The sequence below is a fragment of the Tinamus guttatus genome, unplaced genomic scaffold (assembly GCF_059628265.1).
Source record: "Tinamus guttatus ecotype Peru unplaced genomic scaffold, ASM5962826v1 Tinamus_guttatus_pri_ptg000549l, whole genome shotgun sequence".
Lineage (NCBI taxonomy): Eukaryota > Metazoa > Chordata > Aves > Tinamiformes > Tinamidae > Tinamus > Tinamus guttatus.
The window spans coordinates 721,646-1,010,003 of NW_028289083.1; the positions used below are offsets into that span (position 1 = coordinate 721,646).

At 39.0% G+C, this 288,358-nt stretch overlaps 5 protein-coding genes across 5 annotated transcripts; 1 reads left to right on the plus strand and 4 right to left on the minus strand.

The window, feature by feature from the left end:
• The first annotated feature begins 1,244 nt into the window (after positions 1 to 1,244).
• On the plus strand, positions 1,245 to 25,476 carry OSMR (oncostatin M receptor). The gene is made up of 17 exons (XM_010215164.2): positions 1,245 to 1,386; positions 7,445 to 7,608; positions 10,113 to 10,272; positions 11,586 to 11,867; positions 12,470 to 12,599; positions 13,726 to 13,883; positions 15,715 to 15,851; positions 17,057 to 17,216; positions 17,675 to 17,751; positions 18,162 to 18,378; positions 19,006 to 19,206; positions 20,020 to 20,121; positions 20,539 to 20,718; positions 22,049 to 22,213; positions 23,625 to 23,703; positions 23,978 to 24,050; positions 25,027 to 25,476. The coding sequence occupies exons 1-17, from the start codon at positions 1,287 to 1,289 to the stop codon at positions 25,474 to 25,476; spliced, it is 2,835 nt and encodes a 944-aa protein (XP_010213466.2). The 5' UTR covers positions 1,245 to 1,286.
• Positions 25,477 to 31,788: 6,312 nt separating this feature from the next.
• RICTOR (RPTOR independent companion of MTOR complex 2) lies at positions 31,789 to 107,853 on the minus strand. Its single transcript, XM_088534386.1, has 38 exons — positions 107,775 to 107,853; positions 107,565 to 107,612; positions 92,523 to 92,620; positions 82,518 to 82,582; positions 78,030 to 78,161; positions 76,836 to 76,899; positions 72,294 to 72,420; positions 71,201 to 71,370; positions 70,888 to 70,955; positions 69,554 to 69,621; positions 67,261 to 67,343; positions 65,462 to 65,549; positions 64,381 to 64,471; positions 64,170 to 64,236; positions 63,987 to 64,067; positions 62,033 to 62,133; positions 61,176 to 61,338; positions 60,687 to 60,788; positions 58,521 to 58,567; positions 56,162 to 56,297; positions 55,394 to 55,593; positions 54,243 to 54,369; positions 48,183 to 48,347; positions 47,465 to 47,541; positions 47,293 to 47,371; positions 46,306 to 46,415; positions 46,097 to 46,184; positions 45,246 to 45,338; positions 44,414 to 44,520; positions 43,522 to 43,751; positions 41,806 to 42,835; positions 38,680 to 38,857; positions 37,411 to 37,495; positions 35,918 to 36,151; positions 34,827 to 34,979; positions 33,874 to 33,997; positions 32,728 to 32,866; positions 31,789 to 32,567 (listed from the first exon to the last, which is right to left on the minus strand). The coding sequence occupies exons 1-38, from the start codon at positions 107,821 to 107,823 to the stop codon at positions 32,493 to 32,495; spliced, it is 5,142 nt and encodes a 1,713-aa protein (XP_088390512.1). The 5' UTR covers positions 107,824 to 107,853; the 3' UTR covers positions 31,789 to 32,492.
• An 11,120-nt stretch (positions 107,854 to 118,973) lies between these two features.
• Positions 118,974 to 184,109, minus strand: FYB1 (FYN binding protein 1). The gene is made up of 19 exons (XM_088534396.1): positions 184,016 to 184,109; positions 160,943 to 162,086; positions 143,419 to 143,599; positions 141,379 to 141,437; positions 140,470 to 140,489; positions 139,665 to 139,711; positions 138,094 to 138,208; positions 136,464 to 136,620; positions 134,448 to 134,592; positions 131,909 to 131,937; positions 130,722 to 130,791; positions 130,044 to 130,184; positions 129,383 to 129,414; positions 128,252 to 128,321; positions 126,773 to 126,878; positions 124,907 to 125,069; positions 120,509 to 120,542; positions 119,316 to 119,347; positions 118,974 to 119,229 (listed from the first exon to the last, which is right to left on the minus strand). Exons 1-19 carry the CDS (start codon positions 184,016 to 184,018, stop codon positions 119,207 to 119,209), a joined length of 2,571 nt encoding a protein of 856 aa, XP_088390522.1. The 5' UTR covers positions 184,019 to 184,109; the 3' UTR covers positions 118,974 to 119,206.
• A 4,183-nt stretch (positions 184,110 to 188,292) lies between these two features.
• Positions 188,293 to 202,697, minus strand: C9 (complement C9). The gene is made up of 12 exons (XM_088534391.1): positions 202,600 to 202,697; positions 201,103 to 201,112; positions 200,183 to 200,290; positions 199,179 to 199,326; positions 197,853 to 198,000; positions 196,326 to 196,464; positions 194,222 to 194,440; positions 192,609 to 192,849; positions 191,242 to 191,370; positions 189,779 to 189,957; positions 189,330 to 189,558; positions 188,293 to 188,462 (listed from the first exon to the last, which is right to left on the minus strand). Exons 1-12 carry the CDS (start codon positions 202,683 to 202,685, stop codon positions 188,302 to 188,304), a joined length of 1,797 nt encoding a protein of 598 aa, XP_088390517.1. The 5' UTR covers positions 202,686 to 202,697; the 3' UTR covers positions 188,293 to 188,301.
• Positions 202,698 to 205,389: 2,692 nt separating this feature from the next.
• Positions 205,390 to 227,415, minus strand: DAB2 (DAB adaptor protein 2). Its single transcript, XM_088534395.1, has 15 exons — positions 227,211 to 227,415; positions 216,296 to 216,464; positions 215,057 to 215,196; positions 214,206 to 214,304; positions 213,766 to 213,897; positions 212,236 to 212,319; positions 211,976 to 211,999; positions 211,656 to 211,703; positions 211,428 to 211,490; positions 209,987 to 210,622; positions 208,972 to 209,125; positions 207,878 to 208,408; positions 207,320 to 207,411; positions 206,507 to 206,574; positions 205,390 to 205,723 (listed from the first exon to the last, which is right to left on the minus strand). Exons 2-14 carry the CDS (start codon positions 216,387 to 216,389, stop codon positions 206,512 to 206,514), a joined length of 2,160 nt encoding a protein of 719 aa, XP_088390521.1. The 5' UTR covers positions 216,390 to 216,464; positions 227,211 to 227,415; the 3' UTR covers positions 205,390 to 205,723; positions 206,507 to 206,511.
• Positions 227,416 to 288,358: the final 60,943 nt, after the last annotated feature.

Here is a 288,358-nt window from a genome sequence, read left to right on the forward strand (position 1 = left end):
GGAGTTGGACCATCAAGCCCATGGATGACACCAATTGATGAGACTAGTTGATAATGCTGTCAGGAAAGAGCGCCACTCAGAGGCACCTCTGAATTTAGCATTCAACAATGTCCTTGACGGATTGGCAGAAAAGAGCTGAAATCTTTTTTTTGGAACCATCAGAGAAGTTCAGAGTTTCTCCAAAACACAGTGGATCAAAGACAGAGTCATTAACCTTAAATATTTTCAGTTCTGAGGTACTAAGTTGGTGATTTTCTTTTGGGAAGAAATTCTGGAGTGAATTCTTGGCCTTTCTGAAATCAATGGATGTTCTGTCCTTGGCTTTAATGTGGACAGAAGGTCATCTAGTTATCTTTTACTTTACGCAGTTCCTGCTTGCATTATCTCCTCTGCTGATGTTGTGGAAGAAGACACTCTATCAGTATTCAGCTGATACATAGCTCCAGAAATGTAAAATGGAGAACGGAAAGTTCGAGATAATTGTATTTGTGTGTTCCTGTTACTGTCATCTGGCCTTCTGTACCCTCTGTGTCTGTGAGCTTTAACCATACTGCTGCCAAAAGTTTCATAGCTGATGCTAACGACCCTTCAACCTTCTGTGACTTCTCTGTACATCTTCCCTCTATACTGGAGAATTTGCAGGTGATTTATGTCTTGCAACATCTGAAGTAGCTCAGTCTGGCACGACTGAACAGCGCAGGCCAAACAGAGTTTCAGCCTGTTGAAGTGAGAGACTGCACCTGCAGAAGGATTGCAAGATGGGACTTTTCATTGATTGAGAAGACAATTTTTCTAGGAATGGAAGTTGCTAAGACTTTGATGTGTGTATTTCAACTCCAGCCCAACTGGAACCCTACACGCAGTGCCTTGCTGCTGACTGAAAACCATGCTTGTCACTGAGGTTGGTAGGACTCTTCAGTCAGACTCCCAGGTGGAGCTGAATTGTGTTCTGGAAACCACAACGCCTTTGGCTACTTTGACACTGCTTTTTTGGTTTTAGAATACATTTCTTGCTACTTGTGCATAAGAAAAGACAAACACATGCCAAGACAATCTTTCCCTGGGAATATGCAAACTATGCTATACTGCAAGCAGGTCCTGAAACAAGAGGGTTTTTGAATTCTGGGTCTTTCTGATTTTTCTGTTTCCATTCTTCCTGAATTCTGCATAAATTGCCAGGGTACTTCATTTTTGTTTTCTTTTCTTTTTGTTTTTCTTTTTAAAATATAACAATAAAATCTAGACTATTGTTTGGCATGCATTTCTCCTAAAACAAATAAATAGAAATGCCTTTTCTCCTGATAGAAGGAAACAGAAGATCAATGATGAATCATTTCATCTTTCTGGCAGTACTGTTCTCCTTGAGGACTGCACACTCCCATCAAGGTAAATGTTTGAACATTTGTTTATGGTTGTTCATTTGTTACTCCTCTGAGAGTTACATGCTTAATCAAATTATCCTCTTTGGTAAGGAGATGAAGTAACTTATAAAATTACCTTTGGCAATCTGGTCATGCAAAGTTGTCATAGCTTGTAGTGAAGTCACAGGGTTTTGGGGTTTTTTTGTTTGCTTGTTTCCCATTTGCCTCATCGATGTAAGATTCAGCTTGTCTGTTGGTTTGTTTCTGCATGTGCCATCAAGCAGCAGGACCAAAACTTTATGTCTTGCAACTTAGCTACATATCTAATATAAAGGAGTTCAAGGTTAAATTTCCAGAATGCTGTTTGCACATTTGCTACTGGTAGTAGATCGGGCCTGGCTCTAAAATGTTAAAAGAAGAAAAGAAGGAGTATTTGCAATTGGATTTTATATGAGCACCTTTAAGAGAAAAAAAAATGAAGGTATAGTCTACATTATAGACATTGCATTGCCTTTATTAAGATGAAGGAGAGAAATTTCGTTTGGTATCATGCAGAAAGGGTAATATTTGCAATTTGGACTTTGTTGCTCTATCCTCTCTTTCTCCTTAAAATGTGTGTTTTTGCTCTCCAGTCACTCAAGGTACCATTTTCTCAGTTTTGAGACTCTATCACTAATATTCTGCAATGGCAAAACTTCATAATGCAGGCAAGTCCAAACAGCTACTGCATTACAGTAACTTAGTGAATTGTTTTCCCAGGGAGTTGTTCAGGGATAAAATTATTCTCTGTTGTTAATCATGAAGCTATTTCAGTTTGAATTAACTTTCAAGTTAAAGCAAGTCTTAAGATGCCTTGACTATTTGACTTTCCTAGGAGCTGAAGTTATAATTACAACTGTGAATGCTACAAACATTTCTATCTGTGTAAATCATACTACGAAGGTCTTTAATTCTGATTTTTTAAGTAATTCAGTGATTTGCAGGGTCTTGACTCTAGATGAATCCTCAGTCATACTGTTTCTTGTATTTCTTGGTATTGCGGCAATGTCTATAAGTCCTGAGCAGTGATGTGAACTCTGTTATGTCAAGCTCTGCAGGACATAAAGCTGAGAAGAGAACATACAGAGCTTATAATCATTGCAGCAGATGTAGCAGTGACACTTGCAAATAGAATTGCCCAGAGAAGGAAGGAGAAGAAAAGAGGATACGGAAAACTTGGAAGATAAGCAGAGGTTCCTTTTAATGATGCGCTCTGAAGGAGCAAATAGAGAAATGATGGAATTGTGCATTATTTAGTACTTTTAGAATCTTTTACAAAAAACTTACAGTTTCATTAGCTAGTGGTTGATACAGTAACTTTTTTCTGCATATTTTTATGGTGCCTTTTGTTAATATATTTTCATAGTAGCACTGTAAAATGTACAGGAGCCCTTACTTCTCTCCAGCTGTGTTTCCCAGTGCAAGCAGACTTGCCCCTTGTATTGTGCAATTTATTGCTGTCAGTTTTCATCACTCTCCAAGTGCGTCTATCTGCAGGAAGTGCTGAGCCACTTCACTGTGGCAAAAGAGAGGCTTGGGTTTCTCCCTTCAGTGAGGAAATACTGTCTCATTGTGTCTCAAGCTCAGGAGATTTATCCTGAAGGAACTATGGTGCAGACATGAGGTAGTTAAGAAGTATTCGGGTGCGAGGATTTGGGTTTGGTGTGGGAAGGAGAATTTCTCTGAGTACAAAGAGTTGGTTCTACTTGAAGTAATTTGTTTTTTTTATGGGGGGTGGAGAGAGAGGGTTGTATGTTGCAAGTTTAGCTCATTACACAGATCCATTGGGTTTCAGTCGCCCAGGCTATCCAGCCTCATCACAGCACACCAGTTGGAGTTCTCTGTCAAAATTTTTTCTAAAACTGTCATAAAAGAGCCATGATTTAGTTCTGTATGAAGCAAACATAACAATTTTGTCAAAACTTAGCTTTAAAAACCTTGTTGGAGAACAGCTATAAGATACATTTTTCTCTTTGATGAGCCTGTTATATCTGTAGCATAGCTGATTTAAAGGTTAAGTCTGGAAAATTATGTCTTACTCAAACTGTTATCCAAAATCATGTATTTAGACAAGCCCATTGCAAGCTTTACCAAGCTACTGGGCATATGAGAGTTCTACCTTTGGAGCTTTAAAAAGGAGCTTGGAAAAATCTGGCTTCCATGCCTGAACTTAGCTACAAGTAGGTCCTCAGTGGTATTTAATAAGTATTTTAAAATTGGGAAGAAAAATACCACAAAAAGTAAAATATGGCAGGCATGTATTATACTAGTACTGTACTGGTCAACCAAGTTCTGTGTATTTCAGTTTAGAAAACTTGTTTGTTTTTGTTAAAGTGCTAGAGGAGTGTTCAATGGCAATAACACCAAGTCGTTCGGCATGTGGTCATTCTCATGTCATGCATTGGCTTAATGATAAACAGATGTCAATGAGAGTTTCTCCCTTACAGTGCTTCTAGTTGCGAAGCCCTCTTCGGCGTTTTCCTGGAGTTCTCTTTAGTTTCTCTTTTGCTGCCTGTCTGATCTGTACAACTAAACAACTAAGCAGCTGGTCAATCTCACAAAGGAGATGAGAAATTTAGCATAATTTTCAAACTTTGTGCTTTTCTTACTTTTTTTTTTTCTCACTCCTGCGGGATAATGAGAATCCAGGAGAGCAACGTTTTCTGTATAGGTGATGCTAGATCTGTCGGTGAGGTTTAGGCTCATTCTGTGATGAAAACAAAACCGTTTTTCTTAAGAGGAGTATATGGAGGACCGTGGGGAATGGTAAAGAAAAGAAGGGTTACATGCAGAATGTTTGCTCACTAGCAGTCTGTTTTTTCATCTGTCCCTAGTAAAGGTTTCTGCAATTTAGCTGGCCTTTCCAGGTGTACACTTTTTGAGAGTTACTTTGTGCCTCTGTTTTTCATAGACAGACTTGCCAGGTCCCTTCCTTTAGGTTTGTTTCTTTGTGCTGGGCTCATCTCTTTTCCCTGAGTTAGTTCAGCATTGCAGAAGGGTAAAAAACAGGAATGATAATGGCCCAGAGTGTGAGATCAGCCCAGTTTTCTTATGCAAAATGAGATCTCTCTCCTAGGCTCAGTTACACAGTGCTTCATATGACAGAGTGACAAAGGTACAGGTAAGGCTGACCAAAAATGAGCAGCTAATACTACATACTGAAGAACAGCTTTACAGTTGATTCCTTAGCATGTGTGAGATTTTAATAGTTAAATATCACCTTTACATTTACCACAAAGACTGTCACTAGCAGACTAGTACCTGATAAATCCTCGAACAACGAGGTATCTCAGGCATGAAAACACAGTTATCTTGTTTTGATGGTGAAAGTCTGGAATATGGGAGGTGAAGTGCACACTGTTGTGTGTTCCCAAAATACCAAAAGAGCCTTTCCTTCCATAGTTAATTTTATGGTTCACTTCATTGCTTGCCTTGTTCTGGCTGCCTGCCTAGTCAGTCCTTGGCAGTGGAACTAACTATAATTCTGGTTTCCAGTAAAACCTAAAATTGCTGCTGCTTCATCATTCAGACAAGTGAAGTTCATTCCCAGGCCTTCTACTATGCAATACCAGTCATTAACTAGTTGCCTTAGGTACTGGGTTTTCTCAACGTAATGTTATTACTGCTGCCAGTATTTTTTCTATCTTTGCTGTTAAGCAGAGGATCTGTTCTTAAGGGCCAAGTTGTAAACGTGGCCAAACAGGAAATTTTACTTCTGCATATGAAACATCTTTGAATTTTCCTTACTGATTCTCTCAGATCCTGCTATCATATATTCGCAAATGTTTGTCTTTCTTCAATAACCAAGTATTAAGACTGATGTTAGAATTGACAGAAGAGGAAGATATATGTATTAATACTTCTTCCTCCAATACTTTACAGTTTCTGTTGTACAGCAACAGTTTCTGAGATCCAGTCTCTGAAGAATGAGACCTTGATTTTTTTCAGACCTCCAAGACGTCTGAAAAGCTTTTTATAGGATGGCAGTAGTTTCCTCTAGATTGGAAACTTGTGACTTTCGTTTTGCCTTTTTTTTTTTCTGTATCTTTCAAAATCGTATGGATTTTAAAACATACAGTTAGTAGATGATTTTCTAAAGGATAAAATTTGCTGGGAGAGAGGATCCTTTCTAAGTTGTTAGCTATGGCTTGATAGAGGTTTTCTTCTACATATTCTTTAGTTATAGTCTGGACTTGTATCCAGACTCAATGGTGTCAGTGTCTGCATTCTCAAAATTGTTAAACTTACTTGTAAAGTTTATGCTTATATAAAGTTTTACCCCATTTTTTCCTTATTGATCAGATATAGATAGATATTGATCAGATATAGTGCTTCTCTTGAGCCTTTCATTTCCTACAGCTAATGCAGGGACTCTCATGTAAGGAAACTGCTACACTGGTGTTAGTGCAAAGAAGGCACTGCAGGATAAATTACAGTCCGATTGCCCCATGAGCATCTGTTATCAATGTATAGATTCTAAGAACATGCCCAAAACAGTAATGACTAGATTTACTGGATTTAGTGTCTAGGACAATCGCTAGGCCAGTGGTCAAGTACACGTGTGAGAAGTGATGGGAGGTGGAAGTTGTGTAAGAAGCAGCTTGCTGGGATTACTCGTTTTGGCAATCTCAGACCAGGTTAGAGGAGGATTGTGACTGCAAGGGTGGGGAAGCCCAAAATGAGGTCTGTTATTAAAACACACAGCTACTTCTGTGATTTCCTTCCTGCATCTTGTTTATAATGAGCAGAAACACCCTGGAAAGCAGCTATGGCAGAAGAAAAATCCTATTGACTTAGATATTTCAGTTCCTTGGGCTCATCAACAACCAGATAATCTGTTTTTTGAGATGGGAGAAAATATAGGCCAATGAGTGCTCTGTTTTATTGCCTCTAAAAGATGTCTTTTGGGAAATGGAACAAAGCAGTTCCGCACTCCACAAGATGGGGACAACTCCTAAGGTGATCTCTACTTTTCAGTGAGCTTGCTAGCCCCTTTCCCAACACCAAAAAGGAGGTTAGTCTGAGCGATGGATTAAACCTAAGCTCACAATGGGATGGTGGTGCTGTTATAAGCAGGTGTCTAATTCCAGTAGAAGAATCCATGTCCCTGAATTAAACACTTAAGTTCTGTGCAGAGCAATCAGGAATGTGCCTAAAGCTACACAGAGGTCTGAGCTACTTAGCGAAGGGAAACTCTTAGCCTTTCCTTTTCAAACGCCTGATTTGCATTAACTAAATTAATCTTCATTAGGTCAGAGAGAAAAGTGAGCCTGAATTTTCTGTCCTGACAATTAAAGGGCTTGCTGGAGGCAGGAGGTTCCTGAGATTTTTCCCTATTTGTGTTGTTATATATTGTGTTGTTTCTCTCTTAAGATTGGAAAAAAAGGAATGATTGATAGTCTGATAATGTAGCTAGTAAATTGATGACATAATGAAATTAAATAGAAAGATGAAGACCATGGTGAGGATATATTTAAGAGCTCCATTCTAGCTTTTTGATGCATAAAGACAAAAGATTATCTTTGTTTTTGATATAAACTCTGTGAGCCTCTGGATTACTCATTGTACTTTTGGCTTCTTCTGAGCTGGCTGATGTGGGACCTATCATTTCTCGTCACTGTTTTTTTTCAAGTCTGCCTTATCAGTATGGTAAACATAAAGTAAATTTTCAAAAGCATCTGCAGTTTGCATCACCTTGGAAATGTTTATAATCAGCATGGGCTTTGGGAAGGTACTTACGAATGTCTTAATTTAATTGTTGCTTATGATAGCAAAAAATAGAGAGTTTTTTCTTTAGGGTCTGGGTTTGTTTTTTTTTTTATTTTCAGAATTCTCCTTTGCTACCTCCTCTGTTGGACCCTGAGAGAGTCAGTGTCAGAGATGGGAGCAGGGTCTGATATGTCAAACTACTTGCTCCCTGGCCTGACTAATGGCTCTCATGAGAATACTGCCATGGAGCCTTTGGTCTCGTGTAGCTTAAACACACTTGAAGGACAGAAGCATACAAAAACGTTAATATTTTTGTATCATTTTTGTGCTTCTAGAATCCCTCGTGTTTCCAGTAACATACCTTCGTGTTTCCAAAGATTTGCCTCTTCAGCGTCTGCAGGTGGAATGGGATGTTGGCAAGTCAGCACATGATGCTGAGCTGTCAATGTCTTTTGAAATACAAGTGAATCGAACAGGAGAAAATACTACTGTGTGGACAGTAAGTGTATTTAAACAAAAAAAGATATTTTAGATGTCTGCAATATGGATGAATCTGAAACAAAATCAAATGTTCAGATGCATGTACACATTGGACTATTGTTTAAGTTTACCATTTACAACATAATATTTCCCAAACTGAACTAGAACTACCTCCATATTTCAGGAGTTGCCACACTTGGCCTAATGTTATGTCCAGTTGCAGTGAAAACAAAGCAGTGGCTCAGAGAAGGGGGTCATTTCTGCCTGTGCAGAGTGTAGCTGCGCCTTGCACATCCTTATTCAGGTACAGTAGTGGCCAGGCTTAGGAGATCTGATTTTTAAAGATCTCTATTCACCTTTGAAGGTGCAAGTTCCCTGACTTACTACTCTTCACTAGTGATTAACTGAGCAGAAGTCGTGTGTTGTTGCAATTCATCTTAGGAACCAAACAGTCTCAATATTACCCAGGTTGTATAAGGCTTGGGTTTGGCACTGCTAGCAATTGCCTTATATCCAAAGCTTATAGTTAGGGAATAAGATAGGGATGTCTCTTGTGGCAAGTCCTAGCCCATCTTATCACCTGAACCAGGCCAGTGTTGTCAGAAAGTGCAGATATGATCACCCAAATCATTATGCTTTTAAGCCTGATTCTCGTATTTTCATCAGTCCATGACTTCACTGTGAGAACTGCTATATCATAAGATATTTTTTTCTCTCTCTTTTGGATTTTACAATATCTTTGGAGAATTAAATGCAAGTTTTAGGAATTTTATAGCTTTTTTATGAGTCATCTCCTGATCTAACTAACTGGAAGAAAAGTAAATACAAATGTGAAAAAAGAGTAAAATTGGAAAACTATTCTAGCTCATTTAAAGCTGCTATTTGTTAACAGAAAAGCTTTTTTTTTTTTACTGAAATCAAGAGTCAAGAAAATAAGATGGACACTGTTAAAAGAGTCATAACTTATTGCTGATCAGCCAGTTTTTCATCTCTCTGAGCTTAAAGAACCACAACTTCACTACAAAAGAGCTATGTGTAGTCCAGCAGATATTGGTCACATCAACACTTCCTGGACAGATCTAACCCTGAAATTGCAAAGAGGGATCATGTATCTCCAAAAATAAAATGTTTGTTTGGGATAATCTTCCAAGAAAATCTGTTAGCTTGCAGGAAGAAAAACAGAGCTGTGCAAATCTAAGGATGCAGCTTGTACTGGTACTCGCAAAAAATATGGTTTGGAAAATAAATAGGGTATTTTGGGTATTGCTACCACACAGGAAAGCATTTTTTTTTCTCTCTTGTTCTGAATCAATAACGAAACTTTGAATCTGCTCATGCCAAAGCATGTACAGTCTATAGAACTTTAAAAGCAGCAGCTGCATTCCTGAGTGCTATAATTCAGACCAAAATTGTAAAATGATTGCAGAATGTCTGTCAGAGTAATGCTATTATGAAAGTGCAGCTGCTGCTGATGGAAAGCGCCAAAGGAAAGCAGCACTCTAGCTGTTAGTGCGAGCCACAGCCCTGATGGAGGTCTTTGGAGCATCACTGATCTCTGTCGCTTTTATTTTTAATTACGGGCCATGAATATAACTGTTTTGAGTCCTTTCTTCCTGCTTCTTATGGACTCTTGTGCCAGAGAACAGTCACACACGGGTGGGGGAAGCTTTTCATCCTTATCTGTTTGTGTGACTAGTTGGTGCCCTTGTTAGTCTGAGTTACAAGGTGGAGTATTTGTACAACCTTTTGAAGGCCAAGGTGGGCTGAGAACGTACATGCCGAGAGGAATTTGGAAGGGTTTTTTTTCTGTAAGGGACCAGCAGAGATTCATATAATTCAATACAAATATGTTCCTCAAATTATGGAGCATTTTTGCACTCAGTTTTTTTCAGTTCTGTTTTAAACTTTAGGCCATCTTCTTCCTGACAGCTTTCTGGATCTCTAAGCTTTTTTTTTTTTTTCATGTTTCTTGCATTTGCATTTTACAACAGTGAAGACTTCCGGGAAAACCTGCATGTACTTCTCGGCTTGTTGCTAGTGGTAATACTGTCTGCAACCTCTGTGAACTATAGTGAGATAATATCTATGTAATTCCTTGGCCAATGCAAATGCATGCTGTAATCCAGAACCAGAGATACGTACACCAGCACTTTAGACAAGCTGCACCTCCAGGCAGCAGTGTGTGTATGCAGGCTGCTGTAACAGCAGGCACAAGGAATCTGATGAAAGTCTCTGGAGGCAAATCCAGTTCTTGGGAAGCAGGGCCTGTCTCACAGTGATGTTGTTATCAAGTAGTCTTGCCAACATCTCGGTCACTCCACTATTGCTAGTACAGATTTTTAAGCAGTTAGACCTCTGAGAATACGAGATCACATGTGGCAGCTTGGATTTCATAGACTGATATTTTCAAATGCATTTTCCTCCTTCAAGCCTGCTTTCTCTCTCATGGTGCTTGCTTGTAATTCCAAATATATATGCATTACTGTGATTTTAATACTCTGCCTGACCTGCCTGTGCTTATAGGAGTTTTATAATGTCACACTTGACAAATCAGGGAAGCCTCTTCATTGGAACTGGGATTCAGACTTACCTCTGGAGTGTATGGCACACTCTGTGAGAATCAGGAGTAAAGCAGAAGCATCAAAAATCTGGAGTCAGTGGAGTCTGTGGGAGACCATCCTGGGTAAGCAAAATAAGACTTGGCATACTGTTTTTATTTTTGCCAGTAGAATGCTAGATTTTTATTTGCTGATGATTTTAATGATAGTCACCAATTCAGGACAACAAACATCAAATCAATAATTTGTTTTGGACCATGTCATCTGTGAGCACCAACCAACTCCTTTCTGCGGGCAGTAAGAGTAATTACTTCAACCCTTGTCTTGATTTGCAGACTGTTTCCTCAGATAGCAGGTGGAAAGTTTCAGAGCTTTTCGTGCTCACACATTAAAACAGGGTAGCACACTGAGTGGACCGGGAGCTTGGGTTTGAGTAGATTTTTTATGTGTGTGGGCGTTTTGTGAAGTCTCTTTTTATCATGCAATGAAATGTAGAAACCTAAAGGCAGTTTTGGCCTGCTCACCTAACTTTTGCTGTTGCCCAAGGCAGGAGCCTTGGCTGTAGCTTAGGTTATCACTGGGTCAGGCCGGGGAAAGGAAGTGCACAACTGTGGCTGCATCATCTGTTGCTTGAATGTTTCTTTTGTCTTGGATCATAGCTCTGCCTAGTATGAAAGAAGCAGAGAGGGAGGAGCGAGTCAGCTTCTTATGCCACTGGGACAGAACTGCTGTGAGTTGTGTGAGAACATATGGGGGTGGACTAAACACGTACTCAAATGATACAGCAAGAAACAGATTTTCTTCAGATTACAACATATCTTACTGGAACAACAACATATTCCAGGGAATTCAAATCATTTAAACAAATAGATATCTGTTGTTCTGTGCTTCACACTAAAAAAATATTAGAATGGTTTTGTAAAAGAATTGTGTTCTTGTCTGGATCAACAACAGTTTGAGATTATAAAAGGAGTACAGGTCTGTATACTTGGATTGTAGCGTGCAAATTGCCCCTCTTCCTTGCCTTGTACAGTGGAAGTGGAGGTGCAATACTCGCCTTTCAGTCTGACTTCAATCTTGGACATTTTATTTTTTAATTGAAAGTGGATAGGAATCAAAAATACTCTTTCCTTGACACAAACTAATCCCACATTAAGACCTGATTCAGAGCTCTTTGAAAGGTAATGAATTCAGACTTCATCATATCTTTTAAATATGTTGTTGAACTAAGTTGTATGTGAAGGGAATGAATGGGAATAGACCCTTAGGTGTGATTGCATATCTAGCTGATCCCTGTATAGTGAAGAAAGCTGTATGAAAGCACATGAATCGATAGTATAACATGAGCACGTGCTTGTATAAATGGTTAGTTAAGTATTCAGATTGACATCCCACCTCGAGCAGATTTTGAAATGCTTTATTGTGTGTTAACTTACAGGCCTGGACGCTTCAAATGACAGTAAACCACTAATCTTTCCAGAAGAAAAAGTCATAGAGGAAGGCTCTGACATTACTCTTTGCTGCATTGGGAGGAAAGGTCAAATCATTACGGAATTCTTTTCATTGCCAGCTGTTCATAATTTCAGTCGCACGAACACTCAAACTGGACTGCTCACTGCGAAAAGAGTGGCACATCAAAAAACGTCTCAAGTCAACGTGTTCTGTCAAGAGTCTGGCGGAAAAGGGGACCACTACCATTATGTAGTCTTCTTCGTGGGCAGTAAGGGAACGCTTTAGTTCAGTTCTGTTTTCCTGTTGCTATTAAGTCAAGGATGACTTGTGGTGAGGAGGTAGCAGAACAAAATCTTGCTGTAAGCTGGCACTGTCCTGTTATGCCTTGCTGAACTCTGCTGAATGACTGACTTTAGCTCTGTAAGGTCACTTGCATGCAGAAAACATTATAGAATAGAACATGCTGTTTTAGAGATGCTCAGATTCATTTGGTGACTTGATCCCATGACAAGTGAATAATTTCATAAATAGATCTGTTTGTGTCCAACCTAGTTGGACTACTGCATGTAATAAAGCTCAACATAGCCATCCCCTTGCTAGAAAATGGTAGTAAGCTTTGTGTAGAAAAACATTCCAATTAATTTCAAAAACTACATCTCTACAGAAGTGTTTGAAATGCAATTAAGTTGTAGTGTTGTTCTGATTTACTCTAGGGAGTGGTCATTGAATAAGTGCAATTGAAATAATATCATCTGCCATAAAGCAGGCTTTGTACACTTTGAGTGTTGTAGTTTGTAAATATAGTGAGAATGTTGATGACTTTTGTCTTAATTTTCATGCTGTTGGCTTTTTGTTTTTCCCCCTAACAAGAACCACCTGATCTACCTCATGATTTTTCCTGCCACACTCGAGACATGAAAAAGATAATATGTACTTGGAGCCAAGGAGGAGATACCCATCTCTACGGACCGCATTCGACAAAATACACTTTTTTTGAAGAGTAAGTCTCATTGCAGTTACATCCAACTCCAGTCTGTGGTGTACAGAACAACAATCAATTTCTTTCTGTTCTTTAAAATCTGTGCTCTTAGTTAGACCAGCTGTAACAAATTGCAGGTCTGTCAGACTAGCTTCTGCTTTATACACGGTGTAAGAGCACTTCTTTTTGTTCATTTTGCTTGGATATCTTTAGCTAGGTATGAAGACACACTACAAATCGTATCCTATATAACATAAAAGTACAAAGCAACTGTAACACAAAAGATAACCAGGATTTAAGATCTCAAGCTAAATTTTAGGATGTTCATACCCCTTAGGACTGATGATGGCACCATTGACTCAAGCTGATGATTCCTAACTAGCCACAATTAGAGTAACTAGCTTCCCTGTTTCTTCACCTTTAGGATTTTATAACTCTTTATGCTGGTGTTTTCCTTCTTGACCTACTGAGCTACTGACAATCTCATCTCAACAATCCTTCTGTGTGTGATTTTTACTTCTGTCTCTACAGACTTTCTCCCAGATCTTTCTCAGCAGCTTGGGTCAAGGTTACGCAGCTGTAGCATATCAGAGCTGAGCCTCGGCTCCTTGCTACCCCGGCAGCTAAATCCCTAGGAGAGAAGTGGGGCCTTGCACCAGGGACTGCAAGAGAAAGAGTATCATGACAGACTTTTGTTAGATAAGACAGGTCATCATTGCATACTAACTTCATAGTCTCTGCATCATTCATTTCCATTAAAAGAGTATGATGTTGATGAAAAAAATAAAAAAGATACACTGTTTTACTGTTTTATTTAAAAGTTTAACTATAACCACAAGAATGGTTTAATTCTTGGCATATCAAGTCCCTAATTTAGAAAGCTGTAAGTGTGAGTTGAAATTCTTGATACATTTAGTTGTATCCCAAAAGGAAAAGAAGTAGGAAGAAAGAAGGCTTTCTTTTAATTGCAAGAATACCTACATTCATCCTACTTTGGAGTAGGGGAAAGAATTGGGTGGCCTCTCATAGCTTCAGCTTTATTTTCCATGAAGCTATATTCTGCTTGGACATAAGCATTTTCAATCTGTCTTGATTCTACATTAAGGAAAACCATCTTTCTTTCCCCCTCCCCCTTCTTCTTTGATAGATTTGCCCAAAAATTGATTCCATGCACAGTAAATTGTTCTAAGCGGTGCTCATGTTCTTGGGATATAAACCAGCAGAGGGTCTATAACATCATGCTGACTGTTGAAAACCCACTGGGAAAGAAAACTGCCACGGATGCTTTTGATGTAACTCACAGAAGTAAGGCCTTTTCTGTTTCTTTGTTGAAGGCCCTGTCCTCTTATTTACCCTAATACTTGGTTGCAAATTTAAATATAGAAGTAAGAAGTCCTGTATTTTGCCTTCTCAGTTTCTATTAGCTATATTTCTCTGTGCTATAGTTACCTGCTGCCATTTCAGCTTCAGCTTTGCAAAATTCTCTTAATAGTAGAAACCAGCTTTATTCCAAAGGTCAAATTTAGTTATTGACATGACACATTCTTGTTTCAAAATCTGCCACTTTGATGGAGAGGGTTAATAGTGTGGAAAACAACAATACAAAGATACAGTTTTTTATTCAAGACAAATATCTCTGTAGAAAACTTGGGAATTAATTTATTTCTCCAGAAAATTATTGCTCCTTATTACTGAAGTTACCCTCTATCCAAAATAAAATGAAGATGCTTGCTTTGAAAAAGTAAGTCAAGAGAGCGGGGAAGATGTTAATGTGCCTTGGTGCACAACTAATATGGGACAGTAACACCTGCCCTGCTAGTGTAAGGGAAGAGGAGCATTCAAGCATCAGTGAAATAAAACAAGCTACTCTGTGAGCAGTAACTAATGCTTGTAGCTCTTTTTTCTTCTTGTTAGTTTATGTCTTTTATCACGGTGTGCCCCAACACAGAGGCCCCAGGTTCCATAAGTTCCACATGATCTACCTCCACCTCAAAACACATGGCTCTTTCCTGTGTCTCCAGCAGGATTTCCAGTTCTCCTTGCGTTCTCTTGACCCACCACATCCACCTCACAGAGTTTCCAGGGCCCTTCTGCACCCTTCCTGTTTGAGGAGGTCAGAGGTAGCATGTTCATGATTTTGGTTGTGAAGCTGATGGACCATGAGTCTGTGGTGTAACTCTTGGGTTCTGGCAGCGCTTCCTTCATTCGTATTTCACTGGCTGCTGTTGTTCAATTTGGCTTGAGGAGGCCTATGAGTTCTGAAAGTTGGCAGTTTGATTCTTTGAGGGAGGAATAAATGGAGCAAGAAGTGAGTAGACGAGGAAACTGGCAGATGGTAGAGAGACAACACAATTTTATAAATTAATATTAATGGGGAAATATCAGGCTAAAATAGACTACATTCCGCACGGTTATAAACACTAAAGATCAACTTTTTTTTTCCAATCTGATTATTGTTACAGAAATATGTACAATATTTATTATGGATTAATCTTTTAGGTAGTGATCGCAGTACAGTCCTTTATTTTTTTTCTGATTCTGGCAATATTTATTTTATAATTTGGCCTATTTAAAAAAAAGTCATAAAATAAAGGAAATGAAGTACATCATTCCAATTCTGTGTATGACAGCAAGGGTTTTCTGTGTCAAACATGAACAACTTTGATTCTGAAATTCCTCAATTTGTAATTCATGCTGCATGGAGCTCTAACATAGTAGACCACACCTATAAGCACATTCTGCACTTATATCACTTATATCATTGTGTCTTATTTCTTGTGGTTGAGTTGACTGTCTGGGAAGGTTTGAGAACTGCTGCCTTGCCCAGACCATGAATTCTGTTGGGTTTGCAGAAAAAGTCTCTGACTGTGTCTTTTGCTTGTGATGTTCCAAATTATCCCAAAGTCAGCACAAGTGTTTTTTACTTGTTTATTTTTAACTTGTATGATGTTTGTTTACAAGGATATGTCTACATTCAGAAATCAGTTTTTACTGATTTATATCTACCTATCTGCCTAAACAGGCAGAAATATCTTAGGCAGTATTTCTTGCATGCTTTTACTCCTCAATTAAAATACTTCAAAATCTTTCATTCATTATGTGTTTACAAGAACAAACGTGTATTTTCCACTGGCAGTTTGTCCCTCTGCACCCTCCGAGCTGTTTGGACATTATTCGGATACAAAAATCATGTTGTACTGGAAACATCGAAACAAAGGAATTGAGCTCTTTTGTCAGACGGAAGTGCTCCACCCTGATGGGAAAACAGAACTGGTATGAAACCTGAATTTCATACACAAAAAACATAGTAAATATCTTTCTGATTTAAGATTAAAAAATATTTCTCCAGCAATTTGAATACTCACAGTGTGTAAACAGCTCTCTCTTCCAGATAAGAGCTCCCAGGCTCTGTCTACCCTGATCATGTCATCCACATGGGCATGAATTAATGACTGCTGATTAATGTTGGCACTTCCTATACTGCTGGCCAACATACTACCCTGTCTGCTGTGCATGGGTAGATATGTCCTTTGCTGAGCAGACCAAGGTTTGTTGAAACAGAAGAAAATAGAAATGGGCCTTATAATTGCTGTTATTGTGGCTATTGATAATTTCAATTGCTCATGTTTCTGTAACTCATATCATCTTATAAGCAAGAGATAGAGGGGTGTGTTGAAGGAGCAGGCTTTTCTGCCTCTATTCCAGGAGCTTTCTGGGTACTATTGGCCTGTTTGGTTCCTAGTAGTGGACCCGAGTTTAGTTTTTCTTTCCATCCTTTCCCACTACTTGAGAAAGAGTGTCCTAACAGAGTCCTAATCTTGTTCCACCTCTTTCATAAACAGTGAGGCTGATCAGCTGTTCGCATAGGTATTGTGATTTATCCTTCGGTCTTCTTCTCTTTGAAGGCAGTTTATCTCTAGTGTGTAAAAGGATATTATAAAGATCGTGAGCAACGTGTATTTTGTCTGCAGTATTGCCTAAGAGTGGTTAGATCAAATGGCTGCTACAGATGACCGCTGCAAGAGACAGTCAAAAGAGGTGAAGAAGAGGTGAAAGGCATGCTCACTTTTTAATTTTTACCAGAACTCACCCTAGCTCATAGGAGAAATGGAAGGGAAGATTGGGCAAAAAAGGGAAAGAAAAGGCAGCAGTAGATGTGACAGGAGTAAGAGCCCCAGGTAGGGTGAGGACAAGGTCTCAGTAAATTACCTCTGCCGTGATGTTAACAGTGGTCATCGTATAGGTTTTGTGAAAGATTTCTAATCAGACCGTTTTATAAAGGAGGCTTGCACACCTCTGTTTGAGCATTCCAGTCTTTGGATCTTTTGCCATATTTCTTTTTTTTCTCTTGACCATGGCTCCATAATTACATTTTCCTTCTTGAGCTTAACCTGCTATTTGTAGGATCTAGAGGCAAAACTAGTTCCTCAGACAGAAGCCCCTTTCTCATGAAACTGCTCTGTTGTTCTGTCCTGCAGCACAACAGCTCCAGCACGCACCTCCAATACGGCAGCATCACCGTGGGGGGACTGCAGCCATACACCCAGTACACACTTCGAGTGCGCTGCGGGGCAGCCCAGCACTTCTGGAGGTGGAGTGAATGGAGCAAGGCCCAAACCTTCAGGACGGAGGAAGCAAGTACGTCTGGCCTTTTGGGACTGGGAGCTTCAAAGCTGGTCTTTGATTGCCACTGCTACTTGTTATTTACAGCTCCTTTTATGCTGTGTAGCTAAAACAGAGGCTTGCTGCATGTATGAAAGCACTTTAAGCAAACTTTAGGAAGGAGGCTTAAACGGTTCTCTTCCTACCTGCCAGTCTCTATCATTTCATCCAGGGCAGGCACTGAGACATGCAGGCCTGAGAAATTGTGCAGGAGAGGAAACAAAGACTCGTGAATTGCAAGCAAAGAGAAGATTTCTAGGGAAATGAGGCAGATATTCATACAGAAGAACAAAAAAAAGCAAGAAAATAAAGGATGAAGTTTTGGCAAGACTTATCCAGAAGGAGAGATTTGGGAGGCTGACTCTCGTCGAAGAGGGGGAAATAAACCGTCCTCTCTGCACCTAGAATGTCTTGTTTTGCTATGTTTATTACAGGTCCGTCAGGGAAACTGGACATCTGGAGAGAAATTATACCAGCATTGGGTGGGCGGAATGTGACCTTATTCTGGAAGGTGAGACGTGGGGATAGAAACAGTAATGAACCTCTATATAAATGAATTGGAAACTTCTCCCCAGAGCTTTAACAAGTCCATGTGTATAATACATAATAACAATTCAGTATGAAAAAGTACTTTTGTTAGATTCTGAGAAGATTATATGTAATATATTTCAGAACTTATGTGGCTGTACGATGGTGTGTTTTCCTGGCATTTCAGACATAGATATGTATAGTTTTCCAAACACTGTAACAAGACAAATTACATTACTGAGATTTCCATGTTTACACTTCGGCCAATGTTTTTATGCATGTATGCAAGAAAGTGCTTTTGTGATTACAAAAGTAAACTGTTTTATTGGAACAATAGTTTAGTAAGTAATTGGTGTTTAAAATTTGCTGCTACCCACATAACTTTTCCCCCAGCTAACACCAAGTTTTCAAGCAAATGGAAGAAGTATTTCATATGAAGTAACCTGGGAAAAAGTTGAAGAGGACTCTAAGCCTGAGAATATCTCCATTTCATCAGTCTATAATAGCACAAGGATTTTCATTGATAATGATCCTTACAAAATCAGTGTCGTGGCAAAGAACAATGTTAATTATTCACTTCCTTCAGTAATGATCATCCCTGGAGCTACAGGTAATAGCAATATTTTCAGTTGAATTTAGATTTCCTTTACAGAAGTTTTGTTTCCGACTGTTTTATGTAAAGTGATAATTTATCATCCTGGGTAAATAAATTAACCTGACCTTTTAACTAAAATTGTTACTATTTGGAAATTACTGTTGTATTTTGGCCTCTAAAGTGGTAGCTATATGCAAATTAACCCGAGGTACCTCGATCCATCCCCCTTAGTAAAAAGTCTGTGTCCCCAGGGAATCTACATAGATTAAAACGTTTAGCTCAGAACTTGGCCTTAGTCCTGCAGCAAGTGCCATAGATGCAGCCAATGTCTCACGTGAGTCTCTGCACGTGATCATCCTCCTATGTCTCTTGCTTACAATTTACAGCTGCGTTTTCTGCAGTTCATTTCTTTGTACAAATGCAGAGTAATTTCACTGCTAGGTTTTGAGAAATCAGGCTTTTACAGATAGAGATCATCTCTCCATGTATGAAAGAGCCATATGTCTATATACATGTTAATGGTGGAACACACTGATTTATCAGTGTTTAAACAGCTCAGCAGAGAAACTGTTTCAACCCTCATTAACGCATCAGTGGTCAAATACTGGAAAATAATATAAATACTGTTTTGTTTATTAATAGGCACTGAAAATGAGCTCAGCATTTCAAATCTTAAAGAAGACCAGGTTATTGGTGCTGATGATGGCATTTTTCTTTCCTGGGAACCTAGAAATACATATGATGGTTACATCGTTGACTGGTGTAACTTCCCAGCATTGCAGCCCTGTGATCTTCAGTGGAAGAGATTTGGGCCCAGCAGTTCCAGTGCTTTGATCAGCTCAGGTGAAAGCAGAACAATCTTTTTTTTTTCTTATGTTGTTTCTCATTCGCTGTGTCTTAATTGAATTTAGGATACAAATCCTGTGGAATGCTGAAATTCTTTGAAAGGGGGTAGAAAGGGGGTAGAATTGTGTTTGCCTAATAGCCAGATCAGACACCACACACACACATCAGCAACACTGACCCTATTTGTCGGAAATTAGTCTAATATTTTGGCAAAGCCGCTTCTGAGGAGCCTGTGGTAAAGCCTAGAAGGAGGGTAGTGAGGTTAATGAAGGAGTTCAAAATCTTCAAAATTTGTTTTCAGCAAGAGCAGCAGAATAGCGCTCTGCCTTACCTGTAGCACAGGCCAGAAGTTTAGACACACTTAGTGAGAGCTTAGTGAGAGCGGGCGCCACAGAGAGATGTCTCAGCACCAGTCCTTGCTTAGCATAAGTTGTGTGTTTCTGTCCTCATGGTGGCCATTAGACCTAAGTTCTTTCTGGATGTATGGAAGTCATTTTGATCCACTTGTGCAACTGCAGGATTATAGCCTTCCTCAAGGCTCTGCCAGCTGAGTCCACTTTGGAATAAAGCATGTTGGATCAAAAATTCACTGAACAGGTTTCCATGTGCATTAAACAAGCTGCATTTCAATTAATACAAACACATGAAGTGTTCTTTCATAGAAGCCTCTTTACTGACAGAGTGTGGTGAGAGTCTTAGTAGATAATATGCTTTCTGGTCCCTCATTGGGTCGTACCTGGGTAATGTGATTGGGAGTGACTCTCTGTGAGGAGGAACACATAGTTTTGATATCTAACTCTTTTTTTTTAGCTTTGTTTGTGCCGGGGGTGAGATACAACTTCCGTATCTATGGATCTGTTGCTAACACAGTCTCCTTGTTGGAGAAGAAGACTGGTTATCTCAAGGAGCTCGGTAAGTTGGCACCGTATTTCACAGGCTTTTTATTGTCACTAGTTAAAGCTGCATTTGCTGTGTTGTTTCTGTACCATTGGTGAAGAACGTACGAGTTGTGAAGCAATGTAAATGGCCTATGCAGAGGATGTTTAACTAGTGCAGTGACCAGGCAGAGTCCATGTTAGTGCGGCTCACCGACTCACAGATGGTTGAGGTTGGAAGACACCTCTAGAGATCATCTAGTCCTGGATGAGAACTGTGTGTAGAAGGTGGGTTATGTGACTGCTTTGTGAAGCTGACAGGTTTTTGGAGTGCTTTGAATGTGTTAAACTTTTAAATATAAGTAGGATTTAAACGGCTTGGGAACTTAGAATTCTTTCAGGCATGAAATGCAGGCACAAATGGCCTGTCTAACATCCGTTTCCTTTCTTCTAGCCCCCACACTTGACCCTCCTGTGAAAAAAATTCATCTGACTTTCCATGCAGTAACACTGTCTTGGGAGTCTTATCCCACAACTGCGTCACAGCCTGGCTTTATAAGAGGCTATCATGTTTATGTGTCTCCTGTGCAAGAGGACTGCAGTCTGAAAGAATCCAAAAAACACGTTCTTCCAGGTAACTGACCTGGGAAGCTCTGTCGTTGGTAGAGGTAAAAGTCTGTGTATGGATGTAACTGGTACTGCAATCTCTTGGAAAATTCAAATTAGATGGGCAAACTGACACAATATAGATTCCTCCCTAATGTTTGACGTGCTAATGAGGAGAAGCAGTCCTGGCACTATACAGACTTGTATCTTCCTTTAGCTTTAGAACAGATTCCTGCAGTACCACAGCAGGAGTCAGGTTTCTGCTTCTTGCACCCTGGATTCTGGATGAATTTCTGAAACATCTGTTTGTGGTCAACTTGGATGAGACTCATAGGAAGCATGTCAGTTTTACTAGGATTTAGCTTATTCTAGAAACAGATGGGATGTCTTTTTATATGCCTCAGAATTGGAACATTGTGGAAATTCCCCATTTAAATTCCTTTACAATGAAAATATTCATAGCTGTGCTCTACAATGGAGTTCCTTGTGCAGACGAGCTAAGCTGGGATGTGGCACAAAGCCACATTTAATCTTTGGTTTCCGATTTTCCTGTTCCATATCCCAAGTTGCTACAGATGCATTGATTTTTTTCCATGTATTTCCAACACATCCAAGAGTATATTTTTTGTTGATGCTTTGCTTTTTCCCTCCCCTTTCCTCTTCTCACAGGCGGTTCATGTCCTGTTTCAGATCCTTTCTGCTGATTAGACTAGTACCAGGCTGAAACACTTAGTTTGAACTGAAGGAGGCTTATGCCATAGTTCCTACCAAAACTAACTAAATTGACCACAGTGCTACCCTAATTTTGCAAGTAATCCCAGTTAGTAAGAGTTTAAGACACTTAAAACAAAGATTGTCTGCTTCCCAATTTGCCTGAGCTGGCACATAATGAGTGTCACTGGGAACAGGAGGAAGAAGCTGCCCCTTCTCTCCCTGGGCTCTGGAATTGCCTAATGGAGAGGCAGGGACTTTTTTTTTTTTTTTTTTTTCCCATGAAGATCTTTCTTAGTCTTTGACGATTACAGAATTTGGAAAGAAAAAAAAAAAAAAAGAAAGAAAAAGGGCAAGACCACTTCAATTCCCTTTAGAAAGCCATAGTAAAAGTAAATGCAAGTAGATAGTTGCAGGAGTGGGGTGTCAGACAGTGGGTAGGTGGTCTGCCAGGGCGAGCTGGACTGCTGGCAGGCGAGGTAGCGGGGATGTGAGCAGGGAGTGCTCAGTGGCAGGGAGTCAGGATGCCTCAGCTTCCGCAGAGGAAAGTGCCCTTACTGAAAAGAAGGTGACTCGTAAACCTTCTGTTATTCCAGTGGTTTAGTGGTCTCACTTACACTGATTTGTAACATCTGGTTTCATTTTAGACGGTTCGGTGCTATGTAAATACACAATTGAAAACCCAGAAGAAAAGAGATACACTGTGAGACACCTCATGCCTAATACCAAATACAAACTAGCGGTTAAAGCATATACAGGTGGAGGAGAGACTCCCATTGCCAACTTTATCTACATTGAAACACCATTTGATAGTGAGTATTGACAATTGCCTCTGGGTAAAGGAGAGGAGGATGTTAGATTAATCTTCATTTCCCACAAAAAAAAAAAAAAAAATTCTAGCTAATGTGCCTTCAAGAAAGGATCCAACTGGGAACTAAAATGCACATAACAGCACAATATTTGGTGCTTTTAATAGATCTTTGTAATTTAGAAGTGAAAAGAATTTTTCACCTTTTTAAATTTCATATTCTTGGAAACAGTCTCATGCATGCATATCTGCTTGGCGAGTGAGTCCTGCTTGCTAGGATGCATTAAAGAATTTAATTTGTGCTTAGCTAGTTTTGTGATCTATTAAAAACTTACAAACATATGTGCAATGATTTTTATAGATTTCTGATTTTGATATTTATTCATATCACTCTTTAAATCCATTAACGAATGAATTACTTCACGAGTCAGTAAGAGAAGATTCTTGGCTTGAGCAGTCTGGACAAATCTTCAAAGCAGAGCAGGAACTCACATGTTCACCAATCTCAAGGTTTTTGGGACCTGTGCTCCAGGTGGGAGATAACTCGCTTTGAAGCATTTGTCTTCAAAGGTGGAGCAAAGAGTGAGCAGGAGGAAAGGGCTCACCATAGGCTGGTGGAAATAAACCTGGTGTTTGACGCTGGCTCTGGGGCTACCCCTGACCTGTGGTGGGCAGAGACACTTGTGCCTCTCCTCTCCAGGCTTCCCTTGTACTGCTGCCCAGGGAGCCGGCACGGGGCCGGCCCGTTTCTAGATGTACCTGTGAGGAATCAAGGAGCTCAAGGCACCTGCCGAGGTTCATGGCGGGGACACGCGGCGCTGAGGGCCGCGCCGCTCGCAGCGCTGCCCCTCTCACGCAGCCGCCTCAGCAGTTCATACAAACACCCCCAAGGCTGCCGTTGCAAACCCAACGGAAATACTGAGATTCCTGTGGCAGCATAAAATCCTGGGAGGGGAAAAACACTGCTGGTGTGTATTGTGATAGAGTCTGACCCTGCTGGAGGCAGAGTTTACTTCGCTCTTGTCTCATCGTAACAACCTTGTCGTCCTTTTGTGGGATCTGAGAGAAAACCTGAAAACCGAGTGTTAAGTGAGATTCTTACTGCCTTAACTCTCGATAATTTGCTTTCAGGTAAGAAGCCAATGCAAGCAGAGTGCAAATTAAAAGCAATCTGGTAATATTTCAATTTTGTAAGAGGAATTAATGTTCAAAAACATATAACTGTATCCCAGATCTAAAGCCAAAATATCCTTTTTGTAAGTAATCACTTACAAACCACAGACCACACAATTTCAGTGCTGAGTGAGTGGCTGGTATCCCACATGGACCTTAGGAAGTTGTTTTGCCCCAGAGACTCAGGATGTATTGACTTTTAACAAGCAAGAACAAATTTTTAAAGTTTTTTTCTTTCCCAGCAAACACACTGTACCTCCTAGGCCTGCTGGTGATAGTTCCTTCAGTTGCAGCAGCTCTATGCCACTGGAAGATGAAGTGGTAAGTTATAATGCATTTTTTTATTTCTCCTGTGGACAGAGAATGTAACTAGTGTAACTCACAACCCACAGCTGCAGCTTGTCTCTTCCAGCCTGTTACAAGGTCTCATTCATTTTTTTCCTTTGAATGTGGATGTTGTAAGTGTTTGGCTTGTGGCATTTCCGAGACACTCATCATGTCCCACTGTTTTTGTACACATCTAAGGGTTGCTTCTGCTGGTAGAATAAGCTTTGATGAGAGAACAAAAAACTCATTTTTCCTGTCTTGTTCCCAGGGTGAAGGCATGCTGCTGTCCTGTAGTACCTAGTCCTAACAAGAGCAAAGTGCTTTCATTTAAAGACCTTGTGGTAAGATCACTGATCATATCTCATATTTCTTTTTTTTTTCAATCTTTGATTAGAAAAGTTTCACAAAAAAAATTCTTTTCCTGTCCTGACAGCATTTAAGGAGGAGTGACACTCACTGTACAGGAATAAATGTGATTGAAGATCGTGGTTGATGTTGTTTTGTGTAAAACTGTTCTTTCTTGTGATTTTTGCAGTGATCATTTTGTAGTCTGATGTTCCTTACTGCAAAGGAGTCACGAAAGCGTAGCCAGTGACACTGGCAGCTCGTTCTGCTCTAACCGTTTAGTATTACCTCCGAGCACAACTTGTTCACTTAGTTCACAGACTTAGCACTTAGACTCGTGCACTTTGCCATGGCCTCTGAGCTGCGCCTGCCTTGCTGCCTGTCACACGGTCACTTTGGCGACATGAGAGCAATATCCCCTCCATGGCCCTGGTGTGGGTCTGCTTCTGTGAGCAGAAGACTTCAGCCTCCCCTGCAGCCCCCGAGCCGCTGTCTTGATACGGCGCAAGGGCTCCCAAAACTGGGAGCATGTCTTTCTCATCCTGGCACAGGTGCAAGCAAGGCCTGTTTTGCTGCTAGAATTCACTGAAGGAAACAGCTGTAAAACCTACAGCTGCAAACTTCTGCTGCCCTCCAGTAATTATTGCTTCAGACTGAAAACTAGTGAAACCATAACCAAGGCTATAAAATAAAGAGGCATCTATTCTTACTGCATTAAATTTAATCATATTAGACTTAAAAAAAATCTCTGGATACTATTTGATAAATTCCTATTTGATTTGATAAATTCTTATTTCCTAATTCGATAAATTACTATTTGATTAAAAAATCCAGCTTCCACCAGCTCATTTTTGTGAAAATTTGAAACTCACAATTTACAATGCAATTTTAGAAATATTTCAAGTAATTACTCCATTTCCTTTACCCTGAGCTTCTTTCATTGGCTGATTTCTTTTTATGACTCTCCTGTAGATTGGTTCTGAGAAAGTACTGAAAATACATGACTGCAAGCCTGATGCAGTAGCAGTGGATAATAACTCTGAAGCCCAGACATTACATCCGGGTAGCCAGACATCTTCTACTCCAACAGAAGATAAGATGGATGTTCAAAGTTCTTCCTGGCTTTGCCCTACTCAAAATGAAGAGAGAGCCTTTACATCCACACCAAAACCTATGACTTACACTTTGTTTGAAAACTTGGCATATTCGTCTCACATCACAGCTGAACCTAACTCCTACCAAAACACAGGGATGCTGGAGCCATGCAAGCCCCAGCTGTTGGCAGGCTTGTACCAGCCCCAGTATTACTTTGATACCGTCAGTGAAGGAGCAGCCTCCTCTCCCAGCTGGGTGGCTGGCAGAAAGACCAGTTTGCAATACGTTTCACAAATGGGCGTGCACTGTCTGGGGAGCAGGCTTTGAGGTACCCTGAGCCCCCAGGTTCCTGAAGGTTTGGGATTGCAAAATACAAGAGTTTCCGCATCCACAAACCAATTTTCTTTTTAATGAAGACTCCCATAAGCCCTACTGTCCTACTTCTGCTAATGCTACAAAGCTCTTTGTCTTCAGGAGTATTTTAAAAAAACTGACTTTGCACTGGAATGGTGTGTGATAAAGCAAGATTTACAGGCCAGAATTTTGGGGCCTATATTATGTAGCAGTTCCATAGCCTGACCCAAAGACCTACCCTTATTTGTAAAAGCTCATTTAGAAGTTAAAAATACAGTTAGAAAACAGATAGGCAAGTTCAACAGATGAGTGAAATACATTCCTTGCATGTGACAATCTATAGTTTTGTGTGTAATCTGTGTGAATTTACTGCTTCTTTGGACAGCCCCAGCCAGGATACACCATGAAAATGGGTGTGGGACCATGTTTGACATCAGCACGTGCCTTGGGCTGTGCCATCAGACAGGCAATGTCTGATGGGTGGTGCTGGTCTTGCCCCTAGAGAAGCAGTATGGAGGAGTCACCTGCATTTACTGTGGGCCATTACTTCAGGCATAGAAGCAATTGCCTTTTCTAAATACACTGCCCTACTTTTACTATCCCGTGCACTGATGTCCTGAGACCTCCCTACTTTGTCGTCGCTTGTGCAGTAACAGCACTGACTTGTGAGTGCAGTGAGGCAGAGCCACAACGTCCAAGCGGGGCAATGGAGTGCTAACAAGAGAGTACAATAGCACAGGCCCCTTTCTGGGGGCTGCTACTGCCACTTCTGGCGAAGGGGGCACCTGGCTCCTCTGCTCATCCCTGCTTGGGAGAGCGATCCTTTAAAATCCCAGGCCGAATGCTTCTGGATTTATTGAGCAAATAAACGCAGGGAATTAAGAGCAACTTGTTTTTTCGTCAGGGCAGCTGTTTGTGGAGGTGTTACCATGGCACTGTCTCTCCTCTTGTGTAACGTGAGCCTAATCACCATCGCTTCTTAAAAAACAACTAACTGCAGACAGAAATGAGTTGTTAGCATCATCTAGGTTTTATACTGTGGCTTTCTGGCTGCAGAAAAAAACCCAACAATTTACAGAGACTTTGGATAGTAAAAGCCATAACCAAGCAGAGAGAGAAGTGTTTTGGCCCCAAAAGGGGAAGCAAACAAATACAGACATTGTTGGATTTGTGCTTGGTGCCAGGGTTGCCTAGCAGGAAGCCTTTAAAAGTGGGCTCTTCTGCCATTACTGAAATCAAATTTCCGAGTTGCTGATTTTGGAAAGGCCTGTTCATTTAAGAAGGTTTGACAGGGAAGCTAGATCAAGAGTTATAGGCATGTTGCCAATGGATCTCGGCCTACCCCAGGACACACTTCAAGCCCCACCACAGTCCAACCGCAGGGCCAGGATGGGTGGCTGCCACAGAGGGCCATTTCCTGCTCCCAATCTCCAAGTCTCGGATCTCGCTGCCCGCAGCACAGCCCAGGGCACCACACGAGCACGAGGATCCTGCTGCCGGCGCCACCTGCGAGCCAGCGCCTCCTCCACGTCCAGGGCGACGCCGGACCTGCCGCGGCTCCCGGCTCCACCTCAGGGAGCCCCGCGCCGTCGGGAAAGGGGGAATCCCCAGGCAAAACATGGCGCCCGCACAGCGGCAGGAGGAGAAGGCAGCCGCTCTTCACCCACCAGCTCTTCTGCTCGCGGAGCGTGGTTGCTCAGACCACCTATGCTCAGAGAGCAACAGGCAGACGAGACCGGCCTCTGTGCGAGCCCCCGAGCGCAGTCAGGGCCTTGTAGCCACAGCTGCAGACCCAGCAAAGTGGAGGTGGTGGCGGGGGAGGAGTGTTGCCACGTAAAACTTTATTATTATTATTATTATTAAAAGTGTCGTGTATCAATTACAACTGAATGAGTTCAAAACTCAAACCTTGGTTTGGTTTTCAAAACGGAACTTTTGTGTTTATTTTTGTCATTTCTGTTTATAATTCAGCTTGCACATCTACTTTTGAAATGCCAATACTACACACGTGTAAACATCACATAATGGAAAGTGATTGATTTTCAGTATCAGTACACTATTTTTTTTTAAAATAAAAGTGGTGCACAAAATATTAGTCCCCTTCTATTTTTACAAAATATCTTATAAAGTATTAATGTAAAATATATTTTTGACAAAAAAAAAGTTTATCCAGAAAGCTTAACGTCATTCTAGTTCATTAGTAACTTACAAATATAAATAAAAATCCAACCCATTTCTAGTGCTGAGAGGTACATATGAGACCAGAACAACTATAAGAAGTTTTAAGTACGTTTTATTAACAATGCATCCCTTTGATAAGATTATGCTTCAGGAGGCTTTTAATGCCCATAGACATGAACTGTACACACTATACAAAAAAAAAAAAAAAAAAAATCAAGGTGGGCAATACCATTTTGGGACAAGCCTCTGTTTAAATTATACACAGCTCAATGCAATATTCTTACGGAAAATATATAAATACTTTTTCTTTCTATGTTACAGGTATACAATATAAATCAGATTTCAATGTTCGTTCAGTGACCTACAAACACTAGAACCTCCAAATATGTAGCAGCGTATTACTAAATAAAAAAAGACCACGTGGGACAGGGAGAATAAGTCTTGGTTTTCTTCGATCCCCTCCCTCCTCAGAATGATTAATTTACACAATCTCTTGTAATGCAGTATTAGGGATTCTGACAGCCAATCTTGGAACAACTTTTCAATTACACCTACCAAATGTCTGCCTTTCTACCCTAAGACATTGCATCTTGTGCTAAAACAACCTATTCAGTGGCAAAATGGCATGTTACACTTTTTGGCATAAATTACATTTCTCAAATTAAATAGTGTATTTTACAAAGCAATTCAAGCAAAATGTGCAATTTCTGCATGCTGTGGCATTGCTATCCATCTATTTTACAAAAATAGCCCAAAGAAAATCCACATTCTTTACTGAACATATGAGTCTGTTGCAAACAAAAATGTACAGGGAACCCAAATTAGGGGTTAAACAAACAAAACAAAAACACCCAAAGAGGTGAGGGCTTCTAGCAAGATATAAACATGGTTTCTAGCATGTTCCCAAAGGTCGTATATAGTCTTCAGAATTTACTCTCACCTAGTATGCCTTTAATAAGCACATGGTAATAAAGCTGAACAAAATAACAATAATAGGGAGGACCTATTTTCACCTGCCTTGCAGAGAAGCACCAGCATTGGGGTCCCTGCACAGCCCTGCCAGAACCTGGCAGAAATTCTTCCTTTAAGATCCTCATCATGGGCTGACATTCTCTTCCCAAAAGAACAGGAGCTTCCTGAAGTCCAAAGGCCAAATACCACGATCAAAACATTGACTATGACGAAGCACCAGCTGTTTCATCTCTCACCAGGCTTTAATTACTACCTCCATCCTGAAATATTTCTAGATTAGTCTGCTCTCCTTTATGCACCCATGGGTGCTACAGCTTTCTTAAGCTTCTCACTGCATATTACAATCGTCTCATTCAGGACAACTGCACATGCTCCAGAGCAGAAGGAATTCAGAAGATGAAAGGTACTGGCATTGATGCCTGGCAAGTACTTTAAAGTGTTTGTAGAAGGTTGCTCACCTCAGTGTGCCAAGCCACCGTGCACTAAGCTACTGAAAACTATGCTGTTTTTGGGGGAAAAAAAGGAAAATCAGCAATGGTATCTGTAGGTAGGTATTTCCAGTCACTTAAAAAGAGTCAAATAGGAAAGTGACTCTCTATTTCATGTATAACACACCAACGGGCTAACGCACACGGGCCCATCACGCTTCTCCAGCTCCAAGTGATGTCAATGAGAGTTTGCTGCATCTGACATCACTAAACTTCTGATGCTTGAAAAGTTCCATCTCTCCCAAAAAGGGCATTCAACCCATTCAGCTCTGTCCTCTTCTACCCTTGGTGAAGAGAAACAGGCTTGCAGGGAAATAATTCAGTGTCCAGTGTTTAGATTTCTGCCCAAAGCTGCCTTTGGTGGAGGCAATCCCTTTCCATTGACTATAAAAAAGGATATCAAAGAAATTACCCAGCTAATTTAGTAGACTATGTCCCGCTGGTTTCATAACCAGTATCTCTTTTCTCACAAGGGGTTTAACCTCAGACTTGTCTGAACATTTTCTGTGCTAGCAGGTTTAATCATTCAGTCTTTGCCACAGCGAACAAACTACACTTGCATATGGTAGAACTGAGCACCATATGCTTTACATCATTTATTCAACAGTATCACAAATTGTTAGGACTGGAAAAATGGATGGTCTACAAGCTTGCTACTCTTTCCAGGAAAAGTGGGAGGATTTTCTATTAATATATGCACACTTTATATAACTGTTTTCTTCTAAAATTTCATCATGAAGCAAAATAAAACCCTCAAATAACATTGAAAGGGATATTTTAAAAAAGAAATTGATAAAACTAGAAATTCACAGTTTATAACTAGGCCAATATCAAATTCCTTCCTTTACAATATCCCTTCATTTGTCAATTAAAGCCAAACATTAATGAGCTTAATGTAAATTAATTCTAGAAATGTCATATGTTATGTACAGCATGAACTTTATGTCCATTATGCATATTTGTTGAAATCTACTGACACTCATAGAAATCACTTTTAGAAAGAAAATCATGCTTTACAACTGAATTTGCAGCAATTATTTGTCAAGTTTTGTTGTCATGGATCCCCACAGAACTGAGTATTTCAGAATGTATATGCATTTCAGGATGGAGAAACCTTTTAAAGTACACTGACATCTCCTTTGCTTACCTTTCTAATAATCACAGGCCTTCCTTCCTATTGCCTTTTCTACATTAAGTGCTATGGATTAACTGTTAACAATTAACACGGGTGCTGTTTTTATTTTCTTTATTTTTTAGTACTAATGATAATACTTGCTTATTTTGCTTTAACTGCAGAAAAATAACATGGAGTTGTTTGATGTAGCCCCTTCTAGTTATTAAAACAAATCTCATACTCTATCCTAACTGAGGTAGTGTTTGAAACTACTGTATAAGATCTGCCAGTCCCATTCTTGGGAACACTACATAATTTCCTTTGGAGTTTACACCACTATTTGGTCTACTATGACTGACATTTTGGTTTTACAGAAGCATTTACTTCATATGACCAGAGAAGTCCAATAGTCATTGGTGGGTTTGTTTTCAAAGCATTTAAAATACATTTCAGCACATAAATGTATTACTTGTGTCACTGACCATAGAAGAGTTGAATTGGTTTCTCTTTGCTCTTTCTTTCAGTGGGAACTCATGAAAAGATGACCTAGGAAACTAGACTGTGAGCAGCAACTTAGAGTACTGCTTTACCAGAACCCGGCAGTATGCAGTGCATGTGAGAACTCAGTGATCTCTGCTAAGCAGTGCTTATGTGGCAAGATGAAATCTCCACTAAGAGCAAATAAACCCTATATTTCAGTACAAATCACGTTATATTTTTACTGGTTCACAGGCCTACTTATTGAAGTCTCCAGTAGCATAGCTAGTAAGATCAAGTTTATGAGTATTAGGATCAATTTCACTTATCTTTATCTAAGTATTATTCTGACAGTTATTAAAAATATGGTAAGAGTGAATGAATAAAAATACATTCTACCTAGTACAGTACAGTCCAGCTGAATTATTCACCTATATCAAAATCAAAAGGTAACCCTTTCTATTGCAGGCATTCTAACAAAGGTGGCCATGCTACTTATATATATATTTGCATATATTTATACTACCTTTTTATAGAGGCTTCTGAATCTTTAGATGCATGACAAGTGGTAAGGATAATTATTTCTTTAAACTTGCACTCGTTAATTTAACAACCTCTCTAGTGACATGATAATGGCAACTGTCTTCCCCTAACAGTCACTGCGCAACACGTCTCAATACCAATGTAAATTTGTAAGTACTGCTGCTTCAAAATTTGGTTCTTAAGGCTTTTCACTACAATTTTAGTACTACCTGATGCTTGATCACTTGCACATTGAAATTCAAGCAAACCTTAGTTTTTACAGAAGGTTGTTTCCATGGAGCATGGAAATTGCTTGTTTACTATGTCTTCTCACAGAGCAGCAATGATTAAATGTTTTCAAGTTTACTTGATACAATATTCATTTATCTGATAAAAATCATGCTTGTCAAAAGTTTTCAGTTAAGGATATGACCAACATTCATACCATATGAGCATGAGTCAAAAAACTTCAAACACGTGCATATCAATCAGGGAAAACAATTTTGACTTCAGCGTCTCAAGTTTAAATGATTTGTTTTTGAATCAAACTGTAGTGAAAATCCTTAACTGGTTCAGATAAAATACATATTTGTAAAGGCAATGAAACTGGAGATACTGCTAATAAAATGATTTACAACTATAGCAATATTAAAATAACTTAAAGAATGCCTTAGATTCACAAAGGCTTTTCTTGCTGTCTGAAGCTACAAATCCCCCAAATAGTGTTACAAACAGTATGAAAACGAACAGAGAAGGGCGAACATTAAACCCCTGGTGTCCACGCTTACAGCACGGCTGCCCACTGCTGCCAATGGAATGCACCCTCAGATAGTCCGATTCCCGGTATCCAGGGGTTAAAAAGCAAGGCATCGTTCTGCTTCTCTCGAACAGATTCGAAAGTCAGTCATAAAAGATGTCTCTGCACGTTGTCCTGTTTTTTATGTATGTTAAAAAATGAAATGAAAATTTGTAGAGGTGTTCAGTGCTCGGCCCCTCCATACACTGGTAATTACTATTATTAAAACTATGGTAATGTTTAATAACTCCCCAAAGGGCTCAAAAGACTGGGGCAGTAATTGGTTGAGGAAAAGAAAGGTTTTCAGTTCACTCTTCTGGTACCAGTAGCTTCTGGAACAGTCTAGAAGATGATGCTCCAAAGTAGTACATCCAGTCAATTGGAGGTTGTTTGAGGATTTCAGTTAAGTCCATATATGATACACTGCCTGAGACAGAGGTCAGGATTCAGCTGATGCATCAATTACTGGTTGTTTTGTTGATGTTGCTAGAACAGCCTCTGCTTCTTCGTGCATCTAAAAGAAAAGTATGGATTTCCATTTTTTTTTTTTTTCAGCGCTGCCTTTAGATATTTCTCTAGAAAGACATAAAATGGCTTCCTGCATGACATGCCAGGATGACATCTATTTAGAACATGAACCCTGCACCCAGTGGGCACACTTTGGTGCAACTTACTTGTAAAAACTGTACATCTTGAAATAGCTCCTGAATGAACCTTCGAGACGGTAGTCGAAATGTACAGTGTGCTAACAAGTAGGACACCTCGGAGTAAAGGCATATGTCATCAAATGCTTGGGGATACTTCTCCTTTATTCTGATCAACAGGAAACAAAAAGGTTTTAAAATCCCACACAGACAGATATATATCTTCAATTTTCAATGAAATTTTTGTACATTATTTTGTACTAAATTGCAGGAAATCTGTATTCACAAGACAAAACAAACTACCCACTTTGAAAGTTGCATATTGTATCTGAGAATACCGGCTTAAAATAATAGGTGTAAGAAGCAGAGGGAGTATCAAAAAAGTGGCAGCCAAGCATAGCATCAATATATAAGTAACAATGGCAAAGATAACTTCATACTTGTCAGCATTTTTAAACCAAGGATTCCTACATTTTAACAGTCACTTATCAGTTTCCAACAAGACCAGTCCAGAAGAACTTTTATCATCATATTTTATCCCTTGATTTGTATTTCTATATTTGTAACATGAGCTATTCTAAAATTCTATATTCTATAAATTAATTCTAACAGTTGTACTCCCGCTTAAATCAGAATGGTGTTCCTTAAGAAGCTACTTTGAGATTATTTTGTTTATCTGATACACTTTATCTGGCACAAACAGAAGAACTAACCGATTATTGCTTCTTTTGTAAAAATACATCACATATTAGAGAATTCTAATGATATGCGTGTACATGCAAAGCTATATTCACAGAGATATCCAAAGAAGCATCAGTATGATTAAGTTATGTTTTCAAAAAGAAAGGGAAAGAATAAGATATTAAAGACAAAGCAGGAATATTTAAAAGAAAATTCTTAAGATACTCTTTATCATAAGAAACTGCCTCTACTTGTTAATGCAAATATAGAACAGATGCCCCTAAGTGCACTTACATCTGCTGCAAAGTTTACTGCTGCACTAAAGTTAATAGTTGGCTTGTATGTTGTGCTCAACTACTCCAGTAACATACTATAAAATCTGCTTCACAATTTTTAAGAGTTGTTGGAAATAATGAAAGCCTCTATAAGATCATAAGGGAATGCAAACAACTGAATGGTGCTAAAATCGTAATTAAAAAAAATAATCTAACTTACGTCAGGAGTCCAGTTTCATGGCCCTTCGTTCCTACGGAACTGCTCAAGTTGATCACTAAACGTAAGACTTCTTTCCGCAGCAGTATCCTACACACTGGCGTATCATCTGGAATTGATTTTACTCCTTGAAAAACAAATTGAACAGTATGAGATTTAACCAGAATAGTCTTTGCACTACACTTACGTCAGATGAATGAGATTCAGGGCTTTAAATAAATCCATTTATACATGTACGTACGTGTGCATATATGTACGTATGATATATTCTTTCTTAAAATACCAGCAAATGTTCCCATCAAAAGTTAAAAATATATATATTTTAGTGAATTTTAACAGGTCATATTTTTAAAAGTTAGTGGTTATTAGGAAAGTTATATTAGTGGTACCAGAAAATATTTGGAAAAAAATGAAGTCACTGTAATATTGCATAACAGTGCTAAATGATACTATGAAATAATTTTTTTATAAGATACTGCTAAAATCAACAACGAGCTCCTTTATGAGAAATTATGATAGGTTCATCAGGTGTTGAACATAGGTTCAAACAGAAGAAATTGTCTTCTCTTTACAGAAATGCAAATTTCTTTTTATACTTTAAAGGCCGTTCATAAAAGACAAATTCAGCAACGTATTTTTTTTAACCTACCAATACTAGAAATAAAAGATAATTTTACTGTGATATATGATACAGGGTTCCCTAGGTTACATACAAAAATGTCATATAGCCTAGGGATTAGAGTATGAAAGTACATTCTCCCATCTGCACTTAAACACAGGCTTTCACTGATAATGATTAGGGCACCAATGGGTTTTATCGGTTTGCTCACAAGTAATGCACGTTAGTTTGTTGCAGGAAGCATAAATTTAATATTGTTTTTCCACAATATCTAAGAAAATACTTTCAGATATTCACAATTATGACTATGATAATCATTTTCATAAAGTAAACTTACCTAGGACAAGCTCTGTACTCTTGGTGCTGCTAGCTGAACCATGGGATACTGCATCGCTACAGCCTGAAATTCCAGAAAATTTGGAGGAATGCACATCCAAGTGATTGTGTATGGCCTGCCCACACCAGTCAGTATATGGAATGTCTGAAAAATCTGACAGAAACAAATGTTGCATCTTTGCTACTCATGCTTTTCCTCATTTCAAATGCCTATCCTACCTCTTATCATAGTTATGTCTGCAAGACACTGATACACTAAGCGTGGTAACTGCTGGCACACTGTTTTTTATGCAAACCAGAAGGAAAAAGAGGAGAGAAAAGAGAAGACGCCCATGTTTCCTATCAAGATATTAAAAAAAAAAAAAAAAAGAAAAAGAAAGAAAAAAAATCAAGTACAAAGTAAATTTCCCTTCCCACAGAAAAGCAGATGCAGCTCCCATTTGGGTGATGAGCTGCTTCAAACAAAAGGTAGAAGAGCCTAAATGAACAAGAATTATGAAAGGCGCCAGGCTGCCAGAAAACTGAGTCCTGCCCTCATTTAACAGATGTGAGAGTGACAGTGTGTTACTAACTGAATGTATATCCCTGTAGTAAAATAGTGAGGATTCCTACTAGGCACAAATCAGGATTTCCATTATTTTTATTATGGTCATTGTAAAAAGGATGTAACTGCAAGCTCTGCAGAGCAGGCTCCAAGGAAAATGACCAAACTATCTTTTATCATTCTATTTCAATCTCCGAATCTGAAGAAATATAGAAGACCAAATCCAGAAGTTACTGCACAACTTCAACAGACTTTTCAAGGAGCTTTATTTCCTTCTTGTTTTAAGGTCTTGAAGTGACTTTTCCTTGGGCAGAAAGTTGGCCTCAAATTTTAGGGCATTGATTTATAAGAATTAATTAAGGTTTAAAATTTCACATTTTATACTTTAAAAATATTAAGAATAATAGTGAAAATAGAATATTAGTGAAAGTTAATTTCAAGGCAGTATAGTCAGTAAGAAGAAACTACAGATTAATCATCTTTAAAGATGAACATAATTCAAAATTTTTCTTCACTTGTGTCACACTTGCCCACAAGAGAACACTAACCTGCACGACTATATGAAGAGTTCACTTTGTTGTTAGGCTGATAACCCAAGATTTGAATGCAGACACAATAAAGACAGTTCTCATCTGTGTGCTCCTGCAGTCCAGTATCCTCTGTATTTTCTAGAAACTGAGAGGCATCTGAACGGCTTGTATTCATTATTTCTGTGAGACTGATCTGCTGTCGAAGCATCTGGAAAGGACTTTTGACAACATCACTGGTACCTGATGGAAGACCTGCAGATAAGCGATTAAATATCAGAAAAAAACAAAACTACACAACCATCAGCTAGTATAATATTAGTTGAATTAAAATTTCTCTTTTAATGACTGAGCCAAAAAAAGTCTAGATAAATTTTTTTGGAATCGTTAAGCTCCATTTTGTCAGCATTACGGAGGTAAACACAGCATTTTAGTCCTAAATGATGAACGTTTGCAATGTATACAATTAAACCTATAAGCACTCATAATATGTGGTAAAAATCTGACATTATTTCAACATTAGTAATAATCACGTAATATTATGCTATGAATTTTCACACTATCCAGCAAGATTATATATTCCAGATGTATATAAACGAGATGTGCACAAATGAAAACAAAAACACAAAATAAAACAAGAATATAGTGTTGGCACTTCACTGACATGCTCTTTCCTAAGAAAGAACAAACACAATTCTGAATACAAGTTACCCTACACCAAAAATTACACACTATAGAAACACACCTTCAGGAAACTAACATTTATGTATTACATTAACAAATAACAACAACAAATCACTATGATGTGTCTATTTGGATGTTCCGTATGTTTGTGATAATGTTCCAGATGATTGACAAGCATGACAGCAACTATCCTGTACTACCCTAGAATCAGAATCAAGGCTTCTTTTTCAGCTGCCCTACTACAAACATACATATTGATGTCCTACATGCTTCTGACTACTCTGGAATAAAAAGGAAGTGCACTCCAGAACAAGCCAGGCATTACACAACACTTGCAATTCTCTTGTACCATGTTCCATCACTTCTGCTGATCTCAGCTGGCACAGAAACATCACAGAAAGACAAAATTTACTTTCTGAAATATACCTGACGTTTTTATTGGTACCTCTAAATCCATATGTAATCAAAGGGGAGTCAAAATGTAATAGTTGAGTATGTATTCAGCATTCTACTTTAATCTTAGTTTAAAATATGCTACTTTAATCCACTCTAATTTCCAGTGTTTGCTTAACAACAGCTTATATTATAATAAAAGATATGCAGACTTTCTTTCTTAGTTTATTAGAGGTGGACTGTGTTTATGTTGCTTTCAAGCAACATCCCACTGTCTTGAACTACACTGAACAAGGAGTTAATGGTCTGAAAGCCAGAACACACCAGCAAAAAATAGCATTCTTTAAAATAAAAAAACCCTATATATTACCCCAAGTCCCTAAATAACAAACATTTAAGTAAATATGGAAAGGTACAGAAAAGGAAAAAAAAAATACCTCCCGCATCAGGTGCAAAGACTCGAGCTCCACGGTCATCAAATGGAGGTGTGGTCTTTTTCTGGAAATACGGAGTTTCCTTTACCTGGAATGTTCAAATAAAAATTAAAATAAGCACAGATGATAATTGTATAGAAAGGAAAATCACTTTAATCAAGACAACTGCAGGAAGAGAGCTGTAATTAGAAGTGGAAGTCAGGGATGGATGGATTCCTAAATGCCAAAAAAAGCCAATCAGAACAAAGTACTTTTGTAAACAAGCACTTTCAAAGCAAGACTTATAAATACTCAGTAAATGGCAGTGGTGACAGGCTGTAAGGAAATTAGTGATCCAGAAATTCCTCTTCATGATCTGTCCCTGATCACTCCAGAACACTGGAGATGTCTCAGGACAGCAGATCAAAAACAAACAAGAGTCATCCCAGGAAAAAAAAAAGGGGGGGTTGAGGAAGAAAACTGAGGAAACAGAAACAGGCCATGAAGACTGTGGAAGTGCAGCAAAAAAAGAGTAGCAATTGCATATAGGAGGAATAAAAGCAAGAATGACGGAAGATCTTGCCTTTGCTCTAGTTTGAGCAATTTTTGAGATAAGAAAGGAATTTAGGATTGAAAAACAAAGACTAAGTAAATCAAAGAGAGTAAAGACACTGATTTACTTTTGATATAGACAATGTCCTGTTTGTGATGGTTCATCCTTGTGACATGTCAGTGTCTACTTACTAAGTAGAGAGAGGAAGAGAATCGATAAGACACTGAGATAACCTACTTTAACTTATATGCATCTCTGATATTAAATAATGTAATGCAGAGTATAGTAAAATTATGTGCCTATTGTAGTATTATATCAAGAGAACACAGTAGCAGGATGAGTTTACTGTGGGATTATATATATTGTATGGTTGACTAGTGAACATATATACTTGTTGGCTAAACAGATATTTAGAAAAGTCCACAAACTATGCCAATTTTAGCATAAGAACTGTCAACAGGAACTCTATGACAGTATATTTATTTCACTAACATTTAAAACTTCTCTAACCTGTTCTATTCCATTATTTGCCTAACAACACATATGGAGATGCCAACACAAAACAGAGTGCAGCTTTTCTGTAAACAGGGCTAGAGAAGTTCCTCCTGTTCTCCCAAATGCATTTAAATATCGCAACATATATTTCTTCTTTTTGCAATCTTACCTACTTGGAAAAAAATGCCACAGTTGGTCACTACTCAGAATGAAAGTTCAAATGCATTAAATTATTATATAAATACCTGAAATATTTCATTGATATCCACGGGGAGCGCAAGGCCAATGTAATCATCAGAGCTACCATATGTAGCATTAGAAACCATGGAGCGAACAGAAGAGGAACGCTGAAGTGTGTTTTGGTTAATAGGACTTAATAAGTCTTCTTTATCTAACGAAGCATAACTTAAAGCTTTCATGAACCTGCAACATGAAGAGAGGAAATCACAATCTTTGTCAATCATTCATTTTGGCATATTACAAATAAGAAGGACTGCTGACAAAGACTATCCTCATCCTCCCATTGTAAAACCCAGACTCTTTACTCTGTCAAAACTTGCTTCTCTGTCAAATTATAGCTATTTAGGCTCATTTCTTTCATTCTGTGCATTGTACTGCCTCATGCCATATTGCACGGTTTGGCAGTTCCTCAGTGAAAAATATCTTATGATCTTTTCTTTGAAAGTCCTGGGATGGGACTTTGATGAATAGTAGGATGGAACTTTTGCTTAAGGGGTAGCCTTCCCTGTAAAGAAAAAGAAAAAGATTTCACCAACTTACCAGTCTTTGAAAATTTACAAACCATGCACACCCCCCCACAATCAGGAAAGATTTAGACTTTTAAACTGCAACTGCCTTATTTTGAAATGTATTTTTTTTTCAGAATCGTTCAGCATTTTGCAACTGCAAAGTTTGGGTTTGCTGAGTATCAGAGATGGGAACAAGGAGCTTTTTATCCTGCACTCTAAAGCAGCCATGCAGGAACTTGAGCCTGCCCAGGCTGAGCAGAGCTGACTGGGACAAGCAGCCTGGAGGACTAGAGAGAAATTGATGGGGAAAATGAGACTGTCGAGAGAAGGAGCTACAGAACTTGGACACTGAAGTCCTCAGTGTTGACCACAGCCCTAATGACAGGAATGGGACCAACAGGGGCGCACGCAGGGCAGGGAGGAAGTAATGATAAAATCCAGGTAAGCTGAAAGTTAATGAATTAAAATTGAAACCAAGTTTGAGGGAAATGGGAAACTTCCTTGGCCACCTCTCATTTTCATTCTCAAAAATGAGAACCTGTGCATGTTAGGCTTCATGAATGGATGAGCTGTGGTGGATTAAAGCTTCGTACTCTGAGATGACCATGTGAAGAGTCAGTGTAACACAGGACAGATTTTTTCTTCCTTTTCATCATCATTATTCTTCAGGTTTGTTGAAAAATGAAAAAAAAAATCCACATATCTAGAAAACCACACTATGGGATATGTTGAAAGGACATTAACATTGAAAAGATAAAACAAAAAGTGCTAAAATACTAACTACACATCCTCAGCATAGTATTATCAAGCATTTAACTGCAAAGTCATACACTATTTTTACATCTGGCTTATGACCTTAGCACACATAGTACAGGACTACCCTGCACCGAAAGGGACTGCAAGACATGGCTAAGCAGTTGCCCACGGGAACATTGCTTTGCTTATGGTACAAGTGGAAAGCTCATAACAAAACAAAACACTAACATAATTACTGGAAGAATAATGTTTAAGAAAAACTAATTTGCAGAGTTGATTTCATCTCCCCAAAAGCCACAAATTCAATATATTACTGTCAAATATATATATATAAGACAAAGATTAATTTATTAAATAAAAGATTTTACCAGGGGTCACTACTTTTCCCAATTTTTAGTTTGAGTTGCAAGCCAGCTGAATGATCCTAATTTATCACATCCTACTGTATGTGATGCATATCCCTCGTTTTCTATTATATTCTTTGCATATGGAAATGAAACTGATCTTTCAATATAGAAATGAACTATACCTATCCATTGCTTGTAAAATACTGGAGAATTAAAAATAAGGCTTACCCTGTGGAGACACACTAGTATTGACTGTAGTGCTTACATACTACAAAAGGAGACATATTCATTAGATGAGTTGTATTTAGTCTGCCCTTTATGTATTTATTTATTTTTAGAGAAAAGGTCTTGGTTTCAATATCCTTAAAGTCTAATAGTACTATTCCAAATTTTACAGACTACCAAGTAGAGATGCGGGCCATAAAATGCATAAACATAGATCTGCTATATAATTATTTCTCTCAGATCACACTGTTCAGCAGGCTGGGCACTGTGCATACAGAAATAGTATGATTCCTGTTTTATACCTTGAGACTTTGAAAACTGGGACACGGGGACTTTGAAACTGTCCACATGACCAGTTACACTTCATATTATCAGCTCACATGCAACCTAACTCAGCACCCAACACTGCTGTGACTGCCTTCCCAGGAGGAGGCAGACACTTTTTCCTGATATGGACTAGAAGCACTAACATGGTCAGAAACCACATCTTTATATAGGCTGTTTTATGTATAGAACAGGTATATAGGTTATATAGATTTCTGTATAGGTTAAGTTGTTTTAACCTTCTCAAATCACAGCTTAAAACATCACTGGAGCTGCAAGTACCCCAATCATTTCAGTTCAGCGTTAAGCAGGTCAGCTCAAACCCTTGCATCAAACCACTGATAAGCGAGATCATGAACAGCTAAGCCCTGGGAATACCCTTAGTATTACGTTGCAAATCCACTGCACTAAGGCTGTTTTGCACATCAAGAACACGATCCCAAAGGATGGTACAACTCAATGACAGGCACAGCTTCATCTCTACGGCCATTTACGCCAAACCCATGCGCTAGCCTGGGACAAAGTAAGGAATGGTGCTTCCACTTTCCATCACCCAGGCGAGCGCAGTTTACCTGCTGAATCGTCCTTAATTAAATCAAGACACTCAGCCTGTTTCTAACTTAGCTAAACAAAATAAAAGATTGAAAAAAAAAAACACTATCTTTCATAACAGCTATTCAAAATGATATGAGAATGACAAGAAAATAAGTCATTTTATAACAAAAGGAAAGAAAATTAGGACTAAATCCAGGTGTTTGGTTTTAGTACAGCAAGGAGGTGACTAACATACTTGTAACTTCTGCCCTTTCTCCCATGTGAGAAGTTCAGTCTTCTCACTGTCCTCTTAGTCTCCTAATATCTGCACTGCCTTCAGTGAAGTTAGCAGTCACCAGGCAGTGGCTGTCACTTTTAGCTGAAATTCGAAAAAATTCTTAGCAAAATGAGAACAAATTGGAGAATAATCTCTTACCGGCTTGGGGTTAGCCGAGAGTCCAGGCTGCCAGACTTCATGGTGATAGTGTCAGTAAACAGCACGTCCTTGGCTGGAGATGCTAGAGCTTCTGAATGGGACAGTGAGGGATGCATCCTCTGCTGTTGTAAGCGTTTTAGTGTAGCGTAGCCAAACGCATCTCGAGAACTTGTATAGCTAAAATTATAGTCAGCAAGAATTTTTATTGTAGCAAGAGAAGGAGCTTTAAGAGACTGGGCTCTTCGAGGAAGTGTATGAGAAGACCCTGGGGGTACCAGGGATACAGAATTTGATTTTGAGAGAGGCAGGTGGTTAGACTGTGGTGTTGAACAGTGACTCGGTTTAACTGTTTTTGTGCTAACCACAGTACTCAAACTCCCACAGTCAGTGTCTACGTTTGTAGTGTCCACACCTACAGTCTCCCTAGAAGGGCTAGAGCTCATTGAGCTTATGCCACTTGTTGTGGTATCTGTATTAAAACTTAAGCTCCGGCTCTTGAAATGTGTTTGTGTAGAACCATCTCCTATTAGCCTTTCTCTGCTTGTGTTATCCCGGTGATTTTCGTTTCCAAGACCTTTTGGCAGCTTCAAGTCATTTTCTCCAATACTCGGGGTACTATCAGTGTCTTCTGTGTGTTTACTTCCAACAAAAGAAGTTTCTAATCGTAAAGTCTGGATTTTAGGAACTCTGAAAGCAGGGTTGAACTCCTCCCCAGGAGTAAAGTCGAGGCTACTGGAAGGTTCTGTTACAGTACGATTTCGCCTCAGGCCTGATTTACTGTCAGATGATGCCAGTTTTCCACCTTTTGGGTCACTGCTGCTTCTGTGCTTTTTATTAGGTAGAGTAAGCGAGTTTAAAATGCGATTTTTCACAAATCTGCTAGAAGAAAAAAATGGAAAGGGACTACGATCCTTGTCCTTTGAAGGTCCAGGTCTGTCATAAAATATTTGTTCTGCATCTTCAGTAATATCTAGGAAGAATGTACTAGTGGAAGTACTGCCAAAACGGTCATCCTCCATAATAAACATACCTGAAATTATATACAAAATCCTTGTTACTGAAATCAAACATTTCTTCAAAAGGTATGAACTAAGTTGCAGCAGGCTAAGTTATTCTAAGAAGTCAAAATTACAGAATATGAATTCTGTTGCATTTTTCAAGCCAACATTTTTCCTGCAGACTCAGTAAATTAAATGTGTTTAGGAATACTTGAGCTAAAGATTCCATTGTTTCAAAAACGAAGGCACAGTGGCTTATTGCAGTGCAGATGTCCATCAGCTGAGATAAAAACTAGTAATGCACTCCTTTAATGATACCTAAGTATTTATGAATATAAATTTCAAATGTCAATTGCAATATTAAAATACACTAAATACAAAAAAAAGTATTAAGAATACAAATATACTAATATGGTATACATATAATGTTGTTTAGATTTGAGTACATAGAAGCAAATGTATCTTTATACTCAGGTATGGAGTTTTCGGTGGGGTATTACAGCAAGCTGCCCTGTGTTGACCTCAGAACTAGTCATTCAGCCTAACACTAAAAGCTCTGACCCTCGAAGTCAAATGCAAATTGTTCTGCTCTCTTTCATCACATCCTTCTTTCCTGCATTAGCGCCTCTAGACCATTTGCTTTAACCTCACCTTCCAAAATGTTGGTAAGAACATAAAAACACTTTTTTTTTTTTTTTTTTTTTTTTTTTACACTTACTTGAAGGTGCAGATTCACTTTCACTATTATGCCTGGAACTAGTGGACTCAGAGTTCAAGCTGAGAGTGCTGGGTATAGAGGAAAGTTCATTGCAGAGCTGCTCCATGTCATCAGGGACCACTGGCCAAGGCTGTCTACGACTGTGCCTCACTGCATCCCAGTTATGATGTTTCAAAATGTCACATCCTTGTTTGGTTTTGGCAATTAAACCAAGCACGTAGACACAGGTGCTGTATTCAGTGTACATAGAGAAAAAGAGAGCAGCAATATAGCATCCATTTTAACTAAAATTATTTGTGCTAAAAGGAATAGTTTCAAAACAATTCAGTAGAAACTTCACAAAGTTGCCAAGCAGCTTTTTGTATGTAGCTGATCTTATTTTTTTTATTGGAAATCAATGGAAGCTTAAATAATACACTAAAATATCTGCAAACATATTGTTTAAAAATAAACCCTAAGTATTACAAAACCCAGATATCTATAATTGAAATATGCATTATTTTAAAGGACAAACAGAAAAGTGGGAGCAGTATTAGGGAAAAGAATATCTACTTATGCTTTCCCTAAAAGATTTGAAAATAATAGTGAATAACAATGGCAGAATAATAAATTGTTTGCAAGAGAGATACAGGTAGTATATACTTAGATTGCTTGAGAGATAAAAAGGAAAGCTGTATTTTTTTTTATAGCTTCCTTGCCCTACTGGCTGTATTTTTAACCTTCTTACACAATTCTGAAATTCTCTCCAAGTTTGTTTTTGATGACCTTCAGTAACTAATAAACCAATGACTTCAAAATAAGTGGTAAGATATTCATATATCTTAAAGAAAGTCTATTTGAAAACCTACTGGAATACTTTCTGTAAGTTTTGTTTAAAACCAAATACACTTACCCTCTAACTGAGAGAACCTCACAATGCTGGGCAAGTGCCATTATATCAGGGATTACGTTCTCCTCTTGAAGCAAGTTAAGACCCCAGTTTGATGATCCAATGTTGCCCTGCAACAAAATAGTTTGTGTAATATGTTTAAATCTGCATCACTGCTGAACAAAAAGCCTTTCATTTTCACACATTCAATCTACATCCTCTCAAAGCTATTAGAAATTTGAAATGTATCCTTCTATTATTTCCTAGTTATTCAAATCCAATAAAGGACTCAGGACACTACGTATAATACCTAGAACTAGTTATTGTTAACTACTACATAGCCCTCAGCTTATCAGTCACGCTGAAGCCTGCAGTAAGTCTCTTTTTGCAAAGGCATTTCATTACATGCTTACAATGACTTCCACTAACAACCAGCTTGACCAAATGTTTCAAAATAAACTGTGGAAGACAGGAAAGAGGACAGACAAACATTTGACGTGTCAAAACAACTTTACAAGTACAGCTTTGACTGGTACAGACACTAGGTTTCCCCTGTTACACAACTACCACAGTTCTCATGATATTCACATGCATCAACAGGGTGGCAAGCTTTTAGAAGCACCACAGTGACTATATAAAAAATATATATATACAAAAAAGAGGGAACAAAACTGGTACAAATTAATAGAATTTCATGTGAAAGTCCACCTAGGATACAGAGACAACTTGGAAAATGATATCCTCTTATGACAAAATCCCTAAATAACTGTTCTAAGAAATTTTTAGTTATTCCAGTATCAGAAAGTCACAACAGAAGTGAAACAGCTGCAAGTTTGTAAATCTGACTATTACTCACCAAAGCCCAAAGAGCTGCTTTGAGCTGCTTAATTCCTTCCCACTTATCTAGCATTGGGGAACGAACAGTGTAACTGAGATCTGGAACAATACTCTAAAGGAGAAAAACAAAAAAAGCCCTTATTTCATAATGAAAAGCAGACTCCAATGAAGCATGTTCACCTGCAGTTTTACTAAGTATAAAGCACGCTTTTAAAGTATGAACCCTATAACAAAGAGTGATAGTTCTAGCATAATGAGGATAAATCATCAGCAATTGAAATTATGTTGAAAACCTTAACTACTGACTACATCAGGTTTAATTCATATTAAAAAGGAAAAAATGATTCATCAAATTAATACAATAAGAGTGCTCTCTTGAAATTCTCAAGTATATACAATTCAATATATCATTTTGTAAACTTAGTTTTAAAAAAACTACTTTTTGTTAGTTTTTATAATGAACAGAAACTTTTTTGTCTAACCTCTCTACATTTTTTTTTACATTTATAAAGAACAACCACATCTTGACAATACTCATTACAGAATTCATTTGTATATATTTTAATATAGAATGAAAAATTATTTCTACTATTGAGTTGCTTGTCATTCTAATATTTTGCCACCCATTTTAAGAAAAACATTGCAAAGTATTTCTTTAATATTTCATTTTTAGAAAAGAATTTTACATGCAACTAGATGACAAAAGCCTGTCTTCACAATTTTTGTGAATATAATTTGATATTCATATAATATGAGACTTTCATAATTTATTCATTGCGCATTGACCATTTAAGTGATGATACCTTTTAAAATAAATTTATTTTAAAAGTATTTCAGTTCTCTAACTGCAAAAGGTATTAATAATCTGACCTGAGATTCCAATAAATGGCAGCCTGTTTTATGGTGCACCAGTTGGCCATAAAGGTGAATGGGCAGGTAGACATGTGGTCGCTGTAATCTGGTAGAAAGAAGTTATATGGTTTCATAGTAATCAAGAAATTTTCTTTGAAAATACATTACACTATGGTGTATTTACTCTGGGTTTTAAGAGAAAGAAAAATCTTTTGGTGAGTGTTTACCTTTGGTTGCTCCGACGAACATAATTGTCACCATCAACAGGTTTGCGATATGTGGTAAGTGCTTCATTAAGTTGTTCTTCAATTAGCTCAACATACTTTAAATTATATTCCTAAAAGATGACAGACAGATTGATACAACACAGCTAAACAGCTCATAGTTTCTATAGTATGGTACTTTACAAGAAAAGAGTAAAACAAAGGGCTCCTTTATGAAGGCTCCGTTTTTTAATGCTCTGAAGTCAGACTCCTAATAATGATATTTTTCCATAGATTCTACAACTAATTCCATAATTAGCTCAGGATATTTGTCAGAGAGAGAGGGTGGAAATAAAGAAAACATCTCTCTCCTTTTTCTAACTTGAATAATCTTAACAGAATATCATACATTTCAGTATTCCTACATAAGTGTTAGCTTTTGTATAGCTTTTTCAAAGAATTGTCTAATAGTCAACAGGAATATATCACTACAATGGCATTCTTGCCTCAACAAAGCACACATATGATCAAATATAAACTAATATATTAATAGGCTTTCTTTAGCTATAAGCATGATACATTTTTCTTGGTGAGATTTGTTTTTCTATTTACTTTCTAACAGCACTGACTAGCTGAATTTTTATGATATAAAACAGGGGTGACAGCTGTCTTAAAAGCAGTAAACTTCCCTGCAGTATTTTGGATACAATTTTACATAACAAACTGTTCAGGAAATTCAGTAAGCCACTGCCATCTCTAGATTTTTGCTAGAATACCAAATTCAGTAAAAAGCCTGGTTAAATCAAAAGCATATATGTACAGAGAAGCTATGAAACAAAAGTTTGTGTTGGCCTTTTCAACAAAATCATAAATCACTGAAGCAGTAAATGTACTAGCATTAGCAGTAAATGTGTGAATGTACAGTATTTCTCACAGCCCTTGACCTCCTAAACCTTTGTATTCACATCCTTCCTGCTTTTAAATTTCAAGTGAATGTACACTTTATATTACCTTTTGCCATTTCTCCATTTGCTTTGTTACATAGCCTCTTTCATTTAAGTAGGAAAACCCCTTTGGAATGGACAGAAATCTGAAAAGTAACATTAGACAGTCAGTACTCTACTGAAAAATAATGTAATTTGAATTTTCTTACTGTTTTCCCAGATTAAAGTGAAACATTTACCTTAGGAGTAGAAGTAAACCTTTGTCTCCAAGATGAGAAAGAGCTGGTTTCATTTGGATGAGGGCATGAAGATTGGCCTAAAATAAAAATGCATATTGAACATCTGAACACAATATATCACAGAAAACTACAGCAGTAAAGTAACAAGTGTTTCATGAAGGAAATATCAAACAGTACTAAGTTTATTCTAATACTAGCAAATTTAGGCAGCTTTTGTCATTGAATTTGTATAACTTTACAAAAGAAAATATATTATCAAACAAATACTACCAGAAGTAGTATTTATAAGTAGTCATAACCTACATGTCTGCTCATTCTTATCATTAATATTGCAGTCTTTTTAGCAAGCGGTGTGTATACTATGATGGAGGCCACCAATGATAAGAGAATCATAAAATAGTTGAGGTTGGAAGGTATCTCTGGACATCATCTAGCCCAACCCTCCTGCTCAAGCAGGGTCAGCATGCTGCCCAGGAGATAAAGGAAGCAAACCATCAGCAGCTTACTGCACATCTCTACTTGGATATATCCATATATCTCTGCATCAACCCATCTATATAGTATCTACATATGTGGATAGATATAGATACACACACAAAATCTATCTAGATATATCTATCTAGATAGCTATACATACAAACTTATCTCCAACTCAGGTAAAACAAAAGACTTGGGGAGTTGATACCAAAACAAGTTGAAAAGGTAGATGGATGCTCACCTTGTCTTCACATGCCTCATCTAGAATATCAAGTGCCTCTGAAGAAATAGTTTTATTTTTATCATGTAACTGGGTCACCAGTAACTCAATCCCCCAGTTGCTGAAGAACTCTACGTTTGCTCTCAGTAATACTCGTAAGTGTTTCGTTGCATACAACCTGCAGCTCTGCAAGAATCAAGGGAAATGCTTGTCTGAATGGAAGAAAAATAGCTAATGCTATTGATTCAATCAAAAACACATTTTCAATCACAGCATTTTCATAGCACGTAACTGTGATACCCATTTCAGACATTAAAACTATAGTATATTATTTCTGTCTTACCAAATGGTGAATTTAAGTCTGAGATCACAAGCAACCTGGTCATTACAAGTCTCATCAGAAGCCTGTACCAGTTAGTCACTTACTGTGATGCTACTATACTGAAAGTCAGCAGCATATGGAGGGAAAATGCCTTGTAAAGAGCCAGGACAACTTCAAATACTTGGTATGGAATGGTTTGAAAAACACTTTGAATAACCAGCAAACATCAAAATAAATTCCCCCAAGTTCTAAAGCAAGTTTCCTACAGATAATTATGAAATGATGAACTAAGAGAAAATAAATAAATAAATCAAACCTTACAAGCTTACAAACATAAAAGGCTCCAAGCCAGTTCTTTCAGCCCACAAATAAGACCTTATAGGTAATATCAGTTAGCTCTGTAGAACCTCCGATGTGGGGCTGCAAAAACACTACTTTTCAACCTACTCCAAGTCTTCAACCACACCACAGCCTCCATGGAATAAGAACACTTGAATGTATTTCCCAAACCAGAGGGGCAATCCAGCACTGGGTCTCCATCTGAAGTGACATTTTGAAATAATTTTATATTTGAGAAGAAATGAAAGGAAAACCAGTGAAGAAGATATCTGAGGAAACAGACATCCCTGCCCTCCAAGTGCAGGCTACATACAAGTTGAAGATAATTTCCTGTACCAGCCAACTGCCAGGGGTTCCTCATGTTTACTGCTAAAGGCCCCAACCTGATGATATAGGAAGCCATACGTCAGCAAGGTACATTCACCTAATTATATACGGCTCAGCATTGGGGCCACAAGACACAGGATGCGTCTACCACCTTAAACCCTCACGGGTGGCTAAGAGAAAATGTTAGGCTATACGATCTGCAGCAGTTAAGACCTGCTGCCTATTCTGCTATTTCCACCATGAAGTGGCAGAAGGCAGCTGAGCAGCACTCATTTCCTTCAGCACGAGTCTCCAGAGCACATACGAAGGCCTGCTGAGGTGCTCACCGAATCTTCACTGCTCAAGGGTGCTGCTCTGTAAACGTTTTACTGCATTCAGCCAGCCCAAAATCCACTCTCTCCTTCTAGTGCTACAGTGACTAGAGAAGTGGCTTTTCTCATTACTCTTGAGATGCTCATTAACAGAGAACAAACCTAAACAACAGCTCTGAGAAGCTGTGTTTGAGGTCATAATCATGGTTAAACCTAAAATATGAGCAACTTCAGCTCTTCAAATGAACTAGAACTAGTAATAAGATATTTCATTGAAAAAATCAGGAAAAAAATCAGGAAATTAGAATTTTTGATGGGAAGAACCCTTTCAGGAAATTACCTTTTTTCCTACAAACAAAACTTCTTAGAAGTTAAGTCTTTTGTTGCTGTTATAAACTAATACAACTCCTTCCATAGTCTATTCTACTTGTGCTTTCCTTTTTAAGATCAAAAATACAAGGTATTTCCTTATGAACGCTAAGAATCACAAGGAGGTTAACTGGTTCAGGATGCAAAACGCCTGTTTTATCTACCCCACATTCTCAAGAGATACCGTGGAGGAAGTCAAGCAGTGTCTTTTCCTTGCTTTCCACTATTCTGATATAAAAGATTCCTATACATTTCTGATAAACAAAGAAGCTTTTAAAAATACACATATTTCTTAAATTTATTATCATAAATCTCTTTTTCAATATTGATAGGATTCTCATGGTACTGAAGGCTACAGAATCAGAGCACAATCTCATCCACTGCAACTAGATGCTATATCAAAATCTAGGCTGGTAGGATTTAAGTCACAACACATCTCAGTCGTGAATTTGTCTAGAGATCCCTTGACTTGCAACCAGTGCCAATGCTAAGGACTGCTGACCCAAACCAGGGCATGTAAAAGACAAGTTACTTTCACTCAGGGAATCAGTCAGTGTTAGTGCTTGAGAAGATATATCTTAATTATTTCTATCTTTGGTATTTCAAAACACTGCCAAAAATAACCACTTTACATAATCTCTGATGCTCTTCTAGGCACTATTGCTAGATCCATATTATCAATGTGAGACTGGAAAGTGAAACTGTAACATAGATTGAGACCTTAAAACATCAGGGACATGATAAGTTATCAATGTCTGACAGGAGGCATCTCTTCCTTTTAAGACAATTATTTAAAGATAATGAATCTTTATAATCTCATAATATTAATCTCATAATATAAAGATAATTATTTAAACTGCAAAATTTAAGTCCTTAAGCTCCTGAATGTGTAGAATGTGTCTCAGTTTTTTCGATGGTGTTCACCTGTTCAAATTTAATAGACCTCAGTGGTATTACCTCCAGCATTCAGTGCCAAATTTTATCTGTGATCCTTCTCAGGATGCCCAACTGTCTGAAACAGAATCAGGTAAACCTGAGGACTCTACAAGGGTGCTAGAGAGCAAAGTCTATCCCATTTGTATCCAAAAGACAAGAAACGCTTGCTATGCATTGCTCATAGCGTTGAGCTGCACACAGCTGTACTTGAGGTTCCGAAGAAATCATTACAACATGCCTGCAGTTATTTTTAATTGCTCAGTGGTTGCACTCGGAAGCAACTGAAATGCTGGCATACTGTTCCCCCTTGTGTAGCCTCTTTTATGAGAGGGAAAATTGCTGGTGGGTGTGTGTGGGGGTGGTATCTATTGACACAAAGTCTCAGTGGAAACAGCTAAATGAAGTTCCACTGTCTAAACTGGTCTTAATTGGCCATCATCTCACAGAAGCTTTGAAGTCTAATAGACACAGACATGTGTCCTCACAACCTGTTATTTTCCACTTGCCTGCTCAGACTAGGCATAACACACCTATGGAGAAAGAATGCCAAAGTCATCATTTCATTAAAAAAACTACTTAGGAAAGTAGTTAGTAGAGATTTTTACCTTCTTCTTTCATAGAATGCTTAAGGTTGAAAAGGACCTCTAGAGGTCATCTAGTCCTGCACACGCCTGGGGTCACCCAGAGCACGTGGCACAGGACTGCATCCAAGCGGGTTTTGAAGATCTCCAGAGAAGGAGACTCCACAACCTCTCTGGGCAGCCTGTTCCAGTGCTCCATCATCCTCACTGTTAAAAAAAAATTTCCTTAAGTTCCTGTAGAACTTTTAGTGTTTCAGTTTGTGGTCATTACCTCTAGTTCTGTTGGTGGCCACCACTGAAAAGAGGCCAGCCCCATTCTCTACACTCCCTCCCTTAAGGTATTTATATACACTGACCAGATCTCCTCTCAGCCTTTTCACCGCTAGCTACAGGCCTCCAACAAGACTCTGCACCGCTGATCACCACCCTCTGGGCTCTGCCATCCAGACAGTTGTTAATCCACTTCAGCGTCCACTCATCTAACCCACACTTCCGGAAGTCAAGAGTCAAAAGTCTTGCTGAAATCCAGATATATGACATTCACCACTCTTCCCTCACCTACCCAGCCTGTCATTCCATCACAGAAGGCTATCAGGTTAGTCAAGCATGATTTCTCCTTGGTGAATCCATGCTGACTACTCCTGAGCACCTTCTTATCCCTCCACATGTTTGGAGACAACAGCCAGGAGGAGCTGCTCCATGACTTTTCCAGGGATGGAGGTGAGGCTCACTGGCCTGTAGTTGCCTGGGTCCTCCTTCTTGCCATTTTTGAAGACTGGTGCGACATTGGCTTTCTTCCAGTCTTCTGGCACCTCCCCTGTTCTCCAGGACCTTTCGAAGATGATGGAGAGTGGCTTAGCTATGACATCTGCCAGCTCCCACAGCACTCTGGGGTGCATCCCATCAGGGTCCATGGATCTGTGGATGTCAAATTTCCCTAGGTGCTCTCTGACCCAATCTTCCCCTACCCAGGGCAGGTCTTCCTCTCTCTGGGGACCTTCTCTTGTCCCTAGTGCCTGGGACTCTAAAGGGCTGCCCTTGGTAAACACAGAAGTGAAGAAGTCATAAAGTAACTCTGCTTTTTCTGTGTCTTTTGTAACCAGGGCACCCACGCTGTTCACCAGTGGACCCACATTTTGCCTAATCTTCCTTTTACCACTGATATATTTGAAAAAGATCTTCTTATTATTTTTAAACATCCCTTGCCAGATTTAATTCCAATTGTGCCTTGGCTTTTCCTGTCACATCCCTGCATTCCCTGACAACATTCCTCCCAATGAGCATGTCCTTTTTTCTACTTTCTGTATAGTGCCTTTTTCTGCTTGAGCATTGGCACAAGCTCCCTGATCATCCATGCAGGTCTCCTGCCCCCTCTGCCTGACTTCTTACACACAGGGATGCACTGTTGCTGGACGTGGAGGAAGGGCTGCTTGAAAACTAACCAGCTCTCTTGGGCCCCCCTTCCTTCTAGAGCTCTAGCCCATTGGATTCTTCCAAGGAGGTCTCTGAAGAGGCTAAAGTTGGCCCTCCTGAAGTCCATGGTTGCAAGGCTACTTACAGCCCTGCTTCCTCCTCGTTGGATCCTGAACTCCACCAACTCATGGTCACTGCAGCCGAGGCTGTCCCCCACCTTCCCATCTCCTACAAGTCCCTCTCTATTTGTTAGCACGAGGTCCAGTAGCCCACTTCTCCTTGTTGGCTCCTCCACAATCTGTGTTAAAAAGTTATCATCAACGCTCTGCAGGAACCTCCAGGACTGTTTGTGCCTGGCTGTGTTGTCCTTCCAGTTGATGTCAGAGTGGTTGAAGTCCCCCATAAGAACCAGGGCCTGAGACCACGAGGCTACTTCCAGCTGTCTGTAGAAGGCCTCATCTGCTTCCTCATCTTGATCAGGTGGCCTGTAGCAAATCCCTACCACACTGTCTCCCACATTAGCCTGCCCTCTAATCCTTACCCATAAACTCTCAATTTGCTCATCATCCACCCACAGGTTGAGCTCCATGCATTCCAGTTGCTCTCTAAACAAAGTGCAACTGCACCACTTCGCCCTACCATCCTGTTCTTCCTAAAAAGCACACAGATGCTCACTTTCAGTGAGCCATTCCTTTACATCAACTGTTTTCATTACTTTCAGACTCTTTACCCTCTTGCATTCACTCTAGCATAAATTTCTGTCTTGTCCAGTGGACAGAATAGCGCTCCCCTCTTAAATTCCTTTTCCTAGCTAAGATTGCAACTTATTTAATTCTCATTTATCCGACATCAATGCTTGCTTGTCCACCATGTAATACTGGAATGATTTATCTTCTCTTTAAGGTTTAGTAGCTTTCCTTCCTGATACTTTGTGTATTATCCACACCCACTACCTTTGATTTGGAAGCACCAAACCCAGCCTCTACTTCAGAGCCCTCTGCCATTCTAGGAACTATAGCGTCTCCAAAGTTCTGCACAGCCATCTCCATCATTATTAAAGGAATATCTATCACTACAAGTTATACTAACATCAGAAATCCACATTTCTTCTTGTGAAAACAATGCCTTCAGTATTGATTTAGGATGTGCACTGATCTGGACAGTAACATTATCTTTGTTTACATTTGGTGTATGCATTTACATTTCATGCATTCATTTTAAGATTTTAACCACTCTCATATATGGGAGAAACTTTTTGAAATGAATTCATATCTTGACCATAAAAACACTACAAGGAGTGAAGTCCATAGAAAGCTCTAAAGTCGCATGAATAGGAGTTACATTTCTAAAAAAAAAAAAAAGAAAAAAAAAAAAACCACCCTCTTTCTGAATATATAATACTTTCAAAATAAAATCATGCATCTTGAACCAAATAAATGTCTAATTGCAAACAAACACAGAATGTATATTGATTTGAACTTACATCAGTAGCTGCTGTTAGGATTTTAGAAAGGATGACTCTTGCTAATCCATCTCTGCTGTAATCCAAACTGGAAACAGTCAGTTTCAATAAATGATCCTGGTTCTTCAAAGAACAAAGATTAAGAAGACTGCATGTGGGAGGTAAAAAGAAAATATTAGTGTTTGAACCCACTCATTATTTATTCGATCAACAATTTAAATTTAAGTACTCTAAATCAGCCTTATAATGCAGAGAAATACAAGTCACATTCCCATACAAGATGGAGTGACTCCATCTTAGTTGCTGCAGACGTTCACAGAGTCCGTGGAATGCTGAATAATACTCTGGACAGCAAGAGAAGGTTGGGAATGGGACACCCAAACTAACATTTCTTATAATTGTTTCACAACAATTTTGTCAAGAAGACTGTATTAGCGTTTGTTGTACAAACACAAAATTTATTTTTGTTGTACAAAAACAAATGCTCAGAAAGCTTTGTAAATACTTTTGCATTGTAAAATATTCTGTGTACAGACTTTGACATAAGTTAGCCCTTTCAGCAGTCCAGATTTAATTAAATAATGAAGGGTTTTGTAGTCACCAAAAACAAAGAACAAAACCAACCAACCAAAAAATCAACACTACATTCTGATAAGCAATGCAAATGGCAATTAAAAAAATGGACAACTTGAATAAGACATAGTTACAGTATTTAAAATAAATGGCAATTAGAAATTAGAAATTTTCAAACATTTTACTCTTAAAACATAACAAGTTAATTTGGACTGGCACAAAGTTTTGAACACTGGAGCTTCACTCAAGTATACTAGACTGAAATTTAAGTACAACACACATTGTCATATTTCACACACAGGATGATTCCTGACAGTTTCTTGCATTTAAGTACAGTATCATCCTCCCTAATACTGATTTCTGTCAGTTAGGTGGGGACAGGAAAATTTAATTACAGAAAAGATATGGGTGATCGTGTCAAATCGCTAAAAGAAAATGGGCAAAAAAAAGAGGGGAAAAGAGGGGCAAAAAAAAGAGGGGAAAAAGCTCTAGTACAAAGTAAACCAACAGATTTTTTTTTCAGCTTTATAGAGTGATCCAGTTTACACGTTTTATAAGGATTAGTATCTGTAAGCACAATTCAAAAGAACAACACTCACCATTGAAATACATTACATTTTTCAAGCATTTTCACTCCATGAGGGTGACAAGAGAGAGTACCAAAAAACAGAAAGTAGTGCTGACTAAGGGTGTTCAATAACCCATTATTTTGAAGACTACGTTCAGGTTTCATTCCTGATGATGAATTGAGCCAATGCACAATATCTTTAACCAACTCCTCCAGGTAACTTTGTCCATCCTATCAAAAGGAAGAGTAACAGTATTTACTAATAGCAGAACTGCCCCCCTCTTCTTTACTGAAATGCATTCTTGTAAATTACTTAAAACATACAAAAGCAATAAAGATGCAAAATAGAAGTGCTGGCTGACAAACAGTATTTAAAATAACAAAAAGGGCTCAAGACAAATAAAATGAGTTTAGCTCGCAGACATTTGAGGACTCATTCTATTCTTTCCAAGAAAGGGATCATTTAATGACATTCTTCTCTTGCCCTGTGGCCTGAGGCATAAAAATCTTAATATGGCAGAAGAAAGGAGTTAGAGAAAGGAAAGAGCAGAGCAAAAATAAATTATACTTAATATAACTGTACTTATTATAAAATCCCTACTTAAACATGGTGGTAAACAGTCTCTCACCTAGATACTTCAGCATTTTAAGTTCTATTTCATAATTATGCTGATCATTTTAAGATTAACACCTGAAGTTTTACTAATGAAGTCTCTATTAAAATTAAGATTTTTTCTCTAAGTGGCTTGCAGCAGTATTACTAGTTCTATCTCCAGTCTTGCAGCTGAAAATTTCTCACCTCTTCGGATTCAAGAAGAAACTCAGTAAACTGACAACCCACCACGGTGAGTTGCTTAGCCTTAGCATAGTCCAGATCCAGGTTGGCATAAAGTTTACTGCTAGGCTTGTAAAAATACAGCAGCCTCCTTACAAACCTATGGAAAGTAGAAGAGAAGTTGTTATTTTTCACTTTCAGTTTCAATGAATCCCTAACAGTAGAAAATGATACAGGTATAAAACATGTTTTATCAGTAAATTAGCTCACTGTTAATAATTTTCAGTTATTAAGGAGAGCAGCAGGTATGAGCAGTAAGTCCTTCCACAGAGGATTTCAGAAACGCAGCTGTACTGTGTGTGGCACAAAGGCTTTCCTAGGCCATGATTTGAAACAAGCAAAAAGAACTCAAAATCTCTATGGTCTTAGAAGCCTTCTCATTCCTTCTCATTCTTATGCTTTTAATTCATTTTGTTCATCCTGTGATAAGTTTCCAAGACTATCTATTCTTTTTAAGCCTAAACTGTAAAGAAAAACCTATGCAGTTCAACAATGGGGTAATCACAAAGCAGACTCTCATTCATGCTTCCTAATACCACATTAAGCAATATGGGTTGAATTTTGTCCCAGAGAAATAGATCTTCAGGAAAGGACTTTCCCCTCCCCACCTAGTTCTTCACCCAAAAAATAAACAAACATTTGCTTAAAAAAAAACACTAAATCTATCTGAAGGTTAAAGTAATAGGAAAGATTAACTAAAGCACTGCTTTAGTTGGAAAAAGTGTTATCACTCTTCAAGTCCAAACACAGGACTGATTACAAAAAAAATTTGTGGAGGTTAGGTTGGATATTGTGAAATGAAAAATATTTGATTCTGAGTTACTACTAAATACATGAATTACATATGTAGCATACTTATATTTGTATGGGTATGCATATATGTATATATGCCTAAGTGTGTATTTATAGTGACACATACACAGACCCACACACGTGCACGTACCCCCATAACTGCATCTCAAAAATTACAGAAGGCTAGGAATAACTACAGCTCTCCTTTGAGCTAATCAGTATTAAAACCTACACTAAAAATATCTAGAAACAGACATAAGATCATAAACTAACAGTAAAAATAACTTATAAAAACATAAAACAAGACATACCTTTTGCATTTTTTTAAAAATACAAAACATCTAAAAAAACTATTGTGGTCAGAGATAATTGGGGTTTCATTTGTCATAATTAAAAAAGGATTTCACAGCGATTAAAGCACACAGGCTGCAAGCTGCAGAAATGATCAATTAACTGCCTAAGTCGTATACTGATCAAGTCCTAGGTTTTTCAGATTTATCTGGCATTAAATCACGTAGCCACTGAATGCCACTTGCACACAAAACACAGAAACAGTGTGTGTGCGTCTAAGTGTCTGCACACACATGGATCATGGCCAGGTTTGCAGACATTCCTTTACAGAAGCAATGTTGTTAACTACAGGATCTGGAAAATAATCCTTTACCACACGGATTAGCAGTTAATGATCAGATAAGGGGGAAAAAAAACAGGCAAAAAATGCAAAATTAAATTATGACTATGATTACAATGGGACTACCACTTATGCTGGAGCACTATATAAAATTAGCCTGATTACTTCTTATAAAAATTTAAGATGAAGCATAGAGCCTTTCAGGATATATTTTAGCTTTAGGTTTTCCTTAAAAATTCACAGAGAAATATCTTTCCATGCCTACAATTAAAGAACTACTCTTCAAAACAAGTTCCTGAAATGCATCCTAAGTATCACATCCAAGAACTAATTATCACATATGCACAAAGATTATTAGGAGTGCTATAATATTAAGAGATATGAAAAGAACCAAAGCTGGCTTTTGTTTGCTTTTCCAAAACACTTGTGCTTCCCTTACCATTAACAGCAACTAGAAATAGCTGTTTTTTTTTTTTTTCTTTAAATTCAGGCTCTAACTGTATAACTTTACAAATATAAACATGTTCTGCTTGCATTTTCCAAGTGTTAATACAAAACACTAGTATATGAAATATTGAAGACTAATACTAAAATTTTAAAAATTTTAAAATGAAATAGATATTTTGCATGACATGATTCCTGTTTAGGGAATAGATGCACAGAGTGCACAGAAGAAAAAACAAACAATCAAAAAAACACCAACAATATCAAAACCTCACAATAAATCTTAAACCTTTTTATTTAAAGCAAGTTTTGCAGCCTAATTGTTTAAAATTTTGCTTTTAATGCTTATCTATATATTAAGTTTTAGAAACGTGACATATCCAAGGAATAGTTTATTGCAATACACAGTTGTTCCAAATTTCTTTCTTCAAAGGATGTCTATGTAATTTGACATACCTGTGCAATTGTTCATCTTTATAGTTCCTTAGATTTACATTTGGCCACTAGAAAAACAGCAAATATAGCATTATATGAAACTTGTACAGCAGGCCTTGATTAGTCACTAATATTTACTCATTTCTATCATAGTCAAGTTCATGTAATAATTATATGTTTTCTTGCCTTTAATATAATCTATTAAAAAAAAAAATACACAACTTATTTTACTGAAAAGCCCATACTCTTCTTGCTCCAAGGACTGCTTTACTTTTTCCAGAGAAGGAGAGCAAGTGCTGGCTCCGTGCTACACGTACATGACCACAATTCTAATATAAATACCAAACTATGACATGCTAATGAAAAAGAAATAATTATGCTTAGTATCTCCTTTGCAAATACAAAACAATTTTTAATACTCATCTAAAAAGGAAACTTTTGTTTGTTTTCACTATTAATCAGATGAGTTCTGAAATAGCCATTATTTTATTACAGTTCACTTAAATATTCCTTATTAAAGTGGTATTTAAAGTCCTCTTGACACTTTAAAAACTGTTTCAAATAAGACCAAATTAAGCTGTGTCAGATGTTTCTGGACCTCTCCTTTCTCCGTACTAAGTTTTCTGTTTTCACAGCTGTTATCTATGACTTTTTGTTTTTGTTGCTACTAGTATCTTCTTTGAAAGAGCAGAAAAGAGTGCATCAAATACACTGTTTTTTCCTATCTAAGAAATTCAGTTCCACATTGCAAATTGGTATACAAATATTCTAAAGACAGGTAGTGCAACAGTTAATGATCAGTAAAGCTGACCAGACTGATAACATTGATTCCATGGGTGTCAGAATAAATATAAACTGTCTACAACTGCTGACAGACAAAGTAAATCCTTCCATCCTGACAACTGCTAACTTTGCTGCTTTTGTTGCAGCTTAGACAGCAAGACGAGCAAGTTAAAAAGGCTGTAAGAGACCAAATGAAACATAAAATAGTGAGGTGGTAGGAAAGCTGGTGTTCAATAGCCATAAAGTTTTGACTGAGTGAGGAGAAGATATGTTGCCACATGAGATAATGAAACCCAAACATCAGAAACTGGATCCGGCTCAGTCTGGGGCTAAAGATGGACCACTCTGATAAACTGCACAACACCAGCATGCACTGAGATAATGTTAACAGGAAGGGAAGTGGTTAGACTTTAACCAGAAAGCACAATAACTTCTCATTCTGAAAGACGGAAGTCTCATTTTGAGACATTTAAAATTGTTTGATTGGTCACTAGAAAACTTACTGCAGGAATGTTTTAGATATCAGGGTAACTGATGGCTTGACTGAGAAGCTCTTCTGTTTCTAAATTTCATAAAAGGGGGAAAAAAAATCCTTTGACAAAGGGTTACACAGATTAGCTGTGAGATTGTGAGAAATAGTTTCTTGAAAATGAATCATATATATTTCTGCTTTTGATCCCGCATTAAATTAACGTAAATATAGCAATAGTGACAAAAGCCTGCAAACAAGAGAAATTTGTCAGGGCAAGAAATTACTGTCATAGACCTACTTAGTCCTTCATATTAGACAAATTCTTGTTTTCTCATTTCATGTTTTTTTAATATAATCTTGATATGTCTGTCACTTGATCATATATATCTGTTACCAGTAATCCTTTCTGTACTCTATCATATTTACAAAAATATAGCTTATAATAAGTAAAGTTTGTTCGTGAACATCAATAGGAGGGCAGTTTTGATGCATAGAAAACAGGAGTTCAGACGATGGCTAAGATTATTCCAACTACTAACTGGTAAGAAAGTCTGTTGCTTAAAAAAGACAAAATCCTCTAAAAGTAATGCAATGAACCCAGACAGGTTGATGCCTTACTAACATATTACGTCTAACATATTATGCAAACTTAAAATCATTGTATCACTTCATAAAGTGTATGTCTATGTACGCAAAATGTTATATAAAGCTTAATGTAAGCTTATTAAGGAATCTGATAGTTTAACTACTGTATTATTGTATGTAATTTAGAGGCTGCATATGAAAAAGTGTTGATTAAGCATTGATTAAACACATGACATCACAATTTTCTGAAATAAAACAGATTATCGTGTATAGCACTATATTATTAAGACAAAGCTCACATGTGAAATGAATACCATCATTTTTTAAAGAGCACTTTCTTTGCTCACCTTCAGTATGGTCCCTATCAGATTCCAATTCCACTCAAGATTTTCTTTATGATTAAGAACCTGGCTGTCTCGAAGATTCATTACAAGGGCTTCTTCTGTATCCTGTAATATACACATGAAAAACTACAGTAAGTTTCCTTGCATCATTTTTCAGTACTGTCATTGGATATACTATTCATGTAACGTTCACTGAAGGGCCTTTTGTGTTTGAGAGTACAATGCACGATTACGGTACTGCTACTAGAATCTAACAGTAAGAGATCATTAATGGCCCCAGAAACCAGTAAAAATATTGTAATTTCATTTTATAAGTTCTATAAAGTGCAATCCACATATACCCCAACGACTAGCTAGAGGTCAAATTAATTGTAGCTAGAGGTCAAATTAAATGAAAAAAATGACTGTAGATTAAAGAAAGCAAAGCTGAGAAGGGAAAAAGAAAATCTCCCAAATACAAACTAGACTTTGGAAAACAAGTAATGGTAATACCTTTAAAATAAAGATGTCTTTCTGTACACGATATTGATCTCTTTTTTGGTGGGTTGAAATTGCTTTCTGAATAATATGGTCTAAATGAAGACTGTAAGGTTTAGGTCCTCTCTTCTTCATCTCATGGAAGCGTTTTAAGCAGTTGAGTGCAGCACTCGCTCGTCTAACAGAAAAATATAATCAGTAATGCATGACTGTTACACAAATAAATAACACCTTTGCTAAATCTTCAGTTTAACAGGCATAGCTCAAGTAAGAATCAACTAAGAAGAAGCAATTATGAAAAAAAAGCCAAACTTTTAGGTTTTGATGTACTTTTGATGCACCTATACCACTCAGTCTTATACAGTAACTATAAGCATACAGTATACAGTAAGCACAGAAAGTAAATTCTCTTTTCTAGATGGTAGTGGGGGTATCAATATTATATTTTCTGCTCTTTAAATCCAAGCATCTGAGGGACAACACATAAGAAAGGGACACTCAAGACAGGAAGTGATAAAAAAGACATCAGACAATGTCAGAATCAGCTACTCACAAAACAGTGCTAGCAGAAAAAAAAGCATGATCCAAAAACTACCACTGAAAATTCTCTTCTGGATTTCTGAATTTCAGAATCACTACTAAATCATGCAAATATCATGCATTTTTTGAATCATGCACTGGAAAGGGCATTTCTTTAATAAAGGTCAAAGAGCATTTCCATATGCATTCCCACTGCAATAAAGACAGCAGTGGTTTCACCAACCAACAAACAGGTAATGCAGGTTTGTGCGCAGTTGTGGTAAATACACGTCTTGGGGCGGGAGAAGGAGACATATGTATTTTAATCTCGAAGTATAATTTAGCATTCTCACAGTCTTTTCTCTTTCACGATGTCAAAAGATGCTGCCATGTTCATTAGCGTTGGTAAGCAGTGCAGGTGATGGCTGTGGGAATGAGGAAGGATTGTGTTTGCCTAAAAAAAAAACCAAACAAATCAAAAAAGTAGAGTAACTTATCACAACATTTTCAGCCATCTGTAAGAATCATTTGAAGTGTCTATACATCTCACAAAACTTTCAAAAATGCATAACATCAAAATTGCTTTTTGTAAAATATGACAGCGATGATCAAACACGAGATCTTTAACTTCTCAAATTCATCAGTCTAAAATACAGTAGAAACTAATTTAAGAATCTTAGGACACAGACTTGGCATGAGAGCATTCTAATTCATGCCCAGGCTGATATTAGTTAAAGTGACAGTATGGAATAACATAGAATCATGATGGTTGAAAAAGACCTTTAAGATCATCAAGTCCAACTGTTATCGCATCACCACCATGCCTACTGAATCACTGCCCCAAGTGCCTCATCTACATTGCCAAGCAAAGCATTATTAAATAAACAAAACAAATACAGAAGTAGTAAATACAACTTTTATTGTGCTTGGTTGCAGTCATTCTGATATGCTTTGAAGTACGAAAATGTATAATAAAAAATACAAAATAATCTATTTAGTGATATTCATTTAATACGCTCAACAACTAATGATTCTGCACAGAAAAATAACATTCTTGTGACTATCTGATGAACTCAATCACATAATTTCTTAAGTGAGTAGTCGATGAACTGGTTTTGTTTTGAAAAATAGTATATTATTCTTTATAGCTTTCAAATGTATTTACATAAAGAGAAATATTTTTTATTCATGTTTTTAAAACTAACTGAAGTATAGATAATTTTTCAGTATTTTGAAAAACAGTCTCATCTCAGAGACATTCTAGGGAATGATCCCCTTATAAAACAGAAAATGTACCATGCTTGCAGCATGCTCAAAAGTCAGTGCATCTAGTCACTCATACAAAAGTACTAGAATCAAAGAGCTCTTCTGTATAAGCTATTCTTGCCTTCAGGAAAGGATGTGAAAAAGAACCATTCATAAGAAAGGCATGTCACCACTTTATACATCACTAGCAGCTTCTCAGCAGGTTGAAGGAGGCTGTTTTCATACACTGCTGTGCATGAAAACAATAAAATCACCTCTATAGCACAATAATTTAGCCTCTGCTCAAAAGTTCTGTTCTTTAAGCAGGCTGTTTCCACTCGTTTTAAGCAGGCTACAGAGATCAGAATAAGAAAAATACAGTGGAACGAATTTACGAATTTCCTTTCATATTCTGCTGTTGAAATAAGAATAAACAGACAAAGAATGGAAAGATAAAGAGTTGTTTGGATGCTGCAAAAAGGAAGAAGAAAAGCTACTGCAAGAGAGGAGAGGCAGCAAGCGATGGACCTCCGGCTTCTCTATGGTGTGTAAGAGCTGCCAATAACTGCTAAAAAAGGGCTCCACCAAGCTGGAGCTGCCTGAATGAATAATACAAAGTGCTGCAGCAAAAAAAATATGAATAAATAAATAAATACCTTCTATCCTTCTAAACAGAAAGCTTAACACACTGCCACAAGGCTGCTAATACTGAAATAAAGGCAAAAATAAAGCATAGTCCTCCTTTTCCCAAACACAGTAATTGAGCAGTGAGTTTGCCTGACTCCAGATTAAAACTACAACCAGCTTCTAAAGCAAAGTTGAGTGTCAGTGGGAGCCTGAGAGCTCGGGGGCAGAAGCCTCTCTTTCAGTCCTGCCTTCCTAGTTGAGTCCCGCCATTTTTAAACTATGCAGTGCAATATGATGTACTACAAGATAGCACATTATTTTATAAAGAGGGGATGCCTCCAGGTTGTAACAGATATATTCAAGGCTATAACCAGAAACACCAATTTACAGAGAGCTACTAATACTACTTGTTCTAAGCAGAAAGTCTCTACTCACCATATGTAAAAGTTCTCCTAAAAGGATAGTTGCTCTAACAGATACATGGTCATCGCTACTGGTAATCACTTCAACCAGGCCCTTTAAAAAAAAAGGTTCAGAAAATTACAGAATTTAATGTACATCCTCTTATTTTGATTCTTATGGGAAAAATAAGAAGTTATGCTTAAGGTCATTAATTACCTCTAGAAGTCCATTGGTAATAAAAGCTGAAAGCACTAAAGCCAAATAATTATCCATGAGATCAGGCCTAAGGAGAAAAAGTATGGAAACAATTTAGAAAGTACATTGTGTTTATTTTATCTGCAAGGTTACAACAATTATTTTATCAACACCAACAAACAAACAAACAAACAAAACCCAACAGTTTAGATGCTGTTCATAAAATACCCACCTTGACCTGGCTCGATGGGGTAATATCGTTTTAGCTTCAGCAGCCACAAAGCCATCAGAAAGTCTCCAGCAGTCCTGAAATCTGCTTGGATCTATTAAAAAAAATGGAGCATGCTAATTATCACACTGCATAAGCTGTATTTCATAGTGTTATTTTAAAGAGTCACCATTAGAGAAATAGCCCTTATATCAACAATAACTGCCATTTCAGATTTCAAAACAGAAAAATTTACATCAGAACGGACCCCAAAAAGTTATCTAATCCATACTCTCATGCAAAGCAAGGCTAACTTTGAAACTAGGACAACCAAGATAACAAAATTTCCAAATTCATATATACATTCATCTTGTTTAATAAAAAAAAAAAAAAAGTGCTTATCTCTATAAAGCAACATACAGCAACATAGCAAGTTTGCAAGAAAAAATGATTTCACTGCTGACAGATGGTTACGGTTTTTCATAATCAATCTTATATCACAGACATTTAAAACCAGACTCTAGAGAATGCCCGGAACAGCTACAACTAAGACTCGCTCCTCATGCAGCTAATGGTTTTGTACTATGAGATAAAGGGAGAGGATTCATTTTTTGGTTGCAAATAAGTAATTCTAAAAATAAAAGCCTGACTTTGCTAAATACGAAGACATAAAACTGGTGCAACCTTGCCTTAGGAAAGCTAAGCATGCTGAAGCACAGTGTAAAGAGCTATTACATACACAGTATATAGAAATAGACTTTTTTTCTTTTCCTTTTTTTGACACAGATCTAACACTTCATGATCAAAGCAGGCTACTTTGTTGCAACGTAATTACAGTCTTCTGCATTTATTATGCTCCATTACACCTATTGTATCAAACTTAGTGCAGTAAGGATGCCAGAAGAAAATGAGACTTCTAGTGGTTTCATCTTCAATGCCCAATAGCTGACAAAACTTTAAATAGGGCCTGAGAACACCCAAAGAATTCAGTGATAAAGTAGTTCATACTGTAGATAATGTCATTATTAAGGAAACAGTCAAGGGTTCAAACTGTAGAGCAAATGAACGCACAGAATGCTTTTGTGAACTGGTCCTAAATACTTACCTACGCTGAGAAGTGCCTCAATAAATTCCTCAGCGACAATTGGCAGAGGAAGGCGAAATATATCATAAAGAACTTCCAGTAGGCCTCGCTAGAAAATCAGAAGAAAGTAGCAGCTATTTTATTGATTTATAAAAATGGTCTTTTTTCCATTAAACTATTAAGAAATTGAATATTGAAGTTCACTTTTCCTTAAATTGTTAAGATCAGTGCATTTGTTTTGCAGTTTTTCTTTTGGGAGGAGGGCAGGTTAGAATATACTTATTTTCATAATCTAACTGAGTTTAGAGAAAAAAAGGAGAAGGCAAGAGCTTGCTTACTCCAAAGGTGTGCTTTATTATCACCATTCATCACTATTCATCATTATTTATCCATCATTATTATAAATGCTGAAGAAATTTGGGGTACTTGAAATACATCAGTTGAAGAAGTTACTAAGTTAAAAGCATAATTTCTACTTAATTGCTATTTTTCAACACTGCTCAAAACAAAACTCTCAAGTCTTCCTATATTCAGTAGATGCTTTCTATAGGCTTTCTATAGGCTTTCTATAGGCTTTCTACTTAAAATAGTACAGAAGAAATTCCAAAAATAGCATCTTGGATGTTACTGCCATATACATTACTATCACCACCAAACAGTGCACTAACAAAGACTGTACAATTTCTACCATGAAAGTGCAGATTGCTCTTCTACACTTAATTAAGAAACCCTGAGAGATGTTAATGATTATTCAATTATCCACTCAGCATTTCCCAATATGCAAATAAAAATCAAACTAATGCACAGTTGTGTACTAGAAATACAAACAGTTTCATTATCTTGTCTATCAAAGGTTATAAAGCAAGATACTGGCATATTTCCTGAGTAGGTAGGTTGGGTTTTTTTGGTTTTGTTTTTGTTCTGCCAACAACAACTTTTTTTTTTTTTTTTTTTTTTTTTAAGTTTAGCCAGTTACTTGAAAGAAGCAATTTTTTTCACATTGCAGATTTAAGCTCATCATACCTACAGCTCCTTTGTGCTTGTTTTGACTTGTGGCCAAAACAGAAATTCGTTTACGTACCTCTGGTCTGGTCTGTCTCCATGTTGACTTTCCCTAATGTCTTCTAGGCATTTAGTCTCTAAATATTAGCAGACTGAACTCAGTCCTGTGCCACGTGCTCTAGGTGACCCTGCGTGTGCAGGGGGGTTGGACTAGATGATCTCTAGAGGTCCCTTCCAACCTTAATGATTCTGTGATTCCATGATAGGAGACATCCAAGACTCCCACCATATGAAGTATGAATGAGAAACTAAACTTAAAACAAAGAACAACTGCTGGACGCTATTAAACTTTTTTCCTGGCAGTATCAACTTCACAGTGCATTAATTATTATTTTTTTAAATTGCTTTTAAATCATAATGGAAATTCTACAGAATGAGCTCAAGATCTACATAAGATAATAAGAAACAGACTAAACATAAACAAAACAAAAACTTAACCCTCCTTCCTGACAGCTTATAAGCTATTTTAGTGTCATAACATTTGAGTATATATTGATTTTTTGATATGTTTATCCCCTCTTCTCTTCTCCTTCCTGTCAGATACAGAAGGTGTGCTTTTATTCTTATTTTACAGATAAGGAGTTAGATATAGAAAAAGCAAACAAATTGATTAAGCTTGCAGACTATAGTGTAAACTTCAACATAGGGGCCTTAAAAATAGAATTAGTATGTAAACCACTAGATTGTTGAATTTTAAGAATGTGTAATTAAAACATCCAATATTATCCATATTCTAGTATTAAATATTTACCACTTACCCGTATTTCCATATTTGGTATGCAAAGTACCCCAATCAGAGACTGAATCCCAGAATTCCCAGGCTTGCACAAGCTGATAATACCTAGAAAATATTAAATATATAATACTCCTTCACAAAAAAAAAAAAAAAAGCTTGAGATATAGTATTAACTTTGATTTTCACAGAATGAGTGCAAGCACAGATGACAGAATGACTTAATTATAAACATTTTTCACCTTTCTAATGTCATCTTCTTTCTCATCAGTACTATATGCTTAACACAAAACATTCTAATTATAAAACACTGTTCCTTCAGTAACAGTTACAACTTTTGCTGTTTCTACTGTGAACAGTACGTTCCAGTTACCTGTGATAACAAAGTTTACATGGAGGAAATGGCGGGGGGGGACTGTGAAAAAACTTGAAAATAAAAATCTGCGTAACCTTAACAAAACTGTGAGCAGCTTCTACACTGAAAGCTCTATTTTAACATAATAAATTAAATTGCTTGATTTAATCTAGAAAAATTCTAAACAATAAATGTGAATATCCCTTCGAATAACATTCCTGTGTGTGTGTTTTTTCTTTTCTTTTTTTTTTTTTTAATCATATTTGCCAAGATGATCTTATCTCTAGATTAATCAACACAGTTGATTCTGCTTTGCCTAAAATTTCAGGGATTCTCTTACAATTTGTTCCTTTCAAATTATGCTCTACTCAATAAAATATTTCTAGATTTAAAGGACAAAACCTTGATTTTTCTTAGATGATGCAAAATTCTGCCTGAAGCTAGTGATTACACTGAGTTACAGTCACAGTCTATATGATTCTAGAGACTCTATTTCTATCTATTTCTAGATTTTAGCTCTATTTCCTAAATCGTTTCCCCTCCCATATCACAGTAGTTAAAGCTTACAGTAACACTATTCAGGAAACAAATTAATCAAAAAATGTAAACTTAAGTGAACAAAAAGAAAAGATGCCAGGCTTGAACCCATCTTTGTCTTACACGTTTTATATAAGCCCAAATCTCCATTCATTAATTACCAGAAGATGGTAATTATTGACTACTCATCCATTTATTTTCATTAATACTAAACTAAATAGCAAATGTCTTATGTGGAAGATTCCTCAAGCTCAGAACTCTCTTGTCAAAAAAGCTTATGATTAACACATGTGAGCCCATACACATGAAGTGTGCATGTTCCAAGTATGTTCCACATTCACCTCACAGGCCTCCTTTCCAGGGGCCTTTCCCTATAATGACCACATTCCAATTGCAAGGGAGGAATAGATCTAGGTTAATGCAATTATTGCTGCATGGTCCAAATTCATTTGTAAGGATGTGGCAGAACATGAGAATAAAGGACAGAGGAATCAGCTGTGATGAGTAAGTGTAGACAGGCAAAAACAAATCACTCATCCTTGATTTTACTAGGCGTCCTATATTATTAAGTATAACAAGTAATAATAAAAAAAGAGCGAAGAAAGCACAACAATATAAGTACCAAGATAAGTAGCATGTTCCAAGAAAATGTTTCTGGAATCACTTAAAACTTTTTAGGCTTATGCCATCAGTTTCAAAGGCCTGAACTAGGGAAGACGCACCAACACTCCAAACGGAAATTGCTAATTTAAAGTTTCAAAGTTTAAAGTTCAAACTTGTGACAAATTTTCCAAGTTTCTGTACCAGTGCAATGGGACTGTATGTGAGGAAATTATTGAAGGACATGTGGGCACCAAATTAAGCTTACGGATCATTTTCAGAAGATTAAAAGATAAAGCAAAGAGTCTTAAAAAGCAAAAAGGCTTTCTATACATATGTATCTGTTGCAAGGACAAATTGCAAGATTTTGCCCCAAATTTTGGTAAAATTTCCTAGCAAGTGATTTAGTTTATTTTAGAGACATTGACTCTCCTGAGAGAGAATGAGCAGTCCCTATGGTAACAGCTCCATGTCAGATACTGCACTATTGCAAAGAAAGGACTTAGAAAAATGCAAAACAGCAGTTAAAAAAAAATCTCAAACTATGTTCATAATGGGATTTATCTTCAAGCAGAAGGAAGGAACCATCAAGGAACAACAGATGCAATATTCCACATTGACAAAGCCATATCTTGTCAGCAGAATCAGTTAAAGCAAACTATGTACGTATCCTATCAAAAAATGCCTTAGCCTCAACTGTAGGAAGGTACTGACAGAAGACAGATCAAGAGAGACAAATTATGTGTTTAAATAAACCATTCTTTTACTGCAAAAGGTGGAAGTGCCCTCCAATCATGCAACTTGGAAAAAACAAACCAAACCTTACCTGCCCATGATCGGAATGCTGCCACTATTCCCATCTTACTGGCTAGGAACCGGGCTTCTCTGTCCTCCCTGTTATTAAAAACACAAATGCCACAATACATAGTTACATTACCATAAGACAAACATAGCAATAGTTAACTTAGCAATAGTTAACTGAGATTTTAAGGTGGGGAATGAAACCCAAACCAAGAAAAATTTTTAATGTGTCTGTATTGCATATAACACTGCTGAGGTGCCTGTACATATATTCAATATGTATGCACACATCCAAAGATTAGAACTGAGTATTGCTACTTGTTCTTTTTTCAGAAGAGTTTCTATTTTAAGAGGATCACAAAGTAAATACCCTGAGCTGGTGAGATGAATCACTCAAGCTTCCCTGGACAGTGTGACTAGAGTGAGGGCCAAAATACTTGGACCTCGCTTCAGTTACCTAAACCTAAGCACTGACTGCTATTTGATAAGATAAAATCATAGAATTCATGTGGAAACCAGACCTCAAAAAGGGCTCTTAGCCCAAACTCCTGCACAACACAGGTGTCTGCAATGACATCAGTGGACAGGGTTACTCAAGGTTTCATCCAGTTGTGCAGTCTTCATACTCTAACATTTCCCAACCTCTCTAGGTTCCTCTCCAGAGAGAGACCCAACCTCTCTGGACAACCTGTTCCAATGCTTGACTGTTCTCCTGAAAAATATTTCGTTTTTTCCTTCTCCAATTTATCTTTGTCGCTTCTTGTTTGCTGAACTTGTTCCTGTTTCAAAATAATGTTTCTTGAGTTAAGGTGCCCCAAACCATACACAAGGGTCTACATAAGGTCTAGTAAGTGCTAAGAGGGAAATAATTGCTTCCCTCAGTCTGTTGGCTATTTTTCCTGTTCAGACAGCCTAGATTGCTGCTATTTTTTTCTTCGTTGCTAAAGACTTACTGTTTACAAGAGCTGCTCCCCAACCAGTCAGACCCTCAAGTCTGTGCCCTACCTGCCTCCAGGCACAGCACAACCCATTAACCACTACCCTGAGCCTCACACGCAACCCCTGAACACAGAAGCAGCCCTAATGCAAACTCCTTGTAGATGTCTAAAGGAATCCACATCTGAAGTAATAATAATAATGTTTTAGTATTTTTTTAAATAAAAATTATAACAAGGGAGAAAAAGGATAAAACTACATGTTCCCTTTTAGCAATATACTGGGAAGTTGCATCGTAAGGTGCTATCACACGCACCTTTACGAAGTTTCATTCTAGTACCTTGCTTTTACTTTGTCACTTGTTTAATTACAATACCATGCATGCATAACTGGTAGCACAAGTACAGCAGCACTAACACTTACTTGAGTTGTCCTTCTGCTGTGTCTGGATTATGCCTGTAGTGAAAATCTGTGTAAGGAGCTAAAATTCGCTAAACAAAAGAAAGACATACATTACTTTCACATGACAATACAGTTAATGGGTCTTGCCCTTTCCTCAGTCCCACTCCAATCTGTCATTTATTTCTGCTTTATAAATGATTACGCTCTTAGCCTAACTTATATTTTAAACACTTCGTATTAAGACAGAGAGTGAAATACAAAGTGAAAATTAAACACTTTAATTAGTAACATAACTTGCTAATTTCTGTCACTAAACAAATAAAAGGGAACCCACCTCTAACTCTACATCTGCTCGCACATACTGTCGGGTCTTTGGATGATTAATGAGGTGCAAAACTGTAGTTATCAGAGCCTCATTTATTCGGCTTAGCTGACAATCAATCACATTTTTCAAGATGGTGCTTAAACCTCCTCGGAGAGCTACCACCTCGGGATTTTGAAGTGCTAAAAAAGATGAAAAAAATAGACACATCACTTCACTGAATGATAGACAAGAAGACATTTCAAGGTGCCCGCTATTACAAATACAAAATGAGTAAAACTCATAGTCCATACAGTACAGATATCTTTCTTCTTTTCCTGAACACTGCCAAGGTGCATGTTTTACTGGCACTGACTGACATTAATGATAAATCAAGATTTTGGATTACATTTGCTAACAACAGAAGTATTATCAGTCAGTCACCAGTACGAACATTTCTTAGCTAATTTCTCACCAAGCGTCTACAAAGTAGTCTGCATTTCACCACAAAAAGGTTTTTTACTTCACTGGACTGACATGATCAAAATATTTATAATAGAAAGTTTTTTAAAAAAGAAATACATTTCTTTAAAACTGTTCATATCTCTGAACTTTTGTTGGTAATTTCTCGCTAATACAAAAATGAAAGAACCTTAAAAATTTGTAACCATATAGAAGCATATGCATTAAGTATAAACTACTGTCCACATCTTTACACACATGCAGACACTGACTTCTATAAGCTAAATACAGTACCATACATTTTAAAAATTTTAAAGAAACGTGTTTAGTAGTTCTCTGTACATTTAACAGCACTTCAGGTATGGTATTCTCACTATTCTCAGTTCATTAGTGTTTATAAGCTGAAACAACTGGAAACATCAACTGCTCTGGGAAAACATACAGGGAAGATAAAATACCCCAATACCTCTCCTGTATGATCAAATTAGTAATTACATTTAGGAAATGCACATTAAAAAACATTTAACAACTACCTCATCAGTTATTGACCACATGTCCTTTATTATTTGTATAAAGCTGTTTAATAGGAACATGCAGAAGAGAAACTCTTAGAAAACTGACAACAATCCTGTCAAAATTCTTAATTAGCTTCCAGACATCTTACCTAGTTCGCAGATAATGGCTATACAAGCTCGCACCATGCGATCTCTTTCTTGAAGACCATCATTTCCAACTGCTATCAAAGAGTTAGTTATAGAACTGGGAAACAGTGAAGCATTCACAGTAATCATCTGCCAAAAAATGTAAAAAATAAATAAATAAAATTGTCATAATACTTCTCTACATACATAACTGAGACCAGACACTGTTTCCTCAACAAAACAAGTTAATATGTAGAAGTCTATTGCGTATCACACAAATCCTCAAAAGTATTCCTTCTGTTCTTGAAAGTCCTGAATTTACCATTCTCCTCCTGATTTAGCTTTTATTTTTGTATTATTTTACCATAATGAGAAAGCTTAAAAAGGATACATATACCAGAAAGAACTATTGCTGCCTTTTTCAGATATATTTCTAAGAATTTATTTATTAACAGAGAACACTACAGAAAGACAAACAGTAGATTTATAAACTCTTTTAGAAGGTAAACTCACACTGCATCACTGATTCTTCAAGACCTATTCCTGGATAGTTAATAGCTGAATAAATCTCTTCTTGGTACACAGTTCCTTATGCACACAGGAGGGCAGACTGTGCTGCAGGCTACAGAAGCAAGGACAGTCAAAAAAAGAAGCTGCTATGGTATTTGGTAGGTATCAGTAACGCACCCAAAACCAGTTGCATAGCAGCTGATCTTCCTAGAACTGCAGCACAATCCAATTTCATGACAGGTTATAAAGATATGCCACAGAAACCACAGGTCCTGCATGTGTCCGATGAACAGTAAAGATAAAACAAAGTTTGCTTCCACTAATAAATCAATAGCCATTCTTCAACTGAAAAGTAAAAATAATTTGCAATACAGTAGAGGCAGAAAAAAAGAGCAGATATTAATGGCTAATGCTGCTTCACACTAGTGAAGCTCCCCTGGGCAATGGAAATCCTCACCTGCTGGCGTAAGAAAAGTGAAATTTAGATAAAGTAGCAAGGCCCTGTGTGCATATTAAAGGGAAAGAGACTGACAGCAAAGGCTGACTAGCTGCCTGTTTACTTTTCTAATATTTCACTTAAATATTCATATTCTGCCTCCTATGTAACAGGGACGATAATAAATATGAACAGATGAAGTTAGTAAGGGGAAATAGGCTTGTAGTCTGAGCGCTTAAAAACAAAGTTGTATGATTCGGTAAAGCTCACTAAACCAAGTCACTTTTATTTTTTCCTCCTATTAATGAATCAAATGAAGTTGTGAAACAGTGCTCAATACCTAAAAGAACCTTTCCTTAAAAACAAACAAGCAAACAAACAAAAACCCCAAAATGCCTCCATCAGTAGCCTTAAGATCCCTTTCACTGCTATTACTCATTGCTTTATCCCTATTATTTTTCCGATATTTTGTTCTGCATTCATTTTAGGGATTCCTTATACGTCTTACAGATATCAGCTCAGCCAAGAGGCTTATCTTTTTTCCTTTTCAGATAGTGTTAAAATGTGAAGAAATCAGCCATTACTACATAAATACATTGAACGCTTTAACAAGTTATTTTTGTGACATGTTTTTGAGAAACTTCTTGTCATATATAATGTTTCACCCACAAAACAGGAAGCTTGAAGCAACTCTAAAGCAAACCCAAACTCCTCCCCACCTACACAGTCTTTCATTTTTATTACTGCAAAAAATAACAAGAATTAGCAAGAGAATGGCTGTACTTATCTGCTCTACAAAATCGCAACTTTGCTTTCTACTCAAAATGAACGTGCATATGGACTTATAATAGCTTGAGAACACAAGTAGCTCCTAAGTTTGTTTTGCTTTTCTTTGATTTTGAGGAGGAAAGGATTTTTTTTTCTTTTAAGGTTAAATTCCAAGCATTTTAGTAGAATAAATACCACTTTTGCATTTTCCTTCCTTCCACTTTACATATATAAAGTTCTAAAGGTCAAGGACAGGCAAGACAAGACTACTAATAAGGAGTTAGGATGAAAAATGTAACAGGTTATGAAACCACTACGGCAATTTTTAAAGTTTTCTTTAAAAAGGAAGAAGAAAGAAGGTGGGTTTATTATATCTTATCTTGACTTCTGCTTTGAAAAATAAAACTTTCTGCCACTTTAATTAAAAAAATAAGACTTTCATTGGATGAAGAAATGTTTTGTGAATTTAGCCTTCTCGAGGTTACACTTTAACATGTAAACGTGATATTCTATATACTGCCTCAGAGAACATTCACTCACAGGAAAAATGTATACAGAAAGCTTAAAAAAAGCCTAATTTAAAAAGTTTGAAAGTAATTTTTCTTTTCTCTTCCTGTACTATCTGTGTTTTTTCTTTTAATTATTTTATCATTAAATCTCTTCTAGGAATTCATATAGCAGGATAAACATACTATATTTTGGGGGTTTTTTTTGACTCCATGGAAAGGAAGAAAATAAACCAAGGGAATGTTTTAGAATTTTATATCTATGGTATTCTTATGAATGATTTTTCCCTATGAAAAAACAAAGGTTAAAGAACCACATTCAGACTCTGGAACAGAAAACAACAATAGTTCTGCGACGCAGATGAAACCCAGTTCAGCTCTTCAGTGGCTCCTCAGTACAGTACCTTCTGCATAAGCAAACTAGCTGTGTCCTATGATTGTATTTGGCATTCCCTCCCCACTCCTAGAACTCCCAGTAATCTTTATGGAATCCTGGTCTCAAACCACTGACTCTGACCTTGAGGGAGATGAGAAGTGATGGCAGAAGGGCAAGAGAAGGCATAAAAAAGACCAAGTGTGGATACGGAGTGTGCCCGTTGGGAGCTGCACCACAGTGTTCTCTGGGAAACTTTAGTGTTTGGCTGCTCTGGGCCAGTGTGTACTTAACTGATGAAGTCCAGAAAGGATGTGAAAAAGATGTTACCTTTACTGATGGCCAGTAAAAGGTGGGTAGTGGGTGGGAGCTTTTGTTTGGCGCTTTTCTTTAAGAAACAAGTTTCTTAGCAAAAGATGTTGAGAAGCATCATTGATCAATGCAATTCTCAGCATCAAAACAGAGCTGGAGGAACTACAGAAAACTCTCCAACAAGAGCTTTGCAGCTTCAATCAAAGGACACATCAGATGGATCTATAATTCCTTCAAAGTGTTCCTTCTTCATTTGCATAAATTCAGGTTCTCCATGTATTGTTTAATCCTGGATACGCACTGAATTAGTTTCACTGTATGATTTGAAAGAAGGTAGAAATGCCGCTTTTCTAGGGCATTCTTTTAAGGGATACAAGTACATGATTCTTTGGGTACATAATGAAAAGAAATAGAATGAGAATAACATTTAGTATATCTTGTAGAATTATTTTTGGGGGTCAGAAATTTATTTCTCTTGCTTCTTGTTTCAAGAAGCCAGCAAAAGTCTTTGCTCAAAAAAGACAGAAATTTGAGGACAAATGTCTGGCCCCAGTTAAACCAATTCATTATAAGTGTATTTCTTATTACAGTTATCCTAGCCCTACACCGAAGCTCTTCTTAAAAAAGAAGAGTCAGCAATATTTTTAAAGTACAAATTCCTCAAAGACATATGACGCTGATATAGGTGATTCCTCCTTTTTCTTCCTCGCGATATATTTTTTAAACAGTTGTGTCAATCAAGAATATTGTCTCAGTATTGCTGTCAGAAACCAAGTATGCCTTTTTTAAGAAAAAGGATTGCATATTAAACTTCCATATTTTAAACCTACAACACACATGCATATATATGTGCAAATCACTGAGATTAAACACAGTGCTTTTGGGGAAAAACATCCATTCACTTCAAATATCATGTGAGTCTTCGGTAATTTTTCTGAGATGTTCCACAGAAGAGTAAAAGCAAGAAAATGAATAGCAAATTTCAGTACAAAGAGTAAAAAAGCACATTGCCTGAAAGAAGAGGTTTAATATTTGTGCATGCCAAAATCTCCAAGACAGGCTTGAAAATGATGCTATGACAGTTTCAAACATCCAGTGGCAAATTAAAATACAGAACAATAACTAGCAAAGAGTACCTAGGTATGACTGTGAATCTGAGAAAAGAACTATGGACAGCATCAACACCCATGGATAAAGCAATAAGGCTGAAAGCCTTAAGTTCTTTGAACTATTCCAGCAATGGAATTTTGCCTCATTTCTCAAATCATAGAAAAGCTCCCATCCTTAAGTCACATACGTTTAAACACACTATACAATAAGCTTAATAGATAAACGTAATAGTGTGATTCTTATATCCTAGCACTCATCATTCAATAATTTCCTCATAAATCTTGCTCAGCTTGATCTTCATCAAAGAAAGGTTAGCACAGTTCTACTAGCCCACTCAAGACTGTCAGTGCTGAGAGACTAAAATCACAACAAGCCTCAGCAGGGCCCTTCCTGTTCTTCTATAAATTACCAGCTATAATTGCTACTCATATGATAATTAAGGTAAGGAATTAGAGACTGCGAGAAAGAGAACTGCTGATGGAGAGAGCCTGCATCCAGCATAGCTGCCTGGCATATCTAACAAGAGACACTAAGCACTGGTAAAGCTCACCTTTCTGACTAATCGAAGTGCTTGTGTTCTCTCTACTTCATTACTCTGCTGTATGTCAATGCACCTGTAATGAAATGTAAAGAAAATGTGTTTTTTTTAATGACAACAACTTTCACCATAACTGTTAACACTTCACTGTTTATATTTACTCAAACGGGTAAACATTAAAAAATGTATTATGATAAAGAATTTTTAAATTCTGCCATTTAGCAGGCATATTTAGTATTTCAGTCATCACATAACTAAATTATAATGTTCTAAAATACACAATGATGAGGCGAAAATGCTTCAACAGCAAATATGAGCTAGTTGCCTTTGCCATTTCAAATGAGACTCAACTAAATACTAACATTCATTGCATGTCACCTCATAAAAGCCCCATTACCCCAACATAATTACAGTTAATATACATATATTTTAGATATAATACATAAGACACATTTGCATATATATACACTAATGCATGTATGCTCTCACTCAATTTTAGCATCCATTTTTAATCATCTCTACAAGTATATACTATAATATGTATATACTATAAATCGATACTATAGTATATATAGTATATATTTGTATATACAGATACATGCACACATCAGTATATTAAATTCAAAAAGATTTTAACAAAACAAGCACTAGAGATTATAATAGTTAGATGTACTCATCATGCTGATCTTATTATCTCATAGTTAGTTTGCCCTCTGGTATTTTCTGTTGTGTCATAGGATATAGTTAGATGATGAATTCTTGGGCATGAACTGTTTTCTTCCCTTGTCTTTGTACTCCTAAGTGCTACGCTACAGTCATACAAAAAAAAAATCAGGACAAATGCCATAGCACAAGCCAAGACAAAAACATTTTAAAGGTTTCAATCTCCTAACACTACCACAGATTAATCTGATTAGTACCATATACAGCTCAAAATTAGCTTAAATTTAACTCCCTCTAATTTTGTTTTAGTTTCCGCATAGCATATTGTACATTCATATAGCATTTTATCTGCATTAGACAGTGTGATGTATTACCCCTCTATTTTTAAAGAAAGAAGCTGAAGAAAACCTTCAGTATTGAATAAAAGTTATTTACAAAGCTACGTATTAAAAATGTAAACAGACATGAAAATATCTTTCCTCACCTCTCAGCCCTGATGAAACAAGAGATTTAGACCAAGGATTGTAATGAAAGAAAAAATACCTGGCTATCAAGTAATCCACTTTCAGCTTTAGCACCTTCTGGAGAATCCCCGAGTCTCGAATGAGATAGCGGAGGGCTCGCAACCCTGCTGCGCGCACCTCCTTCGCTTCGTTCAGGAGAGCCAACCGCAAGCTGCAACGACGGAAACAAAGCAGGAAAATCATTCTACAGCAGCAGGTAGACTTCACAACCTGAGAGGCAGCTAGTACCTACTAATTTAAAATAAAAAGTCTGATGTTTAAAGAGAAGTATTCTGCATTAATTTTGTATCTTTGAGATGTGTACCTGTGCAGCCCACAGGGGAAATCTTCACCTTGCCAGCAGATGTAGACAATATATTAATCTGAAGAAAGCCAAAAACCAATCTTTTAACAATAATTCCTACATCCGTGAAATTTTATATGACCAAGCCCTGTACCTGACTTGTTACTTGACAAAACAGGCACAACATCAACCCCCGAAGAAATTCTGGACTAACTGCATTTTTCAAGAACGTTAACATGGAGAATATTCCTCGTCCACTTGACTGTCAGTCCATAAGCCTGAATCCTAAAAGAAACATCTTGACATCTAGTAGGGACAAATTTATACTTTCAGTAGCTTTATGAAGGATGCTTTAAAGATGGTATGGTGCCAATGTTTCAGTGTTTACATGAAATGTTACAAAAGAGTCAAAGGTAAATTTAGGCAACTCTACACAAAATAAATTGCTACAGATTTCATTTCAACATTTTATTTTAATGTATTTCTCTTTATACGAATTATGAGAGCACTTTGCTTGCATCATGGTAAGCTTTTCTAAACAAAACACTGACCATCATCTAATTGCTTACATTCACTATCTAGGTAAAAAGAAAGGCAGGAGCTTTTGAAGATCTTCAGAGATGGAAACCGCAAGTATAAATGGACAAATTAGGCAAATTGCCCTTCTGAAGGCCCCCATAGGATTCTGCTCCTTTTCTTGGCTAAGCAGGAGAGGAAACAAAACAAAACAAACAAACAAAATCCCCAACAATTAACAATGTATTTAAATAGGATCGTTTCATCACTTTTCTTATTCTGCATTGCTAATGGTAATCAACCGCAATGGCTGCAGGATAATCAAAAATTCCAAGGCTCAAATATTCTGAAACTTTATGGGGACCCAATCACTTCATATAAAAGTTTCTACTTCTACATGACAAGACAAAGCAGAAGGGCTACAATATTATATGCAAACAAAGATGAACTAATTATTACCTTCAGCACCAAGGAGCTCCCTCTTTAGGAAGACCATCATTGCTGTAAAAATGAAATATGATTCTCCACATGAGAAGAGTGCCACTAATTGTCTTTAATACTGCAAGCCGAACCACTAGCAAATGGAAGAGAAGACAAATAACTCTTCAAGTGTGTTAAGTAGATCACAGGCATGCTTTGGATCATGAATGATGTCGTGTTGCAGATCTACACAGAGGCAACTCTGAAGTATGAGTACAAAAGAATTAGGTCTCCTCAACAATACTTATCTTAATTGGACTTCTGCCTTAGAGTTTATGATTTGTTCGGATACTCCAGTTTAAAAGTCTCATTTGAGTTGTGGGGTTTTTTTGTTTGTTTGTTTGCTTTTCTTTTAAAGATGGAAGGCTGCTCACTCTCTAGTGAATTAGTGCCTTTACTAGTGCCATTACAAATTTCCTGTTAGAACAACCAAATTCTGAAATTCTGAATCTGGATTTTTTTTTCTATCATCAAGTAAAGTGTTATTTATTTTTATATTGGAGACAAGAACTCTTCTTGAATGGTACCACAAAATGATCTTTAGACACATAGTTTTTCAAAATTAACCAGTGTTTTGAAAACTTATTCTACAACTTGCTGGAGAAACAGACTCGTAACTTGTGGTCAAGAACTAAAGAATCAACAATACTGAAACCACAAGAAATGGCAACATTATCACAAGATCTAAAATCCAGAAGAAACAGATATCAAAAAAGAATGTGTCACTATCTTCAAAAAAGTGATGATACAATGAAAATATAAGGTAAGTACTAACTAGTAAGACTTAGCTCTAACAAAGATCATAAAACTCATACAGGCATAAATGAAGTAATGATATATAGAAACATACAAGGCTGAACAAAACCTTCACATTAAAACAAAACATCTTTAAAACCTCAGAGAACATAGTATAAGCAAAAAGAGTAATCTGACCTTATGAAAATTCAATTACTATATATTACTGCAGGCCAAAAGGGAAAAAAAAAGTAGAAAAATATGAGGAGTATCCAGATGTGTATGTTTCCTTTTTTTCAAGTGTATCACAGGCAGGAAACTTGAAAGATGAAGCAGATGCACCGAATCAGCAGAAAGAAAGGAGGGAAGGAATGCGGCATATAAAATGGACTGAAGTATGACAGGAAAAATGAAAACTTTCTTTGTGCTAAGTCTTTGCTTTGAAGATCTACATGAAAACTCCCGTCCTAAAATCTTTTTTAATGATATTAAAGACAAGCTAGTTGCAGAAGAGGAAGTGATTAAACAACTAGAGAAAACTCATCAGCATGTATTAGCCATAACCCACCAAGTTACACATCTAAGTATCCAGAAAGAACACAAGCATGAACTGTTTGTGCGCAGCAAGCACCTCATTATAAATAGCCATGCCAAAAGGTGATAAAGGCCTATGAAAAAAAAAGACTTTGAAGCTCATACTTAAAATAAATCTAGTGAACCATGTGAAGAAACCAGAATAGTTTATGCAAACTGTATTACACTAGTTACTGAAAGACTTCTTTAAAGGAGTTATCATGGTGTACATAGAGGAACCACTTTCATAACTCAGCAACCAAAACCTTCAAGCAAGTGTTACTTAAGACTGTACTAAGGCATAAGGATGTTATAAGGCAATAAAAAGTAGTTTCACAAATCAAAACCTGAAAGACGAATAGCAAAGAGTAGAGATGAATGGCAGATTTTTACCCTAACAACAGTTTAGTATGAGCAAACCACAATCTCCTTTGGTAGACAGCAGTTAATACACGATTCCTATTTGGGAGAAGAAATAGGGAGGGGAGAAATATTAAAGAAGATGATGTTATTTATGTTAATTAGATTAGGATGGGATTAAGAGAAACTTCAAGGGAACTTAAAAATAATATGTATGAATAGTAAGCAAGATGATAAAGAAAATTCAAGATGGTTAAATGTGACTAAGTACACAAGACAAAAATGTTTTATTTACCCATACTATAGGATTCTAAAATAGCCATCCAATCAAGGAAATGATTTTGATATCAACTGTAGATCACTTATTGTGCATCTGTGGCTGCAAGAGCCAAAGAAACATTGTGACTGTGAAAGAGAGTGAGCTTTACCAAGAATATGACATGTTTATACATAAATGCATAGTATATTCTTAACCAAGTATAATACCCCTTGCCCCAGTATTTTAAGTTGCTGTAGAAATAAAAAGAATTTCATAAGATATCATTAAGACTGATTAAAAGTCTGGAAGAACTAACAAAGGATGGAATAGAATATTAACTACCTATTGTAAATTCATGCTTGCACCTTTTTCCTGAAGCATCTTGTCCACTCACAACAGAGTGGTTTGACAGATCTTTCTTTCAGTCAGGTAATTAAGAATATACTGAACTTTGCTTTTATGGCCAAGGCTTCTTGGCACATTACTAAAAGACCTCAGGAGTTTGAGGCCTACCAACACTCCAACTCTTCATGGCTCAAGGCTTCCTCTCAGGTGTCATTGGTATGATGCTCTGGGAACCGGCAAGACCCATCTATACTGGGAATGACAACAAAACGTGTCACTATTATCTCCATCTGCTGGCAGGAAGAAACTATTATCAGGCACCTGGACTAAAAACTTTTTTTTTTTTTTTTTTTTTTTAAAAAAAAGGGCTCTAAAAAACAGATTCTTAACTGAAGACCAATTGCAATGCTTGGTTTGGTTAAGTATTCTGTCAAGGTAACTGACCATCAAAACTTCAAAAACTTCATAGGAAACTGGCATTTTTTCTTGAAATCATTAATTTATTATAATTCAGTGTTTTAAAATTAGTCAAAGAATGTTTTACTTGCAAGAAATAATGCTGCAAACCCAGTCGTATAGATCAAACTTATATGAAAAGTTTATCTTTAAATCCTGATTCTCCCTAAAGAGCTTGCTTCACGTTCTATGAGATTACATTTTTAGGAAAAGTGTTTTCTGCAATTAGTGAGATCCTTAGAAGTATTTTTAAATTTATGAGGAATATAATACAGAACTAAAAACTTCACCTTGACTCTTTTTCGTCCTCTAACAGTGTAGTATATATTCTCATTTTACCCTTTAAAATATTTGTACTTTATAGGTTTAATTTATATGTATAATGAAATATTCAAATACATTAGAACTACAAAAAGGTAGCTTGAGAGTATAAATAAAATTAGTTTTACTTCACTTAGAACAAGTACCCTACTACTAATGTAGTATTCTTTACAACTTACCATATTATGATGCTGTCATAAGTAAAACCTAGCTTTTCTTCAGCATGGCCAGTATTACAAAGAAGCTGAAAATAAAAGAAAGCATCTGTTATTTATAACTCGCTAAAAAATTGAAAAATACCTGGTAACGCTTTCAAAGAAACCTGAGGAATTAAATTCATCTTTCATTCACTGACACAGCAAGTGTGCCAGGCTTGCACTGCCTTGAAAGCCTTTGCTGCTGGTATTCCACTCATCTGCATACCAGACACATGGAGTCCTTGGGCCTCTCTTTTTAGATGAAAGATTGCACAATTATTTAAGCTGCCTGCTGGTCCATTTTTAATCCCCACCTATTTGAGGTTACTCGCCTTGCTGCCTTCGAGCTCTATTCAGAAGACGGGAAAGTGGTAAACAGCCTGAACACAGGCAGAGGACTGAAGTCCAAGTACACATGACATTTGCATTCAAAAAGAGGCAGGACTGCAAGCGAAGAAAGAAACCCATGAACCATGCTTGTGTTTTGCAACAGCAAAGGCACGTGAAAAAATTCAGGAGGAGCCACCAACGGTAAGTGCTCCATAACTGACCTCGATTTTCAGTGGTACAAAACATCCATGAGTCCTGCAGAATCAAATACAAGCCAGGTTCACAGTGCAGAAAGTTGATTCACACAGACACACAACACACACACACACACACGAGACACCCATAACCTGTAGCAACCTGAGAACAAGTCAACCTTCTCTGTCAGTTCTGAGCACAAGACTGGAGACTTACAAGTACAACATTTATGTCCAAGGCCAATCCCAAAGGAGAAAATAGGGGCATGGTAACTTGAGAAAAGAAAAACAGTCTCTTCCTTAAGAAAAACTGAAGCTGTTCTCCTTTGGAACAGCAGCAGCAAAATTCCTAATAATTTCATTCACTATGCTGTGTTATGAAATGCTTTAGTACTAGGTCCAAATCCCAAAGTACTTTTCCAAGTGCTTTCAAAGCCCCTAGTGACGAATGCTGGTCGCACAGGATGTGCACTTCGCCCTTGCTGCTCCCAAAAGCACACATTCAATTTCAAAGCAGTGCAGTATTAACAATTTCTCCTCAGTGAGGAATTCAGCAAGTATTTATGCTAACACTGCTGCCCTGAAGCAACAAAAACAATTCTGTGCCATGTTCATTTTATATATTTACCACTAACAATAAGAAACCTGCTAAAAAAAATGAAAAGTTAATTTGAAATTGCTAAATCTGAAACAGCCAAGTGTTTCATGCTTCCATCCCACTGATAACTTCCACCTAAAAACCAGCATATTGCTCCAAAACCCTATTTTTAAGTAAACTTGATTTCATTAATAGGATGGTTTAAAATACCAACAATCTGGGGGTTTGTGGTGAACAACTGCATAGTCTGCCAAGTTTGTGTTCAACAACTGCAAATAATAACATGCATTAATAAATGGACTCAGATCCACTCCGTGTTTCGGCTCATATAACCTTAGCTATCCGCAATATGTTGGATTTTCCATTTTTCATAACAATGGTTATACTCAGAGGTGATTATAAAAGGTATGAGAAGTTATCATAAAACCTATTTTTCCCCACCTTTCAAATTAGCATGGTAATAAAAGCAGGCAATTGCCTGCATTAACCAGTTATGACGGTATGTCACATCCCACTATCAATCTATTTTTATGCTGTGTGGTCGGACTGCCTAAGGCCACCACTGCTGCTTTAGCATTTCTATTGACATCTTATGAACTGTAAAAACTGGCTAGCAGAGTGTAAGCAAAACACTGTGGGAAGGTAGTGAGCAAAAATACTTCACTGCTCAATTCCAGAAAGCGGTAGCAAGGCCCATTGTTTACAAATCCAAACCTTCCCCATCATTTCATACAACACGCAAATGAGAAATCCTGTTCTAACCACATTACCCTTAACAGCCTTTTTTCCCTCCCTACTTAAAAGAACTGAATAATATTTCCAAAGTAGGATAAAAGTATGTTTCTGGAAAGTGAGAGATAAGTAATACAACAATTTCCAAAGAAGATTCAATTCAGCAACAGGTGAAAATAAGTGAAATCCTTTCAAACACAATGCAGAAGAAAAACTTGAGTCATTCCAATACCATATTTCAAATAAAGACTGGACCACTGCTGAAAAAATCTGCCTTATTTATAAGTATATATATTAGCTACAGATCAGATGCAGAAAAACCTTCCAATAGAAACTAAAAGACTGTTTATCAAGGTAAAACAAGGGAAAATTGCCATATTCATAGTTTGCCGTATTCTTAGTTAGTCCATTCCATTGATCTTGCAGTAACATTTATTTGATGGAGATTTTAAGACTAGTTTCTAAGTCTCGATTCAGCGGTAATAGAGGTTAATATAATTCTGTTTACACAGTAAAGAGGAATCACATTACCTTAATGCAAATGGGGTTTCATAATTCTGTTTTCAGAATGGTATTGTACTCTGTGGGTGATGTACACTTACACACTAATGTAAGAGTTCAACAGGAACCATAGCTAATGGCTATGTCACATAAAACAGTATTAACTGGTTGCAGAAAATATTATGTTATCTTTGCAAACAGTTAAGAGTAAGAGATGTATGTTCCATTTTCCATGAGAGCCAAATAAGAACATGTGTTTCCTAAAGCTCAGCAGCCCCCCAGGAATTCTTCTACCCTCACTATGCATCACACAACAAGTAGCTACAAGGACTTGAAATGGTTTCTCTTGCATTTTTGTCTAGAATATTACACTGTTCAGTCTTTCAAAATCCTCAATTTTTATTTGTTGAAAATTATACCGCGATATTAATGTCATTTTATCTGAGAGATTATTTCATATGCAAATTATTGCCATCAGTACATCTATTTTTAATAGGTTCAACTAATGCCTTTCTAGAACCAGGTCAATTTAATCATAGTTTCTTTTTTCATGACTCACTTGTTTATTAATTTTACCTCAACTTTTCTTCACTACTTTCAACTTTCTTTTATCTCTATCTATTTACTCTATCTTTAACACTTCTGCAATATACTACCAAATGTGTAGCAGAAGAGAATGGGGAGGTTATAAGAAATCAATACATAGTGGCAAGCATTAAGCAAAAGTTTTAGAAAACACGTACATACAAGATATACATAAAAAATTCCTGTATTAACTGGTTACTTTTTGAATAAAAGATCTGCTACATCAAAATAAAAAAGAGAATAAGCTATATATACACACATGAATTTTTTATACATAAAAATGTATATGTATGTCTACGGGTAGACATCTACCACCAAAACAGAAACTAACTAAAAAAAAATCTATATATCTATATATTAACATATAGATATAAATAAGTATTTGTAAGAGTTAAGTGCCTTATAGATCTATATATTTATATGTATATATAAATTAGCTGCATTAGATTATATATAAAAAGAGAGAGATTATATAGATTATATAGATATAAGGCATCAATATACTTCATACTGGGAAGAATTCTTAGCATTGGTTATCATTGCTGCCCAAATTTGAAGAAAATCAAAACCTTGCCTAGTCCCAAACAAAATAACAGTATAAACAGAAATATTGAGAAGGAAAAAAAAATTTATTTTACAGCTATAAAATCTACATCAGTAACAGTGCTTTACAGATACACTTCTCCCAAATTTCCCTCGATGACATTCATATTTGGAATGATTTATGAACTATATTATGCAAAACCTATGTTTATCATCCTAATTTAGTTTTTCCAACAAAATCAAATCTCACCCCACAGACTTTTTTCTATCATTAATTCTCCATTCCCTTTGCTAGTTAAATACTAACAGTATTCACAAATAGATAAGAAAACGTACATACATCTGGCACATGAAAGACACTGGAAGAATATTTCTGCAGCTATCAGTTTGTTTATCTCCCTTCTGGTATCTACTAATGGTTGTGTCCCACTAAGACCAAAACACTGGCATAAAAATGAGAAAAACTGCACTCATAGCTTATTTTAGTGATTACCTGGACCAGTTTCACATTTGTCCCCATAGGTGCACAGACTTGCTTCATCTATGCAAACAAAACTGTAACTAGAAAAGCAGATTTTTTTCTCAAAAAGCAATCTGCAAGGAATATAGCCAAACTGTTGTTCCTGACGGATGACTAATTTCAAGCACTTGCAAACATTGAAAGGTTTGCAAGATATCTTTTAATTGAGCCATAAATTAGTAGAGCTGTTGAAGCTGCTGTGCATCCTATAGCAGCCCATAGACTGCTATTCAGGTCCCCAAAGAACTCTTGAAATGCAACTATATTATCATTTTCATTTGGATCATGAGTGCACTTCTGAACCGAGTCTCCTGTCATTCCATTTACTGAATCTTGGTTTGTCTCTTGAGAGGAAACTAAAGAAGATGTGTTCCAAGAATTCCCCTAACAGGCTCCAACTGCTAAAGGGCATTCAGTTCACAGGACGAGACGAGAGTTAGTCCAAGGTAACCACTCCCAACCAAATGCATTTAGTGTGGATATTAACTTCTCCATACCAACTGCTTTCCTCTTCCCATGCACCCCCTTGCCAGTACAGAAAGAAACTTGATCTTACCTTGAAACTTGAACATAGCCATGAAACTTGATAACAGTTATGACTAAGTGCGACCAACAAACTGCACTGATGCAAAATTCTGAATGTGATAATTAAGTGCGTATGTACACAAGAGAATGAATAGATAAAATTGACTGAAAAAAAGTATATGCAAAATTTATTATTAGCAGGGGGTGTGTGTGTGTGTGTGTGTGTGTGTGTGCATGGCAAGGCCCCCTTTACTTTTGTATCACCTTCCTTAACAGTCAATAGAACATAATGGGCTACAGAATTTACAGCTATAAAAGAATTTAGGAGAGGGACTGAAAAATCAGAACTGAAAATGTTTCTGTGAATTGACAAGAGTGCCTGTACTGGATAAGAATAACAACTAGTGAAGCGAATGCTGCATCATCTCATTGAGGGCACCACGCAGCAAGGCAGACGTGGAAAAACTGAAACGAGTCCTGAAGATACAAGCATAAAATGGTGCATTTAAGAAAGAGGTGATCATGGCAGGGTGAGTGGAACCACATCTGTAGAAGTGCAGGATGAATGCAACAGCCTTCCCCTCCCAAACTGCAGAAGAAAGCGAAACGTGATCTGCTAGCACACTACAAACCCAAGCGAGTTAGTGTCAAATTCGGTCTTAACTTTGGCACTTTCTTCTCATTTTACCTTCAAACAACATTAGGCAAGTTAATCATTCTACACTAAATGCAGTGATTTCTGTAGACAGCTGAACTCCTAACAAAGTCAGGTAGAATGAGCATGTTCTTGACTTCAACATGTAACAATTAATATGCAATGTCATTGTAGTATGAGTCTGTAGGTGCAAGCAGAACAAGAACACTCAAGTCTGCTTGGCACCTTAGCATTTTACTAGATATTATTTGAATTCTAGGAATTAAACAAAAATAACCATTTTTTAAATATTAAATTGTGTTTTTGTTTTGTATTTTTGGATAAAGTTGCCTGTAAATCAACTCTAAAATTCACATTTTTAATAAAGTAATAGATGAACAGGAGTAGTACAGGCTCCTTAAGTGAATTATTTAATATTAGCACAAAATTATACTTACTCTAAGCTAAGCAGTAAGTAACTTGCAGTGAAGCTTTTTTTTTTTTTTCTTCTCATGTTTACTGTCAGCTATGAGTTTTTCATGCTACTTGGATGAGTCATAGCAATATGAGTAACACATCAACATATCTTGGAAACAGTAGCTCAAAACAACAAAACCACAGGAGGTCAACAGCATATACAACTTGGGTATACATAGAAATTGCTCAAATTTTTATGTAGCAATATTCACAGCAATTAATAAGTAAAAATATATTATTCTATAGGTCCAATTGTTGTACAATTACAGTTAACGGACTGTAATTTTGGAAATAGTTTGAACCACCACAGGCAGTGATAGATTGCTTAGCAGGTTTTACAGCTTCTCATTTTCTCTTTTTTTCCTATAGGAAACTCCAAAGAAGCTAAAGAGATTGATTTAAAATACTGATTTCTAAAAATCTTTGATATCACTGTTGCATCAAAGGGAAGTCCTTACTGAAATTACAGACTCTGGGTTTGCATCCATTTGCTTTTAAAATCTGTTTCACAGCTGAGCATTCCTAAGGGGATGTTTTATTCTTATCAGCTGTGTATTTCACCACAGGGTATCAGGTTTTATCCACAGTGGTGCTGCTTTTTGGATGAACCTTATGGTCAGTCAATATTGTATTCAGATTCAAGGACAGTTTGAGGCTTTGCAAATGACAGTCAAGACACTGAAAGAACAACAGAAACATTTTGATGCTATTACATTGTTAAGGTTAAGCTAAAATGATTAGTCAAGTTTCATTGTGTCCTTAAGGAAACAACTTTCTCTTTGAATTAAAGATATTTTAAAAACTCTATTTTTTTTCACTGCACTATTTAAATGTGCTTTTAAGTTTGAAAAGATATAAAGGATCTTTCAGAAACTAACAGTAGAATAAGTCCTCTATAAAAAGCTATCTAAATGAGTATTTCAAATTTAAATCCTATTTTCCACTAGGTATCTGCAATTTTACAGTCCTTCTGGTTTTCAGTAATGTAGCACTTACTAACTCTCATGGGGGTGGGGAAAAACCCAAAGAAATAACCAAGAGGTTTTGGTATTAATCAGCAAAAGCAAAAGCTGGGAAAGTTGCAGGCGCCTGCCGTAGCTAGCTGGCCATGCAAGTCGAGAGGGGTTAGCCTAATCTGTTTGCTAAAGCTCCAGACACTTGACCAACTCAGGAACTGCAGCGATGACCGAGGCTGTCACAGACCATTTACTAAAGGTTAACTCCTCAAGCTCTTTTTAAGTCAAAATTCAGGTTTGATCAAAATTCCGGTTTGCAGAACTGTGGCTTCCAGTAATAGGTGATAAGTCTACCTTGACTTCACCTAGACTTTCAGCACTGTGTCCAGAGTTGGTGAGGTATGAGCTAGGTAAGCACCTAGGTAGACTGAAAACTGGTGGGATGGAAACACTCATAGAGTGGTGTTCAGTGACACAAAATATAATCAGAGGCCAGTAACTAGAGAAGCACCCTGGGAGTCAACACTGGGTCTAATCCTGTTCAACTTGGTCATCAATGAAGGATGACCTGTAATGGATGGGATCTGGGGCAACATGCTTGAATATGGGCATTGGACTCAAAGATCTCTAAAGGTCCCTCCAACTTCAACCGTTCTGTGATTCAAATGTACAAGTTACCTACTCTTCAGAGAGAAAGATGTTGAGATAGAGAACAACTGCTTATACTGGTACTGACTTTTCTTACCCTTTCCTTTTAGCATAACAATATTTCTATCAGAAAAGTTGGTTGATAAGTTTTTTTGTATTTTTTAATCAGAAATATAAAATATGAATAACTATTTCAAAGGTACTTTCCCTTCCCATGGTATAAATGCTCTAGATAATCAATAGCCTTTTGCATGAGCCATAAAACGTGAAAACTTACAAAAAAATCAAGTTTGTTACCACCATTGTGTTTCCAAGGAAGGATATAAACATCCTCAGGTCTTAGCATATCTAACATCACAAGACTCCACTGTTTTCCCACACTCTTATTTCACTAAGAAGGAACTGAGATTATGTCAATACATGGCAGAAGACTGAAGTACAAAATAAAATCATCTCCGCTGAGTTCCAGGCTTTCACTCTTAACCACTGGAATTAAAAACATAGAACCGTTCCAACCACAAAGGAGAAAACGCAATACATTTTTTTGAATCATGTTTTCATAACTGCATTTTAAATTCAAACAGAACAGGAGCAATTTTCACAATCAAACCTATAAGCTTACAATTTTAAGATCTTATTACAGGGAGCCCAATATAACAACAAGTGCTAAATATCAAACAAAATAAAATGATTCAACTACACAGTTTTTTGATACAGGATCAAAAGTAGGTTACAAACTACAGACCCTGTTTTCTAAAGTTGTATTTAATTTTACAAGTTTTGTTTTTCACAAACTTATAATTTCTCGACACACTTCAGTCACATTTATTAAAAAAACTTTGTGTTTTTGTACGTATTCTCCCATTTTAACACTATGATAAAGAAGGATAATAAGTTCTTCAAATATTTAATTATGAAATTAACTATTTTTTCAAAATTGGCTTTTTAATGAATGAACCAGATAAAGGTTCATTACCTTTAATTACATTTTGCATATTTACTAATTTATCCAATTTATAGATGCTTAATATCTAACAATTTTTAATATGAAAATCAACACTGTTTTAAGATTTGTAGTTTCAAATATTGGCTCTTCACTAGGAATCACCTACCTACAAATCCAAACTACTTCTTTTTTAATTTAAATCAATAGGAGAATCATCTGGAGACACCTGCATTCGTAAGTTACCAGATAAGCGCAAAAAGGAAACACAGCTACAACTCTCTCCTCTAGTGAAATGAAAGGCTCCTTCGAAATAAAATTTGGAATCTCAGTAACTCCAGCGGCATTCTGTACAAGTATTCAAGACAAGATTTCAATATGTTCAGTTCCTCAGTGAGGCTGCACTCCTATACGCACGCTGAATCAGCTCCCCAAACAGAGCACATACAAATCGCTTACCGAAGCGCTGAAGATGGCAACTAAACTTATCTCCTAGGAATTTTGTTCTCAGTATTCACTGTTGTACCAGCTGAATCTCATAGCCAACCAAGTCTTGTGAGAAGGGCTTTCAACAGCCAAGGAGCACGCTGGTCCCAAACATTATGACACACATTTGTCCTCCTCACATTAAGTAAGTCCCCAAACCTGTCCTTAAGCATTTGTTCTCCTCCACTTGAAATTCTCTATAAAAAAAATTGCCAAGCAGCCTCCTAATTACCTTACTCAATGTCTTGCTATCAACTCACCTACAACCTTACTTTCCCTTATTTCTCTACCATTACGTTCCTTCTTCACTGCTGGTGACTACAGGATACATCATGTTTGCCACTGAAATTTGAAATTTATCTTCAGACACAGACCCCTATCCGTGGCTCTCCAGCAGAAATGTGTACATCTAACTAGCTCCTTCTGCATGATCGTTCGGCAATAGCCTTCTCCATCTATCTGTTTCTGAAACTCCAACTTCTCCTAGTTTACTAACAGCATATTTTTCCCTTGCTCCACAACTACAACACCATTCCAACCACAGTGAGAGTGCTTCAAACACACAGCCTTTTCCCCAACTGAATGTTCACATGCCATCAGTGCTCTTTTTCATCCTATCAGTTCCTCATCTACCAAAACATGGTAGCTGCTCTCACTCCAAAGGCCTTTCATGATTTCCTTCTATAATCTATCCTCTCTCATTCTGTAGCTTATTAGTTCCTGCCTCTTGTCAATTCATAATGTCAACCTCCAACACATCCATCACACTTTTAGGCAAATACCCTTCACATTACCATGATTTGGGAGTCTACATCTGGAAAAAAACACCTGAAAAAATTTATAGCATGGGTAATTTAGGAATCTGCCCTTTAAGTCTTTTTCACTAAGAAACCTACAGTGAAAGTTGACTAGGGCAACAGAAGTGCCCGAATCACTACAACATCCTGCTTATCAGCACAGTCCCTTCACTGTATTTCATCAGTTTATATCCAGGCAGCCTGGCATTTCAAACCTGTGATTCAATACTGCACAGAAAGCATCTTCTATTTGTGTAATCTAACCCACAAATTGAAATTTGATTCAGACTTTTAAGTACAACAGCATGACAAAAAAAGAGTTTCGCCATGACCCTAACTTCACGTTTGCTTATACTTTTTTCCCCCCTCTCCTCTCCTCTCTCACTGCATCTAGACTCCTTTTACTGCTTCACACTGCTAAACTATTTCATGAAGCTTCTGACCAATACCTGATAAAGTACCAATAAAATATTTAGCACACAGGATCATATGTCCAATACCACTACTTAACTTCTTACCTTAGTGAAATTATTCAAGTGACCTAGTTTTCTCATATTTGAAACGCCTTGTAATTTGGCCACATTTTGGAGAATCTCTCTCATATTATCACAGGGTTCTGCAAAAGAAAAACATATTATTAGCATAAACAGTTAAAAAACAAAAGCCCAAACTTGCATTCAGCATCCAAGTTACCTAAACATAATAGGTGAGTTTCCAAATAGAAACTTTTGAAGTTAAAATTTCAAATAGCTATTTTTAATTAAGTATGCAGACTGTTCTCCTTTACGGAGTATCAATTTGATTTATGTCCAAAATCAGTCAGGAGTATTTTTAGAACAAATGCTCATGAAAGGGAGAGACTCCTATTTTTAAAGCAGATTTTAATCAATATCTTAGATTTACAGTTGACAAAGGCAGCTGTTGAGTGATTGAAACTCTATTCCTGGTATCTCGCATCTGAACAGCTTTATCTGAAATCCTCTTGTAACTTAAGAGGCAAAATATTCCTTCCTCGGCAGCAAACAATAAAGATATTTTATGTTACTACCACACCACATAATTATGAAACTTTTTCAGACAGAGGCTTAATGGGATTTTGGGTAGACAAGACTCTCTTCTGTTCTCCCCACCAACTTGTGTCCACAGTCACCCTAAACTTAACTAGGGCACTGTGATCTGCCAGCAAGACATGAAGCAAACTTCAAGGTGAGCAGGAGATCTGGGAATTATTCCCCTCCTTCCCTCCCTTTCTTCCTCAGGATCCGTCATCCCAACAAAAACAAACAAACAAACACGCCAATACTCAGATTCCCGTTGATGACCTGGCCCTGCTTGGAAATGGAAGAGGGCTGCCAAACATGGCGAAAAGAGACGGCATTGTCCCACCTCAGGGAATAAGGCTGGGAATACCGGAAAAGTAGGACTGAGCAGCACAGAGCAGGACTTGGCACAAACTGATGCCCAGACAACTACTACAACAAACTGCAATCACTTCAGTGCACGGTCTTATTGGGGTAGGATGGCCTTCAAAGCGAGCTGCTTCGCGGCAGGATTCCTGTGCAGCCTGGGGTTAGACACTTCACTCTGCGACAGGCAGGTCGCCAGGATGACTGCCAGCACGGCCCGGCTCTAAATGTGAGGAACACCGAGCCCATACTGGAGACACGAAAAGTGTTCCATTGGCCAAGAAGAGAGAGAGAGAAAAAAGTGGAATTACATAAAACAAAGTCTTTAGCAAAATACTGGAGTCTAATTACTAGACATCTGGAAAGGGGCAAGAAGACGGCTGTGTGTGGTGTTCCATACTAATTTATAGCAGAAGAACTTTGCTCCCTATTGCAGCATGAACAGCTATGGCTGAAAATGCAGCAAGCTTCAATCCCCCTCTCATCCTGAAAGGACATCAGAAGGAAACAAGAATTTGCAGAAGCGTTAAGGATGCAACCTTCTTGCTACTTATCTACAAGCTTTTTTCTTTTTGTATAAATCAATTCTGTCATTTAAAAGCTTAAAGAGTAAAAATTTGTAAAAAAAACAGACATGCTTACCAAGCATGATTTTATCAGGATATATCCAGAATGTATTTGGAAAGATAGAAGCCTGTGCCTACTCTACCACCAGGCACACAAGACAGCATTTATTCACAGACTCAGACACCTACATGCAGACACCTGAAGTGAGGTTAGCCAGTCCTATATGTCTCAGGTCCTTCTGCAGTCAATGGAAATCTGTCCAACAGGTAATGAAGCCTACAGTTACCTTCACTAGCTATGAGCTATGACCTTACATACGTAAGTTAGCACATATACATACAGACAGACATTTACAATGTAGACGCCTAAATACAGGCATTGACTTCAGTCACAACCAGTTTGGTATCAACTATCCTCTTCCACAAACCTCAGTCCCAGTAATAAGCATAGTTGACTGTTAGGTCCAACCACAACTACTTTGTAATTTAGCACAATGTGTCTAATTAAAGCTAATATCCAATAAGCTTTACATTTAAATTGGAACATTTATACCCATTTACAAAAAAAAAAAAAACAACCTACAGCTTTCCTAAGAGACAAGATTTTACTAATAGATCCATCCCATGTTTAGGATTTCTCTACATAGTTTATTTTCCAGGGCTCAGAGGTTTCCAATATCACAAGCCATACAGGGAAACACTGCAGACAACTATGATAGGGAAGTTATGGCACTACAAACAGTTTATACCATAACCTCTAATTTCAGGGGAACATAATAAAAGAGGAAAATAACTTCCTGATAATTTGGTTTCTCTGAAAATACAGTTTAGCAGCCTTCTGCTCTTGAGCTTGTCGTGTGGTGGGTGGGAATTTTCCTGGCTCACAGGACTTTTGGACTTGTAACACATTCACATTTATGCCACAAGAAAGATTGTCCCTTAGTAGTTTCTAGCTCTCTAGAATGTTCTCCTTCAATTCTCTGAAGGATCAGAAGTAAGAATAATTTTCCAAAGTGGCCAGAAATAAGTACAAAATTTTAATTTTGAAAGTGCAGTGGTTACCCAATATAAATACAAATGAAACTCATTATTATAGACAGAAAAAACATGAGACCATACAGAAAATCTTGTACACCCTTGTACCTCTGATACACCACAGACAATTGATATTTCTCTATTTTCCCAGCCTAAAAATTCTATCACAATAGAATATATACACCTTTTTAATGAGTCTGCCTAAGATATGCATTAGAACCATTTTATTGTAAATGTGTGTCAAAACTGCACGTACAGCAACACTGGCCTCTTTATGCAGCGATAAACTGTCATTCCCAGGGATACAAAGTTTGAGGAAAAAAGTCTTTACGGGGGTTAGCAGAGCAGTAAGATATTCCCAAAAGTTTTACTACCAGAAAAATAAAACAGAATGGGAAGTCTAGCATAAGATAACAATGAGAAAATTGAGAACGAGCCAGTCATTCCCACTATCAAACTGATGATATGAACAAAGCGAGTATCTCACAGATTTGACAATATACAGTATATACACAGATAATAAACAGTAGATGCACTAGAGAGGAGAAAAAAATAAAAAAAGAAACAACTACCCTTTAATGGCACACTAGTTCAGAAAGAACTAAACTTACGGAAGGCTTTTGTCCTGGTCAGATCAAGCCTTGTTTTAAACTTTAAGAGAATCTCTGAATCTCTAGGAAAAAATTAACAAAAGACTTGTGACATTATATTCAACAAAAGACTACCCTAATTTTACTCTTCTGGAGATGCAGTATATATTACAAAAGTAGAAAATTTACTCAATTACTTTATTGAGACTCATTTTTATTCTGAATAAATCCAATAGGGAAAGTAGACAGGCTTAACAATTTTACAAAATACAGATGTAAGATGTAAGAACTTAAAGAGAACAATGTGACTTCACAAATACAGATATATTCTCCAGGATTTCGTCCTTTAAATTTAAATAGACTTGTAAATAGACTAAATACCTTATGGATGCTACTGAATAACACAGCTTTCGCTTAAATCAAAAAACAGATACAGTACTGCACATCTTGCCACAAAATCTTATGCAATGGCATTGAAGAGCAAGGGTTAATCCAGAAGTGAAAAATACCCGCTGCATGATCTGTGAGATTTAATCTGCAGAATAGAGCAGTACAGTGGTCTTCACTTTTCACTGTCAAACTAAACATCTCATCTTGGTGTTGAGGAGCACCTTTTTTTTTTTTTTTTTTCCCTCGTATGGACTCAGTTCAGACTCAAGCTGCAGAGATTTCTTAGCTTTTCACTTGTACTGGCTCTTATTCTCCACCCCTTCAGTAGTTCTTGCTTTTCTATCCAGGAAGAGGAAAAAAAAAAAAAAAAAAAAAAAAAAAGGAAAGAGAAGCTACTCATAGTAAACTTAAGACCCCTTAAGAGCTTATTCTTTCCTGGCTTACCTAATTTATTACTAAGATGCTGATTCACTTTAAGTAGCCTATAATGACATCCAAGCATCTTCACATGTTTCCCATGGAGTTTCTGAGAGTGCAGTTGTGCAAAGTGACTGAGCTGACCCCACAGCTCTCTTCAGAAGAAAGGACGTGATTCCTTCTCCTCTTTCCTTCCTTCTGCCCTGTCTCACTCCATGGGATACCACATCCTTTGTGTTACTCCGGTGCTGATCAACTTCACATGAAAATGATGCTGCTTACTAACGCAGGAGGCAGCTTTTTATTCATTCTGCCTGTGTTAGTTTTGTGTTAGATTGAGTCAAACTGGATTATTGCAGAGTCACACAAGAATCAGCCCACACTGTGTCTGCCAGCAAGAAGCTCACAGGCAGAGCATTGGAAGCAGGACATGCCCTTTTCACCAGACAAGGAACATTTAATATTACTCAGGCTCTCTTACGCATTTATTTGTATTTACACAGCTACTTTGACTTAGATGTCAACTTTTAATATTATTATTATTTTATTGAAGTATATAACACTTTTAGGGTGGCCCACTCTGGGGTATACAATAGCCTAAATGTGCTGATCATCACTGTCTCATTTTCTACACCTCTGCCTTTCTTTATGGATAGCAAGTACCTTGAAGAAGCAGTTATCTTTGGGCTACTATTCATATTGCACCAAAAGCAGAGTCCTTGGTCTGCAACTGTGTGCACACCAAGTAAGACCCCTCAGATCTAATGGTAACCTTTATCACTGCCAAAGAATTTTGTTTTGTTTTGTTATTTTTCTCAGTGGAACAGGTTAAAATCGACTCAAAGCCATAGTCTCAAGAATTTAGTGATTCTCTTACCTCAAGGTAATTCACAGGTGCATGCACAGTTAAAAAACAAACAAACAAACAGAACACCTCTGAATTTGTTTTGTTGTTGTTGTTGCCTTTAAAAAAAGCCCTACACACACCCGCATGACCTGTCAGGCCTGACTCATTTTTTCACCCCTTCAGGCCTGCGATATTGTTTTCCCCAGCACGAACCGTGATCCGATCTGACAGATCCTGCTCTCCAGAGAGGCAGCAAGGCCAGGGCAGAGCGGCGGCTGCCGGCGCGGCCCAGCCGAGCGCGGGCACCAAGCGGCAGCGGCCGCGTTGGCGCTGGCTCCTCCTCTCCCCCACAGATTTAGCCTCATTGTTTGGCGCTCCGGAGGGCAGCCCGTGCACTATCCTGTTATGCACATGGCAATAAAAAGCAAACAGGAAGCGCAGGAGCCTTTAGCACACAAATAATTCAGTGAGTCTGAAGGCAGGCGGGATGAGTCAAACGGAGGAGCAGGGAGTTTAACACACGTCGCTTCCTCGGCACCAGGAGAGCACCTGAACACAGCAGCAACACTTGCAGCTGCTCTCGCATCTATTGGAATTATAACACCAAAAGGTGAGACAAAATTGGAATTTGCCCAGTGATTTCTCTAAAAGAAATAACACTTACTTCATTACAGTTAAGCATTTAATAATTGACTAAGAACAACGCCACAAGAGCTGCCTTCCTCTTACCGAGGGAGAGGATCGCAGTCTAAGCAGACGGTGCTGGTTAACTTACAACAGGCATTTACATTTAACGGAGGCTTCTGAAGTCTAAGTGCTGTGCAGTTGTGTGCTGCAAGGTACTTTTAGTGACTCCTTAAACTGCAGGCTACCCCAAGGAAGGGCACCCAGCGAAACAGGGATCAGCCGGGAACCTTAATGCAGCGCTCACCATTCCCACCGAAACAATCACGGGTTACGGGGTTTTAAAAGCAACAAAACATTAGGAGTCAGGTACTTTCAGGAGTCTATGCAAGCCTAGACGACAGGTAATCAGTCTGCTAACACACCTTCATCAGAACCTTAAACGATGAAATGAAGCACTGATGAAAAAGCAGATCCTTCCACTACCTACTCCTTGCAAGGAAGAAGAAAAAAGTGAAGGACAATTACCTAATCTCTCTAGCAACATCGAGTTCTCTGAATTCACATCTCACTGAAAATTTAGAACCCGCACAGAACACCACGGAGAGCACCACAAGAAGAGAAAGGCTACATAAAAAAAGAGAACTGCGTGACACAGATTTCACTCATGAATTTATTAATGCTGACATGCGAAGGACCAAGACCAAACTGCACTTTGCCAGAGATGAAAAAAACAATAATAAAAAAACAAAAGTCAGTGCTGGAAATGCCACATGCAGCCTACCGTTGACCAAAACTCAGTAACAGACATTTACACTATCTATCTTCATCTGCATCAATTTCTAGGTAAAAACACTACAGAGAAACAAATTCATGTAGCTACTACAATGTTGCAAAATGTATAGACTACTACATAGACATTCTGTATCAGTGTTAAAACTGTTACTACACAATTAAATCAGTAAAGTGAACATCCTTCGAGCTGGTATAGCCTGATGAATAAGATTTGCTAAATAAAGCAATTCTTACAAACTTCAGATTAAAAAAAAATGCAGGGTATTACAACTCTTAAGCTTATAATGAAGAGCATCCTCTTAAAGGGTGACCAAAACCAGAGATTTCTGCAGAATGTAAGCAGAGATTCATTTAAGTTTATTCCTTTATCTTTCAGAGTTAAAGCACTGTACGCTGACACAGCAAAAGAGAAATTCCAGGGTCTCAAATCCATGAAAAGAGAAAGGAAACAAAAGTGAAGAACTGAGGTTATTTTCACTGTTGTTGCTTAAGAAAGACCTGAATAAATGAAAGCAACTCAGAAACAGGGGAAAATGATGCCTGCTCTTCCATGGCAGTCAGCAAAAAGCGGAAGAGCTCTTCTTTCTACATCAGTCGGGTAAAATCAACCCCCACATTTATAGCAGTGCCTGCTAACCCAAAAGCAGTACAAGAGACAGCCCATCCAAAGAGGATCCAGGAACACTAGAAACCTGCGAGCTGAAGTAGCCGCCTTGTAACAGGGTTACATTTACACAGCTGATCCTTCATTTTTAAATCTGTACATGTAGGCTTACTCGTTCATCCTTCTGTAAAAAAGAATATGAAACTTTTAAATTTCATTGTAGCCGTACAGTTTTCTTTTTAACAAATCTGCTTAAGAGACTGTAAATTAAATGACTTTTTCTCCCCCTTAAAATCTCTGGGGGTAGAAAAAGCTCACACGAAAAAACACATTCTAATATTGCAGACACCATGAAATGGTCAGGAACACTGACCATTTCGCAGACTACTTTCTTTCCAAATTCCTTTCTTGCAATAATAGCTCAAAGCAAGACACTGAAGTTGTATGTACAAAGAAGCCATCCTAGGCTTATATTCTTATCCTTGGAATAATGTTACTTTCCAGTGTATGATCTCGTATAACAAACTTACAGACAACCTTGATTTACAGTTAAAACTTCTGAAAAACAGACCGGTAGAAATGCTACAGTATTAGTGCCAAAACAGAAGCACACAACAAAGCTGGTGATTGGCCATACAATTCTGGATTAGAAGAGACAAGATTAAAATACCTTTAAACTTTGAAAACAGCAAGAGGGGAAAAATAAATAAATAAAAATAAAAAAGAAGGCCCATTCCAAAGGATATGCCTACCACCTTTTTTGGGGGGGGGAGGGCGGGGAGGCAGAAGGAGGGTAGCAGGGAAATAGGGGAAGAGGAGGATGGCGCATAAGTAACTCGAACACTATACAAACATATACAAACTACTGTGTTCTAATGAGTTTCCTCAAATACAGATTATAGAAATACATTTTAATGTAGGGTTAAACATGGTACCAAGACGTATTTCAAAAATTGCCACTCTAAGTAACTCGGTGTTCATAGAGAAGGAGGCTGTTTGGAGAGAATGAGCCTGCTTCAATCCTCAGCTTGGTCTCTCAAACAGATGCATATACTTAATATAAATGAAAATTTAAGTTATGAAAATTTAATTTTAGAATAAACTTAAAATTAGGTCCTCAAGTATCAGGAAGCAATGATGGTTAAAGCCAAGAATGTTAGCAACCATTATTAATATATACACTCTCTGTAGATTCCATTACTTATTTCCCTATGACCCACATATATGTGAGTATTTAACACTGTAGAAATGCAGAATTATAAGTACCATGCCCTGATGATTAAAAACCAAGCTGAGACTACAATCTCCCAATAAAATTTCTATCATTACCGCATTACAATGAGAGAAATTATTCCAGAATATAAAGCTAAACTGTATATGAACTTACTCCAAAACACTGAGTTTACTTATTACTAAAATAATAATCAAAAAGAGGAGAAACTAAGCCATAAATTAATGGAGGATGGGAAATGATGCATAGCAGCATGACTATGTCTGCCAGGATACAACACTAGCCTGACCTTGCACAACTGTCCTCAACTACCACTTTATCAAGCAGATAAAAGGTTAAGAGGATAATAAGCCTTTCCCACATTCTTTAGGTTGATTATGTTAGCATGCAAAATGAATTACTATCGTCTAAAACACCAAATAACAAACTTAAACGGGGATATAAGTTTACCATACTGGTTTAAAAAATAATCTTTGACTCCTCCCTGACAACAATTCCAAACAGAAAATTCAGGTCAGTCATGATTTCTGGTCGCTTTAACAAAATAAATACGTTAACTACTCCACAAGCTTCTTTGCAAAACTCCTAAAAAGAAAAAAAAAAAAAGAAAAATGTAACAACTCTGACCATGTATTTCTTCAAATTTTATCAGGAACTGATGAGCATTTTGACACGAATATTGTTGACATTAAAAGAAAATATCTGAGAGTGAGAAATACGATATTCAAGAATATCTTCCCATATCAACCTTCTGACTCTATTCAACATCATTTTAATGTCTTCTTCAACCTAGAGGAGTACTTGCTGTCAAACTAAATGTCCCTAACCAATAAACTCCAGGTTGTCAGGAGGTAGCCGCTTTCCCAGCATGTCCTGTTATACAGGATTATAGGATGTCAAGTAAAAAGTAACAGCCCTCCAACACCAGCAGACGCAGGATCACCCAGTCTGCTCATCCAGACATGAAAAGCAATTTGGCAAGACAGGTAGAGAGAAAGATAATAACAAATAATAACAAATACTAACAAAAACTAGCATTGAAAGAAAAGTGAGAGGCTTAGCGGTGTTCGCATGGTCAAGAACAAAAACAGTAGATCTAAAAAAATAACAAAACAAAATCCCACTTTCTAATGAAACTCCCACAAAAGCTTCAACACTCAGACTAATTTACTAATAACTAACACTGATTCTGAGGATATTGCTGTTCAGCAGGAATTTGCACAAGGAGACTTGCTTGTAACAGTCACCCAAATCTGTTCAAGACACTGCTGAGATGCAGCTTGCTACAGGCAAACTGAGTGTAAATTGCACAGAGTTTCGTAGCACTGTAACAGTAAAATTCAGGTATATGACTAAGAAAAAACAACTAAGTATTTTTTTTTCCTGCATTCTCACTCATGCATTTTCAGCAGCTTTCCCCTTCACCAGCTGCATGGATCTGATGAGTTTACTCATTAGTCACATCTCTGAAATTACGCTAACTCCTGCTTTTCTTTTTTTAATCCATTTTCCATCGCCACAAAGAAAATACTGCTTCTGCAATATACTTGAATATACTAATAGTAAAGATTTTTCAACCAGTATAGCATAATACATTTTATTGTGAGAGTGCAAATTATGAGCACTCCAATTAAAGCAATCTCATCAAACACTTCCATCCCTTGAGTGGCAGCATTACAGCAGCTTCCCTTCTGTATTAAAGCACTCCATGCTAGTGCTACTCTGCTTATAAAGTCATCTGCAGCGTGGAAGTAACATCTGCCTGAGCTGCGTGCCATACAGAACACTTGCAATGCAAAGTAAAGCTCTCATTTTACAGTCTATTGTAGAGTTATCAAACCCTCACGTCACAAGCTTATGTCTTGGTTGCCACAATCTAGTCTTAAGGTCACGTCCCTGACTATTATTAAAAAAAACAACACATACGCCCCCCAGTAAAAACCCAGGAATTTCCCCCAAACTACTCATCTTGTTTCAACATCTGTTCTCAAGCCATCATACAAGCAGGTTTTCTTGTAGCCCTTTTGAACACTATCCTCTTTTGCAAAGTTTGTATTTGCGTGGTTATAACCAGTTTGTAAATAGCCCTTTTTCCAATTTACTCTCTCACTTCACTTTTTCCCCATTTTTGAGATTAAAGTTCTGTCTGATGCTGAGCATCTACTCTAGGCTACTAGGAAAAAGGTTACGAGTTTGTAAGGCAATTGGTAAAGTACACAAGAAGACTATGAGGTGGGACAACAACTTGATGCATTTCTTTCTGGAAAGGCCACTGCTGACAGAGCTGCTCTGTTTACTGTAATTACAATTACAGGTGTGCTTCTTTGCACAGCATCTACCATGGACAAGCTCTGACTAAAAACTCCCCAAGCTAAACACTGCATTAATCAGGAGAATGCGGCATGGTGATAGCAGTGAAGAGACGAGAAAAAACTTCAGGGCTGTGTATGGCAGAGAGTAAAAATGTCACGTCAAGGAAAACGGGAAATTTCAGGATTTCTACAGTTTAAGACCTAAGCTACAGAAGAGAGGGTGAAAAAATTAGAGACCAACAACTATTCTGTTGTAGAAATAGTGTCACTTGAACATTTAAGCATCTATTTATACTGATCCAAATCCCAGAACAATCCCTTTGACAAACACAAGTAGAAACCACAGATATTAGAATAGCCATTTTTTTCTCTGTCCTTCAGAAGAGTGCTGACATTTTTAAGCAATCTGAACCAGAGCAGAAAAAGAAAAAAAGGAGGAAAAAAATAAAAAAGCCCTCAAAACCAAGTTTATTTTGAGGTGCTGTACATGAAACTTCAAAACAGAGAAGTGTGCACAGATCCTGAAAGACATTGTAGCGTCCACCTCCCACAGAATCCTTAAACTCATTCCCCTCATTAAAAATATTGTTCCTGTTTCCAAGAAATGAAACTGAAATTGCTGCAAGTGTGCACCATTTTAATAGTTTTGAGGATCCCCCTAATTGTAAAAGCAGTACTACCTTAGCAAGCACTGCAAACCTGAGCAGAAGCGTGCGCTGCATCATTGCAAACCAGTATGCAAGGGAAGAGCAGGTTGCAAAAAGGGAATCTATGTGTCTTAGATCTGGAAGTGCACGTACTGAACATTTCTTAGCTCCCTTGCTGTCAAGACCTACTAAAAGGACACATATTGCTCAAACTGGCTGATTGCTATCTGCAACCCCTTCCCCTTTAGGCTCCAACTGTATAAAAAGAATTATGCAAGAGCAGTACATTAATTTCTGAAACACTAGGGCAATCCCTCTGCGGGATTTTTGGCACTGCTTGAGCTCTCAGGAACAGACAGGTGCCCAGCATTCCTCTCCGCTGCCTCCAAACTGATGGAGGACGTTGCAAACGGCATGCTCACCAAATCACAAGCTTAATTTGGAAACAAAACTCATCCATCCTCCTTTGAGTATCTCTCAAAGAAACCCTAGAAACACCCAACATTTTTGTGGGCTATAAACTACACATAACATCCCGAGACATTTCCCCTAATGCAATGGGTTATGGTTTACCATGTCGGCACGTGGAATCAAATGCAATATGGTTTAAAATGATGTGAGTATAGGAACAAAACAATTCAGATTCAGGCAAAGTCAAACAGATTTTTTTGTAATCTTTTATTTTTGCTTACATGATAGAAAGTAGCAAGATTATGAGAGTAGAAAGAAAGCTAATTTTTCAGCTAGCACTAAACCAATTTTGTGAAACTCTCTTTAGGAGAAGAAAAAAAAAAAAAGCCAGTTGTCCCAGTTACTTTATTTTTATTTGTCCTGTATTATAGCCAGAAGACCCAGCATTTACATAATGGAGTGAATTGGGTATATGAGAAAACTTGATAAATCAAAGTACTGTGTAATGCACTTGTTAATGAAAGCATTAAGTCTGGAGATACTGTGTTGCTTATTTACCTCAAAAATCCTGTCAAAATGCAAAGATTGTTACCCTCAGAGAAGAGAAAATCAAGACAGGCACAAGCACCACTCTGTCGCATCCAGCACCAGCCATCTTTCCTGCACACCTGTATCTCGTAAAACTTCATTAAAGAGACAAACTGAAGTGGGTCTAATAGGCAGTATGTTCAACCATTGCAGACTCAGAACTAGAGAGTAAGAATCCCAAAATACAGCAATCTCTGAGGGAAGGGTCTTTAAAAGGACTTGACTACAGGCAAAGCAATGTAACAGGCAGTTCTCAAATTGACAAGTTCCAAGCTATTTAGGCCTCCACAGCTTAAAGCAAACAGCTGAAACTGCAACCAAGTGCCTAGGCCTTTGGGAGGTTCATGAAGTCCTGCAATTCAGTTTGTAATCCCTGTAAAACTGTCAAAGCCCAAAATGAGTTATGTTAAAAAATGTGAAGTTTATAGCATGGTTGTACTAGACTATGGCTAGACTAGGCTATGACTAGACTAGAAGCAAGAGCTGACACACAAGGTTCTCACTGAACGTGGATAATTTGGTCAATAATTCCAAACGTCCTTTGCAGCCTTAAGAAGTTAGGAGGTTGATTTCAGTAGTCTAATTAAACCAGTCTGCCTCATCCCACTGCTAATTCCTTCCAGATGACTGCAATGGGAGTTGCATTGACGATGAATCTGCCCTCCTTTTCCTTGTCTGTTCTATTCCGAGCAGGTAATAGAATGCAAGGTCAAAATATCAGCACTGAATTTCAACTATTAATTGCAATTTTGATGCTAACAGAAGACAGAAGGCCTTAACAATCACAAGCAACAATTCTAACATGCACCCACACAACCCTTCTTTCCTTCTTTAACTATATGCTAACTTATGGAGAGAGTTCACACACGCACATACAGTGTGATATATCATAAACTTTATAAATACTTTTTATGTACATTATTATATCATTCTTTGAAGCTGCAAAGCACTAAAAAGCCCTGAAGAGTGAAATCCTCCTGTAGAGGCATAGTAAAAATATGTAATAAAAAGCCAAAATGGTGCTTTCTGGGAAACCTGGGCAATCAAACTACAGCAACAGGGAAAATGAGAGAAAAACTGCAGAGAAAAGCAAATTAGTTTTATGTCCAGCAAAGTGCTGGGTGTCTTACTGCCCAAGAGGCCAGGAAGAAGTAGGACCCAAAGCAGTAAAAACAGGACCAGGATCCTCCCTGTATCTATTAATAGTTCAGAAATACTTAAAACCAGCATTGGCCTCTTGGCTATGGACTACTGAAGTCCTGAATTATGTGTTCAAGTCATCAAGCTAACACTGAACATGAACCTGTTTAGAACAGGACAATAGCAATTTAATGTCATACGTTTGTAATAGAAAGACAACTAAAACTATGACTGAGGTGTTGTTTTAGCATGATTCTTTACCTCACTGTTTTTTTGGTTTTATCCTTCCTCAAATGAAGTTAAAGATAGTGACAGCACTGGTAAGTCTGCTGTCATTTCTCTGACAAAAGCACAACGGAAGTGTTTCATTGAGAAGGGACATGCAATAACATTTAGAGCGCTCCCCTTTTCACCTGCCATCACGTGACAATGACTTATTTTTATAGGCTGTAAAACCGGTCATAGTGCAAAAATCCCCTCACCCCCACCCCCAATTATACATATAAAAAATGCAATTAAATCTGCAAAATTAAATCTGCACTCTCTGCAAAATTACTGTCCTAACAGCCCAGCAATTCAAATAGCCATGTCAAGTCAAATATGATCACAAATATATTTTGCATCTTATCTTAGGGTATCCTTTATACAATGTAATACAAAAGGAGTTTTACTGCTACTACCAGAGGTCTCATGAGATCAATAGGTGGGTTAAACTATCTCACTGCAAAAAAAAAAAATAATATCATTATGACAGTGTCCTTCTAAATTCTGAGCAAAACACCTCAAACGGACCATATACGAAAATAACCACTTTGGCATTTAAACCATGTGTCTAATTCTTTCAAATCAAAACAATTTTAAATGCTACAAAAGGAAGAGTTACATGAGCAGTTAAGTTTCATAAACAGGTAACACTACATACACAGCATCCTGTGTCTGAACTGCTATGGCCTTCGTAATGCTTTTTTTTTTTTCTTTTGAGAAAAGGTTTTAATTCTTTTAATGTCAACGAGGGGAACACACTGGAACACACACCTCTGGAGACAGAGGGGGTGGGAAATAAGATTCTATTGGCTTAAAATAAATAAATAAAAAACTCAGACCTTTTGACAAAAATTGGTTTCTAAACAAGATTATATATATATATGTATATATATATATGCAGGAATCACTTTCAGCCAAACGTAGAGATAGATAAGAATAAACATCTCAAAACAGATCATAGCTGGAAAAAAAATGGTGGCATTGTTGCTACAGCCCTATACTAAGCTAAAAAAGTTTACTGATGCTGCTCGTGGTGATATTTCCATCACCTCTCACAGTCTATTGTTACCTCCCGACCTCTGCAATTTCCCTGCAGTTTACCCCCCTGGTAAGAAGGACCTAACGAGGCTCTCCAGGAGCATTAGGATTTCGGGAGTACTGCAGGATCCCTGGGAGCAGCAGGATCTCGGGGCGCTGCGGGATGCCCAAGAGCGGGGAAATCTCGGGGGGTGCTGCAGGATGCCCAAAAGCAGCAGGATCCCTGGGAGCAGTGGGATCTCAGGGGACGCTGCGGGATGCCCAAAAGCAGCGGGATCCCGGGGAACAGCAGGATCTCGGGAGGCTCTGCAGGATGCCCAGAAGCCGCGGGATACCCGGGAGCAGTGGGATGCCCGGGCGCGGCGGCACCTCGGGGGGCGCCGCGGGGGGCACCCGTGCTGCGAGTGCGGGCAGAGCGGTGCTGCAGGCGGCCGGGCCGGGCTCTTCCCGGCCATTTGCGCGGCTCCCCGGGATACCCCTCGGGCAACTCATCACCTCGCGGCCTCTGCCTGTCTCCTGCCTGCCCGGTCGCACCCGAGCGCGGCGGCGAGGGGCCCGCGCGGGCCCACCGGCACCGGCGGAAAAGCGGAGCCCCCACGAAGCGCCGCCGAGGAGCCCCGCCGCCGCCCGCCCGCCCCGCCGCCCGGCGCGATACCTCGGCTCAGGTCGAGGGGCACGTTCTCCTCGCCGCTGTCGTTCCGGCCTGCGGGACGGGGAGAGAAGCGGAGAGCGCGTTAGGCTGCGCGAGCAGCAGCAGCAGGAGGGAGGGCAGCGGGGCGGCCGCGCTCCGCCGAGCGGGCCGAGCGGCCGCGGCAGCGCCGGCGGCGGCCGCGCGGGCCGGGCAGCGGCCCGGGAGGGCCCTTACCTCGGATGCGGAGGTGCCGGAGCGAGCGGGCGCGGAGGCTCACCGCCATGTTTACGGCCCGCAGTCACAACACCGGAAACCTCGCGCGCTCTCGCGAGCGGGCGCGGCGGGAGGAGGAGGAGGAGGCGAGGCCGCCGCCGCCACCGCCCGGCGCGGCTCGGGCCGGCCCGGGGCGGGGCGGTGGCGGGCGGAGCGCGGCGGTTCCCGGCCCCGGCGGCGACGCGGCCGCCCCCCCGGGAGGCCGCTGACCAGGCGCGGGGGCAGCGCCGCCCCGGGCCGGCCCCGCCGCCGCGGCCGCGGGGGGAAAGGTGCGAAATGGCAGCGGGGCCCGCGCCCCCGCCGGGGCTTCTATCCCCAGCGCCCGCTGCGAGCAGAAAAGGGGGCCCCCCGGCGCCTCCTCCGGAGCTGGCGCTGCTGGGAACCCGGCCCCTGCTGAGCCGCGCGCTCGTCGCATCTGAAGACTTTTAGTCGTCAAATTACACCCCTCCCCCCTTTCTCCCCTTGTGTTGTTTGCTTTTGGTTTTATGATTTTTTTTCCCAGTTTTCCTTTTTTTTTTTTTTTCTTTTTATCTGCCCCTGCCCTCTGAGGAGGTGGCAGTTCAGGGGCACGGTGTGACCGCTGGCGTGACGCGCGGGGCACCCCCTTATTTGATACCTCGAGTGATGAAAAACAGCGAAAGGAACCGCGAACCTTCCCTGATTTCTCCGAGCCTCTACGGGTTTGTCCGCAGCCTCCTATGCCAATCACTTCCTCACCTTCACCTTTCCTACGGCGCTCTAATAAATCAGTGTTTATAAAAATGAACACATTAAGGAAAAACAATGCTATTGTACCAAAAAAAAAAAAAAAGGAAAAGAAAAAGGAAAAAGGCAATGTTTACACATACTGGTCCTGTGTAAACAAGGGTTTAAATAAGCAGATAGACCTCGTAGCTCCTCTCAAAGCTCAAGACAGCCACTGAGTAGACAACTTCTGTCACCCAAACTCCCAGAAACAAAAACAGCAAGTCATAGCCAAGCTGAGCTATAGCCAGCTGTAAAAATAGCTTCACTAGTGCAGATAATTGTTTTCCTGCTTTGTAGACAGTCATTTTCTACTTTTGTTTTCCCTACCTATAGTCTTTCAAGTCAGATCCTGCTTTACTCATAAAAATCTGATTTTATTAAACATTCTGGTATGTTGTTTCATCTGAAAAATTGTTTCATCTGAAAAATTGTAAAGCATTCTTTTTGCATTGGTTACACTTCTAAAACATTAAGGGTAACTTAGGAGATGAAAAAAATTATCTGTAAAGCCAAAGTGGAAAAACAAAAGCAGTATCACTTTTAACATCTCAGATTTTGATACACGTGTAAGAATCTTGTTATAGTCCAGTCTTGTCTTGCTGGTTGTGTCAAGTGTATTTAGTTAAAAAATACATTTTTAGCAACTTTCCTATTTTAATTTTTATTTAGTATGAAACTAATGCTCCCAATGAAGCTGAGGTCTAGATAATGAAATCTCATCTATCCATAAAACAAAAACAAATTACCTCAATTGTTTCAGGTTTACCCTTTAAAGTTGCATATGCAGGGAACCTTGACTTTGTGAAAATGCTAAGTTACCAGCTACTTATGTTAACAATACTGTATCCTGTTTATTAGAAATGCCACTGAGACCAATTAATTTCACATAAATATTGGAGAAGCACTAGGAACTGGCCCTTTATTAGGATTTTGGATTGGATTAGAATCTGTAATCTACATATAAAATGCTTTGTTCCTCATGCTAAGTGGTAGTGCCATATGTATGGCAGTCATTTCTTCCTGTATAGATTTAAAACCAGTGTATTTTAAAAGTACCAGAAAATATTTTCAATGGGGATTAGGAAAAAAAAAATATATGTAAACTCTAGCATAATTTTTTGTCACTTTGTCCCTGCAGACAGAAGACAGCATTTAATCACTAAAATATTTCCCTTAATTATCTGAGCTTCAGTTTTCTCTTCTTTCAGAGTCACATTTGAGTTAGACAAAACAGAAGTAATCTATGGCAATGCCACACAAAATAGTGTCATAATGTGAGGTGCAAATTGCTTACACAAGCCCTCAAGGCTGCACTGAAGATAGATTGTGGAATTATTAATATCACACACAATTACAAAAAAACAAACAAACAAACAAAAAAAACAACTATAACGTTTCTATTATGGTGACCGAAAACAGCTAGAATGCATTGGCTTTAACACAGTAATATGTTGCTCCCCGCCCATGAGAAGGAGCAGGGAACAATTCGGGATCTGTTTTGGTCGGTTTTCCCCTCCTCTGTTCTATTGCTAAATGTGGGGGGAGGATCACAGAAATTTAATCAAAAAAAGATAAAGGTTCCTTACGTATCAAATTTCCTACATATTTTCATCAGCAACTTGCTGATTAGGCTTCTATTGCTCCTGAGTACAGAGGGAAGAAATGTGAAAAGAGAAGCTTTTTTGTTCCTGTCAAGGGGGAAATTATTGCTAAAAGAGAAAATGAACTTCACTAGCCTGTCTGTGTCTGAAATTGCCCAATTTTAGAAATATATTAGTAAAGTTATATCGCTAGGCAATTTTGCTATGCAATGCACTTTGCATGACAAAGTTAATCCAGAATAAGGCAGCCCTTTTGGCTTATTGTTTTTGTCTTTTGATTTCTAGATCACTGTAAATTGAACAAAAAATGCCCATGTGGGAAATCAGATCAGTTCAACTTTATGTCTTAGTTTATAATTTCATATAAATTTCACTTTTCTGTGTAGGTAAGTCTCATAAAGCTAGGGATTCAGTGCTAAAACAGTAAGCTTCTTGCTTACTTGCTTTCCCGAACGCAGCACATTAGTGTAAGGACCTAACAGTGTTGTCATCTGGAGGTTTGCACAGCTTCATCTGGAAAGTATGTTAAAATATTTCAACACATTCAATGGTGGTCAGGGACTTCTAATAAGATAAGCTTCATTTTTTTTTTCTTGTATATGTAAAGGTTTCATGAATCAACTTTTTTATTCCAGCTTTCTCTGGAGGATTTGGTATTTCTAACCCCATAGCCCCTTGAGATTTTGCTAGTTGCAGAAAACATTTTAACCTCAGATTGCTTTTGCAACATGCTGTTTGGGATACTGCAATGTGAATTATAAATCTTCAACATTTAAAATTTAGCATGAATATCAAGGGAAGAGCTCTTAACTTGATTTATATTAAACAAAAATAATATGTGTGAGGGACAAGTTAGGAGCAGAGCCTTAGCTAGTTAGAATTGTTAAGGCCAAGGCTCCCTGAGAATTCATATAGATGTGAAATCTACACCAACAGCAGCTTGTGATTTTATGTCCACATAGAAGGAGAAAAAAACCATGAGCTTGAATCAAACTATGTAGATAAGAAGTTAATCTCTTGAAAATCAGCTGAGCTACAGTAATTTGTTCTTGTTGAGCGTTTTCTTTTACATGAGTGTATTTGTAACAATTTGTAACAATTTTTCTTAATTTAAAATGATAAAACTGGCTTTAAATACACACTGAATCCTTAATGACGGTGGGACAAACAGGAAGAAGAGAGAATCTAGTGAATTAGATCATAAGGTTTAAAAAGAACAAGAAATCAATTTTTCTTTTGCTATTGGTCTATTGTTAGCAAGAATAGTGCAATCATTCTATTTGAATATTTTTTTCCTTCACAAGAATACTATGAAACTGCCTAGGAAGGAGTAAGACCTGAGCTCTATTTTCAGCTGCTAAGAAACATTAATAAGAAAAGTATAAAGAAACTACCACTGATCAAAGGAATCAACTACGTGGTCAAATACATGGCTAAATATAATAGAACAAAGATAATTAGACATTTGTTTGTCCATTTGCTATTTGAAATGACCCTTCCTCATACTAAAAATTCTCAAAAGGTATAAATGTATGGCTCATCAGCATCTCACAATTACAAAATTCAGGAAGTATAAAAATCTCTTGGGTTAAGAACAGGTGATGATGAAATGGCTGATGATTTAGAAGTTGTACAGTTTAAGACAATCAAATCTTACTCACCAAAACTTTTTTTCCATTCTTTTTTAACAGCTTGACAAATCCAAAATAACAAGTGAAGTCACTGGCTGTAACATAGCACTGGTGGCCACCTGAAGTAGCACACAGGTTTAGAGCAGACCTACACAGTGCAGCCTTGGTTGCTGAGGAATGTCCCTGGCTCCGTTTAAATTTTTTAGTATGGATGTAGCCAGAAGATCTGTTGGTTGCAGGCAGGAGGTTGCCAAACTCCTCAGCCTTGAATGGCTCAAGACTTATAGAATGATCAAGCCAAAGAAAGAGGAGCGTAGGGCATAAACGCATAAAGTTTATGGGGATAATGACATTCTCTTAAGTAAAGCTTCTAAGGTGTCCATAAGGCTTCACAGCATGTTAATTCCTTCACTGGATCTGTCCCTTTTGGTCCCATGTTAAACAAGTGGCTTCAAGAAAATGAAATAGTAAATTGCACCTTGCTCCCCAGAGAGACTGTTGCTATTGGATTTTTCCAATAGAAATAGCAATACGATTGCTCTCTAGGCTACTATGGTATATGTTTAATATATATTTTTATATATGTTCTTAATATATATTCTTACATATATTCTTAGCCTTTTCAAATGCAAATGAATAGATGTCTACATTTATTGTATGAAAAAAAAAAGGATTCTATGTATGATATTTTAAATATGACTAACACAGTTTGCAAGACCAAAATAATATGCCTAGGGAAAAACCAACTTCCTCAAAACTTTTTAAATTGGTAAACTTTTTTTTCCTGGAAAGCTGCTGATTTTGGAAAACAGCATGACCTAAGTTATTTGAGAATACAGTATCCTTAAATTCACCTAAGAATAAAAAGGACTAATAATCTAAATTAATTGCAACTGGTTAAAATGTCAGTATGCAATAATAGAAGAAATAATTTTAAAAATGAGCATACAGTGTAAAGCAGCAAATTATGCAAGAGTAGCAATAAGCAGCATATTAAAGCAACAATAACAAAATGAAAAATAACAGAATGTCAAGCGATGCAACAAGTCTTCCCGATTAACTGGGCAGGTTGCTAACTGGATTGTTAATTAGTGCAAGCTCACATTTAGGCACTGATTCATGTAAGATTTTTCACAGCATTCTGCACTGCATAATCCTGTTGAAGCTGTGAAAAGCAACAGGTGTTGACTCTTTGTATGGTTGGCATATTAATTAGACCTGAGGAAAAAAAAGTCTTTAAAAACCATAGCTGTTAAGTATTTCAGTCCAGAGAAACTCTAGCTATAGGGCGAAAGCATAATTTATTATTTTAAATTGGTAAAGAACTTGATTCAAAATCTTCATGGCAGCAGAAACTATTTTTTTTTAATTCTTCATAGATTTAAATCTTCTTTGAAATTTAGCAAGCCCCTTAGCATTTCCTTTGACCACTGTCGGACAGAGAATTACTAACATTTTAACAGAAATATTACTGTATGTCATAGAATATCTGAATTTCTGAGCTGCTCGGCAGGCAGTAGATGTTACTAGAGCAGACATTCCCCTGGTTCGTAGAAGCTTGCTATGAACTATCAGAACTGGAAGGAGCAGAAAAAAAAGGATTGGATAAAAAAGATAGCTATTATTTTTTATTTAAGTTGGCCATAATGAGATTTGCTCTCATATAATACCGCAGCCTAATCACTGAGGCAAGGTCCCCAAGCACTGATGGCAGAAGGAAGGTATATTTGGCCTAATTTTACACACCATGGGATAAATGCTATAGAACTCAAAATACAAGAATTATAGCTCTTAGTGGTTGTTGAGTCATAAAACCTCTGTTGGTGTCACCCATAGAGTTAGGATTTTTGCACATAAAAAATGGGTTTCTAAGCAGAACAGCCTTTAAAAATGAGATAAAAAATGAAAGTACCAGGGACAGGAATACAGAAGTAGATGAACAGTATAAAACAATTAAAAGAGAAAGGAACAAGGAAGCAAAAAAGCATAGACCAGAATGCACGGTCAAAGAGTCAGGGAAAAGAGGAATAATTGTACAGAACAGGAAGTAATAGAGAAAGTGAGGAGATGAGAACAAGATAATGTCGCAGGCAGTGAAAGAAGGCACTGGCCATGAAAAACACTCTCTCTTTGAATCAATATAGAAATTAAAACTGTGCTTACCTGTAGAAGGTGGAAAATATTTGCCAGCTTTGTCCAGGACAAGAGAGCAGGAAAGAAGCTGAGATGAGGGGGAAGAGAAGGGAGCCTGACAGGGTGACCCTGCTGTCCTCAGGAGTAGGGGACAGGGCTCCTGGTTTCTGTGTCTGTGTTTTGTGTACATTTTCTGCCTGAAATGCACACACACATAAATGAAGGAGCAGGCAGCTTTTCCTGCTAGGATTTTGAAAATTGGGAATTGGGCCAAAAAAAAGCATTAAAAGAGAGGAAAAAAAAAGCCAGTGTTGATTTTCTTTGTCTTATGATGCTTGAGCTGTAGGATTTGGCAATGGTACTGAAGCAAGCCAAATAGTAGAGCATTTCTTAAAGCCTTTTGGTATCCATATAATTCATATTTCATTCACATATGTGTTGACATTCTGCATACTTCCTTTCTGCCTGACAGTGAACATATTAAGTTTAAGCGGCATTTCTACATGCTGTGAGTTAAGAAAGAAAATAAATATTGTTTCCCCAACTCTTTTCAGCAAGGTTCCCAACACAAAAAGCCTCACGTCTGGAACGCTGTACATTTAATAAAAGCTTAATCCTCTCTGTCAAAGCGCTTTAGAGGGAGACAAATAGAGATAATTTTTAAAAATTCCATGCGTGTTCGGCAGGCAGCTCGCTGGGTTTAAACAAAGGGAGGGAAGGTTGGGTGAGATCACCCTCCTTTTGCTCCACCCAGCCAAAGAAGGGGACCTGGGGCTATCGAGCTGCCGCTTCCTACAGGTCTCCGGATGTGTTTAGGTGTCAGTTTGCTGCACTGGGGCTCGCCCAAGGGACGTGGAGCCACCCACCAGACAGACAGATGTCAGAAACCACCTATGGTGACCCTTCAGCTGGACCAATGCCTTGGCTGCTCAGAAAAATCAAGTAGCCAAGGCGGAGAGCTGTTACTCCAACATTACTATTCTAGATGAATAGCTCCTGATAAATAAGTTATTTTTTTTTCCAGAATTCGTTTGGGTCTCTGAGCCTGGCATGTTTCCAGACCATATACACTTAAACATTTGGTTTTGGCTGAAGTCACAGACCTGACTCAAAACCATGTGAACAAATTTGTTGTCTACATGGGACTTTGGAGAAAGCAGAGGACATAAATGTAAGGAATAATCTAGACCATGCAAATCTAGAATTTGTCCCCAGTTTTTATGAAGTTTCAGAATATCATCTAAGCCATTATTTAAACATCATGTTAATTGGTATCCCCTATCAGACGCTTTTTTGTTCCTGTAAACATAGCATATTTAAACCACAACTTTTGCTTGCTAATACTTTTTAAACACAAGTTGTTGGTGCTGTCTCCTCTTAACAAAGAGAAGCAAAGATGAGAAAGTGAAAAGAGCAACAGTTCTAATTTAGGGAAACACTAAAAATATCATCAATTTAGCTGTAGCAATTTGGTTGTTAAACCTGGAATTAAGGGATATGTTTCACAAATTGTCCTCTGCTTGGGTCTTCCTTTCATGTAGTAAAAATGGAGATAAAATATTTTGCTCTCTCACAAGATAAACTCATCATTTGTGGGGACCTGAGATATCAATGTGACAAATGCTGTAGGCAAACCCATGAGAAACCACTATCTGTGGGCACAGCAGAAGCTTAGGAAGATTTGCAGCAGGCAAGGAGCAGCCGGGAGTTGAACAGGGCTGAACAACTGCCTTTTCTGTTAACTCTCACCCAGCCCATGCTGAAATGAGACAGGGATCCTGTGGAAAAAAATAATGAGCTGTCCTGTAATTATAGACTCCGGGCACATTTTTAAAGACACATCCACACAAGCAGGCAGAATTGAGGCGGTGCAAATACAAACTTGTTTCTTGCATTTTATAACACTCAAATACTTGTAGTGATGCTGCACTTGAGACTCTTTCCATGCCAGTTGGTCTGGGACTGGCATATATGCTCCTAAGGGGACTTCTCCATGAGTCTTCTCTGTAGTTATTTCATCTGAATCAACATAAACACACACACACACACACACGCACACTCATGCGCCTGCATACCCATTTTTCTTTTGGGAACGAATGTAGAGTAAGGGCTAATCCCTGAGAATGTGAATCTAGGCTCTCACACTACCTTTCCCCCCCTTTACCAAAGCATCGATTTTCCCAGTTGAGGTGGGTTATGCAACCAGATCACACATAGAGGAGGGTTTTGTTACCACTGTGGGAGGAGTAGCCAAGGGATCGGCAATTATGTGGATCCAAAACATAAACCTCTTAGGCAGGAATGCACAGGAGATCAGCTGCATTCCTAAAGCCCAGAGCCTGTGGTTAAAGCAGAGAAAATGCTCTAAAGCTACTGAACTGGAAAAAAAAAAAAAAAAGAGTCTTTTTCACCCTTCCAGTTTTTGTTTTGCTTAGCTTGTTTGCTGGGACACTGGAGTGGCAGGACATGGATGCAAACCACCTCTGCTTACACCAAAGCCTAAGTTCAGAGTCACTGTTTTAATGCTGCTGAATGCTTTAGTAGACACAGCCAAAAATTCCAGGTTTGGAGACTGAGTTTGGAAATGCGGGTGGGGGGGGGAAGAGGAAGAACAGCTTTCCTTTTCTTTCCTTACATGTGAGAAATGCCTAGAATATAATCTTGATTTAAATGTTCAAGTTTATATTTAGCTATTTGGAAGTTTTTTTCTCCTTACAGCTCACATTCTGAGAAGCAATTACTGATAAATAAATGCCACACTGTAGTTGTACCACCATCAGAGCAGTAATGGAGTCAATTTTCACTCTGTCTGCTGCACAGGGATAATATTCATGAGTTGTTTTTCAGATAGTGCTGTTCTACTTTGGCAGAAGCTGTGTACCTATATTTCTTGTGAGAAAGCATACTTATATTCATTGCTAAAGCAGTCAAAAATATACATGATACCAGTGATTTTCTTTTCTATGTAAAATTATAATACCTTGCAACCCATTTCCATACCTGATCCCAATCACCTTCAATTTTGTAGAGTGCAAGATTTTTATCATGACATATCTTGTAATGGTTTCTTATGTTGTTTAGTGTATCATGAGGCAGAGTCAGTATCATGACTATCAGTATAGTCAATGAGGAAGCACAGGATCTACATCTATCATATTAAGGTTAAGAAAAATAGAAAGAGTATTCAAAAATATAATCAGAAATCCCACACAGAATAAAATCCACGTTTGTGCAGAGGGACAAAAAATGATTGTGTCCTGCCCAAGACCTTTAATACCAAATAAAGTTTATACAACAGGAAGGTTCCTATGCTGGTCCTACTACAACATGCAAAGTTCTATTATCAGTTACAACTGAAACAAGATTGGGCATGTATCTTGGAATTTAATATAAGCTCTTTCTGAAATATTTCACTGGGGGAACTATGAACATATTTACCCGGTTATTAACTGACAGATAGTCTTGTATTTCTAAATGCCTAATTTTATAGCACTAATTTTGTGTATGCAGCCTCTCGAATTTCCCTGAAAGATAAAAAAAACAGCAGCAGCTGAAGAGTCAGCCACATTCATTGTACTTAATGCACAAGGTCATGTTTTCAGTTTGAGTCCTGGTGCTGATATTTACACATATAATACTGCTATTTGTGTGTTTGGATGCTGGTTTTAATAACAAATATAGAACTGGAAACTCAAGTTTACCATTTCAATACTGGCCTTAGTGCACAGTGTCCATGATTTTACATAAAGTACAAAATAGCTTACCAGCTGTTATCTCTACAGTCAATTGAACGTTTGATAACCTCATAGGATTATACTTCCCTAGAGATATACTGTAGTTGGAACCATCAATTTTCAACCATCAAAAACAAAACAAAACAAAACAAAAAAGACCCACTTGTGTTTAATCTAAACTTTCTAGCTTGCTACATTGCACTGGTTTGCATGGGCATCTCACCTCTCTTGGGGATTATAGCAGACTTTATCAAGAGGAGTTATCTGCACTGATTCAGTTGCACAGGCTGTGACAGGTTATTGATAACAAGCGCTATAGCCTAAGCATCACAATGAATCTTCCCTTTTCTGTACATCATCTCACTGGTTATTGGAAGCTCACTGTAAATTGCCTTTGATTTTAAGGGGCTCCTGATATATGAGTAAATGTAAAGTGACATTTATTATTATGGTTCATTGGTTTGTTTTATTTTATATTTATTTTCCAAATAACAGCATTGCTAATGATTGTGGGTGTGTTAAGATATGTAGAAGCATATAAGCATGAATATGTTTAATTTATATACTTTAATTTAGCTAAGTCCTGTGTAAAATAGTAATACTTAAAAACATAACACATCAAAATGGTGTGATTATTGTACACACATATATGTATTTATTCTAGAAGTTATTTCCCACCAGTTTATCATAACTTTATGCTCCATTTTAATGCCCAAATAACTATAGTGACAACAATAGATATCTAAACTAAACAAAAAATAAAGCTTCACCTAAACATTCCAAAAATACTCTGAGTGTTAATATACTATAAATTAGAATCTTCCACGATCAATATCTCAGAGTGCTGTGTGTAACAGATATAATTTATGCTTACTGTGGAACTATTAATATTAATCAAAAAGTACTTATAATAAAGCAAATTTTAGAAAACCTTTATTCTATTACTAGTGCAACATAAAACTTTGGCTGTGAGGGTACATGGCTGTACATGTCAGTGTAGCTAACACTATTACAAATGGGATGGCAGGTTAGCAACAAACTGTCTTCTCTGATACCCACTGTTTATATCCTGTTTTCACAAGAGGATGCTAGCACCAAAAACAGGCACTTCTTTTCACCCTGTGAAAGAGTCCTCCCCAGGGTGGCAGTCTCTGGTGCTCAGAAGAACAGAGCTACAGAGGGTAATTGCCCTCTGCATCCCCCACAGACCCACACTGGCCTCCTTGGGAATAGCCAGTTGAGGGACTGATCTTATGTGGACTGTGGCAAATATAGAAGGAAAGCAGAAGATGGTAACTTTGGCTCTAGCTCATATTCCTTGTATTTTAAGTAAGTGCTCTGATAGCAATAAAAATTTCATATAAAGCAACTGATGACAAAACCCTGAAGTTACAAAAAACAGCTAACCAAACTTTGTTCATGTAGACAGGATTGGGTCCCATTAACCTGAAGCCAGCGAACTTTGGTCATTTCCTTTTCTTCAACAACATGCAAGTTCAAAACAAATTTTGATCCCCAATGTAACTCTTAAACTCACAGAAGTCAGCTTAGTCATTATCATAGATGCAACCTGAAATAGAAACAGGGATTGCATGATTCAGGGATTAAGTTATTTGTTATAACTGAATTTAATATTGTTTGAAATGACTAACATACCATCACCAATATCATCATAAATCTCTCCATCACTGTAAAAAAGAAGAAGGAAAAATAATATGTTTAAAATTCACTTTAAGTTTAATAAATTAATATTTCTATTTGCAGACAAGCATAAAATGAGCAGCATGATTTAGATATGTGTGAAATAATTCATTTGCTAAAATGTCAGCTTCGTTAAAAGGTTTTAGCTAAATTTTGAGCTATACTTTAGCTATACTATAATTTTAGATAACTGCGTAAGATGGTTAGGTCAAAGAATTTTCAGTGAAGGGTGGAGCTGGATACATTTCTTTTTAAACTGATAGGCTTCCTTTGTTAGCAGAATTAATGTATATATATTTCTTTCTAGTGGGTTTTTTAACAAACTCACAGATATATTTCCATTAAAAATGAAACTCTTACTCTTCTTTTTTGAATCAAAGTAAGAAAAGTGAAGAAAAACAGTATGTCCTTGCGATGTTTATTTTTTCTTATACTTGGCAGCGTGACAATGGTTTTGGAGGAACAGCTTCCTAGATAATGAATTCAGGTAATGCCTATATATGATATAGGCACCACGAGTAGTAGGACTTTTCAAAATGTGTTAGTTAGATACATGAATAGTCCCACAGAAGCCAATAAGGCTATTTACATATGTTGAGCAGTTACATAAATGTTTGCAGGCCTGAATTCTAAAACAGTCATCTGATTTAACATTTAAAAGCCTAACAGAAAGCCCACTGAAGGAAATGGAAAGGCTTTGTCTGGCAAGGGTTTTGGATTGGATCCTAAACATTGAACTCCACACAATTATTCTGAGAAACACCAAATCTTTGCATTCCCACAAGACTGAAATAAAAATAAATCTAAAGCAAAAATGGTTTATTTTTAGTTAAACATTTGAATTTGCCTGAATGCACTTAGTTACATTAATGTGCAGTTTACTAATAGATCGCAGTCCCCCAAATACTCAGTTTAAGTTATTTTACATGTCTCAAACCAGAGTCTATGAGTTAGCAATGGAGCCTTGGATTTTTTTCAGCGTACATGTATGTGAACAGTTCTTGAAAAAGCTAAATTCCTCCAAATTTTGCATTTACAGGACCAGCGCCACACACACAAATAATTAAATTCCACTTTTACTTAACAAATGGTTTAGAATAATATGTAGTATTAAAGCAAGCCTTTCAAAATGATCATTTGGTACTTACTTCTCAACTAAATTGCTTCTCAGAACATAGCCATCTGTAAAATTAAAATATATATGTAATTAAGTTAAATTTAAATATTCATGATATTTCTTCTGTTTCTAGAGCTAGTGAAATATGTATATTCTCGGTGTAGTGAAATACACATTTCACATAGGATAATAATATAAACGGAAAACATTGCTATAATACGGGATTTGAAGAAGTATGTATAGCTTCTGAATGGGACAAAAATGTCTTTCAAGATGTATATACCAGTTAATTACTATTGAACATAATTGTTTAAGCATTTTTAATTATATTTAATTGATTTTAAAAATTATAGAATATGAAAAGATATTAGAATACCGCCTCACCAGGTAATTAACGTATCATCCTGTTGCATTACTGATAAAGTCAGACAAAGCTACATATATTTTTCTGCAACTCATTTAATCTCTTGAAAAAATAACTTGCTTTCTTTGGTCAAAGACCTTACTGATGCATTTGCCTGTCAATTGGCATAACACACGTAACCAAAGCAAAACCCATAACAATAATCACATATTTGTAGGTAAACATTAGCATGTTTGTGCAAACAGTTTTAAAGGGGACATGTCATTTTTCATTAGATTTGAAATTATTATAAAAATAATATATTTACATATAAACTAAAATATAATATACATATATTTATATATAAAGTATAGATTTATAAATTAATATAAATAATGAAATCGTTATAATCCTTCTTTTATTGAGTCGCAGTCACACTAAAAGCTGCTTTTTCAAAGATTCGTGTACTGTACCATATTCACAGGTCGTAGAATGAATTAACTGGCTTTATTTGTAAGATCTCTTCGCATTTTTTGCATGGAGCTGCTATTTAGAGAAGCGATCGCATAGTATAGAAAAGAAAAACAAAAGACTTCTCTGGTAGCATTTCTGGTGGTGATATTTCAAGAGCATTTATATCAACCGTCAGATCTTATTATTTAACACAGAGGAATTCCTTATTTCTTTGAACTTTTCTGACACACAAAATACCAAAGTATCCTCTAAAACAAAACAAACCAAACCAAAACAACAATAAAAACCCACACCTAAAGAATGCTATATTTTGTATATTTTTTAAACCGTTTTTACAATCCATTGCTGATTTTATTCCAGCTGAAATGGCCCTTTTTAAAGATTTATAACTTGATTACTGTCCCTCACAAATCAATACCAAACACAGTGACCTTGCACTATGCCCAAAAGCATATTACAGTCTTCATCTGGAAGATATTTTTACATGTAAAACAGCCCTGAATTCGAATACGGACTATGGTAAAAATTATCTGATAAGAATAATATTTCTTATACAATAGAACAATATAGAACAATAATTCTATAAATAGTAATAAATAACTATTTCTTATATAGAACTTTTCTATCTAAAGAAACATTGTATAATTCACTTTAAGTCAGTGTATTTTTATCTTAAAATACAGGCAAACATTGCTATAAATCTTGAATATTAATAGTTTCTCTAGAATGTGTGATACTGATTGCCTGTCTTACATAACATTCTTCAGTGAAGGCCATAATACATTAACATCAATGCATTTTTAAAGGAATTCCAGCTTGTGTTACAGCTGAATGGTATCTAAAAGGCATTAATTTAATGTAATAATATTTTATTTGACACTAATCTGATTTAACTCTGTTTATGATTTACCAGTCGAATGAATGCAATCAGAATGAAAAATAATCTATTTAACCCTCCACATAAACCAATGTGTTAGGTAAGGTCTCTATAAGCTCAATCATGTTTTAAATTAGTCATAAAACTATTCTCTTTGTAAGAAAGCTAAAGAATAAATTACCTATTTTCTTACTTAGAACAATATCCAAAACTAAAAATTTTTACAGGTATCCTTTAAAAAAAAGATAAATAATCTCGTTGCTAAGCAAATGGGAAAGTATTTCTATGCATTTAATATTTGATTGCATCTGTATTAGATAAAGTAGATGCTTAATTTGTCTGTATTCATGAAGATTTGATACTCGCAAAAACTCTGTGATATTTTTTGTCTAGCAATATGGTTAAACTGCAAGTAATCTTTCTGTCATCCGTGTAGTTTCTTAAGCTGAATTCAAACCCGTACACATTGGCTCCTGTCTGTTCAGCATGTTCTTTTCCTTGTTCTCTTTTCTCATGCTTTATCTGGCATAAAAGCAGGGAAATGGAGTTTTGTTTAAATACATCCATTTAAAAAAAATTCTCTTTAAAGCAGAGCCCAACAATTTACAGGACTCTTAAAGGCTCATTAGGAGTCTTTTAAAATCACTCAGCCAATCTCCTCTGATTTTAATTTTCATTTTTTCATGTAAATATATACAAAAGCAAAGTTTTTCTCTGCTGCAGTCATGGTATGCAAACATAATATGCTTGCAAACCAGGCTTACATAGCAAACAACAGTCCTAATACTGCAAGAGTTAGCCTGGAGGCAGGAGCCCCAGGACTAGATTTCTTCGGCCCCCAGATACTTTTCAGACAGCATCTGCCTCACCAGGAACAAAGTTCCAAGATTACCTGTCCAAAGTTTACCTAGTTCATTCATATTTCTGAAGCTACAAAATACGGGTGCAGGTCAGAAAAATTCAGTCTTGGTTCCTTGGCATAACTAGGGCTGTGATGCTAATGGCTTTCCAGTAGCACAAAGTAGGCCTGGAGGGGACACAGCTTACATTTTCAAGCACTGATATTCATCCTTATCCTAATGCTTAAGCAAAGGCCATGAAAGTGAATTGAACATTTTTTTTTGTATCTCAAAAGATAGATAAATTGAACCAAGGCAGAAGTAACAAGGGATTTGAGAATAAACAAGAATCAGTTTCTTGGAATTTCAAATCATTTGGTAACTATAAAAATAACTCATGGCAGAATATGTTCCTAAGCTCATCAGTCCTTGCTCAACAAGGTGGGAGGAATTTATAACGTAATTCCTAATTTTGTTTCACTGCCAGTGGAAGCATAGAAACTATGGAAGGTAAAGGATGAACAGAAGAATTCATATGCAAGAAAGAATCAAGAATAATTTTAGCTGTTGGTTTTCAGTCTGTCTGGCCTTCAAATAGTTAAATTATGCTTTTAAGATATAAGTCTGCTCCGAATACAGCAAATAACTGAAACTGTCAGTTTCAGAGCCTTACTAATTAATGTGAAACTTGACAGAGATCTATTCAAAGTTTTTCAGAGAGGATATTTTTATTTGTTTTACTCTTTTATGCATAGCAAAGCAGTAGGTTCTGTCACTCTTTGAAAGGCTTTGAAGACTACTGTGAGAAAAACAAACAACTTGAACTACTTTCTGCTTTGTTGTTGGTAGCTTAATTCAAAAAGTGAGGTATTGAAAGCTGCTCTTGGGGAAGAGGCTACACTAGGTCAATCCATATTTTGAAAGACCAATGTGTGGTTACGCAAGAAAATCTCCTGCATCCTGCCAGTTTGCCAAGGCGGCGGCTATATTCCAGTTGTAACAGATGGGAACCCCAGGGAGAACAATAATAGAGAGGTTACTAAATCCACTTCAAAGGCATATGGCATCACACCGCCTTCTAGTTAGGGCAGCGGTGAGCGACGCAGGTGAGCTGTTTACATAGAAAGCTGTTACTTTGAACGTACTCTGAATTCTTCTTGGGAGATTTAAAACGTATTGTAGCAGAGGAATATTAGGAAATCAAAAACAACAGTAGACGGTCCAGACTTCTCCAAAGAATGCAGCAGCTTCTGCCAATGCATAACCTGGCCATGGCTTCCAAAGAAGTCCTGGAAGGACGTGGAGCTCCCAAATGGGCACGCGCACCAGTGAGGTTATGTATTTTGGAGCTGCTAGGGCTGGGAAGACTCCTTCTCCTCTCCAGCCTGCTGAAATGATTAAACTCCAGCTCTGGCAATGCAAACTAAGAGCTAGTAGGAATACTGCCACTGATTTCCCTTGGCTGGAATCAATGGGCAAGTGCTTCTAAGAGGTGCAGCAACTGCTTTTCTAGACTGTGTGTGGTATCACAGCTATGATGTTCTGCGTGGCAACTGGTGAGAGGCAAAAGCACTGAAAAAACTGGTTAATCTTAGTTAATGCAAGAGGAAGGACAAATTATTTATGTAATTTGTTCCTTTTTGTCTATGTGAGTTGTAAACTTTTTATGGTAAGGCTTTCTAACACTACTCTAGGAGCTAGAAGTAAGCATTAATAATAATAATGTAACCCCAATTTACCTATTACAAACCATCAGACAAGGAAAAACACATGCGTTAGTTCAAGCATGACAGGGAAGACTATTTTTTTCTGATTCAAGTTGTGCACTGAACAATCGTCTCTAGCAGTCTAATTCATAGCACAAGCATTCTGTACTAGCCTTTTAACAAAACTTACATTTTCCTTCTTCATTCCTGCACAGGACCTTGGTTTCATCTGTATTTTCTATAATTTCAAGAGACTCCCCTGGTTTAACCTGTAAATCTTTAGATCCCCACTTTCTCTGAGGTAAATCCTGGATTGTGGTGGTGGAGTAAAGAACTCTAATTTCACCTTCAAACTGCAAAAATAAAGAAAAGAGATGCTGGATAAAAATATTAATGCAAAAACTACGATCTTGATTCATTGTTTTATAACTATATAGCCCCCTTTATTGCTAACTTTCTGAAAGTTAGATGAAAAATTGTTTATGCTTTCTAGTGTCTGTGTCCATGCTCACTATTAGCCCTTACAAATGATCATTTTGAGGCTTGTTGGTCATGTTGACTGTCAGAGATTTGAAGATCCGAATCCCTAGCAAGGATATAAACTGTAGGTGTTATTTAATTAAGCAAGGATATAAGTTGTACGTTTTATTCATCTAAGAGATTTCCAGCTTATTTATCAGATTGTTGAAACAATTACAAATGAGAAAGTGGTACAAAGTCAAAGCATGATAGCTCCAATCTGGATCCAGAATCTAAAATCAGATATTCACTCTTTGTCTCTATTTAGTCAGTTTTGTCCCCTACTCTGAAAGCATCTCCAAGTTGGGAAGTTTATTCATTTTTTAGCCAAATTCCACAAATTCCACTTGAGAAAGCAAAAGTATTATGCTTCCATATTCTCACAAAGGAGATAAATATTATTTATATGAAAAACAAACCATCTTTCCTTTTTCTACATGACATAGTCTTAACACTGACAAAATGCATGAAATCTGTTTGGGCTATTACTCAGGTGCATGATCTCTTACAAGGTTTGTATATCAATATGACAATGTTATGAATTATAATTCATTGTGAATTGTATTGTTAATATTAAATCCCACCCATTTTTTAAGCCATGAAAATTTGCTTGTGTCAAGCCTGAAACAAAAATTCTGCTGGTAAAAACTTGTAGTTTTCAAAGCTAGGATTTTCAAAAGCTCTGGGTGTTAATTGATTTTTGAAAATAACTTTTCTGAGAAGTTGAATGAGTGATGAATGCCTTGCATGTTTATCCTGTGTAGAATTACATTGGTTTCTACATTTTTATATAGCATTAAATTGAAACAGCTGAAATAGTTACATAAACAATTTTAAAAATGCACATGATTTCTTATTAATGGCTGTTAACATCAGCAAAAAAAAAAAAAAAAGAGTGGTAGATGAAAACCAAATTCTAGATCAAGCCAGTTTCTTCTCTGACCACAGTTTATAAATCCTGCAAAGTCTTAATTTAAGTACTAACTTTTTATGTATGATGTGAAATTGATCAAATCATAATTTTCTGTGTGCTGAGCATGTGTAATATCAGGAATATTTTCCTACCACAGCAGAAATGGGAAGCATTTTGAGAACCAAATAATTATTGTCTTTTTCTATCCTTTTTTTTTCTAAGCCATAAATGCCTAGAATTATTATAGATGTTTGCTGAGTTAGTTCTTCTACACAGCTTTAAACTACTTTTTGGTGACATTCTATTTAATTTTCGATCAAATTTATCAAATTATCAAATATCAATTTAAACAACGTAGTTTTTTATACTACAAGCTGAGGATTTTTTTGTTGCTCTCACAGTGTCAGTGAAATCAATTATATTCTTTTGAAAATATTTGCAAGAGCTGCATTTAACAGAAAAAAAAAAAGGAATTTAAAATCCGTTTAAAAAAGTAAGTTTGGTATATATCCTACCATTAAATCTGAACATTCAATCCACAGGTTAATGATAGATTTTTTTGCAAATTAAAGGAAACAAATTAGAGACATACAGGTCTTTACATTGTGTGTGAACAAAACTCACTTTGAACTTTTTTCTAAATTCTTTTTCTTCTCTTTCCATCTTTTTCAGCTTTCGTGCATCTTTTTCATCTTGTTTACCTTTTCCAAGGCTGAATGATTTTGATGAACTAAAACACAAGTTTACAGATAAAACAGAATTAGCAATATATACGAGATATTGACAAATTTCCTGATAATTTCAGTGAAATTTTATTTATTTTCATATATATCTTCTTTTCTTCCTACAAAATTAATATAGATAATTATAATACGATAGAGACTTGATTTTGGAGGGCAGGAGGGTTTTTTCAAACTTTTATCTTTTCAGGAGTTCTAACATTAATATATTTGCTATATAACTAAATATGTGTATCTTCTCAAAGCATCTAGTCAATATAGCAATAGAAGCTTTACAATTACCAAAAATTTTATAAATAACACACATCATTTTAGAATCTTTAGGCAAGAGACCATTTTTTTGAAGTCTACAATAGGCTGAATATAAGATTTCCCACTGTGGCGGCACCTGGACTGTCTTATCCTTTACATATATTTATATAATAGCTGCCATAATACCTATGTGTATATATAAGTCCTTTCTACTCCAGGGAGTGCTCGGCATGTACAAAACTAAGGATCCATTTTGAGCTCTACCGTTTTTTCCACATCCATGCTGATTTGTGCCAAAGGGCATGGCAGGGCTTCAATTCCTTAACTGCCTTTCCTCACCATGTACTAGGGAATTTAAGGTCCGACTCTGTAGTTTCCTAATTTGCCTAGAACTGCAGATGACAGCTCCCGTTATGAAGAATGGGTATGAGTGTGCTTGAATAGCCTACATTAAGGTGGGTTGTATCCTTTCCTCTGGATATACACAGTTAAAGCTCTCTCTGTTTGGATGCTTCTGGACTAGGTTATTGCATTGCACTCTTTGCAGCTTCCCCTGAGTGAAGTCAGTGATGGCAGAAAGCAACAAATTGCGGTCAGATATTCACCTGTGCTCATAATAGATCTGTGCTGCTAAGGTGGCCCTAACTTCCTGGTCCAGGGATAAAAGATTTTGGAATTTAACTTTGCACTTCAGATGTGTTTCATACTGGTAACATAAGGCACTATCTCTTTTTCTCACAAGAGCAGCCGACATCAAATACAGTGCTTATCCGAGCAGTCCTCAATTTTTTACAGGAAGAGGACTGCATACAGAGCACTTTCAAAGGAGGATCTTTAACTCATGCATTCAGTTGCGCGTCTTATCTATCAGGATTCGAATTTGCGGAAATTCAAAGCATGTCTATTTATTCTAATACTCAAATTGTTTCAATTTAAAACAGAAGGAAAGAACATCTGTAATTGTCAAAGGTAGAGTTATGAGAATGACAAAGCGCGACAATACTGAACAAAGCGTACAACGGTAGCAACCTGCCTCTAGTAAATACTTTGAATATGTATCACAGTGTCTTAAAGATTTCTAATGAGAGGAATAATTCCCATGTTCACTTGCCTGAGTTCAGCTGGTGGAGGAGGGAAGTCTGAGGAATCTACGTCATCATAAACATCACTGTCTCCACAGTCTGAAAGAACAGTGTAAAAAAGAATGGAATTTTATTCTGTGAACCTTGAGCAGTGAACACAGTGTGTTGCAATCTACCATAGTATAGCCAAGTTGACAAGAAATTGCAGTAAATATTGTAGCCATTAATCATATGTAGTAACTCAGCTTTCCCTTTTGCACAGTGTGCTACGCAAAACATACACCACCCTTTTCAGAATAAGACTCTATTAATAATAACAGGTATTCACTGATATTTTAATCTTCTTAAACTGAAGCAAGTTTTAGCACATGTTGGCTAATGCAATAGCCTTTAATCTTTATTTTAATTAGGCTATTTCCCACTGTGTTGTATCAAAGTATATTTTCAGGGTTTCATGCACTTCTACAGCATTCTTGTCAATGTAAACATGCCCGAAAGTGGATATGAATTACATATGTTAGCTTTTAGGCCATAGGGGAATGCCAAAGCAATGAAAAGTATTCTTACCCCAAGAATATACTTTGAATCATATCCAGCATTTTTGAAGAAGGAAAACAGTTGCTGAACTCATCAAATCCATGGCTAAAAATGGCACAGTAGGAGATAAAATATTAAGAACTCGGTTCAGGCAATGGCCTTTAGAATTTTAAGAACTTGCTTCTTATTCCATGACGGGATTGATATTTATAAGCATTTGTTATCTTACAGAGAGACTGCAAGTGTTAAAAATAACAATGAGCATCTGTTTATTTTTAAAGTCTGCAGTAAGTGTTTCTTTCCAAATGCATCTGTTCATAATGAATGTCCAGTAAAATGAATCTATGGAAGTCTCTCGCACAGAAAAATTTTGACTTCTTAAAAAGCACTTTAAGCTTCTTTCTAGAGAGCTTGCACTATATCAGTATGTCCCTGTCTGCAGCCAAAGGAGTCATAACATTGGAAGTTTTTCTACCAGAACTGGATAAGCATTGGGACATCATGTTTTGTTCCTTGGATGTAGTGTTTATGTGATTAGCATGATATATAGCAATATATACAGAAAAAAAAAAAAAAGAATCGGGAATCTATATGGAGAAAAAGAAAAAAGGACTAATTATTACCTTTTCCATCCTGCTTTGTTGGAGAAGTCACGCTGAAAAGAAAAGATGTTCATTAACTATTTGTTTCATATTAATAGGCTTTCACGTGATCTACATCATTTAAAAAAACTTGCAACACAATGGCCAAGTAATCTCTAGACATTGTGAAGCTCTGCTAACACTAAAAATACTCATGAAATAAACACATTTTTACCACTGAATTAAAGTATTTCAGAATTGAATGGGAAAAGATGGTAGTGAAAACACCAGTTGCTGAGTTAACATCTAGGTAAGATGGGCAGAGAAAAATCTTTGCATTTTTCTCTTTGGCACATTATTCCTACAATTTGGGTTAATGGCACTAGATTTACCACTTTATCCCAGCTACATTGTACTAGTGAGCAAATTTATATTATTGGGCTGGCATAAAGATGATGGATTATTTCAGTGCTATCCACACACACAAAAAATCATTATATTTTAGTTACTGGCCTCATGCAACAAAAAAATATAGTATGAAGATGAAAAGAAAGGAGATCAGTATTTTTGCGGTGAAGTATTGCTCTGAGGTGCAATCAGATGCATGATTTATTAGGCTGCTGTGAGAACATGTTAGTAGCATGTGATCAATGCCTTATTAGAATTAGTTATAGTGCACTGTGATTTCCTGGAAGAATCTTACAACAAATCTCCTTTATCTTCTTCCCCATTGACCTTGGTTGTTTTTTCTCGTACACTTTTCTTTTTGTTATCTTTGACCTTTAGTCTCTTCAAAATTCCCCAGGACCAGCTATCAGTCTTATCTTCATCCTGTGATACAGACCTTTGGAGTACGCACGCAATTATCACAATGTAAAATGTAACATCCTTTTTAAAAGGTCCACTTTCAATTCTCCACCAATGTACATAGTTCTTAACAATGACAACACAGTATATCACTAGATGAGTATATTTACTGCTTAAAATACTAAGCTGGAAATATATATTTGAGGTCATTTAGAGATATTTACAGGTATAGATACTTATCAGCAATTTGCCTCTTTCCTGTTTCAAATAACCAAGGTAGGTTTTTATTTTATTATTTTCGTGTCAGTACTGATCAGTCAGGGATTTGGGGGTTTTCATGACTGCCACTACTTTTGCTGACATATCCACCAAACTAATTACAAAACAAACTTCTCTAGAAGGTTTTTTAAAGTTTTTTTTTTTTTTTGTAGCTTCATGGATCCATTCTGACATATACTCATTTGCTGATCATCCCAATACTTTCTAATTATTATCCCAAATTTTAAAATACTAAAAGACAAAACAATGGTAGTCTGGTAAAGAAAAAAATTACTTCAATGATATAAAATCTTACCGAATACTAACATCTTCATCATCAATCCCATCATAAATTTCTTGATCAGGAGGAGGAGGAGGGAACATCACTTCAACAGATCAAACAGCAAGTTAATGCAATTAAATTTAATGCTGTTAAAGCAGAGCATTAGTTACTGGCCTTATAAGTGTGTCTGATAAATGTTTTTGCAGCAGGCTTGTAAATGGATCATTTCTGTAAACAGGCATGGGTTATTTATTAAAAGAGCCATGTACACTTAGCATTAGGACACCTTGTCCACAGCATTTATACATGACAGTGCCAAAGTGAAAACACGAATAATGAAAAAAAAAATGAATTTGAAATGCCAGATAGGCTTTTTGGGGCCAAATTACTAGATGACTGGTGGCTTTTAAACTTTTGTGTGTTACTCTAGCGATGGCAGAAGATGCCAGGACAACATTCTCAGCAAGTGACATCTTGTGTTCATCCAGGGAAGCACCAGCAATGCAAGCTCCCCTTCCAGGCTCAGTTTTGACCTGTGGGCACCACCTCCTCCAGTGCAGGGCTGGCTCACCGCCCTTGCCCAAACGAAGGCCCCGGTCACTGAAACCTTTGCTGGGCTGGCAGCAGCCTCCTCCCGCAGTGCTAGGGATGCCTCTCCCATGACGAGTAGCTAAACTCTAAGCTAAGAAGATGAGCTGTGTTCTCATAATCAGCAAAGAACGCTACATGAAAATATGCATTACCAAAAGGGAAACTTATTTTGAATGTGTGTTTTTGACAGTGTACAGTGTACAGCAGTCATATTGATTAAGACACTAAAATATTGCTGGAAGTGGAGGATGATTGCCAATACTGCTGGCTGGTGCAGAACTGACTTTCTCTTGCACAGACACTCTTGGTCATATTAATATTTTTCCAGTTATGTCTATGCTGTTTTGGAGGATAATTTACCATCTCAAAAAAACATCTGTAAAAAGATCTGAAGTTACTGGCATGCTTCTGATTCACTGAATCTCAAGATAAAACTTTTTTCATCTGAGTTTTGATAGGTGGAAAGAAAGCGCATTTGGCCATTAGGTCCTTTTTTCTTGCCAGTTAACATTTGGTATGTTTATGGGAAATTACTTCATTATTTGGATGCTGTAAAGGTCTGGATTTGAAGTCAAGCAATGCACAGAAATAATTCCCACCCTCACAACCCAAGCATCTGCAGAACTTACTTTCAGTTCCACTTTGACCAGGAGTCTGGCTGAAAAGCAAAATAAGAGAGATTTTAAAGAAAAACAGTCACTATTTAGAAAAAACAAAACATAACAATCACCCATCAATTTGCGGTTATTACCTCTAAACCTTTTGCCTACATTGCTAGCTGGGCACTACAAATTCTGCACTGAAAGCTTAGGCACGTGCTTGCATGTTTTAAATAAGCAATAACTACATGTGCCATTTCTTCTTTTCTCTGTCTTTACCACATTCCCACTGGTTTCTAGGCACAAATTGTAGTTGCCTATTCAATAATGCTAAAGAAAACATGTCTTCCAATTCATGAGTGAATTAGCTGTCAGATGAGGAGGCATTAATTTTTAATAGATTGAGGTAAAGTGGGAAGAAAATATTTTGATTTTTTCATGGAAGTAATTCATCACAAAACAGAAGAAAGATTATGAAGCATGATTCACAATAATTAAAAGAAGAGTAAGAGAGAGTTACCTATAACTTCTCTAGATAATGCAAAAAAGGGATCGGGACACAGAATTTTGTAAGTAAAGCTCTGATACAAATTCTGTATTTGCACAAATTAATGCAGATACATTGGAGATAATAGAGCTGCGAATTTTCACCAGAGCAGTACATTTACTCATAAATCCTTAAAATGTTGTTACAATTTCCAATAAAAAGACACTTGATTTCAAAGAGAAGCAAATTAACAGTCTCTTATATCTATAACAGTTCACTCTATTTATATCTCTTAGAGATCTTTATATCTCCTTATATCCCCCTTCAAGAGGGGATTTTCATGAGACAAAACAAATGAACTTAATGCTCAACTAGCTTTTACTGGATGATGCTTTAAAGCTCCAGCTGCACCTTTCTAACATTTCAAGAGTTTCATATTAGCCCAATATTTTAATGATAAATAAAGAAACTGATAAATTCAGAGTAACTGCAATTATTTTCAGATCTTAAACTTTCTGAAGCAAGGCTTTGGCTACACTTCCATGCCAAAAAGTCCTGAATGAATCTGATCCATTCATTCATCCAAGTTCGTTATATTGTTACTTTCATATACAACAGTGTAAGTACTCGTTTGCTTGAATTTAAAGCATTTTCTACATACTTTGCTTTGAGGTGGTTAATTGTAATACTAGCCATAATGAAAAGATAGACCCAAGATACTTTTGCAATGTAGTACCTGATACTCAGATTACCTACAGCCTGGAACAACAAATGTAACTTGATTTAAGCCTCTGGGTAAGCTATGATGATATGAGATCAATGTGTGGTGAGGGAAACTGATGTTGTGCAACCTGCAAGAATATCACATCACTCTATCGGCTGCTTAAAGAATGCCAGCCTGAAGGCAAATCTTTCCAAAGGTTGTTCCTGGCACTCACAGAGCTGTCCATCCTCACCCCCATCCCACTGGATGTCCCAGCTGAGGGCCTGCTGGACCCAGCAGTCAGCCAGTTGTGATCTCTTTATTCCAGCCAGGCCTCTAAGCAAAGGCTCTTGGAAATACTCTATGCACTGGTGCAATGGATGAGTCTTTCAAGAGGGTTATGCTGTACACTACAATCCTCAACACCTACATGCAGGTGTCTCATTTGAATCCTAGTGCATAAGATTCTGTTTTAGGACACATCATGGAGAATGAATGCTGGTTTGTTGGATCAGGTGACAGAAGTAGACTTTTATGTGACATCAGGTACCAAAGATACCAGCATCACACTAAGGCATGTGGCAGAATAGCCTCTTGTCAGAAGGCCACTAGGATATTAGCTGTAAGCAAACATGGCAGCCTGCCAGTGATGACATTTCCCCAGCTGCAGATCAGTTTGACCTCAATAATATGGCACACTGAAGCAGAGGGGCTGTAATGTGGCACTGCATTGCAAATGCACAGGAGATTGCAGGAGAAGTTTCTGATATAGTCAAAAAACAACTTATACCCATCTCATGGGGTTTGTTTGGCCTTTTGTTAGAACTAATCATGCTAACCATAGTCTTGCCCCAAGGGCCATGCTAGTCACACTTCCAGAATTTCCTTCTCCTCAAAAAGAAGAGGCCAAAGTTCTACAGCAGTGAGGGTGATAAGGAGCTTTCTGTGCAAGTAAGTTTCTTTTGCTTTTACAGTATGTTATTCTTGCGTGTTAGAAAAGACAATATGTGACCTCAAAGGACAGAGTACAAGAAAAGAGATGGAGGGCAGAGAACTGTGCTTCCTGTGGGTGAGTTGTAAAATCTTGTATGTTTTGCTTTCATTTTCTTTTGGGTTGCAATACTACAGCTTTGTTTCCTACCACAGCTTTGTTTCCAGTGCTATCAATTCCTCCCACATATGAGTGTTTAGATGCTGGATTCCAGAGTCCATTCTTGTTCCTCTAACTACTTTATCATTAATAAAATGATTATGTACTTCCTACATAAATGACTACTTTTCTTTTATGACAAGAATGTGGTTGGCAGTTGTAGGATTTCCCCTGTCCAGGCTAACTCTGGTAAATCATTACTTCCCTTGAATATGTTCTCTATACGTACCTGCTGATGCTGTCCTGCTCTCCAACATCATCGTACACTTCTTGGTCACTGTCTGCATGTTTCACAGCGGTTCTGATAGTTGGTTGTTGCTTTCTTTTTAAAGAATCATAATCAATCTGCACCACAGTTGTTTTAACGTATCCATCTAAATGAACGAAACCATATAATTAAGCAGAGCCAGTAAAAAGATCATCGTGGATTGGTGAGTGAAACAGCAGGTTCAGAATCAGTATGATTGGATTGTTCTGTATCTCTGATCACTTTAATCGAACCATTTTATTTTAAACAGTCTCCAATAGAGCCTTCAACCATCTTCACACCTACAAATTCCATATCTGTCTCAGATATCCCCCCAAACCCTCCTCAGCTGGTGAAAGTTAACAGCACCTATCTCTGCTTCTCAGGTACAGCAGAAGAGTTCACTGTGCAGACTCCAGGGAGCAAGGCAGGCACAGGCTCCTTTTGTGTGCTGAGCTCGGGACCACTGCAGTCTAGTATCATAATTTAGGATGGTCCCTGACATAAATATCCTGAGAGATCACTAGAAGGAAGAAACATTTGGCTTGCATGGATTGTGCTTTGGTCTGGTAGACACAGTGGAGCTATCTTGCTCTCCCTGCGGAGCTTCACTAAGGGGATCTAGTTCCCATCCTGAGCACGCTGGTTTGGGAGAAACTTGGAGCAGAGCAGCTGGCCTGAAACTGGTAACTCTCTGCAGCAGACATGCTGTCTGCATGAAAATGGGGCAGGAGTGTATTTTCTCAAAGGGAAAAATGCTCACATGGTCCTCGAGAATAGAAAAATTCCCACTCTGCTACTTCTGAATAAGCCCTAGAGTGCTTCCCTCTCCATAAGCTTCATGTGAATAATAATTAACTAGATTTAATTAATGATAGACACTTGGTGGCAAATAATAAACATCTTTTTTCTCACTTCTTTTGAATGATCATAACTTATTTTCCTCTGTTGCTTAATCTCCATTCAGACCTTCCATTATGGGCCTGTGAACACTTAATGCTTAAGCACTGATAAAACATCATGCCTGGTACAGCTGAAGCAAACATCAGTTTATGAAAAGATAGTGTAAATTAATTAATTAACTGCATGTGCTCAAGAAAATACCCTTCCTCCAGCCTTCACTGAGATTTGTTTCTCACTTACAAAACGATCAGAGCAAAAGACTTATTTACAAAACTCCAAGTATGTCTTTTTACAGCCAGCACTGCAAAATGCTCAGGTTGTACTGTCCACTTCCATATGTATGAACAGTCTTACTGAACTTGATGGTCATATTACTGTCCTTAAAAATCAAGCAAGTGTTTTTAATGCTTTTTGATGAATTTTATGATTTTCATTGATTTTATGGATCAGTCTTAATGTCTTTGATCTAATTCAGGAGTCGGATCATCAGAATATAAGGTCTCGTTTTAAGAGTGTATCCTACCATAATTATTCACTGGTGAGATCCTGGTTTTCAAGATTAAAAAAAAAGGCTAGAAATCAGGATAAAATTCTTAACTGAGAGTTAGAATCTTTCCGTTACAATAGGAATAGGATAGACCTGAGAATATAAGCTTGTTACCTTATATTCTTAAGGTTCTTAGGTTCTTAGAACAAGACCTTATATTCTTCAGTTCTGTGTGGTAGATTCACTTTAAGGCAAAGATATGAGAAAGTCAACATCATTATCTGCACAGAGCCAAGTCCTAATGCCAATTCGAAATCTGATTATCTCCCAATAGCTGCATGAACTAACATATCGTTCCTGACTTATTTTTGTGCCTAGAGATGTTGCATTGCATTAAAAAATAACTTCCTACCATGAAGTGAGCCCCACATGCCAGGTAAGCACAGTGGTGTGAGTTGTGGTAATTACTTGCTTTGGTAGCCACTGACTCAGCCTCATTAATGCTACTCCTTGCATTACAGCATGCATTATATTATACTGCGTGTGCTCACCGGTTTGCTGTTGCACACTGAAAACATTCAGGAACATAGTGAAGAAGCAGAACTTACAAGATCCTTTTATCCTGCCTAGCCACTTTCCTTCTGGGTTGTCTGTGAGACGAATGATTTCAATCTGATCCCCTTGTTTGACAGTCAGCTCATTCTTTCCTCCCTTGTAGTCCGTACAAGCTCGTGCCTGATGAAGGACTTGAATGGGTCCCATTAACTGCATAGAAGGAGTGACAGAATAAATCACAGATGTGGAGAAAATATTTTTTTCTCACAACATTCTGGCAAAAGATAAAATAATTGTAATGATGATTATTTGTTTCATTGACATTTAAAACACTCTATGCAAATAAATGAGCATTTTTGTTATCCCCAATTTAAACTGGTAAGCGAGGATGTGAAGGCAGGGCTACAACAGGGCAATAAATTAGCTAACAGAGTGATTGGCAAAATCACAGAAATACTAACACTAAAACCAACAGGTTCACCTGTGAAACCTTCCCTCACAAAACAGTATGTATTTATTCCAGTGGACGGCTCAATGTAGTTTCAGTGGGGCCACTAATATGAGTAAATATTCATAAACATACATAAGTCTACCACATAATGTTCAGTGTTTACATTTCTGCTCTACAAATGGTCCCACAAGTACCCACAAGAGATGATCATACTGTTTACTAGAATTCAGCTTTCTCCGTGAAATCTGTAGCATATGTCATAGAGAAACTCCTTTTACTTCAATGTATAATGGCTGTAAGATATATGAGGCCTTCTAGATGTTGCTGTGGACAATTATAGACTAGTTTAGGAATATCTATCCTGTGTAGGTGGCAATAGAAAAGAAAATGTGCAGTTAAACGTATTTCCTTCCATTTAAGAATAATACTATATTTTTAATGTCCACAAGAGAGCAGTCTGCAGTCTGAAATCTTTCAATATGCTAATGTCTGCACTTCACAGAGCTGGTCTTTTCAGATGTGGGAGAAGGCTCTATCAAGGAGACTTGAGGCCAACACCCTGCAAAACGCCACGTAGACCACACTATTATCACTTACTATTAATTTTTTTTATTTTCCTCAACTATTGTCACATGTCGGTCTCTCCACAGCCAGACCAAGGCTATGAAATGAGAGAATTACTTTGACTTTACTGTGTTCAGAGTGTAAGAGACAGGGAGTGAAACAAAGCCACCCACTACCCGCTCTGAGATTGCAAGGAGCTGAGCAGCAGATTAAGAGCAGGCAGTGGCTAATAGAAAACGACTGGCAGATTTGCCACTCCTAATGCCGAGTTCTCCTGAGGGCAGAATCCTACTATATCTGGCTCTAATTAAACAAAAAACATTAAGTGTATGGGTTCCAATCCCCACTTTTGATGCTATTCTAGTGAAGTAAAATGACTGAAATAGAAAATAAAGGGACATTTCTTAGAGGTTTTTTTTTTTTTTTTTTTTTTTTATGGAAAGAACAGAAGAGGATTTAACAGAAAATGTAATAAAAACTCTTTGACTCTTTTCAGTCAATATAGACTTTGCAATCAAGTATATGCCAAACATAAAAACAGTTAAATTAAACCTTTACCTAGAATTTATCCAGGCTCCTGAGCTCTCTGAAGTCTGTATTCCAAATTGGGCATGGCTAAATAATGCTTCTCACATACCCTTTTCTGGACTACAAAACAAAGAACTTACTTTGAACTTCTTCCTGACTTCTTGCTCTTTCTTTTCTTTTTCCTTCTGTTCTTTCTTCTCTTGGTCCATTCTTTTCTTTTCTTCTTTGTCCCTCTTCTTCTCTTTTTCTGTTGATCTAAAAATGCATTGCTGGGACTAAATGTTGGGTTCAGCAGCACTGAAACATGTCTCACTAGAGATTTCTTACCCGAGGTGGACAAAAAAATGTATGTGATGGGAAAAGATTTATTTCAGTGATATCAAGGACATATTATACCCCAGTATGGCTGGTCTGCAACAGAGGAAAGAGCACCTTCTCTTATGCTACACACATAATTTACATTGGTCTCTTCAAGATGACAGGATGGCAGAGGGTTCTCAGAAAGCAAAAGACTGGCTCTGCAAGTACACGACCAAACATCTACTTGCTAATTTTAGCAAGCAACTTTGGAAGCTGGTAGCAGTCCAGGCATTGTGGCACTGTCTGCAACTGCTAAGTTTTTATTGGGGCCATCAGTGGTGACTGCTGCAGCCTGGTCTGAAGGAGCCTGATGCAGCCACGACTGGACTGCTGTTTTAAACCTAACTAAAAGCTATTGCAGCTATGTTTATACAAGCAGCAGCCACTCTTTTGTACTGCATCAAGAACGTACCTAACCTGCCAGAGCACACTGCATGCTGTGCCTTAGGGGCTGCATGGTACTGAGGTGTGAGCCCTGGTATGCAGCCAGGACTGTAGGTAAGCTCTGCAGGTTGTTGCCAAGGGTTTCTCTGGAATAACCATGTGCTACAAACCCTACGGAACTGGTCTGAGTAAGGCGCCCCCCTCCTTTTTTTCCATCCCCCTGCTAAAGTGATATACCCAAGTTCAAAAAATAGACTGAATGAGGTGTGCTTGTTTCAGTTGTTTGCTTTCTAAATTATCCATGTTCATAGCAATTCCACAATAAATTACTGTTGAAAGTCATTTCACATCATAAGCAAGGTAACATGGAGTGGGAATTTTAGATTGTTATTTGTGCCAAAGAATGAGAATTTTCCTTTGTGTCTTGTCAGGTGACAACATGGAACATTTAGGTTAGGCTCTCAGCAGTAGGTTGAGAGACTCGGTGAGGGGTTTGAGGCAAAAGACTGAGCAGGGCTCACATTCAGACTCTGAAGATATGCCAGGGGACTCTGATCATGAGAATTATAAAACCAGCAGCTTTAAGAGCTCTAAATACATTTATCTAGGAAACACGAAAAATAACCACAACTTAATAATCTATCCAGGCTGTAAGTACCTAGGGACTGATCTTATTTTCCCTCACAGGCTGTAATTCGAAATACTGATCCACATATTATCAGAAGTCAGATACTTCTGTTACCTAGATCACAACAATTACCTTATTTTATCACAAGACTTTTTCCACTCCAGGACATATCACATCGATGTGGGAAATAACCTGTGAACAACCTGACTTTCTCTAGGTAAAATGAATGAAGAAATTAATGCCTACCAGGGACATCAATCACACTTTAGTGCCAAATGCCTTGTCAGCAAGCCTTTGATAAAAACGGATACAACAGGCCATACGTTTTAAAATTACTACCTGACGTTATTTATGTCTTCATACATCTCTTCAGCACTTTCTTGGCCCTATAAGAAAAATGCAGTTTTCAATGGCCTAAATACATTTGGAATGAAATGAAGAACATTTACCTGCTATGTAAACTTCATATAAATGATATAGAAACTTTTACAGCAAAATACAAATTCATTTATTTTTTCCAAACCCAAACTCACTATATGTTAGTTCTGACTTCAGGCTTATCATACCATAACTATCAATTTCCAGACTGCTACCATCACACTGGTATATTGTTAAATCCAAAGCAGAGGCTGCAGTGTTAGTTCTGGAAAGACTGTATCTATCTGCACTGATGATTGCATTGCCAAGACAGGGTAACAGAGTAAGGAGTAGGTAAAATGGAGTGCAAGGGACCTAGGTGGAACCCAGACTAAGGTCCCAAAGACTGGCTTAGCTCTAATCTAGACAGGTACTGGAAGACAGCAGGACAAATCTGTGCTTACTGGAAACTAGTGATTTATCACTGGAATAAAATAGCGCCCTTGTTTCTGGAAAATTTTGGTGAAATAAAATGTCAGCAGAAATAGAAGGGGTTTTTTTATATCAGTTTTTGGTGTCTAGCCAGCTTTAATAATTAGTTCCAGTTTGCTCTACATACTCTGTTTTATTTTTGTCCTTCATAATAAGCGCTTCTGCAATTTACTGGCAATATACTGAGATAATTCTGCAATAAATTTTACTAAACCATTGAAATAATTTTACTAAATTTGTAGCTTTGTAATAAAAATTGTAAGTTCTTCAGTTTATCATGGATGGTAACACTTACCTCTTCTATACTTCCATGACCTATATGACCAAAAGTAAAAACAGGGTATTAATTTTTGCTACAGAGAAAACAATTCCAGTGCTAACTATTTATAAATTGCTAATAGCACAGGTGATGTTAACTAGAAGTATATGTAGACTCCTGCCTTAACACGTCTATTTAAATAGTTGTTAAAACCCAACTAAACCCCTGCTCGCACCAGCCCCACAGTTGAGTAAGGAGCTCAAGGGTGCGTCTACCAAGGCAGGCTCTGCCCTGCACTGCAGGAGAGGATTCTGTGAAGCTGTTTCTTCCTCAGCTGGGTGGGAGGAGAGCTGGTTTCAGCTCCACAGCCCACAGAGCCATAGAGCGAGGGTGGCCAGTATGCTCAATGATGCATCCGGCGCCTGGCACGGACCGATCCTCCTGAGGAGTGAGCAGAAGGCAGACTGAAATTCTTTGTGTCACGATCTGCTCCTCCGGCTGCTCCTGGCACAACCCTGCAACCCTCTGCTGCCTATTCAAGGCAGGTCACAAAGCGTTTTAACTTGTGCTAAAAGCACAATCAATGATTTATTTTATTTATTTTTTATTGAGTACAAAACAATTCCTGTTCCGCCAGAACACACAACCTTAAATCAAAACGAGAAGCATTTGTTTTCGATTGGATTTGAAAATCTGGTAACATAACATCCTGATATATTTCTAACCAAAAGGCGGGGGGTAGAGAAGATATTTAAGGCACTTCCTGAGAGTCTGTCATATTAATTATAGAACAAATAGTGTTATAAGACAACTTTCTTCATGTATTGGACTGCTGTACCAGTATAATTAGTTACACAAGTCACTTATGAATACAGTATGCTTTTGCTTATCTTATAAATACTGTATGCTTACAGATTTGAGTATCTGCTGTTAATTAAAACATACCCATCTTACTCTGTGAATCAAATTCAACATCATCATAATTTTCTTCATTGTCTGGAGTTCTGTGAATAAGAAAAAATGGCATATGTGAAACCTATGAAGATGGTCTATATGACTGTGTTTTCATTTACCAGTGTTTTGGTGCTTTTTTTTCCCACTTATTTTAGACCATGCCTAGGCAGCTTGTTGAATCCTATATGCTACTAAAGTACCCAAGAGATTCTCTCAATTGTTCTTCTTGACAGCAATTTGATTTTTTACATAAGGAAACCTTGATCCTGAGTATAAAAGAAGAAAACAAATGAGCCAAAGGTGCTCCCATACCATGGAGATGAGCATGAAACAGGAAATACAACAGGCAGATGGGCTGACTGAGTGGAAAGAATCTGTTAGGCTTTTTAACCATCTTTGCAGGTGTACTCAGTGCGCAAGCAGAAGAACAGACTTTTGCACGATGTTATAGATAAGACTTGCTCCCTGACTTAGCATAAAGTCTAAATGAGGGACACAGAAGAAAGGCAAGAAGGTTAGATTGGGTAAATGGGCTCTGATGCTAGTTTCAAAACTTACCTTGAACTGAGAGGAATAAAAAATGGAACATTTCACTAATAATAAGATGATGACTAGGGCCCTGGGAGCTGCTGGCCTTCACCCGTGCTTTGACCGCTAGATGGGGCAGGGACTGCATTTCCCTCCTTCCTCTCTCCTGCTTTATCAGCTGAGTTCTGCAGAGCCCAGAGGAGTGTTTACAGCTACGGTGTCACAACATTGCTATGTGTGGCCACAGGAAACTCTCTGATGTCTTATATAGTCCCTCTATTTGCAGCAGGCTGCTGGCCACTGAGCTGCCCATTATTAATATACAACTTACTCCTGGTCTCTCTTCATACTAGATCCCCACTGCTTTTAACTCTTTGCAGAAGGGTTGGCCTCTCATTTGCTGTGTTTCGTAGATGGATAAAGAAATGTGCAATAGGGGCTCCAGATGTCATGGCAGCAGGCAGCGATTCATCTCATGGTGGTTTCACAACCAACGCTGCCGTTCCTCAGGCTTGCAAAACTTCCTGCACAGCAGCTGCCTGCTGAGAGATCTGACTCCCCTGCCTGACAGCAATGAAATAGATGGAGGGGCCAATCTATTAAAAGTGACTTCCAAACATGCTAGGGCTTCTTTACTGTGAGGGTGACCGAGCCTTGCACATGCTGTTCAGAGAGGTTGTGGTGTCTCTGATCTTGGGGATACTGAAAAGCTGGCTGGACGTGATCCTGAGACATGCTCCAGGTGACCCGGGTTGAGCAGGGAGCTGGACCACATCCTCTCCAGAGGTCCCTGCCAACCCCAGTATGTCCGTGATACCGTGATTCTGTGCTCATTCCCCCAGAATCCAGGGAGGCAGCCTTTATAGGGACAGTGTAGCCAGCAGGACCAGGGAGGTGATCGTCCCCCTGTACTCGGTGCTGGTGAGGCCACACCTTGAATACTGTACTCAGTTTTGGGCCCCTCATAACAAGAAGGATGCGGAGGCACAGAAGCATGTCCAGCGAAGGGCAATGAAGCTGGTGAAGGGGCTTGGACATAGACAAGGGGTGGCTGAAGGAGCTGGGGTTATTCAGTCTGGAGAAAAGGAGGTTCAGGCGAGACTTTATCGCTCTCTACAACTACCTGAAAGGAGGCTGTAGTGAGTGGGGGTCGATCTCTTCTCCAGAATAACTACCGATAGGACAAGGAGAAATGGCCTCAAGTTGCATCAGGTGAGCTTTAGGTTAGATATAAGGAAAAAATTCTACATGGAAAGAGTGGTGAAGCATTGGAACAGGCTGTCCAAGGAAGTGATGGAGTCACTGTCCCTGGCAGTGTTCAAGAAACATTTAGATGAGGCACTTAGGGACTTGGTTTAACATGCATGATGTTGATGGGTTTACGGTTGGACTTGATCTTAAAGGTCTTTTCCAACCATTATGATTCCATTCTACAGAATGACCGAAGCAACAGGCAGAGAACGTCGAGATAACATAGACTTGCAGATTTATATGCTCACTTACGCCGCTTCGGAGCTGGGCTTGCTGTTTCTGGGAGGCAGGCTGGGGGCCGCTGGGGCCTGCAGCGATGGGTGAGAGGCTGGTGGAAGAGGTGGCAACTGCGTGGCAGCGTGTGGGGGAGGCACAGGCGGCGAGAGCGCTGCCGAGGAAGGCACTTGCTGCTTGAAACCTTCCTTTTGTGGGCCTGAAAATAACAAAACAGATTCATTTATCAAGTAAACGGCTCAAGGACAAAGATAAAAACTCCCTGTTTACCTGAACAGTCTACAGAGCATGTTGTTGAATCTATTGCTTAGATATATTTAGTGCCTTAACTTAGCACCATCAAGAGCCGCTGCCTAGAAGAACTTACTACTAGCAGGCCTTGAAATTGTCTTGCCAGAAACAAGACACAAAAACATCAGTGGAAAAGACACAAAAACATCAATTTGTTAATAAAACTAAGTTTCCATTTAATTCTGCAAATGTTTGCGAAGACCAGCTGCACACCGTCACATGAACACAGATGCAGCCTAGCTGTAGTTTTTCTTGGTTAGTGTGAGAGAGAAAAAGATATTTGGCATCAATTAAGAGCTGTACATGGCTTCCCATATATTGTCAAATATTTTTGTCATTTAACCTGTGAAAGACTGGACTCAATTTTCTACACTTGCAAGCCTGCACTAGAAAAGTGGCTGTTGGGATGCTATGCTCTCAACAAACAGGTGCAGTCTTAAAAACAAGTCGGAGCACCAGCCTCCCAGAAGCCATGATTACAGTGTGGGCTGCTGCACACGCGTTGTGCACCAGGGTAAAAAAAAGGGAAAAGAAAACCACAGCAACGCTCACGGTCTGCTTCCCTGGGAGTTCGCATGCAGAGGCCGCACTCACACACGAGCAAGTGAAATCAGTGCTTGAATGTTGAACCTAGAATTCAGTTTGAATATCCCTAGTGGATTTAAAGCAACTGGGAAAAAATAGCATTAGCTGTTTGGCAGAAAGTCCAACAAAATCTAAGGAAGAGAAGAGAAAGAAGGAGAAAAGAGAGATGCAATTTCACACATCAGTTAAACCAATAACAATCTAAAAATCCTTGTGATCTTCTCTAGACTTTCTACAAGTTCACATGTGTATAATGAAGATTACAATCTTCTTAAACCTCAAATCAGTAGAAAAAGTGGCTTAAACACAACAAAAATATTTAGTAGAGCTTAATATTCTGACAAAGTTTGTAAAACCACTGCAAGAGCTTTCTTTAGTTGTTTGGGAGTCTGAAATCCCATGGAACAAAATCCACTACAGATTGTATTTTCGTAACTTTTCAAAGCAATGAAGAAGCTTCAATTTGTCCACAATGTATGTATAAGAGTATTAGGAGTTTATCACCTGTCCCTTTTGAGATAATCACATTGTTTTTATTTTGATGTGTAGTAAGAAAGAAATGCAATGAGGTTCCAGAAGCCCGTTCTGCCAGACACTGAACACAGGACAAACCAAATAGTCTTTGCCCCATTTTTCCATGAAAAGAGGAATATATAAAATGCAGGAATACAAAGAAATGAACAGTCAATATTGTGTAATATAATAGACAATAGCAACAAAATTTTCCACTGGGATTTTTTATAGGCGACATTGGTAAATTCCTTCTGAGAAGCTTTGCCATGTGCTAGCAGAGTGACCTCATAGGAAAGATGACAAAGCAGGACACATGATTATGCCACTGTACAAAAACATAGCACTGTCTTGAATACTGTCAAATCCTGAATTCTGGTCATTTCATCTCAAAAAAAAAATTTGAAAGTGCTAGGATGTTCAAAAATACAGAATGCCTTCTATAAAAGAATTTGAAGTGATCTGGGCAGTGTAGCCTGAAAAGACAACACAGGGGAAAGATACCATAAGAATACTTAAATTTTTGAAAATGAAATTATTATTATTCATCTTCTCTGCTACTAGAATTGGGGAGAATCAAATAAGTATGTAGATTTGAGAGAAGAAGGTGGTGACTCCACAGAATATGTAAACAATCTACGGAACTCCTTGCGGCAGGAGATTTTGAATGCCAGGTTTAAAGAGAGACTAGAAAAAGTCGCAGTAGAAAAACACAATGACAGTTATTAAATATGACACCTTTGGCTCAAGCAGTTCCACATGTGCAATTTTTTGGTTCCTGGGAGAAGACAGTGAGGAAGTATCACTACCTACTTGCCCTCCTTTTGTAACGTTCTCTAGGCATCCACTTCAGATTGTTGTTGAAAGCAGAGTAGAGGATGAGAACCATTATTTTTACACTCTTATACTAAGTAAAAAACATGGATGTGGGAGAGATGGTCCTATACTAGGTCAGTTTTTTTTTTTTTTTTTTTTTTTTTAATGTAAAGAACACCAGAACAAACTTAAGAACATACAAATGACTGAATTGATGGCATAAGTTGATATCTGGCACTTTGTGGAGTTTGGGAGCTGCCTAAGCTAGATTTGGTTTCTATGTATTAGCGATTCTCAAAGAAGTTTCTCAGGGCTGTGTTCCATCAAGTTCTGATTATTTCCAGTGATACCATCGCATCTCTGGGCAACCTGCCCTAGTGTTTGAAACCCTTTTTTTTTTTTTTAAACTTTTCTCTAAGTGTCATACAACATACTCATACAATATCTCAGACTAGATAACTTCTTTATGTGTCTTCCAATGCTCTGTATTTTACAAGACATGACATTTAACACATATGTTGAGCTCAACAGCTAAAGATAGACTAATGTGTAATTTTGACTGAAATTTTTCTTTCAGAAAGACATCCTAATATTCCAGAAAATATGAGAATCTATGATACAGCATTTGTTTTACTTAAGTTTCCTTACTGTTAAAATCTGCATCTTAGCCCTTTCTAAGGCTTCTGCTTCTATTACTTTTTCTTCTAAGGAATATTTGCTTTGAGTAAAGACACAGTTTGTTTGAATAAGATGAGATTACAAATGATTGTGCTCCCTCTGCATGACTCCCTGTCCTCATTTAACTCTCTGCAGTATTTATTTTATCTTCAGACTTTATCTGGGGTAATTTCCTATTGTACTGAGGTCACTGATAACAATGATAGATTGTACTGAAGAACTTAGCATATACATGGGGTTAAATTCTGGAATTCTTTTGACTAGACATATATTCTAAAGAAAGAATGAAGACAGAAAGATTCGATCTTTGTAAAAGCAATTTTAATTGGTTTTAATTACACTTTTTAGTGCTTTAATATAGTGAACTCTATGTCACTTTTCCATTGTCTATTTATATAGTCCAAATATAAAGTTGTGTACGTGCACAAAAATTGTATGCCTAATTACATATATGTATTATGCCACCATATATTTTTACTTCATTGTGGTTAACCTGTGGGACTGAGGAAAATTCTGCCTTGTATTTCTTTCATCTGAGCTCTATTGAAAGCCAGAACAGGGCAATAGCAAATTAAGGCAGGAAAGGATGCCAGGTACACTTTAGATTATGTGCTTATTTTAAAAGGGCTGAAGAGCCTGTCCCTTTTCATCTGCATATCTTGCTGGAATCTGTCAGTTACTAAAGGATGGTCATGATGGAAACTTTGTTTGCTTGTTTCCTATTTCCTAACTATAGAACTGCCTTTAGAGGTGCAATTGTCTGACTTACACTAACTGAGTCTACTGTAAGTATAAAACACTTTAATATTGAAAAGAGGGATAAGGGAAAAGAGGGAAAATGGGATGAGTTAGACAAGAAGGCAATACTCACTATAAAAAAGCTGTTATTATCAGGCTCAATGAGACAAAGCTAGCAAAATATTTCAATAGTTTTTGTTTATTTGTGTATGTGAGACTCTTAGTACCTACACTGAGAGTATAGAAAGATTCTGCACCGGTGCTGGAATTGAAGTCAGTTCAGGACACGCAGAATGAGATACCGTATTGATATTACATCCTGGCTTCATGTGCACCCAAAACACCACAGGAAACTGTTAAGGACCACAGCTGTGCACTAGCTTGACCACTAACCCCCTGGTTTCCAGATGGCCTCTTCTCCCCTCTTGAGATACCCAGCTTTTTCAGATTCTGTGCTGAGCTGAAGAAACAGATGCAGAAGCTGAAGTTGTTAGGAGATTAACCAAAAAAAAAAAAGAAAGAAAAAAAAAAAAAAAGAAGAATGAAAAGGAACGAGTTCCTCCAAAGCTGTGCAGCTGCGCAGGAGCTGAGAGAAACATGCTGTAGAAACTACCCATACAAAGCATCAAATATCACATTATAGAGCTAGTTACCTGCGGTAACTTCTTTTATAATCCTAGCACTCTTGCATTATAGTTTGCAAAATGTTGCAAAGAAGTCTTAGGAAGCCTTCTCAATCTTTGCACATGCAACAACCAAAAAGTCACATGTTTTCTTGTAGAACAGTCTCTCTTCAGGAAGTTGAAGACATTGTAAGCGCCTTGATGTATAACTGGTGACTTTGACCCTTGCCATTCCTGGCTTGTGAAAGAGAAGTAGCAATGCCTCTTCAGTAGCTAACACAACATCTAGAGAAAGAACCCATCTTCCCTTTCTTCTTCATATCTTCTGTGTTCAACAGCCTCTGTTGAACCTGAATATAAATCACCCTGAATATAACAGTTCTAAATAATTTCCACATCTCCTAAATGCATTCGAAGATAAATAAGTAAAAAGCCCCAAACAATCCTAACTATTTGGACCTTGTGTAGTCTATGTGGTCACAAGAGTCTGACAACAAGTTTCAGAACGTGAAAAACATCCACTCTCACCATTCTGGAACCCCTAGTGACTCTCACGAGGTGCTGTATCATGCCTGAGATGTGTGGCAAGGTCAGGAGGGAAATCTCAACAGAGCTTGGGGTAGGTACTTTTTGGAGGAATACATGCAGTACAGGGCGAGGTGATAGCAATCTCATTGGAAACTGCTTGGCCAGGACTAGGTCTCCCTGGTCCTTTTCAAAAACAAGAAAGATTGGACCTATGTATAAGGGTGATATGAACTCAAGTTTGACAAATGTGGAATGTCACATCTCTATTCCCTCCCTAAATACAAGGTCGTCTCACTGCTTAGATGAGAAACTGGCTCACAGATGGAGAACGCAATCTCATTGTGAACATTTGTAGAACAGTAGCAATCAGAGAAATATATTTTTAAGCGTTCATATCTATAGTTCAATGATCTTTGGTTGAAGATGTCAATCCTACTGATCAACTCAACCTCTATGTCAAGAGTATGTGAATCCCTGGCACTAAGCCTTTATACTGCAACAAACACAAACATAATTATTATCTCCCATAAAATAGGAAACTATCCCATCCTGGCAAATGATGACCTGGCTTCTTACTCATACTTCTGCCACATCTTGACTAGACTGCAGCAATAGTGCATATGTGCTCTTGAAGTCATCAGTGGTTAAGAAATTCCAGTCGGTTCAGAACAAATGTAGTGCATCTCAGAAACAAATGCATTAACGTACCCTCCATCCTCTGCACAGCACAGATCTAGTTACAGAGACTTGACTCTGACTTATGGTTAATGTATCAAGCTGTAGCATCTAGGTCATCCCTTGGTTGGACCAGAAATTTCTAGTCTCAAATTGCATGCTAAACAAAAATGGAGTTGAATAGCAACACGCACCACAGTAGATTCCCTCCCAAATTCACCTCGATTCGTCCTACTCACCATGACTATACAGCAACATATGTATTTAAGAAACTCTTTACCAGAACAAGACTGCCCTTTGAACATCTCATGGGAGAGAATTGTCTTCAATTCGTGTCTAAGGAGCAGTGCATCACCTTCTTTCTCTAGTCTAGAAAATGCATTTGATCCATTTCTCTTTGATCACTGAGCTAATGATCAGATGCCAATCCCTTCTGCTTTTTATTAATGTAAAGAAAATCAGACAACGATTAGCCACTCCAGGGAGACTCCAAACATTCTGCAGAAAAAAAAAATGTTTGGAATTTTCAATGCATTTCTCAATACACGGCATCAGTTTTCATTTTTTTTTTTAAAAAGTGCTTGTGAGGTTTTTTGAGCAGTTACATTATTGATCAAAAGTTTTAGATTTTGAAAGAAAAATTCTTTAAAGCAAAATGTTTTTGAGTGTCTTTGTTCCACAGGTGAGAGTTGCTATGGCAAGCTGGGTCCTCAATCCTTTACACATCTACTACTCCTCTGTGGAACTCAGTTTTGTGACTAATATTACATGTATGAACCACTTGCCTTTCCTCCAGGGTACCTGCAGTTTGTGTAAAATCAAGGAGAATCTGGAAGAAACAAAGCAAATCACAAAGAGGCTGCATAAATGCTGGCGGGGGGAAGTGTCAGCTTCTTGAAGAATTGGAGGCAAAAAAAATGGATAGTAGTTACTGGATTATTTAGACATTTCCCTTTCCAAGGTAAGAAAAATATGTTAGTCATTTTTGGAAGCAGGAGATTTGATTTAAATTTTACTGATTCAAATCACTTTTTGGCTAGAAACCTCCACAGAACTGTAAGAACTGAATGGACTTTTATAGTATTTTACTGCAATATTTTGCAAATGCAATATGATGTTTCAGTTTTACTGTAAAATACTTCAGCATTTCTATGTGCAAGAAGCTCAGGGAAGTTTTCTGGGTTTTATAGTGAGTTTGCTAAGAAACTGCAGCAAGGTTTGCAGCAGCTGAGCACCCACTTCCCACTTTATTCATAATTTGCAGAGAGCTGCTCTATGCTCTGCTTCCTTAAGCTGCAAGCTCATTTAAATTGGAGCCATTACTTTAGGTTTCATATTTATACTTCTTTGGAGCTGCTCAAAGCAAACAGCTACACTTGCAAGATTACTGAAGCTCAATCCTTTTGATTATCTATCTCAGACATTCTGTAGCAGCACAGACACAAAGATTATTGGAGAGGCTGCTCATGAACAGAAACAAAAATTGCAATATTTTTATTATTGTCTTCTTTCAGTCCAGATGCTGCTTTAAGGAATGCCTAAGTGCAATTTTTTCTTCATTTTTTCCCTTTTATTCTCATTAGCTCTTCTGCCTTTGGGTAGTCCAGCTAAGACAGTAAGCTGCAGCTTTCAGCTCTGTGCAAAGGAAATTACCTCCCACAAAAGGGGAATTCTTCAGCACAAGTCCCCATCCATTTTAAGATCACTTTGCTGATATTTGCTCCTACATTAAGAACAACATGATCAGACCAGATGGAGTGTGTCCCTCTTTTTTTTTTTTTTATGAAAAGCTTGTCATTCCTGTTTCCAACAACAGCACTTGCAGAGATTACCTCAAGGTTGTTAAATATCTGGGACCTGCTCGGTGCCTTATATTCTCAAAACGACATAAGGACATCAGAAAATGGATGTCTCAGTGTATCACAGTACTTCTCATGGTTTTTCTTTCGGGGCAGGTACATAAAAGCTTGCAGGACTGAGCCTTCTGGTAACTAAAAACATGACTAGATTCTCAGTGCATTTAGCTCGTGCAGTGCTGCTGGGCAGCAGTGAAGTACTTGCTGCTGATGTGGAAGCACATGCAGGAACCTGTCCTTCAGAGGCAGTACTAAGGGACAGCACAGAATTAACTTCCCTTTGAACTGACAGTTAAAACTTAATTGTCTGATGAGTAATTGTAACAATTCTCTTTTTTTTTAAGCAGAAATACTTATAAACATGAGCCAATTAACTTTATATCGTACAGTTGCTGCTTCATATGCAAAATTAATAAAAGGAAGTATTCAGAAATGGAGGGCAAGTAAGACAGTAAAAGCTGAAAATAAATCAGCATATTTGAAAAATAAGGCAAAAAAATGTGTGCCTGGAGGAAAAGGCAGGGAAAAGGAGATATACTGGAAAAAAAATATTTAAAATGTGACCAAATATTTTCCAAAGCAACAAACTGAGGAGGAGGTTGATAATTTCATTAACCAATTTTCAATCTGAAAAATACCTACATCATTAGCATGCACTTCTGGCTAAACACTAGTCATATGAGTATAAACATTGATATTCTATATGAAACTTGCGTTATGTAAAAACAACAACAACAACAACAACAACTCACAACAAAATTTTACATTCAAATCATGCATTTTTGCACACTTTCTCTGGAAGACTTGCAAAAAGGACGATCATTGTTCTAAATACATACACATGAGGAGGGTCAATTTTGGGTGGCAACTAAGGACAGCAGAAATGTTCACTAACAAAATGAATATTTTAGGATAAAGAATAATTTAGGATTAATTTTAGAATACTGTTCAAGAAGCTTCTTTCTCTATGGAATGTTTGAAATGTTTAAAACTTTTGTTTATTTTTACCGGTGGTGAATACTTTAGTATTTAATAATTGAGATCAAGGCTTTCAAGAATGACTAGCAGTTTTATATCATGATCTGTCTGGATGTCTGACTTAACAAACCTTAAAGGAATATGATTTTGAGAATCCAAATAAAAAGACCATGACAAAAGTAATGTTTTTGAAAAACATGTCTTGCCTAGACATAAATATTTAAGCATAAGAGTTTATTGTCTTTCAAAATAGTAATTATATAAACCTCTTATATAAGCCTGCATCACTTGAGAAAAAAGATTCTCATATCAATTTCAGTGGAAGGCCACGTTCAGTGCAAATAGCCTCTCCCATAACATAGCTCATTAAATTCAATCAGAGCATTTTCTGAAAATTTCATAAAAAAAAAGTCATTTCACATTAGACTCACAAAAGTAGTCCATGAAAAGGTAAAATCTGAGTTTTCAGTTTAGTTTTGACTTCTTTTTACTATGGTCTTTTTCAATGTTCCTTCTTCCTTGTGCCCTTGAGAAGATATTAATAAAAAGAAACTTATTAACTTTGCTTGCTAATAATAACATTCAGTTCTGTGTGCAAGAGGATAAATACAGAATAGTGAGAATAAAACTTGACATAAACTTTAGGACATTTTTAGTAGAAATTACAGAATCAGTGGTGATCCAATATTGACCCTATCTCAGACGTCTGAGACCAGAACTTGGCCAGAGGAGCCCTTCTCACCACAGAGGGACCAACGTGAAAGCAAACTGTGCATGAACTACCGGAATCTAACAACCCCTTCTTGTGGTGGAGACGGCAGCTCCCACCTCAGCTCCCAGCGCTCTGTGAGGCGCTCAGTGTCCCCTGAGCGCAGGACAGCAGAAACTGCCTCGCTGGGGACCTCGTCACCTTGGGAGGCACCACTGGGCCAGACTAGCGATACGCACCTAGAGCTGTCCGGCGGGACCTGTTATTTTTGATTCCATTGACAGGCAGAGATTCTTGCTGACCATTGGGAAAGCTGCTTAGAAACAGCAGCTGAAGGTCAAGAAGTAATCAGGCAAAAATAAGGCCCGTGTATGCCCAGGAAGAAAAGAGTTATGTTATTGATTATTAGCAATTATGTTATTAGTAACGTTATCACTAGGAAACTTCAGGAGTGTGGGAGAGAGACAAGATGGAGCAAAGTCTTGTTCAGAAGAATGACTGAGCGTTATCAACAAGTTTTTCCATTTGCACACACAAAAAGCTACTCCATTCGTGTCCCCTCTACAGAACACATGCCCTAAACAGACCAAATCAACCATAGTTAAATAACATTTCCTACTTAAACTATTTAAATATGACAGTGATGTGCTTAAACATTTTTTTTTTTGATAGCTACTGGGATACTGAGACAAACTAAATCTGTTTAAAAACAGATTTTCAATAAAATTAACATCGATTGCTGCTAAGGTTTTCCAGAGCACTGCGAGTCTTGCTGCAGCAAATCTGACCTACTTGTCATGTCTGTTCCTTTTTGTTTGGTCATGGAAAGTAAAAAATAGCCCAGCTTTCCCTCTAAAAGGGAAATTTGAAATTTCACCACGTATCAGAATTTAAATATAAAGCTATATGCCAAGCATTCATTCAAGCTAGCTAAACTTAAAAACTTTAAGGTTACACTCTCGAAAAACAGTGCTGTCAATGTGCCCAGAGCTTCAAAACCAGAATATCTTTAAGTATCTTCAAGTACCTTTTTCCAGCTGTACCATACATTACTGCACAGCCTACAAGGTAATGTGGCATTCTGGATTCACTGTATTGCTACAATCATTTGCAATGCAAATTTTCAGCAAAATATGTAAGAACTTTTAAAAAATGAGAAAAATTTAGACAGACCATATCATACTTTTTAAATTTTAACTTTAAATTTTTCAAATAATTTGTGTTCAAATTATTTTCTGAGTTGGGGCAAACTCCAGAATATTCATGGCAGTGGATAGAACTGCTGCAGCAGAACCACTGACATGATTCAGCACAGTCAGCTGCAGGAATGACCCCAGAATCTACACACAGACAGACTACAGATGAAAACATGAGGAAAACATATTTCTGGGCTTGCCATTAATACTATGAAATAAGCAATCCACATCTTAGTGGTAATTTTACTACAACCAGATCTTCTGGAAGGCAACAAGTAAGTTATAGAAGGTCTAGCAAAAAAAAATCAAGGTAGTTAGGATCTATGAATGAACTGTCCTTTGACAGCTTTTTAACAGATACATTTATTTGCTTTTTAACTGAAAACTCGTATTGCCTTATTTGAAAGATACTGCAAACCACTGTAACTAGGGAAATAACCAAAGGCAATGAGTCTAAATACAAACTCCTAATGTTTTTAAGATGTAGTAATTTTTGTGTACTTTTGCTTCCTAACACACTAGCACTAGCACAGCAAGTTGTACCCAGAACAATCTTCTCCAGCGAAATACTAAAAATTGCTTTCAATCAAGACTTATTTTATCTATATTTTGGTTTAGATTAATAAGTTGTCCTTTTAGGGTTTCTTCCCCTTATTTTTTTCCCACTCCAGATTGTTATATTATTTTTTAAATTGCAATAATTTAACTTTCTCAATGCTGCAACCATACTAGCAGCTTAATCTGTAATCTCTCCTCATATTTTAGCAGAAGCATAGAAGAAATCCTTAATCTCTTAAGGCGAAATCGTGTAAAACTTCAGTGGAGCAGAATATGCTCTACAGTACTAACAGTCACATTTTCTGCAAGGCTCTTAAAAATTATACAAAACTTTCTCTATTGAAAGTTTCTCTATGTATCCAGCCACCGTTATTGAAAAAAAAATTCTTAAATGCACATTCTATAATTATGACGCATTTATTTACAGTCTAGGAATGAAGATACCAGCATAAAGCAAACAGATAGAGGGAAAATTAATTCTACTTGTTTGTTAAAAATGAAAAATGTATTACTGAGAGATGGCCAAAGAAATAATATTAAAATTATAAAGTAATTCAAACCTGCTTTCTGAAAATCATATACCAATTCCATGAATCAGACAACTTATTTGGGGCCAGAACCACACATGATGTCATTGAACTTGTACCTAATATGTATGCTAGAGGATTTCATACTTTGTGGTCTGATTTTCATGATAAATGCACAACTTCGACTGTATCTGAGCTGAGGATCTTATTTCAGTTCTAGGAACTTCAAATTTTGATTGTCTTAGCTTTTGGAGATGCACAATGTCTCAGCACAGAGCTGCTGAAAAAGAGTATTTGGGGATTTCTTGCATTTGGAGGAGACTCATATCCCTAGAATAAAGCCAAAGAGCTTCTGCTTTGCTTTTCACTAGGGTTTATGTGCAACTACCACTCCAAAGTTTTAGTTGCTGTCAGCAGATCCAGTTAAGTTATATATTTGTAATAAATTTAACTTCAAATCCATAGTTTCCGGATAAATCCATGGTGGACCAAGATCAGCAGACATCAACATCATGAAATCTAATTAAAAAATTCTGGCAAAAAAGTCTTGAATATCTTAATTCTTCAAATATCTACAATGTCTTTTTTGGTATAGTTTGGAAGGTAAAGCTTAATATTTTAGCAATGAACAATCAAAATAAAGGCATTATGCTACACACAATCATGCAATTCTTTAAAAAAAAAAAAGGCACATGAATACTTCCTTAAGCTGCACAGGTTTTTATGACATGCTATAGTTCACACACACAAACAGACATCACATTTTCTACTATTAACCGACCCTGAGCTGTATTGTTTGATATCATCGACTAGTTTCAGTTTCAGCTCTCTTAAGAAACAGATGATCTCCCTTAAGCTGCAAAGCTGCAATTCTTGTTAATGCCTTACACCTTACTACTGAGACGTTAGGTAACTTTATTGAATCTAGCACAGAAGAAAATAAATGAAACCCACAGTGACCTTTTCAGTCCTACTTCTGCAATAGTATAGAATAATTATAGCAAGAGTTTTAAGAATTATAACAAGAATAATTATATTCCAGTAGGGAATACTGGAAATGAGTCATAAGTATTTTAATAAAATACCTGGCCATTAGCTTAGTGGTCACAACAATGCATAATTCTAAAGATAACGGAGCCTGCAAATTCGTACTTTTATGCATGAAAATATTCATTAATCAACTTTTAAGATATTTGACAACACAGTAGTTCTTTTGTTTAAAAAGCTGCCCAAACAGCAGTGACATCCTGTAATAAATATATATATAAATATTCTTTATAATTTTGGAGTCTTGTTATTTAATCTTGCCACAAGTTTTTGCCACAATTATTGCAAGCAATAACTGGCTGGTTCTAATGAGCTTGCACAGATAGATAAGACATTCGCCATAGTCAGGAGTGGTATTAGTTGATAACTGCTTTGCTAATGGAGTATGGTAGTGTCTTCAGCAATGCAATTCACACTCCGAATTTTCCTTGCTGCTTTTTCTCGATCTTATGCATTTATACATCTCAGAGAGGTGTATCACTATGAGAGCACATGATATATTACACAACAGATCCCCAGCAGTGACTGTATACACCAACATAACGCAAATTATAAATTGGTAGATTCTCTTATTTTCTCCATCTGCAGTTAAAACCCTCCTCTTAGCAGAAGTCCCAGTGTGGCTCGTTCTTGAGGTATAGCAAGGTACCTAGCGCAGCAGGGACTTTGAACCTTCAGCCCAGTGTGTGTGGGTGGCCATCTGAAGGCAACCCAGGTGCAGTTCCCCTCTGAAAGCCAGACTATGGCCTCACTTAGAAAGCTGCCAACAACATGACTTTGCTTCTCTCCTTCACTCTACAAAGCCCTGTTTGCTCTTCCAGCTGTTTGTATTAATTTTTGGTTGATCAGTGTCTATAAGTACCTCAAGGGAGGCAGTGAGGAGGATGGTGCTGGCCTCTTTTCACTGGTGGTCACTGAAAGAACTAGAGGAAACAGCCAGAAACTGAAGCATCAAAAGTTCCACAGGAACTTAAGGAAAAATTTCTTAACAGTGAGGGTGACAGAGCACTGGAACAGGCTGCCCAGAGAGGTTGTGGAGTCTCCTTCTCTGGAGATCTTCCAAGCCTGCTTGGACGCAGTCCTGTGCCACGTGCTCTAGGTGACCCTGCGTGTGCAGGGGGGTTGGACTAGATGATCACTAGAGGTCCCTTCCAACCTTAAGCATTCCATGATTCTATGATGATTTTCTGAATCTAGAAAGTATGTGTGTCCCCTATCCTGAGCTGATGCAACTATATTCTGCTCTCAGGGCAAATGGTTTTAGTCTGATGTAACACAGGAATTTACCCATCCAGGGTCCCCTGTATTCACTGAATCAGAAAGATTTTTTTTTTAAACTTATCTTCAATGAAATAAAGGAATCAATCTTTTTTTTTCAGCCATGCACTTGTATCTACAAAAGTTTTATCAAAAAAGGACCAGAAGAAGATTTCTTCTCAAAAGCAAGACCAACACCAAAAGAGCAACTCTTAGTATTGCTGCAGGAGTGATGGACAATCTAAATGCTTCTCCCACACATGAATAAAATGCTGGATCTGAGGTGGGTACTTCATCCTCCAGGGAACAATTTTTTTTTTTATGATCAGTGAATTTATAAGACTACGAAATCTCAGTAAGCAGCTTCAATGAGAAGAGATAACAATCAAAAAAGGCCTGAACTGGTACTTCTGAGAAAGCCAAGTGTAAACTCCTGGTGAAAATTAGGCAGTACATGTTTTTGGTATCCCTGGTATGTGCTCCTAACACAAGTACAAGAATTGCCCCTTACAGAGCTTTTCTCCCCCAAGGGACACCACAAAGCCTAACTTTTATCCTTGTAGAGATCACCAAAAAAAGTTCAGTTCTCAAAAAGTCTTGCTAGATGACAAAGCCATTTCCATTGCTTGCTCTTCTTGTTACTCGGGACCTAAATCACAGCAGAAAATAAAGCAACTGTGACAAGCTGCTGTTTGTGAGGACAAAGTAATGAACATAAAGATCTTGTGCTGCGGGGGTGGCATCTTCCTGAATTGGCTTTGATTCTTAAAATGACAGTTAAAAAATAAATAAAAAAGAACGAAAGAAAGAAAAAGAAAGCAACTCACTTTAACTGTCTGTTCTTTCTAGAGCAGGTAGTTTTGTCATTCAGGTCTCAGTTCCAAGAAATCCAACACTGATGAATAACACTCTGTCAACTTGAAACTTTGTCTGTCAGGATTTGTTTGAGAAAACTTGGTTTCTCCACCAAAGATGTCACAGCCACAAAATGGCCATAGAGTTCTGGCCACATAAATGACCTCCGTTAATTGAAGTCAAACACAACATCAAGGCCACCATATAGACTTTATGGACTAAAAGCTCAGGGCTAATAAAAACAGCCTCAAATCAAAGCACTTTCTAAAACTTGCAGTCTCGTCCTGACCAGAAGAGAGGGAGGTAGAGAAGACCATGGCTGCCCCATCCTTTCTCCTCACGCAGGCCTGCAGTCTGCAACCTGCTCACAGCTCTGCACCCCTTTGCAGAGCGACTCGTGTGGCCTGTGGCCGCACTCAGGCTGCCAGTGCCCACTTGAGATTCTCTTTCTGGCAATAGTTCTGGTATTATTCCTATAACCTTATTCATACACCAACCTCTACATTTTAAGTGTCTAGAATATATATTTCTGTTCCTCAATTTTAAAGAAAATAGGATGAAAGGTACATTGTAACAGAAGCTGCATGGGAAAATAAGCAGAAAAAACAAGCTCTTATTTAAAAAAATAATCCAAACACCAGCTTTTTGCAATTAATTACAGTCCTGGGTGTTTTTCAGCCTTGATCATAGTTTCCCAAAGTTCTAGCTAGCAAAGTTCTTACTATTTTTGTTTAATCTCTCGGACTATTTTTCACAGTTTCTGGTATCAGTTGCTGAAAATTCTTTCTGTCCATTTTAAGATAGTCCTAGGTACTGGCGGGAAGCCAGTCCTACTGAACAGTGCTCTATGGAGAAGGGACAGCTGCTCAAACTGCTGCAAATGAACACAGCTCTTTCAGAGAGGCACAAATTCACAATGTTTGAGGATCTGGCCCTGGACATGAATTCGTGAAAATATTTCCGTAAATACAGAGTAATTCATTTTAAGTTTTACATTTAAGTTACTGACATGTTGTTAATTTTTAAGTAGTAGATAATAGAGTATAAGGTTGCATGCATATTCTGAGTTTTTAGTGTGGCTTTTTGTCTTAGGGAGACTCCACTCAGAAACCTTTTTTCTGGTCACAGGCTGTTTAACATCTTCTTTTTCCACATGGCCATTCATTGGTGAACTGAAAACTACAGAAACCCATGCAATGATAAGTTCTAAATAAGCAAAGCACAAAGACATTCATATAAATTAAATTACATTAATGTACCTTATTTATTACATGTGAATTCCTAGGGGTTATTCAGAGCATCTGGTACCAACTCCATCTAACTTACACACTCTGAATCACATCATTGGCCATCTCCCTCATCCACTGACTAAACTGATAATTTAAAAGTCCAAGTTTGACCTGTCTAACTAAGGGCGATTCTTTAAGGTAGTGGAAAACATCCTTCATTGTCAGAAATTATTTGCCTCCATATATCACCAGGTAAAATTCATCGCAGAACATAATAATTGTTAACGTGACTTGAACTAAAAGATAATGTGAGAATTGAACATATTCTCTGTTTTAGATAAAAGAGCTCCTCAGCTCAATTTATTACAAAACAAACCAAAACAAAACACAATAATATTTTTTTGTCTTTGCTTCTCAAGATGCAGTCAGATCAAGAACAGCTTTCTTCTGCAAAGTTTCTTATGTAACCATTGTTCTAGGGTCTACACACTCAGAAAAAAAAAAAGAGAAAGCCCCTTTTGGCTACCACAAAGCTTGTGATAGAAGTGTGGCTTCTGAAGCCACCCATTCCAGTTAGAGATATAGGTAGCTGATTTTAAAATCGCCAAAGAATTCTTAAGATACTTAGCAGGGGAGGCAGAGTCCTTAACCAAAATGTTAAATGCGTGTGCTTGATAGGAAAGTGAAGGACATTGAGAATCTTCAAAAAATGCATCTTTCCTTTTACACAGTGACACAAAATTTCTGGTTCTAACTTTAAGAAATTATATTTTTAAATTATGGACTCAGATTTTCAGTGGCTTTTTTGAGTGCCCCAGAAACAATTTATATATTTGTTGCAACTGATCTTATGTGGTGAAAGGCATGTTCTGAAGCAGAACTCTTGGAAGGAGCAGAGTAACAGCAATTTCTTTTGTTCACAGAGAAGGATGTTACTCTAAGGAGATCTTGTACAAGAAAACAGATATTCTCAAATATTTCGAATGTGTTAAAGAATCTCTCATCTCATCTCAAACACAACAGTTTTTACATAAACCCAGTCACAAGTCTGAGTGTTCATGCGTGGATCCCGATGATGAGAAAGCTCAGAATCTTTCATCTTCATAGAAATAGTGAGGCAGAGTCCCAGCTGCTACAAGCTGCTGAAATCCTGAAAATCTCACAGAGACACTAAGTGCACAAGCTGTTCATAGAATCTGGACTGAGATTTGATTTTAAAACTCAAGCAGCTCCATGTGGAGGCAGTGCAACATTCGATTCTGTAGCTTTATGTAGTGTTTGGCTTTCTAGACATGCTTTAAAATGTAGCATTTTATAGGCTCTTATTGTGATTAATCATTGTCAAAAGAAAAAAGAAAAAAAAAAGTGTGGTTGCTACAAGTTGTAGTATATCATTTAGATAGCCATCAAGCTGTGCTGCCCAGGAAGTGACTTTTGAGAATAGAACATGGTAGAGCAACACCTCATTTAAAGGAAGTCAGAACTTAAGTGTCTGTGAAGAGAAATACTCAAAGTGCTTGATATAAGTTACAGTCACATCTAATTACTTTTCAAAAAAAAAAACAAACCAAATGCAGAAATCATCCTCTACACTCTAAATCACTGTGGGAGAGAGAATATGATTTTGAATTGTTTCCTGTGCCATGTGCTCTAGGTGTCCCTGCTTGAGCGGGGGGATTGGACTAGATGATCTCTAGAGGTCCCTTCCAACCTTACCCATTCTGTGATTCTGTGAAGAGACACAAGCAGAGGTTACAGCTTTAAAAGCAATTTGTCTGACATACAGAATGTGTATCTGGATAGAAGAGAGGATTTCACCTTAAATCAACAATTCTAAATGGGTATAAAAACAAATTCCCAAGAAAACAACAACAGAGAAGACTTACTGTCTTTTGTGCTGTTCTTCCTGAACTTTTCCAGGTCCACATTTGGGGGTCTGCTGGGCTTCTGTGGGGGCTGCCCCAGGGTGAACAGTGGGGGCAAAGCCTTCCGCTTCGGGGTGGCCACGTTCTTGTCTCTCTCCTCTTTTTCCTGTGATCCCCCCCGTAGCCGGCCTGCAGCATACGCTGGGTTTGTCTTAAGGAACTTGGCGGGAGAAGAACCAGATTCTTCCTGGTTGATTTTGTTGAGGAAGATATTCTTGACTGCACTTACTCCCTTTTCTTCAGGCTTCTCCTCCACATTTTGGGGGGTGACTTGAGATGAACTGGTCCAATTGCCAGTAGGTTTCAGAGACATATTGGAAGAATGACTGTGACTGCCGGCAGCTTCTGCAGCGTTGTTACTATCTTTGTCTGCTTCCTTTGCTGCTCTAAATGAGTTTATTTTTGGTCTTGGGCCTGATGTCCCTTTATGCAGAAAAGCATTTCTATTAGAAGTGTCTTCATTATGAGAGACTTCATGGTTTACAGAAGGTTTCTGTGCCAGAGGTGGTTTAGAGAAAGTAGGCTTAGGCTCATTTTCTTGTGTTGCAGCAGTGAATTTTTCCTTAACTCCAGCTACTTTGGAAAATACTGCTGGCTCATTCTCCTGTGATGCAAAATTCGAATTTGGTTTGGATCCCCAAGGCTGCTTTTCTTTCTCTTGAGGAGAAAGAAACTTGTTCCCTGGAGGTTTTGGATACAGAGGCTTTGGCTCTTTTGGCAAGTCACTGTATTTGGTGGGGGTCTTAGGGCATCCAGCTTTTCCATCATTTTCTCTGCTAGTTGCCTGAAGCTGAACCCCAAACCTTTGTGCCACTGGATTCAAATATGGGGGCTTAGGATCCTTTTCTGTTTTATCATCAGCAGGAGGCTTGACCCCCAGAGGAGGCTTAGAGTGAACAGGCTTGTGAAAGGCACCGGATCCTGAAGGAGATGCTGCATTTCCTTGACTTGCAAATTTCTCAAGTGCTGCTTTCCTTGCTTGTAATCCTGAATGGACGGGTTGTCCTGGGACTTTGAAGGGTCGGTTGTTCCCAGAAACGTCCTCTGCAGGGCTGTTACTTGCGTTAAATTTTGCCATGAGTGCTTTCACATCTGCCTTGCCATCCTGTGATCATAGAGAAGGGAAAAACAGAAAGAGCAGCAATGAGAAAGTCTCCGTTGCAGTGTTCACACATACTGTACTTTAAAGGGTTTCCTGGGCTGAGGCTTGCAGTACTACTGATTGGCTGGGGAGATATTGTAGCACATCTTCCTGTAGGGCTAAAGCAGCTCACTATTTTGTTATATCCTTGCTGGGGCTATACAATCTTTTGTATTCTTCAGTGCAGGTACAGCTTTTACAGGTGCTCATTCAGCTCCTTTTGTGCATACTACAGTTTCTGTTTATTTGAGGAATTGAGGACAAACACCTATTAAACATATTGAAAATAGCCACTACTTTAAAAATAAGATATCCTTAAAATACAGGAGTCTACTGCGGTGAGAAGCACGGACTGGGTTGAAACCTGGATTAGGCAGCAGACTACTCTTATTTCTGCCAGCCCTGAGAGAACTGCAGAACTGAAAGTGTCTTTGTGAAAACAGAAAATTTTCTGGTTTGGGAGGGCGGCTCACTGTTCTTTCCCTTCACAGCATTTTTCTTCCTTGCTCTTCCACATTTTCCCCTCCTTAGACCCGTTTCTCTTCTCCATTCTGAACTTGAAAATAGTGCTTGGGTAGACAGAAAATGAAAATATATGGAGTAAAACAGGAAGAAGACAATCAATAAACCCAGATACTGTCAAAAATACTTACTGGATAAAAAAAAAGATAGTATAAAGCAGGGGTAATATAACTAGGAAGAGCTTTGACTCACTTGTTTAAAAGTAAAGGACTTTCACTACAAAGCACAAGAAATAAAGGACTGAACAAAAATTTTAGGACATAGAAAGAACTGTCTTCACTTGGCAGTGCAGGACACGAGGTCACTGCACATTCAGTCATGCACCAATTTTACCTTCATTCACATGCTTTTGAATGGGGTTTGTCAGCTCTTCTGCCTTACCACATTACATGAACTGTCATGTAGGAGTAGTTTTATTTTACCTATGGCTTTTATGTTCCTTTTTTTTTTTAAAAAAAAATTGCTATTAAATTAGTTCCACCAGCAAATTCAGTCTTATAATAAACGCAGCCCAAAGAAGCACTAGATTAATATGCACGAAATCTCAACCCAGAGCACCATATTGTTATCTCCTTTGCTAATGTAGGGAAGGGAAGAAGTTCACATTTACTATAGAGATCATCAGGTTTCAGCTGCTGGTTGACACACACACACACGTATACTGCAGAGATACACACATGTATCATCAATCATTCAAGATTTCCTGTGTAACATCTCAAAAGGCACTGCTTTTACCCACGTAAGCAGAAAGTTAAGCTAACTGCACTGCCAAATATGAAAAAAAAGCTTTCTACCTCTGATCTCTCTTGACTCTGGTAATGCATTTTTAAAAAATTTTCTGTAACAAAATCTAAACCATCAGAAACACTTAAAGTCTTCAGGACTTACAAAGGATAATCTGATCAGATGCTTGATCAACTCAGACATATTTATTTCAGAAGTTATAAAAATAAATGGATTGTTTTGTTGCTTGTTCCAGCTCAAATTTAAGAAAAATTACTGTGTTAAACCACAGCGATGTGAAACTTCTGGACAAAAGATATTCACCAAATACCTCCTGTGGAAGTTGGAAAAATAGCTTTGAAGAAGATTTTTCTTATTATGACCTATGGTTTCTGAGCAGTCTTCTCATTTTTTGCAGCAGCAACACCAATTACATCAATACACACTTTCAAATGCTTTGAGCAATTGACTTTTGCCATGTTAAAACAATTTACTTTCTATGCAGCTAATGTATTTCTTTTAATATTTTTCCCCACTACTATGAACAGACCCCAAACCTTTCCCAAAGCCAGGAAAATGTGCAAGTTCTTCCAGGAGGAGAAAGAACAGCTAGTGGGGATGTGCAAGGCTTATAGTCAATGATGTAGCTGCTCTCATTTATTCAGAGCAAATAGTAAATAAAACAATCTAGGAAGAAGTCAGGAAAATCTGTGAAATCTCTGTTTCTCTTTGATATATGTCATCAAGTATATCACCAATTCATCTTTTATTAGGCTTGCTTTATGTTAGGAACCATATGCTGGATTCTGATGCCTAACCTGATAGCCAGGTAGAGAGACAGAGAACTGGGAAAAAGCAAATCCTGTATTCCTGGCTCTGCTCATGGAATAATCCCCACAACTTTGTTCCCTTTCCCAGAAGGAAACATTCTGGGAACCAGACTGCTACCCATTCTGTTAGCACGAACAAGAGGCTGTGGCTGATGAAATGGGAACTTGAAAAGATTATGAAGTTAGATTAAGTTAACCCCTACCCTTCCCACCTAAAGGTGAAATGCCCGTTGGCGGAAGAGCCTCATGCAATAATCGGTTGGGTTATTTACTGAACTTCCTGTTTGCATCTATTGGGAAACTCAAAGCAAAATATTTTGGCCTTTCAGCTCCTGTTCTGAACTTGAGGCAGCCGACAAGGCATGCAATATTTGCTTTGAGAGGAGATGGTTGCACTATTCAATGTGTTTGCTCAAGTATAGAATAATATCCAGTTTTTGTTTCTCAAGCCATAAATTCAGGTAGGAGATTTGTCAAGACAGCCCTTTTTCAGCATTCCACGGCCTTTAACAAGGCCCCACGCAGATACCAGGATACAGTTGTATCAAATTCTTGCAGCACTAGATCTTAATTAAACTTCAGTGCAAACAATTGCAGTTCTCTGTTTTCGGCAGAGGTGCACATGTTTGCATAGAAGCACAATATAAGGAAAACTCAAGAAATAAAACTACTAAATTTATTTTTCCTGAGTTTACTGTGAATATTTCACCCCCTACTAGCAGCCCAATTAGAGAGAGAAAAATAAATAAAGGTCATAAATGTATTCTCATTATCTACTTTCCAGTCTCACTGTAGTAAAAAAGATCATTTAACATCAACTTCACACACATCTCTCATGCGCTTAAAACAAACAGAAAAACAGCACCAGTCAGGAGAATGGCAGACATGTATGCATACAATCTTTTAAGCGAATTTGTAAGCAAATATTTAAAAAAGCTTAAGCAAATGAAAGATAAGTAACTGTTGACTGTACAAGAAACGTACAATACCTGCAGACTCGATTTATAAAGGAAAAATATTTTTTTCCTTCTCACCCGTAAACTTTTTTTCCTTTATATTCCCAAGTGATGAGGTCTATACAATCCTTTTAAAATCTCTGAATCTTGTAAAGAAAACTGATCTTGATGAGATTGCTGGAAACTAATGAAAGAAAGATTAAAAAAATATACTTTTCAAGAGAAAAGTGTGAATGCTCATGAATTCTATGACAGCAAAAGATCCACAGCAGCTAGTAACCGCTGAAAGAACTGAGCTCTAAGCCGGGAACAAGATAAATAAGGAACTGTAAAGAAAAGTCAAGGAAAACTACAATTGAAAGTTATAAAAAAATAGAGATATGAAAATCATTTTGCAACATAGGGGCCTTATTTAGCTTCTGCTGACATTAACAGATTTGGGGGAGCTTGGCTGCCTGCAGGAGATACTAATGCCTTTTCGAATTCATGATAAATTATTGCTTGACTATTTTTCTTTTCCAGACAGAGAGACTTCAGAATTATTATTAGGCAATACTTTTCTTTTATTTGTTTCCAGAAGAGATAAATAATTTCCAAGTTGCTTTTCTTCCCCTTCAGTCTTCACTGGTTAAAGAAGACTCCTTTGGAGTGTGCTTTCAGCATGTGCAAAGTGGAGCTCAAATGCTGCAATACTCTGTACTTACTAATGCAGATAGAAGAAGAATGAAAAGAAGATGGAAAGACAATATCTGCCCAAACAAAAGGACTTACTGATACAATGGTTGATATGCAAGAGAAATGAGCCCTCAACATATACTGGATAATGAAAATACAGGTTATTCCATCCTGCTCTCTGAGATTTTTAAAAAGGCAGATGTAAGGGATGGAGAAGAGAATGTCTTTATGAACATACATAAATATATGTCCAGAAAGACAAAACAAGCATATTTGTGAAGATATGCAGTTGTCAAAATTAGGCAAGGTAGGAGCTGGTGCTCCAGTCTGATTACTCTTCAAGCCCTTTGTATAGTCTTTTACATCTCTGCTTTCCCCCTCCTGTCACTGCTTGTTTTTTACATCTTTTACCATAAGACCAACTACATCATATTGCAGCAACGTATCAGGACAACATAGTTCATCCTCTCCAGGTCAGACTGAGACCAAGACAGTCAGATGACATCCCAGCCTGATCCCAAACTATTGTTGTCACAGCCAACGCACCAGACTAAAGTACCTATCGATGCATGATCATGTCTCCAGCTTACGGAATGATAACTTCCACTTAAGTTCTCACTTTCCTTCCATCTTCTAAAACTTTCCTATGTCAAAAAACAGAAAACAATAGCTACAATTGACAACACATCCTTCAACAACTGAAGCCTGGGAGCTTCCATTTTCAACCAAAACTTTGTGTCTAGTAGAAACTGGTTAACTAATATCTCCTCTGAAAATGATTTTGATATATATAGTTTATATTCTTAAACTATATATAAAGTTAAAATATTATATAGTTAAATATATTTATACTTACATATATTAAATGTAAAATATATTTTTATACTTATATGTATATATTTATACTTCATACTTATATATTTATATATATATTTATACTATATATATAATATATTTAAACTTGGCTTAGCAGAAACATCCAGTTTCACAATATTTAATGTTCAGGCTTTCAATATTATTTTTTCATACACTAATCAAAAGATTTCAGACTACTGTAAATCTCCTAGCAAGTCTGCCAAGAAATGAAGCAGACAGATGCCTCTTTACAGAGAACCATGCTCACATACACAGCATGTACAGCGACTGCCTTAGAAACATCTTGCATTTTACTCTAGTTATTCAAGTATTATACAAGTGAAGATAATGTAACATCTGAGTTCTGAAGCAAGAAAAGCTTAAGTTCCTGCTACTCAGAATTTTCTATCATTATTCCCAGAATTTGAAGATCCTACATGATTTTAAAGGAAATTTTGTGTGATTTTTAATCACTGAGTATCATTCTGACTATTAGCTGGAAAGAAAAATATCTTCCATGATCCATTACAAACACATACTTAAGTTGGTCTCTCAATCTGGAGTTAATTAAGAAATACCCCACCCACCAATGAACCAGCCACAAGCAATAGAAAAGGAAACACTGGAACTGCTTCTGGTGACACTATTTCTGTTATGCTTTCATATGCAATGAGTCGACTTTGCTTTACCATATGTTATCATCTACAACTAATTGCAAGTAAGCTCGGCAATTAATGTTTCCACATATATGAGGTTCTGTGTAATATCCTAGAATGATTATAGCTTCTCCTGGAATTCTGTGTTTTCTTTCTAAGACAAGTATGTACAAAATTTACCTGGATTCCTCAAAGCTCTCCAGTATTTCGATGAAGGTGGAAAAAGATGACTCCTTCAATGAACCAAGTTCATATGTATGTACTTCATAGTTCACATGTATGCAGGGATGTCGTTTCCCACATCAGCAGCCTGATCTGTTTGCTAAGAGCTCCCTTTCTCAGCAAGGGTTTGCATCAGAATGCCGCTTGTGGGTTTTATTACCATGATCAGTAAAGAAAACTGCTCTCCTCAGGATATTAGGCAAGAAGTGGTGGGAGAAAAGGGAACTAAAATGTGTTCAGGCTGCTAGGCTGCTACCATTAGCAATATTCACTGTGTCATATCTAAAAGCAAAGTGAGCTGCATTTGCACACTTGGCCCATATCGCAGAGTCTTGGGAAGGCACAGTGCTGCCTACAAGCTTGCATCTTTGCAGAATATGGGTTAGTGAAATGCCGGTGATGCAGCAATTCTAAGTGTAAAGACAGGAGGAGACCTCTTTGGTCATCAAGTCTAGTCCCCTGCTACTGCCAAGAATCAAAACATGCACATATCAACTAAAAATATCATCTAACTGCCTTCTTTGTTTGCTCCTGCAATTGCTAGTAGGATCACAAGGGAATCTGTTGGCCACTTTTTTTTTTTTTTTAAAAAAAAAAAAGAAGTTTTTGTTTTACAGAGTTTTTTTTTTAATGATTGTACACTTCTTATACGTTTTTGCCTCCAAATACATTAGACAAACAAAAGATTTAAGGATGACACAGAATAGGTAAATTAACACTGAGAAATTAAGTTTTACAAGGAGCTTTAAACCTGCATTTGAGCTGAAGATAAATCCAAACCACAAAGGCGGAACTCACTACTAGACTCAGCTCATTGAAGCTGCTGGAGCTTTGCACAGGGAGGATGGTGCAGAAACAGTTTTGCACCTTTGAGCTTTGTCAAGATCATTTGATCCTTCCTCATTGTTTATCATTTTTTTCTCCTTTTACATAACTTGTTTAGCTTTTTCTTTGGAAGGCTTTTAGATGTCAAAATAAAATATTGAAAGTGTTTGGTATTTCCAACTTCATTTTCCCAAACTTCTACCTTAGATCAGAAGATTAGAGTGTTGGATGACTCTTATTTTTAAAAAAACTCTTTCACATATTTTTCTTGCCAATGATAACTATTTGTTTTGTTATAACTATTTGTTATACAGAGCCATATTTTTCGGTGGGACAAATTCAGTTCTGAGCGGATATTTTTTGCTATTCACTTTGCTATACACTGTATTTCGTTTTTAAAAATATTCTTTCTGTGGAAATAACACTAATGATGAAGCATTTATCATTAATTTAAGGGACAAATCAGATTTTGTAACTGTTGCTCTTTAGGTTGGCAGTCTCCATGACTGTTTTACAGTGCTAGCTAAAACAATATACTCATTTTGCACTGCTAGACACTGCTCCAAGGGTTTGCACACAGTATCAGCACTAGATAAATCATGCAAGGATGAAAGAAGAGCTGCTCCCTGCAGCTCTCAATGCTAGACAGTCCTTGTCTTCTCTTTTATCCAGTGCACAGAAATAAATATATCCCTAATTGGTAGAATGATCTTTAGAATATAAATCTCAAACACAGACTGTGGAAATAACAGTTTAGACCATAAACCTGCTTTGAAAGCTTGACTTATTTGTCATGGCTGTCATGTCACAGAACGGTTGAGGTTGGAAGGGACCTCGAGAGATCACCTAGTCCACCCTCCCACTAAGCAGGGACTTGCAGGTACAACCTCCCAGATCCTGTTTTTTTTTTTTTTTTCCACTTCGTTCTGTACAGAAAGTTAGTGAGTAATTTGGAGAATTGGCTATTTTTAGAAGAATAAAGAATGTGATGGAATTAATATTCTAAGGACAAGCTCTGCAAGCCTGTAGCTGTTTTGCTTTTTTGCATACTTCACATATAAACAAACAAACCCCACAAGATTATGTATTTCAGCACAACATATCAACAATGATAATGCCTCTTGTATATAACGATGTCATTCCACACTCTGCATAGATCAAAAAAGGAATCAAAATCTCAGTATAACAAGAGTTTGCTAGTATCCCCATTTGCAATATTTACCACTGCAGGCTTAGGTTTTATACCTTGGGGAAAAGTAACTGCTTCAGAATGAAATCTGCCCAAAAACAAAGAAAAGAAAAAAGGGGAAAAACGACCTCACTTATACTGCAGAAAGTGCTAGGGGATCTTTATGGGATCTTGCATGGACTGATATCCACCTGTGCTCAGTCGAGATGCCGCATAGCCCCATCTGAACACCTTTGTCTTTGAAACTCAATCCCAACTGAAGAATATGGTTAGCCACTTGTTACCTCCACAGCTGTGTTGCATCACAAAATGAGGGGGCATAAAGTGCAGGATCTGATTCATTTCCCTGTCCTGCTCTACTGAATGATCTCACAACAGCCAAAACAGCACAACAGAGTTCGTGGTAATAAGAATGGCGGGAGAAAAATACAGAAATTATTGGCTGGGCTGGGTAATAGTTATAATACATTAAAAAGAATACCACTGGACAGGTGTATTAAATAAGGTTTGGCAGTCTCCTTTCAATACCGGAAGAGCATTGCTGTGTGTAATGCAAACCTATGGAGTCCTCAAGCAAGAGGAAGTCCATTTTAGTGCATTTTTTCTCTCAAGCTTCTCTTCTTGTCCCTTCCTCTTCTCACAGCCATACTATTTTTGCCTCCTAGTGGTAGTGTAGGAGCAGAATGTATTTTTCAACTGATAATCTATTTCTATGTATTTTCACTCAGCAAGCTATAGTCTGTCTAGCTTCATTCCACTCAGGGATATAACATTTCAAGTATTCCCATCTTTCAAAGGCCAGGACAAGGAGAAAGAGTTTACCTGTGCAGAGTTGCTGTGCCACTTCTTGAAGACAGCAATTCAGTGAACAGATGTCATCTACCTCACTTTTATGACAGGTAGCCACAAAAGCACAAGCTTCATTACAGGATCATCCTGGAAAATACCTGAATTTCTGTAGAAATTTGATATTCCTGAACACTGGCATGAGCTTCTGCCTACAATTATTACAGTCCCCTATGAAAATGAACATTTCCTGTAGGAACGGTCTATGTTATCTTTGTGTCTGCAGACAGGCATAGATTTCCTGAAAAATGTGCTGTTGCATTTCCATTAGGCTGCCATTTCATAGTGCTTCTAGAGTTTCTGGCAACTTTAATGCAGTCACGAGGGAATTAACAGAATCCTCCCCCGTCTACATGCACTGTCACATACACAGCTACAACTGGGATATGCACGTCATTTTATTCTTTTTCTGAAATGCTTTCTAGTTATTTTTTGTGAACAGGTGACACAAAAGATCCCCTGAAAGCTCCTCAATTTAATGTCAGTTCACTTTTAAATTCTCATAATTCAATCTTTAAAATCTTATAACTGTTCAAAATTATTACTATATTTATATATGCTTCTGCCACTTAGATTTCATTATACTGGAGGAAGACAAAATTTGCCAATTCAAAAAAAGAAGGTAAAAAATGATGAGGGTTTCCCTACCCCAACTATGATTGGTGAAGGCCACAATTCTGTCTCCAAGGAAAACCCAGTGCACTCTGGATCATCACATTCATGGTGTGTGCCATGTGTATAAAATGTTAAGCTCCTGGTTTTCTACTTAGATGTATGAAATGTTAGAAATCACTCCTTCAAAAGCATAGTCCATACAGCCAACATCTAAATCCGATACAGGGCACCTACAGTACAGACCAGAGTCTTCCACAAAATAAACAAGAAAAAAAAAAAAAACCACCAGAAGTCTGTTTTTTTGCAACTCTACTGCAGAAGTAAACTCTTGTCCCAAGCCTTAGGCTATGCATCTCTGTCTGCAAACTTCTATTTGGATATTAGCCCTCATACTCGCCTCTCCAGCTCATTTTGAATACTCCAGGCCCTCCCTACACACTTGGTGCAACCACATCCCCTGTTGCCCCCTGAGGCTGACCTGACCTCTTCCCTGCTCCGCTACCTCTGGGCTCATGCCCAGACCAAGTGGCTTTTATATAAGGCCTTTCGTGCATGCAAAGCACTGCGGTTGTGCTGATTCCAGCACTCCAGTGCTCAGGGAACACAGGCTTAGAGGCAGAAGTGCAGCGCGAAATGAAAGAGGCCAGACAGCAGAAAACGCTTTAGGGTGATGGAGCAGGAAAAAACAGGCCTGCAGACACCAGAAAATTCTCTTTGAAATGCAGGGTTCATCCTGCTGCTCAGCAGCCCTGACATGCTCAGGGCCACATCTCAACAGAGTGCAAACTACAAGCTAGAAATAACTCTCGCAGTCTGTGCTGCAGCCAGTGGCAGCTGAATTAAACAATCTAGCAAGATTGGCTGCAGATGATGAGCATTTAAAAGAGCAATGGTCAAAGGTCCTACTGCTGGTTTGCTACTGGAGAGCTTTGGATGTGAGGAGGCTCTGTTGCAGCACCAGCCATCATGCTGAGGGATGGTGGTTAAGCTGGGGTAGGAAGGAAAGGGAAGATGGTGACAAGTGGGTTGAGAGGGCGTAAGGAGGATGGCTGAGAGAGTTGGGTAGTGGCAGCTTGTAGGGGTAGATGAGTTCTAGCAGCTTGGGCCTTCCTCGCCTGCTGTGTCTCCTCCTCAGGGAACATGAGGTTTAGCTTGGTGGAAGGGCCTGAAATGCTGTGCCCTTCAGCAGCTGCTGTGTCAGCCGTGGGGTTGTGACTGATGGGAAGAGAGGAAGCCTGCTGGGGGAAGGAGAGATGGTGAGGGAGGAACTGGCCTTCTCAAGCAAAGTTTCTGGTTTTCTCCCCACTGTATCCTTGTGAAAATGGTCAGGCAGGGGGGTGGTCCACCAAGCCTGGCTTCCCCTGCAGCGTCCCCAGAGCAGCCGATACCAGGAGGAGGAAGAAGTGGAAAAGCAAGAGGAACAGACAGCACTTGCAAAAACCCCTGACTTCCCTTTCCTCTAAGTTCTTCCCCCTCTGCCTGGGGAAAAAAAAAAACAAATGTGCAAGAGCATGCAAATCTCTCACCGGCTTTTGCAAAAACTCGTGTGTTGGGGCAGGGAGGAGAATCCTATGCTTTTGCACCCAAACATTACACCCTCCTTTCCCAGTCTGTTGGGAACACCCTTTTGCCATTAAAGCCCTGTCATCTGTTCAAGCCTCAAAAAAGAGATGAAAAAAAAAGCCGGGGGGAGGACATCCTAATTCCTGGCAAGATCCTGCACTTGGTGTCTGCACCACATTGCTTGATTGCACAGCACTGAGAGCTGCTGTTGTTATTTATGTGAGGTCTGGGTAGCAAATGTCCTTGCGAATCTCCTCCTTAAGCCTCTGCAGAAAAGATTTTGGATCTGAACACTTTGGGCTTTGTTAATGTTTTCTTGTGACTTCTCACCAGGAGCTGTTCTGGCATTTCCTTAGTATTAAATTAAAAAATGAAATAGGGAAAAAAAATGAAAAAAAAGTGTGTGTAGGTTAATGCCCAAGTCATATCAGAAGTGGGTTGGTTGCTTTTTCTTTAAAAATGCTTAAAAACGAACAAAAATGTTCTATAGTAGATTTTGATTAAATCAAGCAATCTCAGACAAAGTTAAGACTAAAATGTGTTTTAATGAAATGTAGCTGACATCATTCTGTACTCCAGGTGCTTTCAAGGAAGTACATGTGACAAGAACTTGCTTTAAGAAAAAAAACTTAGAATTTGAAAGCATCTAGAGCTGGGGAAGCGGAAGCTCTGGTTAAATTCTGAGTTGCCAGTAATATTTCACCATTCTGCCTCTGTACCCTTTTGTGGTGCTTCTGTGATAGTTAATATAAATGTGGCTATCAATGATTTCAGAGTCTTTTCTCATGGTCTCAGATTTTTATAGTTCAATTTCCATATATGATGTATTATATGTATGTTTATGTACTAAAGCATACAGGGGAGCAACAGATTAAAAACAGTGCAATTTAAGATCATGTTAATAGCAACTTTAGTGTATTGTGATGATACCTTCTCAGTATATTTTAAGTCTGTTTTTCATCCACTCACACAACTGAGGACTGTATGATTTTATCTGTCTGTCTACCATGAACAGGTTTAAGAAAATATGTTTCCTTTCTCAAAATCTTGTGGTTCACTGAAGAGCTGGATAAGTAGGAAAACCTGATCCTTTCCAAGATAAGATCATTTCCAGGAAGGAGGTGCATTGTAGAGCTCACCAAACACCATGGTTGAAACACTAATCTCAAATATCATTCTGTAATGTTTCTTTTTTGGCACTAAGTAGTGCTTTTCTGTAGGGAGTATGTACAAAGGTTTCTATTATATCCTTAATCACTTAATGACAAACTTTTCAACAGTTAAGAGCTGCACACAGCAAGAACTAATCTTGGCAATGTTTCACAACTCAGTTAGTTACTAATCCAGCATTAGATATTTTTGTCTGTCTTCACATTTTTTCAACTTCTTGTTCTTTGGTTTGAGAAGATTCTTAAAAAAAAATGTTGACATTAATACACCCAGCTAACTCGTGAAGGCCAGAGATGGAAGGATGCTGAGTCCTTTCAGACTTTTGTCCTTCAAGACCCTTTAATGACTTCTCTATAGGGTTTTTTGCTCTCAAAGGTCATAAGTGGTATGAACCCATGTTGAGCAGTTCCTGAAAAGTGTTGTTATATTGGCACTATGGGGACTACTTCAAAATGGGATGTTGCTGTGACTCAGCTTTGCTTGCTGTTGTTTCTGTTTGGACTTTGTCTCCTCCTCACCTCAGTTGCTTCCACCCAGGGGACTAGTGTGCTTAGCAAATGCTTGAAGAGAACCTTCAGGCAGGCAGCTATCACCAGCTAAAACTTCTGGATTGTGCAACTAGCCTACCAGCTCCCTGCCAGTTCCTCCCATGAGCTCAGTCACTGCAGAGACCCTGGGTGCTGGCTGAAAATGCAGGATCAAGGCCAAAGCAGAGTGAAATGAGATGTTGTGACAGGGTGCAGTTAGGGTGACAAAGTAGGTTGTAAGGAGGTAGGAAACAGTCCGGTTATCCTAGCTGGTATGTAATACAAGGTTTGCAGTAGGAGGATCAGGACATGTGACCAGGGTCTGGGTTGTGGAAGGGAGTGCGTATGATAGGAGAGAGGGAAAGAGGGTAGCGCCAGTGTACAAATGAAGATAAAAATCCCCCATGCAGGCCTTGCATATTGCAATTTTTTATTCTTGCCTGTTACAGACCCTTTCTACTTATAAATTGTCATTCATCTGTTTGTTGCTCATCCAATGCACAGGTTCTACAACTCCTACTATAATATATATTGGAAAATTCAGAATAGAAAAAAGTGAGTCTGTGCTGTCTACACCGTTATGTCACCTTGACTAAATTTCTGAGAAAGTTGCACTTTCACAATGTTAATGTGGTACATAGGATACCACATAATTACACTCTTAAGCTATTTCCTCAAAAAGCTGGAATCCTGGGTAAAGGCCTCTGCTATTTTTCACTGTAATTTGAAAGTGTGCATTTTCAGAGCCTGGTTTTCATAGCAAAAATGGAGTAAAAAGTTCCTATCATAGAATCCTTAAGGTTGGAAGGGACCTCTAGAGATCATCTAGTCCAACCCCCCTGCACACGCAGGGTCACCTAGAGCACGTGGCACAGGACTGCGTCCAAGTGGGTTTGGAAGATCTCCAGAGAAGGAGACTCCACAACCTCTCTGGGCAGCCTGTTCCAGTGCTCCATCACCCTCACTGTTAAGAAATTTTTCCTTAAGTTCATGTGGAACTTTTGGTGCTTCAGTTTCTGGCCATTTCCTCTATTTCTGTCGGTGGCCACCAGTGAAAAGACCAGCACCATCCTCCTCACTGCCTCCCTTGAGGTACTTACAGACACCGATCAGGTCTCCTCTCAGCCTTCTCTTCTCCAGGCTGAACAGGCCCAGCTCCCTCAGTCTCTCCTCATAGGGCAGATGTTCCAGGCCCCTGATCATCCTTGTGGCCCTGTGCTGGACTCTCTCCAGCAGCTCCACATCCCTCTTGTACTGTGGAGCCCAGAACTGGACACAATACTCCAGATGTGGCCTCACCAGGGCTGAGTAGAGGGGCAGGATCACCTCCCTCGACCTGCTGGAGACGCTCTTCTTAATGCACCCCAGGATCCCATTGGCCTTCTTGGCCACAAGGGCACACTGCTGCCTCATGGTCAACTGGTCATCTACCATGACACCCAGGTCCTTCTCTCTTTCCTCATGCTGTTCTGCTATAGAAGTTGAAGATTATTCTATAAATCATGTCATTGAAAAGATATAAATTAAAAATCCGGAGGAGAGGAGAGAAAAAGGGACTGTGGTATTGGAGATATGATACTTTTCAATCTAGATCATTTTAATAGTTGAAGTTGCAGGATGAAACAATTCTCAAAAATACAGGTTGACAACAGGAATGGTTGGGTGTCTAGTCCTTCAACCAGGGTTGCAGCAGAGAAGATGGAAGGTAGGAAGGAACACAGCTCTTTAAACAGTCAGTTAGTTACCTTGATTATTAAAAAATATATAATCAAAAAGTATAATTTCTGTGCCACACACAGGTTCATGTACAGAACCTTCTGATTCTCTTCTCACCTCCCAGCCAGCATCCTCATTCACGGTCCCCCATAGGACCCTTTGGTTCTTTGTTACTTTTCTTCCTGGACCATCTGCTCAGGCACAGAACTGTTCAAACTTGATAATGATGTGACCTAAAAACCACCACCACCACCAAAAAAAAAAAAAAAAAAAGAAAATCCTACAGTTCAAAACACAAAGTAACTTCAGGAATATTTTGGTGGAGTTCTAATCAAAGATGAAGTTTAAAAATGAAAGTACAATTTCAAGTACAATATGAATGTTTCAGCAAAAAAAAATGCTAAGAACTTCTGTGTAGTATTTACATGACACTTTATCTACTATGATCCTAAGAAGGTATGCTACCTTTTATGATACAATTCTTTAGGCTTTTAAAAAAGTGTTTTGGCTACCCATGTATTCTGACTCCTGAACCCTAGCTAAGGTCACAAAGCCTGCTGGCTTTAAACTGACTAGTCAACCTGTGATATAAAGCCACGAAAGAAATTGATAGTTAAATAATTTCTTCATCTGTGTCTCTGCCAAACACAGCAGAAAAACAGTCTGCTGGAAAAATGTCCATTTGGCTTAATCAGTTTATTTAGGGAGTGTGCATAAACCCCCATATTATGAAACCACAATTAAGAACACATCTTCCTTCTGCCCAGAAGGAGATGCTTTCTGTCTTTTTTTTTTCCCAAGACTTCCCACTCTGCTTACCCCAGTCTATCCTTTTTTACCCTAAGCTCAATACCTGCTACCTGGGAAAGGATGGATCTCAGCTTACAGTTGTGAGACATCAGAAAACATTAATTCACAAACTAGAGGAAATGGCCAGAAACTGAAGCACCAGAAGTTCCACAGGAACTTAAGGAAAAATTTCTTAACAGTGAGGGTGACAGAGTGCTGGAACAGGCTGCCCAGAGAGGTTGTGGAGTCTCCTTCTCTGGAGATCTTCCAAACCCGCTTGGACGCAGTCCTGTGCCACGTGCTCTAGGTGACCCTGCGTGTGCAGGGGGGTTGGACTAGATGATCTCTAGAGGTCCCTTCCAACCTTAAGTATTCTATGATAACTGTATGACTGTACATATATTTTTTCTTTGCAGTCATTCCTAGGTACTTGCACAATACTGACCTCTAATGGGCAAACTATTTGTTTTACATATTAACAGTCTTACAAAATAATTTGGGACTTCTTTGGGACAAGAAATCTTGTGCAACTTTTTGCTCAGTGTAGGGCCAGCTTCCGTCAGGTTGTCAGGGTTTATCAGTAGGGTATTGACTATGTGTAAGGATGGAGATGCTGCAGCCTCTCTAGGTGATCTGTCTCAGTATTTGAGTCTACTTGCTGCATTTTTAATACATTTAATGGGAATTTCCCTTTTTATGAGTTTTTATCAGTTTTTATGAGTTTTATGAGTATAAAAGCCATTGTTCACAACTTAAATACAAGAACATGATGAGTTTTTATTTTGCGCACTTCGTGTAATTTTTCCACTCTTAATTTTCTCTGGACTTCAGTTTTGCTTTGAGGAGTTCTCTAGATGCTATTTTTCTTCAATTAAGATCTGTCCTGTTAAAGTTTTTCTGAAGTATTTTCTTTTTTCTTTTTATTTTTTAAGGAAGAGAGGAACCCATAAAGAATGAGGGTCCTGGTTCAGAAAAGGTATGTGATCAGTGTTAAGAGTGTGAACCCATGTCAAGTCTATGTTTTGCCTGGGTTGTAGAGAGTGGTGGCGAAGGTCTGAGTCCATCCCACACCTTTTAAACAGGCCAGTGGGTGGGCTGAGGAGAGCCATGGTTTAATGCACCTGGTTCTGACTTGACAGTAGTTTCCTGTAATAATGTTGTTGGGCTCTCAAGCTGGCGGGGAGTGCAGCAGGGTGTCCTCAGACAACTGGAATATTCTGAGCACAGCATGGGGCCAGGTTGCTAAGTCAGAGGCATCCTTGGCCATTATGAATGCACAGAAAGCAGCTCATGGAGTTTACTCTGGATAATTCATTGCTACTCCACTGTTGGACAAGCTTTACTGTTAGAATGTTTCTTCTGATGTGTATACAGTGAGCAGAAAAGAATTTCTGGATTTCTTTGAGACAGATGTTCATTCATATTGATTATGTTTTTGCAAGTAGCTGAAAGCTCTAGATTCTTCTAATTAGGCTTTGCTTTGGCTTGAGATGCTGAACATTGATCTTGGCTCACACAGACCAGCAGCATCCTGAATGTTTTGTTATTGCTGGGTATTTTTGCATAAATCCGTTTGTCTGCTGTGTTCTGTTTTGCAGGCCCTGTTTGACTTCTGCAGCTATCTGCAGTCCAGTGACCTCAGTGATCTCTACAGAAAAACAGAGGTGACTTCATACAGGGTATTTTGCAAAATTAGTCCTTTTAAGTGCAGTTAGACCTGTGGTTATGTCTTATCATATAACCATCATAGAATTGTGTTCTTATGCGGAATCAATAGTACCCTGCTGAGATAGATAGATACAAAAGTTGGCTTTAGCGTACTGCACTAAAATACTTGGTTTTATTTCTGGTGAAACCAATGATGTTAAATACACTGAGATTTACTTAGCTATAGATAGTGGTCAGAATATTCACTGCAGTTACAGGAAAACAGGAGCTACCTGGAGAATGCCCTAATCACCATGAAAAATGTGCATAATATTTGGTAGTGAAAAATCCATTTCTTTTGAGTGATTTACTTCGCATGGAAAGAAGTCAGGATTCTTCCTTTCAGGAAAGGGGGAAATCTCTGCAGCTTGGTGGTTAGGAAACTGACTTAGGAGCGTGGTGGTCTAGTTTCTGTGTACTGCTCCCAGTGCCGTTCTAGGTGTCATTGAATTGTTCTGTAATGGTAATGTAAAGTCATCTCTAATGGGATTGCTGAGTCTAATGAGATAGATAGAGAAATATCCCCATGTTCAGAACAAACTGAGGATTAGGCAGAAATGAGGCACAAGCACCCTTAAACAAATGAATTTGCATAACAGGACTTCAACTTTATGGCAAAGTTGAAATTATATTCAGTCAGGTATGGGTTGGTCATATACATCAATGTCTCATCTGTGGATGTAGGCATGAGGCTCCTTAACTTCAGTCTTACTTAGCCGTTCTAAACCAGCACACAGAATCTGAGACCTCTTTTTCGCAGGATGCATCTTTTATTTACGTCTCCAAATCCTCTGTCTTATTTCTGGAGAGCCTAGACAAAGCTTGTGAAGGGTTTACACCTGTTACAGAACTATTAACACCAACTGAAGGAATGAAAACCTAGGTTCATAATCTCTGCCTCTTTCATAAAATGGGTAACCAAAAGCTTAAGTCTGCATAACCTGTTCTTAAGCTTTCAGTGACAAAGATGGTATAATTTGACCAAGCAATCTTTTTTCATTCTTCATTAACTTGGGATTTTTTTCTAATACTTCAGATGTGCAATTAGCATGACAATCTAAGGAGATTTCCTTAGCACTGAAGCTTTCCCATTGCCCTTCCTTTTCCTCCTGCTTTCAAAGATGAATATGGGAAAATAGAGGGAATGTTGAAAATTCCTGAGTATAAGCAATAAAAGCAAACAGAATTTTCTACACTAGACTGAAGTGAACTCCTCAATGATAAGCTCTGTATACTTGTATACTTAAAAGCACTGTATACTTGTACTGTTTCCACAGTTAAGCCAAGGAATTTAAACTCTTTAAGATCTTTATCTCTTATGCTTTTGAATTTACTGCTTAAAGTCAGACTTCTTTAAATCTGAAGGGTCAGTTAAGGAGGAACAGTTCATATAGTGCTGCATGCAAATCCCTCAGTGTTTTCCCTTTAAGCAATGTGATGATCAGGAAAAGAAAAACTATGATTATGTCAAATTCCTGTTCAAAATGTCTGAAAAAGAACAGCTTTATCTTGTGCATCCATGAGGCAATGAATAAACAGTTATTTTTGTGGGGCAATTCTGTTTCAGACAAGGCAGGATATCACATGTTGTAGACTCTGCATAGCCGGCTTGTGTCATTCATCCAATTTTGCCTCTCAGTTTTATGCATAACAATAATTGCCACAGAACAGAGCTTTTTCAATATGTGATGTATTGTTGAATGTGCTGGGGGGGAATCATGCCTTTTTCAGAATGTTTTTTCTCTGAATAACTGTGCTAATGAGTGGCATGGGAAACACTTGGATAATAAACCATAATCCATAATAACTAGATTCTACAATTTTAAAATGTAATTCAGATTGTTCCAGAGCATAGGCTGCACTAGATACTGCATCCTTGAGCACAAAACTTTATATTGCTTCTGGAGGGATTTCCAAGTGGTGGAATTTGTTCAGTGCTTGCCTTCCCTGAAATACAAAAGGAAAGACAGAGGAAACCATAGAGGCCAGGCAAAATGTTGGATGCTGGGTTAGCTGCTGCCCTTCTCCTCACTGCTGAGAAAGATAAGAACAGAGGCTCAATTAGCTGGATGCTCATGATGTGCCCCTTCGCACTGAGAAGGAGAAATTCTGTCACAGGGAGGGAAGTTTCATCATTTCTTGGATATTGGAGATTAGAGATATTGGTCAAAGTTCTTGACAAGCTTATTTCTGGTTTATAGAGATATGGGTCTCATCAGGGACTTCTGAATAGCATTGCATTATGCCGTATGGCATTTCGTTAAGGCACAAAGGGCTATTCAGCAGTACCTGAATAACATCCTTGAAAAGTTTACCTTCAGTGACAGAGGTAGGTGCCTAAGTGATGGACATAGGTGCTGCAATAGGCAACTTTCAGAATCTAATTCAGTCTTGGTTGACAAGGGAAACATTCAAAATGCCCAGAGGTAAATAGCACACAAATATCACAGTAGAAAACCGTAAGCATTTCAGGGATCTTGTCTCTGACCTAATTGTTCTCATCTATGTCATCTTATGTGTCTGGATCTACCAAAGGCTGAGCCTTGTTCCACTTTTGTCTTTACGTATTTAGACTCCCTCCTGCAAAATAATCTGAAGGGTCGTTTTGTTCATTAAAGAACATATGGAACAGGACACAACTCCCTTCCTAGTGATTTGGAGGGCATACTTGGAAGTGCTGGGTCCATGCTCCCAATACTGCTGCACAATGTACAGCGTAACCAGTTTTCATGAGTAGGTCATGCATTAAAACAGACCACTTCTCTAAATGGCCGTATTTTTTTGTCATAAATATTCGTCACTAGAGGGGTAATATATCTTGACCATCCTGGGAGCAGATAAGAGCTTTTCCAAGATGGGTGTAGGACTGCAACACTGACTCATGAATGAGTTATTGCAGAGTACCAAGTAATACTACAATAGGTGTTCTCCCAGAATTGCCTGTGTTGCAAGTTTTTTCTTTTCCTATGGTCATGTAAGGTGACACAAATGCTGGCAGTGGGATTGTATTTCAGATTGAGGTACGTGAAAAGTGTAGATTTAGGGATATATTTTTATTTGGGATATTTTTCTGAGATATTGGAAAGAAATAGGGATTCCTGTACTGGAAATAAGTGAGTAAACTAGAGTGAACTTTTAAAGTGACCTTCCTTGCTGCTCAGTGTTATGCTGCTTCCTTGATATTATGTATGCCTGGGTCTTGGCAGTCTTACAGTAAATCTAAGAATTATCAGTTTCACTTGAAGAAGGTAGACATAAAATGCTCTCTCAAGATCAGGAATCATAACATCTTATCTTGGCTTGAAGTCAAAATAAGTGCCTCTTCCTTTTGTAGTTAACTTCAGTCTCACAGTAAGGTGCATCTACCACCAGCTATTACTGCAGTCCTAGTATTTTTTAAGCTAATATTATCTCTATTTTAGTTTAAAATTGGCTACCTTTTGGTTGTTGGAGATTAAATACCAGGTGCTCTGACTTTGTACTTCTTTGGATCTTGGGATTTTACAAGACCTGTTTCTGTTCCTTCCATTTCTTTCTGTGCACAGTTAAAGCAGAGTCATCCTCAGCTGTATTATGCCTAGTCTCATGATCAGAGTGTCCACGGGCCTTTCAGAGGGAATTAATCTGTGTTCCCAACAGCTCTGTTCTCTGCCTCCTGTAAAACTGTCTGAAATCATACTTTCCTATTTTACTTCTCACTCTAAATTCTTCAGTTGCTTTGTTTCGCTGTTTTTTTTCTCTCTGACTTCTCATACTCTTATAACATTCATTTCCACTCCTGCAGCATCAAAGAACGAGATTCGTTTCTTTGAGGTATCTGGGTTGCTTGTGATGCAGAGATGAAAAGGCACCTTTCCACACAGTGCCATGACATTGTCAGGAATATATAATATGAGTATGAATTCATAGTTTGCATTACTTTGAATTGTCAATTGTATTTGAATTCAGAGGAAATAACCTGAAGCTTAAAAAAGATTTGGAGAAAAATGTGGTACTGTTAGTTGTTGCTTGCTTTCAAGCTGCATTTGGCAGCAGCAAAAATACTGTGTTCCACATATTTACATATTTACATACTTCTTCCAAACAACCCTTTTGTGAAAGCAGCTGCAGCTAGACATTTGAATAATGCCAGTAGAATAACTGTGCATTTGCCTTGCTAATTTAAATGGAGAGTTTTGCAAATACAAAGGCTTCATATATATATTTGGGCTCCTGAATGACTAGATCTAGTCTAAGGAATTTTTCAGGAACTCAGCAGGTGGTAGCACAATCAGGTGCTAACTTGCTGCATTCAGATCTCAGTTATGTATTTATAACTCAAGAAACTTAGGCTGAATTATTGGTGTGATCAAATGTAGTAATTTGCTTTTGAGTACTTGATTTGCACAGGTGGAGTGTTCGTAACAGAAGTAAATAAAAGTTGAGTAAGAAATAGCTGGTTTATAATTTAAATACCCCAAGAGTTACTTTAATATTTTGGTGATATCATTTTTTTCAGATTGAGAAGGATTTGATCATTTTGTAAGATGGAAAAAAAAAAAGCCAAAACCCTCCAAACTTTGTGATGTACTGTTTGTTAAATGCAAACTGCATTCGGTATTCTGTCCACTTTCACATTGTCATTTTTAATATGTTTGATGGACAAAGTCAAAATTCTCCTCACAAGAACTGTGCATTCTATAGCTTGGGTTCCTCTAAGCTTCCTGCAATACCTTTCTTTTGTTGAGGCAAAACTGAGTTTCAAATAAGAATTCATCTTCTGCATTATTATCTGCAGAGAAAAATTGCTTCACTTGAGAATATGTACCCTGATAAAAATACACAAGCTGTTCAAGGAGTTCTAAAATACTTCCTCAGGACAAAAACATTCAGATTTCACACATTTTGCCTGTAAAATTACTTGCATTAAAATTAGTGATTCAATATTAGTAAAATGCTTATGAGTTTTTGTAACGCTTAAAAAAAATCACCTGCATATATAAAGGTTTGGAATTTTAAAGAATTATCTGAAGAATTCTGAAGACTAGTAAAAAATACACTTATCCAGATCATTTGCACATAAGAAAGCATAAATCTTGATAGCTTCTTTTTAGTGACAAAGTCGTTCTGTAACAACATAGGATAGTGCAACAACTTCCTGGAAATGTAATTAAAGGTCTTCTTATCTCATTCCAGTTTCTTACTTTGTTTCACACTGACACAAGACTATAGAATTCATGAAGATACATAAACTAATTTCTCTACTTAGTCTCTGAAATAAGCTGCTTTGTCTTCTGTAATATTGAGTGGTAGAAACAGTGAGACACACATAAACTAGTTGGGCTGACATGATGAAAAAATTGAAAAGTTTTTCCATACCCTCAAAAGCAGGAAGTCAGTTGCAAGGAACTAAATTGCATGTTATTAGAAATACATTTAAAATTTCTTGGTTACATCCACTGCGGTTTTAGTACCAAATTTAATGCAGCCACATAATAAAAAGTAAATGAATAGAGCTCTGTACTTACCATAGTTTCAGCCTCTCTGTCTCTACAAGTCTGCTAAAGAGTATGCACTGTACTAGGGAGAGTCAAAAATGTTCTTTGTCCTTCACTGTGCACTTCCTTTTTTGAAAGTGTATGTGGTCTATCCAGCCTTCACAGGAAAAGATATCAGCAAAATCCTTGTTTTGCATATTATCAGAGGCCTAACAGAATTAACAGCATTTGTTTGGGATACACTGCTCTACTGTGAAGGACAAATGACAGTGAATAAACGTTCATTCATTTTATGGCCTCTAAGATGATAATGAAAAAATAGGTCTATGCTGATGAGAAAATCATATAGTTATGTTTCACTAAACTTTGCCTGAATTTAAAAAAAAAAAAAAAAAAAAAAGTTCTAGATTTTCATACTCACAATCTCTGAGCATTTTTGTATTTAGGCTTTACTATCAACTCCACGTACCTCTCCTCTTTGCTCATATTTTTGTGGGTGTTAAAAATTGAAGCCATTTTCTGCACCTAATAAGCTGCACTGTATGTTTCTGTTTGTTAACCCCTGATTGTTCAGACCCTTATAATCAACATGAGTGGAAAGGTAGGGTTGTCCTGCTCAAGCACGTTATTGAATTCAAGTCATGCTACGATCAACCTTATGCACAAGAGAAAAAGGGTATTTGGCCATAAATCTCACTGAGTTGGGCCTAATGAAGAGAGCTAAAAAGAGGTATTTTTCAGCCACCGAATGAGAAGAGATAGAGGAAGGAAAGAGGAGCTGCTTGCTGGGGGAGGGAGAACACTGATGATTTTGGGTGTTGTCCATCTATTAAGTAAAAACTCATCGAGTTTCTATTAAGCAAGACTGAGGCACTGGGGAACTACTATGAAATAGTACTATAGTGCATATGAAGTAGTGGGGATGAAATGATAGTGAAATAGTGGAAAATATGACATCTGTAGCACAAGCAGGACATGAGCTGCATTCTGTGATGAAATCAGGATTTCCCCACAGTCTCAGTACTAAAGCACTGAAAGAACTGCTGCATGTCATTGCAAGCTCCAAACTCTTTTCGATTTTGATTATTCAAATAAACTATATATCAAAATAAGCATCAGAACCCACTGTGTAGTGGTAAGAAGAAAATATATTGCTTATTTTCTAAAAGGTAGAAAGTTACTAGGAGAGACACAGCCTTATTTGCTTAAGAACAATACTGTGCAACTCTGATTTGATTGAAGGAACAATTTGGAATTGAGAATATCAGATATATGTAAGTATATTAGCAAGTTTCATTAATGATGGGTTATGTCTGAATAACTTAATATCCTTTAAAACTATTTCAACTGGCACTTGAGGTAAAGCGTAATGAAATCTATCTAGATTTAAGCAGACTATTTTATATAATGTCCTTTTATTAATTTTAAATGATGAAGTTGGGGAGAGGACAAAGACTGTCAGAATAATTTCAAGGTAGACAAGGTAGTCTTAGTTTAAAAGCACAAGAGGAATTCCTGCATGTTCCTGAGATTGTCAGCAGTGTTCTGCAGGCTCAGGTCTTGGGCTTGATCCTGTCTGTTACTTGTGTCAGGAACCTTGATGCATGACCTGGACTTTTCCTAACCTGGTGAGACTGGATGGTATGGCTGGTTCTGGGGCAAAATCAGATCACACAGAAAGGAGGAGAAGAGTTTGTGTACTGGAGAGTAGAAGGCAAGCCAAACTTTATTAAAGCCGTAGAGGCCTTGGGAACTCATGCTATCCTACTTTGTTTTGTGTGGTTTGATGTTTTTGTAAGAGTTTTCGGACTCATTTATGGTGAGCAGGAGGTGGGGAATGAATGTTCCAAGAGACTCCTCCAGACATGGGCTCCCTGGCAGCAAAGGATTGGTCTTGTTCATCTGGTAGCTTCTGTCTTTCTTCCCCGCCAGATTGCTCACCCTGTAGATGCTTGTTCCTAACGTTTAGAAATAAATGTGTTTTCTTGGGTCTTCCATCTAGATCTCCTCCTGTCTAGTAGAATAGCTTAGGTCAGAGTAGTGCCTTTTCTTAAATGGGGACATTGATTTATTTCTGCCTGGTTAACTTTGTTCCCCTTCATTAAATTTCTAGGAATTTTGTATGTGTGAGAGCTATGCATCCTCCTCACATGCAACCAAATTTTCTTGCTGTTGACCATCACGTTAAAAAGTTATTGAGGCAGACTGACAAACCAATGCAGCCTTGATTTCTTTGCAAGTGCTGCTAACACTCAGTTCCTGTATCTCTTTGTGATTTACCTCTGCTTTTGAATCAAAGTCTATAATACAAAATACAATATGAAGCTTTCAGCAAACATTTGGATGACTAACAACTCTAGTAAGGCCGAATGTCTTTAAAAGTATTAATGGTTCAGGGTCATAATTAGATATAAGACATGTACCCACATGTGGATATATGTGGATATAAATCCACAAGGGCAATTTATGAAGAATGACAACTCCCTCAGATTCTATGCTAATTATATACCATCAGTCAGCCGAAGGCATTTGTTTTTCTGATATTGACACTGGAGTTCTTAAAAATGGGCTTGAAAACACCTACCACAAACAAGGGACAAGGGAGCCCCGTTATGCTCATTCATGGTCTAATGACAGCGGCAGGTAAGTAAAAGAAGGAGCACAGCCACTGCAGCAGTTCACCTCCATTAAAGTGTTTATTGATTTAATACTTTGTTTTGATTAGTGATGATTTAAGCTGTGGATGGATTGTAAGTCCTGGTGTTTCATTGCTTTACTGTCCAGCAGGAACTTTGATTTGTAAAATTGCTTGAAATTCATTTGTTTCGTCTAAAAAAGAAGAAATAATAATGAAGAAATGATAGCATATAGTTACTGCAACAAAATCAGACACTTGCATATATTGCTCAACATTTTAGGTGAATTTATACTCATGCATTAATATGCGGCAGTGTGCATTAATGCATATTTAATGATTGCACTGCCTCTTAAATATGGTTGTAATAACTCTTGCAAAGAATTAGTCAAAACAGGTACTGTGACTTTCAGAAGCCTTGAGTATGTAATTTCTACCAGTTTCAGTTGGAAGAATGAGTGCCTAACATGTCTGAAATTTTAGGAGCCAAAGTTTGGTTAATATTTTTTAAAAAGTCTTCACTAAGCCATATAAGAGGAAACATATCTGAATATGTATGTCATGAATAATTATCATGCTATTTAGCATGGTGGCTGACTATAAATATCTCTGATGTACTGCAGAAATAAAATTAAGCTGTTCATGAGAATTTTAAAATAGAGACAGCTGCACTGCATCAGTCAAAGGCAAATTTGATATCCTGTTTCTAGTAGCAGGCAGCAGCCTGGGGAAGAATATACATGAACAGGGAAACACAGAAATACTTCTCCAGAATACTTCCCCATTCCCCCAAAACTGACATTTCAGAATCTTGCAGAGCTAGTGTCACTATCTGCATGTTTTGAGAGCCTTGTGTTAATTTGTCCTGAGCTTTTTAAAATGCATACTTAAGTTTATGTATATTGTGTGAAGGACCATTCTTCAGTTTCTTCTGCATAGTTTAATTTATGGTCCCCTAGTTTTTATATTTGTCTTTCTCATGTCACTCATGATTTTAAAGCTCTGCACTTTATTTCCTCATTTGCCTTTCTTCCAACTCCTGAAATAAATTATGGAAACAGAAGCTTTGACAGCCTGGAGATAGGGTGCTGATGAAAGCAGTGTGTAATTCTCCTAGGCCTATTGGATTCCCTGAATGTCAGCATGTGCCCAGCTTTCTTCGGGGTGCTTCACAAGTAGAGGAGCGGGCATAGCTGGACTCTACTGAAGATGAGATAGAGCTGGCACAGAAGATATCTTCTCATACGCATCTTGGTCTCAGTGGAGGTCATTTTGCATGGCTTCCCATCATGATGTTTCAATGATGGCATGCCCAGGATCCTCTCCCTATCTTGCCACCTCTTTTCATGTTGTAGGTTGCAGGGGCAAAGGAACTTCTAGTAACCCATCAAGCCTAAAACTCAAACCATTTCTCCTGGACCTGAAGATTTTTATTCTCAAATCCATGGGGTGTGCAAGTTTCTTGTGCCAGTCCTCACAATACATTTTTTTTTCCTTTGCTTTGGAGGGTTATTTTAAAATTCAAAATTGAAGAAAACTTCTTGCTGAAAAATATCTAAATCCTTCAAGCATCTTCAACATTGTTAGTGGAATGCTCCAAATGTTGGCTGACCATTCATTCTCAACAGCAATAATACATTAGTATGTGAGAGGTGCTGCTTACCTGTTTTGAACTGCGTAGCTATTTTGCTTCACCACAGGGCCGTTTTTCAATGCTTTCTCCTTGGCATGGCCTGCCACCAGCTTCCGGTGCAGGGTTATTGCACACACGAGTTCGAGTGCTTTCTCCTCTCACGCAGGCAGACCAGGCACTCCAGCAGCTCCAGCCTCTATCGGTGACAACTGATATAAAGACACCATGGTAAGATTAGTGCAGCATCTCTCTGCCATGCTAAGATTAGTGCGGCATCTCTCTGACTTCTGAGCAGTAACAGCGATATCATTAAACAGACTTTTTTTGAGGGTGGATGAGATGGATCGTGGTTCAGTTCTTGCTTTTTCAGCTGTGGTGATTCTACAAATTATTGCATATTCTGGCCTACATCCCATCTGCACAGGCTTCCCTTTTGAAAGCTCCGTGTCAGTAGCACTTCTCAGAGGTTTCAAAATTTTGTCACCCTAGGAATGATTCTGGAGTATTCAACATTTTTGCCACCTGAACCTCAAACACTTGGCCATAGGGAATGAATTTACTGCACAGTAGATTTTTAAAGAGTCAACTGTGGAACTGCATTCATCTTTCCTCTCTTTTGTGGATCAATCTAATATTAAGTTAACAGAGAAAATTTGAAATGTGATCATGTGTTAGCAAGCATGATGCTTTTTGCAGGATGCTGGAGACAAACCAGCTTATGTCATTGTGAGAGTGTTTTTGCTTTGACTTGATTTACAGCCCTGATTCTGTGCCGTTACTCCACCATGCTTCAGTAGTGCTCCTATGTACTTAAATTAATTTGGAGTGTCATTCTAATACACAGCAAGGTATGTGGAACTAAGTGCCCTCCTCATAGAAAGGTCCTAGTAACTTACATTAACTGCTGTTAATCCATGGAATGGATTAACTGGAACTACCAGTTATCCATAGAATTTGACAGTAGTAGCTATAAGGGGGTGCTATAACATCCTTATGTCCTTATATGGTGGCTCATTTTGTCTGGATATTATACTAATAACCATACTCATTTTAATCTGCCCAAAACATTTACTAACCTTTAATTAGTGTAGATTTGGGAATCTGACAAGCAATTCCTTTAAAGTAGCTAGAGCACATGCATGTACACATTCCATCCACCAGCACAACAGTGCCTCCATTTTTGCAAGGTTTGCATTTGCACGTGCTATATTCAGTAACGTAGTCCTCAATTGCTCTTTCCAAATTTTGTTTCTTCACGTAAGCATCTCTCATCTTAACTGGAACAAGTGTATGTATTGGTGAAGGCTGTAGAAGAAAATAGGCTATGTATAAAAGACTGTTTGGTAGTTCTGCTTCCTTTTGATATTAACATCACTAAACTAAATGTCTGAAGAAAAAGGCTATTATTTATCAAGATAAATAAAATACCTTAAAGTTAATGATAAACTTGGGGCCTCACCTCCATCTAATTAAAAAAAAAAAAAAGCTTTAAAATGGCAAGAGACTTAGCTTAGAAGAGACTTACCCGTTGCTGTATCACTACAGGAGCATCAACCAATGACTTAGCCCACTCTATGTAATCCTCTATGTTTACTGTTCTTACTCCTCGCAGTAGCATTTCTTTTATTTTAACTGAAAAATCAATCTTTCCTCCATCAACTAAGGAAATGACATCATCAATGACTGCATCATCTTTATAGTGTACTGTAGAAAGAAAGCAGAGAGGAAAAGAAGGAATGTAATTTGAAAAATAGTAGTGAAGATTACACCTCTTAGCACAACTAGTCTAGTTCTTTAAAATGAGAGGAGATAGAAGAACCCTTTACTTATTGGCCATGGTGGAATTCCACCTGTCTTTGCTTGCAGTTATTATGTGGGAGGAAATTTGCTATTTTGCAATTAAATCAGAAAACCGTATACCTGAAAGTAAAAGAAGTGGGTAGATCAGCATGTGATAGGTTATGTAGATCTTAGCCATTTAATAAAAAGCCAAAGAAATTAAGAGTAATACTGCTGTATTACCTGAGCTGGACCAGAAAAATCACAGAATCACAGAATGGTTACGGTTGGAAGGGACCTCTAGAGATCATCTAGCCCAACCCCCCTGCTCAGGCAAGAATTTAGAACAGGGCAGCATTAGACAAGCTTGAGATTTGTTGTTTGCTCAACAACAAACCCCTTCAGTCTTCATCTTGAAGTAGTTCTACGGTAAAAGCCTCATCTCCAGGCACACAAAAGAGGACATAGGAATATGGACAAGCAGGGGAAGCCGAGTAACTGAATCAGAGGAGTTAGGTTCTCCTCCCAGGGCTGTTCTGGGTCAATCACCAGCTCCATAGGCTAACAGCAGTGGAGGCCCTCGGACCTCCTTACTGTCGAGCGAGTATGGACTAATTAAGATTAAGGGTAAATGGCTTGGGAGCCAAGCATCAAAGTAGCCATAAATCGGGCTGGGTACACTAGAAACTTAGTGTTTCTAAGTGAGGCAGCTCAAGAAGTCAGCTACTAAGGAGGCCCTAAGGTTTGGGGGCCAGCTGAGACCTCTTGTTACGTGTGTGTGTGTGGCAATCAGAGAACAGAGGATCCAGGGGCCAGTTACTGGATAGACTGAATGTCTAAGGCAGCCGTTGGAGAAATTAATATTGTCTGTATTTAAGTATTTCCCACTTCATCCTGATCAGCCACAGAGGGGAACAGGATGAGGCCATAGGTGCTATTTGTGTTTCCATGAATGCTGTATTTGTGTCTGTGGGGATCTGTGTGGCTGGCTGTGAGTGTGTGTGTGTGTGTGTGTGGTGCATGTGTGTTTGTATGTGCACCAACCAGCCATACATGTTCAGCCTTGCTATTGGTTGGAAAGGGGGGCATGGAGTTAGAGTAGCTTCACCTCTGCTGGACTTGTCCTTATACAATGACCTTTCAGTTATATACAGGGATTAAAACGGTATCATCTTTCTTTAAGCAAAATGTATATAAGGATATACTTACATTTGTCTCTCACCTTAATCTTTTGACATTTATTATCATTAATATTAAGATCAGCACTCAATCCCATATATGTTGCACTGGCATCTAAATGATAGCCAAGGCATTTTTTTACATCTTCTACGGTGATACCTGGGAGTGGAAATAATTAGATGATTATTACAGGGACAGAAGGCTGTAAAGAATGTAATTATACTATTCCTCTAGGTTTCTTCCGCCCATTTCTTTTATGTTTTCTCCTCTTCCATATAATGAATTTGAGGATGATTCATGTGGCTGCACTGAGGCAGATGAGATATGCAGTGATTAGGAAAATGCTAAGAACCCTCCAAAAACTCATTTATGTTTTTCTTTCTACTTTAAAGTAGATATTTTGTCTTTTCTGCTTATCATTTCCTCTCTTTTGTGTGCTAAATTATTGAGTTCTTACAGCTTTTGTCTCCCAGCCTCAAACGAGTTGATTTTCTTTTACTTGTACATGTAATCAACACCACTAATCTCCTAGGTACACTCTTCTTTTAAATTACATTCCTCCTTTATTCTCTACTACCTCTAGCACATCTTTTCTATCTATTGGACTCAAGCATTTGATCTGAAGCTTTAGCCTTTGTTCAGAGAGACCTTACTTAAGTTTGGATCTTAAAAAAGGAGCAGCACCATCTTCAGGTTTTGAAAAGAAAAATGCTATAATCCGTAAATGACATCTCTGCTCCATGTCCTTTGAAATATTTTGAACATTGCATGGCAATAAGATTCTTAATACTTCATGCATCAGCTATTTATTTTCTGACCAAAATCAGCTTCAGAATGATCACTTAAACGCATCACAAAACCACATGTGCCTGAACTGCACAAGGGAGGATTAAGTTACTGCTTTCCTATCTTAACCAGGGTAAGGAAAATTCCAGCCTGAATGTTAAGGTTTATAAAAACAATTCCAACATGATCAACTATATCATGTGATTTCTGGAAAGTTCAATTTATCCATTATTCTGTGCCAATGCCATACGCAGAGTGATTGCAACCCAAGAAGATACAGACTGGCAAAATGATGTTTCAGCCAGATTTCTTAGGCTTTGCAGCACTCTTGTGAATCAGACCCCCACCACTACTGTGAATATTTTGAATAGTTTTATTTAAGATTTTTTTTTTAAGTGACATGCTTAAAATGCAGACTTCCACTAAAAATGCTAGAAATTAGAAAACATTCTAATCTCTTGAACTGGTGTAATTCTATACTGATGTCACTGATGGTACACATTGAACTGCGCTGTCTGCAGGAAAGCTCCACATGCACAAGTCTGTCCTCACCATTTCTCTGTGCAACAGTGATAACCTGCATAGCAGAGTGAGGCCAGGAGAACACCTACCTGAATGAGACATTGCATAATCATCTAGCACATACACAAGCTCGTATTTTCCTCCTACAGTTCCAGAGACTGCATAGTGAGTTCCATAATCTTCTAGGAATTTGAAATATTCCCCCTTATCATATTCAGCAGGCAGAAAGTTTAGATCATCAAGGAAAATGTCTGTGAGACGGACATCACGACTTCGCATCTGGAATCTTCCGAGCTGAATCTTTCCTTTTACGTGCAGGAAGGTTTGGTTCTGAACACACCAGGGAGAAGAAAGCAGGAGGTGAGAGGGCCCTGTCATATGCAGTACAGCAGTTCTGTTTTTATTTAAAGAAACTGTAGCGCTTTAAAATATCATATTCAATCTAGCATTTTGGAACAGAGACAAACTTTTTCACATGAAACAGCAGGTTCTCTAAAATGTCCTATCCTGTAGAGGTCTAAGGAAGTAGGAAGAAGCTTAGTTAATTTCTGTATTTGTCAGCAATGCAAAGCTCTTTGTTCGTTAATTTCAGTAAACCTTTGTGATCTATTTGATGACATGTTCTTGTCACTAAATGCACTATCTGTAGAAAAGTGCCTTCCTGACTTAATTTTATAAGACAGAAAATAATACTGTATGGCTTGCTCTGACCTGCACACTGAGGTCAGCTGGAGTTTTTGTCTTTGTTTATAAGCAGAACAGAACCAAGTTCTCTCTTTTTGGAATCACTTCTCTGTTATTCTCAGACTGCCTGAATAAAAAGAGCATTGCTCCAATGAAAAAAAAATGATTGAATGGCATAAGATGAAAATTAGTTAGGAGAAAATATCTTTGGGACCTGTGATCCATACATATAATTCTGACTTGAGTTTCATGCTCTATATAGCCATAAATTATGCTGCTGATGATTTGATATCATAACCTCAACTAAAGTCAATCTGCTGCATTTACAACAGGACATCTTGTGGAACGGTAACACTTTAGGCTCTAAACAAACACAAAGGGCTTCCTCCCCAAGAATCAACCCATATCAGTATTCATATGTATGTATTCAATATTATTTAAGTAACCAGTTATAAAATTTATCTTAGTTTTCCATTAAATCCATTTCATCTGCTGGTCTCTGAAGGGTGGCTTGAAAAAAAAAGGCTGACAAGCTGGAAAGGTTGAATCACTTGAGGCAGATATATTCTGCTAAGGCTACTTCTGTACTAGTAAATAAAATGGGATAGGGCCTTTTAATTACATCTATTTTGCTTCTCCAAGCTCACCTACCTTTAGGCCTACTCACTGGCATTTTTTTTTATCCCAGGACTTGGTCTAATTTGTCCACTAGATCAGAGCTGCTGTGTAATCAAGATGAGACCAGAGATCTCTGGCCCTTCCTAATGTCGAGGCCCCAGGGAAGATGAGGGTGGTTGCTAGCTGATGGAAACAATAAGCTAGATTTGATTAGGCTTTTAGCATCCTCTGAAATCCTAATCCTAGTACTGCCAGTATTTAATTTTTGTGAATAAATGCCATAAAATTAGTAAGCAAGAACAGTATTTAGAAAGATTAATTTTGCTTTTTTTCTGATATTATGTACATTTTGCTGTTTGTAAAATCACTGCCTTAAGCCCGTTTGCATGATAAAACTCACCCTTTCTGTGATGGTTTTCAGGACTGAACTTAAACTTGAATTCTTGCTGTAGTGATACTTGAAATTCCCCTGTGCAGTTATGTTGCCACGTGCGTCAGTAGGTGTGTATTTCACAGACAGACCCACGTTAAATTGTCTTTGCTTTTCTATGTAAACCTCTCGGATCATTTCTGCACGATCATGATAGTACTCAGCTGTGAAGGTTTTGTCTGCTTTTGTCTTAAAAAAGATCATGAAAAGATTGTATGAGTAGTTAAAAAACAGTAACAACAGTAAAAGAAAATCTATGTAGCACTTCTAAGTTGTATATTTTATCTATGTTATCAATATAAAAAATATATAAAATAGATGCTAATAGGAACCCAGCAGATGGGCGTAAAGGATGAAAGCCTGCGTCACTTTGTATAGTGGTTGCACTGTCTTTGAATAGAATAACACAAATAACTGAGTTTTTCTCTGAATACTAAAGTCATTCCACAGAAGGGCCCAACGGAGCTACGTGCAATTTTGAACTAGAAAATTATTTTTTCAGCAAAAAAAAAATCCCAACCTTTACCAACCTGTTGATTTGTCTCCTGGTAAATGTTAAGTTTTCATTGAAAAAGCAAATGTTTGAAACTCAAAATAATTTGACTCAGCTAGAGAATGTGTTTCAGCTGAATCATTGATTTGATTTGTGTTAGTTCTCCCAGAACCCCATAGGGCGGTTTATGTGGTTTCCCTGTGTATTCAGCCTCTCCTGAGATCCAAGCTCCCAAGACTGGCTGCATCTGTTAAGCCTCACTGCAGCCAGGAATTGTTATGGAAAAAATCCCTCACTTTGTGGACAGATGATACTGTCCAAACGGAGATGTAATCCAAACAGGACTCTAATGAAAATCTTGTCCTGCTGGACTTTCCTTAGATGACTTGTGTGTCTCCTGTGTGAACACACTGTACTATGTGTCCCAACATGAGGATTCCCAGATCACTCGCAGACTCTGCCCTATTGCTTGTAATGCGGCTTGGAATGGTGAGTGTTTGGTGGAAGCCAAATGGTCCATGTAAAGGACCATAATTTCAAAAGTATCATCACCCATGCTTTGAGTTTCTACAGTGTTTGGGCAGTCAAGCAGCAAAATTTTGTTTTGTTTTCCAAAACACCTGAGCAAACAGCCTATGAAAATTGGATTTGTTCAATGCATTCCATGTTGCATATCCAAAACCACAACTCAGTGGAAAAAATAACCAAAAAGCTGCACCCTGTGAAAGCACTTGAATTTAATTTGCTCAAACTGGTAAAGAATCTCCCAAAGATTTATAAAGATGAAATAAGTCATAACGTTTCAGAAAAATCTCACTTGCCACTTGCATCAGAAACTGCCTTTCTGACAGTTACTTTAAATATATATATTTTTAAATTAAATATCCACTCTTTTCCCTAGAAGCACCTTTTAATGCCCAAAACCATTGCCCAGTTTGGACTATTCATCAGATATAACTAACAGCAAGTCCACTTCTCCCTTTTCCCTCCCCACCTTCAATTCTATTTTAATGATTTCTGCTTTTGCAAGCTATGAAGAAAAGCCATATATGTTCAGTTTCTGGTATTTATTGGCATGAACTGTTTCTCAGAGCGCTAACAAATGAAAACAAATGCAAATACAGCCCTTCTCCCCTAAACATCATCTGAACCAGCTCAGAGGGTTCAAAAATAAACAGAAAACTATGAGGACGATGGTTCAGTGAATAGCAAGGCTCAGCATGTAACACTGTCAACATAATTTATATATGTCAACAGTTCCCTTATGTTTCAGGAATAATAGTTGCCAGATCATTCTTAGAATGCAACAAGAAACAAGATTTATATAATCATATTACATAACTACAAAGATTCCAGAAAGCAACTTTCATTTACTATGTGCAAATACCACATCAAATGCAATGGAGACTTGGTGCAACTGTGTTTAATTGCTAATTCAAAAGATAACCCAACCTGTTGCCCTGTGGACTTTTTAAAGCTAAAGAGCTTTTACCACCTGACTCGAGAGACATGTGGGGTCTTGTGAGAGGAGGCCAGGGTTGACCTTCAGCCGAACGTAGCCGTCTCTCAGGAAGAACTTACGTCGTAGATGAGAACGCCGACGTTCCAGGGCTTGCGGTAGTAGGTGCGCGTGTTGCCGTCACGTGTGCGCTCGCACAGGCCATTGAAAAAGTCATTGTCGAACGGGCTGGCCAGGGGCTGCATCCCTAAGATATTGATCCTAGGGCGGAAACACAAGAGAGGCTGTACTTCATAAAAGCCTCTTTAAGGAGGCCTGTTTCTTTTTAAGGAATATACTTTTGAGGAGTCATTCCTAGGTTCAGAACAGATACTTTTTTTTTTTCTTTTTTTTTCTTCTCATAACTTAAATTAGTTTGTTGCTGATAGGAACTTTAATAGCAAACATAGATTAGTCCCATCATCAACCCTGTAGAAGGAGGATACAGCCCCTCCTGGCTTTGCTCTCCTTCCAGGGAGCGACCTGCAGGAGTAACAGAAGTCTCCTGGGGCAGGGCAGAGGAAGTTTGGATTGCAATAAATCCGTAGCAGAGGGCACGTTATTTCCATATCTCTATCTGCCTATGTACCCACTTACAAGAGGTAGTTCTAAAACAATTTCTCCGTGTGGATTTTTTTTTTAATTAGGTTTTGCCTTTCCACATCTGTTTTATACATTGAGACCTTTCCAGGGGCCACAGTATTTACATCGGCTACATGCCCATATTTCTAATGGGGTATAGAAAACAGCTAGCAGTTCACCAAAGATGTCAGCATCACAACTGCATGTCTATCCAGAATTTTCTCATGAGAAGCTAAAGTAATAAAATATAATAGAAATAATAAAGTAGCTAGTTCTAAAAATGCCTATAGATCTGACTCACTTCCATGTTACAGAGGCAGCATCTTGCAATAGTATCAAAATGAATTAGAGGATGTACCCTCTTATTTAAACACAAGGTGGTGCTATGATATATTTTTATTTTAGTCTGTTGCAGTTTGGATAGCTACCTTATTATTCAATGTGTACATACGCTGTATGTGCTACTTTTGCTTTATTTAAAATAAGAGAGATCCATCAGAGCCTGAGAGCAGAAGAGTGACTTTTCAGTTTAGATTAATGAGAAGGCTCCTGTAAACAGCAAACAGAAGTAAAGGATTCAGTGCTGAAAAAATGTTGCAGGCAGCAATGTGGCTTGTCCTGAAAAATAAGCAAGATGCATTTTTTCCCTCTTCAATATGCATTAGTGAAATCATTGGGAATAGCTAAATCTTCCCAATTGTTATTATATTAATAACATATGTATAGAAACCTCATCTACATGCATAAGCAAACAATGCTTATATATAATCTTTGTATTTCCACTGTCTTTACAAGTGCCATAAACATAATGATTTATTTAGTGTCCGTAGTCTGAATAGGTATTTAATCATCCCGATCTGTATAAACGAAAACTATAGGGAGTTGCTCTTCCAAAGCCACACAGTGTTTCTGAGAACTTCAGTCCCCACTTGGGGAAAGAGCAGCCCGTCCACCGTGGCGCACTGAGCCACCCTAGGCTGCTCTGCTCGCAAGGCCTGGTGCTGGCAGGAGGTTTCTTGGCTACGCACCCTTGCCCCGCAGTCCTGCCGATTTCTGACACGTCAATGTCATGATTACGGCACGGTGACCGCGGCTCGGACTCACAGTCGTCTTCGTCAGAAAAGTCTCCGCAGTCATTGTCTACGTTACACACGAGACGTTGCTTGATACAGCGACCTAAGCAGAGAAAAAAACATTGGATGAATCCATTTTGTTTTCCAAGATGGACTTTTTCTAAGATGCTCCTTCCCTCTTCTTCTCTCCCTGCACTCCCCAGCTATTCCTTACTAAGATCTTCCTCTTGGTTTCCTTATTGTCACAAGGAAATGGAATCCTACACCCAGCACACTGCAGAAAACAAATATCACGAAATTCACTTAGTAGCTTCCTGGGATAGCTAAGAAAACTAAGTGACGGGAGAGCTGCTGTCATTTGCAGGAAGTTATTATTTCCTTGGACTGCTTCTGTATTCATCTTTGATTATTAGATTTTAAAAATTGTATTATCAGAGTACAGGAAAATATTAAGTCAGTTATCAACAAAGAATTATTTCTGAGATGCTTCATTTTTTGCTGTTGGGAGGGCATGAACTATAGTGATTTGTATTCTAAAGTAGCAGTGACATTAATTACACTGAGGTCAGGTAGGGTTTCACTGTAGGTTTTGCAAAGACTGATTTTTTCTACATGATTTGAAGATTTGAAGTAAATTTATGCCTGACATAATAAAAAGACACTTGCTCCTATCAGTTAGCTTGCCTGTAGAGTGTCACAGCCACAGAACAGCTTTGAACTACTATTCAATGATATACTTCATAATTTTTCTTTCTCTACTTGGACTTCATAGTATTTGAGATACACTTAATATTCGCAATGGCTTGGGACATAAAATCCACCTAACATCTTTCCTTTTCAGAATGATTTAACCATTAACATTTCATTATTCGTTTTGATTTGTGAGTCTTGAAGATTATGCTAATTCATATGCACGTATGGCTCTACAAGTTTATATTTTACTTGGAATCTAGAGGCATTCTGACCTCAAGCAGACATGCACAGAACTGCTGTGCTCACCTAAACCTCCCTAACTCATTTTGTCAAAATTCTTTCAGCTCTAGTTTTTCCAACTGATTTTTTGTTAAACACTAGGGTGCTGTTCTTGGTGGGATGAAAGGAGGGAAACGCATAGTAAGTCAGCTTTCCCCCTCCAAAAAACAAAGCACTGAAAATAAACCTCTCTATCTGTTAGTGCTTATTAGCTTCAATGGATATTGATTGAGCTTCTTCCTAGAACTAAGTAAGAAGCAGATTGCTGAGTTACTGCACAACTCATTATGATGTGAAAAGAAAACCTACCAGAAGTGCATTGAAAGTCAGTACCACAGTCTGGTTCTGGGCCTTCAGGACAGGCTTGGCTGGTTTTACAGCTTTGTGAATCTCTCAAAGTCTCCAGACATGATTTTCCACCAAATTGTCCAAATTTCTCAATACTTCTGGATCGAAACTTGAGAGATAGGTAACAGAATTAACATTTCTTGGAGAGAGGAGAGAAAAAAAGCTAGAACTAAGGGATTTCCAGCTGAACTTTGAACTTCCCAGAACAAAGGATCTTTGGTGAGATTTTTGGTTGAGAAATAAATACTTGTACAGCAACATTTAATTAATACCTGTTTTAGCAAGCATACAGAGATGCTTATTTTTCACTATTTTGTTTACAAGAAATCCAAGGAGGAAGTTACATCATATCTTATATACTTTCAAATCTGTGCTTCGAAGAAGGTAATTCTAGCCCATTAATTTCATATAGATTGCATACCTTTGGATGAATGTACATAGTTTGTAAATCTGCCTCTGGAAATCACTGTAATGTTATCTGCCACCAGTAGCATTAGCTACTTTTAAGGTACTAGGAATTAGCAGAGATTTTGGGACTTGGAATTCTTGCAACTTCATGTAGCAAAATCATGATATAATCAACAAGGAACTGCCTTGGGTGTTTTTGAACTTTCATGTGAAGAACTTCCTTGAGATAACAAATCTGATTTTGACAAAAATATCTTTTTTTACTTAAAGAGAAAAAAATATTAAAAACTAAGTTTCTTAATAGAACCATCCCCATGGCGGGGGAAAAAAAAAGGAGGGGGGGATTATTTCTATCAACAAAACCTTGAAGGCTTGAAAGTAGTTTTGTACACTGGATGCAGCCTTCCCTTATTATTAAGGCTTCAGGTAGCAATCACGCGAACATTTATGAATTTTACCAAATTACGCATGTACCTTAAGGGCTGCAAGCTGCTATTTTCCCCAACCCCGGAGGCCGGCAGGGCCGCTTGCTTGCCGCCTTGGCGGCTCTGTCTTACCCTCTGATACGTGCACGGGTCGCAGGGCCCCCACGCGCTCCAGCCGCTCAGCTTACAGTCTATCGGGGATGGGGCATCCAGCTCTCTTCTCGCCCTGTGGAAAGCTTTCTGGAAGAACTGTCAGACAAGACATTGCAGTACAGTGCTGGGGCAGTACACTGAAACCCTGCCTGTGGTTGTTCTCAAATCATAGGCCAACATTTCAGGAGCCTCTTCAAGCTGCTTGCTGGCTTCACTTCTGTAGCAGCATGGGGTACTTAAAGTTTATAAACTCTTTCGTGCTGGTTTAAAATTCAATTTTATTGAAAAAAAAATAAAAGTCAAACACCAGGGTCTGACCTGCCTACTTTGCTCTAAGTTATTTATTTATTTATTTTTGTCTAACATGGAATATTCACTCACTGCCTGCTAATCATTTCTGCACTCTGCCGGTTAATACCAGGCCCTCTACAACAGGAACTTCTGAGCCCAGTATGTTGGTAAATCTGCAGCTCCCTTGTCTGAGGCATGCATTTTTTTTTTTTCTTTTTTCCAGGCAGGGCTTTGCCCTGCGCTCCTTGACCCTGCCTTTCCCTTATACAAACATGCCAGGTGACCAAATAAATGTAACCTGGTTCCATGAAATTGAGAAATCTTCCGTTTGGACAAAGAAGATACACCAGTCTGTTTAGCCTTCTGTTGCCACTTACTGTATATTAATGCTGCATATCTACTAAGATGGTGTCAAGACGCTTAAGTTGACCCATGTCACTTTCCAGCATTGAATCTGAAACAGCTCTATGGTCACACGCTTACTGTGCAACCCTTTACAGATCCTGCTCACGCTGCCAGGCCCCTGAGCTGTAAGCACGTTGCTGAACATGCAGAGCCACTGCTGCTGGAAGCAGCGTATCATGCTCTCACCCAGCCCTGCCTACTGCCTCTGAGATACTCTCTTGCCAAATCCTAAACTAGGACAGGCTAGGGTTTCTGGCAAGCCAGGCCTTCCAAAGCTTCCAAACTTGAGGATGGGAGGGAAGTGTGCAACTTTGCTGTATGGAAAACATCAGGTATTGGTGTGGTGACCCACAACCCCAGTCCAGGGAGAAGTGCAGTTTAAAGAGAAGGGAGAGCAGCTTAGGTACTGAAGAATATCACTGACACCAGTAGCTGGGAGGAAGAACATCAGAGACAAAATACTAACTGAACTGATAACTAAAATACTCTGCTAACCCTGACTTGGGACTTTGGGGGGAGGGAACAGTGCTCTCTGAAGGAAAAAACCCCAAACATTTCAGCATCAGTGCATAGAATTCCTTGCACTTTGTCCTAGACTGCACAAGCTCCTGCTACCCACTTTTACCCATGATTTGGCAGGGATACCAGTCATTTTGTCCATCTGTTATCAAGCAGGACATGAAAAACATTGTTTGATAGTTAGCACTGGTCAGCAGAGAAGGCAGAGCTCTTTCAGGAGACAACCTGGTATCATGTGAAGGCACCTTACAAGCTGTAACTGTTGGTGCCGTAACACAGCAGCACAGGCAGTAGTAGGATATGTACTCAAGCAGCTAGAAGTATGTCTGACTATGTTCTAACTAATTAGTTAGAAAGCTTTAGTTGAATCTAAATGTTCAAGCAATAAGAATTATCAAAAGACCAGGATGAAAACAAAACATTAAATATTATGGCTCTGAAAACTCTTGTACCCCCTCTGTTTGGGTACTTCAGACACTAAAAAGCCACCCATGGCTTTAGACACCTTCCTCCCCCTCCCCGCCCCATTCCCACAAAACAACACTTGGCTGTCCAGACAACATTCACACATGATCATAAAGTTTTGTTCCTGCAGTTCAAGTCTTAAAGCAGAGGAATCCAAGCTTACTCTTAGCTGCAAATAGCTATTACGGGATCCTTGCACCTTCCTACTTCATTCAGTACTGGTGATTCTCATAAGTGAGACACAGACTAGGCAGATACATGTCAGACAGTATAGCTCTTCCTGTGTTTTTATATCCACTAAAGCCCTGGTGTCTCCTAAAGATACTATAGTGGGGGGAGGAGGAAAGGGAGTTATATGACTCAGGAATTAGAGAGAGAGAGGCTCGGGACTTGAGATATTAGTGTAACTAACTACCATCATCAGAAAACCGAGCACCTTCAGACATGAGGCAGATGTTACACTTTCACCCTCTGCATGCAATAGACTGCTGCTTGAGCTCCACCTCCTTGCTGGACAATATTCCAACAGCTGTAAGCCCCCTTTTGGTGTGCCCTGTACCTATATGGATCCGATTTGGCTCCTCTTGGGAGAAAGACATCTCCCTTTTAGTTAGATATACAAAGAAATTACCCATGGAAGTGTTTGGATTATAGATTGATGCTCTGTGTTGGAGAAATATTAGACTAGAGACCTGCAAAAGACCAAGGACACTTACCTTCTGGCCCCCCCCAAAAGTGAGGCAGCTGCTTCTAAAATGCAGAGTGCTGATATAAGCTGCAAAATAGCATGCATGCTTCTCATCTTGCAGCCAAGTAGAGAATTGTCAGAACTGTATCTGAAACTTCTCTATTTGTTCCTTTTGTTATTTATTACCAAGAGAACAAACAAAACAGCACTTGCAAACAACAAAAAAAAAAAATCCCAACCAGTTACTGGCAGAACTGACTTATGGTAAGTGCGCTAAAGTTTACTTTTTTTCCTCTAGAAGAGTGGTAAATGCATAAAATACTCTTAGCTGTTTCTATTTCCTAGAATCTTTAAAAGCAGGGGAAAAAAAGTCTGTTTAATTAGAAGATTGTCCCTCATGCAAGTCACTGGCTTTTATGAGCCAGTTAACTAATAGTTCATAATTGTTTTTAAGAACAGGTTCATGTTCTAATATGTTTAAAAACTTCCTGGGGAGCCATGAAGCTGATACAAGAGAACAGCACACAATGAAAGCTAGCAGAGTTTTAAGATCCTTCAAAACAAAAACTATCACCAAAATCTAAACCACAGGATAACTTCTTAGAAGGCATTCTTGTTCAGAAGTTTGCTGTAATCCAGGCTTAAGGCATCATGTGTTAAGACAGTCATAAGACAGAAGTAACTCATGAATAAGCTGCTGTTTAGCAGTTAAGAGTAAAATATCTTGACTCAAGCTTAAAATGATCATGCAGTATAGAGATATTTGACAATGCTGAGTAGATCCAAAAAAAAAAAAAAAAAAAAAAAACACCACTTACTTTTGGTTCTGTCTCCACACTCACTTTTAAGTGAAAGAGGATGAGGGCACGCTGTATTTTTTCCTAACTCTTAACTCAGGATAGTTTCATGAGGTGAACAGGCATTCAAACTAAGGTAGCAGACCAGCAAGCATCTTTGACCAGGTTTTAAGAGGTCCTTCTGACCCAACTCACAGTTCTGCAATAGTTGTTTAAGCTAGGTTGTTGGAATGGTGACTGCTAAGTCATGGTATTGCTGTTAGTGTTAGCTTGGCTAGCCAGGTACGCATTTAGATGCTTAGCTCAGACACTTTCGTGTTCTAGTCTTAGATGTCAAGCTGACAGTTTTGTCTCTAGTATTAGAGTCTAGCCTAAAACAGTAGGTTTAATGACTAAGCATTAATCAAACTTCATTAAAATAAATCAGAAATTCTTTTTCTGAGCAAGCTAGATATTCCCCTTCGCTCCCCCCTGCCCTGCCCTTTAGTTTCCATTGCATCAATTACCTCTTACAAGCAGTTGGAATAGTTAAACTGAATGGGAAGAATGAAGTGGTGTCAGTTTATGAAAATGTGTGAGGGCTTTCAGCCTTGCTGAACAGGATAAGAAAGCATCTTTAGCTTCAGAAGTATTGACCAACTCAAGCTGTCCATGGGCTAAATGGGATGAACTAGTAAGAGCTTGCTTTACACAGCGCTGAGGCAGCCTAGGAGACTACTCAGACTTACCCAAAAAAATCACAGCATGGTCTTAAGTTTTGCAATAAGACAGCCACAGTAAGAAAGAGCGAGACAGAAATGATTCTTAGCAGGCTCTGAACAAGGAATGCCAGCTAGACCACAGGATTGAGTTTTGCAGGACAGAATCAACAGCCACACTTGCATTCATTTGCTATGAACATTTGCTTCTTTTTAATGTCATTAAGTAACATCATTTGAGATATGACAGCTTATAACAGTGTAACATCCATAAGTTTCTACATTTCCAGTTTGAACAAATAATTCATAGCTTTTTTGCATTACAGAAAGTGCAAAAGAGGTTTATATACAAGACAAATTGCATGACTGACCGAATTGGGTACTAAGGCTGTCTTCAAGTTGATTTTTATAGCTCTCCAGTTCAGCATACACATTTAACAATACTATTTCAAGTTTATACTTAGTATGAACAAAGACTCAAACATCAGCGATCCCCATTGTTGAAGTAAGTAACTTACAGTTGGTTATAAACCAACTGATTTAAATGTCTGTTAGTAAAGAACTTTGCTAGCAAAGGCACTCACTGCTTTCAAAGGAATGGAGAACTACCTCACATTGAAGGCACAGAGGTGATTTATCTATTCATCTAAGCAATCTAGGCATGGAGTGAAGCCATGATTGTCTTGTTTTCTAATGTATTGGGAATGTGCCACACTACTTAGCATGGCAACTCAAACTGAGCAATGTCAGGGACATTCACTGAAATATAAGCAAGAAGCCTATCTGCTTGTTCCACTTGTCTGCCAAGCCACCTTAAGAAAAAAAAAAAAAAAGAGTAGATTTCCCTCCCTGAAAAAAAAAAGTAATAAAATAAGCCATATTAGCACCAAGACAGTGTTTAATGTCCATGGCTACCTGGAGGCTCTGCAAAATGCTCTTCAGCTTACCCAACTATGGCATAGACTTGCAGTACCCTCAGAGCTCTGTTAAGGGCAAGTTTCCTCAGTTCCACAGTCCCACAGCTTAGTCACTTTGTTACAAGCTTATGGCAGATTGCTAACTTTGCCTTTTAATGAATAGATAAGTATTGGATTTTTCCTACTACACAGTTTACCTCTTGTGGCTCAGAGACCAAGTCATATGTCCAGTCACCAACTAGAAGTGAGTAGTGTCCACCTAACTTTACAACTAGCTGCTGCTTTAGTAACATGCACTGACCTAGCTGTTGAAGATGTGGACTTTAAGCTACTAATTCCATCCCCTCATGTGAACGTAGCATTTCTTCCCCAGGTACATTCAGTTCCTATATTACAGGACAGTAAGTGCTACAGAAACAGGAATTGAGGTGACCATATTTAAGACAGAATGACTTAGTGTTGCTAAGCTCTTCCGTGGAAGACTGCCAAGACTAAAGTAAAATTACCATCTACCAAATTGAACTGGGGTGTGCAGCATGAGTCCAACTTCCCAATTGCTTTGCCTTGAATCATTTTCACAGCGTGTTCTTTGAGGGTTCATTTTTCAATCCACCTGGACATGTTTTAGATTACAGACATCATGGAATGGCAGCAAGGGCAGCAGGCAGCAAAATGAAACAAGTAGAATAGTCATGTTGAGAAGAGATCCAGTTATTCCGTTTGTCCTTTTCTGATCATGCCTAGTATGGTGAAAAGGACTTACATTAGGCAGTAAAACTATTACTTTTAACCATCCTAAACAAGCTTAGAGCTTTTAAGAGAAAAAAACCAAGGTGATAAAGACCAACACTTAGCTCAGGGGAGGGGGGGGGGGGGAGAAAAAAAAAAAAAAAATAAGAGAGAGAAACATGGAATAGGATTGCTAGTTCAGCAGTTCTGTGATCAATGTTGAAAGATAACCACATACACAGAAACCATACCTCCTTCCCTCCCTCCCTCAAAAACCACAAACCAAAACACACACCTTTCAGACTTGCATTAGTCTCTAATGACTAATACCCTCATAATTACACATTTATGGTGTAATTCCTCTCATGTGGAATATAAAGCCTGAATATTTAGGAGATAGCTATGTGGTGCATTGTGTGCTAACACTATGCTTAAGGAAATACCTGAAGGTATTTAGGTTAGTACTTTTGAGTTTTGCAGCATGTTTACTCATTAACTTTTCCTCAATGAAAGTAAGTCTAAAACTCTTCTGGCCTTGAAATCTAAATTCACAGAATACCAAGATCCTTATTTCTAAGAAAGGGACATTGATTAGGTTTACCTAGAAAAAAGCCTTTACAAGTTTTAATAGACATATTCTATCAGAGTGTTCTTTTAGGAGCTGGGCAAGTGCTTGCAGTACTTCAAAGGGGCCTTCTAGTTAAGCTAGTGTCACTTCTATACAGCTCTTTGCCAGATGTTTTCTGAACAAAGTTCAAAGGACAAAGTAGGTTATATATTACTGGAAGCCTTACCTGATCTATGCAAATGGATTGCCAAAAGGATCACCAAATGGAGCAGGAGGTGGTTTCTGAGATTCCTTCTAGGAGAAAGACCATGGCCAGTTAGCACATTTTCAGTTTTCACCAGGTTTGCTCTAGAGAATTGCATCAGCTAGTTCCTGTTCCAAACACTTTGGAGTGTTCATTATGTAAGCACCAAACATACCACTCTGATAGGAAAAAGGCTGTCTAAAGCCATGTTGTAGTTATCTATTAGTCTGAGGCAAGGTATCTGTTAGGAAGGCCTGCACACTTAATGAATACCCATTTGGAGTTAAGCCAGTATCGTCATAATGAGATCTTTTAGCCAACTGCTGAATGCTGACTTAAGATATTCTGGAACTGCTCCAAAGTTTCCATTCAGGACTTCAAATGCTGTCCCCTAAACAGTGATGTGGTTAAGCCACTTCCTCCCCTGGAAGATACCAAGCATAGGAGCCTCCCAGTTGATGAATGAGAGCTCTGTATCTGCATTCGGTCTACTTTGCAGAGCTAAACACAGCCCAGGTATGCCTCTTGCAGTCATGTTATTTTGCAGTAGCTCAACAATACAGGAGCGAGGGACTCCCCGTGGTGTCTCCCAGCTCAGGACACTGGTTACAAATCCAAGGCAAGTGGAATTTATTCTTTGTTAACCGTCTTGCAAGTAATGCCCTGCTATGCTAGATATTAGCCTCAGATATCTATGTACACTGTTTTGTTCTCTGGCTTCTAAAACTAGAGTGGGCTGGCCCTCAGATACAGGCTCCCCTACCATAAGGGGAAAACATGCTTTTTAGTACTTACAGCAGAGGTGGTGAAAAGGTCTGTTTTAGGCTGGCTTTCAAATAGGTCATCAGCTGGCAAAGCACTTTGTCGAAGAGCAGGCTTTGGAGGTTCTAGGTAGAAGAGACATACTGCTGCATTACTAAACCTTCCAGACATGTACTCAGCTCTGTCTCTATAGCAACCCCAGCTAGTCTAATACACATTACTTTTAATAGGGCAGTAATTATGTCCTGCCTTCACTTCAGTGCATTTACTCTAGGCAGGACCTAGTTTACTTGCATGGGGTAATCAAATAGTTTAGTCACTAGGTGTCAGTGTTTGGCCACTGCTACAGGTTATGTTTTTTTTAAAAAAGTTAACTGAGGAGACAATAGTTGAATCCACCATTTCAAGGCTAAAATGATTTACTGTCTGCTATCTGATAAAGGTGGTGGCTAGCCTTCCCACTCTCTATACAACTATACTAGTAGAAGAGATTGTCAGACAACTTGCTAGCTTCCAAGTCATCATGATGTGTCCTACCTTGAGGAATGCCTACTTTACTACTAAAATAACTACCAAAAGCTCCAGAAGCACCTGAAAGGCTTTGCTGCTCCCCTCTCCTTGCTGGTACTGCAGGTGGCTTTGTCAGCTGGAAGTCTTTGAACATTTCCTTGACATCCTTCATTTCTCTATCACCAAGTGGATCCAAAGCAATAAAGGCATCACTCTCTTTCTTGGCTAGCTCCTTCTGAGGTGCAGTTCTAGGTGGTGGCTGAGGTGGGGTAGTAGTTGTTGTAGACATGGAAGGCAGTGTAGATGGTGTCTGAGCAGGTAGTGTTGAAGGTGGGAATACACTACTCTGGAATGGATTTGAAGCATTGGATGGCTGAGCCCATGGAGCAGATGGAACTTGGGCTGTCTGTGCCCACAGACCAGGGGACTGAGAAGATGCTGGACCAAAAGATGCTGGTTGGTTCCAGCTTGACACTGCTTGAGTACCAAAAGCAAGTCGTTGAGTAAATCCTGTAGGCTGAGCAGGCATCATAGATCCAGCAAAGACAGATGCAGCCTGAGTGAAGGCAGAGGTCTGTGCATTCCATGGTGATGAAGTTACTGGTAAACCACCTGGGAGGGAGATGGTTACACAACACTCAGCAACTTGAAAACTCTAAGCAGAAGTGCATTCATTCCACTGAGGGTACCAGCAAGATGTTTTGCATATGCTCTTTACAAAAATTTGTTGCTTAATATTTAAAATGAAGCCATTTGGCTAGGGGCGGGGAAGGGAAATGTCTACCTTCTACTCAGTTCCTTTGGTCCTTAGTGGACCTGAGGTTGTTAGAAAGCAATAAGAACATATTTAGCCATGGAAGCATCTACTGTACAATTATTGCCAGTTAAGTCTATAAGACTAAAGCTATAAGACCCTAGTCATGTTACCCTGGCTTTATAAATTGTGCCTGGCACACCTGATCTTGTGCAACTGAACCAGCAAGCTGTCCTTGAAGTTTAAGCCAGGAAAACCCAGTTCAGAGAGCAGAATTCAGGGTTCTATTGCAGAATTTACAGTCCAGTATAGACAGAAAAAGCATGTCAACTCAGTACTGTACATGAAGGGAGCTAGAACCACCACACTGGTATCAATGGATGTGTTAGAATAGAGCAAGAGTTTCCCTTTGTGAACTAACCTATGCCAGCCAGTGGAGGTGCTGTAGTAGGACTTGCTTTGAAGAGGTCCAGTGGATTAGTTGGCATAGGTCCTGGCTGTGTCACTGAAGTCAAACCAACGTTCTCTGTAGTTGGTGCAAACAAACCTGAACTAAACAAGTCACTTGACGCAGTCTGGAAAGTAATAAAGCTGTTGTGAGAAAGCTTGTCAAGGTATCGGCTAGCAAGATCAAGACTCTAGTCTGAAACTAAACAAGCTTTTGTAACAGCTACGGTAGAGCAACAGCTTCAGTTTATTCTGCTAGGGCTCACATACAGAAGTCTCAAACCTCACTATCCAGTTTGAACATATGTAATACTCATTTAATACTATGTATCAAAAGAGTATCATCTACCATCAACTTTAAGTCTTACTCTTTGACAGTAGCTACAATTAATCAAATCACTTGCTAGGCTAATGACTCCCATATAAGCATACTTGCTCATTTTGCCATAGTCCTTGGAGAAACAAAGCTAGGATATTTGAAATTACTTCAAATATGGTGCATAACAGCTGTATCAAGGATAACCACCAGGTTTTGCACTGTTTAAGTACAGGAGAAATACGATTGACCTGGATCCACTTCTGCCATCTAACCAGCCAAATGATATTTGCCTTCATGAGGCAGATGCTATCAAACTAGCATTCCTCATTGCTGAGGAACTACAGGAGGACAGGCACACAGCTATTGCAAGAAGTTCTGGCATTACATCAAGTATACACTGCAGCATACTTACCAGACCTTTACAGAAGTATGGCAGCATTAAGGAAAAAAGTATACATAATTTAGTGATCATAGCTACTATAAAGCATTCTTGAAAGTTAGAACATGCCATGACTACAGAGAGGTTAAAGGAAGCATGGTGGGTGGAAGAAATAGTAGTTGCACTGTGAAGCTGCTTAGCCAGTTACATAGTATGGAGAAAGGAAAGTTTCCTTCACCCAGCTTCTCTAAGAGCATGCATTTCACCAGTAATTACTTGAACTTTGTTCACCTTGACCGACCTCCTTCCTCTTCCTGGCTTGGTACTTTGTGGTGGTGGGCTAATTGTTACAGACTCATGTGACATGAGCTGGATATTGCTTTCTGAATCCAGCTTTACTCCATTCTGCAGAGATACTCCTTTGGAAGGCCCTTCCACAAAGAGGTTTGATGGGGCTTTAAGAAAGCCATTCTGTTCTCTCTCTGGTACCCCATTTGGGGTTCTTGCTGCAGGTGGTTTACTCTCAAATGGCCACTGGCTTGTGAGTGCTTCTCGTTTGCCAGTTCTATTAGAAATCTGGTCAAACTGTTTACCAAAGTAGTCAATATCACCATTTGAAGCACCATTACCCACCGGTGTCAAGGTACTCAGACCTTCCTTCTTCTGATCAGCAGATTCTAGAGAATCAAATGAAGGCTGTGCAGATTGGTCTGGTGGTGCAAAAGGATCATCACTGAAAGGGTCTGGATTAGGTGTGGGAAAGAAGCTGAGATTGGCAGAAAAAGAAGTCTCAGGCAAGAAAGGTGGCTGTGACTTTGGTTGTGGAAGAGAGGTCGTGATGCCATTCAAGAAGAGATCCTCTTTTGTAAAAGTCTGTTTGGTCTCAATTTCAGAGTTTAGATCCACTAACAGAATCTCTTTAGTTTCCTATTTGTTCAGAAAGAAAAATAGTTAGTTTTACATATTACTTGCTTCATAGTACATAAGTCTTTTTTTATAAAAAGGTAGCCTTGGTAGCCAATACTTCAGCATGAAGATCAGCATGAAGTTACACTAAAGCTTGGTTTTACAAGCCATAAGACATGCACTGAAAACACTCATGAGATCAAGGCTGCTGAGTTTCAGAAACTCCGTGTTAAAAGCACCAGTTTTAAGATTTAGTTTGGTACAAGACTTTTTTTTTTTTTTTTTTTTAACTGTCTAGAGGCTATAAAGCCATTAAACACTAATTATACTTAAGCTTTTGCTGCAATCAAGCACACCCATTTGAGGTCTAGCCCTTTGTTTTAGCAAGCTGCAGTCACAATAAGACAACATGATTTCATAAGCTAGCACAGCCTATCCTTCAGAGTTAAGATTAGAAAGCTATTCATAAGTGGAAAAAGTTGCATTCTGTCTCTCCACAAAGTAGAGACTAGAAGAACATCAAAACTGAGTCACTTGCTGGAGTGACACCTATTGCAACATTGACTAACAGAGAATTGTCTCTTTGCCAACTAGTCCCAAGTAAGCTCTGATGGCTAAGTCAAAAGTGGTATCAACTACTCCAGTTAGTAAGTAGGTCCTATTATAACTCTAACACACTGGTATATTGATCATAGCTAGGCAAGTGTCTTGGTGAGACCAGAACTAACTTGGTGACAACAAGACTGACAAAAATCAAACAGATTTTAGTGGTAGGACCATTCTTGCTTTGCGGAAGTTTTAGATAGTTAAGCCAGGCTCTACTTACTGTGGGACTGGTCACATCAGGAGGCGTGGACATATCCCCAAACAAGTCCATCTGGTCAACTCCCTTGAAACCAGAAATATTGAAAGAATTTGCATCTGCTCTTGCATGAGCAAGAATTAAGCATTAGGCAGATCTACTACAAGCATAAATACCTATTTTCCCAAAAATCAGGAGATGGTGAGTTAAGAACTCAATGGTATCAGCATAAAGCTCTACAATTTCACCTACCAGTTTCAGTTTGTCAGCCTGATCAGCAGGTAGTGCCTCATTACCATTCTAGAATAGATGGACAACACTGTCAGTGATGACAGGAGTATCAAAACTCGCTTTAAACTTTCATACTTAGATGAGCAGATAATACAGAAGTGTAATACTGAGTAGTGATCTCCCATATTTATTCTATAGATCCCTTTTATCCCTATTTCCAATGGAACTTGTCAATGGGCATCTAACATTGCCTCTATACTGTTAGTGCCTATGGAAGTCAAGACTACCAGTGTCACAGCACCATACACTTTCAAGTGAAGCTGAGCCAAAGTTCAACTTACCTCAGTCTTACTGACTTCTTCACTCTGGAGAGAAAAAAAGAGATTTTAGCATCTGTATGTAGAGCCTTTTGCTTTGCAACCTTACCAGATGTATGAAGTCTTCAAGCTGTTGGTATTAAAACTACTAACCACTGACCTAAAACAACCCCAGGCCTAGATACTGAGACTTTATCAAGTCTTACAAGAATCCACAAGCCAAGTCAGAGCTGCAACAGGCTTTACATTTATAAGCTAGATTAGTTTACATAAGTTTTACTTGCCTTTTTCTTGTCTTCCTCCTCCTTTTTCTTCATATTATATATTAGCTGGAAGAGGTCCTTAAGGTCAACAACTAGAGGCTCAGCCTGGAGTAGAAGGAAAAGATTTTAGACAATGTGCCATACTGCAGCTTGCTTTGGAAGTCCAGGGAGCCACAGAAGTACAACAGTAAGATTGATACTCTTTAGGTTTTAGACTCTTGCTAAGGAAAGCAAGAGAACATAAAAGAGAACATGCAGTGTCCATGGATAGCAGGGCACAACAGGCACAGAATAGTTATCAACTGTTACTGTACCTTCTGTTAAGCTTTTTTTTTTTTTTGGTGGAGGAAGGAGTGCTAAAAGCAGGTAGTGTAAGTGCAAAGCTATTTGATAAGAGTCTCCCAAGAAAAAAAAAAATCAAGTTGGTCATCCCTCTATTCCACCACTGGTCCCGGAGAAAGCTTTTATAACTAACCCTACATTTAAACAGGGCTCAAATGGCTTGTCAGTGAGGCAGGCATGAGGTAGGACTGCCACAGCCTACAACGGCCACAAACTGAAACACCAAAAGTTCCACAGGAACTTTAGGAAACAGGGAGGGTAGACAGAGCACTGGAACAGGCTGCCCAGAGAGGTTGTGGAGTCTCCTTCTCTGGAGATCTTCCAAACCCGCTCGGACGCAGTCCTGTGCCATGTGCTCTAGGTGACCCTGCGTGTGCAGGGGGGTTGGACTAGATGACCTCTAGAGGTCCCTTCCAACCTTAAGCATTCTATAATTCTATGACTAGAGTGACCAAGGGAGTGGCAGACCCTGCCCAGAGGGGGCCCAGTTCCAAGTCACCTATTTGCAATTGGCTGGAATGGTTTGTGCTGTTGCTGAGATGGTGGTAGGTTAAGCCATATTACTCAACTGATTTGGAGCTGTTGCTTGAGGCATAAAGCAGCTGTATCAGTGTCTTGAACAGGACAAGTCCTGTTCAGACACTATGGACACCTCTGACTTGATGCTGACAGGTAATGTGAGCCCTGTCCAGAAGATCCTTTGATCATTTTCTTACTCATTGATTCTAGATACACAATCCCAGGGAGAGAGATTTCAAGAGTTGATTTCCACAAGCAGTACAGCCGCAGCAGTCTAGAGCTATTGAAGTCCTTCTTAGTCCCTAGCTAGAGAAGTTTGGATGTCAGAAACAGCAAGTAGAAAGACATTTATAGTTTGATTAATCAGCATTAACATCTAGCCCCAGGAAGCCCTGCTAATAGTTTAGTCCTTTCTATACAGAGGAGCAATAGACATTAACATCAATATATAGCAATGGTTTTCATCTTGTTCACCTTCATCTTTGAAGTCTACAATAAAAACACTTCATGCTTACTGCAATTAATTTTGCTGATCTTATCCATATATAGTGGAAGCCATTAGTCAGAAACTGGAACCATCTGTGCTGGTGTTCCCCTACATCTCATACAGCTACAAGTAAAACTCTAGACAGATTAATCAGTTGTTAAGTTTTCATGCTATAGCAAGGAAAGAGGGACTTAAATTCCTACCTGCTGTGCTGTTTTTATTGCAAAAAACTGGTGCTGGCCTTCTCCTCCACAAATATAGCCAAAGGCCCGGTTGTCTGTTACATCCCGAGCAATAAAGGAGATTTTGTTCACAGGATGCTCATGCTCTATAACCTAGAATCAGGAAAAAAAATTAAGCACCTGTTTGAACTGCAGAGGACACTATAGCTGCCCTTCGCTATAGCCCAGGTGAAAGAGACTCTCAGATGCCTCCAGTTTAAGACTAACTTTTCAGGTTTTCATAAGCCACAATAGGATGCTGGAGTCTCCTGACAGAAGACAGCTATGTTACAACCTATTCCCTTTCCAGCATCTCAGAAGGGACCCCCCTCCAAAGTGCCATTAGGCACTAGTTTAAGTTAGTCTAGCTCTCAAGTTTCTCACTTTTTGAGCCACATTATAACAATGGAGTCATTTCTTACCCCAGTTTTCTCATCCATTATCTTGATACCAGAGAGAGAGATGTTTAGCCATATCTTCTGTTTGTGCTGACCATGGGAACGGGCTGCCACTGCCATTCCCTGGAGAGAACCAGTATTGAATCACTGATGAAAATTCAGTTGTTCTGTGCCTTAATTTGCCTCTTTAGCTCCTCATGAGCCCACACTGTGTCTCTATTAGAGTTATTCCAGTTACTTCTATGCAACTCTGTTGTTAGAATAGCATTGTGCTTGCAACATGCCTGACTACGTTAGAAGCAACAACTCAGAACCCGATTTTAACTTTCCTTGTTGTTAATATTTAAGAGTTTAAAGCTTTCTATCTTAGTTCACAAGACTGCTGCTGCAGCAGCAACCTTATCTGATCAATACAGCCTCCTGGCCTGAATGAAGCTAAGCGAGGATTCTGCTTTCCAAAAATAGAGTTATCTTGTTTGATGCAGTTTCCTGTTTATTTTTTAATTCATCTATGTCACCAAATGTTTACATTGCCATAGTATATCAGCTTGTGCTTTGCATTCTTATATAAAAGTTGTCCGGAGTTTTCTGCTCCTCTAAGTGTGGATAAAGTCCACACTTGAGCACCCAATATGAGTGATAACAAGAGACCCATCATTAGGGAGCACTGCAAAGACATTAAAGAGGTTTGATGAACTGCATTTAAAACCACTGTCCTTTGAGCAGCAGGTTACAAATTTAGAGGCAGCTTCTATCTAGGGTACTGCTGTTAATACCATTAAGTCATAATTTACTATTGTCTCAAAGTGAGCGTTTGATCTGCTTTCTGAGGCAGAAGAGAACATATTCCTCACATTACCAGCTCAAGCCTTTACCTTCAGCTTCATCATTGAATCCTGACTCATTTTGTCGCCTCTTGCTTCTGGGACATCATCAATGCCAATTAGTTTAGCTTTGTATCTTACACCATCACCTTTGAATCTAGCCAAGAGAGATTCATTTGTCTTTTCTGACCCTGGAGATAGAGAAAAGTTTAAAAAAGTCTAAGCTGTGGCTTTGAGAGTTTATTACAAAAAATACATCTGCTATTAATATTTAAAATTGTCTCTTAACTGTAACTTACTCTGCTCACAGACCTTCCAGCAATGCATACATTACAAGGTAAGTTTTTACTCCTTTAAAGTCATAGCGCTCTTGCAGAGTTCAGCCTCTCTTCAAAGAGTGGAGCCCAATGCTTAATATTTGGGGACCACATGAAAGCATTCATCACATGATGGATAGAAGACTTAAAGATTTATAGGGACCAGCCAGTTAGTTATGACCACTAGGTAACAACACTAATCAAAAGTAGTACTTATGCCTAGCCTGAATGTTGAGTAAATCTTTCAGATGACAGTCTCTTGTTTTTCCATCTAATGTTCATCTGGGTGGCCTAGTACAGTCACAGCTCTTCTTAACCTGCATCAGTTTAGCTAGGCACTGTGCTAAGACTTTCCATCAGTATTGTTACCTCTAAAACAAGTCCTAGCACCTCCATCCCAATAATCACTCAGGATTTTGCTGTATTTGCTTTCTCTCTGTTCCTTCTACTTTCCTGAACTCCTTTGTTTTACTCTCTGAATATCCGTGTACTTAGTGGGTACCTAGATTTTATGTACCAAGGTGTTTGCATGACCTAACCTGTCCAAAGCCTGTCATATGATTTGCAGAGTTCTCCAGCTTCTCTGAGCTTAAAACTATGTGTGCAGCATGTCACACCTCACTCCCTCTTGGGCAGCAAGCATGTGTCCGATCACAGGTTCACACTGGCAGCTACCTGGATGCTGCTGGAACAGGAGCTACCTTGTAGGAAGCCTTTAATTTCCTCCAACTCTCAATGGCTTGCTAAAGCTCCTGAGCCTGACTATGAGAACAGGAGTCAGGAACTAAAACCTGGAAAATGCTTTCAAAGGCTAAAGCCTACCTTCTGGTTAGATTTTACTAGTTTGTTTATTCATTCCTTCAGTCAGCATGAAACCTCAGAGTTACTGTCACTATATAATGAGTCATATTCTGGATTTAGGCAAGTACAAGAAATTTAAGACCTTTATAAAAGAAGTACTCAAGTTCCCTACCTTTCTTTTTTTCTTTCTTTGAAGATTGTGTTTTTGGTGGAGCCTGCTGCTCAGGCTGGCTGCTCATAGTAGTAGTTTCAGCTTCAGTAGACATGATGAGATGGTGGTCAGCTATGCTTGATGTGATTTAAGTCCAAAGAGCAATCAGTAGGCAGGCATAATATTTTATCTTGGGAGAGAAAAAAAAAAAAAGTTGTTAGACCTGTTAGTTAAGAGGTTTTTTTGCTGAATAATCAAGTCTAGTAAAGCATGACAATTTTAGCAGTAGGTCATACAGAAAGTGTGAAGACCAAGAAGTTGCACCTAAAGGCTGTAATTACATCACTGTGTTTGAATTTGTCAAGCTTTTTTTTTTTTTTTAATTAAAAAACAGCTTTGAAGCTATTTATAGCACTTCAAGTATATTGCTAAATTCTTCTTCAGCATTGCCAGCACTGATTCAGTAAGATAGAAGAGAATGCAAGAAATTTGCTAGGATCTGTTTGAATACACTTAGGAAGATAAGAGTACTCAAAAGAAACCATTAAGTTTCATTCATGCTTCTGTAAATAATGGAAGTCTAAGGTGATAACACTAAATAAGTAAAAGCAAATGAATTCCTTAGGCTGCAAACCAAAGTTCTGTTCTAGGGGGAAAACTTGTTTTTTGTTTGTTTTCTGAACAGTATCCAAATGATCTTAAGTTTTTCACACCCCTCCCTCCCAAAATATATCCCATAAAAAGATAGGATGAAAAACAGTCTTTGACTGCTCTTCACTGCATTTATTTAGAAACTTAGAGAAAGAAAAGGCAGTATTGTGACTGAATCAGTAGTTATTTACCCACTCTAATTCAAAGGGTTACTTGTTTAGAAAAACTATTGTAGAAGGACAGGACACAAATGGAGCTAAAACCAGCTCTCTAGGATGCTCTGTCCAGAAAGCAGCAGCAACCTCAAGGTGCCCTAAACCTACCTGCTAATGACCCTGCTCCATGATGCAGTTGGGGAATCACTCACTGTGCCTATAACAGTCAGAGCTGAGCACATCCAAGTTTTACATCAAAGTCAAATACAATAACAGATATCCTAGAAAGGGCCAAATATGCACAAGTACCTTGACAAATGTGAAGTTCTACCACTTTAGGCTGCCATCTTGAAACTCTATTCACTCATGCCTGCCTTGAGTCTGTGGAAGCCATTTATTTATTTGCTTGCAGCCACACAGCACAAAACGCCAAAGCGGAAGACAGTGAATAGGAATACATAGAAATTTCAATTTCTCCACAGTGAGCCTTGGACATTTGCAATGATTCACCTATTTTTTTGTCAATACTTCGAGAAGAAAATCTGAGAATTTTCCAGACAGTTTGTTTAGAGGATATTTTCTCCCAACCCTTATTTTAGATCTGTTGCAGCTCATCTCACCTGGCGAGGCCTGTCAGACCACAGGAGTCATTTATCATACCTCTTAACAGCTCAATACCTTTAGGAATAGCCTAACAGGCAAGCAGGAATACAGAAAAGGTACTTTTATACATGTTAATATTTTAACTGACTAGCTCTTATATATTAACTACAGGGTGAAGACTAGCCCATAACCCCCTTAGGCTTTGCTCTAAGTTTTCCATGCGCAAAAAGTGTAGCTTGAGTGAGTAGTGATCTAATCTGCTTTGGACTACTGAGGTCTAAGCCACAGTTAAGTCTGTTCATGCTTTAGCTGTGCCACACTTCCTTTTGCTTACTTGCATGCCTATGGATGCACATAAACATTGTGTAGGCTACACAAGCACTTTTTAATCAAGACAAATTTGTGTCAGTAGCTTGTCCTCTTGTTAGAGGCCTCCTTTTGCAGCAGTCAATCCCTTAAAACTTCCTTATGCAGGCTGCAAGAATAAGGTAAGAAGAGATCAGATCTCTGCTGTTACACCCAAATTCTGAGCTTATCAGAAAGTCAGCCAGCACAGTATGACAAGGTTAGAGATGCGAGTGCTTTAACTGAAAGCCAGTTGCCTTCAGTTATACTGGCATAGCCAAAAGCAAGATCTTTCCCACAGCAACTGTCAGTAGACTGCAAAGTGATGTCTTTTGTATCTTCTCCATGTAGATAAGTCCATTGTTATCACCAGATTGAGCTTAACTACTCACTCCACAATTGTATGTATGGATGATTTTAATTGCTAGGTTCAATGCGCTATTTCTGACATCTTAGACTACAGGTTTCCCCTTGATGTTACCATCTTGGTGCATATCTACTGATACAGACTCATCTCCCATGTTCTACTCACTCATTTACATTTTATTGTACTCCAGCAAAGTTAACAGGCTGTTGATGGCCATCTCCCTCTTTTCCTGCAGGCTCACTTCTGCAAGGAGTGGGCACTGTTCAGTCCTCAAAAGTGACCGTTTCAGACATTCAGCTATGAATTCATATATTCAAGTCAGGCAAATGATCATTCAACTATTAGTACTGAAGTTTCTCACATTTGTCCTGGGAAAGTCAACCATAACGCTGTGAGTAGACTCTGCTTTGATGTTTAAGAATTCTGTAAACTCCAACAAGGAGGGCTATTGTCAGTGACAAGGCATCCTAGAAATATCGAGAACTGAAACATACTCCACACAGTTGAGCGGAGCAGTATTTAATTGCCCACATCTGAGGCAAATGTACTAAGGTGCTGCCTATCCCAAATAGTTAGATTTTATTTCTACATAGTTGCACAAGGAATTGAGTCTTCATTGTAGCTGTAATCTGCCATGAGATTTATAAACCAGGCAATAGTCTTCTGCCAATAGAAAGGCTTTTTCCTCATCTATCACAGCAGACAAAGATCACTGTGTACTGATGAAAGCTTGTGTGAAAAGAGGTTAGAAACACTGAGATGTCAGAGCCAAAATATCATAAACTAAATATCTGCTCAGCAGTCTAATGCTTTGTCCTTTTCACAGCCAGTGCTCTTCCTTTGTCCCTTGATCCTGCAAGTACATGATTCAGCTTAAAGAGTTATTGCATGTAAATATTAACCTCAAATTAGAATCTGAGAGGCCAGGAGAGGACAAAAGTAGCTTTTACTGCCAAATCCAATATATCCTGTTGGGAAGTAGTAGTAACCGGAAGCACAGCAACAGCCCAAGTGTTGAACACACTTCCCCTAGCCCATTTTTCTTTTCCCCTTCCTTTGAAGGGTTGGTCATGTTCTTCTAACTAGAAGCTTGTATCAGGACCTGTCAAATACATCCTGAGAAACAGAACCATTAAGTTCTCAGCAGAAGAACTATCTTCAGGTTGATAAACAAGCTCTCCACTCAAGTGAGCATGTTTCAAAACTTCAGTTTTGTACACTGGAGATAAGACAACACAGGATGACAGCAATACATAAAATGCCTAGCAAGAGTCAAAGCTGCAAGCCAGCTATATTTTCTAATAATGGACAGTCCTGACTAGCAGGATTCTACTTGTTGAAGTATAATAGTGCATGCATGTGAGTGCCTATATGACTGATCTACAGTCATAGTGATGCACAGAGATTTGTTAGATGTGAATATACTGCATTTTCTGCTTAGTTCCTGCCATGATGGTAGTGCCCCGAGAAACTCCAAGAAGCATTAAGCATGCATTAATGAATCAGAAATATGAATGCATTATTCAGACATCTGCCTTTTGAACAAGATCAGCTGTGCTGGGAAGCTGAATAAAATATCATTTCAAGCGTTTTGTTTCATTACCAGAACATCCTTTGCTCTTACATCTTCCGTGTACAAGAGTCCATGAATAGATTTCCTATAACATGACACAAGGTTATTATGGTTTAGATAGCAAGTAAGCAGAATTTCTTATCTGATGCAAACAATAACATTAGATGTCTTCCTCTACTAAAAAGCAACCAGACTAGCCCACTAGAATCTAGCATAGCCAAGAGCTAACATATGTGGAAAATATTAGGCTAACCTACAGGTTGGGCTATACTTAATATGCAGTGTTCACCCTGACACATAGTGAGTACTTGCTTGAATACAAGTACTTGAAGAGAGTTCATAGACAGCTTTGGTATTATTCCTCCAAAACTTATGTCATGTCTGGAATGCAAGAATAGTATCACTTGCCAGAAGATTAACAAAATCTCCTTGGCACCTCCCGTGACGCCAGGACTAACTCAAGTGTCTATAGTTAGTCTGATAAAAGAGGAAAGGACATTAGCCTAGCTTGTCTGACAAGGGCAATTATCAGTCCTCTTCTCACAGGGTAAGGTCTAGACTAGCAATGCCCACCCTGTTCAGGTTCTTCAGCAGTTCTTTAAAGGGAGGGAGGCCAAGATCAGTGGTTTTACTGTAGGTATCAAAAACCCTATTCTGCTACCTAATTTAGACCATTGGTACTTGATCTTTAACAATCACATTTGTTTGGCCAGGTCCCAACACCAACAGGACAACTGTCTGGCTTAACCTAGAGTTTTTCTAGGTTACTAGAATACAGGGATCTGCTCAAATATTCCCTTTCCCCTACATCCATTAAGCTTCCTACTTCTTCCATGCAGCTTGCTAGCTTGCTTTAAAGCTCTCCTTAATGCTCTGCCATCTCACTTAGATGAGAGCAGATCAATACTTTACAGAGGTTTTAAGACAGCCTTGTATCAAGGGCTCCTTTCTCAAAAATTGCCTTCTGGAGTAAGCTACAGCTGCACTTGTACTTACTGCAAAATTGGGCGTGCTGAGTGACCAAGGCTACGTTAACTATCAGTAATGAGAAACAGGGAAAGGCAATAGTCATCTGCTTGGTAGGAGTGTGGTAATGGACATCTCAGGGAATACTTTTGTCATGATGCTCCCTGCCCTCCAGCTCCTAGTGCAAGGCAGATAAAATCTTTAATATGCTAATTAGTCATGTCAGCTGCATATGTTGGCATTGCTGGTGCAGGATCCTGCCTGTGAACCTCTACCCAGACATCTTAACAAGCAGCAGATACACCAAGATGATATTGCAATAGCTGAGCAGAACATCATGTTCTCATGATAGCAGTGCATTCAGTCTCCTATGCTGCTTGGTTTTAAGAAAAAAAATAAAATAGGTTTTAAAGCTCCTGAAACCACTAAGTTAACAGCCAGACCTGAGCAACCACTTCAGCTCAAGCAATGCAATCAGACTGGTACTTTTGCTATTGTACCATGTCCAAGAACATCATTACTAATCAGACAGTTTGTCACTTCTCAACCCAGCTACAATAGTAGTGGGCTCTATTTTGGGTTTCTTTTCTAATTGCTATTGCCAGTGTTTTGCTATACCTACAACAGCTGTGGAAATTATGACCAGTTTAAAAGACATATTTGGTTAACAACTTGCTATGGTATAACTTGGCAAGTACTATACTCATCTCACTTCTGTAAAAAAAAAAGTGAGGTGTTCTTCATAAGCAATGCCATCTGGCCCACAGAAGACTATCTCAAGTTAAAGGGAACTAACCCTGTCATAGTCCCTTTGATTGCCTTGTTGGGACATCCTTGGACACTAAAGGTTAACTAAAGAAAGACTTCTGTCCATTTCAGCTGATAACTTGTCCTGGGAACCCTGTAGCATCTTTCAAGAAGTCTTTTTTCAACTCCAATGTTTAGTCCATTCCATTAGTATCCCAACCCATTAGTCCATTCCACAGATGAAAAAAATTGCTTCACATCAGCAGTGCTATTAACTTACATAGATCTATAAGAACATTTGGTCTTTGTAAAAGAAGACTCTAGTTATTTGGTAATCCTGGCTCATTCTTACATCATACATTACAGAAGGTCATGCTACTTCTTTAGTCCTTAGAAGAAAGCTTCCAGAAGTTTCCTCATATTAATCTTTCAGAAAAACATCATGCTTCTCAACATGAGAGCAGCACTCTTATATACCACTCACTTCAGTTTGCAGACCTGAAGCCCTAGATCCAGTGTGTATTCTAGCTGCATCACCTGCCCACGCACAGGTAGAGTGGCAGGTCTGAGGCAGCACTGCCTGCAGTGCTTTCACCCAGTTTTCCATCAATACTATTTGTCAAGACTCAGTGGAGACACCAAGCAACCTGGAAGCAAAGCAGTTTTTGGTCAATGCAGCAAGCATTTACTCAGAGGCAGAATGACCAATTTAAAACACACACACATCATACCACAACACAGCACAAAGTTTACCTTCCAACTGTGCTCCTAACATATTCCTGTCCAGGAGAGCTGTTTCTGATCTTCTTGCTAGTTAGCAAGCTATGGTTAGCATAATTTGCCAATAGCTATGCTTTCACCCCTTCTTCAGGGCAGGAACTTGACACATATTGAAGCTGTTATCATAGGTTATTTCAGCTGCATTCTGTTAACTGTCCAGTGCTGGCAAAGTTATCCCTCCTTGCAGTCTGGGTGTGTGCAAGCTGTTCTGGGAGAGATTGCACATGTTTAGCATAGTTTTGCTGAATTATTAGTGTTCTTTCTACCTGTTCACAAGTACATCTGCCTGAGAAACAGAATTTTCTTGCATTCAGTTCACCCAGCCTAAAAGAAAAAAAATCATCACTATAGGGTCAGCTACTGCAGTCTGTTTATCCGTGACTCTATGAACAGACAGAAACCTGTCCTTAAGCATTCCTTTCAGTGATATTTGAGAAATCCCTACCTGTCTCCCAGTTACTGCTAACCTTTGATTACGTGAACTGTTGTAGCAGTCATTGGTCACAAGGGTGAGGACTGGCTCACACAACAATATTCCTGGTACATTACTGGAAGACTGACAAGTCTGTCTGCACTTTATAAAGGCAAGTTCTACAACAATTTTTCAGCCCTCAGTTTGGTAGTATGAAGTATACTGCTTCTTAGAAGCGTTACTATTTACCCTCTGGATTAGTCATTACAAGGGCCTTAGCTCTCACTTGTGTATGCAGCAAGATGGGCAATGGATAACCAAACAGGAGACAAAACAAGCAGGATGTACCTACAGTATGTATATATATATATATATTTAATCTAAACATGCAGTTTTCTAAGCTACACAGCAGCTTGTTCAGAAGTTGTGCCACTAAAGCGGTAGTAAGGTCACTACTGCAAATAGGTTTACCTGGAGATAGCTGTACTTGCACATGCCTTTCACTTGCACTACAGGAAGCTTACATTATTGCTTCTAGACTCAAACTTTGAAATAATCCTGAAAAGGCTTCCCTAACTTTCCATCACTTTATCTGAATGAAGATCTTTATGTCAGATTATGAGATGCCTGATTGCCATTAGAATTGTGCAAGGAGGAGACCAGATGTCAGCCTTCCGTCCTTCTCTGGAGCTCACTTTTTCTCTCTTTTTAAAAAAAAAAGAGAGAGAGGAAAAAAAGCCTGGCCCTTTAAAAAAAACCCAGGCTAGATGCTTGCAGATAGATGTCACTCAAAGTGCTAGGACTTCCTTCTCCTATATGCTACTTCCTACTTATATAGGAATTTTTGTGCCCTCCTGCAAAGCACAAATAGCCCTGTGTAGTGGGACCACAGAACTTTTGAACTAGGAGTAAGATATCAGATGTGTGGCTTGCAACTTTAATGCTATATCCTTCATGCTCTGGACTCATCCTGTACCTCTCCAGGGAGAAAACTTAATCCCCCTGCCCTGTAGCTTAAATGCATAGGGATTACAGACTTGTTGCAGGAGGAGCCTTGCAGGCATGTGACACGTTAGCATTAAGAGTTCAGTATACTCTCCTAGAGGAGCAAGCTGCCAGATGACATTGTCATAAAGCCTCCTGAACACCAGGGTAAAGGTCTGGTATCCTGTCTCTCTGACCTAGTTGTTCTCTTCAAGAGATAATTCTCATCAAATATTTCACTTTTTGTCTCATTGCTTAAGGATGCAACATGAACTGGCAGAGAGGCAGGAAATACAGCTCCAAGGCCAGCAAACTGTCCTTAACTGGCCCCACAGTATTGGGAAAGCTTTGTGATTTAAGGTGACAGACACCAGCTATAGTGCTTTATTAGAAGCCTAAAAAGGCTCCACAAAGCACTGCAGCCAAGGAGCTCGATCCTCAAGCATGCCATAGCCCAAGCAAGGCTGATCCCCTCACAAGAGCTGGGGCTAGAATGGTCTGTGCCCCTGTTGACCTGGGCCAACAAGAGCTAGACAGGAGAAGATGCTTTGTTCAGCACTCGGCTAGCCCACTTGTATGAACAAGCTAATCCAGTTCAAACTGGTACATCTTGTTTATTGACTAGGTCTGCCACTAGCAAGCGGTACTCCATCCAGCTTCTTTATAACCCTTAGACCCTTGAACCAAGGTACAACCTCAAAACCAGTCTCCTAAAGCCAGTTTGTTTTGCCACTTTCTGGTGCTCAGACATCATGTTCTACCCAATCCTTTCAGCAGCTCCAGGTTGCATTTCCATAGAGGCCACCATCCATCAGGTGGAGAGTAGCAGCCTACTGCCATATTGTGCTGTATTGCACAGTAGAAACTTAAGACTCTTAGCACTCTTCCCTCCCTAAGGAGGGGAGGGTCTTGATCCTCCTAATAACGTTTTATCCCTCCACTGTAAACACAAGTTTATGCTTTCAAAGTGCTCACACACTGCTAGCTATGCTGAATACCATCCACAAGCATTCCCAAGAGGTAACTTAGTCTAGCAGGCCACACAACTGTCCCAGTAGTATGAAGTTCACCAGATAAGAACAGCATCAATATGAGGAAAAAAAAGCTTGCAGGTCTGGCAACAGAGTGCAATGCAGGGCATATTCTGCACTATTTGCTACACATTTGGGGCTGCAGTTTTAATTCAAACATTAGTCTAGGATTCTCCTCACCCTGAGGCTAAGTACATTTAATTGCTTTCCCATAAAGCCCTAACTTTTTTGCCACTCTCTGCATTTAATATCATATTCAGATCACTTCTTAACATATCTAATCACAAAGCCTTACATAAGGAGCACAATCACAGCATCCACTGGCTCCAATAATCAGGTTATCCAAGTGCTTTAACAAGCAGCACTCTTCCCACCGAGAAAGCAAGGCCTACTGCAGATGCACAGAGATGCTTAGAAGCTCAGCAGAAGGCACAGGCTAGAATGGATAACAATCTACCTTCCCAGAAGGAAACTGATGCCAGATTTTTGTCATCTGGCCCATCTTTCCAACTGATAGTGCTATGCACAACCACTGCTGCTCAGCCAATACCTTGTTTGATACAAGAGTACAATAGATGAGACTCCTGTCAGGAGTCACAAGACTAGCAGAATAGCACTTGCCATTCTCCCAGTCTCACTGTCCGGAGTAAGACTGCACAAAAAAAGACACTGTTAGCACTGATGGGGAGAATCTGTTCAAGTCTCAGAGCACCTGAGCATTGGCTGCACTTGCCCCTGAGCCTTCCTACTCTCCAAGTCATAAGGCTTGCTAGTTAAGCCTCTAATTTGAGGTGCCACCTGATGCTGATATTGTCCTCATCACTTGGCTCTCCACACCTAAAGGCAAACACTAGTGAGCTTCTGTTAGTAGAAATTGCTGCTTTAGACTCAGCCAAGTTCTCTGCATGTCCTGAGAGACATTAAAGACCTGACCATGCATCAAAAGCCATTTGAGTTGAACGAGAAGACTGCAGTGATTCTCTAGGTAGAGATTGTCCTCCCAACAATTCCCTTCACAGCCAGGTTTTGACTCTGCTCTGGCCCTCTTGTCAGCTACCTACTATCTTGTCGTCCTCCTCCAGGAGGACTTGTCGTCCTCCTCCTGGTCCTGTGATCACCCGATAGAAGCTGAAGATTTCAGACATCAAGGCATTTTTTTCAAGTTACAGGACTGTACAGCTAGCTAGGATACATGATTTCATAAATAAAAGATACCTTGTTTTACTTGAATCTGTATTTATGAAGTTATGTATCTCACTTATGCCCATCTACAGTTTACCCAGCAGTTTCAGTCCCTGGGCTTGTTCTTTGGCCTGCATGTGACTTTAGGCTTGCATGCCCTCACACCTGAGTCCTTTTAGACAGCCTTGTTTTTCTTCCCATGAGGGAAGTACAGAAGAATTCTGAGTTAAAATACAGTCTTTTAAGGCAAACCAACTTCATCCTAAGAAGACAAAAAGCATTTTTGCCCCTTCCCACTAAGTACTCAAACTAATCCTACCTCTTCCAACTCCCCCCCCACCCCACCTCCCAACAAGCATACTCAAGGTAATCCTACTTTACCAGCAAATGTATGGACTTCTGTAGTAAAACACACCTGAACACAGGAGGACAGAGCTCCTATTTCAACCCCCAGAGAAGCACTGCTCTGAGGGAGCCCAGCTGTATTGGCAACACCTGCATTTTAGTGCTCAGAGCAGAGGCACTGCCTTGGAAGAGCAGCCAGCCTAAGTAGCATCATATGATGAGAGCATTAGAAGCTTCAATGCTCAGCAGCTGAGAAGCCAGGGAGCGTCTCTGATGGCTGAGAGGACTTGTTCCCATTAACCCTAGCACTCTTCACTGTACTCATCTGCTGTGAACAAGAGAATCTGAGATTCACCAAGGATGCTCCATCAAAAATAAAAGCAGCTTCACCACATCCCAAGCCTTGCCTCCTCTCAAGAGGATTATGTAGAATTCAGTGTGCACATACATAATTTTCCTGCCTGGCAGCCCTCCGCACAAACACACACGTGTTTATTCTGCCGCGAGCTCCGGCTCTGCCGGGGCGCGATGCGGGCGCCGCAGCCGGGACGCGCTGCCCGCCCGGCGCCCCGCGCTCCCCGCGGCGCCGCCGCCGGCACCGGGGCGACCCGGGCGGCTCCGAGCGGCCGCCAGCGCCGCGGCCCCGGGGGCCGAAGGAGCAGCCCCGGGGGCCGCGAGCCCCGCAGGAGCAGCCCCGGGGGCCGCCAGCCCCGCGGTGCCGACCCCGGGCAAAACGTCTCCCCCCGCAGCCTTCTCCCCCGGGCCTCTGCGGGCGCAGCTCGCAGAGCTACTCACGGGCTAGATGGGCGCCGCTGCACGCATGGTCTCAGGGCTGCAGCCAGTGGTGCGGCCGGCGGCGGGGGCCCGGTTAAATATTCGGTTGCGCTCTCGCCTGCGGGTTAGCCAGCCACTCACAGCGAGAGATATGGTTTTAATCAGATGCTGGCAGCTGAGCACTACCCAGGAATGCGCTATGATGTTTTTGCTGCTCGCTCTTGGCTACTCCCCCTCAACGTGTCGGTGCTCTCGGCCTTAACCCCTTGCGAGCCGCGGCGCCGGCCCTGCCGCGGCCGGAGCCGCCCGGGGGCGGCGGGGATGGGCGCGGGCGCGCAGGCACCGCGAGGCGCCCGAGCCCTCCCCGGGGGGCCAGACCCCCGTCCGTGCGATGCTGCCGTGGTGGAGCCCGAAAACCCAAGCCCAGACCCAGCGCCCACGTTTGGCAAAGGCACCGGCACCAAAAGGCCCCCCTTTTCCCACCAAATCTGCGTGTGGCTGAGCCGCAAGGTCGGGTCAGCGCCACTCAGGTTGTGGGTGATATCCAGACCTCTGCGCTTCCCCCTCATCTTTACTCCGACCTCTGTCGTGTTTTGTTTCCCAGTTCTGATCTACAGAGTTGTTTTCCAACCTGTATGGAAGAGACTGATAAAAAAAATCACATTTTTGTCCTTGTAGAAGAACTTCTTGTTTTTCAAGGCTGTAAGCTTAACCTAACATTTATTTTCTCATAACAGTCCAAAATTTTTCTGCTCAAAACTGAGATATTGCTCTCTGCAGCAATCCCTAAGTTAACAAGAGAGGCAGGAGGAGCATTTTTTCCTGCAGTTGTAATACAGTTGGTGTATATTTTTAAGCAATTGTGTAAGAGGAAAATATTTAATATATAATGATTTTGCTACGAGAAAGCTGCAGGTTCAAAACTGCCTTTGGCAACCATTCACACCCAGACCCACCAAAGGAGGTGATGCCTCCCTTTGTATGGTGGGGCACATGTGTCACTTCTTAATTTCAGAAGTGCTAAATTTACCAAAACGGCTTCATGTGAGACATATTTTTACACACCAGCCTAGTAGACATAGGAGGAAATACGTGCTGCATATGTATTTGCTACTATTAGCAGCTTGCAGGCCAGGAGCCTGCCAGTACTTTCAGGCTTAGATCCAGATAATTTGTAACACTGTTGTTTGCAGGATTAACAATTTCGGCTTTGTGCTCTGCCTGGACTACCTGGCCCTAAAACCCTGCCGGCAGACATGCAGCTCCTTGTCCTGGGGCACTTTCATAAGGGATTACTCTATTGCTCTTTATTTACTCTTTACCCTGGCTCATGATGCTTTGGGGAAGTGAGTTAAACAGGTGGCCTAACATAAAGGCTGAGATGGTGGCTCCTTGAAACGCGGGTGGGAACAAGGCAGTTTCAGAGCAGCCATCCCCACTGCTGGCATCACTGGGGCCTTGGCTGACACAGCGCCCAGCGCCAGGCCCGGGCCTTACGCGCTGTTACCAGACCTGGTGGTGCTGCTGGTCACGGATGCTCCTCAGAAACAAAGGTGTGTTACTGATAAATGGTTAGTAACTAGCTGGAAAAAATACAAGAGTGTTCTTAGAGAGTGAGAGCCTTAAAAAATGACATTATCTGTCTTGTACTTCAACTCTAAAGAGCTTCCCTGATGTCCCACTTTGTTGGATTAAATGCTAGAATTCAGAAATGTTTCATTAAACATGTGATAGGATTGTTCTTTAAATGTAGGAGGAATCTAGGCAGAAAGCCCCACAGGAATTCAGTTATTTCTTCTATACTGCCCTGCAAGAATTAGGGAGCATACTTCATGCTTTATGAAAAGTAAAAGTGTTTCTATTTCACTGCAGTAAAACAGAATCAAATTGTCCATGGCTGCGTGGCTGTTATGACTTCAAGCCTGCCTATTTAGAGATTACAGCAGAGAGAGCGCTATATTTTCTAGAATGATGATTTTTTTCCTCAGATTTGTTGTGTCTGATCTTACTATTGCTGGTACAGGTTCAGTGCCCTACTCAAGGATCTCTTTCTTTTTTTTTTTTTTTAAAGTTAACCACTTATTGTGGGAGAAGTCGCAGACTTGGTGCTTCACAAACACAAGTTATTTCTCAGAAGATCTAAAATTATCCGAGATCTGCAGCTGGGAAGCTTCACCTCTGTGAGCTTCTCTATTGCTTTTCCGGATGTTAACTCTGCTGAAACCACAGTCTGTCACTGGAATCACTGGGATTCCAGTCTGGGTGGAAACTGGGGTAGCAGAATGAAATCAAAACACCAAAGTGCAGAGACCTTCTGGAGACATCGACTTAAACTTTAGAAACATGAGTCCCTTGAAAGCAATATCAATAACAGTTTGTGAAAAATCTGCTTGCAGCAAGGCAATGTGGTAGCTAATCCTGCAATGGCTTGCTCAAGAATGCATGGTTTATTATTAAAGTAATCTTTTAAGATTTTATTGGAATGTGCTTCCACAGCGGTGTTGCTGCCTTTGTGGGGTTTATGGTGTATGTGTCATCTTGTCCATAATTAAACTTTTCACTGACAGACTTGGGACTCTTTATTTTTTTCCTTTTTTAAAAAAATCTTTTCTTAAACCTCCCACTTTGAATCCTGGAATTTCATTTGAACTTTAAATACTGTCTTGGAATTTGCCATAAGGTAAACTGTCTGCTCCTGGAAGCCTCACTACTCTTACAGATGTTACAGATGTTGCAGACACACTATAAGTGACTGAATATTAAAAGACTTGCAAATTTGTGTCTCAGCATAAAAAAAAAAGCTGAAAAGAACTAAATAGTTCTTCAGACACTTGGGTTGTCCTTAGAGAATTCATGCTTTGAAGTATATGGGAGTAGAAATTAATGGAAAACTGGCCTAGAGGGTACATTTTGAAGGCTCTCTGCTGTCAACTGTGAAAAGGCGAAGTATGTCAAAAGAAACATGAAGGAAGAATTTGTACTTCAGCCTTTGGACTTCTCAGCCAAGTTTCTCATGTGACTTGGACTTGCTGACCACTTCTTTTTATAAGTTCAGTTAAAGATAAAATCCACTGAATACCTGAAGCAAAAAGCATTCTACTCATTCAAAATCTTAAATTAAAATCTATAGCTTGTACTAGTATATCTCTAGCCATAAAGCTCGGGGAAATGAAGTCCACAGGCACAACCTTAGGACGCAAACACTGGGTCATCCATGGACTTCAAACCTGACCTGAAAATAGTTATGCCTGGAATCAGAAACAGACTTGAATAATTTTTTAATCCAAAGCCTGTTTTTGAGGCCCAAGTTTGGTCTTCTCAAGATCAGGGATTTCAGTGGGAACACTTAGAAGTGGCTGAGTAAGAGAAAGGCAGGAGCCGCTGCCCTGCAGCAGCCACACAACAGCTCGCAGCACGTGTGCCCTCACCCAGCTGCGATGCAAGGTAAAACCTTCCCATTTTAAATTGCCTTCCATGGTATCATAGAATCACAGAATCCTTAGGGTTGGAAGGGACTTCTAGAGGTCATCTAGTCCAGCCCCCCTGCACACGCAGGGTCACCTAGAGCACATGGCACAGGGTGGCATCCAAGCGGGTTTTGAAGATCTCCAGAGAAGGAGACTCCACAACCTCTCTGGGCAGCCTGTTCCAATGCTCACTGTTAGGAAATTTTTCCTTATGTTCCTGTCGAACTTTTAATGGGATGGGAATATGCGGTTGGAATATAAGCTGACCTCTCCAAATTCACAATCAATGACTGATCATGTGTGACAGGGAAGTGATGACTGCCCACATTGCTCTAACCTCTGTTGTGTCTCAGGCAGGGATATTTGGGAAGACCCGGAGTCCTTCAGCACTGGGAGCTCATGCATTGCCATCACGGAGCAGTGTCTCTCCAGCCTTGAGTGTGACAGAGCCATCAGGTTCATGGAACCGGGGAGACTGGGGGACTGTTCAATAGTTTTTCCTATCTCCCATCATCTGCAGCCCCGGTTGCCTCAGGAGGGGCCGTGGTTGTGTGTGGCATGGCGGGTAGGTTCTCACCTCTTGCAGCTGACCTGCTTGCTCTGCTTATTAGATATTCCATGGTGTTTTAGGTGTCCAAATAGTTGTATAAACATAGTCCTGGTGCCTTTCTGTTTATTAACAGTTGTCTTTGGCACACCTTGCAGTTCCCTGCATCTACGTGACAACCTTACTGTCCAGAGAGGTTGTAGAGTCTCCTTCTCTGGAGATCTTCAAAACCCGCTTGGACGCAGTCCTGTGCCACGTGCTTTAGGTGTCCCTGCATATGCAGGGGGGTTGGACTAGATGATCTCTAGAGGTCCCTTCCAACCCTAAGCATTCTATGATTCTATGATTCTATGATTCTTACAACTCAACCCTCATGATAGGTAAATTGGAGCTTGCATAAATTACACTTTGTAGAGGATTCAGATCTAAGCAAATCTAGAAGAATGTAGTCAAACCTATAGGTGTAACACAATCAAGTGTAGACATCCTTGCTAATATGGATTACATTGTATTTCAGACGAGTGGCTCTGTAGTTATTAAATAGATTGAGCAGGAGGAAATCTGAGATAGAGTAAGTTTATGCTAGTGCTAAGAGTTTGGCCTTATCTCTGACTTTGGCCACGTAACTGAATGTGCCTCTAAGAAACCTAAGCAAGTATAAACTAGTGCCTGAACGAGGTGTCAGGTACATCTGCCTGAGCTTCCTTCATCAGATTCATATTTAGCTCAGAAATAGGCGAAGCCAGAAAACCACACACTTGGGCTCCATCCACCCAGACAGGAAATGCACACGGTTATTTCTTCTACTGAGTGTAAAGAAGGCTGCTTTGGTTACAACCTTTCGGTGTCCATCTACTTTCAGACACCTCTCAATGGTTTTTCCAACCTAGGTTAAGTCATCCTTGTTCACTTACTACGTTCTGGAGCAGTATTTTACTCAAAGGGTCAGCCATGGCATTTTTATATACAAATACTCATGAGATAGCATAAATACTTTCAAAAAAGAATAAAAAAAGTGTGTGGGGGGAATATACAATGTACTCCTGTGGGAAATTTTGAATTAAACACTTTTGTTCATCTGTTCATTTTCTCTTTTCTCCTATCCTCTGTACCTTGTACTTCTAACCTATCAAAACCACGCAGTGTAACATCCTGAAGACCATACTGATGGCTTTCTGTGATGTTCTCCAATTCCATCGAAACATAGAACATCTAATTTGTATTTCATGTTCACAGAGTTCTTCATGCTAAATGGCTTTTATAGCCTTCACTTCAGATAGAGAGACTAGGGTTCAGGGTTGTATTTTATACTACAAAGTACCTTCACATCCAAACTGGGTTTAGAGCTCACATTACCTATGCAAACCCTGAAATTAATCTGCTTGAGCAGTAACTTTTGCTTGTTTGCTAAGAGAGCCCTGGGAAAATCCCATTCTTCCATACTCATGATCCCATTAACACCCTTAAGGTAACAAAGACAGTAACTAGTAGAAAATTAGTATTACTTTTAGGGTATTCATATGCCAATCAATCATGCTAATTATGATTTATGAAGAAAAGTCAACTTGAGAGTCTGAAATAAGGAGGCATTTTTGGTGTGTCTTTAGGGCACTGAGCTTTAATAGCCTAAAATGATTCTTGTTTCATTCATTCATCTTAGACACCCAAGTCCTTCCTTTTCTGACGCTCACTTGCTTTGTGACTTTGACCGTGTCAATTAACTCTGACTGCTAGGAAAGCTGGGGCAGAGCCACCTTATGACTAAATAAAGTTTGTAGGGCACTTGTAAGATCAGTGAGAATCAGGATATGACTCTCATATCTTGGACTGTGCTCATTCCTTTGGGCTTCCTGTTTGCTAGAGGTTTTTTTTTTCATAAAAAGCCTCCTCTTGTTGCTTTTCAAAAAGTCTGATGTTTTACAAAGCAAACACGATGTTGTGCTTCTCTCTGTGTGATGTCAAATCCTGCTAAAACACACATGCAACATCACAAAATGTGTGTGGTTTGATAAATCGGAAAGGGCTCAGGATTGGTCAGCCTCCCCCAGCTGTAGCACAGCAGCAGCCTGGGAGATGCAGCACACTGTTGTTCTTAGCAGACAAATGATGATTTGTAAAATTAGAATTTTCCTAGTAAATGAGAGCTGCCAGGTTACTACCTTATGAAATAAATGTGGATTTTGGATGAACATTAAAAATATTAGAGAAATGTGGAATAAGTTGATCTATATAAATCTGACTATAAAAATGTATTCATTTCTAAAAAGTTTGTTTATGTATAGGAAAAAGATTACCAAATATACTGTAGTTCAGGCTGAGGAAGCTAGGCTATAGAGCATGGGTTACTATATCAACTATCTCTCTTAAATGCATGCCACTAAATAGTTAGAAGATAACTTTCTTTTCTATGACTTGGCCAAGAGTTAAATACAAAAAGATCATGGTAGACTTATTTTTGGTATTAATAGCCACACAATTCTTCATAAAAAAAAAAAAAAAGGTTTGCTGGCAAGAAGCTTCACTTTTCTTAACCCAGTTCTCATACTTGTTTCAATCTGCTGACAGAAGTTATACTTTTTAAAAGGGGCATCGATCCAAGTTCTGTCACATCCCATCAGGCAGCAGTATAAAAAACTGCTTTGCTGGTATAAAAGGCCCTCTTTTTCTTTTTGAGAGCCTTTGTTTAAGATATAAATTATTAAAATAGCCCAAGAACAATTCCTGTGTTAGGAATGTTTGGTGAAAATGTGTCTTCGTTATATTTTAGCTTTCTTTTAGGAATGTTCCTTTAAGGGTTACTATAGCAATGCAAGCTGCTATTGAGACTGTAAACATTAATGATGACTTGGAAGTTGACACCCTGCAAAAACATTTCAGTCATTCTAAGTAAGACTTCCAACAGCACTGCCATAATACGCAACTCCTACCGAGAACAGCAGGATTCAGAGTTTTTTAAGAAAATAGTCTATATACTACACAGCAAAACTGCAATGAAGGGAAAATAATATACTCTAATTTTGCAACAAACCAAAATTCCCATTTCAGCATATTCTGATGCCTATTCTTTATATTTTGGGAGGTCTGTCAGGCTACTTTTAAAGCAACATTTGCCTGCCAAGTCCAAATTGGCTGTACATCTCTCTGGAACCAAACTTTTGTTGTTGTTGTTGCTTTCCTTTTGCAAATGCAACAAAAATATGTGCTAGGTTATATGTGACCATGGATATCATTTACCGTGTAGGAAGCACAGAAACAAACTAACCACCAAGCCAACCAGATGCTCACATGGCATTTTGAGAAGGCAAAATCAGCTTCAGTCCAAAACTGAGAACCTTAAAATAGGAAAGGAAAATCACAGGTTTGCATCTCAGACACGTTTTCTGATTTGTTTCCACAAACATGATTTGCGACATAGGCTGACAAGTACTGTCTTGGTTTTTACAGGAAAGAACCCTTTAAGGTGGGATGGATACCTGCCTCAGTGTTCAGTGTGCACGCTGCACAGTTCCTTTGTGGAGCAATGGGGCAGGAAGTCACAAAGCTGGGACAACAGGAAAATGATCTTAGGGAGAGCTAGCGTAGCTATTTAATGTTCGCTTCCTATTAAAATATAATATCTGGACTTACTCAGGAGCTTAGCTTAGCCCACAAATCGAAATCAATTTAACTGATGATTATTGTCAGAGTAGAAGAAAAAAAAACACAACCCAAGAGAAAAGACATTAAATTTTGACATCCCAGGATCCTAGATTCTGTGGAGGCCGAAGATTTTGGTGGTGAGCCGGACCTTTCCTGCCCTCTTCCTGTGGTACACTAGAGTCTCTGTGGCTTTTGGTCTTTTGCACCACAGCTCGTAGGCTTGTTACAGGGTGTTGGAAATTATTTTGTGGTTTGTGGGGACTTTTCTGGACTGAAGAGCCTTTTACATTGTTGTCTGTGACTGAAAGATCCTGGACTTATGGTCTCTTCCTGAACTGTAATTTAGGAAACCTTGTTTTTAGTCGCAACAGAGCTGATCTCAAGGGGTAGATTGTGTTCCCATGCTGAGGCTGTTACATGTGTACTCTTATAAATACAGTAGCCATTAATTTTCTGATTTTCTTTGATGTTACGCTGCCTTTTAACAAGTCTCTGAGTAGGAGCTGTGCTGGGAAAGGTCTATAGTTGTGTCTTGAGAAAACTGTAACTCATGATGGAGCCTCTTCAGCCTCTAAACATCTCCATGTCTGAAAAGTACAAGCAGGGATATGAATCACTGCTCAGCCCACTGCTCAGTCTAGCAGCTAAAATATCCATTTCAGATTTTAACTAAATCAAATTTTTTAACTTTCTTCAGAGACAAAAATGTAAAATTAGAAATACCAGTTACAAAAGCAAAGAAAAGCAAACATTTTCAAAACAGTGACTAGAAATCTGTCTTCCACTGGAAAGATTTCTAGCAATTCTGATTTATTAGACTGTGCTATCTGCCGTTAGGCCATCTGTGTTGAGCCATGTACAAATACCCAGTTAGAGACTGGTCCCTGCCCTGGGGAGCTATAAATAGACCAGTGAACCAGAGCACAGGAGGTGAACAAGGACATCATGAGTCTATTGCAGCAATGGCCAAAGTAGAACTCATATTGTTTTAACAACAGGCTGTCCTATCATGCTACTCTCTGGGTATTTTTAAGCATGTCTATTCTCTACACCCTCTGCAATTCCTCCATAAATCAGAGAAACCTGGTAAGCCATATTAAAAATCCACAGGAAGGTAACCTGAAATGTAATGATGTAGCTACTGTAAGCTGGGTCACCGTTATGCAGTTGGCACATTAGTGGTGATGTGCATCAGTGTTATTAGTGTTTGTTAAAAATGTTGCAGAAGGAATGGTTCTGTGATGGAGGTATGAGCTGTGCCTCCACCTGATCCTACAAGTCCTCATGCTGAACCTCTGTACCTTGGCTGGAGGTAGATCTTCCCCAATTGCCCTTAAACACTGTGTACTGCTCCAATGCGTGTAATGTGTGATCATCCCTCCTTGTGTCTTCCTGCTCCTTTGAACCTTCTGGGAGTATGTCCTTAAATGCTTCATGACACCTTCAAGCAGTTGTATGCAAGAAAGCACTGCCTTTTAGAAGTTATCTAGCTAGTTACAACTTAAATCATTGGAGTCTCTACTGACTACATAATCTGTTTGACCTTAGGAAACATAAGTCTTATCTTCCAAGCTCCCTTCATAAGTGTCACAGTGTTGTGTAGTATCTGTAATGATAAACACCACTAAAAAAAGATATTGTGAAGCATTCTTTTTTGGCGTCTCTATGCATTTATTTTTTGTTTTTGGCTGAGCACTGTTTCCTCTTGTTGACTGGAAAATTAAATGGGAAACCTGCATGCAGGAAATAAGCAACTAGCAATATAAATAACGGAGAATGCATTCATCTACTTTGTGCATTGATATTTTATATATTATTTTTCTAGATTTTCAGCACAGTCAGAGATACAGTTTGAGCTCAGCGAGGATATATCCTGTATACCCCTTCACATATCTACCTTCTGTGTGCTCGTGACAGGGGATATGCTGGTTATATTGCAATTCCAAATGCCTCTGATATCAAACAAATGCAAAACTCTCGCAGCCTGGCAGGATCTCAGGTTCTAGGTTCTAGTCCTGTATTCCTCTACATATCACCAGCACAGCCCAAACTGACCTTGTGGTGCCTCTGACAAAGTCCTCCCAGGGCCGAGTTCTTATCTACCCCCGTGCTCCAACACCGGGTAGAGGCTGCTCCTGCCTCTCCCATAGCTCACCACATGCCTCTCTGCCTAACCAAGTGTTGGTGGCGATACAGAGCCACCAAAGAGGCTGGGTGAGAGGCTGGGTAGTTCTGCGGAGATGAGAGGGGATTCTGGGTGCTGCCTGTGCCAGAACCTGTGCCAGGTTCCCAGGTCAGAGACAGCAGCTCTGCTGTGGGATGCAGAGACCAACAGAGAGAAGAGAAGGACTTTAGTGGTTGTCTCCAGAAACTCGCCTGGGACCTGCGTGCGCCAACCCATTCGGCAAACTCTTCTTCCCAGCCTAGGAAGCTGTGTTCAAGATCTGCTTCTGCATGGCAGAGCTGGGTAACCTTGGATCAGGTAACCTTGGAAAGAGCTAGATTGCCAGGAGTCGTGACTGGGGCTGCCTTTAGGCGCAGGCTTTCACCCTTGCTCCAGCATGGCTGATGGCCTGGGCCTTGCTGCTGCCCTGCTCCTTTGCTGGCCTTCTTGCCTGGCTCGGCTTGGCAGCTGCCTCAGTACTACAGGCTTGTCCTACGCCCACCGCCTCTGGCTGATCCTGACTGCTGCTCCTGGGCCTGCTCTGCCCCTCTTGTTTGGGCACTGTGGGAAGAGGCGCTAAGACTAAATACCAGACCCCATAAAGGGACCCTTGCGGTGAGGTCATTTTGTCCTGCCTGCCTTGCCGTCTTCTTGGCTCCTAGCTCACCTTCCCTTGCAGAGCAGGCTCCTCTTGTTTCTTCTCCCTGACAAAACTATGTGGGTGTTTAAAAGTGTTACAGTTTTTGGATTTGTGTGTTTGGATCATGATTTTTTTGGCATTAGTTTCACCAAAAAATTAAAAATATGGCCCTCATCACTATTTCCTAGCTGCCTACTCACCATGTTGTTTTGGCAAGGATTATAGAGGCCATATTGGGACCTCTTGCAGTAGGTAGGTTAAAACTCCTCAAAAAGTCCTTCCCTGGCCATGTGTTGCACCCCTCATCAGCCAAGTACTACAGTATCCTGACAGCAGATCCTTAACTGTACAGCTGTGTGGCTGCATCTACAGGTCGAACTTCAGCATCTCAGAATGCAAACGTAAATAATACCAGACCACAGAAAATATGCAGTATAAATTGTGGACAACAAAAATGGTATGTGAATGTTGTTCAGACATGAAAGAAAACTTCCAGTCAGGACAAGGCCAACAGCAGAAGGGAAGAAGAATTAGGAGCCTCAGAGAAGGGTAAAATCCTCGGTTTTTATAATGAGATTTGAAAAGCCATGCAAGTGTCATGAGACAAGTCAGGCCACTGGTGGCCAGAGCAGTTTTAAGTGGTACAGTAACCTGGTTGTACCACCGCAGACTGGAGAGGCGTAAGCTACATTTGCATTATGCAATAGCTGCACGAACTCAAAGCGATTCTGCAATTTAATTCATCCTGGCTTCCAATTCAACAGAAGTTGCAACATGCACGTTTCCTTCAAGGTGCGTTGTGGTGGCCAGTGTGCTGTGCTAAGTGCAACTTTGATCCTTCTGAGTTAGTGGAGCAAGATCTTCCCTAGAGCTGCCATTGCTGCCTGTCAGCTGCACAGTCAGTATGTCCAATACTGGTCTCAGGTAATTCCTAGTCCATACCCCCAGATTTCTATCAAAATTAGCACTGCTGAGCTGTGTTTTCAGAGGACACACCACGGGACGAGCACCATGTCAGCAGCCTTCTGAGCAGTTCGACCAGGCGAGGGGTGAGGGGCCCTTGCAGGGCTGAAAATCTAAACCTCTCCTCTCTGGAGATAGAAAAAATTTGGAGGTTTACTGCTGTCATCTGGGTGCTTTCAGAAACATTGCGTCCAAGCAAAATATATATATATTTTAAACAGTATTAGAAATTTTCATTTTATTTGTTGCCTTCTCACATAAGGCGACAAAATTGCAGCTTCCAACTTTCCAAAAACACTGTCCAAGTTCAGTGCAGTAAAAATATCTTGGAATCCAGTCACCAACCTCAGAAAACAGGAGTTCGTAACTGAAATGGGGAACTGGGAACAGAAGTTGACAGGGGCTCCTCTGTTTCATGCAGGCTGCACGAAGTTCAGAAACACAAACAGTGCATGGAAGAGGGAAGGATATTCTTCACCAATTTAGGGCTGGATTCCAATCCAGCAATCCAGCTGGATGCAGCCCCCTTCCTGCCCCTCACTTTCCCTTCCCGTTGGTGGCAGGCTGGAAGGGCAGGGTCTTCTGTGGCCTGGGGCAGGTGATCTCAACAGTGCTCTAGCCCATGGTGCAGATAAGGCCGAAAGGAGTGGGGAATAAAAGGTCCTTCCATTTACTACTGACTGTTCTTTTCGAATCTATCAACTTGGGAGATACATTCTAGCTCCTTCTCCATGGCCCCAATCTCTAATAGTTAATACAGCCAACAGTACAAGAAAAACTCTGCCCCCCTCCCATGGCTTCTCTGCATGGAGAAGTGAAAGTTGAGTCAGACTCTGTATGCTGTTTTTCTGCTAAATCAGTACACAGTTGTGATGAGTGATACATTTGAATTCTTTTCAAAACCAACACCAAAAAAGTATTGAAATACCACAAAGTATTGTGAAACCATTAATCCTTTTAAGAAAGGATTGCTGGAATTGGGGGAGGGGAAGGCTGTGGGTAGGAACAAGGAGTTTTTATTCCAATATTCCACTTATTCCACATTTCCATGTTCCCAACTCATCAGATTTTGGTGTGAGACCAGAATTTGCTCTGTGGGACTGCCCTTTCTGTTTTTGTGGTTTCTGGGACTTCCAATAGACTCTTTACTCCAGCACAGCTCCCTCCTTTTCCCACCCCTCTCTGAGGAATATTGGGTGCAGTTCTGGGCTCCCCAGGACAAGGAGGACTTGGAGCTTCTAGAGAGAGTCCAGCATAGAGCGACAAAGATGATTAAGGGAGTGGAGCATCTATCTTATGAGGAAAGACTAGGCAAGCTGCGCCTGTTCAGCCAATAGAAGACAAGATTGAGAGGGGATCTGATCAGTGTGTATTAGTATCTGAGGGGAGAATGTAGGGAGGATGGGGGCAAACCTTTCTCACTGTGGCCAGTGATAGGACAAGGGGTAATGGGTACAAGTTGAAACACAGGAAGTTCCATCTCCATGTGAGGAAGAACTTCTTTACTGTGAGGGTGACAGAGCACTGGAACAGGCTGCCCAGAGAGGTTGTGGAGTCTCCTTCTCTGGAGATCTTCCAAACCCACCTGGATGCCACCCTGTGCCAAGTGTTCTAGGTGACCCTGCGTGTGCAGGGGGGTTGGATCAGATGATCTCTAGGGATCCCTTCCGACCTCAGTCATTCTGTGATTCTGTGGATGGTACCTGCATAGCACTTTTCTCTCTTGGGAGACTGAAGGCAAGGGAGATGTGCTGCTGCCACCTGCTAGACCTTTCCTACCTCATTGCTAGGCAGAGGGGTTAGTGCAGATGCTATGGTGGGAAGGAGATGTGAAAGAGGGAGGGGAAGAACCAGGGCAGGGGAGAATTTGGTTCTGGAGCTAGAGCTGGAGTAGGCAGGTTTGCGCTGAGAGGGGTATGAGACTTAAGTGGTAAAGATAGCTGCAGTCATGGCATTGTCTGTGTGTTCTGTATCACAGTGTCGTAGCCCAATATTAGTAGAGAACAGCCAATTCTCTCATGTTGTTTTGCTGCATAGGAAGATCCCGCAAGTCCCACTATGTATGTTCAGTAACCCTGTATGATTGATCCCCTGCACCACCGGAATCCTCCCAAGTGAGGACAGATCTCAGAATTCGGTCCAAGCCAGTGAGATTTCACTCCTACATGTGCAACATTATGAATGTGACTAGCCCTAAAAACAGCAAAATGACTCACACACCATTTCTAGGACTGAGACTAAAGCTGGTTCATGGAGAAGTGAAAACAGAGTACGATGCTATGACACAGGGATATTTGTTAACAATTCAGCATTACAGATGTGGCTCTAATGGGGAACTGAATGTTCCCAGTTTCTGAGTTATGAAGCTGGGGAATATTTCTCTTTTCTTTCCAGGACAGTTCGTTCAGGCAAAGATGATTGTAGGTTGGGTATTTTCAATGTGTTGTAACTCCCGTGTATTGCTGTTTCTTCTGTATGGCACAAGGTATGCTAATAGGATATAAGTCTTGGAGAATATAACTAAATTACTGGACACTCCTGTTACTTGAAGTCATGTGATTAATAGCAAAAATAAATGTCTTCACATGTATGTAGAGAAGCATTTTGTGCCTGCACAGGTAATGAATTAGTATAGATATAAAAGGAAGACGGTTTGGATAGACAGTAGAGTAAAAATGAGGACCAGAGATCTCAGAAAGAAACTTCCCATTTGCATAATAGGAAAGAAATCATTGCTTATAATATACATAATTAGTGACTGAAATTCATTAGCTAATGAGATGAGATAGATTAATCTTTTTTGGGGTAATAAAAGGAGATAAATAATAATCAGTGTGTTAAATTGCATCAGTAGTGCTATGTATGACTTTTAGTTTGGTATTTGATGCTAATTTGTTAGCTGGGTTATTTATCATGCATATGGCCTAGCAGTGTGATCGATTTGCTGGTATGGTCGGGAAGACCTAATTTGCATTCAGTTAGCCACGTGTACAGAGAAGGAATTGGCAGTCTGCAAGGACAGCCTGCTATGAGCTGATGTAAATGAAAAACAATGCAGAAATTGCATAAACTGATTTCATAAAAACAAATCACTGTAGCACCTAAGGAAAAAAACAGCTGCAGATTAAAAGTGAATGGGGTTTGAATGGATGTGTTTATACACTTGTGTCTAACCAGCATAGGTATGGCAGATGTGAGGGTGAAAAGAAGTCTCCACCTCCTTGCGAACATGCTGATGACCCTGACCAAGGTGTAAGCATGTCTACAGATGAGTCCTTCATCTGCAGCTTAGGTTGTCCAGAGAGTTCCTTTAACTGTCTCCCTACAAAATCTGTGCCATTTTAGATGGAAGATCAAAGGCATGTATTTGGGGAAAAGAAGGGTTAAAGTGCCCTCAGCTGAGCCTGTTGAGGATGGGGCCTATTGCATTCATCTTGTTCAACCTATAATGGGGGCCTACTGCATTCAGCAGCAGTTCTGACTCAGCCAGCAGGTGTGCCTATATGAGCTAAATATTCCCTAGAGTAAGGGAGAGACAGTTTATCCATCCTGAGACTAGTAAAGCACTATTACCTACTTACCTATGGCAAGTTCTGATCCTTGTGTGCATGTGGGAGCTGGTGGAACCTTTTTCACAGGTTCTGGAGTTTTGCAATATGATATGGCAGGAAGGCTGAAAGATTTTTTTTTTTCAGAAGTTGGACATCTTTTGGATATTTCATCTTTTCTCTCTCTATTGAATAATAAAACCAGTGCTTAAACTAGACATGCAGCAAATCTAGGCATTTTTGCAGATGAAGCCTGGGGAGTCCTACCATGCAATACAGTGGCTCTCTGTCCTGGGGAGCAGAGCTGCGGGAAAGCTGCTGTCTAATGGGCAACTTGCAAAGTTTAATTGGCAAAGTTTGTAAAGTTTAGGCTTGATCTCACTTTGGCAGATAAACGTGTGGCTGGTCTACATTCACAAGCATTAGTGTCCATGTAGCAGCTCTCTGTGGTCTACGATTGGTAGGAAAGGGCTTTTTTTAAAGACAGCATAGTGGGTGTCTGCAGTTGCAACTGGTTCCAAATGTCTCTTTGGATTGTGGGTATCTCTGAAATACTATTGAAGTATTATGCAAGGGCGTAAGTGCTTACAGCCAGAGTGTTGTCAATCACCAGCCGAATGAAGCTCAAAACTAGTAAGGGAAAATCTTTGTGGGAGAAGCGTAAAGATAAATCCTCATGAATGCAAGTTAGTGGATCAGATAAGATTTTAGATATTCCAAAGCTTTCAGTCATGTGTCTCTCCAGCTAGATAAGATGTGTCATTTGGGATGTAGTGTACAAATTGAATAGCCCATTCTGTGCTTATTACGAATTTGGGTTAATCAGGCTACTATGTGCAATTATTCTGCTTAGCTTACTAAAGGACAATATCATACGATCCAGTTTTGCAACTCTATTTACTGATGCTAAAAAGCTTTTTGCCTGGGGAGTTCTTGGCAAGCCTTGCTAAACAAGTAGCATGGAATACTTTTTCTCCCTGGAGGTTGAAAGAGTCAAAGTCAGTCCTTCTATAGTTGGGTATAAGTCTCCTTAACTTGAACCAGGACACCCTCCGCCTGAACGGGGCAGAAATTTTGTTCCCAGTCCTATGCTATTTGTGAAGTTGCAATTATGTCATTGTTTAGGTCTTGTTTTTCTATCCTACATCAAAGGAACCTGCTCACTGCAAATTCATGTGGATTGCAAGAGATAACGTATTCTGTCACAGAAAGAGTTGGTGGTTTTGCTTTCCTTTAATCCTTAAACTCTTAATTGTAAATTAAGTCAATTCAGGCTCCAAGCACAAAACAGAGCTTCTCTCTGTCTATACAGAAATGTAAATATTTTTATCAATAAGTGAAACTTTAGAAGCAGACACAGATCCATAGAGGCCAGCTCTAAATATTTATTTGGAGTCAAGGAAAGTGAATATACTCACTGTAGAGTCAGAAGACAAAAGTGCTGAACATCCACAGGTAGCTGAGGAACATTAAACCTAGTGCCTCTTTGCAGGCGTGTGGACGTGCGTTTAGAAATTTGCCTATCTTATTATCATAAAAATATAGGAATATCTGAGTAATATAGCATTCTCTGATGTAGAAAAGAGATGACTGAGGGGATAAGATAGAGGACTATAAATCATGAAACGCATGGAAAGGATGGAAAGGGATCACTCTTTCATTCAGTAAAAGAAACTGAGAATTTCAAGTGAGGTTAGTATGAAGCAGAAGCAAACAAAAAAAAGATAGATCTTTACACAGCAGAACTCCTTGCCAAAGAACAGTATGGAGTGAGAAAGTCTGTCTGGGCTCATGTAAGAACTGGATAAATTCATGCTAGAAAAATGCAGAGAGAGTTGCAAAATATTTGGAAACCATTTCCAGCCCAGGAAGGTCCCGAGCTGGAAAAAATATGGGAAGATACGAACTTCCAATGTGAAGTATTATAGGCCTGCCCTTTTTTATAATTTTCCTTAGCCATCCAGTTATGACTCCTCTTTCAAATTCTAGCCTAGCCAGACCTTTGGGCTGATCCAGTATTGCCATTATTCTTCTTATAACTGCAGTGTTTTTCCATACTGTTTCTAAGTGTTTTTCCATACTGGAGTGTCCAATACAGTGGTTAAAAAAATCACAGAAGTCTGACAAGTCATTTAGAGCACTGTACAATAGAAATAACTGTATATTGAATCATCATTTTCCTCTACATGTAAAATGAGGATAAAAAGAGAAAATCTGTGAATTTTGAAACCACTGGAATGGTATTCTGGGCTCTTTCTGTTGGAATTTTTTGAGAGTGGGAGTATTAAAGAGTTCCTTTTGCATGATTTATGAAGGTGGTCTGTGACTTTTGGGTATTTGTTTTCATTCTAGAAGTTATTCAAATAACTTCTAAAAAATAAAGCGACTGATAGAAGGGGTCAGAACTAGCTAAACTGTTTGGTCTCCTAAGTCAAACGAGTGAAAGAAATGAAAGATTTTAGTCAGGTTCCTTGAAAATCTCTCCCGAAAAGAGAGTTGGCACAAAACTTCAGAGAATGAAGGCAAGATTTCTCATATCAGAAGTTTTAAAAGTAAACAAGAAATAAGTAAAACAATCTAGAAAACAGAGACATTCTCAGGCTATCATTGTGCACAGTAAAAGAGCACAAATGCTGCAAACCAGACTGCTTAAATTCACTTCACATTATCTGAAATTGTCATTTGAAAAATGAGAGGAAATGAAAGGTCTGGCCTAAAAACATTCATTTGGTCCTTTCAGTTGCAATTGTGGGGATCCTAGAAAGCTTCAAGTGTTAAAGGTAGTCCAGGTTTAACCCACAAAGCTTTTCAAAACAAAGCCTGTACTAATGCAAGAGTAATACTCAAAAGTCGAAGGCTGCCAGAATGTGATTGCAACCACTCAGCTCCACAAGCACTTCCTTTCAGTACGCAAACACCTTGCTGGTAGATATGGACTGTACCAAAAAGACACCAACCTCAGCAGGATTGTTCACCTTTCCAGCTAAAGAGGAAGGAATCTGTAAACAGAAAGCTTATTGACTAATGAAGAAGAAAAAGGAAGAAGGAAGTTTAGTTTGCAAAGTAGAAATACATTGGCAACCATTGTGAGTACTTTAAAATGACTTTTTCGTTATTGGAAACCCCCCTCCATCTACTCCCCTGTTCTGTAGCATGCAGAATAAATAAATAAGCCCTGGCTTACACTGAACTTCTCCACTTTTTACAGCTTCCCATCATCTCTCACTCCCCTGTTTCTTCTTTTTGTTTATGCGGCTTTTCTGCCTCATGTGCTTTGTCTCTGGAGGTTGTTCAAACCGTTTCTTGGTGAAGTACTCATTTCCTTTCTTATGTATTTAAAAACTGTGATTTTTATTTTTATAGTCGTATTTGTATTAAAAGGAATCAAAATAGCTCACAAAGAAACACAAAGCTGTGTAGTAAAAGGCGTCTTCTTGTCTTTCCTAGATGGAAGCTGGAATGTGTGTTTTGCTCTCTTGTAAACCTCTGCATTGTTACAAACATAGTTGGAATATTGTAATAAAAAGTAACTTAGAAATGAGAGCTGTGTGCGATAAGCTGGACTGGAAGAACTACTCCTTGGATGAGCTTGACCAGTTCTGGAGCAGCTACTACACAAAAAGTATTGCACAAATTTTCTGCATCATAATAGTAAATTCTTCCTGCAAAGATGTCTTAACTCACATGTTCACAAATTGTGTCACGCCAGTCTATGCATGAAGCAAATCTTGTTGATGTGTATTGACTGGCTCTGAAAACTGCAATGTTGCTTTTAGAAGACTCCACTGTATTCTTCGTCCATAGCTGAACATCTCTTTGCTTTTTTATTTTCCTGTTTATTGTGCATAGTCTGTGGCAGTTCTGTCAGACAGGAACATTTGGCAAAGTGAGTTGTATTTAGGCAGGATTAAAATGACCTTTATTTGCAGTCTGAGCTCTCTGTGTATCTCACAGTCTCATCCAAACAGTGACATTACAGCACTGAGAAATTGCCTCTCATATAATAAATGCAAACAAATATCAACATGCTGCCGCTTGTGGAGTCCTCTGGAGAGCAACTCTCCCTAAAAAGGGAAAGGAATGGGGCTGAAGTGAGAAATGTGCCGTTGCCCTGACACAGATGTTTATTGCACATGTGCAGAAATAGAGGAGGCGGGAATGGAAGGGAAAGAAATTGCTGAACTAATCCAAGAATAGCTTTCCCAATATCAGAGGAAGGTGATAACTTGAGGCAGATTTCTCACGTTTCCTTATTTGCTATTGTGCAAAAATAGCCAAGTGCGCTATCTCCTTTGTACTGACCTACAGAAAAAATTACTTCACAAAAAATTCCCTTCACCCTCCATTCCCTATAGCCTTTGGATAATGGATATTGTTCTCATCTGACATCTCTGGGCTGTGCCTGAAGTGCCTGAGACTTTTACTAAATTAACGTTTTCACGGAAGGGAATCTGTGCGGGTTATTAGGCCTCGCAGAAGTTCTGTGAAAGGTAAAAGCATCCTGTTGAAAGTCAAATTTAGCTCCATTATGTAAATATTACAAAGCAGAGGAGTTAGCTAAACAATGTTTCTTTAATGTGCCCAAGGGCCAAACACTTTGCTGAGTCACAGGGCAGTGAACCACCACTGGAAACGAAAGCAAGTCGAGGACTGTTGGGTATGAGAATCTCTGGGGAAGCCAAATGTCAGGAAGAGATTTGACTCCAAGATCTTACATGAGCAGGAGACTACCCAGGCTTATTTCTTCCTCTGCACAGTAGGCATAATTTGATGCAGATACAGATTCAACATTTAATGGACCATCTAGTAGTCAGCACTTCTAATAGTACTTCTCTCTTGTTTTGGTTTGAAGGGATTTTAATACATTTTCTGTGAATTCCTTTCATTCTTCATTATTTTATTTTTGTTTTGGAACATAAAGTGATTGTTTGAATTATCTGAATTTGGAATCAAACAGAAACAAACCAAATGTGGTTTGGGGACCACAGGAAAGGGGTTTATAGCCAACACTGTGATCCACAAAAACTGGCATAAAGGCTCTTTCTTTCTGCCTTCAGTGCCATGGGATTTAAGGAAATAGCTGTAATGGGCAGCTGCAAACAATTACTCAACTTTTTAATGGAACTCTGCAACATTATGAATCTGACCTGCTTCTTCAAAAGTGCTGATTTTTATTCTTTGGAAATAATCCCTCCACTCTTCTTATGAGTAAATCCTGTGTTCCCAATTCAGCTCAAAGCCCAACCTCACGCTGTTTCTCTTCTACAAGGCTGGAGTTTTTAGAAGCTAGCGTTACATTCAGATTTTGTCTTAGAGGCAAAGAAAGAAGGAAAGAAATAAACTGTTTCCCCATATGTTTTCATTTCTGCTTTCCAAAACATATTTCCTATTTTTTCCCTTTTGCTTCAGCATTCAGCATTTCAAAGCAGTGGAAACTGGCTGCTGGAGAGGGAGAGTTATGTACTTTCAGTAGGAAAATTTCTATTCGTACAAACAGCATGGTCCTTTCCACCTGAAAGGAACTGCTTGAGAAACACCGGCTCTACCAGGTCTTCTGATCGTTGGGCTGGGGAATCCACGGTTGAGACTGAGTTCACAGAGGCCGTTGCTGAAATCGTTTAACCCCTTAGAAGAGTTTGCAGAATTTGGGAAATGGATCAGGGGACAACAAAACAAAACAAAATAGAAAGGTCAGCATAAACTGCCAGGAGATAAAAGTGTTTTGGGAGAACATGAACGGTGGTAGTCTGATTCCTAGCTGAGCCATTAATGACTTCGTGAAAGAGAAGAGAGGAACTCACTGCATTCCAGACATGTCTGTAAATATTACACTAGTCTATTTATTACTCAGTGGCCTAAAGTCACATTATATAGACTATTGAAGGTCAGCAATTATAAAGACTCCTAGTCACTTGTTAACTGTTTGCTTTTCTTTCATTGCTACAGTAAAAGAGTAACTTAGACTACTGATTAAACCATGTTAGGCACAAGGGTCTGATAGACCAGAAATGACCGCACTGCTGGGGACAACGGATTGCAAAACGCGGGCAAATGAATGCATGGGAAATGGAAGTACCACGGCAGCACCTTAGTGATTACTCCCTCTCTTTCCAAATCTCCTCCTGTATCTGAACTAGAAAACTTCCTGATTTCTTTTAGCTGCAGATGTCTTGCAGTATTTTCCTTCCCTATATTTCTCCCAGACACTTTCCAAAACTTAAGGTTTTTATTGCAGTGCAGGAAAAAAGTCTTTGAACATATAGCAAACCCCCACCTTTTTCCTGAAGTATAACCCTTTGTGTTTTGGTTAGTCCCGTAATGCAAAAGCATTGGCCAAAATACTACCTGCATGTTGAATTATGGAACTAGAGCCAGCAAACACATGGTCACATAGATCACCAAGCAGTCATGAGATAAGGATGATTTTGGTCTTCTGCTGTTGTGAGCTCAGTGTTAGATGGCAATCCACAATGAAATCCTCCATATTCTTTCATCAGGAGGGTAAACCAGTTTTGTCATTTCATTGTAACCAGTTTGAAAAAGAGAATTAGAAAGAAGCAATTAAACACATAGCTATTGCACTTAGAATTAAAATTAGAATTTGGGATTGAGAAGGAGATGATTCAAATAGTCCTTTTTAAAGTGATAGATTCCAGATTGAAGAAAAGATTTAATCAGATGATTTTATTCATTGGTAATAGAGTCAAACTAATGCCAAATTTAACCTCAGAATAAAATAATTCCTGCCACTCCTGAAAAAAAAAAAAAAAAAGCTGTTTGAACAAAATCATGACAAATTAATAAAAAAGCATTAATCTCCAATTTGGTGAATTGGTAAAAATAAGTTTAAAAAACACAGCAGAAACCTAGTATTGGAATGAAAATTGCAAACAATAATTAATTTAATACTAGACAAAAGTATCTTTAGAGGTCAGGAGGATAAGGGATGGGTTATGTCACATCCTTATTTGTGGCAAAACATGTGGTACAACATTGAAGAATATTTTCACAGACAGTCTCACCATCACACAACTTTCCATGTCTGCCTTATGCCACAGGCCCATCATTTTCAGCTGGTAGAAAATAACGACCTCCTTAGAGCCCCTGTCCAGTGAGATCTGTGGGGCGACCTGCACCTCTCCAGCAGTTTGTGCCAACCGCTCGTTGCTTTTAATTGCAGCATCCAATTAGAAAAGCATTCTTGCAAGAGAAAAGGATGCAATTACGAAAGCTAAAAAGCTCACTTAGGAGAATTGTTTGTTTATGGCATCTCTGGGATGGATCATGCATGCCCATGCTGCAGCAGTGCAGAACGACGCTGTAAAGGCACCGTCTGCCCCAAGAACTTGATGCTACCCTCTACTCATCGGGCTAGTCTGAATTTGGACTAGTAATTCTGCTCTTTCTAACAGGATGGCTCATGAACAAGGCTGACTTACTTAGAAAGGGCTTTAAGTAAATAAAAACTTCTTATTTTACAGAACCCACTTTGATAAGAGAAAATAATTAAGAGCTATATATCACAAGTATATTATAGCATAAAACATAACATAACAGGATAAGAATTTCCAGTTTCGAAAATAAAATTGTCAGTTTTGCCTCGACATTTATTTTCCTTAAATGCCTCGACTTTGCCCAATTCCATTCACGTAGCAGCAGGAATCTATTATAGTAATGACGTATCCCATCAATATTGTCTCTCAATTTTCACTCAGAGTGCGTACAGAATGAGAGTATTGTTTATAATCAGTTATGTGACAAAGAACAAAGAAAAGCCAAAAACAATTTTACTTAGATCATACTCTGGATGTGTTCTGAATTATAAACATTTACAAAAAATACATATATATTCTCATTTATTGATTAGAGACAAGAGGAAATAAATTCTGGCCTGGCTTATTTACAGAAAAGCAGATTTATGCCTTGTACTTCAAAATTTGTATAATGAAAATGAGTAATTGCCTATTGCAATTACCAGATCCCTTTCTAAGATATAAGTCTTGTTGGAAGTCTACAACCAAGTGTTGGACTAGTTTTACTGCAATAGTTTCTAGCTCAGTTTATTTCATTAGTTCGTTTCCTTGGCGTGGAGATGTAATGCTAGACTTCTAAACTAAAGAACAGTTTACCAGTCTGAAATAATTTACTCATATTTGCCCTATAGCACTAATTTTACTTAACTGAAGTTGTCCAAAACATTCAGTTTCTGTGAGTATTTGTATGTACAGCCTATCCATCAGTCTAGACATGATTCACACTGAGGAAGCAGAAGGCCAGATGACATGGGTGCAGTATTTCCACTGACAGGTGGAAAAGCCAGAACTCCCGGGTTTCCTCACTCCACGCTGTGCATCAGACTTGTTGTCTGGTGCATCCACCCCTGGGATAGGGAACTGCAGAGGCCTCAGGGAACCACCAGTGGGAAACAGCATTCCCAGGAGAGGACAAAGACAAAGCTAAGTAGTTTGAAAGCCTTGGCCCTACTCCAAGGAGCCTAGTGAACATCTCTCCCCAGTTCTGTTCTGCATAAATGCACTTCTTCCCCTGAGATAGCTTGGGTATCTCAGACACAGTGGACCCATGCAGATGTGCCTTTAAAGTAGGTGAGTGGTGACTGCAATCCACAAGGCAAACTCAAATACTACTTTTCTCCGGGGCATAGTTAGCTTGGGCCAGGCTGCAGCACAAGTTGGAATTGCTTTGGGATTCCCATTCCCAAATTCAGATAGCTTTTTCTTTCTTTTTTTTTTTTCATAAAAGGAACAGGATTCACTTTTTTTCTTTAAAAACACTTCCAGAAGAGGAGGTAACATCACCCATTTTCCATGTAAATAAACAAAGCCTTCAGCCACATGCAAAACATCTAGATAAAAACCCCTCTGCTTAATAGGGATCAGACTTAACTCTCTTGTTGCAGGAATGTATCTTCAATGCAGGATAAGGGACCACTTGGTGTAGAGAGATCATGTTTAATCTTTGCCACTGAAGCTCTTCAGCTTTCCACAGGGAAGTGAAAGATTGCAGGGAGCAGTGAAGGCACTTGAGTCTCTGGGTCCGCGGCAAGGGTATCTATCTTCTGTGGAAAAAGTGGATTTGACATTTCGCAGATGCAAAAAAGGAGAGTAAGGCCAGATTCTTGCCTGAGTGCTCTAAACACTAAGGCTTTGGCTAAAAATGGATCTCCATCCCACCTCTTCTGGCTATATTTTATGCAGAGCCTGATTTTCTGCTGTGTTAGACCATGCCTAGTTTGAACCATGCCCAGAGTTTGGAAAATGGGAGCAATTACAGATTTTAGGTGCTTCATCCTTTGTTTTTTGCTAGCTATTGGTTTGAGGAAAATAATTTTGGAACTGGGACTTGTCTCTGCAGAGAAAACAGGGCAAAGCAGGTTTCCTGCAGGCTGGTTAATGAATACACACTGCCTTCCCCAGGCAGACCCAGCTGGCATGCAGCAAGCAGTCTCAGGCTTGCACAGGGAAGCCTGTTTGGGCTTTTCCCAAATAGGTTGATGTTCATGGGCACAGTGTAACGTGGACAGTGAGCCTCACCTTTTGTGTGCACATTTGCAAAGCCACAGAAAGGAAAAAGCAAGCAAGACTTTTTAGAGTTGTCCACAGGAGAGGGAGGCAGGACTGCTGCTTCCTGCTGCTGTTGTTGCTGCCACTTTCTTGGGAGGAAGGGCTTGTGTAATGACCTGGTGCATCCACAGAAGGGCTGATACTTCCTGGAAGAGGCAGCTTGGCCAAGCATGTGCAGAGCAACTGCTTGTGTGTGAGTATAGTTTGAGTGTCAGATGTGCTGCTCGTGATCACCTGGAGATCCAGGTGATCTCCATGAGCTGTTTGCACGTGTCCAGTTCTCACATGTCAGACAGCTTGGGCAAATATAAATAATCTTCAGATTCTGCTGGTCAATCCAGTAGCTGCGGAGGAGTTAGGGCAGTTGAAGTTCACTCTGGAACAAAGGTGCTACAAAGCTTCAAGTGTTTGCAACTGTCCTCAACTAGGAATCTTGTCTTTGGTGAGGCTTGAGTTCAGTTCAGTGCACAGTTCCACACTGCTTCCCATTCAGGCTGTTGCTTGGAGAAATATACTGCTAAGGGACTTTAGGACTGGCTGCTCTACTTGAACTACTAAAAACAAACCCAAGAATTAGATCATGGTATGGTGTAGTTCATCCCAATTAAATCTCTCATTAGAAGAATATAATTTATGACTTTGGGATCAATTCTGTGGTTTTGGACTGAGCAAATTGCCCCTGAAAGTAAAAGGACAGATTTTTGAACTCAACTTGGAATATTTCATCTCCATTGTCTGTTAGGAGAAATAAACATTAATTTAAGGTTACATGCTTGCATGTGCCAAGCTGCCTGAATCTCTGTGCACAATACAAATTACTTCGTTTTTTACAATTAAAAAAAATATGTCTTTTAGTAGTATTGTTTACAACTTTAAATGTTTGTTTTTCAGAGACAATTATTCCCAATTTAGCCAAAATAAGTGATTTCTAACAAGTGATCAGAGCAGAAAACAATCCGATCGCAGTTGCATCGGATAACTTATAGTGGCAGAAGATACCTTAAGAGATTCTTCTAAGAGCAAATGTATTCTGAAAAAAAAAAAAAGGAAACAACAGAAGCATCCTGTATTTCCCTGCAGTTCAGCAGTACTCTTTGCCAACACCAACATCATATACTTTCAAAGTTATGTTTTTCTTATTCTTACGCTGTGTGTTTTGAGGTTACCTCGGGCAAGCCAGCTTGGTATCAAAGTCCTCCATACACGTCGGTGATGTGAATTTGGATGTTTTTTCTTCCTTGTTTGTCCTTGAAAATGCAGTTGCAAAACCTTTATCTAGTTATCAGTATTACATGTAAAGAAAGGGACATCATAAACCCTTTTTTAAGTCTTTTCAGGAACTGAGGAGAACACCATAACATTTGGGTAGTAGAGTGTTAGAAATCATTTACTCGCAGAAGTGGCCAATGGCTGGGAAGTGACAATAAAGTGTTTCTCCCATGCGTGTGTTGCTTGTTTTGGTTAGAACATATTTTGAAATGTGCTTTAAAAATCCTTCAAGGATGGATTTGTTTTTGATGTTGCAAGAATCCTCCGTGGCTGCCCTTTGCACAAGAACCTGGTGTATTTATTGATGGTGGGAAATCCTTGCTTCTGCGAAAGTCTTGAAAGGACAGCTAAAGTGTTTGGGTTTTTTGTGAAAACAAAGTTTAGATCAGATGATCTGTGGAACATCTCTGGCAGAAAAAAGGGAAGACTCGGAAAGGAGATGAGATGGCCTCATTTACACATGCATTTTTCCGTTGTTATGGTGGTTTAAATCTGTTGAAAACATCCATGTCTACATTAAAGAAACACAACAGCCGATCAGATCAGACAGTCACAAAGATATAGATTTATATTACATGCAAATAAAAAAAGATATCCCTGGTGATGAAATTTCAGAGGTCCTATGAGGAACTATTTAAAACTAGAATTCAACAGTATTTTACATGACTTTAGTGAGACAATACTTGAGAGCTCTCCAGCAGATTCAGGAGTTCAAAATTCAATGCAAGTTTTTTGATTTTCTATCTCTCCAGGAGCTAGTACTTGATTTTTAGAAGTATGACTATCACAGTTAGTGACCTTCAAATTATTTATGTTTTCACTTCATTTGTGTTAGGAATTAATTTATTTCATGTGGCTATCGTATTAGAATAACTATGTATTTATTTTTCCTTGAATTCTTCAATCACACTGTATTGTTGTAGATCAAGTTCTACATATTTTTCCTTACTCTTTTACAGTAATTAATAAAGAAACAATTTTTTTAAAAGCTTCTCTTAAACTCATTCCAGTTGATATCTGACTACTAGTTTGAGGAAACAGAGAAAATATATTAAGTCTAAAGCCAGTCTTCTTTCTCTTCAAACTGCTACCTTGCTGTTTATTTCACTAGTCTTGTTCTGAATTAGCACCACTCCAACCAGGAGGGCACTAAGGGCCTTGACTAACTTAAGGTTTTATTGATCTCCAAAATTCATTGTCCCTTGAGGCAAATATTAACCTTAGCTTCATCCCACATCAGTATTTACTTTGTAAATCAAAAAAACCTTAATGCTTTTTCACTCCAGGTAAAGTCAGTATCTGTTTAATAACTCATGCTATATATCATTAGTGCCAAGAGTAAATTCAAAATCTCCTTTTCATTGATATGCTATGAGGTGTCTTTCTATGTTTCATATGTGCTCTACAGTTTTATAGATAGGCTTCTTTGGTAATATTATTTTGCTAGCTCTATTTTGCAGGAATTAATGGAATATGGCACGCAAATACATATAGAGGACTTTTGCCCTGGTTTAAGGATGTCCAGGCTTGACAGCTCCAAGTGGTTGCCCAAGAGGCATTAGCATAATCTTAAAAGCAGCTTAATGCCTTCAGCTTACAGCCTCCTGTCTCTAGCATCTGACAGCTGAAGAGATGCTGCCTTAAATGAAGAACAGAGCAACTCAGGCTCGAGCACCTGAGGAGCTTTGCTGCCCATCCTGGTTTGGATGGCAAAGTGGTAGGTTGGTGCCTTAGACTTCCCCACACTTCATCCCTCTGGCCTTCACCTCGCTCTTCTGCTCTATCAAGGAGGGCAGTGCTGGCCTCTCTCCTTCCCTGCGGTGCTAAACATCCTGCAGCAGCACCAGCACCGTCTGAACCAGCTCCCAGGCCTGCAAAGCATTCCTGGGCTTTGCACTGTGCGCGTATGCAGCAGTGTCCAGCCCTGAGCCAGGCTGCCCTTGCACCGGGACACTAGGAAATAATGAAGGGAGGACTAAGAAGGCGGCTTCTCTCCCGAGGCAGTCACAGTGTAGATGGGTGCAACGGATAAATGTGACAGGAAATGGGGAATTCATAGGAAAATAAATATGAAAGAAAACTGCGTAGGGAGTTACATAAAAATGGAAACATACGCTAGAGTTTGTCCTGCTTAAAATTTTTATCTCTTTTGGGATATGTATAGTATTATCTAAATAACACACCAAAAAACTAACTTAATTTTGGCACATTCTCATTTTACATAGGGAACCCCCAATTGGTATTGTGTGGATGGGAACAAAAAAGATGTCAGCATAAAGTGTATTTTAATGCAGTGCATTGTACACATTTGTTTAACCATAGATAAGACTGGAACTGATTTATTTCCTGACAGTACAAATGGAAACTATCGGGGCCACACTTGTAGTGTGAATCAGCGCCATTTCATTCAGCCATTGATTTCAGTCATATTTGTTGCAAATTCTGCCCTTTCAAAATGATGTTTTTGTTCAGGCTGAAGATGAGTATTAGTCCCCTTGGAATCAGAGACAGGGACTTCATCCTACAAATCCCAAGTGCTATTTGAAAGGAGACAAGTGTAATTATTTCCATTTTACAGATGGGAAAATTGTAACAGATGGAAATAGTCACATTACCCAAAGTCTCACATCATACATTATCACTGAGAGAATTTCTTGACTACCAGAAATAGATCCAAAATCTGGCATGTTCACACAATCTTACTTAATCATTTTGTTTTTTGAGACACCAGTCTTGTTTTTCTCAGGTCTTTGAATAGTTTCCTTTCTATTTTTAAATCATTAAATCATACTCAGATGTGAATGACTTGTGTCATAAAGGCACTCCAAGGTGCCCATTTCACTATCAAGTTGGTGAAAAATACTGCAAAAAATGAAACAAATATCCTGCTTTTGGGTAATCTGAAAAGCAATTTGGATCTTCCTCTTTCCTTCTTTCTTTCTTTCTTTCTTTCTTTCTTTCTTTCTTTCTTTCTTTCTTTCTTTCTTTCTTTCTTTCTTTCTTTCTTTCTTTCTTTCTTTCTTTCTTTCTTTCTTTCTTTCTTTCTTTCTTTCTTTCTTTCTTTCTTTCTTTCTTTCTTTCTTTTTCTTTCTTTCTTTCTTTCTTTTTCTTTCTTTCTTTCTTTCTTTCCTTCCTTTCTTCCTTCCTTCCTTCCTTCCTTCCTTCCTTCCTTCCTTCCTTCCTTCCTTCCTTCCTTCCTTCCTTCCTTCCTTCCTTCCTTCCTTCCTTCCTTCCTTCCTTCCTTCCTTCCTTCCTTCCTTCCTTCCTTCCTTCCTTCCTCCCTTCCTCCCTTCCTCCCTTCCTCCCTTCCTCCTTTCTTCCTTTCTTCCTTTCTTCCTTTTCTTCCTTTCTTCCTTTCTTCTTTCTCTCTCTCTCTCTTTCTTTCTCCTTTCCTTTCCTTTCCTTTCCTTTCCTTTCCTTTCCTTTCCTTTCCTTTCCTTTCCTTTCCTTTCCTTTCCTTTCCTTTCCTTTCCTTTCCTTTCCTTTCCTTTCCTTTCCTTTCCTTTCCTTTCCTTTCCTTTCCTTTCCTTTCCTTTCCTTTCCTTTCCTTTCCTTTCCTTTCCTTTCTTCCTGCCTTTCTCCTTCCCTCTCTCATTCTCTCTCTCTCTTTTTTTTTTTTTTTTCTGTTTCCCTCTCTTTCTCCTTCTCCCCTGTCCCTCTCTTTCTGCTCTCTCTCTCCTTCAGGCCACCTTAAGTACAGCTGTTAAAAATAATACAAGATTTGTTTTTCTAAATATTTAAACAAGGATTTTTTCCAGTAGACAGGAGGAAGAACACTGCCTAAAGGGCATGTTGTGCCAATTCTCCTAAGACCTTCCTTGTGATTTTTCAGCAGCTAGCATAATGTGGTTGAATAAAATTAAAAGTAGTTAAATATCACTGTACTACAGGTGATATTTGCACGAGTCACAGAATCCTTTTCATGACAACAAAAACATTTTATGAAACTCTTACAAAATAATAGAGGAAACAGGTGCCCATTTCTTCTCATAGTATTTACTTCTTATGGTAGCAATTTATTAAATCTCAAGAATTCTATGTAAAAAGTTGGAGAAAGCTATTTTGTGGAAGCAGGTATAAAAGCAGCAAAATAACACAGAGAAAGCTGCCATTTTGGGGGGGAAACAGGGAAACCTGAAGTGGTGTTGCAAAGAATTTTCATGTTTCGTGGGCGCTGTGCAGGGAGCTCGTCCAGACCAAGTCTTCCTTTGCAGGGAAGGGGGACACTGGAGGTCCTCTGCCTGCGGTGTGTCCAGCCTGGATTGTCATTAATGGTGAAATCTTATTGGTTTCATGAGCTTTGCATATTTTTAGGCATTTCAGAGCTGTTGTAATAATTTTCCTCCTGTTGAAACCAATGCAAACCTTCCCACTGACTTAGGAGGATGTTTGGGTCTGTGGCTTCCTTCCTGCACTTCCGTTTCGATACCTTGACCAGTTGCTTTTGCTCCTGCTGGCAAGTCTTTGGGTCCCAGGAGTAATATCATGATAGTCAGTTGTGCTAAGGGTGAAACTTGGTTGCCTCTTTCCTCATGTTGACAGGATCATCGAAGTGCCAAGACCTACAACTGTTGCAATGCCCTAATGCTGCTGGCACTGAAGGCGGCTGAGGAGTCTTTGGGTGACTCAGAGCCAGGGGGTGGGTGGCAGAAGTGGTGGGCAGTGAGAACGATGGCCGTGGCTCAAGCAATGAGCCTGTGATGGAGCTGGATTTTTGTTATGCCGTAATTCGCACCAGTGGGGTGGAATTGGACAACCTGACCCATCTTTTCAGCAATTACAAGTTCTTTCCATGTTCCCCCGGACCCTGGGGAATTTCAGCTCTGATTTCTGTGGTGTGCTAGCATATGCTAACGAGCATCTCCAAAACTAACAGAAGATTCTAGACATCGAAGCGGAGAAAACATTGATGGCAAGAAGAAAATACAAGCAAGAAAAACAGATAATACAAGCTGTGTATTTTGCTATGATCTTCCAGTCCCTTGGCGTTTTGCCTGGGGAGCTGGCTCAGCCTGCAGGAGCCCAATTATTTGTGCCAGCACACATGGTTGCTGGATGGAAAATGTGAATTGCACATTAAAAATATTAAATGATATTAAAATGTTAAATGATATTAAAATATTAGAAATATTAAAGATTAATGAATATTAAAAATGTATCTAATTATATAATTTTCTCAGCATAGGATTCTCTGACCAGAGAGGGCATGTGCTGTGGGTTGGAATCATAGCTCAACATGGCACATTCAGCGAAAGAAACAGAAAGAAAAAGCAACCAAAAAGTGATGGTTGTATCCTTTGGTGCTCTGCATCTGGGTCCAGCAAGAGCAACACAGCAGAAATGGGGAACTGATGTCTGATCCCTTCCAGGGGGCTTTTTTCCTCATCTGAAGTACCCACACAGCACCCGTTTCTCCAGGATCATCCAGCTGGATGTGTCTTGTTGCTGTCACCTTTTCCCTGTTACTGCTGATCAAGCAAAACCACTGTGTCTGCCAGGGAGAGGAAGCCACCATTATTTACATTAAATTTTGACCAAAGTGAACGCCCTGATAAACCAGGTCACAGAGGACACAGATCCTGCTTGTTTTTTTCTTGAGGTTTCTGTGCTTTGTTGTGAAGGGCATTTACAAATGTACTGATCTTTCTACATATAATTGATGCTGAAAGCAAGTTCAGATGAATGCCTGCAATTCAGGACCTTCTCTTTGAGAAAATTTTTGCTCGGACAAAGGAGATGGTGGAGGAGATTTAGGTACTACTTCTCAGTAGCCCACTAATTATCAATAACTGCTGTGGTTTATTCCAAATAACTACAAGCAGGAACAGTAAAGGGAACATGGTCTTTCCAGAAAGGCAACAGATTTTGGTTAAGGACTAACTGGCAATGTCTTGACAAAATTAAGGCTAGGAAACTAGACAATTAAATGCTATGTCAAGCACATCTCTAGTACACAGATAATTGCTTCAGAACTGTCCTGTGATCAAATCCAAGTATTTCTTGATTCAACTATTGCAGTATGTGCATATTTAGATTGAAAAAAAAAAGGTGAAATATTTATCTGTTATTCCTTCTAGTACTGTTATTAAGTTAGCAGCAGAGATGTTGAGCACAGCTGAGAGCATGAACCATAGGGCAGCAGCCAGCCGCATGACTTTAAGTCCCAGATCTGGTATAACCTAGAGCAGAGCTGAGATAGCTAAAAGTTCTCAATTAGTCACTTATCAACAGACCCTCCCCTGGCAGAAACTGCATAATAGTAATATATGTAGCTCACATACCCTCTCTTCTGCTACTGAGGAAGGGTTGGCAGAGGGAGCTAACTCAATGACCAGTCTGAAAAAGTCCGGGAAAATATCTTCCATGCTGGAGGTTTTGTCACAGGATGTATGACCCCATGGTCATACCCCATGAGTTGTGACCAAGTGCACCATAAATTATGTGATATGACACTCTCACTGGAGCAGTGAGAGGGGCCCTACCTTCTTTTCCTGGTTGGCGTTAGTATTACAGAAAGCTTTGGCTTTGGCCATGACTTTACAGGAGGCCACAGAGAAAATGTCAACCCCTGTGTAAGAGCAGAAACAGCGTGGTATGCAGGAGGTTTTTGGCATGATGCAGTCCCTGAATCCTAGGACTGGCCCAGGGCATCAACTTGGACAGTTTTCTAACACTTTATGATTCCCCAGTGGTTGGGGAGATCTCTTATCAGACAAAACACAGAAAAAAAAAAAAAAAAAAAAAAAACCCTAACTCTTTCCTTCAAAGCATGGTATGCAGGACTTTAAATAAGCAAGTATTTTAAAGAGAAAGGTCAGCCGAAACCACATCCCGAAATCTGAATTACAGAGCTCTGTGGATGCAGTCTGTGTGCATGAAGGAAAAAGGTCTAAGTCTTTGCAGCAGTTTCATCAGGATAACTGTATTTTGATCTTATCTCTACAGCAAACTGCCTGTTAAAGTTGATCTGAAAAATACTTAGTGCTGCACGTGGGGGAGTAGACAGCTGAGCTAGGAAAATGAGGTTTGAACTTCTTTGCTTTGTCTCTGTAACTACAGTGTTGCAAATTGATACAGTTTGGGATCACATCACTTTTTGGATTAGTGAAAGGTTTATTGAGCACGGCTTGCTAGTGCTATGTGGATTCTTCAACACACAATTGAGATTTATTTTTCTTTCAAAACCAAGATTCTGAAAAAATACAAAATAGATAAAAATCAATTAGAAGTTATAGCTTAAACTTTTCTAAACAAAGTAATTCCTTGCTGCTGCCAGTGGCAGGAGCATCAGAGCCTGTGTCAAATCAGCGTTCTTCTCACTTGCTCATTAGAATAACAAATGCAGAGCATTGACGTACCATTGTTTTGTTCCAGAATTTAGCTCTCAGAAACTCCTTAAATTTATTTTTATTGATTTTGAAAAAATCAATAAACCATTGGGGATAGTGATGCAAAAGTATTACATGCAGAATTCATTCTTTCTTTCCTACCAAACCCTGCATTAATGCCACAATAGGATTTGTAAATGGGTCTTTTCAGAAAGCACCACAACTTTGTAAACCTGAGGGATGTGATATGTACGTAGAACCTCTATATTTTGTTTTTAGTAGTTTCCAAATTATTCTCTAAAAAGCAACACTATTCAGTTTCTTAGGAGAAAAAAAAGTCTAATACACACAGAAATCAGGCCGTGACTCCAGAAGATGAAGTCTTTTGCAATTATGCTAGTCTAATTACCCTAGTTCATGTATCACCCCTTCAGACATTCCCACTGAACCGCTTGTGCAGCTGCTGATGAATCAGCCTGAGGAGTCGACTGGCTTCCAAAAACCCAGTTTTGGAGCGTGTTTCTAGAGCTGGGACCTGCTTGCAGGCTGGTTCACAAGGCTTTATGGCCTGGCTGCACAGGCAGTGGTGCCAGCACCACTGTGGAGAGGCACAGGTGGGGAGGAGTGAGGGGTGCCACGGTTAAGGGTATCTCACATTGGAATTGCTGCCAAAGACTTTGTCTTTTCACAGATAAAACTTTGACTTTGTCCTTTACAACCATATAGTAAGTTGTATAAGGCACTGCAAGTAGTCTTCAGAATGTAAAGGTGATCTCACAAACAAAAGCTGTTAGATAGTAAATTTACTTTCCTTATTCTGCCTTCTCCAGTTTGTTGCCTTTACGTATATTCAAATGCACGATTTCAACACCACATTTATACCTTTGTACTTTAGCACAGATACTTACATCTCCCACTGATCTTTGTCCAGAGCTGGTGTCTTATTCTTGACAGCATGTCCCCAACATGCCGTGTTAGTCACTACAGGCTGCTAGAAGCTTGCGAAGGTCTCCGGGCCTGCAGCCTGCAGGCCGTGGTGGTACCGGGTCAGCTCAGGCACTGGTGACATGAGAAATCTGTAGCCTGCACATATTTGACAGTTTATTGCTGTAAAATATCTCCAGCCTTTGTGTAGGCTATTGAGGCTATGAGGTATTGATTATTTTCTCCGTAAGACACAGTTTGGTGGGCTTTAAAAGAAGGTCTCAGTTGTACTTCAGGAAAATCCCTGCAGCACTAGCGAGCGCTGCCACAAGCATTACTTCAGCGCGAGCTGTCTCTGGTGAGTAAACCTAGAGGCATGACACTAATACAGTGGCATTTTAGCAGCACAAATCTAGAAATTCAGTATACCATTCCAAATATACTGCATGAAAGAGGTGCTTTTGTGTGTGTGAACACTTTTCATTCTTAGTTTACTTGCTGCCTCACTGGCCTGGGTGGATGAAATTATGCCGAATGTGAACTGCTTGCAACAGGAGCTGTGTAAGTGGCTTCTCCACCAGCTGCTGCTCATGTCTAATAACTGCCACTCTCGAGTGCAGGTTCTGCCAGGCCCTCCCAGGTCACTCACCCTGCCTCACCTCTCCTCGTGCAGAGACACAGTGCAGCCTGACACCTGCGGAGCCTCCACGCTGCTTCTCTCCTCTCTTTAGCCGAATCTTAAATCTTGCATTTTATGGCTTATATACACAGTGTGGGTATGCTAGGTCAAATATCCAAATACACTGAAATTCTTTCCTTTCCTCCTCCTCCCCCCAAAAGCAACATTTGATTCCAGCATGAGGGATCAGATTTTGCAGTATTAAATTTGGTCACTTCTCTCCCAGTTTGCTCAGGTCTCTTGTTTTCAACATGTGAAGAATTTAATAAATTGCACTTGCTTTACAGAATGCTTTGACCAGTGAGTAGTCCAGCATGAAGACTGAAATGAACAGATTGCTACTAGAAAAAGGATATGGAAAAATCAAAGCTGGTACTGAAATCTTAAATATATATATAAAAGAACATTTCCTTAACCAAAATAAATATGTGTGAGCATTTTCTTTCCAGAGCTGGATGCGCTCATAATATATGGTTAAATTAGAGGCATATGGTGTTCACTGAATTCTCTTAAATATTTTCACTCTACTCTAAATGAGGTGTCAAGTTCTATAATAAATTGGTTTGTTCTCTAGATAGTGTTGGACCTGCTTGTGTTGCTCTGAACTCAATGTGTGTGAGAGGCTCCACTTCTCAGGTGGTGTTTAACTTCTTGCAAGAGGGAGGCCCTGTTTTCTCATTTAGATTAAGTGTGTGAGCTGCTTTTAAAGCATATTTTTAGTTTTATGCAAAGCATTCTTTCTCTGAGTCCAGTTAGGTGTCAGTCTAATTCCCACACACCTAAAACACAAATTACTAGGGCAGCAAAGACATGTTCAAATTCCAAATATACTTTAGTGCAGCACAATGGTTAAGAATTTTTTTTTTAAGAAAAAGCTAGTTAGTGCAGTATTAGGTAGGTCACTCTGGCCACATTCCCAGAATTTAACAGTGGGGGCCTTGTGGAATGCTAAACGATGTGTATAACAGTATTCAGGCTCTCCGTGAGCCAATCCGTCAAAACATTTGCTGCTTTGAAAATGTGTTCTTCAAAAAAAAATGGGCATATGGAACTTATTAGACTATTTGGTGGAGTTCAGGCAGCAGAGCCCAAGAGAAGCATAGAAACATTTGAGGACACAATTCCACCTTAAGGTAATAGGATCTCTAAACTGTTATTTTGCAATCAAATACATACAAAATACAGGCGAGGAACATCCTGGATGGAGACGTTTGACGTTCCAAGCAGTCACAAGACTCTAAGTAGAGAATCTGTAATAGCAACAGAGAAGTAGTGGCCTGTTTGCAGCAGTGGCTGGTACGTTTGGTTCTGGTTCCTCGGGCTGAGCGTGTTGATTCTTGGCTCTTTAGCAGTTTGAGTTGTGTCAAGGGGTTGTGACTCAGGATTTCAGTGCTGGAGATTTCTGTGTCCCCGGTGCTTTGGCAGTGAGGATCGATCAGTCTCCCTGGAGGGGCTGCACTGGAGAGACACGAATGAGGTGCCGTTCGCCAGCACCTGCTTTTTCCTTCTTGCACAGGCACAGAGTGACCCCACAGTGAGCAGATCTTCTTCTTGCAGGGTGAAATGCCAGGGCAAACCGCCCAGATGACTTAGATTAAACTGTGGCTTTGGCAGCCACAGTAAGAGATAGCATCAGGTTTGCTGCCCCAGAGGAGACTAGAGCAAATCGTTACAGTGAGTTGTGCCTTGAGAAGAGGATAAGAGGGAGGTGAAGCGGCCTGCACCAGCCGTATACTCTGGCCCTCCCTCCTGGCTGCCCCATCTCCTCTTTGAGCACAGGACAGTGGCCTGGGCAGCTCCTCTTGGTGCCCCATGCTAACCCTGCTTGCTACTGCGAAGGGTCACAAGGACACGGTTCCTGTGCAGGGCATGTTTGCCATGAGATGGTAATTTGGCCTCTTTCTTATAACTCCTGGGAAAGACCAGCATAGTATCTGTGGAATTGTGTTTTTTTTTTTTTTTTTTTTTTTTCATCCTTTAAAACATGGGAGTATGAGCCTTGGGACTTTATTTTGTTGATATTTCCCTTGCTGTGTGGCAGTTGTGCAAATGAGTCTAGGTAAGATACTGAGGTGTTTTTCTGGACAAATAGCCTTAAAATAAGATTCTTACCTTTTACAGCAAAGTCAGTACAACGGCTTCGACAGCTCTTCCACTGAACCTCACATTCACTGCTCTTAAGAGAAAAGCAATTTTGTAGCCATTGCAGGAGTGGCAGAGAATGACCCGGTGACACATAGATGCTGTCAAGTGATGCTGAAGTTAATGGTCACTGATATTGTTTAGTTGATTGCAATATGAGTCCTGTGCCCTTGGTGTGTGTCTTGCACTTCCTTCCATGGCTTGATCCAGGCTTGACTGCACTGCCTGGCCCTGGAGCTCCCTGAGGGACAGGCTCTGCAGCCTCCTCTCCTCCTCCCTCAAAGCGGGATGCAGGAGCGTGCCCAGCCTTTCCTCCCTGGGAACGGGACACTCCCTACACACCAGCAGGCGATGGAGAGCGCAGTGTCCCCAGGCATCCCTTGGGAAGGATCAATGTCCTGTTTCGTGTTCAACCTCTACAAAAGGCTAACTCATCCCAGCAAACGGGTCTCAGCCCTGAGACATTGCAGTGGCTGAGGAGCAGAGAGAAGGTAGAAAAGGGGAAACATCTCCACCTTCAATCACAGCCCTCTGGAAAACCCTTCTCCAAAAAGCTCAATATGATACTTGGCAATATCGTGAGAGTTTGTTTTTGTTATTGCAAGGAATTCAAGTAGCAGTGCCCTTATCTACTCCGTAGAAATGCTGTATTGCTTTGTTATGCAAAGGACCTTGAAATAAGCTGCAGCATTTACTTTATTCCTCGTATTTGGAAGAAACTCTTGGGAGACAAATATTTCTTGGGAACTGGACACTAGTGTACGAATGGAAACTTTTGAAAAAGGAAATTGCCTGTAACAGGCTTGTGGTTGCCTCCATTGCAGGGCTGCAGTGTATGTGTGAATCACATTGACTGCAGGGACGTTCCCAGACCCCTTGGCACTGATTTTTCCTACCTGAGAGCAACCATCCTGCTGCGTACAGGAGCTGGATTTTTGCATGGCAGAGACATGACACTGCAGCCACAGTGCTGGGGCCAGGGCAGTATTTTTGCCTCTATTGCAGACGAGAAAGAAGAGAGAGCTGCCTGGGTGGAAGTTTCAGAAGTGCTGTGCCTTGGCCTCCTGCCACTGCTTTTGAAGTCATTCCCGTGGCGTTAGATTGTAACAGAGTCAGAACAACGTTGAGCTCCTTTAAAAAATCCCACCCGCCATTTGCAGTGGCAACTTTTCCCTAGCCAGAGGGTTTTGGTGCTGGGAAGCATCGTGGGATTTGGTAACACCCCCAGCTTGACTCCCTGATCCCTCTACGTGAGCCGTATTCCCTCGGGTGGAGCCTCCTCCTGACACTCATTGCTCCTGGCCCCAGCATCTCCTGCTTCTTATCCCCCCATGGCCATGTGGGAAGAGTGGTGGCATCCACCGACGTGTGCGTGGTCCTCAGCGACACCCAAGCCCACTGAGGAGTTTCTCTTGGGGGAATATTCCTGCACTGATGGCATCTGTCCCCTCAGCTGGCTTCGAAGGAGCAGGTTGCTGGGTTTCCTGCTCCTCACAACGTTGCAGAGCGCGGCATCTGGCTCTAGCTCACTGCCTGGGGAGGTGGGATTTTTTTTTGCTTTTTTGGTTACACCAAATACGGATTTGTGTTTGAGCGATTCAGCTGTCACACCTCTAGTGAAATTCCTCTTCTAGTTTTATTAAGCTTTTAAACTGAACTGGGTTTTCATAAGTCTCACTGCTTTGCTATTCATTGTTCAGTCTTGGAGTAACTAAACAAATGAAACATTTGATACTGAGATCCCTCTCTGTTCGACTGTCTGTTGTGGTTAATATCTAGTGAGCCATTAAGCTTTGTTCTGCTCAAGTTATTTTATTTACATAATTGTAATTTATTTTACTTTAGTATTCTACAGTCACTTCCTAAGGGATTTGTGCCTGGAAAAATTAGAAGAATGAGCCATGTAAGTCCATGAGAGAGGTTATAAAATAAACATTATACCATGTGTGGGGTAACATTTTTTACTGCAAGTGGCTGCTCTCACTTTCTGGCATTTATACACATGGCCATCTGCTCGAAGGCTGTTTGAAGTGGCTGTATTCCAGCATTTATGTAACTTGCCTGTTGAAAGGAAATGACATCATTTAGTTTCCTGAAGAATATTACCAATGCCAGAGCTGAGGAAATAAAATCTACAACAAATAGAAAATGTATTTTTAAGCCCTTTTTCCTTTCACAGTGGGCCACCTCTCCATATTGGTCTGACCAAGCCTTACAAAGCAGTTCATCTCACATGTTCTGCTGGCCCCTGGGCCTTGCCCGTTTGCTGAAATGAGGTCTAGAGAGACGGAACCAAATGAATGCAACAGCAAAACCTGTGGCTGCCACTGCATTTGCCTTCCCTGACAGATATAGGCACCAAGTCACAAGCAGAGCAACTTCCTAATCAGACAGCGTGAAGCTTCAGTGCGTTCAAGTGACCATGAAAGACCAGCAGCTGTTTGTCACGCCTGGAAAAAAAAACCAAAACCCATGCAACCCCATTAATATGAGTTAAGCAAAACCAAAATTAGGGTTTAAATTGAAAGAGAGTTTATGTTATTGCAGTTTGCATAAAAGCTGTGTATGTTCTGAGACGTTTGTTTGTTCCGAGACATTTATTCTAAACCTTTGCCAAACTGTAAAGGTTCTCAGCTGGTGATTTCAACTGAGCCATGCTGAGTTACATCACATAAGGGCTTCCTCCTACTGTCTCTGGCCAGGAACCTTTTCAGACTTTCATCTTGGCTGATAATTCTTTTTTTTTTTTTTTTTTTTTGGTCTGTCTTGTCAATAGAAATAAGTTGTCAAGTGAACAAAGAACAGCTGCATGACCCAGCTATCAGCCCCCAAAATGTAACCAGGATATCTGCTTTTTATGTAGGTTGGGTTTTGGTTAGAATTTGCATTTGATTTGCTTGCCATGAAAGGTCATGCAAGATAGACAAACTGCACTCTCAAATGGCCAAATGTGATCAGAAGCTTGAAGGAACCATTTCAAATTTTTTTTTACAGTTTCAAGCTGTTTAATGCTCTGTAGTGCTAATATGAACTACTGACAAATAAGTTGCAGATTCTAGAAGTTATTTCTCCTGGATGACTTTTTATGTTATGGGATTCTGCATAAAGCTAATAAGCTTTTATAACAAGGCTTATTAGATACTATACAATCTGTTCCATAAATTACAGTGTAAATTGTCTTTAACCTATGACTGGTTTATTTAACACACTTGGACTGCCTGTTTTTCATGTCCCCTATACTTTCCGAAGTTTTTTATGATACAGACCTCATCCATATCAAAAGGAAATTGAGATGAGGAGAAATGTTGACTAATTATGACCCTAAATCATTTATGGAATTCATCTGATTTCCTTTATGTTACTGATTGGCCTTGGATATTCTCTAGAATATGTTGAAATACGAGGAACAACTCCTGTGCATTTAACAGCACAAAACCAACATACTGGTAGCCTCTTGGGCCTCCCTAAAAGAAGTAAATCTCGTTAAAATCAAGATGGAGATACCTGCTGTCTGGGAGATATCTGCTAACAAATTCATGGTCTTATATTACAATAATAATAGGAAAGCCCAATATTATCATAGAAATGAGCAACAAAGGACCTTATTTTAAGCTGATTAATTATATAGACTTTCCAGACTGGAATAATAAAGGTTGCTGATTAAATGCCAAATTTAATGATGGGTGTTTTCTTTATATGGATCAACTGCCCACAGGAATTGTGGCCTTTGTCTAGGTGAGCACTTATGCATGTAGTTAACCTTGTGGCTTCCTGCACGTGGATGTCTCTCTAAATTAAACCCCTACTGAACATTATCAAATCACTGATTGCTATGATACAATACTAAAATTCACTGACATTTCGAACAACTTTTAAATCAGTGGATTGGAAAGAAGCACTTTTAAATCCATCAGCTGAAACCAATAAGTAAAATTTGGTGATTATTGCAGTATATTTGCTGCTACAGATTCCACACATAGAAGCACTGCTATAAAAGCAGCATTCTTTGCAAATGCATTAGCTTATGCATATGTTTTCCTATAAAATAGCAGTAAGCCTCTTGAATCACTTAGTCTCTAAAATCATGTGGTTTTGCAGTGTGATCATCTCAGAGTCTTAATGGAATGTCTAGAAGTAAGAAGCCAGGTTCGACCAAATCCCCAGAAATGAATGGCTGGCTAAACAGAAATCTGTATTTTCTCCCTGTTGTAAATACTTGGGGGGTAGCATGGTGAGTCTGAAGAAAAAAAGGACATGACCAGTAAAATAATAAATAAAAAGTTTCGCAAGGGCGCATATTCCCCAGCAGTATAATCCATATCGGGCAGATTCCCCTTCTTTCTAATTGCTTCTTATTTTCTGGTCAAAATGATATAAATGGTTCTAATACCTGTGTATACCATACATTTCTGGGGCAGGCTGGCAGAGGTATTTGTTACTGCATAGGACTTCCAGCCTCAAAGCCTTATGTGATACTCTTCTCTCTTAATATATTTTTACTATCAAAGAATCAACAGAGAACCGCATGTTAAAAAACAAAGTTTAGGCATCCTAACTGTGCAAACACTGAGGCAACATAGAACCAGGATTCAATCAGTTACTAATTGTGCATGTGTAGAGAGCAGTCCCACTGACAACTGCTGTTCCTCTGTTCCCCATAGGTGCCAACAGAAACTTGCTGGCTATCACACCTAGCAAATGGAGTTGTTCCCACTATTTTATCACTCCAGGAAAGCACCTTCTCCAGAGGGTCAAAGACATTTGTACATCTCTATTAAAAATAGTAAGAATCACAGTGAAAATACACTGCCATACTTTTCTTCCTAATGTATAATCATTTTTAGGCAATCCTTTCTTAAAAATCCATGTCCTTTTCTGAAGCAAATAATTTGCACTTTACCAAGGGACATTTCCTCTGAGTTTTACAGTCACTAATTCCAGGTAATTCTCTGATCTCCAAGTGCTCTATTTTTTCTTTTTTTTCTTTTTTCTTTTCTTGGTAGCTGTTTTCTTGGTAGGTCCAGATTCAGCACCTAAATATCAAGAATCTTGTTTCTGTTGGCTTTAGCTTTTTTTTTTTTTTTTCTATTTCTAAAAGAAAAAAATGATTGCAGACTTGGCTGAAGTCTTAAACAGATAAGCCATGGAGAGGTCACTCAGAATATCATGTCCTTAGGAAACTATAATAATTGGAAACGCAGATGTATTTGAGTTCAGAGTAGACTAAGAAATGGTGGTATTCTTTTCAGAAAGGAAGTGTCTGAGTTTCATAATTGTGGAAACATTGAAACATTTTTGTTCTTTGATTTTTCCTAAAGAAACCAGAAGCAACTGGTGTCCTACAGCTCTCCCACTGCTTTAGAGTAAGCCAGAGCTGAAGGAATCAGGTAAGGGGAGGCAGAAGCTTCTAAAATGGAGACAGTTCAGTTTTAATTTGTGAATCCCATGGTTTTCTAGGTTTGTTGCTGAGGAGAGCAAAGTTTCACACCCTTGGGACCTCTATTTCATACATAAGGTACATAGGGGTTCTGCAGCTAATGTGGATCCCAAGAGCCCTCAGTAAAACTGTGGTTCCAGCTCCATAATGGGGAAATATGGATATCTGGGATCCTTAGCTTTAATCTGAATTTGATGCTAAAGTTGCCTCAGAGCAACAGAGCTTCCGGAGTCAGAAGGCAAGCTGGCAGGAAGCAATGCACAGTCCCCAAAAACATCTTCTTATATTTTTGGCAGGAACAGTGTATTGTGAAAAATTGCGCAATTTCTGGAAAAAGTAAAAGCCATTAGTATGTCTCCAAGACTTACATTTGTATTCCTAAATGCTGCTTTGAATTGTAAAAGCACACAACATCCAGGATTTTCTGATGGAGTCACCTCTGCTCTCATTACTATGGCTGTGGTCACAAGCTGAGCAGGGATATAAATAGGGCTTTATTCACCCTAAATCCTCAACATGAACATATTTGAGACATGAAAATCTATCCCACAGGAAGAAGCCTGATTCTGGCACTTAGTTGTAATAATGTCAGAGAAGTACTAGTAAAGTGAATTAACTCTCTAACTAGCTAAAAAAGTGGACTAAAACATTCAACAGAAAGTATGAAATTAAGATTTCCAAGCAGTCTCAGATTCTTTTCTGCAGCAGTTATTTAATTTAAAGGTTTTGTAAAGATATTTGTGGTGTGGAAGATTTGATATTTTGAAATTTGGGTTCCTTCCAGTGTGGGATGAAAAAGATCCAGAAATGCTGCAGTTCCCAGAGAAAGAGAATGGCCTCTGGATTTCTGTGTCAGTCCAGTGGAGGGGACATGGGAAGGCTTAGACCTCTTGTTTTGGTCATCTCCAAAGCAGGCTTCCCTGCTGAAGCAGGGATATGGAAGGTTGTCTGTGTTTGAAGGCCTCTGTTTTCTGAAAATGTGGCGCTCTGCTCTGAGCATCTCACTGGGTGGCTGTAGGATGGGGCCCTTGTCCATAGGCCACAGTGCTACCCAGTTGCTTCTCCTGGAACATATCTAGAATCAAAATGGTTTTGTGGCATGTTTCAAAATCAGAAAATCAATTATCTTCCACAAGTAAAACATAGTTATTTTTTAAAAAAACTTTTTTTTCAGACCATCCTTATATTTTTCCTGTTAGTATCTATTTGGATACAAGTAGTAAGGACAAGTGGTAAGTATATATAATGCAACACTGCAATAGTTAAGAAATTCTGATGAATTTCTGGGTTCAGCGAGGTTCCAGGAACAATGTCCAGAAAGTATTGTAAAATACTTCTGGAGAACTTTTTAAGCAATTTCTTTAAGCAGCGTTTTCTAAAAATAGGTTAGGCAGGAGTGACACATGCTTACTCGACAGTTCAGTTTCTGAATTTACTCAATATCTGCTCCCTTTGACAACACATTTTTCACTATCAGCCATTCACAGCCAGTAGCACTAGCATGGAGTGAGATGACTGCTTATTCTTTTTAGTGCATAACTTACACAGTCATTTCAGAGGTTCTCCTTGGAAGGACAAGCTTTCATAAAACATGTGAAGAAGAATAAGTTCTTGCAGGAAAATTGTATTATTTTTTATTAGAGATAATGCTGGTGTATTATCCTGGATAATCTCAGGGTTATTGGACGGGAAGTTTCAAGTGTCATTTTCAGATCTCAAGTTGTAATTAAAAATACATATTTATCACTTTCTGAATTCAGGATGTTTGAGTTTGACAAGGCACCTAGAGGTGGAGAGGAGTATTTCATAGAGCTGCTTGTTTTCTGTCTCCTAGTAAAGGAGAATAGAACTTGCTCTACAAACTCATGGCGTTGAGAGATCATTCACATGATGCCATAACTTATTGTATGTTCATTTTTGACAGTTCAGACACCGTTTACAGATATGTAGTATCTCCCTGGAGTAGCGTGTAGTATCATACTTGACTAACCTGATGGCCTTCTATGATGGAATGACCAGCTGGACAGATGAGTGGAGAGCGGTGGATGTCGTCTACCTCGACTTCACCAAAGCTTTTGACACCGTCCCTCACAACATCCTCCTGGGCAAGCTCCAGAAGTGTGGGATAGATGAGTGCACAGTGAGGTGGATTAGGAACTGGCTGGATGGCAGAGCTCAGAGGGTGGTGATCAGCGATGCCGAGTCTAGTTGGAGGCCTGTAGCTAGCGGGGTCCCCCAGGGGTCAGTCTTTGGTCCAGTTTCAGACTCTACTCATCTGCAGTCAACTAGGACCATCTTAAGTAACATTTGTTCTTTCATATTTTTATATATTATATGTATATATATATATATATATATAGGGGTGCATTAAGAAGAGTGTCTCCAGCAGGTCGAGGGAGATAATCCTGCCCCGCTACTCAGCCCTGGTGAGGCCACATCTGGAGTATTGTGTCCAGTTCTGGGCCCCACAGTACAAGAGGGATGTGGAGCTGCTGGAGAGAGTCCAGCACAGGGCCACAAGGATGATCAGGGGCCTGGAACATCTGCCCTATGAGGAAAGGCTGAGGGAGCTGGGCGTGTTCAGCCTGGAGAAGAGAAGGCTGAGAGAGGATCTGATCAGTGTCTATAAGGGAGGCAGTGCCCTTGAGGCAGTGAGGAGGATGGAGCTGGCCTCTTTTCGGTGGCGGCCACTGACAGAACCAGAGGAAACTGCAACAAACTGAAAAGTTTCACAGGAACTTAAGGAAAAATTTCTTGACAGTGAGGGTGAGAGAGCACTGGAACAGGCTGCCCAGAGAGGTTGTGGAGTCTCCTTCTCTGGAGATCTTCAAAACCCGCTCGGACGCAGTCCTGTGCCACGTGCTCTAGGTGACCCTGAGTGTGCAGGGGGGTTGGACTAGATGACCTCTAGAGGTCCCTTCCAACCTTAAGCATTCTGTGATTCTATGATTCTGTGGTCCTTTACACTAACTGCTATGTTTTATAGTAGCTTTCTAATGAGCTGGTGCTGACTTTGCCCCTTGCTGCCCCTTCAAGAGCAGGCACTGAAGCCCACCTTGGGCTGCCAGTCACGTGATCAGGGAGGCTAAAGAACTGATACAGCTGGGAGGAAAGTCACCTCAAATAGTAGTGGGGGCACTGATAGATGTAGCTTTCCGGCAGGATCTACTTAATATGTACACAGATGTTTGTGAGAGGAGGTGGGAATGAGAAGCTTGTGGCAAAAGGTATGGAGGGTTTGTGAGTCCTTGCTGTAGGCAGTAGTGTCACCAAATTAGGCATGGCCTGAGACTTCTTGCAAATTAAAGACCATACAGTGAAAACTGTCTTCCAGTGTGTGTGGAAATCACTCCCCCAACAAAGCAGGCTTTTTTAAGGCAAAAGCAGAGGCCTTAGCTGGGGTAACAATCTCATGTACTCATGTCAATAGCATTTCTACACCTGAGCCTTCCTCTAGCATCCACGGCCCCAGAAGCGCAGGGAGCGCCCGCCCGCTGGGCCCCTTGGCTTTGCAGCGCGACGCAGAAGCGCGTTCTTGTGTAGGCTTCAAAAACAGGACGTGACATTTCGAGCAATCACAGATTTACGGTGAGTACATGGTTGCTCCCTCCTCATTGTCCCCGCTTCCTGTTTGAGCCTGAAGGAAGTGGCTGGAGGGACGGGGGGAGGGAAACCTCCCTGCGTTGCTTCTCTGACTGCGTCCCACGTTACTTAGGGGAAGAGCCATGAAAACACATCCGAAACCCTGCCAAGGGCTCGCAAGAAATATTTGACATCTCACCTCCATCAACAAGCAGGAGTTAAAGGTTAAATCACACACAACCCAAGCATTTGGAGAAAGGATGTGTTTATGTCATCAGCTTCTGTTGGGTTCAGCTATAACAGTGTGTAACCGCAGAGCAGGTTCTGAGTTACCAGGAAAATCCACTTTGCTTAGTGCAATTATCTATGAACATTAATAGAATCAATTTGGTCTATGTGTTCATATTTTCTCATCCAAATGCCCTTTTCAACTCTGTGACCATTCAAATGTTTACAGCAGGAGTGAACAGAGTGGACCTCACTTGCTGCTTTCTTCGTTTATGTTCATGTAGATGTGAATTACTACCTGAATGCTGTGATTCTCCATGTAATATCATGTATTATGGTGCCTGTCACTATGGAGTTAGACTATCAGCATCATCTATTGCTCTCATGTACTTTATGGAAGTATCAGTTACTTCCAAGTACTCAAACCAGCAATGTTTTTTCCAAAATAAAGTGTACCAACAGTGTTGCAAGTGTTCTGTGAAGTGAATCTTTGTTGCTGAGTGCCAAAACACTGCAGAGAATAGTTCAGTCTATATAATTCTAATACCTCAGTGACTGTACTGCAGGAAAAATGATTCTGCTGGCCTTTCCTGCTCTCATCTGCAGAAAATCAGTTGACTTTGAAAGGATCTGCCCCGTGAACTCCCATATTAACGTTCTTCCTCATTTAATCTCGAGGCAGGTTCAGTGGGAATTTACCTGGACAAAGAATCAGCCTCAAAAGTGAAAAGCACACTTCTTTCAAGGTAACAAATATAATGTTGCGTGTTGCTGCAGTATTCTTTTTGTATGGTTGGATCTATGTCACTTATTTTGTGTGGATCTATGTCACTTAGCTTCAGCAGTCTAGAATAGGCACACCAGACCAGTTGTTTGTGTTTCCTTTTCCCACAGCAGAGAGGCGTAGGAACTGCTAGAAGACAGTTTACCTGACCTTCACAGATGGCTAGATTATCACTGCTTAGAAAGGACACCTGTGTAAACAGTTTTTCTAGATTTCTAATTTTTAAATGGCTACTGCTTAGTGAGTTGAATCTCACTGTAAGAACTGAAATGCCTATGTTTTGCACATTTAAAATTAAAAATAACTTTGAGACAAGAATTAACGGCCAGCATTAATCCTCTGTGAATGTGTCCCATTCATTAAGAAAAAAATTCACAGCACTCTATTATATGCCAACAAGTTGTAGCATGAATATAAACATTGTGCTGGCAGGGAAAGAGTGACTTTTGGAAATATTCCTCTAAGAATAGGCAAAGCTGCCAACAACACCTGCAGAAAACAAAATGAAGTAGAACAATACAACAAATTAATGTTATAGCATAGGCTTGTACTGTAGTCTCCTAGTCATGTTTCTGTGTTCTATGGGGCTAGAGGTTATCAGTGTTTATTTAGGGGTGTGCACTAAACACAATATGAGTTGAGATATAGACGTTGTGGCAGTAGTCATCATTTGTAAAATGAAAGCGTCTGGAAGTTATTCTAGGATGCCTGATTATTTTATTTTTAGATAAGTCCTTCCTCATTGCCTCTGTTGAATTCCTCCATTCAGTGTTAAAAATATTTAATGATTTTCTCTTTCCTGCATTTATTATGATGCAAGTCACAAAGGTCAGAGGCAAAGACTCTGAGTAGTACTGAGAAAAAAAGACCAGCTAATATGCTGAAAACAAGGCATGAAGATGGTTGATCTGAGGTCTATATACCATTATCTCTTCACATTAATGTCTCCTTAATGCCCAATTATAAACATTCATATATGTTTAAGTTATTGCAATGGTGACAATGGCACCTTCCAGCAGATCTGGAGAATCTGAGTTTTTCAGGTTAATGTTTCCATTTTCTTCTCTCACACCTCTTTTGGGTTTCTCCCTTGCTCCTTCGGTCTCCTACTTCACTGTCCTTCCAGTGGGGTGTACTGGGGTAGGCCTTCCACTGCCCAGTTTGCTCTTTGAAATGTAGGACATGCTCCTGACAGGTAAGAGATCAAAACCTCCCTCCCAGCTGGATAGAGATGAAAATGTGCTGTTTTACTTACTTTATCCTAGATGCTCACTTGACCAGTGAACTTAAATGTTATAGAAGAGGGAGAGAAAGACACAGGCAGCTGGCAGATGATTCTGCAAAACCAAACAAACAAATTGCAATTACGGGAAAAAAAAAAAAACCCTGAAACTTTCTGGCTATACCAGCAAATTAATCTATCTGTTATCAGTTGATGACCATTTTATAGGGTTGAGAAAGGACATGGAATCAATTGTTTAGGCTCTGGATTAGGAGGAGCTGGTATCCGGATGAAGCGCTGAGAGTAAGCATGAACTGAGACTGGACATTCAAAGGGAGCAGTGCTTTAAAGAGGTCCATGCTGTGAGACTGCAAAAGAGGCAACACATTGAACGGAGATCTCTCACAGCCTTCCTCTTTTTTCTTAGAGTTCTGAAAACAGTGATGATGGATCCAGGAACCAGGAAAATCTGTGCTAGGAACTTTGCATCTTCTGCCTACTAGTTGCAGATTTGTCTGAAGGTGATCAGTTGGCCTATTTCACTTCTCTTTTACCAGATTCAATATATGGTCAGAATTCTTCTAGCACATGGTTTGGGTGGAAGTTCTGAACTTTTAAGCAATGGATGACCAGCACATTAACCTTGGTTAGAGCTTTATGATTAAATGAAGCTTAAATGCCATGAGTATATTAAACATCTAAAATCCGTACCTACAAAACCATATGAAACATAAACCATATTTTACCAAGAAATCTTAGCTGTCTGCTGCTATTTAAAAATAAAAGCTCTTCAAGTTTTAGCAGGGCTGCCATTTTTAAGCTGAAACATTTTCTTGACATGTCACACCTGCAACAGCAGAGGACAATGTCTCTGCTTTGTTAAGACTGTCACAGGCAGAGGCAAAAAATTAATTTTAAATAATATGCATAATACATCTCAGTTAAAATTGGAAAAAAATCTTCTAAAAATTTGAATATGAACTACCTTATTAACAATCTGTTTCCCCAACAAACAGCCTGATATTGAAATGTTGTTTTTCATATCCTTGTGGCCCAACCATTCAGTAACACCTTGTCATTGTGTCGTAATTTTAGATGTCTTACATGCTCGATTCACCCACTTGGTTTGGATGTGATATGGACTGAATTCTACAGACATCAACTGCTCTGTCCCTTGAACTGTGACCTTAAACAACCAAGCTTTTTCCTTCCCCTTGGGAATCATGTGATTGCATTCTCAGCGGATAATTTTTTTCCTGTATTCTTTTAGCTATTTCCTACACAGGAAAACCATCCTGTTATCTCACTTTAAAAGTTTACTAATGAGCATTTGTATGGTTTGAAAAAAAAAGGGTATGTTTCTTCTTCCCCTTTATTGCTTATCTGAAAATCCATGCTTTAGAAGAAGCAAGAAAGGAATTCAGATGTACATTTTTCACACAGGTCAGAAATAAGCAGTGGTAAGTATGCAATGTAGCTGTTAATCATGAAAATCCACTGTAATATAAAAAAGAAAAATAGTTAAAAAGGGAAGTGGCTTTGGCGTTTTTAACCAAAATAGAAATAAACAAGCCACAATGAAAAGTCATTGCACTAAATATTTCATAGTCTGTGATTGTGAATTCCAATAAGGTACAATTTTCAGGATGAATTAATTTATTTTTATTCTTCTAGTCCCTCATAGGTTATATGCTTTCACAGACTCCCATCTATAGTTGGTACTCAGCTAAATTAATTTATAAGTTAAATATAAATGGACTTAATGGGATGAAAAATAATAAGATTTTTTTATAGATACAAATCTGAAATAGAAAGGGCCCTTGTATAAAGCATAACTTTTAGGAGACTAGTTCATCTATCATCAAGATGGTAAACCTACTAAGAACTGATCAACTGGACTGATCAGTTAGGCATTTATTAATACTTCTACCAGTCTTTTGCAAAATATTTTAAAATGCGCCCTTATATAACTTGGTTATATCAAAATTTCTTAAAATAAAGGCTGGAGATCTATTATAAACGCATTGATTCTGCAGATGGCCATGAAACATCTCAATCTAAGTGAAATCAGGCATTTCTGCTTTAGATTTCTACAATATCTTCCTGTCAAGAAAATGATTTTACAGTGATTAATGTCCATTAGTTTTGCTTAATTACAACGACTAATCACATCTGCCCAGTACTTTAGCAAAATCCATTTTATCCACTTCTTTTTTCCTCTGCCTTCTTGCAGATGAAAACACAAAATATGTTTCTAAGGATACATTTTCTTAATAAATACTTCAAACTGCTTTTCAAAGGCCCACGAACTACATGATGTCATCAGAAGCAAAGACATTAAACTAAATACTTCCCTCAATTAATCTGTTTGGTAATTAGATGAACCCTGATTTTTCTCCACAGTATTTAAAACAGGAATTTGACTCAACGTCAATCCTGTATAGCCTTCTGTGCTACAGAAAGCATGCTTATTACAGAATCACAGAATGCTTAAGGTTGGAAGGGACCTCTAGAGGTCATCTAGTCCAACCCCCCTGCACATGCAGGGTCACCTAGAGCACGTGGCACAGGACTGCGTCCGAGCGGGTTTTGAAGATCTCCAGAGAAGGAGACTCCACAACCTCTCTGGGCAGCCTGTTCTAGTGCTCTGTCACCCTCACAGGAAAGAAGTTCTTCCTCATATGGAGGTGGAACTTCCTGTGTTTCAATTTATGCCCATTACACCTTGTCCTGTCACTGGCCACCACCTAGAAGAGTTGGGGCCTATCCTGTCTGTGTTCACCCCTCAGGTGCTTATAAAAGTGTAAATGTACTGATTGTCAAATAAAAACAGTAGATGGATATTAGTGATATTAATTAATATTTTACCTGGAAAAAAGGTGGGTTTTTTTTTGTGTGTGTGTGTGTTTTTGTTTGTTTTTGTATGCAGAGACTTGGCCTGCTCATCATAAATATAAATACGTTAAGATAAAATAGCATTAACTTATAAAGATGTGCATCTTCCATTCATCAAATGATCTCTAAGGGTCATTTTTTTAAAAATATATGTATATATATATATATATATATATGTATATATATATATATAAAGGGCTCCAGTGAACCAAAATTCTAGTCTGAACTAATTTATACTAATTTATACTAATTTATACTTTCATTGATTATGAAGGTTATTATCCTACAAGCAGCTGCTGACATACAGTATGAAAGCAGATTCAAACTCTTCAATGAATACATTACGTCCAGATACCGAGAGTGGGAGAGCCACAGAGGAAAACATTTCTTACAGGTTTTCCTTTGTGAGGTTCGCAGATGGCTGCTTACTCCTGTTTTCCTCCCATACATTAGGATTACTTATGTTTTCAGCTGGCGGACTGCAAGGATGCTGACTCCAGGGCTCTTTTACAAATTCTTGACAGAGTGACTTCATATTTTCCTTGCCTGCCTATGCAGTTCTTTTGCTGGAGTCACTTTCTAATTCACCTCCAGAGAAAATGAAGAAGTTCTTAAGAATCCCAGAATCCCAGAATGGTTGAGGTTGGAAGGGACCTTTAGAGACCATCTAGTCCAACCACCCTACTCCAGCAGGGACAGCTAGAGCCATGTGGCACAGGGTGGCAAATATCCTTTACCAAATCTCCGTGAAGTAATGATACAGGTGGGGTGGAATGGTTTTGCCATTACTGGGAAGGCAGCAAGATTCACTTGGTAACATAACACTTTGTTTAAACAAATGTGCCTTTTTCACCCTACCATGACCTATGCGAAACGATCAGAAGATGAGCCCTAGTAACTACTTCTCCTTAAACTCAGGTAATTCAAAGCTTTAGTTTTCTAAGAGTGAAGATTCCAAGTATGATATTGATGCATTTTGCTAGCAGAGTATACAATTGATTTGTTGTACAGCAACTATTTACTAAAATACTTTTTCAAGACGTGTGGCAAGACACTTTTCATATAACAAAACATTAGTGAAATTTCCTATGTTTTCAAAGAAAGGAAAAAGACCCCAAAAAACCCTTTTTTTTAAATCAAAGCATACCCTTTTTTTTTTTTTTTCCTATGCTAAAGAGGCTCTGTTGTCACAAAGATCTTCATCTACTTGATACTTACACAGAGTAGAATTTGCCTCGCAACTAGTTCTGGCCAAAAGTCCATAGATGCTTTTGTTCAAGTTATCTTTCCATGAACTATAAGCCTGGACAGATTACATCTTTCATGATGTGCTACTTTTCCTCACACCGAAATTTATGATCACATTGGGGAATTTTCTGCCCTACATATTTTACAACATCAACATCAACATTTACAACAAACAAACAAAAAAACTGAACTTCCTCAATCTTTCACTGTAGTCTCTTGAATAACTCCTGCAGCTTTACTGGAATAATTTCTAAGTTGTCAGCTTTCTTGTTAAAAATAAGGTGTTGATACCAGATCTGGGAAAATCATCCCAGTGAGAGTCTGTAATTTCTGCAGCGAAATTACTTCCCTCCTCCCACCTCTAAGTTTCCTGTTAATGCATCTGAAAAGTGCATTTAGCTTTTCACACAGCCAGAACGTGGTCAGTCAGATACGCTTTTCAGTGTTGCTGCTTTCCAGGATTCAATCTTCTACCTTAACAATGTGCCATTTAGCTATATTAAATTTATGGTGCTGAAATGAATATATCTTAAGAAGTCATTCAGACAGACCTACCTATAGACTGTGCAAATATAAACTCACCTCTCAATTACATCTCTGATGAATTATAGTGATAATTGCTACTACTGCTAGGAGCTTATACATTTTTCTCTTTTTTTGATAAAGACATTGATTAACTGAGTAGATCTTTTTAGAAACACACATTTCCCCTTCAGAGGTACTTCTGGTGATATGACAACTACCCAGGATTTCCAGAAGACAACACTGTCTGCATTCATCGTGTTTCAATACCTTTCTGATGGCAATCAATCCTCTTTTCATGATGTTGCCTGTGGTGGATGTGAGCTTGCCATTTCATTTGCTATTACTGAATGCAATTTGCAGTGTGCCTAAGATCCTCTCTAACTTTTGAAGGAATATAAATTATTTAATTTGTACCAGAGGATGAACATGTTCTAAACTCAAATTCTTTCCAAAATTGGTACAAAGATGTTTTTATACAAACAGTTATTGTGATCAATAGTTTATCTTATTGACTAAATGGATCTGCAGATCTGGAGTTAGGAAGGGATTTCCCCGTGCATAAGGTTGACAAAATTTGGTATTTTTTTAAGGCCTTTCACATATGGAGTAGATGGTGTAGACATTTTGATGAAGTATGTTTAACTACTTCAACAGTATGGATGCTCTTGGTAACTTTGGAAGACCACATGATATGTCTTCTAGTTCTTTATGCTTAAATATCTCTTTTTAAGTCTATTTTTACCTTTAACTTTGAGAAATTGGACCTTTCAAAGCACCCAGTAGGTACATTAATCAGAACTTTGCTCTGTTTTCACATGGGGAAAGCATCAGTTAAATTATATTTATTATTTTATTCATACAACAACTGAACTGCCTAGCTTGATGTTCTGCAGATGAACACATTTTTTCCAGTATGCTTTAGCAGTTAAGGAACTACTCTTTCTATTTCCTCACGCAGTTCGATAGCCTGTTGCAGTGTCTTAGCATCTTCCCATTTTGTGAAGTATAATTTAATACATAAATTAGTATATAAGAGAGATCTTGTCCCTGAATTGTCTGTAACTTTAAACCATATAATATCACTGCTATCTTTCTTAATAATCTGTAGCCAGTGAGTTTAATATCCAGTCATGTGAGTCATACCACTGAAATTAGGTCATACCAGCTAGCTCAAATTTCTTCTCTGAAATTTATATTTCTAAATCTCCTGACTCCTAGAATGGTTATAGGAACAAAATTGTTTTTTTCTCTCCAAGGCACAGAATCACAGAATCACAGGATGGTTAAGGTTGGAAGGGACTTCAAGAGATCATCTAGTCCAACCCCCCAGCTCCAGCAGGGACACCTACAGCAATGGCACCCGCTTGCATCCAGGCGGGTTTGGAAGATCTCCTGAGAAGACTTCACAACCTCTCTGGGCAGCCTGTTCCAGGGCTCTGTCACCCAAGTCTTGATGTTTCAGCCCTTTTAAATTTACTTATTTGTATTTCCAAGTTCTTCTGTACAGCCTAGAAATTACCTAGGTTATACTTTCCTTTTTACAGATGTAGAAGTAGTCCAAAACCCATTGATTCTATCCTCCTAGGAATAGTGTTGACACTTATCTATATTTCTGGAGTAATTTCACTGAAATTGAGGCAGTTTTCCTGGTTTATATTTCTGTTAGAATTGGCCCCGTTGCATGGGTATATCCAGAAGGGGATTAAACATAGGTAGGGGAAGCTAAAAGGAGAGAGTAACAAGAATGAATATCTATCCGTATTTCCATTGATGGTCACATTTATCTGGTGTGAAGAAACAGTTTCTTCCCTGGATATAGGCAAGCAGTAAATGATACTCACAATAGATGTAGTAGGAACCCCTTGTAAAAATAAAGTGTTGTTATAGTAACAAGGAGACAAACATATCTTAAAATATACAGACTGATGAGCTGAGTTAATAATAGTCTTTTCCCACCTGATTTGAAGAAAAATACAGTTCAAATGTATCCAGCTGCCTGCTTAACCGTATTTCAGACCTCGTGGCTCTTTAACTCGTATTTTCAAATGTTTTTCTCAATGAGAATTCATAAATCACTACTTCTGAGTAAATCGGGGAGGAAGTTGATTTTGTCTTTGGGAGTTGGTGGAGGTTATTGATTACACAGCTTCTTTGAGTTTCATAGACCAGTGCTATCAATTTCTAAAAAAGGCAGTGACACATAGGGTGTGACATATGGGGGGTGCTAGATCTTGAGGAGATTTAACACTTTGCAGAAGGAGACTATCTCTCTTCCTACTTGATGCACTCAGTGCAAGTTCTTTGACTTCTCAGTTTCCTTTGCTGGCTCCCTTAATAGGGGCTGATGTTGAATTTCTAGAAGCATTATGAAAGTAGATATGAGCTGTGCTGGAGCAGAATTTGCACACCTCATGCAAGCTTACTGTACTCATGCAAAAATCATCTTTGATTTGATCGATCGCATTTATGCAAATGTTAAAATTGAAGATATATGTGAAGGTGACCATCAGACATCTGTACAGAACGGATTTTGAAACTGGTGATCAAGGAAAGAAAAGGGCTCAACAGTGATATAATGGCATAATAATACCTGCAGTCCCGGGAAGGGCAAATGAAGAGTGTGTGTGAGGGAACGTGCGTGTTGTCTTTTGTGGAGCACTGTGTAGGAGGCCTCTAAACACTGCAACTGAAGTAGCTAGCAGCAGCAAAACACAAATGTCTTTATAGTCAGCAACACAAACCGCATGAGTGGTATCATTAGCTGCTCCTGCATAAATGGAAAGGGGAAGGAACTGGATGTGAAACATTCATTCTGTAGCAAAATTATGTGCACGAAGCAGCATCTAAGAAAGATATTTATACAGTGCAAAAGTACAACACCCTTCTCTGTGTACACATCAATACTGTATGGGAAGATCTGTTTTCAGAAGGAAAAAAGAACCTTTAATAATAGACCACATGCCCAGGAAATTAGAAAACCTCATTGTATTTTGTTCCAGGTGGACTCCAGAGATCTACATAGTTGTCAGGAGAGCCAAAGCATTCATAGAAGCAGTTCCTATTTTCTTCTGTCAGTTATAAAACTTATTATTTAGAAACTTACTTCCTTGTTCTTTTTTGTTGGCTATTCTTGGACAGAAATGTTTGGAAAATCATAATCACCTCTGTTCCCTCTGCACTTGTGATGTGCCCTTAAAATCAGGCATTTCTGCTTTGCTTCCCAAGGTAATAATATCCCTGTTAAATTGATGTGATCTCTGCACATGAACCAATTATTCTTCAACAAAACCTCTTTCTTACAGTTGGAATGTATCATTTTAGGTAAAATGAATTTGGATCTACCCCTTAATTTAGTTGAGTAATAGTTACATTTGACCAGGGCTTAATCAAACTATGATAACTTTAGATAACACTAGGCTATATTGAAATGTTTTTCCCATGTGAATGTCTTGAAGAATTTGCATGAAACCTCTCTTCCGTGGTTTTGGGCTTCATACAAAGTAAGTTCACTGAAGTAACAATAGGTAGTGTTCTTCAGTCAATGATCAGGTTCTGAATACGTTATTTTTGCTTATTTTCTTGCTAATATTGAAGAGACATGACTAAAAGAAGTGGTCCCAGTAGGAAGGGAAATGTATAGCATTTTGTATGGAGAACATGGAGAAGTATGACAAATAATAAGGAATTTACCTCTAAGGATGGAGATTCCTCAACATCTCTGAGCAATAGGTTTATTTCATTGTTTGACTACATTCATAATGATTTTTGTTCCTAATATCTAAACAGAATTTGTGTTATCTTTTGTCCCTATTTTCTCATCCTATCACTGAGAAGAGTTGGTCTTCATCTTCTCTAACCCCTCTCACTGTGGAGCTGCAGGGAGTGCTAAGAGCCACAATGGGCTATCCATTGCTAAGGTTGAAGAAAACTGGATCTCAGTATCTCTTTTTATGCCATTGTTCCAGCCCCCAGCCCAGTTCAATAACCAGCTGCCAGATTTGCTCCAATATGTCTATGTTTTTCCTATGCTGTCTCTAGTTTGGGGCTCTTCAGGTATGACTAGTAAGAAGGGGATGGCCACTTCCTCGGCCTGTACCCTTGCCCATACAGCGCAGTGTGCAGTTTGCCTTCTTTTCTGCAAGGTCACATCTCTGGCTGACATGCTACTCTGCCAACCACCACTCCCAAGTCCTGCCCTGAGAAGCTGCTTTCTATTCAGCCTGCTCCCAGCCTGTGCTATTGTTCTGGGCTATGCAATGCTGCATTTAGGTATAACCAACCCAGCTAATTCTTCAGTGTCTAATTAAGCTATTTAACTGATTAAATCATGTTTACAAAGATCTTATTCAAGCTGATAAACATTGCTTGGAACTGAGATATATTTTAGAATAGTAAACACAAGGACTTGGTGAGTCTTACATAGTTATTTATGAGTTGTAGTAAGGCTGCTATGTCCTGTGGGGATATAGGAGGTATTTGAGGCCTTTCCTGAGAATTGCATATTTCAACAGCGTTTTCCTAGACAGAGACAGCAGAAGGAAATATCATCTCCCCCAGATTTTGAGGGGCAGGTGGTCTGGTTATAAGGGCTAATCAGTTGACAGTTACACCTGAAATTAGTGCTGAAATTCCAAGAATTGCTTGCTTTGTTCCACTGTTTTGTTTGTAGCCAAGCGTGTGGCTTGCTGAGCTGACCTGCTTGAAGCTGGCCTTTACAGGGGACCTGCTGGTGCCCACGCACTGCCCTCTTGTCTACGAGCTACAGCTGCCTCTGCTGCATATTTAGTAAACACTTCAATGCTCTTTACTGCAGCAGGGAAAAACGCAGTTTCTTAGCAGCACGCATTGTTCCCCAGAAGGGCTGTTTCAGCTCCATCTCCATGTGCTTGCCACCGGGTGTTTCAACTCTGTGAATGTTTGTGCTCTGGCTGCGAGTTTGAGTTTAAATCTGCATTACCCCTTGCCACATGCCTGGAATGACCTTTCCTCTCTGTGAGGTGCTCCCCACAGACATGACTATGGGGAATAGCAAGTGGGGCCGTCACTATTACAACAACGGGCAGCTGAAGGATCCTATAGCTGACAGTGGGTGGCAAGTTGCCCTGAGGGGTGTAGATACGGCCTCCATCTCTGTGTTTACTCCTGTACTTTATTCTGTAAATACAATCCTGTCCCTGTAGGTGCTGTGCAGCAGGCCAGCTTGTCCCTTCTCACAGGGCAGGGTGAGGCCACAGGTGGGAGACGTCCCGTTGGCTGCATCTATCAGTGCTTCTCAGCAGAGCAGGAGGGTTTGAAGGCCAAAGATACCTCAGGGTACTCTTTCCCAGCTGTGCCCCGGGGGAGGTTGAGCTATGCTGCCTTTCAACTTACTCCCTCACTTCTGTGACCCTCAAACTGCCTGTGAGGGAGCAGGGAAGGGACGCTGAGATCTTTGAAGATTCTTTTAAATTCCAGTAGATCTCAGCATGTATAGCTTTAGACAATTAAAAATGCTGTTATGAATTTGACTTCTCTTTCAGTGCCCAAGTGGTCTTGCAAGTCTAGCCCACGGTGATAACTGTGGAGTGATTCGTTTCTAGATTTCACATGCTGCGGTTAGAGATTTTTTGCTCTTGTTGTTTCCTGCAGCAAGAATGCAAACAGCACACTGAGCTTACTGCTTTCCCAAGTCTTAACTCATTTCAAGAACATGATCTATATGCAGATTGAGAGCCTGGTTTTTCAAGGAGGTCAGTGCCATGGCTGTCTGACAAATAACCTGCTATGCTCAGGCTAGGATGTTACTAACTGAAGCAGCTGGGGTTTTTTTTGCCTGTTTGTTTGCCTATTTTTTTTAGCTTTCTGAAAATAGCTTGTTTCTGTTTCATGTTTGACGTTCATTTATTTATATCAAAATGAGAAACTAAAACAGGGCCTAAGCAAGTGTTTATTCTGGGTAGATGGATAAGTTGGTATATGCTATTGCATGTAATATACATAGAGGCATTAGTAGATTATTAGCATATTACTGTTTTTGCTATCTGCAGTCCCTATAAAAGGGCAAGAAGGTTGCAGTTAACCTGTACTACTTCACAAGGACAGTAGGCTGCTTTTATTCATTGTCTGCTGTGTAAGTGTGATTTTCTCCAGCCCTGAGTCTTAGTCAGCAGAGACCCCGCACCAATGCTTCCTCCTAAACCATCCTGTGCCTTGGTGCTTTGTGGAAATCGATGTTGCTCTCACAAGGTTAAGAAGGGGACTCCAGGTGGTAACCAGCTTTTTCCTTATGGGTAATTGTTTCATCTTCTTCATGATGGCCACAGCAGCCAAGGGCATGGGGCACCACTGAGCGTTAATGGTCAGTAGCAGTTACTAGAGGAAGTGTGACCAAGAGGCAAGACAAGCACACAGTGACACCTTCTCAAGCAGTCAGTGATTGTTGTGGTTCCTGAACTGGACTTGATACCTTCTCCAGACTGAAGGAATACTTAGTCTGGTGCACGGATAAATCTCTCTGAAAGGAGCACTTGTATCTATTGGGACATGTTAACGCTCATGCGGGAGTCCCAACTGCACAGGTGTGCCGTGCCAGTGGGCATGCCTAAGGAAAGGCATGGGGTGGGAGGAACTGGGAATTGTATTTGATCTACTCTTTTCTCCAGGCCTCTAAAGACGTTTGTGGTTTGGATGTTTTACTTCAGTGAATTCAGAGTAAAAGGAGAGGATAGTGACACTGTTTAAGCCAGGTGCTATTTTGCACAGCAGCCAGCATGAACAAATTGGTACCCCTGATGGGGTTGAGGTCTTCATTTCATCCTATGAACTTTGTAACTCTTGCTGTGAATTAAATCAGTAAATTTTTGGTGGGGGATGTGCCATATACCACTTCACGACTTCCTAGAGAAAGTAAGGATCAGGCTGGCCAAACCACTGCCTCTTCTGGGCAGAGTTGCTGGGCTGAAAGAAATGGCTTTTTGGAAATGCCAGAAATGGAGAAAGAGAACACACAGCTGGGGCTGGTGCGGGGAGACAGCAAATTCTAGTGTCATGGAAGAGTTGACCAAGAGCCAAAAGGCTGAGAATATTGAGGTTATTCTTCACCAAAATACTCTAACATAAATGAATACAAATGTGTATGTTCAAAATAAGTACCTGACAGACCTCTGAGACCATGTCCCCACCTGGTTACGTGCCATGTCCCCACCTGGTTATGCTGTGAAGTCTCCCAGCATATATGGACCTACAAAATGTTGTAGTGGAAAGATTGGAGGGGAAGTGGGAGGTTTGCACAGGTCTTGGGCTTGGCAGAGTAGCCCTGTGAACTTTAATTTCAGAGAGGTGCCTGTCTTGAGGACTTGGAAATCAGAGAATTGTGGCTCAAAATCCAACCTTAAAAGCTTTAGCACTTGGCTCGTCTGGAGCAGGGGCTGCAGAGAGCTCCACAGAATGAGCTCCATCCCCCACAGAGGGAATATGAGCAAGTCTATGTTCATTCAGTTCTGTGTGGGTAACTTTTCTTACAGCCAACTTTTCCAATACTAATATTTGGGGAATAATGAAAAGTGTTGTAAATTTAGAATCAAAAGTCCTCTGACTAGTTCTATTACATCTGTCTAACCTACCTCAAAGCAAACTTGCAGAACATAAACTGCCGTAATATTACTGCGACTACTACAGGCAGCTGAGAAGTAACACCTTAGTGTGGATGCCGTTAACTTCTGGGTTATCCAAGAGTACCCTCTATAGGTATTGTTGGGTACCTGCAAAAAGAGTAACTGAGCAAAGAACACATTACAAAATGAGAAATTCAAACATTTCATTTAAATATCTGGACTACATGACTGAATTTTCTTTGAACACTATTCTTTTGTGCAAACCTGTCTTATAACCACCACCAGTACAGGCTGGGGACCCACCTTCTGGAGAGCAGCTCTGCAAAGAGGGACCTGGGTGTCATGGTGGACGACAAGTTGACCATGAGGCAGCAGTGTGCCCTCGTGGCCAAGAAGGCCCATGGGATCCTGGGGTGCATTAAGAAGAGCATCTCCAGCAGGTCGAGGGAGGTGATCCTGCCCCTCGACTCAGCCCTGGTGAGGCCGCATCTGGAGTATTGTGTCCAGTTCTGGGCTCCACAGTACAAGAGGGATGTGGAGCTGCTGGAGAGAGTCCAGCGCAGGGCCACAAGGATGTTCAGGGGCCTGGAACATCTGCCCTATGAGGAGAGGCTGAGGGAGCTGGGCCTGTTCAGCCTGGAGAAGAGAAGGCTGAGAGGGGACCTGATCAGTGTCTATAAGTACCTCAAGGCAGGCAGTGAGAAGGATGGTGCTGACCAACAGCCACCAACAGAACTAGAGGAAATGACCACAAACTGAAGCACC

Bases quoted from the DNA above. Each gene is read 5' to 3' on its own strand.
- OSMR (XM_010215164.2), top strand. From the start codon at position 1,287: ATGCCTTTTCTCCTGATAGAAGGAAACAGAAGATCAATGATGAATCAT. The intron at 18,379-19,005 runs GTAATAGCAATA...GTTTATTAATAG, and splicing joins GATCATCCCTGGAGCTACAG to GCACTGAAAATGAGCTCAGC. The intron at 22,214-23,624 runs GTGAGTATTGAC...TTTCTTTCCCAG, and splicing joins CATTGAAACACCATTTGATA to CAAACACACTGTACCTCCTA.
- RICTOR (XM_088534386.1), bottom strand. From the start codon at position 107,823: ATGGCGGTGAGCCTCCGCGCCCGCTCGCTCCGGCACCTCCGCATCCGA. The intron at 82,583-92,522 runs GTAAGAAGTTAA...TTTTATTTTCAG, and splicing joins ACTTGAATAATTTCACTAAG to CTTCTTTGTAATACTGGCCA. The intron at 58,568-60,686 runs GTGAGCAAAGAA...CTGTTTTTCTAG, and splicing joins TGATAGGGACCATACTGAAG to TGGCCAAATGTAAATCTAAG.
- FYB1 (XM_088534396.1), bottom strand. The intron at 119,348-120,508 runs GTAAGTACCAAA...TCTTTTTTACAG, and splicing joins AGAAGCAATTTAGTTGAGAA to TGATGGAGAGATTTATGATG. The intron at 119,230-119,315 runs GTATGTTAGTCA...TTTCTATTTCAG, and splicing joins TTATGATGATATTGGTGATG to GTTGCATCTATGATAATGAC.
- C9 (XM_088534391.1), bottom strand. From the start codon at position 202,685: ATGAGAAGCATGCATGCTATTTTGCAGCTTATATCAGCACTCTGCATT. The intron at 196,465-197,852 runs GTGCGTAGCCAA...TTTCCGCCCTAG, and splicing joins GGCAGGACTGCGGGGCAAGG to GATCAATATCTTAGGGATGC. The intron at 192,850-194,221 runs GTGAGTTTTATC...TGGTGTGTTCAG, and splicing joins TGAAAACCATCACAGAAAGG to AACCAAACCTTCCTGCACGT.
- DAB2 (XM_088534395.1), bottom strand. From the start codon at position 216,389: ATGTCTACTGAAGCTGAAACTACTACTATGAGCAGCCAGCCTGAGCAG. The intron at 215,197-216,295 runs GTAGGGAACTTG...CTCTATCTCCAG, and splicing joins AAAGAAAGAAAAAAAGAAAG to GGTCAGAAAAGACAAATGAA. The intron at 208,409-208,971 runs GTTAGTTCACAA...TCTCCCTCCCAG, and splicing joins ACCTCCACTGGCTGGCATAG to GTGGTTTACCAGTAACTTCA.